Genomic DNA, 288,358 nt, shown 5'->3' with positions numbered 1-288,358 from the left:
CCATCGAGGTCGCTTCTTCACATCCCAAGATGGCTTCTGGGTTACACTCTTGCCCCAAATACCACGGATCACCCCCTCTCCCCCCTTTTTTGGAGACTGACTGATAGCCGGACTCCTGGGTTCGAGTCCCACCCGCCCCGCGGGGCACCTTGCCTTCTTCCCACCCCGAGGCTTCCTTATCGCTGTTCAAAGGTGTGGGCCCCCGTCGCGGTGGGGCGGGAGGAGACGGCAGGGAGTTCCCCTCCGGCCGGATAGTGGTAGGTGCTTCCTGCGGTGGCGTTTCTGGCGACCCCGAGCATCGTAGAGGGTCTCGGGGTCGAAAGTGCGCGGGGCTGCTGTCCGGGCGGGGAGAAGCTGGCGCGGGACTAGCTGGGGCCTGTGTCTCCTTGGCTCTCTATTGCAGTGAGCGGCCGCGTCTCTGTTGGAACCGGCAGCGTTGCGTCTATAAAGGCGAAAGCCTTGAGGTTGAAGGTGGGACGAGCCTAATGAAGTGGTTAGTGAACGACCGCACCGACCCTTAAGCGTTCTTAAGACGAGAGCTGTGAGGGGAAAACTACGCAAGGAGCCCTTCTCCTTTAATGTCCCTTCTGCTTTCTTTTCACTTCAACATGAATGTGGAAATGCTATAACGCCTTATTTTTCTAATTCCTTAATGTTGGGCTTTTTTTTTTTTCTTTCTTCTTTATATCTCAACTTCCAATGCTTTTCCTCCTATGACCTTTAACCCAAACACTCACCACTCCTTTACAGGTTTTTACGGTAAAAAACAAAAAGGATTCTTCTGTCTTAATCTTACATAACTGAACAAATTTCATTGCTCAATATTTTTACAATAGTGTGTGCTATTCTCTTAACTCAAAAAGGTTACCTGAAAATTCCAGCCCCTCTCTCCCCCATTTCTCTTCTCGACCCATCCTCCAGCAAAGAGGGCTCGAAGTTTTTCATTATTTTGGGTGTGATGAGTATAAACATCACAAAGATAACCTTATCCTCAGCTTAAAGATACTAGGATGTTTAGCAGTGATTGGGTTATATTTCGGAAGTTACCCTCTAGTGAAAATTGATGGAAGTGAGTTAGTGTAAAGCCCTGTAAAGAAAACAATCCCCAGGCTGCATTTTCTGGCTCCTGTGTTGGCATTCTGGTCACTAGGGGAAACAAATCAAAAACACTTTAGGTGTGTGCTGGAAGGAATGAGTTTTGTCTTTTTTTAGACGCTCATAAGCATCTGGAAACAGACGGTTAAACCAGAAGAAGGTCAATTTAGACTTTTGTTCTTTTTGAGGTTAAGACAAAAAAGCTATCTTGAATGCCTTTAAGATTGGTTTTCTCAGTTAAAATCTAAAGCCTGTAGATATCAATGAATTACCTGCTCATTTTTTAGGGTGAGGTATTGATGGTCCCAAGAAAACTTTTTAAAAAATCGTGTAATGCTTGATAATAGGTAGTTGTAAGCTGCTGCTTGTTTTGAAAATGTTAGCTATTAATGGGAAGAAATTTTACTGTCAGTAACTTAAGTACAATTTTGGGGAGTTAATGTTTGTTTTGGTTTGTGGGGAATTGAAGAGAACTACTTTGGGGACCTTATTTTCCTTTGAGGTCTTACCTTTTTTCGGGGGGAGGGTCATCAAATTGAGAAATTTGACAAGTTCTAGGTAATTGTTACCTTACCCAGCTAAGAAAGTAATATATGTGAGATTCCTACCCAATTTTAAGCTAAAATGCATGTAGGCATTAACTATATATTTTAATAGGAAAAGGCATTTTTACCTTCTCCTCCTCTTTTACAGTGTTCATGGTCATAGGAAATAATTTTTTACATCTGATACCCAAGTTAATAAACTCAGTACGTTCACCAGTTACCTTTTGTTTTTTTGTGTTTTTTTGGTAGGTTGAGGTAATTGTTCATAATTGGAAGAAGAATTAGAAGACTGGGAGACAGTTTTCTGATGATATACTTTTTTTTGTTCTCTTAAAGCAGTTTCATATTCAGCAGTGCTTTTAGTTTTTAAACTATAGTGACCTTGGTTTTATAAAATACAGTTGTTGTGTTATCTTTGTACGTAAAGGTAATAACGTTTTAGAGAGTCTCAGAAAAGGATTTTTAAATGGTGTTTCTGAAATGTTTTAAGTAGTTGTTATACTTCAAACTTTTTTATTAAAACAAAGAAAATGTCAATAGGTCAGTGTTCAAATTTCATTTCGTTTATGTAAGGAATAAACAACATATGTTAACCATATCTTATTGAAAAGATTTAAAATTAGAGAGTGACTCTATGGAAACTTTGGAACATATTAAAGAAAGAGGATTGATACTAATAGTTCCTACTTTTATAGCGTTTTACAGTCCCCCCTCACCATCTTTGACATATTTTCTAATTTACAATGGCTGGAGAACTCTTACCATTTTAGAAATTAAAAACAGATACGCAAAAGACAATGCAGCCAGGAATCTGAGATTTGCAAGTCCCAATCCATTGCTCACTGCATGCATGAAATATGCTATGTATATATTTTGATTACTTTTCTTAAAAGAGCACACTCCATGTCAGTGTCTCAGAGCTGTTAATGGAGTTTGCTAAGAACAATTACAAGAACTTAATTTTCCATTATAGATAATTACCTCTTGAGTTTCCTAAAACATTTTTTCCTAAAACATTTTTAGGAAGGAAAATAAAATTTGCCGAATTTTTGTTAAGTCATCCTAGCAGTTAATCAATCATATTCCCTTTGAAAGTATTAAGCATCTGTTACCTTTTTTGTAAAGACCAGATGTTGTCGAAAGAGAGAATTTGGAGTCTGATTTGTGATAACTGATAGCTCAAATCTGGGTAAAAGAATATAAAAAACAAAAAATATAATCAAGTACTGTATGATAGAATTAATAAATTCAGAAAATGAAGTTGAATGATTTTGTGAACCCAGAGGAAAGGAAAAGTTTTATTTAGTATGTAAGACTTAACATTGCATATTATGATAAGGGAAATACGAATATTGATTGTAAAAATGAGACAATGAGGAGGTTGCTAGACTACATAGGCTTGACTGTGTAGTCAGATAGTGGAGGAGTTTGAATTCTAGATTTAGGAATTTGGACTTAATCCAATATGTGGTAAGGAGCCATTGATAGATTCTTAATTCTGAGAGTAGCATAATGAAAGGAATTTTAGCAAAGAACAGAAAATAGCATAGGAAGAGCAGCAGGGCACACTTAAAATATTTAAGGAAGGAGCTTGTGAAAAATCTGATCTAAACTGGACAGCAGTGGGATGTAAAGAATGAGCAAGACAATTTCAAGGGATCCAGAAGAATAGCAATACTTATTAAAATAAGTCCATTTAAGCAGTTTGCTTGACATGTGCATCAAGTTAACAGAATTTTAAGTGAGATTATCTTTATTTGGAGTTAGGAGTGAGATTGGCACTTGAGCTGACTTTCTTTGCATGTCATATTCATAAAAATAACGAATAGTTTGCTGTGTACGACTTCAACTAAAATTAGAATTTCAATCTCAAAAAATTCTAGTATAGAAATTAAGGGGAATAGAAATTAATATTTTCTTGTTATTTTACTTATTCCCCTCTACCCCTAATTTTTTTTCCCTAATTTTTTTTTAAATGAAACTTAGAAAAACATTGAGTCCCAATTTTTTTTTTTAAACAGTGGTCCTGAGTTTTTAATCTAGGTTAAGGATTCTTTATCATGAAGGAGTCTATCTTATAATTCCATGATTGTGTATACTTAGTAAAATTGCTGAAGAGGAAGGATACTACTTATTCTGGCATCCTGTTTTGAGAGCTTGTTCTGGCTTCTTGAGTAGCTGGGATATTTTAAAGACCCTAGGATTCCCATTCTTAATATATGAGATGATTAACTGGATAATAAAAGTGAAGAGCAAAACATAAATTCATCTATCAATTTGGAATTCAAATTTGTGTGTGTTAAGATATTTTGTTAAAGAATATAAAAAATAGGGGAAGGTGTTTTTGTTTTTTTCTTATTTGAAACCTGTTTTGTAATAATAAGGGTGATTGTGCCGTTAAAAACCCAGCTTGGCCACTAGTTTCTTTTTAAAAAAAAACCCTCTTGTCTTTTTTTTTCTTTTTTTTTTAATTAATACAAATAAAGTTGAAATCCTATTTTATAGATAAGAACGTTAAAAAAAACCGTTAACAGTTTAGGTTTAAATAAAAAAAAAACTTCAGTCTAACTTCTTCAGCAATTTAATTTTACATATCTCATCACATCAACCTGTTGCAAAAGAGTAGTAAGGCTTCCATTCTTTTAGTAGGAGTATTTATTTAACTTAGGGAATAGTCTGTGTCTCTTGAGTTAAATTTTTTTTTCTGAAGTAATATGTATCCAATTTTAATACTTTTTTGTTCTCCCCATCCATTTATTTAAGCAGAGAATTTGTAAAATTTAAGGACATGTTTTAACATTCAAATTTTAATATTTGAGATTCTTTCACTGAAGGGTGCTCATTTGCACAATCTAAGCAGAAGGTGGAATTTTTAAAAGGAACAGTACAACCAGTTGTACCCAGGATGCCTAACTGTACTTTTACAGATTTGCCATAGATACTTCTTATAATTTGTACCATTCCAAAAATCGAGTATAAAGAGTCTTGGGATCTGAAAGACTATCAAGGGATTTTAATATTTAGAGATGAGAGTCATTTTTTTAAAATACAGATAAACTTTGTTTATGGACTTAATTTTGTAAATGAACTGAAGTTATGTCCTTATGGTATAGTGTGTAGTATACAAGTGTAAAAATGGCCTTGAGTAATCAGCATAAGTTTTTTAGAGCTTGTAAATACTGTGAAAACCTCTTGATAGCATCAGTGGGTGCTCGGTCATCATGTAGGTCATCATGTAGGTCATCATGTAACTAACACTGAGACCCCTCCCCTTTGGGTATAAAAGGTATATATCCTCAAGCTGAGTCAGTTAATACTTACTATTCACACATCGTAACCAGTTTAGTAGGATAGAAGTGAAGATGAGAAAATGGTAATGATTGGATGGGAAATCAGTAAACACTGTAAAAAGAAAAAAATTGAGAAAGAAATAATGAAAGAAAATGTGGTTTCCCCTCCTTCCTTCAAGTTACTGCCATGATGTAGTTCTGTATAATCTTTATTGTCTCATGCTTTTTACCAAGTGTGAGAGACTAGACCTGAACAGTCTGAGGCAGAAGAAAAGTTAAGTTTTTTCCTTGAAACTAAGGCCCTGTAGTCTTCCTGAAGATTTGTAAATACTCCGTAACACTAAAAGATGAGAACATAACTAGGAAATTCTGGAATGGGTTCTTAGTGATTTGTTTTAATATAGCTAAACTACTTTAGTCCTTTTACATTTATTTTCTATACCTTTGAAGTTGCTGCTTACACACTAGCTTTTTGGACAACTGATCATAGCGTATAAGCTGATTGGTTTATGAACCACGTTTAAAGTTTGTACAGAAGGAAATTTCCTGGTGGTCCAGTGGTTAGGAATCCATGTTTCACAGGGATCAAGGGTTTGAGCCCTGGTCAGGGAACTAAGATCCCGCAAGCCACATGGCATGGCTAAATAAATAAAATTTGTACGGAAGATTTGTAAATTTTACAGGTAATTTCACAGTGTGACATGAGTTTAAATTTAACTGCCAGTTCTTTAATAATTTGTCTAACACCTTGCCAAAATTATCCCAAACTTTAGAGACTATAAAGACATACAAGTTAGAATATCTGTGAGCCTTTGTAGATACAAAAACCACTTTAATCTCACTTAGAATGCAGCATACTGGACTTTAAAAGAAGGTAAATTATTTAAAAATAGCTAATATTTTGAGCAGTTGGTATTTTCTTTTTAAGAAATTGCTTTAATACTAGTTATGGATTAAAAATAGTGAAAATATTTCTTTTATAAGCTTAAGGATCTATAAAAGAAACAGCTTAATACTCAAAAGGAAGGAAGTTCTTAGTACAATAAATATAAGTTATTTGGGTAATTTAAATCCCTCCCACCCCCACGTATAGTCCACCTAAATGCACTAGTATGTTTCTGTGAAAGCTCTCAATTTTACAAAGTAGTAGAGAAATACATTTTGAGAATCTGTTTTAAAAACTTAGACTATATTCATATAGACTTGAACTTCTGTAAACTTGGCACTGTTACTTGGCATTTGCCTTGGAATTTGCCTTGCCATAATATTAGAATGGGTTATAGTGTAACATTTTTATTGGTTTATTTTAATGGGCTTTAAGTATTAAGCATACATATGGTTGGAATTTGTTTTCTATCTATAATATACTAGCTGTATTAAAAGACAGTAGTTATTTGCTGTAGGATTTGTTCATGTTCTGCAACTACATGTGCATGTTTAAACCTTTTTCCTGATTAAAAAGTAGTACATGGTTGTAATATTTTTACACATAGATAATTATTAGATTGAGTACATGGTCATGGTATATTTATACATAGACAGTTCTTACACTGCTTGTATGGGATACACCATAGTAATTTCTTAGTAATTGTCGTTAGCTCCTTCTTATTTTTGGCTGTGTACTTCAGCTACCACTAGAGGCCTCTTGTTGATAAAGAATAGTTAAAAAAAAAAAAACACTATTTAAGCAGGTTGTTCTGTGAGAACTTTCTGCCCAGCTCCTGGTTTATAGTAGGTAAGGTAGACTAGAAGCCTACTTAAGATATATTTCTATTAAACTTTGTGATATGATTTGGTTGTCATAAATCTGCCCATTTCAAGTAGGCACTATATTGGTTGGTGGGTCCAGATGCAAGTTACTTAGGAATTTGCAGAACTTTTGACAGATTTAAGAGTAGGTTATGTAGTCTCTAGTGAAATGAGACAGATAACACCCTTCTCAGTGTTTATTTTTCTCTTTGCAATTTTAATTCCTTTTCCAAATTCTGAATAGTTGTATGAATTTCTTTGGGGAAAGTTGATATTACCATTTCATAATGAAGATAGTCAAAGATGGAAAAGAATAATTAATATTTGTCCACAAAGGACTTATTATAGTCTTATTTCTAATGCACAGTGAAGAGTAAAAGTTTTTTATGCTCTGTAGTTTTATTTTTTAGTTTAAGTTTACTGACAGTTGTTGATTTACCTTTTTAGCTAGATGTCTCTAAATTGTTTTTGGAAGTTAAAATGACTGACATCTTTGTAAGTTAAAGGGGGGGTTATGAGCACTCTTTCTTAACCTTGAATGATTCCATGAAAAAATAGATACAGTTTGAGGTTTCCCTGATATAAAAATTGAAAGGTAGGTAACAGAGGTTAGGTATTTGTGACACCTTAGATAATAAAAAGCAAAAGATACTCTGTCATATCTTAGCTTTTGTTAACAAACTAAAAGGAAAATTATACATTTTCCAATGGGTTGCTATGCCAGAAATGAGATTTAAAATTTAAATTGTTACCGAGTTACCTTGTTAACATTAATACCTAAAAAGTGGTTACATTCAGCACTATTGAATAATTTTCTACTATTGTTTTTATGATAGAAGTCTTTAGTATATAAACTTTTTACTTCTGTCTTAAAAATGAAAGGTTTTAAGAGTATCAGAGCACACAGAACACAAAGTTTTTTGTGTAAATAACAAGGGCTGTAGTGATGTTTGTAGATTTATACCAAGAGATCTGTTTATATAAGGGAAAGCCAAAAGGGGGGGGAGGTATATTTTTACCTAATGAAATATAGGTAATGAACTGGCCTATGAGACTTCAATTACAAATGAGTGGCCATACTTTTGTTTTTAGTCCTGAATATGCTGCTTTTACAGTTTCAGTGAATGAAAAAACCTAAACTGCTATGCCTGTTCCAGGCATCTGTCCAGAAATTTAGAAAGTATCTGAGATGTGGTGAAAGACTTTCTGTAGGTAAATAAATGGAAAAGGTGGATGTTGAACCGAAGGGTAGCTATCTATTTCAGTTTGTTTTCATCTGGGGAAAAAAAAAAAAGGCCTGGCAGCATCAATAGTACCGTTTTTGGAAAAATAAGTCTTTGACATTAAGCCTGAAGGAAAACTTCAAGGAAGTTGGGTGATAATCTTAATGACATAAATGAAAATTGGTGGAAAATGGGTTTGTTTTCACTAATAATCAAGGGTTAAATGGACAGAGAAACCAAACTGTCCATCCTACCTTGATCATAAGTTCTTCATATATCTATCAAAATTTTAAAAACAGGCTTCTAATAAGTTTTAAATTATTTGACTTGGAAAGTTTTGATTTATATCCAATTTTTTAAGAAGCCAGTCAGTTTTCTGATAAATGATATTGTCACTCAAGGGAATATAAATATGCATAACTATATAAAATATGCAAAAACTATGAAAAAGGTAGGATAAACAATAAAGACCATGATACTAATTTTGTAGGGTACATTATGATACTTCATTGGATAAAATAGAATTTTTAAAATGGCTCTGTTGCAAAAATATACAACTTCTAGAAACTTAAAAGGCAAAGGGGAAAATTTTTAAATTTCATATATCTTCCACCACCACCCCCCCCCCTTTTTTTTTTTTTCAGTGTGCTTGTTTTATTTTAGATTGTATCTTTCTGGTTAAGTCAGAGTAAGCAAAGATAGTGGTCAAACAATCAGGAAATGTTAGTAATTTTACTAATTGTGTTTTACTTCTCTGAACCTCAGCATGTGTCCTATAATAGTTGAGTTTAGATAGGTGTGTACAGATACTCCAGCCTGTGATGCTTTGCTTTAACTATATCTTGGTATCTTAGCCTGGCTTAGGGAAAGCTTATTTTGAGATCATTGGGAATCTTCAGGTTATAAATTAGTGAAAACTTAAGACATATAGGTATGGGGGGGGGTTACAGTTAATGTTAGAGTTATGCTTGAATTAAGTATTTATATTAAAACTGCTCACATTTTAGGAACTAGGATGAAACTTGAAAGGGGAGGAGGGTGAACAGTATGGTAAAAAACATTCAGAGAAATTCAGTAAATTCTCTTTAATTGTTAGAAAACTAGAGTTTTGAACAATTTTAAAGATTATAAAATTGTTTTTTTAATAAACTAGTTATTTGCACTTTACCTGCTGGCTTTTCCATTTGGTAGATAACATTCTGAACTCCAGCAGAGTTTTATAATCCCCACGTGCTTAAATATACTAAATGTTCTTTTTCCATTAAGGTTAATGTTCGTGAAGAAATTGAAGAGTTTTTTCCAAGAATGTGGAAGATAAATCAAGATAAAAGAAGGCTAATGAAAAGTATTAAAGATCAGAAAATTAAAATTGAATGGGGGAAAAAATTGAACAGAAGATTGGTCAGATAGAAGCCCTTGAATATTTTTTTTAAGGCTATTTTGAATTGTTTTGGGGAAGAATACACGAAGTATGAAAAATGAAAAACTCAATGAAGAATGAAGAGAAGTAGAAAGCAAGAGTGAAGTAGAATTAAAAGAATCTGGAAGAATGAATGGGTCCTAGGTTAAGTAAATGTATGGTTTATGTTCCAGTGTCTGTATGATCAAGTTGTAGATGAATTTGCATGATTACTTAGTTAATAGAGAATTGGTGATCTGGTGCAAGTAGGGAATTATTGAGGACAGTTAGCAGTATTAACAATGGGTTATTAATGAGCTGAAATTTTTTCTGGAGGGTGTTGCCTAACCATTTGTTTTTCAGGAGCAATCAATATAAATAATTACGGTACTTTAAATGTTAGGTGTTAGGCATCTATGTGACCAGTGCCATTTGTAATACTGTCTTCTTTGTTAGGAGTCTCGCTCTCAGTCAAAATCTCCAACGGGAACTCCTGCTCGTGTAAAATCGGAGAGCAGGTCAGGATCTCGTAGTCCGTCAAGGGTTTCCAAACACTCTGAATCCCATTCTCGATCAAGATCAAAATCCAGGTAAGTGTTTAAAATAATACGTGAGTATGTTTAAAATGCTTTTCTTGGATTTTTCTGGGCAATGGTTTTTACCAAATCCCTCATTTTTTGTTGCATTTTTTTCTGGAAATTTCACTCAAAATCATGAGGTGTGTTTGTTTGTTTGGTTTTTTTTGAACAATGGAGTTTAGAAATCAATGGTATGTTACAGATACAAAGACTTAGATAAGGTAGAATCTTTTGTTAGCCCTATTAATCTAGAGCTATTACTCACTATTAATACAAATTAAATATGTGTTGATTGATTTAAATGTGCTTAGCATTTGAGGGTTATTGTTTGATTTTATTTCAGTGATATTTGCACAACAAAAGGATAATTTTCTCCATTGGAGACTTGGCATAAAATTTAATTCAGAAAAGGTTGATATATGTACGTTGTACTGGTTATCAGAATGATTTGAGAAGCTTTTTCAAGTTTCACATTACAGCTACATTCTTTAACTGAAGATTTTGACCCATTAGGTCCAGGGTGGAACTCTGATCCTCTGATGAGATAGAATTGTTGGAAAGTGGTGCTGGAGTGATTCAGCGTTCCAGCCGCTTCCCCTGATTACAGCAACGACTAGTGAGCCGTTGCAGGGTTCACTGTTTCAGACACCTCAGGTGTACTGTTGTGGAGCGGTGGGAGGAACACTTAAAAGAAATCTGGACAGTTATTTTGATAAGTCATTGTTAAAAGACATAATTTATGTCTCTGAATAGAGTATGCTTGCAAGGGGACATGAAACAAGAATCAAAGGCTGTATTTTTCTTGTAATCTACAGTTAGTTCTTTTTCTCTGTTGTATCCAGGATCCAGCCTAGTGCTTGATTTGTTAACCACTCTACATATTTAACTGAATCCACATGTGCAGAATTGCGCTCCGTAGAATTCTGGTGTGGAAACAGAAGTGAGCATATTTTCATTTTAGGACTTCTGTGGTTGGTACTTTCAGCCTAGAATATTCTTCCTTCATGATATTCTCAAATCATCACTTGATTCAGTTTTGTGCTCCTGTATCACTGGAGAACATTAAATACCAGTGTGCACACTCTATTCCCTTACTCCTAATTTTTTCATGATATTTATCACTGTCTAACTTAAAGAAAGGATAGGTACTCGTGTCACTTTTCATTACTTTAGTCCTCCTTCAGTATCTGTTGTGGTGGGGCGGGGATTGGTTCTCCTGTGGATACCAAATTCTTAGATGCTTGTGGGTGCATGCTAAATCATTTCAGTCGTGTCTGACTCTTGGCAACCCTGTGGACTGTAGCCCACCAGGCTCCGCCGCCCCTGGGATACTCCAGGCAAGAATACCAGAGTGGGTTGCCATTTCCTCCTCCAGGGGGTCTTCCAGACCCAGGGAATGAACCCTTGTTTCTTGAGTCTCCTGCATTAACAGGTGTGTCCTTCACCACTAGTACTACCTGGCAAGCCCCTCTGAGATGCTCAAGTTCCTTATGTAAAATGGCATAGTACTGTCAGCCCTCCATACCTAGCACTGGCACATTTAAATGTAACAGTTGGTATTTTATTAACAACTAGTTTTATTAATATTTTTTAAATTGAAGCTATAAATTAATGCTAAGGAAAACAGAAAATACCCTGTGCAGTGTTCCTATATGGACACGAAGTTTTTTCTTGTTCTACCCCACCTCCCCACGATTAATTTCTTTTGGATAGTAGGCCATTGATGCTATTGTTTTCATTCCGACTCAGAATTGTTTGCCAAGGAACCTTTGCTCTTGGTATTCCTAGAACACTTTTACCGTGTCTACCTAGTAAAATCTCTCAGCTTTATTGTTTAAATTTTCTGGCCCTTAGCATTTATAACATTTATTGAGTGCCTCATAGAAGTTATTTTGTATGACTGTCATCACTACTAGTCTGGGTGTTTAAGGATGAATCAGATGAATAGTAATAAGAAATTCTATTTTCTTGGCAATGAAAAGAATGTGAGTAATTGGAAGTAATCAAACAGTAGATGAACTAAGGAATCAGCAGTAGAAAAATTGGTGAGATGCTGTAGAAGGTTTGAAAAAATGAAGACCATTAAACATGAGGACTGTTAGGTTAGGTGGGCAGTTTAGGTTGTGATGAATTAATTTAGCAGGTGCTAGATTGCAGCGGAGAAGGCAATGGCAACTCACCCCGGTACTCTTGCCTGGAGAATCCCAGGGGCGGCGGAGCCTGGTGGGCTGCCATCTATGGGGTCGCATAGAGTCGGACACGACTGAAGTGACTTAGCAGCAGGCTAAGGAAAGACTGGAGAGGAAATGTTACTTAACCATGAAGGGAATATAGGACTATACTGGAAAGGTAATAAGAATCAAAACAATTTTATTGTGATGGTGGTTGGTGGTTTGTTTTGTCTTTTTTTTCCATTTTAAGAGTATGGTATTAAATGCATTCATATTTTTGTATACTCATCACAGCCATCCATCTCCATAATTCTTTTTATCTTGTAAAACTGAAACTGCGAGTTAAACAAGGACTCTCCTTCTCCTCCCCTTCCAGCCACTGACAAACCACCATCTTTCTTTCTGTCTCTATGATTTTGACTGCTCTTAAGTATCTCATCTAAGTGAAATCACAATTATTTGTCTTCTTATAACTAGTTTATTTCACTTGGCATAATGTCCTCAAGGTTTATCCATGTTGTAGAGTATTAAAGAATTTTCTTTCTAGTACTAGTTGATATCTTTCTTTCTAAAGAAGGTGAAGCCTTAACATGTTTGTAAGGTAAGTTGAAAAAAGTTAACTGGAAACTAGGAGGAGATACAGTCTACAAGAGGAAGAATACTTTTTCCTCTAAAACAAGCTGAAAACAAGCAGGGATATACTTATAGGTCCTTGGAATTGTCAAAAGTGCAGAAAGCTAAAGTAAAACGAATGAATCACTAACAAAATTTGTAAAAATTTACTGTGCACATACCAAAAAGACAGTTTACAAATAGGGAGCTCTCAAACCAAACATGGAATGAGGCTCAGTGGTATGTTGTTATTAATACAAAGCAGCTTATATGGTGAGTAGGCGATGTCTTCAAGTATTTGATGATTAAAATAATGACCAATCTGTTTTTGTCCAGAGAGGCTTCAGCTGGTGTCCATTTATTTTTGATTTTTAACAGCGTTAGCCATTTTGTTCCAGTATCTTTACCTAATTTTATTTCTCTCAAAGGTCGAGGTCAAGGAGGCATTCTCATAGACGTTACACTCGATCCCGATCCCATTCTCACTCTCATAGGAGACGGTCTCGAAGTAGGTCATACACACCAGAATACCGGCGTCGAAGGAGCCGAAGTCATTCTCCAATGTCTAACCGGAGAAGACATACAGGCAGCAGGGTATATGGTTTTTAAGTTAATGAAAGCTTTTTGTGTGTTTCCTGTGTCTTTAGTCATAGTATAAAACCTTGCTTTTGTAAGAGCTAGAGCACTGTTTTGAAGTGGTACTCCAGAAACATCCTTGGCTATATGAATCTTGTTTATATGCATTCAAGTGTATTTTCTTTTCTTGACTTTGGAGTCATTAAAAGAAATTTGGGGGAAAACATGTTGCAAGAATTGAAATAAAAAGCTTAACTTGAAAATATTCTTGAGATTAAAAGTTTTACCATGGGAAGAGGGTAGCAAGGAAATACCAAGCTAACACTTCTACTGAGCAATATGCAAAGTTCCTCAGTGCATTAATATATGCAGTTAACCTTTCTGTGAGACAGGTTACCTTATTATTGATAAAGAAATGGAGTCTTGGATATGTGACATTGAGGTTTGATTGTATTTAACGGTGATGGGGTCTGTTGTTATTTAATGGTGTTTTGAAATCTGCACATTAATTTTTCAAATCTGGAAAGAATATCCTTGCTAAAGAGTGAAAATAGAAGAGGGGAATCTAATCAGCAATTGCAGATGAAGTCAGGTTGAGTACAGATCTATAAGGGATATAAAACATTTGAATAAACTAGAAATAGACATTAAACTAAATATAAATCCTTAGTATATGCCCTGAAAATTGCTGGACTAGTGAATTAGGGACATTTTTATTCAGTCTGTAACCTGAAGTGTATTCTAAAGAAGGCTTGCGTGTACTGTGAACTGTAAAATATAGCTCATCTGGTTTTTTCCTTTCAAATTGTTTCCCAAGTGACTTTGTGTATTGGGTGAAGTGCCCTAAGCAAAAGTGTTTCTGTGTGTTTGTTGTTTTTTTTTAATTTGGAACTTAAATAACATCTTTATTCAACAGGCGAATCCTGATCCCAATACTTGTCTAGGAGTGTTTGGCCTCAGTTTGTACACAACAGAGAGAGATCTTCGCGAAGTATTTTCTCGATATGGACCGTTGAGTGGTGTCAATGTGGTTTATGACCAGCGAACTGGACGGTCACGAGGATTTGCTTTTGTTTATTTCGAGAGAATAGATGACTCAAAGGAGGTAATTTTTTGTGTTATATTTGTCACTTTGAAAATTTTCTGATGTGCATTATTTAGTATTGAGTTACTTTTGAAAGTTGATTAATAAATTTCCAGTTCCATAAACATTATGTGCTCTTTAATTCTCTGACATGACTTAAACTCTGCCTGTTAGTGTTGAAATTGAAATGTTCAGTTTCACTTTCCAGCTAAAATGCATATAGGTATATCCTGAGTAAAATCTGGCCTTTTGAAGTAGTGTATGAATTAAATGGAAAAGATGAAGTGTATTTAAGTGTTCTCTTTTGAAAAAGCCTTATTCGTGCTCTAAGCAAGTGATTACATTGACTTTTTGAAAATTGTGTTTAGGTTTAATCTGTTTAATTTTTTTGTGTCTAATTATCTCCATGTCTATACAGAGCTTTGTTTTTCTATTCTCTTAATATCTATCCAAAAAAAATTAAAAAAAAAATATTCATCTATCATTCTGTTCTATAAATGAAAAATAATACATGGAAAGAGTTGGTACCTTTTCATTTTTGTTTAGTGCCCTTAATATGCCTAACAGAATGATCCCAGTCAGTGTCAGAGATTTGAAATAGTGTTGTTCTAATGTACTAGGTAATGGATTGTAGAGGAAGCAGTAGGCTTGCCTTCAAAAGTTCATGGTGATTGAATTGAAAATTCCATTTTAAGGAATTTTTGAAGCTCATTTGTTAAAGGATGGAAGGTACTGGCTTGTCTTTTTTGTACCATTTTATATGGGACAGTAGTTGGGTATAGATCATTATTGCTCTTTGTATCAATAGTGTTTGATTACAGTATAAACAGTCATATTAAAAGCATATCTTTCAACAGTAATAGATGCTATTGACATCTGGTAGTAAAGCAGGGATGATATTAAACATCCTACAATGCATAGGGTAGCCCCTGACAACCCAGAATTAACCACTGCCAAATGTCAGTGGTAGTGTCGTTGAAAAACCTGGATAAGTCTAACAAAATAATGCTCTCAGTTGAAGGGATTTATATGATAGACATACTGATAGACTAGTGGTTTTTTATTGTTGCATATTTGTGTTTTGTTTTTTCCTGTTCTCAATTAAAGGATAAAGGTGTAAATTTAGAAATACCAGGATATCTGACCTGAAGTAAAAGTGCAGACAATATCACAATTAAAATTTGTTTAAATGCGAAGCTTGTTTGCCCTGCCTTTTGACACCCCCGCTCCTTAGGTTTATTTCTGAATGAGGTAAAACGGAAATGACAGCTCACTTAGTTCCAAAATGCTTCTTAAAATGTGTTAAAGTGGTTGATTTACTAATGCTTTTATTAGTATTAGTACCAAAGGGAGAATGATAGGGAATATGAGCACAGGTATAATCTTGGTGGCAGATTAGAAAGTTCCTTTGTATTTGAAGCTCACTAGGTGGCAGTATGTTCTTTAAGGAACGGCTTGACTAGTTTAGACCTGTTCACTGAATTGCACTTTGTGCTTTGAGTTGCTCAGACTGAAGCTAGATTCTGAAGCCTCAGAATTCTGCAGGTTCTGTGAGTGCTTCTTTATAACTTTTAACACAAGCCTGCGTTAAGTGTTCTTGTATACATTGAAAATTCATTATTATTGACAGGCATATAGCAGGAATTACTATGTCAAGTCCCTGCTGTTTTTACTTGAAAGAAATGTTTACCAGATTTTCAGTTTTGAAAGTTTCCCCTTGGTAAGTTATGCATGACTTTCTGTGCCTGTTCTCTTTTATAGGCTATGGAAAGGGCAAATGGAATGGAACTGGATGGTAGAAGAATTCGGGTGGATTATTCTATCACCAAGAGAGCACACACACCAACACCAGGCATATACATGGGCAGACCAACTCAGTAAGATTTCGAATTTCCTAAGCTGAATTTTAAGAGTCAGGAAGCCACCAGAAATGTGTGCACATCTTTGGTTAATCAAGAGATAAAACTTTTTTCCCCTGTAATTATAATTGAAAGTTACTTGATGTGAATATATATTTATATATGTTCTTTGAATCACTTTAATTTTTTATATGTATATTTGAGCAGGGGGACAAATTAAAACTAGTTGAAGTGCATTCCTAGTTCTTTTCTTGTACTATACAATAGAAAAATTATTAAACACTAGAAAAATACAGTATGCTTTTAAATACTTCTCATTGTATTTATGTGACCTTGGAAGCCTCTGTGTATAGGAAAAAGTTTTTTAATATATTAAAACCAGAGAGGGAAAGAAGGAATATAGGCTTTCATTTAATGTGAAGCCTCTTGGAGAAAAAAAGGATTTGACAAGGAGAGCCCACTGAAAACTAAAGTGAAAATAATGTCCATATGATTAAGAGTTAGGAAAACAACAAGGAAAAGAGGGCTTAGAATTTAAATTCACTGATAGACGTTTGAACACTAGACCTTAACATTTAGTGCTGGACTTCAGTATAAAGTAGTTAGTTTTCTTTGGTGTTCAGGCTTGGATACTTTTAAATTCTTGAGGTTTATTAACTGCTTTTGAACTGGTCATAGAACATACGTCTTAGTACTTTGGTACTTTTTCTCAGCACAGTGCTTTTTTTCACTTTATTGAAAAGGTCTTACTGAATTGGATAGTGCGTTCTAAGTGCCTTATAATTTGTAGAGTTTAGTGAAATTATTCCTGGCTATTTATGTTATAAATAATTAAGCAGAGTACCATAGGAGTCAACAAAGTAAGACATTGAAGTAATTGGCATGAAAGGGTTATTACTTCTCTCTTACCTTCTTCCATTTTATTTAAGCATCTATTTGTATTAAATGATAATAGAAAATAATCATTCCTGTTGATGTGGAATTTTCACCTTTTTCTACAGCAGTGGTGGTGGCGGCGGCGGCGGCGGCGGAGGAGGTGGAGGAGGTGGCAGACGTCGAGATTCTTACTATGATCGAGGGTATGATCGTGGGTACGACAGATACGAAGACTATGATTACCGGTACAGGTAACGTTGCAACTTATGATTTCTGTTCTGAATTAGATGATAATAGTAGTATTGGCACTTTGAATTTGTTTAATGTGTATTGATAAAAATGAGTGAAATATGGGACTTCCCTGGCAGTCCAGTGTTGATACTATGTGGTTGCAGTGAAGAGGCATGTGTATTTCTATTGGCCAATACTCACCTTGTATAGTTGGTGCATTGAAAAATTAATAGCTTATCTTAGATCTGCTACTATTTTGAATGATGAAATTTTTGTTTTTACCTGCTTCAATGTAGTGATTATGTGCTTTGCTAAGTAATCTTTTATTTCCTACAGAAGAAGATCACCTTCTCCTTATTACAGTCGATACAGATCACGATCAAGATCTCGATCCTACAGCCCAAGTATGTATACTTTTGCTTGTCACATTGAGAACCTTATTTGTAATTAATGGCTTATTTTAGAAAATTAGGGTGTATGGTGACTGTTAATAGTTGGGAAAATATTAGGCAAGTGAAACTGTAATTGTCATTTGACTTATTTTTTTTTTAACTCTTTTCCAGGACGCTATTAATAAGCAGAGCGGTTGCAGTTGAGGACATCTTTTTGTCTTTTTTAAATTCTGGACTTCGCCAAGCTTCTAATCCTTCCTACTCCTCAAAAAGAACCCTTAAAGAATCTTTGGTTTGTTTAGCATCTACACTTTGTCAATTGTATTGCTATTTTCCACCCCTTTTATTATATTCTTAAAGATGTAATTGTCATTTTTGAGTAGTTAAACATCTTGAGTAAAAAAGGAACCCCCAGTGTTATGCTTTGTAAATGATTTTTTGTTTGTTTTTTGCTTTTATGGGAAATTCACTCCTAGCTTATCAAAATGAGGAAAGAAATGATCTTTTTAAAGCTTCTTTTGTGTTAGATATTGTATTAGACATTGTATTAGAGGTCTGCATTTACTACAAACTCCTTTTTTAACTTTCTTTTGGGGAAGTTAGTAGTAGTTCAGTCAGGTCAAGTGTGTCTGGGGTGGCATGGAACAGTCAAATAGTTGAGTGTAGAAAGTTTGAAGCTATAGAAAAAATGCTTACTTGGTCATTTCTTTTGAAGAACAGAATTTTTGAACCCTAAAAATTACATCGTTTTTTTTTTTAGAAATGAAAAGCTTGTGGACTCCTGCAAAACATGTTGTATTTAAAATACATTTGTTGAAACTTAAAAACGTATAGTGTGATTTTTGTGTTGAATTTATTAAAGTTTAATCAGTGAAGGACAGCCCTTATTATTTATTATTTAGAGCAATTGTATAATTGCTATTAGAAATTTTGGTATTGGGACAATGGTTTAGGCAGGCTGTTTGTATAGAGTTCTTAGAAGTAGTGGGGGGGAGTAGTCGTCTTTCAAATAAAAGTTAATTTCTTTGAAAATGGGACTCTTTCTTTATTGTGGTACAGTGGGAAAATATAAGTGGATTAACTTGGATTTCCTTTTTCCTAGTGCTTTTGGATGCTTCAGTCTTGAAAAACCCTTTTCTTTCCTCCCTTTTTTTGTCAACTATCAATATTGATAGTATTCAATGTTGAAGAAAAGATAAAGAGCATGGTTTATTTCTTCAAGAAGCCCACATTCTAATGGGAAAACACACTTAAATGACTGTAATGTAATGAAAGGGGAAGCTGTTTGAATGTAGAGGTGGATGATTTTTCAGGTGACCTTTATAAAAAAGTATAGGAACATGAGCCTCCTTTGTTTTGTCCCTCAAAGCAATGGGAATAAAATTAGATTATTATGATCTGTATGCTAGCTCAGTGAGATCTATGGAATACAAATACCTCGGACATCTTTATTAAAAAGCTAACTTGCAAAAAAAAAAAAGCTAACTTGCCACTAAGGGCTATCTTAGAGAATAAAGCTCTCTTTTGTTGGTCCCTACAGGATTTTTGTTCTTTTAAGCGGGGTTATCCCCTAATGAGAACACTGATTTGTTGACTGTAGGAATACTTTAAAAATTTATGTATCATCAAAAAGTAAAAATGTGGAAGAGAATTAATAGCCACATAAAGAGATACTGAACATGATTAAAGACACAGTATGTAGAGAATACAATAGCCTGGCAGTTCAGTGGTTAGGACTCCACTGACTGCTCAGGGCCACAGTTCAGTCTCGGGTGGAGGAACTAAGATTTCCACAAACCATACAGTGTGGCCAGAAAAAAATTACACATACATACTGGAATAAAGGTGCATGAGTGCATTCTCAAACTTACGATAATGTGAGATGATTCAGTGCCCATGTGATGAATTAGGTGAATGAAAGGCATTGTTAGGTTACAGTCGACCTGGTAATATGTCAGGAGGAGGATCATGTGCTCCAGGTGATGCTGGATCATGGATTTATGATGATGCTGATGGTTGGAGATCCTAAGAAGGATGAAGCAGGATGGTGCAAGAGTTTATCACTCAGAGTGGCTTACAATTTAAAACTTACGAATTGCTTCTGGGAATTTTAATATTTTTGGATTATTTGGTCAACCTTAGGTAATTAAAACTACAGAAAGTGAAAGGAGGAACTGTTGTATCTCTCTGATGGTAATTTAATCCAGGAATAGATTTTCAGGGTGTGATTATCAGACTGCTACAATTACTGCTTTGTAAATTTGAGAGAATACTTCCTTGATGTAGGGAATATAACTGGCAACATCCTTTAACAATGAGTTGGGGACAAAATTGACAAACTTGGAAAAACTTCATTCTTCAAATGAAGAGAGGGCCTAATCCTACTCTTCCCTCAAAGGTAAACTGGGACACATGGGTAATTGAAGTGTGACAGCTTTAAAGCATCAAATGTGGCTCTCTGATCGCTTTAATTAGGAAAAAAGGACAACTAAAAGGTTGAATAGGGAGTTTAACTTAAATAGAATTTCCGTTGTAGAAGACGAAAAAGTTGGAGGTGGTTGTGTAACAATGAACATGCTCATGCTACAGATCTGTGCACTTAAAAATGGTAAATTTTATGTATAGTTTGTTTAGTTGCATCCGACCCTTGCGACCCCATGGACTGTAGCCTACCAGGTTTCTCTTTGTCAACACATTTGTAAACAATGAGGTAATAGTTACAGTACCTGTTATTCCTGGTAGAGTAAGTGTCCAATGAATACATATATAAATGAGTGAGTTAACAGGGAAATCATTGGTGGAGCCTGCTAACTGATGAAATTCCCAGTCCAAAATTTCCATCAAGTTAAAATTGAAGTATAAAAGGGATATGACAGAAGGAGTCTAGGCTGAATCATGATGACCCTAAAAAGAGATGAGTCACTTTTAATATAAATCTGTTTAATAAAGGAAGAGGCAATTTAATCATTATGGACTTTCGTGGAAGTCCAGTGGTTAGGACTCAGTGCTTTCACTGTAGGGGCCTGGGTTCTATTCCTGGTCAGGGAACTAAGAATTCTGCAAACTACATGGTGCAGCCAGAAAAAGAAAAAAGTATTGCTGCTTAAGTCACCTTGAAAATTCAATTATCCAAAACATCCCTAGTGTCAGATAATTGAAGTATTCTATTTGATATTTACAAAATCAAGTGCAGAGTAGTCATAATGGAAAATGGTTTTTGAAACATAAAAAGGGACATGAATTTTATTTTTAAGTACTGTTACATTAACAAATATTTCTTTAAAAAATTACTTGTGAAGACATACTTTTAATACAATTTAAATTTTAAAAGTACAGGTTATATGATCTGGTTTCTCAATTATTTAGGGTTTTCACTTTTTAATATAAATTTAATAGGTGCAAACTCAAGAAGAAGAAAACCAAAAACATTTGTCTTGTATACAAGGATCCCTACTCCATTATACATTATTGAATGGGAAGACCTAGTAGTATAAATATTCCAATCCTTACACAAAATTTATGTATAAACATGCAAAAGGGGGAAGGGTTTTGGTAACCTCTTATAATAACCTCTATAAGATGGGCAGTTTGGGAGGAGTGGATGAAGTTATTCCAAGGACCAGATGGAAGAATGTACGTAGGAATGAATAAACAGGAATAAAATCCAGAATAGATCCAACTACATAGAATTTATAAAGATGACATTTCATTTTGGTAGAAAAATTAAGAGATGGTAAAATCTACTATTTGGAAGACAAACCCTTGCCTTATACTACATTAATGCCAACAAAGGTCCATGTAGTCAAGGCTATGGTTTTTCCAGTGGTCATGTATGGATGTGAGAGTTGGACTATAAAGAAAGCTGAGCACCGAAGATTTGATGCTTTTGAACTGTGGTGTTGAAGACTCTTGAGAGTCCCTTAGACAGCAAGGAGATCCAACCAGTCCATCCTAAAGGAGATCAGTCCTGGGTGTTCATTGGAAGGACTGATGCTGAAGCTGCAACCTCAATACTTTGGCCACCTGATGTGAAGAGTTGACTCATTTGAAAAGACCCTGATGCTGGGAAAGATTGAAGGCAGAAGGAGAAGGGGACAACAGAGGATGAGATGGCTGGATGGCATCACCGACTCGATGGACATGAGTCTGGGTAAACTCCAGGAATTGGTGATGGTCAGGGAGGCCTGGCTTGCTGTGGTCCATGGGGTCACAGAGTCGGACACTAAGCGACTGAACTGAACTGAACTGAACTAAACAGATGAATTAGATACCTAAATGTGAAAAAGGAAGCTACACATTAACCATTTGGCAACCATGATAGTAATAATTAAGCAAGATTTTCATGGATGCCAAAACTAGGGTAAAGGTGTGAGGAATGAGAAAAACAGTCTGAACATCTTTCCCCTGAAGATAATTGGTAATTATGAAGGGAAATAGTTTATATGGTTGACCCTTGAACAACACAGGGGCTGTCTGTGTATCTGCACCTCCTCTGAATTCTCGGATTCAGCCAACCAGGACCATGTAGTGCTGTAGTATTTACTACTGGAAAATTAGCCACATAAATGTAGACCTGTACAATTCAAATTCATGTTGTTCAAGAGTCAACTCTGATTGTATACTGGAGAAACCTGGCAGAGATCTTTTAAACAAGTGATCAAAAGTAACATTACAGTAATGGAGCTGATGGACATCACGTGCTTCCTGATACGAAACACTAATGACAATATCACTTTTGTGACAGTCCACAAAATATACATAACGACTCTAATCATGGGAGAAATAACTCCCAATTGAGAGGCAGCCTATAAAATGACTATATGCTTCAAAAATGCCAATGTCATGAAAGATAAGACTGAGGAATAAAGGAAACTAAAAAGACAAACTGCAAACCATGATCTAGGATTGTCTTTTATTCTTTTTAAAATATGACTTTTAGATGGTTTCATTTTGTTCAGTCATGGGGATTCGTACCATTGATCAATCATTCCTCTAGCTCTTTAGATCAGCTTTATTGTATAGTTTACATAAAATTATATTCACCACTTTATAATATTTTTTATTAAATATATACAGTCAGGGTTTATATTTTTAACAGTTACAGAGCACAGAAACCTTTTCATACCAATAATTATTCTTAGTACTTCTTTAGTACTTACTGTATTAGAGAATTAATTCTGTAAATTGACTTTCCAGACAGACTGAATTGGTATAAAAAAAGAAGGTTGTATTTGAGTTCAAGTAAAAGTTAGTTAGGGCTTCCCTGGTAGCTCAGGTGGTAAAGAATCTGCCTGCAATACAGGAGACCTGGATTCAATCCTCGGGTTGGGAAGATCCCCTGGAGGAATCTTGCTTGGAGAATCCCAATGGACAGAGGAGCCTGATGGGCTACAGTCCATGGGGTTGCAAAGAGTCAGACATGACTGAGCGCCGGCACCACACAGCACAGAAGTTAAGTTCTCACTAAGCTAAGGGTTATTCTACTCTTAGGTGACAGAGATGTGTCATAAAAAAACAAAGTGCTAAGATCTTATTTAGTGAAACAATTTTCATTCCACGACTTTTAGACTGTTTAGTAAAGGTCCTATAATTTCCACAATAAAATACAGTTAGACATTAAGGTGTGTGAAGATTGTTAAAAGTTCTTTATTGGAGTAAAAGCAGGAAGCAAACAGTTTTAAAATTTCAGGAGTTGAAATAAAAGGGTTTCTCACTAAAAGTCAATTGATGAGAGCATTTAATTAACCATATCACTCCAAGAGCTGATCAAAACTTTACTAAATCTTGGGACTTCCCTGGCTGTCCAGTGGTTAAGACTCTACACTTCCAACGGGCACAGCAGGCACAGGAAATCCTGACCAGATCCTGCATGCTGCCAAAAAATAATAAATAAAACTTTACCAAATCATAACATGAATATTCACAGAAATGGGCCAAAGTTTGAGTTCAATATGTTGATAATATACAGTACTCTAAATCTGAATTGAACATTAGAATTCCAAGTCATCTCTGGAGAATAGGATACTAGTACATTTTAAAAACTAATTGACATTTTAAATTGGGTTTATATCTTAAGATACACCCAAAGATATACACTTATTTTACTTACTAATTGCCAAACTATATAATATGAAAAGTTTGCTTTAAAATTTAAATAGTGGGACTTCCCTGAGGGTCCAGTGGTTAGGACTCAGCACTTTCACAGCTGAGGGCCTGGGTTCAGTCTCTGAACCAACCACCAAAACCACCAAAACTACCCAAAATAATTTTAATAGCTATCTCTAGAAATATACTTTAGATATACATGAACATGGGCACAAATATTCACATATGAAATTCCTTATTGATGCAACTTAAATGTCCATCAACAGAAAACTAGTAAAAATACATTATGGCAACCTATTCAAAACTGTTAAGTCATTCAAAAAATGAAAAACCTTAAGAAAATGATACAAGCTATATGTACTGCTATAACCATCAAAATACATGGGTAAAGTGAAAAACAAGGTGTAGTACAATATATATTCTATGCTGCCATTCCTGTGTCTCTAGGTATGTTCACCCATGTATGTGTTCACTCATGAAGTGGAAATATGAAAATACCTGCTGTAAGTACTCTGGAAATACATATGACATGGACATTCCCTCTTGGGAGGTAAACTAGTTGACTGCAGGTCACATACTGAAGGGAGGCTTAAATTTCACAGTACCATTTTTAGTACTGTTTGAATTAAAAAACATAGGTGTTTTATCTATCTAAAACAATGTAATCAAATTGTGATTATTTTTTTAACTCTGAAGATAAAATGTAGAATTTTAAAATATGGAGTGGTAGGTATACTTCATCAAATTCAGTGAAAAATAATTCTCAATATCTGGGAAAAAACAAATTTTTGTAGAAAATTATTCAAGAAAAAAGAGAGAGAGAGGCACCCTCTTACCTGGAAGCATCTCTCAGTTGCCATTCTTAAATTCATATAGTCCTTTAAAATTGGTAATTTGGATAAGTAGTCCATAAATGCTTGGTCAGTCTTTCACACTGCTTCGTTTTGTTTTACCATTCAGTTAAACATTCTAAATTGGAACCTCAGGGTTGAGTAATGTCTTAAAATGATCTAACCCAACTCTCCATCTAATCACTGAATTTTCTTTAGAACAAGATACTCCTTACAGGAGGTAGTTTAAGGAAATGAGGCTTAACCTAGGGTCCTTGGCTTGGGGGTAGTGTTAGAGAAACCCTGAGCCTTTGAATATGTGTTCAGAACTAGCTGTGTTTGTGTTTGTTTTTCTAAAGAAAGAGTTGAACACTTCCATTAGATTCTAAGAGGTGTTCATAACCTTCCCCAAATGAAAAAAACAGTCTTTTGGACTTAACAGAATTGAAGCTGTGCATAATTTGAAAATAATGAGTGGAAATAACTGCTGTTGGCAGCCGCTATTTTTCTTTTTGTGAGAGAAGGAAGATAGAAATACATAGAAAGAATAAGGGAAGGTGAGGGAGATCTCTGCTGTGATGGATTTGAACTGGAGGTATCAGTTGAGCTTACTCATGTTGAAATATGCTTCCTTTCATCAGTGATGTCCTCCATAGTGACAGAAAGCTTAAACACACCAATTTCTAGAAGAAATAGATACATTTATTAAAGAACTAATTCAGGAAAATGTGCCAGGCCCAGGTGATTTCCAAGGGTAATTCTGACTCAAAAACCAGGTAATACCACGGTTATCCAGATTATCTCAGAAAACCTTTTTAAAAATCCAAATTGTTTTGTGAAGTAAGTTTAACATTGATATCTAAACTTAAAAGTGGCACAAAACAGAAAACTGCAGACAAATTTAAGATGACAATGCAAATATTCTGAATGAGTTATTAGCAAGTAGAATCCAAGCAGCATTTAAAACAAATGCATCAAAAAAAAAAAATGCACCAAGGAGGATTCATTCTGTATATACAAGGATGTTTAATAGTAAATTCATCATAGTAATAGTCTAAGGAGAAAAATCATATGATTATCTCCAAGTTGTCTAATAACTCTTGACAAATTCAATAACTGTCCTTTTTTTTTTCTTTTTCTGGGGCCATGCCACATGACTTAGTGGGATCTTAGTTCCCAACCAGGGATTGAAACTAGATCCTTGGCAGTAAGAATGCAGAATTCTAACCACTGGACTGCCAGGGAGTTCTCTCAATAGCTATTCTTTTTTGTAGTTCTGTTTTTATTTTTTATTAGAATGAGGCAATGATTTAAATAAAAGGAATGAAATCATACCAGTTTGAAAAAAAGCATAAGCAAATTTCTTTATAATTTAAGTATGAGAGAATCCTTTCTATTAACTCAAAATCCATTTGCAATAAGAGAAATTGATAAATGACATAGAGACATAAACTGTATGACAAATACCATAAAGTTGAAGGAAAATGATAAACTGCAGAAAATATTTGTAAATATATTAAAGGGTCAAACTTCATGTTTCACACACACACACACACACACACACACACACACACACACCCCAGTTTCACACACACACACACACACACACACACCCCACCACAAACTCTTAAAAATGAAGGCTAACACACACACACAGAGAAAGTGTGGGATAGTTCTTTACAGGTGAATACCAGTTAGTAAACGTATAACTGACAGAATTATAAAGTCATCATCTATTCCTCAATATAATAACAAATTCAGTCAGAAATTATCAATGGATTCTAAAACCCTTGGATGAATGGTTGTTGGAAAAAAGGATATTTGCATAGAGTCAAAGTTTCATGCTACATTATAATCATAAAAGAAAAAAAATTTTTAAAAATCATAAAAGAAAGGACTATTCCTTTACAATGGAAAGAGCTGGCAGTTACCACATTAACAAAAGAACCAAATTTAGCAACATTAGTAGTGGAACAACATAAGTGCTCCATGAACCTGTATTGTAATAAAGTGTAGGGTTTACAACTTTAAGAGTATTCTTACCAAAACTGTTTAACCTGAATCTAATTTGGAGAAACTAATCTGACGAATTCAGAATGTAAGAAATTCTACAACCAACCAACCTGAAAGGCTGGGGTGGGGATGGAATGGCGTGGATTTAAAGACATGGAAAAGATATGATTTCTGTAGGCTACACTTAAAACTTGATTGCATCTAGACCCTAACAAATAAACATCCACAAAAGGTATTTGGGTCAGTTTGGCAAAGTGAATTTGAATAATGCATGTTAGCTAACATGATTGAATTAATGTTAATTTTCTTAGCTGTGAAAAATAGCATAATGATTCTATGGGAGAATATTATTATTCTTAGAAGTTGCAGACTGAAAGGGTGAAGCGTCAAGATGACTGAAGCCTTTTTCAAATAGTTCATACAAAAAAACAATGTGTATATACAAAGATAAATCAAAAAGGTATATGGATTCACTGTACGATTTCTTCAAAGTTTCTATAAGCACAAATTTATTTAAATAAAAATTGAAATGTTTCCAACCTATAACTTAAAAAGGAGACAACTGTGGCTAATCCATATTTAATTATAACTTTCTTAAAAAACTGGGAAAAAACCTTAGCTTTGAAAGTAAAAATAATCCCAGTTTTCAGCAGCAAAATATCAAAGAAAAAAAAAGGAAGATGGCTAACCCAGTTCCTCAAAGAGCATTTCTGTAGCATGTGTGAAGTGGAAGTATTACACTCTCTGTCATGTCTCTTTGCCACCCCATGGACTATAGCCCACCAGGCTCCTCTGTCCATGAGATTTCCCAGGCAAGAATACTGGAGTGGGTAGCCATTCCATTCTCTAGGGGATCTTCCTGACCCAGTGATTGAACCAGGGTCTTCTGCATTTCAGGCAGACTCTTTACTATTTGAGCCACCAGGGAAGCCCTTCTATAGCATATGTGGTGTGAATTACCATTCCTGGCTAGCACAAGGAATTTCACTTAGCTAACTATAATGCAAGTAGGTATAGAATCTTTTTTAGCAGATTAATCCTTTAGAAAACAAGTTATGGTCTCATAGTGTGAGAAAAGTGCAACTAGTAGCAAATTGTGTACTATATAAACAGAATAGTCTAAAAAAATTTTTAAAAGATCACCAGTTAGATAAAACCATTACATAATAGACAAGAATATATTGACTTTAAACTCTCTCATTATTTAATACTTTGTCTATTTAAGGTATGAATTTAATTAGTCTTTGTTTCTTGAATCTTGATAGTTTCAGCCTATAAGAAGGTGAAGGTGAGTACTAAAGTTTGGCTAGAACTCATGTTTAATTTTACATGTAGTAGAACCGAAAGAGCAAATGATGACCAAGGGTCTGTGAAATGTTGGCTCCCTCAGTTCTTAAAAGTAGTGTTAGATCAGGTTTCTTCTTGGGGTGAGGAGAAGGCTCCGAAACTAAGTAATGGGAAGATCACATAACTACATAATGTAGTAAATGTCACTGAATTGTACAGTTTACTACAGTCAAAATGGTTAATGGTCAAATGGTTAATTTTTTTAAAGTGATGCTAGAATTTCTAAAGGCTCGTGCCTGGGGGACAAAAGCTCACTCCCTCTTCCTCTCACGCTTACTTATAAGTGAGGTTTTTCAAAAAAATGAATTCTGCTATGATGACAACTCTTTAGATGGAAATTATTATCCTCTTGTGTATTCTGCATTTGTTCCCACAAAAATCAACTGAATTATGTCTCCGTGTTGGCTGTAATGTTTCCCTTTGCTTCCTTGATGGCACAGCGGGTAAAGAATCCGTCTGCAGTGAAGGAGACACAAGAGACGCAGGTTCAATCCCCGGGTCAGGAATATCCCTTGGAGGAGGAAATGGCAACCCACTCCAGTATTCTTGTGATATAAATTTCTCTAGAGAGTATTTAAATACTATACAGCAACCAGTAAGCTATAAGGAAAATCAGCCTTGGGTAGCAATTAACTGTTTCAGGAGAATTAGTGAAATACTAGAGTTCAAAGGGGCTTTAAAGATCACTTAGTCCAGTCCAGTCATTTTCAAATTATGGAACAGTTAGATAAAATTATAAGGTTAAGCTTGCATGTGACACCGTTGAGATAAACCTGATATGTTCATCATTGGTAGGTAAGAGTATTCTTGGTTTCCCTAGTGTCTCTGCAGCAAAGAATCTGCCTGCCAATGCAGCAGACAGGGGTTCGATCCCTAGGTTGGGAAGATCCCCTGGAGAGGGGAATGGTAACCCACTCTAGTATTCTTACCTGGGAAAACCCATGGACAGAGGAGCCAGGCCATGAGGTCGCAAGAGTTGGACATGACTAAACAACAACAGTAGCAAACAGTATCCTCTGTGGGATAGACCAGTGCTGACGATTTTTTTTCACCACATTAACACACCAGTTTACAGTTATTTCTTTCCCTCCATCCATTCCTATAAATGTGTCTTCTGATCACCAGCTTCCCTGGTGGCTCAGATGGTAAAGAGCCCGCCTGCTGTTCAGGAGACCTGGGTTTGATCCCTGGGTTGGGAAGATCCCCTGGGGAAGGGAACTGCTACCCACTCCAGTATTCTTGCTGGGGAATTCTATGGAGGAGGAGCCTGGAGGGCTGCAGGGACTTCCCTGGTGGTCTAGTGGTTAAGACTTCAACTTCCAATGCAGGGGGCACACATTCAATCCCTGGTCAGGGAACTAAGATCCCACATGCCTCGAGGCAAAAAAACAAAACATAAAACAGAAGCAATAAAGACTTTAAAAGAAAGAACATAAAGAGTACAAAGCAAGCTTCAGTGTAAGTAAGAGGAAAAGTGAGGAGCTCTCAACCAAGCAATAACCAATACCTCAGAAAGAGATTGAGAAGTTATGTGTATAGCTGCGTTTGAATAGCAGCCTGAGATGCAGGTCCAAGAAGCCTGAAATCTATCCAGTCTGGGTGATACTTGCACATTACCGAAGCAAGATGAAAAAATAGAAATTCTCCTTTCATGAAATTATAGTGAACCCCTGCCTGGATGTTGACTATTGTTCCAAAAACAATGAAAGGAAGACAGAAGTCCAGAAAAAGGCAATAAATAATCAAAGATAGCCATCAATGAGTATCTTAAGATACCAGACTGAAAGAACCCAGATTCTATAAACTAGAACATTAAAACAAGAGGTTATACGGTTAAGGTTCAAAAATTGCTGAAAGGAACTGGTAGGATGAATGTGAACTTGTTTGGTATTTAGAATTAGAAAGCATCCTTTCACTCCTGAGAGATCTTTGGAAAAAAACAAGTTCTTTGGAGGGTAAGTAGTGAGTTTCTTGTGACCTCTATGCCCGTCTCTGTTAGGACATGATGAACCAAAAAACTTCTGAGAAAAAGAAAGTTTTTTCGTTTATTTGATAAAGTCATTGTTTTTTGAAGACAGTTTTGATATTTCATATTCAGATATATTCAAGAAGGGTTTGCAAGAATTCCTAAAAACAATCTTTATGGGCCATTAAAGAAAGTTAAGGGCTTTTGGGGTATGTCATTGACATTTTCAAGGGCTGCATAAATGGCATTTATATGTTCCTCTTACAGGGTGAGAAAGGACCACATCTCACATATCAATTTCTGCCCTCCCCAATGTCCTACTCCTTTGGGGGCTCAAATATTTGTTGAATAAATAAGAAAACACCACTACACCAAAGGTTTTTTGATGACACTGATTAGGGTTTCCCAGGTGGCGCAGTGGTAAAGAATCTGTCTGCCTATGCAGGAGATGTAAGAGACACGGGTTCAATCCCTGGGTCGGGAACATCCCCTGGAGAAGGAAATGGCAACCCACTCCAGTATTCTTGCCTGGAAGATTCCATGGCCAGAGGAGTCTGGCAGGCTACAGTTCTTGGGGATTGCGAAGAGTCAGACATGACTGAGCACACACACACACCACATGTATTAAAGAGAATTGGAGATGTGAACAAGTCCAGTTCAAAATATACCCAAAACATGAAAGTCTTTACAGAAAAATGTATTGCTAGATTCATCATTTTCAGAATCTAATGATTAAACAATTTTTGTTAGCTAACCACATGATAAAACCATATGACTTTGTACTACTACATTTTGGATAATGCTAACTGTTTGATATTGCCCATCATGAAATGATAAATGTAAAAATTAAGGATTCCATAAAAATCAAAAGCATAGATTTCCATACCTGAAAAACCACAGTTATTTCAAAGTGGAAGGGGAAGAGTTCACAGTAACTTTCCAGAATCCCATTTGATAATCTGTATGAGGTTCTCGGCAACTTTACTTTTTTAACTTGAAAACGACTGTGTAGTAATTTAGAGTTTTTGATCATAGACTGGTTCTTTTTCTGGACAATTTTAAAAAAATCATTTCTTCTAAAAAAATCATTTCTTCTCTTAAAACAGGATTATATCATAAAAACCTTATACTTACTCAATGTAAGTTGCCAAATGTCACAAAAATCATTCATACACTAAGTCTCAAAAGTTTCCTTTGAATTCAGTTCTGCTCTGTATTATTTTTTAGAAGTTAGTCTGTGCATGAAGTGATTAAAGTTTATGATGCTCTATCTGATGTGATTGTACTGATAATAGAGTTAATCAGATTCTTCAGCACCTTCACAAAACTGGAAACTAAATAGTTTTATTTTATTGCAGAGTTAGTCTGTATTCTCAATCCCCAAAGTAACTAGTTTCTTTCTTTGAAACAGGGTTACCACATATATTTTAGAGGGTGGAATAGTGTGGATTTGTACCCCCAAACCCCAGCATTTGTATGTTCTACAACTTAAACTGAAGACTTGCTTCATAAAAGGCTGGATGTTAGACAGTATCATGTGTTCATTCATTCAACAAATATTTATTGAGTATATACTACGTGTCAATTTTAGGTAATGGGAAATTAGCAATAAGCAACATGCTGCTGCTGCTAAGTCACATCAGTCGTGTCCGACTCTGTGTGATCCCATAGAGGGCAGCCCACCAGGCTCCCCTGTCCCTGGGATTCTCCAGGCAAGAACACTGGAGTGGGTTGCCATTTCCTTCTCCAATGTGTGAAAGTGAAAAGCGAAAGTGAAGTCGCTCAGTTGTGTCCGACTCTTAGCGACCCCATGGACTGCAGCCCACCAGGCTCCTCCCGATTTTCCAGGCAAGAGTACTGGAGTGGGGTGCCATTGCCTTCTCCAATAAGCAACATAGACCTAACCAAATCGAACAAAAAACCTCTGCAAACTTGGAGTTTACTTTATTTACAAGGATAAATCAGACTTGCTTACACTGATAGAGGACATAAGTTTAAATAATTTTAATGATAAATGTCTTACAATATAAAAAGTGCTATGTCAAATTCACATTTCAAAACCCTAACATCAGAGGAGTGAGAGGTTATTTCTAGTGTCAAGAATCACAGGTTTCATGGAAAATAATGACTTAGTTGAGACCAGCCTACATGTGTAGTCTAAGCTATGAATAAGTGGTACATAATTACTTCAAGTTCATTATATTACAAAATAAAAAGAACAAAGAAAAATGAGGTAAGCTTAAAATGTAAAGTACAGTGTGTCTACTTTTGAATGTGTTATCAGCATGAAAGATTTTCAACATGAAAAACACAACATCACAGGAGGTAGAAGGAAAAATTAACCCAAATTTGATTGGCTTCTTTGTTTTCAAATGTTATTCGTTCTGATTTTAGACCATAAGGACTTTTCTTGTTTTTTTTTTTTTTTTCTTTTTCTCTTTTTTCACTCGAGGAGGAAGGACTCCAGGACTTTTCTTGTTAAAAAATATATTTAAATTTTTGCAGTGGAACAGAAATTTTATAAAGTAAAAATCTCTTCTATATTTACATTTTTAATAACTTCAAAGTTGCAGGACCAGGATAAAAAGCTTTATTTTGGTAAGAACTGGAGGTATAAACTAAATAAATAAGCTAAATAATCTTCTCTGCTATTATCAATGAGCATCTTCATCTACTTTCATATTACAAAATTTTTATTAACAAAATATATTTTCAATTTGCATAGATTCTAAAAAATTTAGTCTCTGAAAAAATTTGAAATATCATAGGGGAAAAGCACAATAATTTCCAATAAATTACTTTTTGTTTGCTTTGGAACTTATTATTTTAAATAAGTGACAAATAAGAAATGGCTCCTAAATCACTCAGTTTGTTCCATTGAGCTTTTCTCTTCTTCATTTTATGAGAATGAATTAAACAGATAGAATGCACAGGGATACTCATAATCACAAAGTATTAAAGCTGCATCTTATAATGGTACTCATTTCAAATACTGAAAATAAAGAATCAACTGCAGGATCTTTTATTTTCTCTTAGATCCCTGCTAATCTCACTATTCTTGCTAGCTTTTCAAGTCACCACTCCTAAAGCTATTTAACATGAGGGAGCAACTAAGCTGAAGTTCTTTAATTTTAGGAAAAATTTCTCGAAAATGTTGCTCAAATGAACATTTCCAGTCTAGAGGAAGAAAAGCCAATCCAGGGATAGTCACCTTAGCACAAATGAAATTTTTATGTCTCTCTCTTTTTCCAATTCCTACAGAATATTTCAAGAAACCACCAGGAACAGAAGTAACATAGACATTATAACTGAGCACTTTAAATTCTTTAAATCCAATGTACATGGTCTAAACCTAATGATATTTTTGTTTACCTGATAGTTTGGTCTAGTATATTTTCTAATTGGTCTCAAAAGGCTCCAGTTTTTGTTCTAATCATCTTTGTTTCTATAAAATTAAAATACCCAAGTTGATCCACTCTTTAGTAATCTAAAGGAAGTGGTCAGAAAATTAATTTAAAGGCAAAATGTAGTTATTAGTAAACATTCATACTGACTGATCTATCATCCAGTAATTTGATATTTGATTCATCAGTTCCAAAATTTTGACGTTTTGCTTCTCCTTATTAATTCTCTTTTACCTGTTAACTCTGTATTATGGTAATAATTTCTCATTTAAGTTCACATGAAGCATGAGGCTCTGATTCTAACAGAAGAAATCCATTTATGGAAATAAATCGGTTTACTTGGAAATTTGAGACAAATTTTGTACAATCTCTGGTCAAGACACTGGCTTGTGATGGTGGTTGCCATCAGTTAGGAATTTCTTTATAGGGGAGAGTTTTCCATTTGTATTCTGCTTTCACTACCAACTCTTATTTAACTGAGGTATTTAAATAAGCTTTCTTTTCTCTGATTCTAGTTACATACACACAAAATCTCCATTATTTTCCAGTGTCAAGCAATAATCCCTTCCCCTCTTGCATTTGATAGAACTTTCTGAAGTGGTCCAATAATTTCATTGATATTTCCAACCTTAGTCCTTTTTCTGAAAACTAAATACCACAAATATTTGTAGAAAGCCTCCTGAGTGTTCTGTTGTCGTGAAAAAGGCAAAGGATGGTATAAATAGTTTAACTCCCTCTCTCTCTCTCTCTTTTTTTTTAGTTTAACTCTCTTTACAACTGTGCAAGCAAGACCAAGGAGGTTAAAAAAACCCAGAAACCGACCCAGGGTCACAGCAGGGTCAGCAACACACAGAGAAAACAGACTCCTCTGTGGCATCCATGGTTTCTGAAGATCAACAGACTTATAGGTACAAGAAGTTCCTTAAGTGCAGCTTTTAATTCAAAGGTACAGCCAAGGACTTTGAGCTCTGAGAAAAGGTTGTGGCTCATGCCTCTCATGAGGGGTGGGAAGCCCGAAGGAATGATGGCCAGTGACCACCACTCTGTCCTGGTGTGAGTGGATAAGAGAAGAGCTAGGGGCAGGGTGGGTTTCTGCCAGTTGTTCTGCCCCCTGCAGGATTAAGGAAAGTCTGAACTACACCATGGGGGAGATACATCTGCAAACGGACTCTTGTGTGTATGTATATACACACTTCCCCCTCACCTCTGAAATTTCACTAAAGCAAAAAGAAAATAAAATTCAAACCCAGTGAAAAACTATTGCTCATTTGGACTAAATTCCAACATACCATTTTTAAAGTTTGACATGAGGAGGAATTTCTTAGCTTGCTGCTGAGTGTGTGTGAGGCGGCTGTGAATACAGATTTCTTGGCTCCTGAAGGTTCTGATATGGCTGGGCCTTGAGTCAAGCTTTTGAGAGAAGAAAAATCTTCCTTATCAGCTTTTCACACTAAACCAAGTTTACTTGTTTGGGATGGTTTAAATGAGATCCTGGGTAAAGTGACTGAGATGAATCAGGTAACTTTTTTTTTTTTTTCCAAGGTCTTGTCTGCCTTCAATCTTTTCCCTTTTAATGACATTGCAGAACTTTTGATCTCAATAAATATAGGTGTTTGTTTGTTTGTTGTTTTTAAAGTAATGATACTGGGTCTGGGCAAACCTCACCTTGGGTTTTCTTTTTCTTTTTTTTTCACCTTGGGTTTTCTTATCAGCAAAAATAGGAAAAAGCAATTTTACTACCTTCCACTTAGGATTGTCATGTGGTTTCACTCAGGGATAAACACACCTCTGCCCTGCCACCAAACTGGCTGGGTGTCTGTCTGCTTTGACCTCCCCTGGCCTCAATTTCCTCAAATGTAAAAGGAAAATCTAGCAGATCCTTAAAAATATTCCCAGTACTCAAATTTTAGAATTGTTTTATAAAGAAAGAAGGTCAACTGAAAGACATGTAAGAGAGAAGATACTCTGCACAATTCCCTAATTAACGACATAAACGAAAAGTCCAAACTTCTTTATTCAAAACATCCAAGAATCTGGAATATATAAACAGGCTATATTCCCACTTTGGATCTTTTAGGACTAAGTCCTAATATGAATTGCCTCAATCTCTCTTTCCATTAAATAAAAAAGTGCTAAGAGTTTACATATCCAAAGACCAAATTTTAACTACCAAAATTACATTTTAGAAATATCCTAACTTACTATCTGCTATTGTGAATTTAGATATCTTCCGGTTCACAACAGCCTTTTCCTGCTAAAATGCTTCAAACATTTTGACTTCCCTTTACACCACAGAGGCTGCTTTTTTGAGGTTACATCCATTTAGCTTGGGCTTTTGAAAACAATAATTTGCATATTTATATTGGTATATTCATAGTGGAATTTAAAATTCAATCTATAACCTCATTTTACATTGCATAATCACTTTGGTAATGCCACTCAATGGCAATTTGCTTAAATTATACTGCTTTCAAAATGCATTTCTATTTAAATGTGCAACTTCCAAATAGTTGCATATACATAAATGAAGTTCTCTAATATCTGTAAGTTACCTGTAAGATTATTTTTTTAAAAAATCAGCAAAACCTGTTCCATGGGCTTGTAAATGCCATTACATCTCTTGGTTTTTAATAGGTTATATTTTGAGTTTTCAGGGAAAAATTAGATGGAAAAGACCATATTTTAATCCACAGATTATAGATTTTAACAAAATAACTAGTAGTATTCAGGTTAACTTTCATGTTTTCAAATTTATTGCAAGGAAATATGAAAAAATGTTTAAAAAAAGTAATTTATTTTTAAACCACATAAAAAGTTAGATTAAATAAAACCACAAACTTTTGAAGAGATTCTACTCATGATTAGTAATAACTGCAAACCAACAATACACTCAAATTTTAACTGTTATAGACTTTAAATAATAAAAACTATAAGCTTGATCACTGGGTTTGTTTGTGGGAAGAAACTTTAATTTTTAGCTTAATCAAGACATGCTGATTTTGATTTTTTTCTTGCTTATATATTTTCTCTGCACTTTGGTTGTAATATATTTATTTCCATTAACTATTACATCTGAGAGTAAATTCAGCTTATTACTATATTAGCAGAACATTGATAAAGATAAGGAAAGAAAATAAATACATCGCTTATGACAACAAAAGACACTGTTTTGTTTATTTAAAAAGCAGTGGTCATTCTTCATCTGTCAAAAGCTCAAAGTGTTAAAAATATTTGGTTATCCTAATGTAACATGAGTTTCCCCCTACTTTGTAAATAAATAATTTAGGGATATTTAATAATCAAGGAAAGAGAAACTTCTCTGAGAATAGTAGTAGGAAGGGGCTATCATTGATTGAAACAGCATCCTTTATTTATAGCCACCAAAAACTTTATTGGTGGCCAGCCCTGAAGAAACATTACAGTTTAATCTGTTTTCCTATTCCTCAACAAATAGACAAAATGCAGTAAATAATAAAGTAAAAATTCACTTAAAATCTGAATTTCCTCTCTATAGGTTTCAAAACACATTGTTGTTTTCACAATAACAGCACATCATACCTTTGGCTTTTTTCTAAAATTAGGGGTATTTTATCAAATAATGCTATTACCTTGGATTAAATGAACCCTTCATATATGGGTCATATGTACAGACAAAGTGGTAGAATAATCTGACAGAAAGGATCTGTGATAATATTATTTCAGTAAATCGAACATCTATCATTTTAAAAACATGTGATATTATTCCATAAGTTTAAACATTCATTACACATGTTTTAATAATGTTATTTGATATTTTTAAACTATGTGTAATAGTTTTTTAAAAATAGAAAACAAGGCAAAGAAAAACAGAAAATTCCAAACATACTTGTATTACTTAAATTCTAATGTTGATGTACTGATGACATCCTAATTCTAGTTCAGTCTGTATTATTACTCCTCTCTTCCCACTGTTAAAAGCATCATACTGAAGTATTCTGATGGTTAAAGACAAAACTTAGTAAAACAGTGCTTACCTTGCTTCTTTTAACCTGCAACTTGAGAACTGAACACAAGTTCTGTCTTGCTTTACTCCACAAATCTCTACAAAGAGCTTCTCAGCAGGAATATGTACATATGTTCTCCTGGCCAACTGCACACACTGACTGCATTCCATACCCTCCATACCCGACAAAACTGCCCTCAACTGGAAGATTTGTTGATATTGAGGGGAAAGAGTAATGTCACCTTTTAACCCTATTGTCTAACTGGATTAAAACATTTTCTCAACTTTTTTTGTTGTTGTTTATTAATTTTTAAAACAAAATTCAATTTAATCTGCAAGGTCATGATATCAGCTGTGGATTAAAATAAAATTGGAATATATCTCTATGGTAGCCAGAGATGAGCATCTATAGTACACTAAACCAAAATTTTAGAAAATTTTTATTTGGCTTTTTATGCACAGCCATTCATTTAAGTCAAAACCAAAAAATGGCATCTGAATCTTGGTAGGAAAGAAACGCAAGAGCAAATGAATTACCATAAGGCATATGGTACCAGGATCAAGGAGCAAAATTCTGGGCAATTTTCAACAAACGAAAGCAAAAGATGGTGATGCCATTCAGTATTTAATTGTCTCAGAACAAAATGTTAGTTAACAGTATAACAGAAATCATACTTCTTTTATATAACAAAATTGATTTTTTGTTGTTTTTTATGACCCTTGTTAGTGTCCTTTTTATGAATTAAATTTTTGTTAGCTGGATTAGAATTAGAATGGGTTAGAATTAAAAAGAGGAACCATTCAGTTATGGTAGCTTAATGGAAAATATTCAATAGTAATATGTTTCTTGTATCAAATTATACACATTTTTATGTCTTTAACAATATTTTACAGAATAAGATTTAGTTATATTTAAATTTTTCTCCAAGTCTTGGAAAAATATTTTTAGATTACAAGATAGGAATAGTTTACAAAGAAAAATAACTTAAAAAATAGAAAAATTACTTCAGTGACTGGCACAAGACCCCTCCCCCAAACCACAATTAAATAAGGGGTAATTATCAAACAGTTTCAGTTATCGATATTAAATTTAAACCTCAGTTGAAGCAAAATTTTGCCTTTGAGAAGGCATAGCACTATTAGTTTAAAAATAATTGATCAGTAAATAAGTCATTTGAGAAAAGCAACAAAGAATACTACCAATTTTTGTATGTTTAAACAACTTACTACAAAAAAGAACTAAATGTTTCAACCAAAGTGTATTAGGCATGGACTTTATGACAAATCTCTATAGTGACAATGTTGATAAAAGCTTTAGACTAGGTATTGTTTTTTGTTTTTTTTCCCCCTGCTGTAACTTATGTTCTCAGATTCTGATGAATTTTAGCTGAGACGTTTTGAAATAATAATAAAATCTTCACTTAGCCTGCTGCTTCCATCTTTAAAGCTGGAATCATCCTGCTAGAGAAGCTCAGGATCAAAATGTAAAGTGAACTCAAGAAAGAATGAATTTTAAAGACTCAAAGTGTAAATGATAATGATCTGACATCATTCCTGCAAGTAAGGAACTTAGAAATATACTCTGCCTTATTAAATCTAAAAATTAAGTTTTGATTTATAGACAGCATGAGGGCTTCATCAGTTTATCTCTAAAGCTGATTTGTATATACATGTCATGAAATCTGCTGTTTCATTAAGGGAACTTTAATTCCTTTTTATTTTTCTTCTTCTTTGAATGGGATTCTGGAAAATAATGTCTGGAAAACAAAGAGTCCCAATGTGAAAATGGTAACCTAAGATGTGTCTTTTAAATGTGTTAGAAAATGCTGGTAACTAGTTATAACCTCAGCATGTGCTTTGCTTTCAGATTATTTTAGTGGGGAGAGGAGGTTCTTATTGTTCTCTCCAGTGGGATTTCATGCTTGGATTACTGTCCCATTTTACTCCATTAGTCAATACATTTTCTCTCTACTACCATCTTACACCCTTAGCAGGAAAACTTGCAAGATAAATGAGTTGCAACCAAGAAACAAGTTTAAATATCCAAGTCTTCTCAGCCTCTCTATACCCCTCCCCCCACAAACAAAAGCCTATCTTCTTTGTTTCCAATGGCTGGTCTGCAAAAGCTTATATACACATCAATTGCCAAAGAGTCTTTTCACTAAAAGTTTCATCCCCTTACCCCCTAGAATAGTAATAATAAATGAATATTTTTTTTAAAGTTTCACTCATGTGAAGCAGTAAAACAAGAATTGCAATAAAAGGAATCATGTTTATCTACTGCTTTAACAATTATGTTTTAAGTTACTAGATAGATGAAAACTCCGATTCCTGACTTAATAATTCAAATTTTAAAAAAAGAAATAAACTTCTCTAACCAGAAAAGTTTTCTTAATAAAGTATTGGTTATATAATTCTTTGAATTCGAGAAAACATTTGAAAATAGCTCAGGTTTTAGAGTTTTGGTTTGTCCAGATTATTCTGGAACTTTTTTTAACAACTGAAATTTACTATATCATTTTCAAAATATAAAAGTTACACAATATGTAAATCAAAGTCTAGGGTCATTTTACAAATAATTGTATCTTCATATTTTAAATTTCTTAGGTGTTTAAGATTTATATAAATTATTAGCTCTGTAATCTTCAGTATTTACACTATAAATTTATTCTCTAAGCTTTAATTTGTTCAAGTCAAAGTAAACCATTCATAAGTTACTCTCGTTTCTAAGAAATAATTTTACATGAAAACTTCAAAAGTATTAACCACGTTAGTGAAATGTTGTTGAATCAGACAAAATGTAAACAAAATGCATTCTAAAAGTTTTTCTTTACTAATTAAGTCAGTTTTAAAAATTTGTTTTAAAGAGCTGCTCTTTAAAATATAAACTGCCATGTACAATTTATATTTATATTCCTTCAATTAGATAGTTTTTAAGAGACTAAAAGGGGAAAAAATACAAAACTAAGTAGTTTTTCCAAATGAACTTTAGAGGATGATGTAACTTGACTACTAGCTAAGAGTTAACAATATAGAAAAAAAATCTGAACCCTCTGATTTCAGCCAATTCTCTCAAAGTTTTAAAATATTTACCAGGCTATTTTCGTTTTACTAGTTTTAAACCAAATCAAGTATTTTGTCAAGACTTACAAAGAACCACAAAATTATCTGTAAACAAATTATTGTTATATTTCTGATACATTTCCTTTTCTTTAAATACTCAGAGACTTGAAAAGCCTGTTATAGAATTAGATATACCAAACAAATTCATACTTCCCTCTTCTGTAATGATCAGAATTCTGATTTTCAATTTGTTTTCGAGACCAATAGCAGTTTATGTATAAATTACAAATATATCGAACACACCACTACCTAGAATACATCACTATTGCTGGTAGCTTTTTCGTTGAATCTAATTAAATACGATCATTCGTTTGTTTTGTGCTTTTCCAAGATAAATTCATATTTATTTTTTCTCACCGTCTCCACCAAACGTCAGTAAAATTAGAACATTTCAGCTACAGAAATCGCTAATCCTTCAAGGTCGGTCTCAGCTCTTTAGTCTTAGGGAAGCTTTAACGAAAACGTGGTCTCCGTAGAGTTGATTTCACCAGGAATTTTTCGTTTGCTTTTTTTGGAGGGGATTGTTTGGTTTTGTGTGAAACAACGCTGTGGCCCATAAAGGGGGTTAGGAAATGAGGGGGCGGAATAAGTAGATTTCTCTAGAAGCCCCGGAAAAATCAAGCACCTAGAAACGTATTGTTAACTTAACTAAAAAAGACATATAAATTCTAAAGCGTCGGTGGGGTAGAGCAGGGAAACGATGGGGCTCCAGTGCGGAGCAAGGAGCAAACCTACGACCTCCGGACGCTGGACGTTGGGGGAAGGGAAGGGACTCAGCGGGCACCACGCGGTCAGCCCCAGGGGCGGAATTCACATGCACAACTATTTTTTCTTTCTTCCTCAGTTGTCTCCCTCTTTTCTCCTAGGGGGTTAGGACTGGGCTCACAGTTAAAGGGCAGGAAAAATGAGAGATGCAAGAGGGGAAGCCAATCTCACCCCTCAACAAGAACAAAACCAATGAGAGGGAGCAAAGGGTTATTTTCGCGCCACAAAAGATGGAAATCCAAGGACGGCTCGGGGGCCAATGAATGGAAACCAGCAAACTGCTTCGGCGGCGGCAGCCGACGGTGATAGGCTCCCTCCGTCCACCAATCGGGTGAGAGAAGCCCCCTGCCCCCTCCGCAGCCAGGGGCGGCGTCTCTCTCCACGCCGGCTGCTCTAACTCGGGCTCGGCGAGTCGGCCCCTAGGAGCGCGGAACTCCTCCCCGGAGCCGCGTTTGCGCGCCTAGCGCTCCCCTCTCACCGCCCCGCCCCGCCCCGGCCAGAGGCAGAGGGCTCAGCGGCTGCTCCTTGCGATCTTTCTTCGTGGGTACCAACCATCCCCCGGCTCCGATGAGCCCCTCGCACACTGGAAACAGGCCGGAAGTGCGACAGGGCCGCCAGACACACCGCCAGGTTCGCCCGGGCGGGCGAGGGCAGTGCTCAGGTCGGGTAGTGCGGCGAGGGGGACACGGGCTCCCCTGCCCGGGCCCCCACGTCTAACGCGTCCACGCGGCTCCGCGCGCAGGGACCGAAGCCGAGACGCAGCCAGAAGGTGCCTGTCGCGCGGCGGGGCTAGGGCGGACGGGTGGTCTAGGGCCTCCGAGGCGAGCAGCGGCTGACGAAGGATCTTCCCGAGTGTGAGCTGCAAGGATCCCGCCCAGTTTCTCCCGGCAGGACCGGGGGGTAAGAGGAAACATCTCTCAGAGCACCATCTTTTATTTTAAATAAAAATCACTGAAGGCATATTCCGAAGAGAGGGAAGAGCCAGGCTACCGCTAATTATTATGCATCTGGTTTTAACAGATCAGAGTCCACGAGAGCTGTTCGAAGGAGCAAGAGTATGTTAAAAAATACCTTCTATGAGGCCCAGGCGACGCGGCATTACGTGCCCACCCGCCTTAAGGACTTCGCCTTTGGGCTGGTCTCAGAGGAAGCCGGGAGTTAGGGTTAGCAACAAGAATGCCCTCTCCCCCTCCTCAGCCTGCTAAGCCGTCGCTTATAACCTGTAGATACAGCAGCGGTAACTGACCTTCTAAACACGGTTTTTCTCCTTTAATATTACACTGACCCATAAGAAACATTTTTATTGCCTTCAGGTCAGGAGATCAGGAGGAAGTGCAACTGTCCAAAGAGTAAACAGGCTGCAGTTGGGAAGCCTCAACCGCATCAGAGCACAGACAATGGGTGGGAGTCCTTCATGGACTTAACATTTTCTCTTAACATTGCTTGAGAAAGAACCTGGAGTAGCCCATACACACGGTTAATTTCCTGTGATACTCATTAAGACTGGAAGTTAGATTAACCTTATAAGCATTCTTGAAAATCCACCGAAGGTATTTTTACACTTGAAATGTCAGTAAAAAAACAATTACCCATGCTCTTTTTACTCAGCCATTGATTATATTACTGATCCCTCAAATGCATGGAAGAGTCGAAATGGAGTGGACTGTATTTAACTCCCTTTTTGATGGCTGAACGTATGTAACTCGTGTATGTTTTTAAGGTCCTAGACGGAGCATCCAGTTTGTTATAATAATACACAAATTAAGTTCACAAGAGTCCCAGGAACATATTTCATCAAAACTGCACACACTTGTTTTAAATCCCAGCTGTTAGATTTGATAGTGAAAGACAGGCATGGACTAGTATTTATGGAAAAAAAACATTTTATCCCATGCTTTAGAAGTAGACATTTTCTTAGGTCTCAGTTTTAGTAAGAGCAAATACAGTCAACAATCCAGAAGGCACCATTCAATTGATTTTTCAAAGCATGTTGAACTTAGAAAATTGTTTTTAAGAAAAATTACTAAAACTTAAATGATCAACAGACTAGTTTATAAAATTTAAAGAAAAGCAAATATTACTAAGTGAATGAAAAGTATAATTCTGTAAATAGCTTTTGATCACATGCAACAGGTAAATAAAAATTTATAATTTAGTATTTACATTTTGAATATGACAGAATCAAATAATACATGTGTTTTTTTCTTTCTTGGAACGAAGGTTCTCTTTCCAAAAATATGAAAAGGAAAAATAAGTAAGCTTTTTAAAAAAGTTATAACCATAAATTTAAAATTTCACCACTTAAATGTTCTTTGAAGATACTGTTCATAATACAGTTGTAAACATTGAAGAACATGTTTACACCCTCCATATCATAAAGTAAAAACATTTCACTAAATTAAACATGAATGAAAATATTGTGAAAGTGAGTTTACGTTTAAAAAGTTGGATTTGCTTGGCAGGAAAGAAAAACCTGTTAGAAAGAACAGTTGTATTTAAAATGGATGATCTGACACCTTCCGGTTTCTTAACATAAAATTGTAAGTTCTTTTTAAAAGAAAAAATGTAAATGCTCTTTATATCATACAATCATTCCCACATATTGAAAAAATAATTTTCCATTCATCTTTCAGTTGAAAAATATACATCTTTAAATGTATGGGTTTGACCAAAAAGAAATGAACTTTATCAATTATCATAATTACTGATGATATAGTGTAAAGAGTATTTTCTCTACTACACATTTTTCTAATAATAAGAGTATTAAGTGATTATATTGTTTAAATTTCCATCCTATTAATATATATAATTGCAATCATTTTTTAAAAATAAGCATTCTTTTTCCATGGAATACCTGTTAAAAATATACCACAAGAATCCTGGTGCAAATGAAGCCTTTGAGTGGAGGACAAAATCATTAAACGACTCTTGGCGATTTCGAAAAGAAACCCAGCACTCATTTCCGTGTTCCTCGTCTCCAGTCCTCATTTCGTTGGCCCTGTAAGGCTCCATCGGGCCCAGACCCTCCCCCACCGCCCACCATTGTACTCGTTACACACAGGGGAAATTATGAATGGCTATAATGGCTAAATGCAGGCAGAAAAGCAGCAGAAAGAGACTCCAGCAATTTTTCAAGTGCAAGTTACCACTTAGGGGTAACGCAGAGCGGTGTTCCTGTTTTAAGAGTCCCAAGTTCTCCAACTAAAATTCTTTAAATAAAAGTACCAGCCTACCCCACTCCTCCTCTTCCTCCTCCTCTGGAAACTACAGGAAGATATGGTTTCCGTTTAAATACCGACTTTTCCCACTTTGACTTTTCTGCTCCGGCCTCCGAGGCCCGGGACCCCCCCATCCCCAGACCAGAAACCTCGGCCCCTGCGCTCCCCTCCCCCACCGGTGGCCAAGCCCGCCCCCGGCCTCATTGATCCCGGAGCCTTTTCTGAAACGGCAACCAATAGCAAACGCGAAGCCCAAAGCCACCGCGAGCGCAGGCGGAGGCGGAGGAGGTGTCGCCCAGACACCCGCCCAGGACGCCGCGGGCTCCCATCCCCCCACCGGCCTGGCTCGGGGCCGCCCCACTTTGCGGGTGCCCGCGCCAGCAAAGGGTGCACAGGGTGGGGCGCGGCGGCCCGCCTCTCCGCCCCCTCCCACCCCACCCCCCCAGCTGCGTTTCCGTCCCCGCCAACCCCTGGAAAGGTGCTCGCGGTTTGCCGAGGTTACACTTCTCCTGTCATCGAAGCCACAAGGCGAGTTCGGAATTGTGACTCTTCGGCTTTGTTTGATTACCTGTTCTTAAAAATCGAGTCTTTAAAACTCCGGTAAATAGAGCTGAGGGATTGCCTAGTTAGCACCCCCACTCCAATCACATTAAAAAAAAAAAAATCAATACTCCTCCCGCCCCCTCTCCCCTCCCGGAGGATCCGCCCCGACCAAATAACCCTTTCTAAACTCTGTGGTGACCATCAGCTCCCACAGCCGCGCTTGCCTCCGCGACCCCGGCTGCGGCTCCTTTAGCATTTTCCGCCCCTCTTTCTCCGCCCCTGCGCAGGGTCCTTCGCCCAATCTCGTTACCCCTCCCCCTCTTCCTCCTCTTGCTAGCTCATTTTTTTTTTTTTTTTCCCTGCGAAACCCACTCTAATTGAGGCGCTGGGATTCCTCACGTGAGACGTTGATTTGTAGTTTGAACACGTGGCTCATTCAAAAAGCCGGACACTCGGAGCGGATTTTTTCCGCCTCCTGCGCCTTCCTCCCCTCCACCCCTTCTCCCCTCCCTCCTGCCAGTCACCCTTCTGGGGTTTTTTTTACGGGGAGGCGGTGCTTGCCCTCTCGTAGTGTGATATTTTCACAGTCCGTCGGTCGATGCCAGAGGGTTTGGGGAGGAAAAGACAAAAAGTAGTTTCCCCCCTCCTTCCTCTCCTTTTTCTCGCTAATCCCGCCTCCTCCTCCGAGTTAGGAAGACTCTTGGATGCGTTTGGGTTGTCGCTAGGTTTTTTCTTTTTTAATACCTAGAAAAGGAAAAAACAGGAACCCTCGGATCTGATTTTTTTTCCGCTTCTCGTTCCTGTCCTTGGTTCTTACTGTGTTTGTGTATTTTAACAGCGAGAAGAGGAGGGGAACTCGCCGGATCCATCCATCGCTGTGGGTGGTTTTAATTTTTCGTTTTTCTCCTAATTTTTTTTTTAAAAGCAACAACCACTCTTCACAATGAACAAACTGTATATCGGAAACCTCAGCGAGAACGCCGTTCCCTCGGACCTAGAAAGTGTCTTCAAGGACGCCAAGATCCCGGTGTCGGGACCCTTCCTGGTGAAGACGGGCTACGCGTTCGTGGACTGTCCGGACGACAGCTGGGCCCTCAAGGCCATCGAGGCGCTTTCAGGTGGGCCCCGGGCCGGGCCTGCCGGGGTCGGGCCCGCAGCAGTCCACACCTTGCTGTCCGCACCGGGCCCCGGCCTGGGCGGGTGCGGGTGCGCCTGCGGACGGCGGCCGAGGCCCGGGCTCCCGCACGCGCGGGTCGGGCCCTTCCCCCAGCCGGGGCGCCTACCCGGCCCCGCGGCTCCCCTCCCCCGCCCGGATCTGCGGGCGGAGGGCGAGCGCGCTGTCCAGAGAACCCCGACTCGGGCTCGGAGGGGAGCCGGGGCACCGTGCGGCGCCGGGGACCGGGGCTGGGAGTGCTGGAGCGGGGAGGGGGAAGCTCGCCCCGCGCGCCGCCCGGGCCCAGGCGCGTGCTCCAGGCTCCGGCACGGCGGGCCTTGGGGGCTGGGAACGAACGCCGGATTCTCGCTCCTTCCTTACCCCCGCTTCTGTGTGTGTGTGGGGGGGGGGGGGGGGTGGTTTCTGGCGGTGGACTCGCTGCCTCCTCTCCCGCCCCCAGAGCTGGGCCGCGGGAGAACTCCAAAGTGGCCTGGATCCCGCTGCCTAGCGAGGCCGCGGGCTGGTGCCGCGCACGGGCGGCCCCGCGCTCCCCTCGACCCTGCGGGGAGGTGGGCGAGGGCAACCCCCAGGTTCTGGGCTCCACCTTCCCGGGTCCGACGAGCTACAGGGGTAGGTGGGCGCGGGCGACCAGGGGTCGCCACGGAGCGCGTCCCCCTGCGGGGCCGGGCTTCGGGCCGCGGCCTCCGGGGCTGGTCGGGCGCGCGCGGGGGAAGGATGCGCTCGGGTCCCGCTCAGAGCCGCGTGCCTTTCGGGGTGGCGGGCGCCGTCCCTCGCGCGTGGCTCCGCTGGTGCCCAGCTGCACCTGTGGACGTTCGCTCTCTCGGCGCCTGCCCGGCGGTCCTCCAGCCTTTCCCGCCACTCACCGCCCGTTCCCGGCGGGCCTGGGCCTGAACCCCCGGGAGAAGGGCCTAGGCGCCCCCACCTGAGGAAAGCCCACGCAGCCCTTTGCCCCGAGTTTGTCTGCTAGGGTCTCGGGGGACGTGGGCGGGGAAGGCCGAGGGGGGCGGGGAGAGTGTTACCGACCTCTGCCCATTGATTCCTCCTTTCCCACCCGCGCGGGGCCGCTTTCTGTCTCGGCCTCGAGCCGCTCGGGGTCTGAGGAGGCCCAGAGAGCCGCTCAACTCGGCCAACTGTCCTGCACCTCTTGTGTGTCCGCAGGTAAAGTGGAACTGCACGGAAAACTCATAGAAGTTGAGCACTCGGTCCCCAAAAGGCAGAGGTGAGCTTGCTTAGCATGTTCTCATTGATTCCCTTCTCGGCCATCGGGAGGAGAGAACACAGCTGAAAACAACTTTTCCACTTACTGGGGTTGCTGTGTGGCTTGGCGTTTTTCGTTTTCTTTTGCATTTATGTTTCTGGCAGGTGTGTGTGTGTGTGTGTGCACATTGGTCTGTAGGAATAGATAGCTCGTCTGTGGCCCTTGCCATCGGCTTTTTATACTGGTATATAAAGTCGCTTAAGGAAGCTCTTTCGGTTAAATGTTCTCCGGCAGAGTAGGTCAGGTTGGTGCAACAGGAAATCAAGAGTCTCCGAGGGCAGTTTCTGGGCATCCGTGGGAATTGGGAAGCAGGGGGTGACCCCCTCCCCCGCGCCAACCTGAAAACACAGGAGAGGTGAAAGCAGCTGCGGCCGCGCGGGTGTGGCGTGCCTTTCCCTTCTCTGTCCCACGGTGGCGGGCAAGAGTCTGGGGGGCTGTCCGCGCATCTGAGGGGAGAGGAATTTGCCTTTACCCTGGGAGCTCCCCGTGAGGGAACGCCTGGGTTTCTCCTGCCCAAAAGCGCCTTTCAGTTCCTGCAGAGTAAGACGGTTTTCTGCAAACCCGCCTTTGTCTCCCGGCCTCCCCCAACCCTGCTCCTCAATTTAAAAAATATTTGGCTTGTAGATGAACCACCAAGAGATGGAGAAGGCTGAAGATTTTTGCTTCCTCAACAAGGAGGGGTTGCACTTTTTGGAAAGCACGTGTAGTGTGTCAGTTTACAAAGTGTTCGGAGACTTTTAATCCCTGGACTCTTTTGGAGAAATGGCTCCTTTCTCCCGAGCAGGCCAGATCCCGGCTCTTTAACTCCGGCTGGAAAGGCCCTGCTTCCTCCCAGGGGGGTACCGGGGTTGGCCTGTGCCTCGCTGGCTTCTGACCAGTGGGGTGAGGGTTTCTGCCTTCCCCCGACCCCCACCCCCAACCCGTGGCCCAGCGGTAAGCTGGAAGTTAATTTAAACTAGAGCAGGCGGAGGGGAGCAGCGTCTGGTTAGGTATTGGTGCGAGTGTGTATGCTGGAGGGCTGAAAGGGTTTGATATGCATTTCCCTGGTGCTTGACTTGAAGAATGGGCTACCCAATAAGTCATCTTAGGCCTGTTTGTAGATGGAGTTTTCTTCCAGGTAAATAATTTCCACCAACTGTGTTTTTGTTCACGAGCTTGTGGGATTCTTATGGGTTTCTCTTCATGTACTATACTTAATTTTCATTAGGATAGTTGGGAAGTGATATAGTTCTAGCTGGGAATTTTGGTAGTGGTCAAATTATTTTATATAACAGAATGGAATTTTAAAAGCTTCTAAAACAATAGAATGTGTACTGAAAACTATCTAAAGTGATCTCAGTTTAATATCAATTGAAAAATTAGGGAAGAAGTCATATCTTCTTAAAAACAAATTTAAAGGGATAGTCTATTGTTTCCTTACTGGAAAAAAAAGTAAGCATATTCTGCGAATTCTAATTGGTTTTTGTTTAGCCGCTGTGTCTTACTAATTTTCTTCAAATGTTGAATAAGAAGTAGGCAAATAGTTGTGTTGAAGAACTGACATTTTAACATTCAGGAGTTGCTAAATTTAAACTTTAAATGTATTGACCTGCCTGTGAGTGCAAATAGTTTGCCTTACTTTCCTGATTTTCCTTCTCTAACCTTGTGTGAGTTTGTTCCTCATGTGTAGGGAATTAAAAACTTGGTCTGGTAAGAGACTGCTTTTATTCTTGAAGGTTTTTGCCCAACCTAAAAACATACTTAGCAGCCTGTTTGTCATAAAGTAACAAGTAACTATTGAAGAAAGCACAGAAAGTAAAATATTACTAGTGGCAGGAAGTATTAAACTGGAGAAGCTTCCATTGATGAACAAGGTAGATTAAATTTTCTAGCTGATTTTCCTTAGTCATTGAAATGCTCAGGATTTTGAAGGATACAGTGTTACTAGCAAAGAGGAGTGAGTAAGTTAGAGACAACTTTTTTTTTTTTTTTTTTTTTACTGATTTATTAAGAGAGCCATCATGGAAGCCCTTTGCTTGTATTGAAGTGGTTAAAACCAATAATGGAGCTTGATTTTTCTGCCCAGGGAGATTTGCTGGGAACCTCTATTACAATTTGGATTTAACTGACCCTTGAAACGGTGTTGCAGTTTTCCTTATCTGGACTGTTCCACTGTCCCAATAGGCTTTGGGAGAGAGCAGAGAAGGCTCCTCGGTGATCCACACACCCAGCACCTAGAGGATGGTCAGGTGGTACTGATGAGAGTGACTTGAGTGACTTGAATGCCGAAGCCCAGTCCTTGCTGGTGAGCCTGCTGGGCTTCCGGGTGGAGTTGTTTGTGCGTAGCAGTCATTGCATTCCATCCCATCACCGTGTGGGCATCTGAGGCAGGCACATCCACATGTGCAACAGTGACCTTTATACCTGCTGTGCAAGGCATGTTGGGAGCCCTAGGCTGAAGAATGCTTATGGCAGCACTCTGAGATGGATGAATGGACTTGTAGCAGCTAAACAGGGGAGCAGGCCAATGGGTGATGTGATGTGACGCGTGGTAGACTGGCCAAAATTCTGACGGGGAGCAGAGCTGGGCGGACCCTTGCTGGAAGGGGCATCGCAGAGTTTGGTTTAGACCAAGCTTAGTTCCTGTATCAAGGGAATGTGGAAGGAATGTTGCTTTTCTGCATTCAGATACCCCTCAGTTGGGGGAGATTATAGCAGTGCTTCAGAGTTTGAGATCCTCTGCATTCAGAATGAAGAGAACATTGCATAGAGTACCTGTGATAGTATTGCACTTTTTGTTCCAAATATGAAAGATACAACACATGAAGACTTGGCTTCACTCTGGAGGTATAAGCTTTAAAAAAAATTTCCCTGCCTACCCCTGGAGGAAAAGGTGGGTGTGAAAATCGTCGTGCCTTTGGAAGACCATAGCTGACTTTGGGTTGGAAGAGTCACTGGTGTCTTGTGGGACCTTGTATGTGCCCCTATATATTTTGGTAAATAGCACTGATTTCCTTTTGTTATGTTGTGGGCTGTTGGGCATGGGAGAGGGAACAAGAAAGTCGCTGACACTGGGGAACTTAAGAGGATGGTGGTTTGTTTTCCACTACTTTTAAATTATGAAAGTTGTCATATTTTCCAACTTTTTCTAGCTTAAACTTCCTCATGCTTTAGCTGTTAACCTTAATTAGATTTGTATGTAGCCAAAAACATATTTGAGTAAAAGAAAAAATTAGTGAGATATTATAATTAATATTTTTCCAGGAAGGATCTGTTAAAATAAACGGTGGTGCCTAAGCTCAAGTATCTTTTGTTTTTTGCTTCTTTGAAATAATTTTTAAAGAAAGGAAATTAAATGGATAACTTATTTCCATATTAGAATCTTGTGTTTAGCATATAAATGGGATAGAGCATGTATAAAAGTTACTGGGGTTTTTAAATATATCTTACCTTAAATGGCTATGTATAAGTTACTGCTGCATTTTATTTAAAAGCAGTGAAGTATAGACTAGGATGGTGCCAGGAGTATCCTTGTGCCAGTTAGCCAGGGCATAAGACCCTGTGGTGTCTCAGGACATTAAAAGCTGTTTTTAATGCTAAATATTTTAACAAGATATGCCCCAAGGTGTATTAACAGGGATGCTCCTGGGTTATCAGTGGTGGTCCAGGTGAATCTTGTGAAATTAGGGAAATTAGGGAAATTTCTCACACATTCGTAGACCTGAAGTTGAGGAAACTTTCGTGGCTGGTAAAGGCTATCTTTGCAGTGCAGGGTTTAAGAGCAGTAATGCATGACTGCTTAAGTGGTTGTAGCCAATGAGATTTTTCTTGATTTCATGTTGTTTTCTCAGTACAGTTTGAGAAAGTTAGAAAGATTTCTTGCTTTTCTTTCTCACTTTATTAGATTAAAAAATATATATATTGATAAGTAGCTTCTGTGTGTCCGTGATAACAAGGAAGACGTTTTGACAACATGACATGTGCCTGGAGCCAGTGGGAACTGAGAATCTTGGCTTCTGTTTCTGGCTTCCTTTTGATTTGTGGGATGACTTATATTCTCTGTTCATGCCAAACGCCATTATAATAAACTAACAAGGGGCATACTTTGTTCAGAGTTGTGAGTTCTGCTTGAAATAAGTGAGTTACCAGCTAAGATTTAAAGGTGTATTTGGGAATTACAGAGAGATGGGCTTTCCCCTGTAAGGAGCTTGCATTTCTTCTCTGAAGTATGGCAGCTTAGTTGCTTTTGCCGCTGTACCTCGTTTGGGCAGTCAGCATGAGGGACATGATCTTCACCATACTTGGAAAGGCTTTTGTGAGTCACACCACTGCAGCTCCTGTGTTGTTGTAGGTCTGGGATTCCATATTAAAGTGAAGCTGTTGAGCCACCTTGATATATATTTTGAAGCAGCTCCATTTTAACATTCTTTAACAGCGTTCAGACAGCAACTATTCTAGCAGTAATTTTCAAAAGTGTGAATTATCCATTCAGGAACGCTGGTAGTTGGTTTGGTCTGGGAGGAACGAGTCTACTATTTTTAGTGGAGATTCCTTTATCAGCTTTTGGTTCTGATTCAGGCTTGTAGAGTCGTAAGACAGGAGGTGGCAGTGTGGGAGCAGTGACCAAGGGATAGAATTGGCATTTTTAGTTAGGATCTCTGCCCCATAAATCTTATGTTTACTAGTGGGCTTTGACTGTGGAGTTTTGTTTGGAAGCTGGTTGCAAACGTAGTTTTCAGTGCTCCATTAAAACTGTGTATTTTATCATGGTCCGAAATTGCTGTGTGGTAAGTGTTCGGTATTGGTAAATACACACAGTTATAAATACCAATATAGTATGTGAATTTTGTTGCCCTGAAGGGGAATCTATAGTACATAAATTATGTGTTTTAGAGAATTATGCCGAGACTATTTAACTTGTTTAAGAAATAGTTTGAAATTATAGAGGTTTTATTTGAGGAATCTAGTGTAAGTCTAAGAACCAGCTTGCACCAGTGCAGGAGACACGAGATGTGAGTTAGATCCCTGGGTCAGGGAGATGCCCTGGAGAAGGAAATGGTAACTCGCTCCAATATTCTTGCCTGGAAAATTCCTTGGACAGAGGAGCCTGGTGGCCTATACAGTCCCTGGGGTTGCAAAGAGTTGGACGCGACTGAGCACAGCAGGAAGGCAGGCAGTGGAACTCTAAGCTGGAAGAAGCCTGAGTCCGTAGAATATTGGCCATTATCATTTAGTTGTTTAGAACATTGATTCCATTGTGATCATGGTGTTTCAGTTCTCTTAGCACAGCACAGTAAACTACCCTGAAAACTGGTGGCTCAAGACAACAGCAACTTACTCTTCTCTATGATCCTATGGGTCAGCTCGGTGGTTAGTTCTATTCCATTTGGTATCGTTTGGGGTCATTTACTAAGCTGGGCTAAAAGGTCCAAGAGGACTCCACTCACATGTCTGGCCTCTTGGTGCTTGTCCAGGTCATCTTTCACCATATGGGATCTCATCACTCAATAGTGGCCCCTGGCTGGCTACCCCTAGTGAAAGCCGAAGCTGCTGGGCCTTTTGAAGGCTAGGTGCAGAATTGGCACTTTATTGCTTTTAATCTCATTCTGTCGATTAAGGCAGGCCGTGAGGCCAGCACAGGTTCCAGGGGAATGTGGAAAGAACTTAATGCTAGAGTGGCATGCATGTACAGAGAGGAGGAATTGGTGGTTGCAATCGGTGTAGTTCTTCCATGAGTTGGAGGATCCACAAGCATTCCACATGCATTTTGGCTTGAAAATGCTTAGAACATAAAGTATCTGAAAATTGTATTTAGCTCTAGAAATGGGGAGCCAGTCCACTTGTAATGTCTGAGCAAGAGAGAGGATGGTGTTAGCTCAGAGGTGATGAATAGTGGTCAGTCTCTGTTTATTTCTAGGGAACAGCTAGTAGGATTTACTGATGGGTTAAATGAGGGGTGTTTGAAGAGAGAAGGATGACAAAGTTTTTTGGCCAGAACAATTGGGTGGAAGGGGTTGCCATTTATGCAAATAGAGGGTATTGTGTGACAAATAGGTTCTTGGGTGGAAATTAGGAGCTTTACTTTTTGGCATATTATGTTTCTAATTCTTGTTAGAAATTTGAAATGATGAAGTCGAGTAGATATTAATAGTTGGATATATTGGTCTGGAGCCCAAGAGAAGGTGGGAAGTGCAGGTGAAAAATCAGAGGCTTTGTTAGCTTATGGTATTGAAGTCACGGAATTGGACAAGGTCATCAAGGAAATAAGCGTGGAACTCTTGAAAAGGGGCTCGCAGAGAAGAGTGAAGGAGGCCAGTGATTGGTGGAAATCAAGTGCTTTTGAGAGAGAAGTGAGGAAAGCCTGTGGAGAAGGAGAGTTTAATCCACTGTGTAGAATATCACTGAGCGTGTGTGCTTTAGATGGATGAGTAAGTGACCGATGTTAAGTCTCAGCCTTCTGGCTGTGCTGTAAATAAATGGAGAGTGATTTACGAATTTGGGAGCAACCTGAAATATAGCCTCTCTTCCAGAATTCATGTATTAGGCTCTTTTTTCATTTTTAAAAAAAATGTTCTGGAAACATCTAGAAACATATTCTATTTATAAGTTGCTAGAGATGGAAGAGGCTCCTGAGTTTAGTAGATCCTCTTCTTGCTCAGTGGGTAAGACGTTGGTGACAGTTGACCTACCCGCTGGCATCTTTTTTGACACTTTGGGTGACTGTGAGCTCGCTTTCTCAAAGAAAACTTCTTCTGCTTTTTATTAGTATGCATTTGGTTCCAAAACAGTGCAAAGTCCAGTGCTTCCATGTGCTTGTCTAAATACTTGATTAAAGACTATGTTGGAAACTAATGGTCACAATATTTATGAATATTATGGGCTAGGTTTAAAATATTTCAATCACCTTGTCATTTTAGTATACTAGAATAAGTAAAACATTCCATGTATTTTATTCATAACATTTAAGTCATAAGAAATGTAAGAAACCCTTCAAGTACCCTAAATTCCCTCATTTTTGCATATTAAAAAATCTGGTCCTTGGTAAAGTAGCCGCCACCTCAAATTATGAATTCCGTCTTTGGCCACAGAAGTCATCTCGAAACAGGTGATGTGTTAGAGTAGTTGGTTTTGAGACAGGTGACTTGGTCTGAATGACTCTTTTAAGACTTTCTTTGTCTGTGCAAGTCCTTTGATTATAGAATACTACTTTCAGAATGTGTTAAACACCTACTGTTTTAAGAGAGGAAAACTAATAAAAATGAGATAGCACAATAGGGTGTGTTTCCCCCCCCCCTCCCCCCAGTGGTATTAGCCATAAGCCCTGGGAGAAGAAGTGACTTGCCCAGGGCACTGATTAATGGAACCCATTTCCAAATTGTGACTCTTCCCTGTCTTCATTCCTCCTGTTTAAAGTTGTCAAATCCTCAAAAAGTAGCTTACACAGCAGCCTGATCATGTTTGCAGTGGCAAGTCAGAGCAGACACTGTTTCTTGGTGTCTCTGAAGAAAAAAGAAATCTTGTTTGGCTTCTTTGAAGGGTTGATTTTATTGTCTTGGAAAAAGGACAGGTACAGGTAGTCTGGAATCTGGGCTTACTACAGAATAAAAATACCCGGACATCCTGTTTTCAGATACTTTTTTCTTGAGACTACTGTTTTCAGATACTTTTTTCTTGAGACTACTTTTTTCTTGAAACTTGTTTTTTTTTAAAAGCAGCTTCACGTTAGTATAAATGAATGGCATGGAAGTTGGAGGGGGCCTAACGAGATAAGAGAGGGGGACAGAGGGCATGAGAGGCAGATGCTGTGGCTTTATCCCAGGCAGGTGGTTGTGACTCCCAGCATGTGTTTAGATTATAAAAGGATGCAAAGGTGTCCTGAGTGGAGTCCATGGTGCCTGGTTGTCCCAGTTTGTCACCAAGTTTAGAAGAATCCTGCCTGGGGGAAAAAAGTCTCTTAAACCTGGAATAGTAAGGATTAGGAAAGAGTAGGAGGGAGAAGTCATGCTGAAACCTCCTGATGTAAAGTCCTGATTCCTGTCTCATATGCTCTTGTTGAATAGAAGGATGTAGCCAGAAGAATGTTACATCTGAGTTTGAATCCCACCTCTGCTTTCTGAATTCATGATGTCAAATGTCTAAGGATGAGGAAATCAAATCTGGGAGGTTAGTGTGGAAAAGATGCCTTACAGAACCCTGGGGAGGTGTATAAAGCATCAATACAGCATCACCCAGTAGTCACTCCCATATCACCTGTTGTATTGTTTCCCCTTGATGTTGAAATGTGAAGGCTGGATGTATATTATTTGGTGGTAATAACAGAAATAAGAAAAATTTTTCTTCTGTTCTGGGACGTGTGCTCATAAAAGTAGAAATCTTTGGGTGGTGTCTTTAGTGCTTTTATGTTCATTGAGCATGAATTACTTTTTTAAAAAAGATATAACCTAGGAACAATAGAGTATATAAATATTAAGTAAACATCTTGATAAATTCTTACAGTTGTGTACACTTAAATTTATTTAAAATGTATGAATTATGAAAATGTGAAAATACTTGTTCTTTAATCCTCCCCATTCCCATGCATTTCCCAGGGTCTTACATTTGGTAACTTAGTATGTTATTTTTCAGAAATTCTCCTATGCATGTATCTACAAACGCTTTTTAGTAACCAGTCATACTGTTTATTTTTTTTGCTTTTACTAAGTAATGTATCCTGAAGAATCTTCAGTGTAGGTACAAATAGTTAACTCTCCTGAAACTAGCAGTTGCATCGTTTTGCATAGGAGTGCAACAAATTAAATGTTCTTTTCATAGTGATTTCAGTTGACCATGAGTACATGTATGTCATAGGACTCTTGGATATTCTTTTTACGTGCATATTTTTATAAGATAAATTCTTAGACTGGAAATGGCTGTCAAAAGACATGCACATTTAAATTTGGAAGTACTCTACCCAAAACACTGAATTTGTCATGTGGAGTGAAGTAAGCCAGAAAGAGAAAAATATCATATATTAACGCATATATATGGAATCTAGAAAAATGGAGTAGAGATGAAGATGTAGAGAATGGACTTGTGGACATGAGGACGGAGAGAGTGGAACACATGGAGAGAGCAGCGTTGACATGCATGTGTTACGATGTAAATAACTAGTGGGAAGTTGCTGTGTAACACAGGCGCTCAGCTTGGTGCTTTTTGATGAGCTAGACGGTCCGGATGAGGGGGCGTGAGGGAGGGGAGGTATGCTTATGACTGATTCATGTTAGTGTACAGCAGAAACCAGCACAACATTGTAAGGCAATTATCCTCTGATTAAAACAACACTACGTTTACTGACTGATACGGTTAGTCATACTTTGACAACCAAGGAGCTGTTGGAAATGCATTGGACAGAGAGACTATTGGGTCAAAGCTGTATTCTCAAGCATGGAGGACTGTATCATTTTAGGAACAGCCTTATTCTTTCTACAGGGATGTTGTGCTGACTCTGCCAAGTAAGTCTAGGTCCTGATTGATTTGTGTCTCTTGCATGTAAAAATTAAGTCAGAGCTATAAAGATTAAATTCTGATAACTGGAACTTCCCTTGCAGTCCAGTGGTTAAGACTCAGTGCATAGGATGCAGGGGGCATGGAGTCAGTCCCTGGTCAAGGAACTAAGATCTAAGATCCCACATCCCACATGCTGACTGGCCTGCATCCTCCCCCACCCCCGCGAAGCCCCAAATCTGCTAACTTAGAGTTTGATTACCTGGGGTTTATGTTCTTTTAGCACCTTGGATTTTGGATCTTACCCCAGAAATTTAGCAATATCTTTTTGCAGTCGGAGCTTTACTGAGTAATATTTTGAGGAGAAATTTGATTGAAAATTAGTTTAAAAAAATTAGTTTTCAGGGGACTTCCCTGGTGGTTCAGTGGCTAGGACTCTGTGCTTCCAATGCAGGGGGCCCGGGTTCAAACCCTGGTCAGGGAACAAGATCCCATGTGCTGTAACTAAGACCTCATGCAGTCAAATAAATAAATAAAATATATATTTAAAAAAATAAAAAAATAAAAAAAAATTAGTTTTCAAAACAAAGTTTTACTCCTCTTACCACTTGAACTAGCCAGGTGAGTACTGGAGAGCTTATTTAAGAGAACCTATGACGATATTAAAACTGTTGGAGCTGTGACTGAGTTCTTTCTAGTGATCCCCAAATGCTGATTTTTTAAAAAAAAAAAAGTCAGCTGTTCTTGCAGAAATGGAGAAACTCTTGCTTTTCTTCGGCGAGATAAGTGAGGTTGAACATTTTAATTTCTCTATTTTGTGGTCTGCAAATTTACGTATTGCTGTAGTTTTTTGAGTTTCAGAAATGGATTCATTCCTTACAGCTTATAAAAATTCTTAGCCTAACTAGCATAGATGGAGCACCTGGGCTGGTAGACAGCTCCATGCTAGATTTCAGGGGCTAGAAAGAACACATTTCTTTTTCTGAAGAAAAGTACATGGAGTATAGTGACTTGTACTTTGTTCTGCTTCAATTCCTCAGTGATATTTTTGTCTTAACACTCACAGTGGCTCACTGTGCCCGTGATCCCAGAGGTGGAGTAATACCTCTACAGGTAGAGGAGTTGTAAAATACACCGCGGGGTATGTATGGGATACCCCAGAAACAGAGGAGGGCCGTTGGTCTTAGCTGAGTGCCCATGCAGCCAGCCAGAGAGGTTCAGAGAGCAAGGCGTGTGAAGGCAATTGAAGCTGTGTGTGGTGGGGATGGAAAAGCAGAAGGGAAACAGAAGCCAAGGCATGGAAGTGTGAAATACCCTGGTGTGTGTGGGGGCATGGCAAGCTGTTTGGAATTAGAGAGACCCGAGTGTGAGGCAGGATGTTGGTGAAGGCTGCGCCCAGAGGGGCAGCGAGAGCAGCCGGTGTGCTTTAGGGGTTCCCATTCTGTGTGTGTCTAACTTTAGGGGTTCACTCAGTCCAGTTTATGTCAGTTAGCAGATGGTTATTTGGGATCATCTCATGCAAGACTTGATGCTTGGGGTTAATTTTGGGATTTGCTCACCAGAGATTATGTTGAACTGCTTTTACTTTATAAGTGCTTCCTGGAAACAGCTGTTCCCCAAATCATTCCATGGGGCATGGAGCTGTTCCCAGCCCTCTGACTGGGATTTGGTAAATTGTGGGAGGACTAGGAATGCCATCGTAAGGCTGACTGAGCCTGTGCGGCTTTTTTTAAAGGTCGAGTGAAGAACCTGCCTGTCGATGCAGGAGACGTGGGTTTGATCCCCAGGTCAGGAAGATTCCCCTGGAGGAGGGCGTGGCAACCCACTCCGGTATTCTTGCCTGGAGAAGTCCCATGGACTGAGGAGCCTGGCGGGCTGCAGTCCATGGGGTCACACAGAGTCAGACATGACTGAAGAGACTTAGCACATGATAGTCACAGTTTTAATCAGTGGTGATGATTAAAGCACCTAGTATTTGATTTTTATTATGACATCTCAAATGATGTAATGAACCTTTGGAGAAAAATGAGACCCTTCAATGTGCATGTGCTATTAACTGAGCAAAATCAGAGGCAGCAGTGCACACTGTTGGGAGGATCAGTGATCTCTTGCCTGGAATCAGACAAACATCAGTTAGAATCCTTGCTCAGCTCTGTGTTCCCTGGCAAACTGATGCTACTCTGGACTTCTCAGTTTATCTGTTCAGTCCAGTCACTCAGTCGTGTCCAACTCTTGGCGACCCCATGGACTGCAGCACGCCAGGCTTACCTGTCTATCACCAACTCCTGGAGCTTGCTCAAACTCATGTCCATCAAGTTGGTGATGCCATCCAACCATCTCATCCTCTGTCATCCACTTCTCCTTCTGCCTTTTTATCTGTACATAGGAGCAATAAACAATGTATAAGTTTATCTGTAAATAGTAATAAACCTTATTGTACAAGGTTGTTGGGAATTAAATCAATGTTTGGAAAGGACTTCATGGAATATCTAACACAAGTAGTATTGTTTCATATTAGTAAGCTTGTGTATTTACAAGTGGTGATTGAAAATAAGAGATGAGTGTATCTATTTCTGTGTAATCCCATAGTTTGCTACTGATACATGGAAATGTTTGACACTTCTTTGTAGAGTATGAGTAATGCATTGTGGATAAGTTAAGAGTTTGTACTTTAGGTCTAGATGTGTATGTCTTGGAATCCCTAAAATGCAGTTAGTTAGGAAATTATCTTGAGAGATCATATTTTTAAAAAAGGCCAGGAGATAAATTTCTGTTAATTTCAAAAAGGTAGGCAACATGTGACAGAAATGTACACAGGATAAGCAGCAGTTGAAGGGGATACCTGAAAGGCTCATCTACTTAGGGAAAGATATCCTGTCTTGCTCATCATTAGGGAAATGCCAGTTGTAATGCCATTTTCCTCCATCAAGTTAGGAAAAGTGAACAAGATTCATAATAACTGGTATTGGCAAGTATGTGTAGGTATGGGCATTCATACAGCAGAGACTTCTTGGCATGCTATTTGGGAGTATCTGTTAGAACTAAAATGTGAATATCCTTCAGGTATCATGGGGTACAACCTAGTCTTCGTAGTTGTGTGGTCTGTAAGCATACTTGTAATGAACAGTATTGTAAAGGAGCTCAAATCGCTAGGCAGGGCTTGGGAAAAAGGTCTTTGGGTAGAAGTCCAAAATATGTGCAGATAGACTTTCAGGTTTTATTATTTTACTCATTACATTTTAATAGGTATTATGAGATAATCTGGAACTTCCACTATTGTCTACTTTCCAAGCAGAGAAGATCCTTAGCCTTAATTTGGCTGTCTGGAATGTTTTGCATTTACTCATTTTTGAGCTTTAGGTTTTTGAAAAGGAGGAAGAGAACCAAGAACTGCTTTTCTTTCTTCAAAGCACTTTGAAGTAATGTTAAACAGTTTTTAACTGTTAGGTCTTTGTTAAAAAGACATTTTTTTTTTTCTCCACAGTATTGTTTAATAGAAAATTGGAAATAAATGTCCACTCACAGAAAATGTACCATACTCTAACAAATTATACTGTGGTATATTTCTTAGCATTTACAAAGAGTAGTATAAATATGGTATAGCTCTTAAAAGATAGATATTTGGCGGTGGGGGGGTGGAACTTTCATAGGCACATTTGCATGAAAGCACATGTAAAAGGCTAGAAGCTTAACCACCAAAAAGATTGGTTATCTTTGCAAATAAGAAGTGACTGAGGAGGAGAGAGGCTAATCTTTGGCTTTATTCTCCATTCTAATGGTCCTCAAACTTTTTGGTTTTGATTCTTTGATACTTAAAAACTGAGGCTCCTCAAAGAGCTTTTATTTTTTTTCTTGAAATATACTGTGTAGAGGGCTTCCCAGGTGGCTCAGCAATAAAGAATCTGCCTGCGATGCAGGAGATGCCCGTTCCATCCCTGCCTGGGTTGGGAAGATCGCCTGGAGAAGGAATTGGCAACCCACTGCGGTATTCTTGCCTGGGACATCCCATGGACAGAGGAGCCTGGTGGGCTACAGTTCTTAGAGTCTCAGAGTCAAATGGACTGAGCATGCACACACTGTGTTAGAAATCAGCTGAATACTGTTTTTTTTTTTTTAATACTATTTTATATTACTTTATTTTTTCTTTTCCTTTATTTTTTATTAGTTGGAGGCCAGTTACTTTACAATATTGTTTTATTACTTTAAATGAATAGTACATAGTGTGTATATTATATGTTACTATAATAAACATAATAATAGATTTTTGTAATAAACTCATCCAAAGCCAAAATAAAAATTAGAAAAGTGGAATTGCTTTAAATATTTGCAGATTTCTTTAATGTTTGCCCTAATAGACAGCTGGACACTCATAATTACTTCAACATTCAATTTGTTGCAGTATATTGTTCTGATTGAAGTATATGAAGAAAATCTAGCTTTGCATAGATAAACTCTTACAAAAGGAAAGGAAAATTTTAATCGCCTTTTTACATGATTGTGGGTATTTTTGTTTCTGTACTAAAACTCTGCAAGTGGAATTTTTTAAAGGTTAGTTGCATTGTGGAACCTGAAATCATACCAGTAAATATTTTTTGTACTTTGCTTACATTAAAATCCATTGGTCTGTCTTGCACTTTGATCCTGAAGTATTGGGAAACTGTCGAAGCTCTAGGTGGTAGATAAGTCTTCTGAAGTTCTGATTTTTACTTAAAAGCTTAAAATTCCGTCATTGGCAACAAATGCTATTAGTTTTTCTTGAAGTAACTGGCTGGTTTTGTTCTCTTTTGAGAAAATGTCTATCAGACACTCGATCTTTAATAACCATGGTTGAAAACTGAAAGTGTTAGTCACTCAGTCGTGTCTGACTCTTTGTGACCCTATGGACTGTAGCCTGCCAGGCTTCTCTGTCCATGGGGTTCTGCAGGCAAGAATACTGGAGTGGGTTGCCATTCCCTTCAGGGGATCTTCCCAACCTAGGGATTGAACCTGGGTCCTCCTGCGTTGCAGGCAGATTCTTTACCATCTGAGCCACCAGGGAAGCTCAATAACCATCGTCAGTCTATTGTTATTTCAAGTAAAAATGGTGCTCCATGAAAAAAAGTGAGTGGCTCACTGTTACACAGTGCCTTTTCTGCAGACAGCCGTATTAGGTAGCCCATGTGCTTCCTGGGTACAGCCCTTCTCTTCACACAGGTTTTAATAGGTTATGTTCTCAAGGGTTACTTAAGAAAATTAATTTTTACTGCTTTATTAAGGACATTTAAGAATGAAACTCAAGGGTCTTCTCCGGCTGTCCAGTGGTTAAGACTGCCTTCCAATGCAGGGGTCAACGCTTTGATCCCTGGTCCATGAACTAAGATCTCACATGCTGCTTGGTGTGGCATTAATTAAAAATTAATTAAAATTAAAAAAAGAAACTTGTTATACTGCAAGTGCCTGTGATTACGACTGCCACAGGTTAGTCCCATTGCCTTAATTCATGCTAAGGTGCCAGCAGTTTACCTACCACTGGTTTTGCACCATCAGGGCAAATGTCGACACGGTAGAAGAGGCAAATAACATCTCAGTGAATAGTTTCGACTTCTTGGACCTCTTTGAAAATGTCTCCAGGACCCCCAGGAGTCCACATGTTGTTGTATATTGGGAATTGCTGCTCTACAGAGGAGTATGATGTTTGAAATTACTTGAATTAGGTATTCGTGTGAATATGTATTTGCATCATAACACAACAGATGGCAAGAGAAAGTGAGGGTTTTATGTAGCTCCATGACATGTTAGCCATTCAGTAGGGAATTTTACCCAAGTCAGTCTGTGAAAAACAAGTGTGAAGAGAAAAAAAAAAAAAAAAGATGAAAAAAATACAAGAAACTAAATATGAAAGAAAAATATAGGTGTATACAAGATAATTAAATAGTTAGGGAGCACTTAAGTGTGCTTGAGCAAAATGGAGTGAGTGTGGACATTTGGGCAATCACAGTTCGGCTTTAAGTTCCTCAAACCAAAGTGACCCCCACATGGTGACTACAAGTCTTGCCTGAGAAAATGAACAGCCTTCAGTATGATAACCTTTGGTTATTCCTAAAATGTTAAAAGACCTAACTATTAGAATGGAGGAGCAACATCAAAGTTTCTTTCGGCAGTTGAGATGTTTTGAGGCTGGAAGCTTGTGGCGACTCATATTTTAAGGGTGACCAGTGAAGAGTCAAGCCTCTGACACATTTCAGCCAGCTTTTCTTGCCCTATATAAGTTAGTTAATTTTAGAAAATAACTACTTTTGTTCATCTCTCTGGAGAGGTAGTTTTCTTCTCTTAGGCAATGATTTTTTTTTTTTTTTTCCTTTTCAAGGATTAAATACAACAAGGACCTTTCACAGTATTAATATTTCACAAGTCTTTCCATTTCTTGTATTTTTATTCGGCTTGAGAAACCTTGGTAGCTTGCTATCAGGTTCTCTTTTTCAAATGGCTTTGTGTTAGAGATCTTGGTATTTTTTAAGTGATCCATTCAACAAAATTTTTCTTACCTGCCAGGTACTGCTTTAGATTCTTGGGAGACAGAAGTGAACAGAAGATAGTAACTTGCTCTCATGAAGTTTAGCGTCTAGGACTGCACTGCCCACATGTGACTGTCAAACAGTCAAAATGTGGCTTGTCCAAATTGAGATTGTGTACGTGTAAAATACACACTGGATTTTGAAGAGTTGGTTCAAAAAGATAATATAAAATGTCTCATGGATAACTTTTATATTTTACCTATTTTCTTTTTACTTGAGTGTGGTATTGGAGAATTTAATATTATTGCATAATATTATTGCATCTGTGGCTTGTTTTCTGTTCTTGGACAGCACTGCTTTAGATAAGAAGGGACAAACACACCATGTGAGGCACATTAAAGGCTACAGAGGGAAAAATAAGGCGGGGTAAGGAGGGAGGAGGACAGTTGGCAAGGGTTTGGGTTTAGGGTTTTCAGGTTGGATGATCAGGGGAAGCCTCATCTATGTGGTGCTTCATGAGCAAAGGTTTATAGGGGGTGAGGGGGTGTGAGAGGAGCAGGTGGGTGCCCCAGGGAAGAGGGACAGAAGCAAGAGGGGATGATGAACCCAGGAGTACCAACACCTGCACATATTCACTGCCTTTCCAGTCACCCCGGAGTCATCGTGGCTGAGTCAGCGCAGGAAGGGGGAACACCGTAGGGGATGGAGTGCCTGCTGGCGGGGAGGGATGGGATGAGAGGAACCCATGGGAGGGTCTACAGAATGGACACTTTGGATGTTGTTCAGTCGCTAAGTCCTGTCTGACCTTTAAAAGGGAATTCTGATGGAACTTCTCTGTTTCTGGCGGTCTGGTGGTTAAGAGTCTCTGCTTCCAATGCAGGGGGTGTGGGTTCGATCCCTGGTTGGGGAACTAACACCCCATATGCCACAGGATGTGGCACACAAAAGGGGGGAACTCTGCTGAGGTTAGACTATGGTGGGTGAAGGGTGATGAGGAAGGCCAGTTAGGAGAAAATGGGCTGCTGTCTGTGGGGCCCCAAAGAATTGGAAACAATTGAGCCCACACAATTGAAAAGGCCACAGTGTTGGTGGTGATGCATGGTTAGAATATTGTGTTTTGAACATGGAGGGAGTGGGTGCAGGGAATGAGGGAAGAATCAAGGATAACCTTGACTCAAGCAACTGGAAGGATGATGTTTCCACTAATTGTGATGAGCTAGACTATGAGAGCATCATGATGAGGGGAGAGGGAGAGGAGTTCGGTTTGGCCAGGTTTGAGATGCCTGTTAAGACGTGGAGCGAGAACAGTGAGTCAGCGTGTACAGGGCAGGAGGCAGTGGGAGTGGCGGGTCTGAGAGGATGGTGAGGGAGTGGAGGGGCGTGGGGAAGGAAGGAGCTCAAGGGACAGCTGTGAGCTGGGAGGAGAGACTTGAAAGAAGCTCCTGAGGTGGTTAGGAACCTGTTTAAGAAGAGTTACAAGCTGTGACAAATGATGTGCAGTAGAGTGAAGCTGGAGGTGGCAATATTGTCCTCACTGGTATCCCGACAGGTGCAGTGGTGATGGAGCGGTAGGGCTTGGAGCCCTCAGTGGTGGGGATGTAGGAATGGATAGACGGAGAGGAAGTCGACAGTGAGCGTGGATTAATTTTCACGGGATTTGCTGTGAAGACTGCAGAGAAATGGGGTGGTACTTGGGAGGGGTTGTAGTTTAAAGGAGGACTTTAAAAGTTTCCTATTTCAGTTTGTAGGAAAGATGCAAAAACAGTACGCATTATACATGTACCTTCCATCTGGTTTCCCCAAATATTGGTTTTGACTACTCCAGTTTCCCTGGGTCATTTGAAAGTAAGTTGCAGAATTACCATTTGTCTCTAAGTACTCGGTGTATATTTTCTAAAAACAAAGACATTCTATTAAATGACTATAGTGAAATTATTTTTAAAAAAATTAACATTGAGACAATGGTATTTACTCTACAGATGTTATTCACGTTTTGCCTATTGTCCACAAATGGTCTTTTTGGATCCTGGATCGGATCCAAGATTATAAACTTCATTTAGTTGGGTGTTTCTTTTTTTTTCCCCCCCAAACTGGGGCAGTTCCTTAGTCTTTTGTCTTTCATGGACTTCATGTTTTTGATTAGTGTAGGCTGGTTATGGTGTAGAATATCCCTCAGTGTGGGTTGGTCTGATATCTCCCTGTGGTTACAATCTGGTTATGTTCTTTCAGAGATGATGTGGTCAGTGTATCTCACCAGGAGGTTTGAGACGCTGATTTTTTTTTTGGTACTCCTGGAGATGTTGCCAATTGGCTAAGCTGTGTCTGCCAGACTTCTCCAGTGTAGAGTTACTATTTTCTCCTTTGTATGAAGACTCTTGTGAGGGAATATTTTGAGACAATATAAAGATTCTGTTCTCATCATGCTTTCATTGATTTTAGATTTCATTGGTGATTCTTACCTGAAACTACTATTGTCTGTAGTGGCTGCCAAATGGTGACTCTCCACTTCTGTTATTTCTTAGATTAGTTAGAATTTTACTTTAAAGAAGAACTTTCTCCACTCCATCTGGAGCCTCCCTCCCTTGGCCACCCCCACCCGCCCGATGTCACAGAGCCCTGAGCTGCTCTCCCGGTACGACAGCGGCTTCCCACTTCCTGTCTGTTTTCCGCATGGTAGCGTGGATGTCGGTGCTGCCATCCCAATTCGTCCCACCCTATCCGTACTCCGTTTATTTTATTCCTTTATATTGGTATGGATTCATTATTGTTTTACAGAGCGTAACAAGTTGCTGTTTTGTGGCTCTGTGACAGTGAAGGTCTTTAAGGTGAGAGGTATTATAGCCTGGTGATGTGTGCTGAAGACATGATTCAGCACACGTGGAAAAATGATTGTGATGATCTACTGTCCACAACACCAAGTGCAGTCTGTGCGCGCTTGTACCGCATTTTAGCGGCTTTGTACTTAAAAACAGACTTTAGCTGCCTAAGTGCCATAAATCTAATATATTTGAATCTCTTCTGGGGCTGTCTTACAACTAGTGAAAGGTCATTCTTCATGAATATGACACATGAAGTCTAAATTCAGATAATTTAAACTCTGCCCCTGAAAATGTAATAATCACCTAGTATGTGCACCACTTACAATAATTGTTAATCATATGTAGGTTGTTTTTTCCATACCATTTTAACTTTGTTTTCGCTCATGACCATGTATTTTCCCCAGTTGATTGCATTTTGATGTTCTAATTCTATAATAGGTATGAAATTGGAAGAATATTGCCGTCTATTTCTTTGTTATTTCTCTTTAACCTTAGAGCTGTTGGCAAGCTGTGTGCACACTAAAATGAAATCTTAAACTTTTTTTGGAGATAATATATTGTATATAGAATACCCACCAGAATAAAGCAAAACTAGATTTTTTTTGTGTGTGGTAATTTAAAAAGTTGGAAGATTAAAAAAAAAAAACATAGTATATATAGTAAAGTTTAAACTGTAAAAATGGCTAAAATGATTGCTATAATCTTTTTTCTCCTTCCCCAAATGGATCCACTGTGGAGTTTCTTGTGGCTTTATTGTTGGGGACAAGACTTTTATACATATACAAACATCTATGACTCTTTATTTTTTACAAAAGTAGTTTAGTTCTGCCCCTTACCGTTTTGATGTTTTAAAGAGCAGTTTTAAAGGTGCTTTGGAACCTGGGAGGGGGTAAAATTGTGATAATCCATCTATGTTCAATGCTATTAAAATTGTGGAGTCTTCGGGTAAGAATAAAGTATACTTAACCTATATATGTGCTGATAATACATTAAAGCTTGTTTAAATGTGTTTGTTATTAATAGAATGTTAACAGTATGTTAGGTTTCATTATTGGTATAGATTATTCTAATTTTCTGAGAACTCCAGCATGTGGTTTACCTCTATCATCAGTTACAGAATGAAGAAATGTGTTGTGCAGTGTTAAACCAAAAATTTAAAAAAGAATGAAAAAACCCCCAAGCCCTTGAAAAACCTCAAATTAGTCCTTTTAAAATAGTATTTACATAATGTTAGATTAACTGGAACTCATTGAGTGCTCTAAATTTAATTGATTTTTCCCCCAATGTTTTGTTTATGAAAATTTCTTTAAAACTCTACTTTTAGTCTTTTTACTTTTTGTTTTTATTTTTTTTAATGGTATTCTTGAATTGTTTTTTTGGGTTCCCAAACAGCTATTTAAAATTAGGGTTTTTTTTTTTTTTTTTTTTACAGAGAAATCTTTAAAATACTCTGGAAAATACTGAAACTGATTTGTTAGTTAAAAGGTAATAGGTTAGAATTTTAAATAAAGAATTATTTTTAGTTTTTAAACTTCAGTATAAACATTTTAAAGTGAAGTTACATTAATGAGTTTTTAACAAGTGAGATGAAATAACAATGTGTTTTAATTCCAAATAGAAGTGAAGGACATTTAGTGTCCATCAGTCTGGTTGATTCTTTATAGACTTGTTTAAACTAATAGGTTTTAAGTAATAAAATAGTTGTTACTCACCACCTCATAATAGAATTATAGCTGGCAATTCATTACTACATAATACAATATATCTAAGATTAGTTGTCTTGAATTTTAAATGATTCACTGTTTATTTTAAAATATTACTGTTTATACTGTATAAATATGTAGATCTGACACATCTTAGTTTTGCTCATGTTGGATTTTTGTATTAGTAGTATTAGTGTTTAACTTTTTCATAACAAGTGTTAAATTTTATGATAGTGTAATTTAAAAGTTAAAATTTCACTAAACTGCTTCTGAATGGTTTGGTCAAACATAAAATTCCAGTTAGCTAGTTTCATTGTAATTTTTAATTTGGTTTAAATACTGCCACCCTAAATCTCTATATTTATGAAAGGACTAAATGAATATTTTAGTAACATCAGAAAACCTAAAAACGAATATTTAACTTTTTGGTTAAATTTGAAACACTAAAATTTTTTAGAATCCATAATTGGTTTAATCAAATCTGAGTTTGTGTGTTTATATTTCTTGTTATTCTAGTAATGAAGAAAACACAAAAAATGCTAAGAATTGAAATTTTTGAAAATAAAGTTAAAAAAAAATACATAGTTCTGACTTTGCAAAGTTTTTACTGAATTCGCAAAACTGAAAAATTTCCAAGATGCCTTTTATCCACAGCCAATTGATAAAACTTTTCTTCAAGAGATGGCCTTTTAAAAGGTCTGTAGTGAATTTGCAGTTTTATTTTCTTTCAGCTTGTGAATTGAGTGTGCCCAGGTGCTAGAGAGACACAAAAGCAGTAACTTCCAGTTGTGAAAGAGGAAGATTAACATTTTATAGTAATCTTACTCAGTTAAGAAAGCAAATTTTTAAGAATGATATGTACATTAACATTTTTAGCTATTGTCGTAATTGGCAGTAACGTTAAATGCATTGCTGGACTGAGTTTTTTAGATGGTCTGCTTAGGTAATTTGCAGTTTTTGGAAGAGCTGTTAAGATTCTGAAAGTGTTTATATATAATCTATAGAACTTTAATGTGTGTGTTGTTACAGATAAGTCAGATCTGGTTCTGGTTGGATATCTTGATGCTATTTGTTTGATCTCATAACTGTTAAGAATGAATTTATAGGCTCTTGGAAAGATAGACCAAGTTGTATATATAGTATTTTTCATGTTGGTTTTTCTGCTTGTATGAGACTGAAGATAGAATTTTGTAGCTAATTTTTAAAAACTTACCCACTATATATTTAGCGTCTTCCCCAGTCCCCAAATACCTAAAGTTATAAATGTAGAGTAAATAACTATTTTGGTGATGTCCAACAGATAAGTGTATAGGGAAGGTATTTAGGATTCTCAATATTTCTGTTTTTTTTTTTTTTTTTTACTTCATTGCTTGGTTTTGTGTGATCTTAGTTCTCTGACCAGGGATTGAACCTGCGCCTTTGGCAATGAGAGTTCCTGGAGGAATGTAACTGATACATTTAAGATGTGTTCTGGTATTCATCATCAGTGGAATGTGCTAAATGTAGGTGTATGTGTATAATGTAGAACCTCTTAGGAAAAAAAAGTTAATATTTTGACGGAGGTCTTTCCCCAGCCCTTCTGAAGCCTGTGTAAAAGTAAAAACGACCCGATACGTGAACAGTGGTGGTGAGAGAGGTGGATCAGAGGCCTAGTGTGCTGCCCCCTGGTGGATGGTCTGTCTGGCTCGCATAGGTTTTGCACTTGTTTCTACAAGTCCGTCTTTAGGCAATTAAAGTGCTTGGCTGTTTTACATGTTCTTAAGTGTTTTGAAAATGCATAAGCTTTTATTTCAACATTTTACAAGGTGTTAAAGTCTAAAGTCCAGCCCACTAAAATTTAATGTCCTGTACAGATTGTTAATGACAGATTTAGTTTATGGTGGTTTTTCTAATAGTGAAGCTTTCAAAAGGGTTACAACATTTTGGGAGTGGGAGGAGAAAGGGCCATGTAAGACTTCCAGGGTCTGTGTTATGGAGGAAGTCTGAGAGCAGGTGGATGACCTCCAGGTACCCTTGAGGGTAATTAGTGATTACTCTGCAAAGGTGAGAGCCTCTTACACCTCTGCTCTCCGTGTCCTCTCCTTCTGGCTTATGCTAAACTTGTTGGCCAGTCATCTCCATGTAATAAAGATGACCAGGAGTTTCCTCCTTTGAGAGATTTGTGTCCTCCATGGGCTTGGAGATGTTAGTCATCCATAGTGTGCTTTTGTGTATTATCACATTGAAAGGTTATCTGCAAAGTCTATTAGACTATCTAGGTTAGGTTATTTGCAAAGCCTAGAAAAGAGTTGGCTTCGATGAGGAATGTCAGAGAGACTTGGATTAAACTTGTCCACCTTGTTTTCTTGATACACGACAAACTTGCTCTCTATAAAATAGACAACAAGGTCCTACTGTATAGCACAGGGAACGATATTTAATGTCTTACAATAACCTATAATGAAAAAAGAATATGAAAAATAGTACATGCGTATAACTGAATCACTTTGCTGTATACCAGAAACTAACACAACATTGTAAATCAACTATATTTCAATTTTAAAAAACCCCAAATCAGAAAAAAAATTCAATTACATAATGCAGAATTTTCAACAGATTCTCTTGCAAGCAATAACAATTATTATTTTATTTGCTTGATTATACAAAATGTATTACAATTGGAAATATAAACCATGTGCATTGTATAACTCTACTTGGAAGCAAGGCATCTAAACTTCATTGTTCAGACTCTCAGGTGTACTGAGATTATTGTAGTTACTAAAGTTAATGAGAAGATACAACTTGATAATGACCACTGCAACTTTCTCACTTAGAAAAAAACACAAATCTGAGGATTTGTCTTGGGTAAGGACCACATCCAGGTAGGAGTAATATGAAATAAAATGTTAATATAGGGATATCCCTATGTTCAAAATACAAAACTTGGGTAACTTTAGTCCTCTTAAAACACCTTCTTGTAGGTATAGGTCACTTAGTGATGGTGACTTTTATGTGGAGAATAAGTATTCTATATAAAATGTTGTTAGATCCTGAAATTACCTTGATAAATGGAAATAAAAATCAGTTTTGGCTCTGAGTTACAACTATACTGGGCTTCCCAGGTGGCTCAGTGGTAAAGAATCTGCCTGCCAATGCAGGAGATACGGGTTCCATCCTGGGTCAGGTAGATCCCATGGAGAAGGAAATGGCAACTCACTCCAGTATTCTTGCCTGGGAAATCCCATAGATTACAGTTGGCTGGTGGGCTACAGTCCATGGGGTTGCAAAGAGTTGGACATGATTTGGGGACTAAACAACAAGTTTTAGATCAGCTCGTCTAATTGAAAGATGTGAACTATATATATATATAAAATTTAGACTTCTCTGGTAGCCTCAGGTAGAAGTAAAAAGTAGCAGGTGAAATTACTGTTTTATACTGTCTAACCTAAAATGTTTAAATTTAATGTGGGATGATTATAAAAATTGTTGAGTAATTTTATACTCCTGTTTTTGTACATCTTTAAAATCTGTTAAATGTGTTACACTCATAGAACAATTCAGTTTGGACTGGGTGTGGCCAATGAGCAGTCCATTGGACAGAGTAGCTTTAAGATACACGGCTTGTAAAAATCACTTGTTAAAAATATGAGTCTTGCTGGAAAAAAATGTAAGGGTATTTATAAAATTAGTTCAACTGTGGAAAAATGTGGGAATGATTAATTTTCAGGGTGACTCAAAGTAGAGATTTCATATCTTAGTACTTCATTCCCTTGTGACCACCCTAATTTCAAGGAATATATGTGTAATTTGCTATGTTATGTTACACTTCAAATTTTTTAAATTTAATTTTGAATACATGGTTTATAGTACATGGTTTAAAATATTTTAAGAGACATTAAAAGAAAGTTCTTTCTTATTCCTGTACCTCAAGCACCCAGTTTTCATCCCAATCTCTTCCGTGTGTCCATGTTGGTAGTTTCTTTATTCATAGTCAAACAAAAACCAACATACATTTTTTTCCTCCCTTCTTTTTTACTCAGCGATGGAGTTTTTCCCCCTGCAACTTGCTTTCTTCCCCATATATTTAAAAACATATCTGGAATTTGTTTCTCTATCAAGATATAACTAGCTCTTTTTTCGTAACAGCTGATTTAGTGAGTCCTCTATTGATACACATCTAGGTTGTTTCTGATATTTTTCTATGCAGATAAGTATGCGTAGAAGCATTGTGTGTATGTGTGTGTGTATGAGCATGTGTGTTTACATATTGAAATTTCTGTTAAGGGAGAAGAGTTTTTCTCGGTTGGTGCAGGTGCCCTGGTTCAAATAGGGAATCTCAGGCAGCTAATGTTACCCTTTTGAAAGAGCTACCATTTGGAGTCATACAGGCAAAGAGTCTTTTCTTTAAATAGACACTGTCTCTGATGTTCAGCTACATGTGTTTCTCTGGTTGGTTGAAATACTCATGGTGACTTTTCTGGTTAAAGACACATTTTCAGCTTCTCAGTGTGAAGACTAGAGAAATCTTTTGGTTATTCAGGAGTTAAGGATCAGTTTGTGTTCTATTAATTCAACTATTATTTTTCAAAGTGATCTGAAATCTTGCTTCGCACATATCCTAGTAAATTTCAAGAACTTTATGGGACATGTAATCTCCCACAAGGAAAAGAGATGGCAGTGCCTATTTGCAGACGTTAGTAATAGGAATGGCACGCAGAAGAACACCCAGCCTTTCTTTGATTCTTCCAAGTTTCCAGCCATACGCTTAGGGCTGTCAGACTGTTCCCTATAGATGAAGATGAGAGTGTGCACCTTTAAAAGAGAAATACCACTGTTTCCGTGAAGGGGACATGGATGTTACTCCCATGAAGATCTGGAAGCTGGGAAATGACAAAGTGAATCACCTTAGATTCTCACTTAGAACTGTAATGTTTAAAGAGACTGTGGTAATTGCCGGTCACAAACCAGGCAGTCGGCTAAGCGCTGTAGTATACAATAGTGAATAAGATAGAAATGACTTGGCCTTCATGGGACTTGCCCTATTAAACAGACCTCATGGGTGCGTGGGTGCTCAGTGGCCCCCAAACTTAAGTGTGTGTGAAACCGCAGTTCCCGGCCCCATCCCCAGAGGTTCTGATTTAGGAGGTCTGTAGTGGGGCCCTGACGTTTTCATTTTAAGTAAGCCTTCCTGGTGATGGTAATGTGGATGCTCTTTAGACCACACGTGGAATGACATCTCCTTAGTTTTTAATTTTATTGAAGTATAGTTAATTTATATTGTTGTATTAACTTCTGCTCGACAGCAAAGTGATTGTTATGCATACATTCTTTTTCATAATGGTTTATGACAGGATATTGAATATAATTCCCTATGCTATACAACATTGTATTTATTCATCCTATATATAAAAGTTTGCATCTGCTAATTCCAGCCTCCCAAACCTTCCCTCCTCCGCCCCTTCCCCGCCTTAGTAACCACAAGGCTGTTCTTTCTATCTGTGTGTCTGTTTCTGTCTTGTAGATATGTTCATTTGTGCCATATTTTAGATCTCACATGTAAGAGATGTCATACGGTATTTGCCTTTCTCTGACTGACTGTGGCTTGGTGTGATAAGCGCTCTCGGCCCACCTGTGTTGCCGTGAATGGCAGTGTTTCATTTTTAATGGCTGAGTAGTATTCCATTATGCTTACACAGCACAGCTTTATCCGCTCAGCTATCAATGGACCTTCACGTTGTTTCCAGAATGACGTCTCTTTACTGGCACAGTGGAGGGGAACAGTTTTCTTTTCCTTTCCTCCATCCAGAATTAAATTCACTAGGCTCTGGCATTGCCTTTAAGTGTTGCAGCAAATATGCTTTCTTTACAGGGCATGTGACTTCTTAACTGTCAGCCCGGTAGATGGGGTTCGGTCTTTATATAGAGATTCTTAACCTGAGGTTTACTCAGTTTACTCCTAACTCTCAACCTTGCTCCCTCCTTCCCAGTTTTACTGACCCTTCTTGAAGAGTGTCCTGAAATGTCTAATTTCTTCTGCAAGACTCAGAAATCTTTGGGGGACAGAGAAAACTGATGTCAGAGAGCTAGTTAGAACTGTTGGAATCTGTAACTGCTTTCTCTTGATTAATCTTATGGATAGGAAATAATATCTTATTTTTCCCTTAACAATTAGGAACATTTATTTTATAAAACACAAAAGCAAAAAGAAATTGAAAACTGCCCCTGAGTCTACCAGCCAGAGCTCATCATAGTCAGTATTTTGGTGTTATACTTCTTCTTGTTTTTTTTTTTTTTTTTTAATATACTTCTTCTTTATTTCTGTTTGTTTATGTGCCTGTGTGCACATTTTTTCTGTTTATGCTTGGGGACATTTTTTCATTTATTGTGGTAAAACCCATTTTAAAATGAGATCATATCCCATGTTTTATAATATGCTGTTTTTCAATGAACAATGTTATGAACATATGTCCTCATTAAATATTACACATTTGTAATGTCTCTGAGATTTTGTTATATATTGTAACTTGTTTAGCTAACCCCTTTTTGTCCAACAGTTTTATTGAGGTATGGTTTAGAGTCAAGAGCATCTCTTATTTTTATTATTTTATTTTATTGTCTAAGTGCATCTTTTTAAAATTAGAGCATAGTTAATTTACAGTGTTGTGTTTGTTTCAGGTATGCAGCCAAGTGATTCAGTTATGCATATATAGATCTATTCTTTCTCAGATTCTTTTCCAGTATAGGTTATTACGAGGTAACCTATATACTGGAAGAGTTGCCTATGCTATACGGTAGGTCCTTGTTGTTTACCTATTTTATATATAATGGTGTGTTTATGTTAATCCCAGACTCCCAGTTTATCCCCTGCCATCTCCAAGTGCATGTTTTTAAAACGGTGCAAAGCAGTGAGTTTTGACGACTGTGTACACCTGTGAAAGTACAGCCACTGTCAAGATGTGGAGCACTTCTAGCCCTGAACGTGTATATATATTTTTTAGGGGGGAGGTTACTTGTTTCCATTTGCGCTTAGCCCTTTCGCCTGGACATCTGGGTTCTGCCCAGTTTTCCTCCTTTACAAACTTATAGCTAAGTTTTTGAGCCTGCTACAGCTTTGCCTAGAGGGAGGATGCAAGGGGAGAGAGCTTCAGAGCTGCGCCGCCTGTCTGAGGACTTCAAAAGAGACTGGCGGCTCACCCAAGAGGCAAGGTTATGCCGGTTGGTGCCCGTCACCAGCAGCGTGAAATGAGTCATTTCCCCTGGAATTCATCTAACTGGGGTGTTCTGCTTAAAAAAAAATTGAGGTCTGCCTTTTAAGGAGCTCATTCTTAACTGTATAAAATAAGAAAAGATAGATTTAATTATTAAGACATTATTGAATGTTGGAATTAGTACAGGTAATTGTATTGAATTTGGCCAGGTTGAACAAGTTCCTCTTTGGGCGTAGCTTGTGTTGGTTGGATACAGGTAAGAATGAAAATCTGCAGCAGGTAAAGAGTGTCTCCGGGTGACAGGTTGAAGAGGCCATGCCACACTCCTCTGAGTCCACAGCCTTGGTTTTTTTATTTGAAAGTGACCAGTGCACACATTGGAGAAGGAAATGGCAACTCACTTCAGAGTGCTTGCCTGGTAAATCCCATGGACGGAGGAGACTGGAAGGTCGCAGTCCATGGTGTTGCAAGGGGTCGGGCATGACTGAGCCACTAACACAGACAGTGCGCACGTGGGTCATGTGTCCCGGCTCTTTTTTTTTTTAGCTGGCTGCACCTAGTCTTCGTCGCAACATGCAGAATCTTTAGCTGCTATATGTGGACTCTTAGTTGTGGCATGTGGGATCTAGTTCCCTGACGGGGGGTTGAACCCACGCCCCCTGCAATGGGAACTCAGGAGTCTTAGCCACTGGACCACCAGGGAATTCCTGTCCCAGCTCTTTGTGTAAGAAATCAAGGCAAAGAGGAATATGTCACAGGTTTAGTTAGATTTGGTTTTCTCTTCCCGACTTCAGCCGGTGTTAGCTGTGTTACATCATGATTGAAGCCTCAGTCTCTTTATCTGTGATGTGGGAAATTGATGATTCTCTTGATTTGTTTAAGAGATGGTAGAAAGAGCAAGCACGGATGGTCTTTGGGAGGAATAAAGAAAATGAACATGTAAGACTTACAGCTCATTTGGATGGAAGATTGCAAGTCTGATACACACACTTTCGTGTCTTGCATTAGGACTTAGCATGAAATGACTAAGTGCCTAGGTGCCAGTGTATACAATTTTCATAATATATCTTGAGGCAGCTGAATTAGCTGAGTTTCCGGCATAGTTGGAAACGATGGTTTCCATACTTTCTTGGTGTTCACACATGTCCATTTAATGTCAGTATTGACTCTAAGTATGTGAATTGACTGTATGGTTTAAAGCTGTGGGACAAAGTGAGCATTTTGCTTGAGGTTGGCGTATCTTTGATCTTTGGGTTTGACATGCAACCTTGTACTTTTTCTGAAGTTTTTCTTGATAATAGTTATGTGATTGATTGGATTATGAGTGAAATCAGTAAGATGGAATATAGTTAGGAGGATGGACTGTGGAGCCAGAATCCCCAGAGCTGGATTCTGACTCTGCCACTCCTTAATGTGTGTGTTTGGACAAGATGGTGGTGGTCAGCCGCGAAGTCATGTCTGACTCTTTGTGACCCATGGACTGCAGCACACCGGGCTTCCCTGTCCTTCTCTGTCTTCCGGAGCTTGTTCAGATTCATTCATGTCCATTGACTCAGTGATACTATCTAACCATTTCATCTTCTGTTGCCCCCTTGTTCTCCTGCCCTCAGTCTTTTCCAACATCAGGGTTTTTTCCAACCAGTTGGCTTTTCACATCAGGTGGCCAAACTATTGGAGCTTCAGCTTCATCATCATTTCTTCCAGTGAATATTCGGGGTTGATTTCCTTTAGGATTGACTGGTTTGATCTCCTTGCTGTCCGAAGGACTCCCAGGAGTCTTCTGTAGCACCACAGTTTGAAAGCATCAATTCTTCAGTGTTCAGCCTTCTTTTTTTTTTTTCAGTGTTCAGCCTTCTTTATGGTCCAACTCGCACATCTGTACATGACTACAGGAAAAACCATAGTTTGGCTATACAGACCTTTGTCAGCGAAGTGGTGTCTCTCCTTTTTAATATGCTGTCTAGATTTGTCGTACCTTTCCTTCCAAGGAGCAAATGTCTTTTAATTTCATGGCTGCAGTTACCATCTGCAGTGATTTTGGAGCCCAAGAAAATAAAATCTGTCACCACTTCCACTTTTTCCCCTTCTATTTGCCATGAAGTTATGGGACTGGATGCCATGATCTTACTTTTTTGAACATTGAGTTTTAAGCCAGTTTTTTTACTCTCCTCTTTCACCCTCATCAGGAAGCTCTTTAGTTCCTCTTCACTTTCTGCCATTAGAGTGATGTCATCTACATATCTGAGATTGTTGATATTTCTCCTGGAAATCTTGATTCCAGCTTGGAATTCACCCAGCCTGGTATTTCACATGATGTACTCTGCATATAAGTTAAATAAGCAGGGGGACAATATACAGCCTTACTGTACTCCGTTCCCAATTTTGAGCCAGTCAGTTGTTTCATGTAATATTCTTTCTTTTGTATGTGTTAGTCACTCAGGCATGTGTTTGCGACCCCATGGACTGTAGCCCGACAGCCTTCTCTGTCCGTGGAATTCTCCAGGCAAAAATACTGGAGTGGGCTGCCATTCCCTTTTCCAGGGGATCTTCCTGACCCAAGGATCAAACCCACGTCTCCTGCATTGCAGGTGTATTCTTTACTGTCTGAATCACTAGGGAAGCCCTTGGACAGGTAAACTTGTGCTTTTGTCTTAGAATCTGTAAAATGCTGACTTGTGAGGTTAGATAACAGATGGTGTCTTAAGCAGCTTGGGCTTCTATATAGACTGGATGGCTTAACAGATGTTTATTTCTCACAGTTCTAAAAATAGGGAAGTCCAAGGTCAAGGTGCAGGTGGGTTCTTTGAGTTCTTGCTGAGGGCCCCCTTCTTGGCTTGTAGACCGATGCCTTCTTGCAGTGGTGTGGGATCACATAGCCTTTCCTCAGAGTGTGCAGTGAAGACTGGTCTCTCTTATTAGAAAAACTGTAGTCCCATTATGGGGGCTCCATGCCCCTGTCCTCAGTAAGCCTAAGTAATCCTCAAAGGCCCATCTCCTAACACCATTGCATAGGGAAAGGGGCTGCAACATAAGAATTTGGGGTGGGAAACATAAACATTCAGTCCATAGTGGACATAAAGCATTTTCTTGTTTACATTTTTATTTATTCCTGGTGTCAAGCTTTAATATGAGGGGGAGAAAGTAGAGATCAAAGACTTTTGGCAAAAACCTAGTAATCTAAATTTAAGTCGAAAATAACCAGTTGGACTTCGTGGTGGTCCACTGGCTAAGACTTCTTGCTCCCAAGGTGGGGGGCCTGGGTTTGATCCCTGGTCAGGAAACTAGATCTCAAATGCTGCAGCTAAAAGAGTCTACATGTTGCAACTAAGACCTGGAGCAGCCATTTAAAGAAATAAGTATTTTTTTAGTATTTTTTAAAAATAAGTAAGAAAATAACAATTGGCCCTCCATGTCTGTGAGTTTTGCATCCATGGATTCAACTCACTGCAGATGAAAAATAATTGGGAAAAAAATTCCAGGAAGTTCCAAAGAGGAAAACTTCAATTTGCTTTGTGTGGGCAACCATCTACCTTTTATTTATATTGTATTTACATCTGTTTACATAGCATTTACTTTGCATTAGGTATTATAGGTAATCTAGAGGTGATTTAAAGTATTTGGGATACTACCCATTTTATATAAGGGGCTTGAACATATGTAGATTTTGGTATCTGGCCAGCGGGGGAGGGCTACTGGAACCAATCCCTTTGAATACGGTGGAAGGATGACTGTAAACGGCATGGACATGTGGTTTATTTCTCTTTGAAAAAAAATGTATCTTGTCTAGTTCTGGCCTAGGAGCAATGACCAGCCCAATATCAGTGAGCACCCTAGTGACCAGGTTGTGTCTCAGTATATTATTTCTGACTAAAAGGAACCAGTGTTTTATGTAGACAGAACTGGTTGAAGATGGTGGCAGGAAGTGTACAAATTGGAACCTGGGTAATCATAACAAAAGAGACAAGCTCTCAAAGATTACTGGAGAGCTGCATCATTTCAAAAGATGCCGGATCTGGTGCAGAGGCTTCTGCTGAAGCCCCCACCTTTGGCCAATTAGTGCAGTGGGTTGATAAACACCAAATATCCATGCATACATAACGTGTGTGTGTGCTAAGTCGCTTCAGTCATGTCTCGACTCCTTGCGACCCTATGGACTGTATAGCCTGTCAGACTCCTCTGTCCGTGGGATTCTCCAGGCAAGAATACTGGAGTGGGTTGCCAGTGCCCTTCTCTAGGGGATCTACCCTACCCAGGAATTGAACCCGCGTCTCTTTTGTCTAACCTGCATTGGCAGGCTGGTAGAAAATAAGCATTTAGCCCTCTTTGGACAATGCCAGGGGACCAACTTATTATTCTGAAAAGTTTGAAATAACAATGGCTTTGAACTGCAGAAAGAGGACACTGAGGTGAGGGTTTGCATGAAGCTGGTTTGTTTTTGGAGATGGTTTCAAGAAGCAAGAGTGAGGGAGTGGGAAGAGTGAAATGGAGGTTTAGGAAAAGCCAACGAAGGGCACTTTATTGAGGTTACCAGAAGGAAACGGGACCTTTGAGACATGAACAGAAATGCCTCCCAGGTGGAAGACAAGGGCATTTATCTCCTGGCTCCTACATTCTCCTCTGTAATCTGCAGATTGTCTTCAGGGTTTCATCTCTCCTCTTCCTCTGGGCTATCCTTGAACTCTGCTGAGGCTTGGGTGAAAAACCTGAGGAAAAACAGATGCCTAAGGGGTGCTTAGAGTGTGGTGTTGGAGAAGACTCTTGCGAGTCCCTTGGACTGCAAGGAGATCCAACCAGTCCGTCCTAAAGGAGATCAGTCCTGGGTGTTCATTGGAAGGACTGATGCTGAAGCTGAAACTCCAATACTTTGGCCACCTCATGAGAAGAGCTGACTCATTGGAAAAGACCCTGATGCTGGGAGGGATTGAGGGCAGGAGGAGAAGGGGACAACAGAGGATAAGATGGCTGGATGGCATCACCGACTCGATGGGCATGAATTTGAGTAAACACTGGGTGTTGGTGATGGACAGGGAGGCCTGGCGTGCTGCGATTCACGGGGTTGCAAAGAGTTGGACACGACTGAGCGGACTGAACTGAACTGAAGGGGTGCTTAGGGATAGAAGAAGGTGGGACAATTTCCCTGTGCCCAGGGCTGTCCCATGGTGGTGGATGAAATCAGAGATGAGCTAGGGGGTGTGATAAGTGGCACAAAACCATCTGCTGCAGAAAGGAAAGAATCAAATGTTTATCCTGCCTTCACTCTATTCATTGTGGTTCAGAGTCTCCAGAAACATAATAAAGGAAAGTTGTTATTCATGGAAGAACTCCAGCTAAATTAAAAGTATGGAAGGCATGATACAAGGAGGAAATCCATTTTCAACCTTGAATGAAACAGTGGATTTAGGGATCATTAGTGAGGGCAGTATCACAGGAAGACAGCCAGAGATAATGTATCTTTTCATGGAAGTACACAACCTCTCCCTAACCAAACAACAACAACTTTCAAATCCAACTACTACTCTTATAGGGTCAGAGTAACATATTAAACACCACATGGGGAGTGTATGTAGCAAAAGCCAGGCAGTAAGAAACCAGAGGACGAATTGCAGGTTTGTGTTTTTTTGTTTCCTGACTGAGTGCGGCAGTCCATGCATGGGAACTTTTGAAGGAGTTCGCCGTTCTCTTCATTACCTCCACCATAGTTTGGCCTCAGGTCAAACAACAGGGGGTTTCCCTTGTGGCTCAGCTGGTAAAGAATCCCCCTGCAATGCAGGAGACTTGGGTTTGATCCCTGGATTGGGAAGATCCCCTGAAGAAGGGAAACGCTATCCACTCCAGTATTCTGGCCTGGAGAATTCCATGGACTGTATAGTCCATGGGGTTGCAAAGAGGCTTTCTTATCTCTCCTTGATATTCTACTTGCTATTTGTCTACTTAAAGAGTAACTTAAAGACAAACTTATAGAGTTACTAAAAATATTATTTTAAAAGACATGGGAATGACAAATAATATGGGGGTTATGGTTACATTCTGGGAGGTAGGCATTGGGGAAGAGCATGGTAGTTTCAGTTGTCTTGTTCTAATTATTTGGGTGGGTGGATTCATATATGTCTATGTTTTGTATTAACAATACAAAGATGTTTTGCATCTGTGTATATCAAATTCAACATAGCAAACAATTATTAATATTTAAAATGACTCAATGCAATTAATAAAACCAAGAATGAGTACTTGTACAAAGTTTATGACCTTGATCTTCAAATAAATTGCAAGAAAATGGAGTGAAGGGATTTTCTTGTGTCAGACCTTAAGAGACATCTGCTCTACACATGTGGGCATATTGTTGGGATCTTGATATGAGCAGATCAACTGTAAAATAGCAATTAAGCAATTGGAAATAGAGTGGGTATTCTGTACGTAAGCAGCATATTAAAAAGCAGAGATATCACTTTGCTGATAAAGGTCTATATAGTCAAACCTCTGGGTTTTCCAGTCATCATATACAATGTGAGATGAAGTGTGTACAGTTGGTCCATAAAAAAGGCTGAGCGCTGAAATATTGATGCTTGTGAATTGTGCTGGAGAAGACTCTTCAGAGTCTCTTGGATTTCAGGGAGATCAAACCAGTCAATCCTAAAGGAAATCAACCCTGAATAGGAAGGACTGACGCTGAAGCTCCAATGCTTTGGCCACCTGATGTGAAGTGCCAAGTCATTGGAAAAGACCCTGAGGCTGTAAAAGATTGAGGGCAGAAGGCTAAGGGGGTGACAGAGGATGAGGTGGTTAGATAGCATCACCGACTCAGAGGACGTGAGTTTGAGCAAACTCAGGGAGATAGTGGAAGACTGAGGAGCCTGGTGTGCTACAGTCCATGAGGTTGCAAAGAGTCGGACACAGCTTAGTGACTGAACACCAAAAATGTTCTGTTCTTAAGGAATTTTTGTTAATCATTTTAAGAAACTATTATGGTGACAGTTATTTTTAAAGTGAAAAAGTCCTTTAGTAGGTTTTTCCAGATGTACTGTAGCATGACAGGTCGTGTGTGTGGGATTTGTTGGTACATATTTGAGTAGAAATAAGATTAGGTAGGTAATCATACTTGATAAACTGATACAGGCTTATGGAGGTTGATAGAATTTCTCTAGTTTGGTGTCAATATGAAAATTTGTATAAAATCAATTTAAATCTGTTCTGTTTATTACTAAAAATTTTGAAGATGCCCTTAGAAGTCTACATGAGTTCTGTTGGCTCTTTATCCTGTACTTAAATCACCTTTTAATAAATAATGAGTACTGGATTTTATAGAAACTATTTCAAGCATAATAAGCGTTTTTTAAAGGTTACATGAAAGAATTCCCTGGTGATCCAGTGGTTAAGACTCTACACTTCCAATGCAGGGGGTGTGGGTTTGATCCTGATCAGGAAACTAGGATCCCACAGGTTGAGTGAGTGGCAGGCCAAAAAAGAAAAAAAAAGGTTAAATGAGAACTTAAACTTTACCTCATTTTTCCCTGTTGGCAGAAAAGTCTTAAATTCTATATGATTAACTTATAAATAGATTGTGTGGAAGTTTTCTTTGAAAATAGCACAGGTGGTTAACTTCTTTTTCCTCCTGTTTCTGGTCTCAAAAACCTCAAAGTTTTCTTTGAAATAGCACAGGTGATTAACTTCTTATTCTCCTATTTCTGGGGCTGTTGATCTTCACACGGTAATTTTCTATATTCCCACTGTCTTCCCACTGTAATCCCACCGTGATTTTATTACATCAGCTGTAATAAAATCATTGGGAATGTTGGTAGTTTCTGCATGGTGCATCTGTGTGTCTTATGTTCTCGTCCCTCTCTGTATTATAACAAATGTTAATTTAACTGTCAATTGGGTGCTTCTCAGCTGCCAAACAGTGTTCCGGGCTCTGAATGCGACAGTGAACAAGACAGCCTAACAAGTCCCTGCCTCTCTGGGGGTGTGTTTTAGGAGGAGGTGAAGTGCCAGCTTATTTTGCTGGTAGTTAAAATTAAACTCTAATGATTTGGTGATTACACAGGAGAAACAAATACCAGTATCTGTTCTCTTGACTCTTAGATATTTAGAATTTAATGTAAATATAACCTAATTCTTAAAGCTCAGATGGGAGATGGGAGCTGAGAAAACAAAGTGGGAAAACACAGTTCTAGATGTCAAAATACTGCGCTGTGCTTGGTCGCTTCAGCCCTGTTCAACTCTGCAGTCCACCAGCCTCCTCTGTCCGTGGGATTCTCTAGGCAGTAATACTGGAGTGGGTTGCCATGCCCTTCTCCAGGGGATCTTCCCGACCCTGGGATCGAACATGAATCTCCTGCATCTCCTGCATTGCAGGCAGATTCTTTATCTCTGAGCCACCAGGGAAACCCGTCAAAATACTCACTTTATGAAAATAATCCTGGTGTTTGTCTAAAGTGAAACTTTAGAGAATCAGATAATGGAAACTGGACAGTCAGTTAAGGGAAATAATTATTCTGGTGTAACTTCTAATAAGTAAATAGGTGTCAGATGTACATTTTGAAGAATATGTGGGGAAAACATGGCTAATGGATTACTTCTAATGTACAAAAATTGGTGTCCTATTTAAAGAAATTCTTGGGAGCCCTGTGAAGTAGGTATTTGTTGTTGTAATAAAGAATTACCTGCTTGGTGACCTTAACTGTATGTACACTTTTGTGTGTGTGTCGGGGAAATTTCTTTAGTAATATATATACCCCAAAACAGTCCAGTATAGTTGAATACTGCGTTTCTTAACATTGTTCTGTTATTTCTTAATGTGTCAGTTGCTTAAGACAGATTAGTACTTGCAAATGTGTAGTAAATAATTCTTACTTCTTAGTTACGCAGGGTAAATATTTACACAGTGTGAGTAACTTTTCTGCTTGCTAAAGCAGTACATGGAAGATTTGAAATCTATGTTTTAGGAATACTTTTATTAGGGTGTATTTTTTAAAGGTTTTTATAGAAGAATATAAAACTTATACAAAGGCAGAGATATAGTATGCTTCCAGCAGCTTTAATAATTATTAGCACATGATTTATCTTGTAAACAAATTCCAGGATAGGATGTGTAAAATCTAAGACTACATGGTGTTTGAAAATGTTTCCTTAAATTGACATTCTCTCACTATCTCTGATACTTTGCCCTTGGTGATTATGCTTTGTTTTACTAATAAAAATAATGTAAAAGTGATTTTTCCTTCATCCTCTATTTTATGATTACAAGCAGGACATACCTGAGTTTGGCTAATTTACATGCTAATTGAGAGTTCCCTAAAGGCGGGCCACAGTCCATGAGGTCGCTAGGACTCAACTTGGCGAGTGAACAACAGTGAAGGGATAGGCAGTGTCTGTGAGATTCATGTAAGTTTTGTGGTGAATGGGAAAGAACTAGACCATCAATGGAGTCTGCGCTGTGATACCTAGAAGTGGATCATTGGACCTGGAAAGGGAAATTAACTGTAGATCTAGAGGAGGTTAATTATTTCACTTGAGGTGTCATGCCCACTTGCTAGTCTCTTTTTAAAAAACAGCTAGTTGACTTTAAATTCCTTTCCCTTGTAAGAGAGTGATTGGTGTGTGGTATTCCATAGTACAGTCTCACATAATTCATGTTGCTTCCTTCTTTCCATCCTCCCTCTCTTACTCTGATAGTTTTGAGGAGGGGATAGAAGAGGAGGAGATGTATAGTATAATAGTTTTTATTATTTTACAAAGTATATATTGTGTTTTATATACATAGTGTATACATAGGAATATGTGTAGGCACTGCAACTCAGGTGGGGGATTTTTAATGTTTTATTTTTGTACCCTGGATTATTCCTTTGGCAGCCTGAAATGTGTGGACCTCTTAGAATATTTTTAAATGCATAAAATAAAGCACATAGGATTATAAAGGAAATTATTTTGAAATACAGTTAGAAAATATTAAAGCTGATAATAACATGTCTTTCTTAACATAAGAAGTAACAAGTTCTAGCAACACAGCTAACTATCACAGTAGTGAATATACAAGATCTGCAACACCTTAACGTGAAATGAAAATGCCTGACTTATTTATTTTAATGTCAAGAGTACAAGACATGTAATTCTACTGTGGTTTAAGGCCAACATTCACTATTGAAGGTGGCTAAATGTCACTTAGGGGATAGTGAAAATAAATGTGACCCCGCCCACCCCACTGCACCCCACTGCTCCTGTCCACCTTCCTTAAATTCTGTCCATGAACCCTTTGGCTGTGATCTCAGATTAAGAACATCTGGACTAAGGTTTTGTTTGTGTTCTGGGATGCTTACTTTGAGGCTAAAGGGTTTGAACTTAGCGTATAGTCATTAGATGAAATGTGTTCAGACATTGTATCTGCCAGTTTTAGTGACTTTAGAGTAAGCCACAACCATCCAGTGATGCTCGGTTTCCAATGGTCTTGTGAAACCTCAGTGTGCATCTTGTGATTAACTTGGTCTCCTTTTTCTTTCTTGGGCTGTGTTTTCTTAGTATGTATGGATACGTAGTGAATAAATATATCTTAGGTAGTTTCAAAACATCCATGTTGGCTGTAAGTATCTTTTGCTTTTATGTTTTTTTTTTTTTGTTTTCTTTTAAAACACATTTTAATTCTTCTGCAGGATTCGGAAACTTCAGATACGAAATATCCCGCCTCATTTACAGTGGGAGGTAAGAACTTCTATGTTTAAAACTAAGATATTAGTATCTAAGCCTGTTGGTAGTATTTCCGAAGATTTTCCTCCTCTTTCCACCTCTTGGATGTGCTTGAACACAATCCTTCTCTATTATGGTCTTTGTCTTGCATTGGGCTTTTCTTTGTAACAGTATATTACTTCTTTGAAAACAATCTGCTCTTTGAGATACTTTAAGAAATTGAAATAGGTTCTGGTGTAACTGGGCAAACTTCCTCATTCAATCACATCCCACAGAATCTTGTTTGAGATCTTTCTGATGAGATTTGCTAATTGTATTTAAATATGAAGTTCTCTGTTTGGCAGTCTTTTTTAAAAAGATAAATACTGCTATTTATGCTTTATTTTAAAATGTTACTGTGCTTTCTTTTGCTCAGATGGTGGCACTGTGGTAACTGTATATAAACCCAAATCTTTTGGCACAGTTGAATAGCCTGTGTCAGCAATTTCCAAACTATGTTGATGATGTCAAGGTGAGAATTTGAGAACCCAGTAGTTGAAAAGATAAAAGAAAATGTCTGTTGACTCTTTCAGATAATGGAATGTGAAAATTCTTAAAACCTACTTTGGAGATATTAGTGCAGGGAAAACTGCTCAGCTTTTATGTATTTTTAATATAAAAATCAGGAGTAACTAGGTTTGTGTGTTTAACATTAGAGACTCTTCAAATGTCATTTTAGAAAACTAAACTATAACTGTCATCAAAATGCATAGAATGGTTAAAAGATTTCTTTGAGTTGGGGGAAGCTGGCCTGAGGTCTCATTCTCCAAGGCTCCAGTTGGTAACAGATCGCTTATACTCACAGTATTTTGCAGCACATGTATTTTCAGAACAGTATTACTGAATTTAATCTTTGCAGGAGGACTTGATTCTTTGGTCTGTCCTAAACATTTTTCAAGTTACACAATGTATAAAAGGTATATTTTGTAGACAGAATCAGTGGCTTCTTAGGTTAAACTCAATGTGTTTTCTTGTTTTAGTTTAACATTTGTTTAGGAAATTCAGTATCTTGAAGGGTGGGTCCCTGAATTGAGTGCTACTGTATCAAGATTACTGGTTTAATCCCAATTTTTATTAATTTATTTTGAAGTGAAGTATTGTTGATTTACAGTGTTGTGTTAGTTTCTGGTATACAACCAAGTGATTCAATATTATATACACATACACACACACATATATACACATATATATTCTTTTTCAGATTAGTTTCCATTATAGGTTATTTTGTTGTTGTTTAGTCACTGAGTTGTGTCCGACCCTTTGCGACCCTACGGACTGTAGCCCACCAGGCTCCTCTGTCCATTGGGTTTTCTAGGCAAGAATACTGCAGTGGATTACCATTTCCTTCAGGGTATATTCCCCACCCAGAGATCAAACCTGTGACACCTTCATTGACAGGTGGATGCTCTACCACTGAGCCACCAGGGAAGCCCCTGTAGGTTATTATAAGATACTGAATATAATTCCCTGTGCTATGCAGAAGGCCCTTGTTAGTTTATTTATAGTAGTGTGTCTGTATTCATTAATCTCTTCATTTTAACATGGGCAGTGTTAAACGTGATTTTCTATCTGGGAACTATATCTGGTGTAACATAGCTTTCGATGAAAGTCAAGTGGTGGCAGCCACTTTTAGGCGAGTTACGAGTGTTCTAGCATATCATCTGTAGGCAGTGGTTGTTGCCTTAAAATTCATCCATTCTATTGCTTCAAATTTGAATTGCAGTGGATTCTCAAGCATTGTTGATTCTACTTTTGGTGGCTTCTCAAGCTTTCAGTTCGTTGCATTCTTCCTTATTCTGGGTAAAATTTAATCTATGATAATAAAATCTTTATTTGTCATATCTAACTTTTTCTTTTATATTTCATTTTACCCTCCCCGTAGTCCTTTGAGGTGAAGTAAAGTTGGAGACATTATCTCTATTTTCAATTGGGCAAATACGGGCCCACAGAGTTCAAAGAACTAAGTAAGAACAGATACAGAATTTAAAGAAGCATGGAACTAGACTTTGAAACTCTTGACCTTTGATCCCTTTGAAATTTAAAGGGTAGTTTGAAATATTGATTAACAAAATTTATTGAGGGTTTGTCAGGAGTAGGATGAACTGTTGGGATTTTTGCTTTCCTTGAAGACTTGAATGAGCACCACTTGTTATTTCCTTTTTGAGGAGTCAAGTTTTTTTGGGTCTTTGCTTTTAAACCTTTTATTTTGTATTGGGGTACAGCCCGTTAACAATGTTGTGATGGTTTCAGGTGAGCAGCGGAGGGACTCAGCCACACGTACACATATCCGTTCTCCCCAAAGCTCTGCTCCGTCCAGGCTGCCACATAATGCTGAGCATAGTTCCTTGTGCTATACTATCGGTCCTTGCTGGTTACTTATTTTAAATACAGCAGTGTGTACACGTCCATCCCAAGCTCCATAACTATCCCCCACCCCACCCCCAGCCTCTATGAGTTCGTTCTCTCAGTCTGAATCACTTTCTGTATCTAAGTCTGTGAGTCTCTTTCGTTTGTATCATTTCTCTTTAGATTCCACATGTAAGGGATGTTGTACGATAATTCTTCTCTGACTTCACTTGGTATGACAATCTGTAGGTCCATCTGTGTTGCTGTAAGTGGCATTATTTCATTCTTTTTAACGGCTGAGTAATATTCCATATGTATATGTACCATATCTTTGTCCCTTCCTCTGTTGATGGACATTTAGGTTGCTTCCATGTCTCGGCTATAGTGAACAGTGCTGCAGTGAACATTGGGGTACATATATTCTTTTGGATCATGTTTTTCTCTGGATATCTGTGCAGAAGTGAGAGTGCAGGGTCATATGATAGCTCTGTCTCTAGTTTTCTAAGGAACCTCTGTACTGTTCTTCACAGTGGCTATATCTAGTTACATTCCCACCCGCTGTGTAGGAGGGTTCCCTTCTCTCCACACCCTCTGCAGCATTGTTGGTGGGTTTTTTGATGATGGCCATTCTAACTGGTGTGAGGTGGTATCTCATTGTAGTTTTGACGTGCATTTCTCTAATAATTAGTGATGTCGGACATCTTTTCATGTGCCTTTTGGTCATCTCTGTATCTTCTCTGGAGAAAGGTCTATTTAGGTCTTCTGCCCATTTGTTTATTGTTGTTTTTGATGCTGTGAGGCATCATGAACTGTTCATAAATTTTGGGGACTAATCCCTTGTTGCTCACATCATTTGCAAATGTTGTCTCCAAATCTGTGTGTTGTCTTTTCGTTTTGTTTATTGTTTCCTTTGTTGTGCAAAGTTCTTGAGTTTAAGTAGGTCCCATTTGTTTATTTTCATTTTTATTTCCATTATTCTGAGGAGTCTCTGTGTGTAACATTTGATTTGAGCACATTGAGTGTGGCAGTTGTCTGATGCCAAAGCCGTATAGGTGATGGTTTTGCACTGACAGGTTTGGACTCCCTCTACAATGGAGAAGTTAGACTTTGACTCCACTAATTAATCTTAGAATCACTATATGGAATCACCACACATTGCATACTTCCTGATTTGATACAATATGAAGTATATAGCAATCTGACTTTGAGTTTATAAAAAGTATGGAAGGGAGAGGCACAGGTGAAATGATACCGTGAAGAAACATAATAGCCAGCTCCAGTATATGGGACATGGCACAGGAGAGACGACATTATTTACTTATCAAGCGATGGTATATTAAAAGGGAAGGGGACTGTTAAGGAATGAAATTTATGAGGATAACAAAAAAGCAATCATACACCTGCACTAAATTATTTGTGAACCAAAAAAAAAAAAGAAAAAAAAATTATTTGTGAACCTTGTAAACAGTCTGGAAGGAGCAGTATGGAGTTTCTTGAAAAGCCTCAGTTTTTTGCAGAAGGCTTTTAGAGTCAGAATTATATCCCAGCTCCACTACTTACTAGTTAGGTGATGTCTGAAGTGATTTTTTTACATTCTTGCAGTCTCATTTTCTTCCTTTTTTAATATGGGGATAATAATAGCCACTTGATTGAATTGCTCTGGGCATTAGAAGGATTATATATGCTAAAGCCCTTAAAAAATGCTTAGTACATACAAGTGCATGCTACATTTTTGCTGCAATACGAACAAGGAATTCATTTCCTCCCAACTTTAAGTTCTTGTGCTTAACTCGGATCTAGCCTACAGCACAACACACAAAACCACTAGGTATCACACCAAGGGAAATTTAATGTGCAGGGTACACAAGTGCTAGACGGCTGAACGAACGAAGATGGAATCCATAGATACGGACTGTAGAGAGCAGTTACACCCGGAGGCTGAGTGGGGAAGAGAGGGGTCAAGGGCAGAGGTTGAGGTGATCAGATACCAGAAGCTGGAACAAAGGGCTCAAGTAACTGAGAGTGAGCAAAGGGATGCTGCCTGGCTGTGGCTGGTGCTTGGGATGGGGAGGAAGGGACGTGATGGGGAAGAAGGGAGGTGATGAAGCTGGTTCTGGGAATGCCCAGAGCAGCCGGAGTCTGAAACCCCTTGCTGTTAGGACAATGCTGAGAGGAACAGCTGATTAATGGGGAAGAACATGTGCCATCTCTTCTTCTGTCTTCCCGTTTCCCTCTAGTGCCTTCTTTTTTGACTATTTAAAATTCTTATATATGTGGGTATGTATTTGGCTATGCCAGGTTTTTAATTGCAGCGTGTGGGGTCTAGTTCCTCAAGCAGGGATCGAACCCAGGCCCTCTGCATTGGGAGCACGGAGGCCTAGCCACAAGACCACTAGTGAGGTCCGCCTTCTAGTGCCTTCTATCAGCAGAAGCCAGTAGGAAACCGCTGACAGAGATGCGACAGGGTGCCCAGCCCCAGCCCCCAGCATCGCAGAGTTGAAAGGTGAATTTGGAACTGAGAGCTTTAGCCAGTCGGAGCTGCATCTCAGAAGCAGAGATCCCTCCCCGGTGCTGCTGGTTCTCTTCTAGGCCGTTTTCTGTGGGGTCATCAAAGAAGTGACAGGCTCTGGGACCGTGATGCTCTGAGGCATTTTATAAAGTCTGTAACTGGACTGTGAATGATCCTTACACCACTGTGATAGCTTACTTTCTATTTCTTATTTATAGTATCTTTACACCACTATATTCTACCGAATGACCCAAGGGGACCCAGGTTCTTGGGATACCACCTCCTGCATGCTTTGTGGGTCATGCGGGTGCTAGGTGATTTCTAGCCGTTTTGTTTTGGATGATGATAAAGTGCACTCAAGGACTCTGGAGTGGCTCAGGGTTTCACTGATGCGTCTTAGTAGGTAAAATATGGGAAACTAACTTTTGGAAGTACCTGCTGCCAGAGAGGTAGGTTTGTTTTTTCCCCCACACATGTGGAGTGTAGAAGGGAACTAGGAGAAACTGTTTCTTCTCCACCTCCTACCCTGTGGCCTTTTTTATTGAAATCAACTGATTTTTTAAAATTAATTTTTTGGGGAACATAGTTGCTTTACAATGTTGTGTTAGTTCCTGCCGTACTGCAAAGTGAATCAGCTCTACCTGCACATATATCCCCTCTCTCTTGAATTTCCTCCTCATTTAGGTCACCACAGAGCGTTCAGCAGAGTTCCCTGTGCTATACAGCAGGTTCTCATTAGTTATCTATTTCATACATAGTATCAACTATACATGTGCCAATCCCAGTCTCCTAATCTATCCACCCCCACCCCTTGGTATCTCTACACCTGTTCTGTGCATCTGTGTCTCTATTTCTGCCCTGCAAATAAGATCATATGTTCCATTTTTCTAGATTCCACATCTGTAGGCTAATACATGATGTTTGCCTCCCCACCACCCCACCCCTGACTTCACTCTGCATGACAGACTCTAGTTCCATCATGTCTCCTCAAATGATCCCATTTCCTTCCTTTTTATGGCTGAGTAATATTCCATTATGTACACGTATCACATCCTCTTGATCTACTCATCTGTCAATGAACCATCTGGGCCTTGAGGTAAAGCCGACATACATTCTGCATTTTCCAGCAAGTTGTAATTTTAAAGTGTGCATTTCTCAAGTATTTTTCAGATCACAGATTCAAAATTATGTAATATTCAAGCCACCCACTTGGCTAAAGTACTTGAAGAGTAGATTTGTGATGTGACCAGAACTGGAAGGGCTCCTCTAAAGATAGATAGTCCTGATGGTGGGCAGACCTGGATCCTCAGATGCCTCAAGAGACATAGACATGATTTATGGGACAAGGATTTAAGGGTTCTTGGGCAAACATCAAAGAGGTGAGGAGGGGATAGAGCCCCAGCAGAGCGCTTGACTTTAAACAAACACCTTTGAGAATCCTTTTTCTTTTGCCTTAACTCAGTGTCTTAAATTGGTCCCATTTTCTGAGATTAAGGAGTGTCTTTCTTCATTAAAAAAATAAATTGCCAAGGCCTCAGGAAAGGGCTTGTTAGGGTTACTCCTAATCTTACTGTCTTAATACTACTACTCTCCAGTCAAGGTTGCTGGTACTTAAACATGTTAAAAGGGGAGACTCCCCTGAAGGAAAGTGTAAGACCCGTTGATTACCTGAATGAAGTGTCTATAGTAAAGCGCAAGTTAGGTTCTCATTTGGGGGTCACGTATTGAAAGTAGAATGATGTTCTCACAGAGGTTATTGTCTGGGAAAATACACTGAGCTATTGGGTTAATGGTCTGCTCTTGCCTGGAGCGACTGTATTTTCGGAGGCAGGATTTTGAATATGGGTTTTCGGAGGCAGAATTTTGAATATGTGATCTGACAAATACTGATGGGGAATGCATAGATGACCAGTGCAAGTTCGATGCATGAAGCAGGGCACTCAAAGCCAGTGCTCTGGGACAACCCAGAGGGATGGGGCGGGGAGGGAGGAGGGAGGGGGTTTCAGGATGGGGGGATGCGTGTGCATCCGTGGCTGATTCATGTCAATGTATGGCAAAAACCACCACAGTATTGTAAAGTAATTATTCTCCAATTAAAATAAATTAAGAAAAATTTAAAAAAAGAAAATTACAGTTTGCTGGAAACTGAAGAATGTAAGTTGGCTTTATCTCAAGGCCCAGATATCAGATATTTCCTGGACTTCATTGAGGTGAGAAGATGAATATCTCAGGAAGAAACTCTGAAGAGGTTTTCACAGTGTAAAGTTCATTTTTCTGCCATGTTCGTTGTCTGGTGTGATGGAATAAAGGAAGTAGGAGCTGTCTCCTGGTCTCAACCTAGGGAAGTAAAGGGGGGGCCCTTCATAACTAAAGCATCCCCAGCTTGCCTCCAGGCTTCTGACATACCAGTGGATTAGCCTCTGGTTCTTGGCATGGAAAGCAAGTAGCCAGTACACTGAAAATAAAAGCCCAAAGTTTTAAGTTGGACATTGTAATATAAAATATTCTTTGCTTTTTTTTTCTCAGCAGAGTCATCTTAATTTCTCTTTCAGAGGTCTCCTTGGTTCTTCTGTGTAAGCTTGAAGCAATTTTTGGTAGTAAGTGGATCTTGTCAGAAATCTTGCAAGGCTTTTTCTGTAGGGACCTAGGATTGTACTAACACCACTTTCTTTATTGAAACACTTAGGCTTGTCACTTTGAACGGACCTCCTAGTTTGGAGAAACTTGACTTCTAGGGCGTAGGGAATGTTAGAAAGCCTTTGCTTCCTTCAGTGATTAAAAGACATTTTTTTTCCTCTGAAGTTCGGGGGTGGGGAGTATAGCATTAGTGTAAGATGTAGTATGAAGAAGCAAAACTTCCCTGTAAATTACACCAAAGTGAGTCCCGGCCACTGTGGTAGAAGGGCCCAAACTTGAGAGAGATGCCCGCATTTCAGACTGTGCTGAAAAATATACTCTGATCAGACATCTTCTTATAAGATAAGGCAAGTACCTCTAATGGGCAAATGCTTACTAATGAGGGTGAGCTGTAGATGTCAGAAATTTCCGTATGATTAATAACAGTTTCTTAAAGCTGGTAACATCTCTGTGAAGACTATTACTTTTCTTTCTGTGTGGACTCGGGATATAGTAAGAAAGGCTGATAATAGGAGACCTCCCTGAATTCACTACTGTGATATAGAAATAGCAATCTCATTATGCTGGGTGCTGGCAGTAGGGAAAACAAAGGGGTCTTTATTTAGAAACAAGGAAGGAAGCAAGAAAGTAGCGGTGCCTTGTTAACTAGTCTGGGGGGAAATAAATAATAGCATAGTTGGAAGCATAGCATAGAATATTAGCATAGCATAGAGCTAACTCATACCACCCTCATGGGAAGCCTTGGATGGCTGTGTGCTGAGAACCAGACTGCCTGAGAGACTCGCTTCCAAATGAAGGAGGAGGCAGGGGCCTTGGAGTCTGTGAGCTGAAGTCCCCAGTGAAGGCTGATGTCCTTAAAACCACAGGATCAGTCCTTCATACTCATCTCTCAAAGTGCTGAGTCCTGTTTGGTGCCCTGGTCAGCGTGGTTTGGTGCTGTGTGGTCCGTGATGGGTATGCGAATGAATGCCATACAAAAATTAGATGAGAGCAAAGCATCTTAAATATAATCAACAACGTAACACGATGAGGTCCTTTAACTCAAACAGCAAAAAAATACCTGTAGAAACTCGGGGTTTACGTTTAAGCATGAACTGAGCAAGAAGTCATAGGCATTAATGTGAAATATAAATATCCATAGTTGTTTGGTCTGAAGCGTAAATGACAGCGTGGGCAATTGGCCTCTGAAGGGTGGAGGGCAATCTTGTGGGACTGAACCCTTAACCTGTGGAGTCAGGTTCTATCTCCAGGTAGAAAGTGTCAGAATTGAGCTGAACCATAGGACACGCATCTCGTGTCTGAGAATTGGTTATTGGTGGTGTGGGAAACACCCCCTCCACGTGTTGGAATTGGACCTAGCAACCTGAAAGAGGAAGTGTTTTCTAAAAAAATATTTATGTATTTGGCTGCACTGGTTCTTAGCTGCGGCATGTGGGATCTAGTTCCCTGACCAGGGGTTGCACCCGGGCTCCTTGCATTGGGAACACGGAGACTTAGCCACTGGACCACCAGGGAAGTCCTGAAAGAGGAGGTTTTGTTGGATTGTTTGAAAAATCATCATGGCTTCAGTAAATTTGAGTACGAAGAGTTGTTAGAAGTAGTTGATGTCTATCAAATAATTTTGAGGGGACATAATAGGCAACAATGAGACCACTGACTCTGCTAAGTGATCTTTCTTCCCCGTGGCCTGACTCTGAGGACTGGCCAGTAAACCGCTGACACTTACTGAGCACTAATGTGCCAGTATTTCTGGTCCTAATCTGCTGAATTGACTTGTTTTAATCTTCACCACAGTCCCATGATCCTACTTTGCAGATGAGACAGCTGAGGTCAGAGAGGTGAAGTAATTTGCCCAGGGTCATGCAGCTGGAAAGTGGTAGGGTTTCTGCTCTTAATCAGGTTACTCAAACAGAACACTTCCCCTGAAAGGTAAGTTTCTGTTTCTTGAAATGATCATCATTTATTTGCTTTCAGCATGCCCCTGAAAGTTTGACAGTGAACCCAATAGAAATTGGATCTTCCCTGGGTCTGGAGGAAATATATGGTTATGTGCAATGAATGGGCTCAGACAGATTATTTGGGGAAGTTATTGGTAAACTGTTCTGTTTAGCCAACTGTGGACAATAGAGTTCTTCATTCATCGTTGCTCTGGGAGGGCCCGGACTTGGCCTTGTTTGAAATGAGCTGGTGCAAGTTGTTCGGGGAATACATGTTTGCCTGTGAGCCCTAGATGTGCGGTGTACGAGGCATGTGCTCTGGTCCTAACCAGCTCCCTATCTGTGTTTACTGCACCCTTGCATGTGATGCCTGGACTTTTAGTGTCCTGTGCTTCATAGTCCTTCTGAGATAGTCATCTCAAAGGTCTGCATGTCCTTTATCTAAACTTTTTATTATGAAAAATACCAAACAAAAAGGCTAAATTGATGATACTTTGCAACCATTATCAATGTGCAGTCAGTCAGTCCCTCTTTTTAAAAGTATTTATTTTCATTATTCGTTTGGCTGCGTCAGGTGGGTCCCAGTTGTGCTACAAAGTTCTTTTGTTGCTGCGTACTGACGCTCTAGTTGTGGCTCGGGTTCAATAGCTAAGGTGGCAGGGCTTAGTTGCCCTGAGATACGTCGGATCTTAGTTCCCTGACCAGGGATCGAACCTGTGCCCCACCCTGCATTGCAAGATGGAGTCCCAACCACTAGACCCCCAGGGAAGTCCCAGTCTCTCTCTTTTTAAAATAACTCTAGCTTCTTCCATCTTTTCCCAGATTATTGAAGTACATCCTGGACATCACAGCACTTAATTCAGTAAACAGTGACTTCATCTCTAAAAGTTAATGTCTCTATTAGTTTGCTAGGGTTGCTGCAAAACACCACACACTGGGTGGTGTAAACAACAATTTTTCAGTCTCACGATTCTGGAAGCTGGAAGTCTGATATCAGATGGCGCTAGTGATAGAACCTGCCTGCCGGTGAAGAAGATGCCTAAGACACAGGTTCAGTCCCTGGGTTGAGAAGATCCCCTGGAGGAGGGCATGGCAATCCAGTCTGGTACTCTTGCCTGGAGAATCCCCATGGACAGAGGAGGCTGGCAGGCTGCAGTCCATGGGGTCACAAAGAGTCAGACAGGACTGAAGTGTACGTGGCACGCATGCATGAGGATTTGTCCGAGGGCTCTCTGTTCGGGCAGTTCCTTGGTTTGTGACACTGTAAATCCAACCTTCACATGGTGTTGCTGTGTGTCTGTCCGTCCAGATTTCTTTCTCTCTCTCTTTTTTTTTTTTTTAAGATTTTTTTATTTTGAACCATTTTTAAAATGTTTACTGAATTTGTTACAATACTGCTTCTGCCTTTTGTTTTGTTTTTTTTTGGCCGGCAAGGCATGTGGGATCTCAACACCCTGACCAGGGATTGAACCTGCACCCTCTGCATTGGAAGGCAAAGTCTTAACCACTGGGCCACCAGAGAAGTCCCCAGATGTCTCCTTTCTGTAAGGATACCAGCTATATTGGATTAGGGACCATCCTAATGACCTCGACTACCTCTGTAAATATCCTATTTCCAAATACAATTGAACTATGGTACTAGGAATCAAGACTTCATCCTATGGATTTTGGGGAGGATGGATATAATTCAGTCCTTAACAGTGTCTTTAAAAAATCCATGTGTTAAATGAATAGTAACTCTTACATATCAAATCTAATCATATTTCCGTGGTTATCTTTTATAAAATTTTTTTGAGTCAGGATCCAAATAGGATCTTTTTTTTTTTTTTTTTTTTTTTTTTTTAGTTTTGAATGTGCATTTATTGAAATATAAGCCACAGTGTTTGAAAATACAGAAAGGAAAACTGCAACATCTTTATGGGAAAAGGGGGCTGTTTTATCGCAAAGACTTCTCTCATTACTGATGCTGAGAAATGGTTGCCAGAAATTCCACCAAGGCCTCACACAAGGAGAGCAGTGATGGCATGGAGGGGGATGAAGGTGAGGATGCCATGAGTATGTGGGCTGAGACAACAATCCTGGTGTCAAACTTCAGGCTCTGTAGTTACTCTGGTCGAGAGGAATGTGCTCCTCCTGCACGCCTTCCTTCCTCACATAATTATGAACTGCTTCCTTCATGCCAGGAACTGTGCTAAGTGCTCAGGATAAAGGGAAGACATGCTGTCATGGTGCTCAGAGCCACATGCATGAGACAGAACTAAAGTGTATACACCCATGTTGTTCATCACTAAGTCGTGTCCGACTCCTTGTGACCCAATGGGCTGCAGCATGCCAGACTTCCCTGTCTTTTACTATGTCTCAGAGTTTGCTCAAACTCATGCCCATTGAGTTGGTGATGCCATCCAATCATCTCATTCTCTGCCATCCCCTTCTCCTCCTGCTCTCAATCTTTCCCAGAATCATAAACTGAAGTGAAATCGCTCAGTCATGTCCGACTCTTTGCGACCCCACGGACTGTAGCCTACCAGGCTCCTCTGTCCATGGGATTTTCCAGGCAAGAACACTGGAGTGGGTTGCCATTTCCTTCTCCAGGATCTTTTTTTAAGACAGTTAATAGGATCATCTTTTTTGGGGAGGGTGTAGTGTATTTGTTGAAGTTGGTTTTATTCTTTAGAATGTTTCACATTCTTTGCTGAACTACATCCATGTGTGGTCACTTTACACGTTCCTCTGACCCTTGTGGGACTTGGATTAGAATCAAGTTCACTTTTGGCTTGTTTTAACATAATTCGCATTTTTGGGTTGTAAAATGCCATTGATCATTGTTAGATTCAATACTTTGTGGCTGTAGGATGGTGTTACTCTTAATTCTACAGTTTCTTCATATATCAGTTAGAATGCATTTGTATAGAGGAACTTGTCCTTATTAGCTCTTGAATTATTAGGAAAGATTGAAGGCAGGACAAAAAGGAGATGACAGAGGACAGATGGTTGGATGGCATCATTGACGCAATGGACATGAGTTTGAGCAAGCTCCAGGAGATAGAGAAGGACAGGGAAGCCTGGTGAGCTGCAGTCCATGGGGTCGCAAAGAGTCAGACATGAGTGAGCAACTGAACAACAGCAATAGTCTGTGTAGGAGAGAGGAAAAATGGTTGATTCTTTCCAGTCATTTACTTCCTTATTAACATTGGGTGCCTTGGCATCCTACAATGAGTTGTTTTTGTTTTTGAACCAATGAGGTTTTGTGTGTAGTTGTGAGTTCATGATCTGAAACATACGTGGGTTTCAAAATTACTAGAGTCGTTCTTACTGATGATCAGGTTATCCAAACCTGAGAGGCCTGTCCTCTTGATGCCTCCTTGGTAGTTGATAGCTTCCTCGATCGTTGGTTTAAGAAATTCTAAGTTTGTCTTGTGTATTTCCTGTTGTAAGGACTGGAATAAGCCCTTTCTTCAGAAGCCTGCTCTCTTGGGAAATGGTATTTAGACATCAGAGTGTGATCACACCCCTCTTTGGACCACATCCGTTGGCATTTCCTTGGTCATTAATATTCTTGCAGCACGTATGCTCTCAGTTCCTCTCCCTGCAGCTTTAGTCATGGTTACTCTTGTATATTATTCCCCAACATGTGCTTCTTCATTCTTTATTTTTTTCCTGGCCGTGCTGAGCTGCATGCAGCATCATAGTTCCCCCACCAGGCACTGAACCTGCACTCCTTGCATTGGAAACTTGGAGTCTTAACCACTGGACCACCAGGGAAGTCCCATGCTTCTCCATTCTTAGATGTGAACAGTTCTATGCACTCTTTGTTTTCTCTCTCTGAAAAATTCCACTTGTTTCTACTGTTTTTGTTTTTGCTTTGTATTTGGAAGCAAACATTTACTTAAATATCCATTCAACTAAGGTGTCTAAAATAAAATCTTCTCTCTTGAATCATTGCTCTGCTTTCTCTGTGAAATGTAATATTACTTAGGTCGTTTGGGCTTGGCCTTGACGTTATTCTTGATTCTCTTTCTCCCTGTTGCTCTCTGACCACAGGGCGCCAGGTGTCGTGAAGCACCCCCTCCCCCACTCCCAGCCCCATGCTTCCTTTGGTTTGGTGTTCTTTCCTGATGACTACCCTGTGGAGGATTCACCTGTAAGTCAGCCACTGAAAGCATCTCACCATGTGTAAATAGGGAAAACAGCCTGTAGGCACAACCATCCTATGGAGGATTGTCCATGGAGGGCATGTGTTCTCAAGCTTTGAGATAATTTTTAGAGGTGCCTGAGCACTAATTTTAAGATGCTGTGTTATTGCCAAGTTGTGTTAGTTGGCCACGTTGCCAAGTGCCAAGCTCTTTCAATTTCACAACCTGCAGATGAGTCCTATAATACTTCCAGTGAAAACCATTGGCCCTTTTGTGTCTGAATTACATTAAACTACTCACAACCACAAACAGATTGCGTATGGTTGTAAACAGGAAAGGTCATAAAAAGAAGTTTTCAGTTTCAGTAGTATTCACTTCAAGTCATGGGAGATTAAAGAAGAAATAATTGGTAAGTCTCTGTTTCTGATTTACATGATTGCTGCACTGCTTCAAGTTTAGATTGGTAATTAGGAATAAATGCGATCCCGTGAAAAAACCCCTGAGAGGAAAAGAAGTTAAGTACTTGTGGGTTGGAAATAGTGTTATAGTTATTCAAACGTTAATGTTCTGTAGCCAGAAAAAGTGACTTTTAAAAAGCTTTAAAGATGTTAAAACTTTGTAATCTTTTATTTTCACAGGATCCAGTAGATCTTTGTTTTAGTGTGCCAAGAGCCCTAAAAACACTGACCTAATCCTTGCTGTTTTTGGTGCAAAATGGTACCCTGAGGGTGAAGTAAGAGATTTGTCTGCTTGATTGAAGCCGTAAAGACAGAAGACCTGTGTGATTTTATTGACATTTCTGATATCAAAAACATGGTGTCTTTTCCAGTACCACTTCTCTGTTCCTCCAACACCAACTTAAGTGTCTTAACAATTCAGTTCAATTCTGATGTTATTCAGTTTAGCATCAGACTCCACAGGACCACCCTCTTTTCAGACGCCAGGTGCGGAGGAATGCCCAGGCTACTCACAGTTGTTCCTGGTTGACCACAAAGCTGGATGGAGGGTCCCACAATGCCCCGACTGCCCTTTGACAGTTCACTAGAATGGCTCACGGAACTCAGGAATGTCCACTACTTACTATGACCAGTTTACTCTGAAAGGTACAACTTGGGAACAGCCGAGTGGAAGGGATGCACAGAGCATAGGGTGTGAAGAGGGACTGTGGAGCTTCCATGCCCGTTCCGTGTTTGCCTTCTCCCCACATCTGCACATAGTCACCATCCCAGAAGCTCTCCGAGCCCTGTCCTTTTAGGCTTCTGTGGAGGCTTCCTCACACTGGTATGATTGATGGAGTCATTGGCTGTTGGTGATTAACTCGCTCTCCAGCCCCTCTCCTCTTGCCAGGCGTGGAGAAATGAGAATGTAAGTTCTGAACCTCCAGTTGTGCCTTAGTCTTTCTGACGACCAGTCCCTCATCCTGAAGCTATCTAGGGACCCACTGAGACGGGCCTCGTCAGGGTGAAAGGTATTCCTCGTCACTCCTGTCATTCAGGAAACGGAAGGATCTCTGTGTTGGGAACCAGGGACGAAGACCAAATACATATTTCTTCTGCCTCAGGAGACAGAGTCATCCTCCGTGACTGGCATCCTTGACACAAAACTTTTCAAAGTAGAAATGGTAGAAGAACAAGTTGAATTCTAGCCATATGTTGTAACCATCTTATTGTACAAGGGCATTCTGGTCATTTAGAAGAAGGCATTCCCAAACCCAGTAGATAATCAAGTAGCTTGAGTTGAAAAAGAATGCCAAAGTAAAACCCCCCAAACCCCTAAACCTTTGGTGGGAGTTGAGTTAGGAGTAAGGTTGAAAGTCACACCATGTGTCCCATATGGTAGTTTGAGCTCTCCCTCCCCTTTCTACCTCTTGCTACTATTACCAGTTTATTATAAAGTGTCCAAATAAGTAACAGCCAAGTGAAATGGACGCATCGGGCTAAGTATGGGGGAAGGGCATGGGGCTTCTTCCCCTCATACAGGCTTTCCCTTTTCCCTCCCTCTGCTTTTTTTCTTTTCTTCCTGTTTTTGAAAGCACAGAATTATATTTAAACAAAACTCCTAGTCCCACACTGAGGTTTGCATTTCTTGTGATGGTCTTTAGAGAGCAGTTGAACTGAATCAAAGGTGAGTTTTCATCTATTAATTCTGTGATATGTACAAAAGTGGATCAAATTCAGTGAATGTCATCAAAATGAGCTGTGAGAGTTAGCCTGTAATTCAATGGGACATTTGTGTGTGTGTGTCCCCGTTTCCCCACCCCCACGCCACCCAGCGAGGGTTTCGTTTTTAAACAACAGTGAAGGGAATTCCCTGGCGATTCAGTGGTTAGGATTGGCACTTTAACTGTGGTGGCCCTGGTTCCATCCCTGGCCGGGGAATTAAGATCTCATAAGCCTTTCTTCATGGCCAAAATAATAAATAAGCAAAAAACAAACAAAATGATAGTGAAAACTTCACTTTAAGGAGACAATGAGTAAACGGTTTCAAAATACTGAAAACATGAAGAATGCTTAATTTACTCATACAAGCCATCTAAGAACACATGTAAAAGGACAAGGCCAGAAGAGCAAAAACCAGGACGCTAACAGTCCTCTGAGAGCCTTGTAGGTAACTTTTATTTTTTATCTTCTTCAGAGGATCTCTGTTTCATCATTAAGACCCTTAATTTTTTACAGGATGTAACTTAAATACTCTAATTGGAAACTAAGGTTGAGTGTACTTTAAGGATGAATATGGGCTTATTTGATAACCAAAATAGGGATAAATTGTTGAGTCCAAGAAGAAAATGGAGAGAAATAAGCCTGATTTTTCTAATTGGAGGATAATTACTTTACAGTGTTGTTGGTTTCTGTCATACATCCCCATGAATCAGCCACAGGTATACCTATGTCCCCTCCCTCTTGAAATTCCCTCCCACCTCCCAGCCCACCCCACCCCTCTAGGTTGTCAGAGAGCCCCAGGTTGAGCTCCCTGCATCATATAGCAAATTCCCACTGTTTTTTTTTTTTTTTTCTACATATGGTAATGTATATGTTTCAATGCTACTCTCTCAATTCATCCCACTCTCTGCCCCCACCCCAGTGCCCACAGGTCTGTTCTCTGTCTTTGTCTCTGTTGCTGCCCTGCAAATAGGTTCATCAGTACCATTTTTCTAGGTTCCAAGAGGAAGCTTTAAGATTGATGGTCAGGAAAGTGTACATACTGGGTCAGATACACATAAACTCAGTTCAGTTCAGTTGCTCAGTCGTGTCCGACCCTTTGCGACCCCATGAACCGCAGCACACCAGGCCTCCCTGTCTATCACCAACTCCCAGAGTCCACCCAAACCAGTGTCCATTGAGTTGGTGATGCCATCCAACCATCTCATCCTCTGTCGTCCCCTTCTTCTGCCCTCAATCTTTCCCAGCATCAGGGTCTTTTCAAGTGAGTCAGCTCTTTGCATCAGGAGGCCAAATGATTGGAGTTTCAGCTTTAATATCAGTCCTACCAAGGAACGCCCAGGACTGATCTCCTTTAGGATGAACTGATTGGATCTCCTTGCAGTTTAAGGGACTCTCAAGAGTCTTCTCCAACACCACAGTTAAAAGCATCAGTTTTTCGGCGCTCAGCTTTCTTCACAGTCCCAACTCTCACATCCATACATGCCCACTGGAAAAACCATAGCCTTGACCAGATGGACCTTTGTTGGCAAAGTAATGTTTCTGCTTTTTAATATGCTGTCTAGGTTGGTCATAACTTTCCTTCCAAGGAGTAAGCGTCTTTTAATTTCGTGGCTGCAATCACCATCTGCAGTGATTTTGGAGCCCAGAAAAATAAAGTCAGCCACTGTTTCCCCATCTATTTGCCATGAAGTGGTGGGACCAGATGCCATGATCTTAGTTTTCTGAATGTTGAGCTTTAAGCCAACTTTTTCACTCTCCTCTTTCACTTTCATCACGAGGCTCTTTAGTTCTTCTTCACTTTCTGCCATAAGGGTGGAGTCATCTGCATATCTGAGGTTATTGATATTTCTCCCAGCAATCTTGATTCCAGCTTGTGCTTCCTCCAGCCCAGCATTTCTCATGATGTACTCTGCATATAACTTAAATAAACAGGGTGACAATATACAGCCTTGACGTACTCGTTTTTCTATGTGGAACCAGTCTGTTGTTCCATGTCCAGTTCTAACTGTTGCTTCCTGACCTGCATACAGGTTTCTCAAGAGGCAGGTCAGGTGGTCTGGTATTCCCATCTCCTTCAGAATTTTCCACAGTTTATTGTGATCCACACAGTCGAAGGCTTTGGTATAGTCAATAAAGCAGAAGTGGATGTTTTTCTGGAATACTCTTGCTTTTTTGATGATCCAGCGGATATTGGCAATTTGATCTCTGGTTCCTCTGCCTTTTCTAAAACCAGCTTGAACATCTGGAAGTTCATGGTTCACGTATTGCTGAAGCCTGGCTTGGATAATTTTAAGCGTTACTTTACTAGTGTGTGAGATGAGTGCAATTGTGCGGTAGTTTGAGCATTCTTTGGGATTGCCTTTCTTAGGGACTGGAATGAAAACTGACCTTTTCCAGTCCTGTGGCCACTGCTGAGTTTTCCAGATTTGGTGGCATATTGAGTGCAGCACTTTCACAGCATCATCTTTCAGGATTTGAAATGGAATTCCATCACATCCACTAGCTTTGTTTGTGGTGATGCTCTCTAAGGCGCACTTGACTTCACGTTCCAGGATGTCTGGCTCTAGGTGAGTGATCATGATTATCTGGGTCGTGAAGATCTTTTTTGTACAGTTCTTCTGTGTATTCTTGCGACCTCTTCTTAATATCTTCTGCTTCTGTTAGATCCCTAATATTTACTTACTTACCCAAGTAAGACGGTAGGTGTTGCGAGAGGGCATCAGAGGGCAGACACACTGAAACCACAATCACAGACAAATAGCCAATCTGATCACACGGACCACAGTCTTGTCTAACTCAGTGAAACTAAGCCATGCTGTTTGGGGCCACCCAAGATGGATGGGTCATGGTGGAGAGGTCTGACAGAATGTGGTCCACTGGAGAAGGTAATGGCAAACCACTTCAGTATTCTTGCCTTGAGAACCCCATGAACAGCATGAAAAGGCAAAAAGATAGGATACTGAAAGAGGAACTCCCCAGTCGGCAGGTGCCCAATATGATACTGGAGATCAGTGGAGAAATAACTCTAGAAAGAATGAAGGGATGGAGCCAAAGCAAAAACAACACCCAGTTGTGGATGGGACTGGTGATAGAAGCAAGGTTTGATGCTGTAAAGAACATAGGAACCTGGAATGTTAGGTCCATGAATCAAGGCAAATTGGAAGTGGTCAAACAGGAGATGACAAGAGTGAACATTGACATTCTAGGAATCGGCAAACTAAGATGGACCGGAATGGGTGAATTTAACTCTGATGACCATTATATCTACTACTGTGGGCAGGAATCCCTTAGAAGAAATGGAGTAGCCATCATAGTCAACAAAAGATAATAGAGTTTTGCCAAGAGAACGCACTGGTCATAGCAAACACCCTTTTCCAACAACACAAGAGAAGACTCTACACATGGGCATCACCAGATGGCCAACACCAAAATCAGATTGAATTATATTCTTTGCAGCCAAAGATGAAGAAGCTCTATACAGTCAGCAAAATCAAGATCGGGAGCTGACTCTGGCTCAGATCATGAACTCCTTATTGCCAAATTCAGACAGAAATTGAAGAAAGTGGAGAAAACCACTAGACCATTCAGGTATGACCTAAATCAAATCCCTTATGACTATACAGTGGAAGTGAGAAATAGATTTAAGGGACTGATAGACAGAGTGCCTGATGAACTATGGATGGAGGTTCGTGACATTGTATAGGAGACAGGAATCAAGACAATCCCCAAGAAAAAGAAATGCAAAAAACCAAAATGGCCGTCTGAGGAGACCTTACAAATAGCTGAGTAAAGAAGGGCAGCGAAAAGCAAAGAAGAAAAGGAAAGATACACCCATTTGAATGCAGAGTTCCAAAGAATAGCAAGGAGAGATAAGAAAGCCTGCCTCAGCGGTCAATGCAAAGAAATAGAGGAAAACAACAGAATGGGAAAGACTAGAGATCTCTTCAAGAAAATTAGAGATACCAAGGGAACGTTTCATGCAAATTGGGCTCAATAAAGTAAAATGTTAGCTGTAGTATTTTTGTGGATTCCCTTTATCAGGTTGAGGATATTCTTTGTGTTCCTAGTTTGTTGACAGTCTTTATAGTGAGTGAATGTTGGTTTGTGTCAAATGGTTTTTCTGCACAAATTGATATGATCATGCAGTCGCTTTAGACTGTTACTGTGATGGATTACATTGTTCTTCAAATATTGAACCAATCTTAGATTCCTGAGATAAATTCCACTTGGTTGTGGTGTTTTATTCTTTGAACTTATTCCTTGATTCAATTTGTTAACTTTGTGGTTGACAGTTTAGTGTGTCTCTGTCCATGAGGGATATTAGTTGGTAGTTTTATTTTTTGTGTGTGTTGTCTTTGACTTTGTTATCAGGGTAATATCGTCTCAAACTGTCTTGTGAAGTGCTTGTTTATGTGTTTTGGAAGAGATTTTGCTGAGATGACAGTATTTCTTTAAATGCGTGATAGCATTTGCCAGTGAAACCACCTGAGCATAAAGATTTCTTCCTTAGAAGATGTTTTATTTATGTTTTTAGTTCAATTTCAATCTTTTTACATAGTTATAGAGCTTCTTTGGCTATTTTATCTTGGGTAGTTTTGGTGATCTGTAGTTGCTTCAGAATTGGTTAATTTCATTCAAGTTGTTGAATAGAGATGCACAGAGTTTTGCAGTATTCCCTCGTTATCCTCTAATTGTCTATGGGGTCTGTGGTATTACCTCCTTTATTCCTGATATTGGTAATGTGTTCTCTTGTGTGCACACACTCTTCCTCTTTCTCTCATCATCTTTGTCAGTCTTGCCACAAGTTTATCCATTTTATCTTTTTTCTCCAAGGAAACAGTATGTGGTTTCATTAATTTTTTTCCTGCTTTTTTCTTTTCATTGATTTGACTCTTCATTATTTTATTTTTTCTACTTTGTTTGGGTTTATTTTATGCTTTTCTTTGCTAGTTTAAGATGGAAGCTTGGGTTATTAACTGGAGACCCTTTCTTTTTTAATTCCTAGTGTAAATGCTATGAATTTCCCTTTAAATAACTTAATGCCATAAATCTTGGTTTTGTTTTCTTTTTTTTCATTTTTCTTCAGTTCAAAGTATTTTCTGATTTCCCTTGAGACTTGCTCTTTGACCTATGGACTTTTTTCCTTTATAACTTGTAGGTTTTTGTTTTTTAATTATTTATTTATTTGGCCTTATTGCATCTTAGTTGCAGAATGTGGGATCTAGTTCCCTGACCAGGGATTGAACCTGGTTCCCCTGCATTGGGAGCACAGAGTCTCAGCCTCTAGACCACCAGAGAAATCCCTTAACTTGCATTAATAGTTTAATTACACTACAGTTGGTAAATATACCTTGTACACTTATATTTCATTAATCGATTGTCACTTGTTTTATATCTTCATTTTAGATAGATATAGCATATTTTGGCAAATGTTTCGTGTTGTTGGGTAGAGGGCTCTACGAATGTTGTAGTTCCAGTTGGTTGATAGTGTTCAGTTCTTCTGTATGTTTGCTGATTTTTGGTCTCTTATTCCATCCTCTCCCGAGAGTGGAGTATTTAAATCTCTTATTACAGTCATTTGCCTATTTCTCCTCTCAGTTTTGTTTCTGTTTCATATATTTTGAAGCTCTGTTGTTTGGTCTATATAAACTTAGCATTGCTATGTCTTCAGAGTGAATTGACCCTTTGATTATGATGTAATGTCCTTCTTCATCTCTGATAGCTTTCTTTGCTTTGAACTCTACTTTGAGACTGAATACCACTCCAGCTTTCTTTTGGTTAATGTATGCATGGTATCTTATTACACTATTCTTTTTTTACCTTGAAGTTTGAATGAGTTTCTTTCTTTTTTTTTTTTTTATTTAGGCTGAGCCAGGTCTCAGTTGTGGCATGTGGTATCTAGTTTCCTGACCAGGGATTGAACCCCGGCCCTCTGCATTAAGAATGCAGTTTTATCCACTGGACCACCAGGGGATTCCCTGAATGAGTTTCTTTAAGGTAGCACATGGTTGGTTTTGTAGGCTTCTTATTATTAACATCCTTAGTCTCTACCTACTAGATACCAGCAGCTCCCTACCTCCCCAAGTTGTGACCATTAAAAATGTCAACAGATATCGTCAAAGATCATCTTGGGGACAACATAATCCCTAGCTGAGAACCACTGTTGTGTAAGTAATGTGTTATTTTTCTTTTTCTGCTTTGATTTTCAACAATTGATGATATGTCTGAAGATAGACTTTGGGGGGTTTTTCTTGTTGAGGCTGTAAAGAGGAAGCACCCAGTTTTCCTCCTATGTTGGGAAAAACCCAGTTCTTTCTGACTCTGTCTTTTCTTTCCTGAGTGTCTCCTTTACACTCAGAACACTTCACTTCTGTCACTCAAGTCACCAAAATACGTGGAAAATTTACTTTCAACAAGCAATTCTCTGTAGTTTCTGGTGGGTGTCCTATAATTTAACTGAATTCTAACACTTTCTGCCTGGAGAAAGTGTCAGATCCCAGAGGTTAAAGGTTCAATTCCAGGAAACTGCACATGTTAGTCGCAAATCTGGGTTATTATTATCTATGCTTCTGACCAACCAGCAGTAGATAAGAGGTTGCAAAGATCTCCCTTCTTGGTTTTGATTGATTTGCTAGTGGCTTACTAAAATCAGGGAAACATATGCTTACATTTACCAGTTTATTTATTGTTGTTGTTTAGTAGCTAAGTCCAACTGTTAGCGATACCATGGGCTGTAGCTTGCCAGGTTCCTTTGTGCATGGGTTTTTCCAGGCAAGAATACTGGAGTAGGTTGCCATTTCCTTCTCCAGGGGATCTACCCCATTCAGGATTGAACCCATATCTCCTGAATTGGCAGGCAGATTCTTTACTGCTGAACCACCCAGGAAGCCCCTTGCTGCTGTTACCAGTTTATTATAAAGGATCTGAATTAAGAACAGCCAAATGTAAGAGTCACAAAAGGTAAGGGGGGAGGGCATGGGGCTTCCTCCTCTTCTGTATGCTTCCCTTTTTTCCTCCCTCTAGTTTTTTTTTTTTTTTTTTTTCCTGGTTTTGAAAGCACAGAACTATATTAAAACAAAACTAGTCCTCCATTGAAGTTTTCACTTCTTGTGATGCTCATTAGAGAGCAGTTGAACTGAATCAAAGGTGAGTGTTGTTCTGACCCTGTGACTCAGCAGTAAAGAAACTGCTTGGCAATGCAAGAGACTTGGATTCAATCCCTGGGCCAGGAAGATCCCTTGGAGGAGGAAATGACACCTACTCCGATGTTCTTGCCTGGGAAATCTCATGGAGAGAGGAATCCGGCAGGCTCCAGTCTGTGGGGTTGCAAAGAGTCGGACATGACTTAACATCTAAACAGTAACAACAGCCAGTTTGTTAAAGGATGTAATAAAAAATAGAGATGAGTAACCAGATGAACGGATCCATAGGGCAAGGTCTGGGAGGGTCCTGAGAGCGGGAGCTGCTGTCCCTGTGAAGTTGGGGTACCCTGCCACTGTGGATGTGTTCACCACCTTTAAGCTCTGTGAACCCCCTACTTTTGGGACATCATGTAGGTAGGTTCAATTATTAACTCCATTTCCAGTGCCTCTACCCTCTCTGGAGGATGAGGGATGGGACTGAAAATTCCAAACTTCTGATCATGACTGGCTCTTCCTGGTGACCAGCTTATAACCACGAGCCATCCAGGAACCCACCTAGAGTTTCCTCCGTAGAACAGGAGATATACCTAATGCTCTTACCACTTAGGAAATTAGAAGAATTTTAGGAGTTCTGTGCCTGGAAGGGAAGAGGTTGAGGTAGGGAGACCAATATATGCATTTTATATTATTTCACAGGGGCTTGCTGAACTTTTTCAATCTATATGTTTATATCTCTTAGCAAATTTGGAAAGTCTTCAGTAATCATTTACTCAAAGGTATTTTCAGCAAACATTTTTGTTTTTTTCCTGTCTTTCTGAGATACTGATAACATAAAAGTTGGACCTTTGGTAATTTCCCACGGGTCTTCGAGCCTCTCTTCGTTTTTTTCCCCTCAATTGTTCAGATTAAATAATTGCTGTTGATCTTTCTTTGTGAGTAGTGACACTTTTCTGTTGTTTTCAGTCTGCTATTGTTTTTATCCCATGAGTTTACTTCAGATTTATTTTGGTTCTAAATTTTTATTTCTTGTTTATCTCCTGCTTTGTGGACATTTTCTTCCTATTCTTTTCAAGGGTGCTCACCCTTTGGAACATTTTTATCACAGTTTCTTTAAAGTCTGTCATAATTCCATCATCTATGTCATTCTTGGCATTTGCATTTGTTGATTGCCTTTTCCCATGTGAGTTGAGATTTTCCTAGTTCTTTATATAAGTGATTTTGGATTGTGTATTGGACATTCTGAGTAAGGTATTATAAGACTCTGGATCTTGGTTCACATCCTGTGGAGAATGTTGATAATTTCATTTTCGAATGCAATTCGACCCAGTTGGCTTCAGGCTGTGAGTTGCAGCCAGCCTTCTGCAGTTTCACTTCTATTTTTGAAGCCTTTGAAGTGCTGTCTGGATTTGTCTCTTGTGTGTAGCACTCAGGGGTGGCCAGTTTGGGCCCTGGGTGGTGATCTCTCCCGTGGTTCTGCTCTCCAAGTCTTGGGTATGCTGTTTGGGTTCTGACATAGCATGCACGCACTGGGGCTAAATCCAGGAGTTCCTAAACAACCTCATGCTGTTGCTTTCCCGAGCTCCTCTTTTTGCATCAATTGAATAGGGCTTTGATTCCCAAGGGCTTCTCTTTCTGGTTCTTCAGCCAGAAAAGATACAGCCTTAGTTACTGTGCTTGGTTGTGTATTTCTCACGACTGCATTCATGTCTGGGACTAAGTGGCAGGAAGACTGGGACAAAAAAGCGAAATGATTGAACCCACCCCTGGGGACCAGAACTCCTTCCATCATCAGAGTTTTAGGCACCCTTTCCTGCTTCTTGAACCAGAGCTACAGGCCTTCTCCTAGAGCTCTGTCTAGGAGAGTTTCCAAGATTTTAAACTGTTTCAAGTCTAGGCTGGGGCATCCCAGAGGGAAGAAAGGCAGAAAAAATCAGCTTTCATTCAGAGGCCCTTCAAACTCCCCATTCCACCTGCTGTCATACACATTTCAGAGTCTTCAAATAGTTGTGTCATATGTTCTGTCCAGATTTTATCATCATTCCATGGGAGAAACAGGGTAGACCATCCCCACTCCATTTATAGTTTTCTTGTTACTTCTAAATTTCAAAAGGTGAAATTAGTGATAAATGATTCAATATCATTTGTTTCTCAAGAATAGAATAACTATTCTTAAGTAATTTGCTTTAAAGTTATTTATTTTTTTCCTCATAGGTAACCCTTGGTTGAACTAAGGCTGAGCAGGAACTTAGCTATCATATACAATAAGAAACTTGTATCCAACCTGTGTCCATGTGATCCAGTACTGAAGGTGTGTGTGTAATGCTAAAAGAGATCCTTTCACATTTAAACTTATAAAAGCCTTTACTTTTGGTTCTTTCCTGTTGCTTCCCACCTCTGATGTTAATGAACAAAATACTCAGGGTTAACATGAGGGAGGGAAAGGTTCCCAGGCAGGAGTTTAGAACAAAAACCAACTGGGAATGGCAGGGCACTCTTAATCCTATTTCTAATTTTAGCATCAGCAAGCAGAGAGGCAGGGTTGCCTCAGTACTCAGGGCAATTTTTTCCCTTTGTGTTTCTGTGTTGCTGAATGGCCTACTTGATCTTACCCAAAATACAGTCTTACTATTTAGAGTTCTTCTTATGTGGGGATGAGAAAGGCTATAATTTTCTGTAGTCGTCCCTAGATGTATAATATACATGCACTGACATCTTTTCAGGATTCCTCAGCTATTAGTACTTACAGACAAAAGGAGGTATTCAGAAAGCCTTGGTTAAACTGAGAAAGTAATGTGATGCATTTCGGGACATGACCATAACTCAGACAGACATCGGTGTTCATCTTAATAGATTCTTTCGTGGTCTAATGTTTTGTATCACTTCTTCTCCATGTACAAGTATAAGAAAATGAAAGTTATTTAGTTAGCTTAGTTGAATTGATGGTAATGAATTGATATTTCAGTCTTTTTTCTTTTTAACAAATCCTATATTTGTCCTTTTTTTACTCATTTTTAGGCTTACGATCCCATTGCTAGCTCCCATTTCCCTCTTTTCTTTACTACTCTGCCTTTAAGTTTTAGGTCAGCTTAGTGGTGTATACATCGGAAGCCCTGACCATGAGCAGGGCAGGATGCTAAACTCTCTAAAAGAGTTCTCATTTGATTCATCCAGCCAACCCTAGATATAGGAAGGAAATAGTGCTATCCTGACTTTAGGGAGTGGGGTGGAGGGAAGGTAGCTGAGAAATGGAGAGACTTGCCTAGGTCTTGGAGCTTAAACTGCAGTAGTTTTGTCATCTCATATGTAAATACAGGAATATGACTTTTCACGTCCCAGCATGTCTGTTTATGACTTTGAACATCAACTTTATCAGCATGTTTTTATTTAAATAGACTATAATTTCTTACTATGTTTGGCCTATAATAAATAGTGAGATATTTAAATTGTTTGGCCTATAATCAATACTGAGATATTTAAATCAATAGACCTGCACTTTGAACCCTCAGACCTACACCCTGCTTTTGTTTCTGTGTCTGTACAACGTGCAGATCCTAGTTCTTCTACCAGCAATTTGGACACATGCTCCCTGCAGTGAAAGCTCAGAGTCCTAATTACTGGACCATCAGGGCAGTCCCTGCACCCTCTTTTTACCAAATATTTTCTGATGTCCCAATTATACTGCTGAAGTGAGATTCATAGAAAATGTAACAATTATACATGATATAAATATTTTAAAATATATATCATTTAAAAATCAATATAGTGTCCTAGTAATATCAGAAAGGAGAAATAAAAGGTAAATAGTTTATACAAAATAATTTTTCAGCACATAAACACTTGAGGATGACCAGAGCTTGAGGCACAGTGAAATAATCAAGGACTGGTACTTGTACTATTACACAGTAACCCTCAGCAAACCAACACTGATAGATAGGAATGACATGCGTGACTGCTGTGCTGCTCTCAGTTAAGTGATTTTTTTTTTTTATATATAGTGATGATGTTACTGTTCAGTTGCTAAGTCATGTTAGCATGCCAGACTCCTCTGTCCTCCACGATCTCCCGGAGTTTGCTCAAACCCACGTGCCTGGAGTCGGTGATGCCATTCAATCATCTCATCCTTTGTCGTCCCCTTCTCCTCCTGCCTTCAGTCTTTCCCAGCATTAGGGTCTCTTCCAGTGAATTGGTTCTTCAAATCAGGTGGTCAAAGTATTGGAGCTTCAGCACCAATCCCTCCAGTGAATATTCAGAGTTGATTTCCTTTAGGGTTGACTGGCTTGATATCCTTGCTATTCAAAGGACTCTCAAGAGTCTTCTCCAGCACCACAATGCAAAGGCATTGATTCTTTGGCGCTCAGCCTTCTTTATGGTCCAACTCTCACATCCATACATGACTGTTGGAAAAACTGTAGCTTTTTAAAAAAATTATTTATTTGACTGCACTGTGTCTTAGTTGCAGCATGTGGGATCTTTAGTTTCGACAGATGGGATCTAGTTCCCTAACCCGGGATTGAACCCAGGTCCCCTGCATTGGGAACACAGAGTCTTAGCCACTGGACCACCAGAGAAATCCCCATAGTTTTGACTATAAAGACCTTTGTCAGCAAGGTGATGTCTCTGCTTTTTAACACACTGTCTAGGTTTGTCATAGCCTTCCTTCCAAGGAGGAAATGTTTTAATTTCATGGCTGCAGTCACCATCTGCAGTGATTTTAGAGCCCAAGAAAATAAAATCTGTCAGTGCTTCCACTTTTTCCCCTTCTATTTGCCATGAAGTGATAGGACCAGATGCCATGATCTTAGTTTTCTGAATGTTGAGTATAAGCCAGCTTTTCATTCCCCTCTTTTACTTTATCAAGAGGCTCTTTAGTTCCTCTTTGCTTTCTGCCATTAAAGTGATATCATCTGTATATCTAAGGTTGTGGATATTTCTCCTGGCAATCTTGATTCCAGCTTGTGCTTCGTCCAGCCTGGCATTTCGCATGATGTACTCTGCATATAAGTTAAACAAGCAGGGTGACAGTTTACAGCCTTGACATACTCCTTTTCCATTTTGGAATGAGTCTATTGTTCCATGTCCAGTTGTAAATGGTGCTTCTTGACCTGCATACAGATTTCTCTGGAGGCAGGTAAGGTAGTCTGGTATTCCCATCTCTTTCAGAATTTTCCACAGTTTGTTGTGATCCATATAGTCAAAGGCTTTGGCATACTCAATAAAGCAGAAATAGATGTTTTCCTGGAACTCTCTTGCTTTTTAGATGATCCACAGATGTTGGCAATTTGATCTATGGTTCCTCTGCCTTTTCTAAATCCAGCTTGAATATCTGAAAGTTAACTGTTCACATACTGTTGAAGCATGGCTTGGAGAATTTTGAGGATTATTTTGCTAGCGTGTGAGATGAGTGCAGTTGTGTGGTAGTTTGAGCATTCTTTGACATTGCCTTTGGGATTGGAATGAAAAATGACCTTTTCCAGTCCTGTGGGCACTGCTGAGTTTTCCAGATTTGGTGGCATATTGAGTGTAGCACTTTCATAGCATCATCTTTTAGGATTTGAAATAGCTCAACTGGAATTCTGCCTTCTCTGCTAGCTTTCTTCGTAGTGATGCTTTCTAATGCCCTCTTGACTTCGCATTCCGGGATGTCTGACTATAGGTGAGTGATCACACTGTCGTGATCTTTTTTATACTTCTTCTGTGTATTCTTGCCACCTCTTCACTAAGGGAAGTGCCATAGTGGTGATTTATTGTTCATTGTTCAATTGCTCAGTCGTGTCTGACTCTTCGTGACCTCATGGACTGCAGCATGCAAGGCTTCCCTGTCCTTCACTATCTCCCAAAATTTGCTCAAAATCATGTCCATTCAGTTAGTGGTGCCATCCAACCATCTCATCCTCTGTCTCCCTGTCTCCACCTACCAACCCTCAATCTTTCCCAGCATCAGGGTATTTTTCCAATTAGTTGGCTCTTTGCATCAGGTGGCTAAAGTATTGGAGCTTCAGCATCAGTCCTTCCCACGAATATTCAGTGTTGATTTCCTTTAGGATTGACTGGTTTGGTCTCCAAGGGACTCAAGAGTCTTCTCCAGCAGCACAGTTCGAAAGCATCAATTCTTCAGCAGTGATGGTGATAAGCAGGTTAAAATATAATTGCATCTTGGGACTTCCCTAATGGTCCAGTGGCTAAGAATTCACCTTGCAATGCAGGGGACATGGGTTTGATCCCCAGTTGGGAAACTAAAATCCCACATGCTGTGTGCTACAACCAAGACTTGGCATAGCAAGTAAATAAAAGAAAAAAAAAACCAGCATAATTGTATCTTGACTTACTTGGTGGATGCAGTTCTGGAAGGTAGACTACATATTAAAACTGAGCAATAAATCCTTAGGGTATATCCTGAGAAAAAAATGTGTTTTTTGTGTATGTGACTGTTACGGACCTTGGAAGAGCTGTGCGTGGCAGGGGCATCTCCCCTGTGTGAGGTTGTCCTGCTTGAGTCAGGATGAGTGATGTATCTGGTCTCTGCCTGTCCAGTGTGATAGAGGACCTTTCTCCTACCCTAGAGGGCCCACAGATTTCTAAAACCACCCCCTAAGTTGTGCGATTTTCTCCATTGAGAACTACTGCTCTGGGTCATTCCTTCCCCAGCTTAATGGTAGGATCAGTTTTTTGGGTTTTGTTTTTGACCTCTCCATGTGGCATGCGGAACCTTAGTTCCCCGACCAGGGATTGAACCCATGTCCCCCTGCACTGGGAGTGTGGAGTCTTCACCACTGGACCACCAGGGAAGTTCCAAGAACGAGTTTTTGAAATTTCTAATCAATCACTGACTTTTTAATGCAAAAATTATTAGGAAAATGAACTTTAAAAAGTCAGTCCAAAAGGCAAGCCCTGACTTTTATTACTAGATTCAGCAGATGTAAAAAATTCCTGGCAATCTGCCATAAAAATTTCTTTCTTTTTATTCTTTTGTCTGTTCTGCCACTTGTAGGATATTAGTTCCCTGAGCAGGGACTGAACCCTGGACCTTGTAGTAAAAGCACTGAGTGCTAAGTCCTAACCACTGGACTGCCAGGGGATGTCCTGTAAAAAGTTCTAAAAGTTCTAAATGCTTAATCTTCACTCTGAACCTTGTCACGATATGGTCTCTCTCTCTCCGTCTTTCTATCCCTGATGTCATCCCAATTGAATGAAATATCTGAAAGAGTCTTTCTTTTGGAAGATTATAGTTTCATTCTCTCTAACCAAGTGCTAAAATGTTTTGTTCACAACACCTCCTTTGGTGTCCATAGATATTACTTTTTATAAAAATTCTTACTGTTGGAAGTGAACTTAACTGCCTTCATTATCCAGGGATACTTCCTATTCCATGACACAAATTTGCAGTGTTGTGTGACAGGCATAACTCAGACTGGTTTGATCTCTCATTAGCTTTATATACTGAAGTCTACTGCGTTTTCTCTATGCAAATCCATAGAGAAGCAGTGACTTTTCCAATCTTCAGTTCAGAGGACTTCCTGCAATGTTTTTGATACTGTGAAGAGTCTTAGTGAATGACAAAAATTTTTACAACAAGCCAAGATGATAAAATGCCTCCTGCAGTTCACGTTGGCGACACTGGTGGCAGACCCCCCTCAGCAGGGGCCCTGCACCTGTGTTCTGAGAATCGGGGGGAAACTGCAAGCTCTGCCTGAGAGAATGGATGCTTTTGGCTTAGTGACTGAATCTGAAATGTGACTGGCTTCCTTTGCCTACCTTTTGGGTTTGTCTGAAACAGAACAGTTGGTTTTCTTTTTTTTTTTTTTTTTTTGGTAGAGCTCTTCCTTCAAGTGTTAAGTTAAAAACCTGAGTTGTAAAAAAAAAAAAAAACCTGAGTTGTGATACCATCCTGAATACCTTCCCTCCTCCAACTGACTGTTTACACTCTGGCTTTCTGCTATGATGCATACAACTGGCCTTGGCCTGTGATTGTGTAAGTGCGTAAGGGGTGGGCCCGGGCACAGAGCCACGAGATGGCTTTTGAAATGAACCAGAAATGCCGGGGCCTTGAGGTTTTGGTGCATTAGGGAATTTTTACCTGGAGGTCCAGTGGTTAGGACTCTGCGCTTTCACTGCCGAGGGCATGGGTTCCATCTCTGGTTGGGAATCTAAGATCCCTAAGCCATGTGGTATGGCCAAAAGAATTAAAAAAATAAAATCTGAACATAAATTTTTTGGGGGGTGCATGTAACATGCTATTTGTGCTTCCCAAGTGTCCCTAAGGAACCTGCCTGCCAACGCAGGAGACATAAGAGGCGCAGGCTCCATCCCTGGGATGGAAGTTCCCCTGGAGGAGGGCATGGCAACCCACTCCAGTATTTTTACCTGGAGAATCCCATGGACAGAGGAGCCTGGCAGGCTGCTGTCCGTAGGGTCGTAAAGAGTCGGCCACGACTGAAGTGACGTGACGTGCACGCGCATGCTGTTTGGTGGAAGGGCATAATTCTGTTACCTACCTTGCCTTGTGAGGCTAGGTCGGCCTCGTTGGAGAGCCCCCTTTCGCTGTGACAGCTGTGTGGCAGAGGTGGTGGTATGTTTTGGGGAAGCTCTGTTGAAAGCACTGGCTCTCAAGATGTGTGTCCTGAGGAGCAGAGCATGGTCAGCTGGGGCTCTGAAGCTAAAACCACCTGTTCAGATATGGCTCAGATACATCTTGCTCTTTGACTTTTATGGAGTTGAGTTGTGTTCATCCTAGGTGAATTTACCTATATGTGGTCAGCAATAAAGAGCAGTATAATAATTTGGGTGGAGAATTTCTGTATATCGTTTTACTCCACTATCCTCCATCCTAGGGAAATGGGGTACAAGAAATATGAATGTTTCTTCAGCTGCTCAGCTCCCGTGTGCCTCTCTTACAGCCTTGAAAGATCTGTAGTTTTTGTCACGTGTCCCATAACCACTAGCCAGTAACCTGATATGGTATTTATGGGATTTGGTTTTATCTCGGTGGAGGCCCGCCTGCTGTCTTGTTGTGGCTTCTTCTTTGTCTTCAGTTGCAGGGTATCTCTTTTCATAGGTTCTAGTGGTTTTTTGGGTTGATGGTTGTTGAACAGTTGGTTGTGATTTTTATGTAAGACGAGGTGAACTCATGTCCTTCTACTCTGCCATCTTGAGCCGAGAGACCCTGTAAAGAAAGATTTGTTCCAGTGTTGGAGGAATAACTGGCTCGTCTGGCCTTCCTGGGTGCTGTGAACTGAATATTTGTGTCTCCCCAGAATTTTCACGTTGAAGCCATAATCCCTAATGTCATGGCATTTGGAGACAGAGCCCTTGGGAGGTAATTAGATTAACAGGGAGAGTAGAGCCCTGTGTATCGAATTAGTGCCCTTACACGAAGAGTCACAAGAGACTCTTTCTCTCTTGCCATGTGAGACTATAGGAGGAAGGGACTGTGTGTAGACCAGAAGAGGGCCCTTAGCAAGAACTTCACAAGGTTGGCACCCTGATCTGGGACTCCAGCTTCTAGAACTGTGAGCAGTCCATTTGTGTTGTGTGAGCCGTCCAGTCTCTGGTATTTGCTGCAGCACCTCGAGATGACTAAGATGTTGGGGATGGTGTAGAGATGTGGTATTCTGCTTAGAAATTTTATCTTAAAACTGACTCTTTAAAATGTAATTTTTATTTTGTATTAGAGTATATAGTGTTGTGTTAGTTTTAGGTGTACAGCCGAGTGCTTCAGTTATACATACACATATACCCATTCATTTTCAGATCCTTTTCCCATATAGGCTATTACAGGTTATTGAGTAGAGTTCCCTTTGCTATACAGTAGGTCCTTGTTGATTATTTTGTATATAGTAATGCGTATATGTTAATCCCAAACTCCTAATTTATCCCACCACCACCTTTGGTAACCGTAAGTTTCTTTTCAAAGTCTGTGAATCTGTTTCTGTTTTGTAAATAAGTTCACTTGTTCCATTTTCTCAGATTTCATACATAAGTGATAATCATACGATGTTTGTCCTTTGTCTGACTTGATTTAGTATGATAATGTCTAGGTCCATCTATGTCTCTGCAGATGGCATTATTGCATTCTTTTTAATGACTGAGTAATATTCCATTGTATACATGTACCACATTGTCTCTCCATTCCTATGTTGATGGACATTTAGGTTGCTTCCATGACTTGGCTGTTGTAGATTGTGCTACAGTGAACACTGGGCTGCGTGTATGTTTTGAGTTATGGTTTCCTTCGGATATATGCTCAGGAGTGGGATTGCTGGATCATATGCTACTTCCGGTTTTAGTTTTTTACGGAGCCTCCATATTGTTCTTCATAGTGGGTCATACTTAACATTCCCACCAACAGTGTAGGAGAGTGCCCTTTTCTCTACACCCTCTCTAGCATTTATTGTTAGCAGACTTTTTAATGATGGCCAGTTCTGACCAGTGAGAGGTGGTACCTCATTGTAGTTTTGATTTGCATTTTTCTAATAATCCATCAGGATGAACGTGTGCATTTTGGCCATCTGTATGTCGTCTTCCTTAGGAATTTTAAAGTGACTTGTAAAATTCTGTTGTTTGAAAGTTTCCAAATACATACATATACAGAAAATAGTGTAATAAACCTCCGTGTACCCAGCTTTAAAGATTATCCGTATTCTGTTCTTGTTTTATTATCTATATCCCCTAACTTTGGTTTGGGGGGACTATTTTAAGCAATTCAGGGTTGACTGGCACAGAGCATTGGCTTTACGTGCAAACATAAAAATAGGCATGCTAGGTTCCTATTGGTGCTGTAAGAATTACCACAAATTCGGTGGCTTAAAACAAAATTTTATTCTCTTTTCAGTTCTAGAAGCCAGGAGTCTGAACTCAGTCTCAGAGGTCAAGGCGTTGACAGGGTTCTTCCTGCCAGATGTGGAGGAGAAACCATTTCCTTGCCTTTTTCCTGTGTTCAGAGGCTGCCTGAATTTCTTGGCTTGTGGCCTCTTCTTCCATCTTCAGAGTATGTCACTCCGGTCTCTGCTTGTGTTATCACACGGTCATCTCTCTGACTTTGATGTTTCTTGTGACCCTTGTATAAGAAGCTTTGTGAGAACATCCGGCCCACTCGGATCACCAGGCATAAGCTCCCTAGCTCAAGACACTTAATTGAATCATGTCTGCAGAGTCTCGTTTGCCATACGAGATACTTCACGGATTAGGAAGTAGACACATTTGAAAGCATTACTCACAGTGCCACAGTAGGACCACACTGTGGTCAGCACTCAGATGTCAAATTAATAGTAGGGACACAGTCTCAAAGAGGAGGGGCCCTAATCACTGGGAAACACATGAAGGCTAAGTTCTTCAAAACCTAGCGAGATTTCGATTCAGAATACAGCTTGTCATTTTGCACTGAGGACGTTACGTACCTTTTCTGTCCGATAACAGGGAAGAAGGAAGCACGTGCTGGTGAATAACTTGGTGCCTTTTCGGACATCACGTTCAGGGTGGTACTGTGCTTGCCCTCTCTTGGGCTTGACCTTAACCAGCCCGCGTGACTGTGTTCTCCCAGACCTAGGGTCATTTCTGTCTCTCTCTCCTTGGGTTGCTGAGCCCAGTCCCTCCCCATCTCTGCTTCTGTCTCTTCGTATAAGCCTTTATTAAACTGATTTGAGCCCCTACTATGTGCGGGAGCTGGAGAGGCTTCCAGGGCTTTGCTTTTTGTCCAGTAAGTCTGAAGACTTGTCTTAGTAGAATATAAGGCAGAGGTGACAGGGCTTCTGTGTTCGGACATCTAACCCCTGAATGATGGAGTGGAAGACTGGGAACTTTGTGTGAAGGTGACTCACCCTGACAGAGCCTCTCCCTTTCAGGGTCACCATGAGAACCAGCAAATAACACAGGTGCCTCGCCCCATGGTTTATTAGGAATTAATAAACTTCAACAGATTTCGTTCTTTGGCTGGAGCCAAAACCCCATTACTCTCTTCGTTTCAAGGCTTTTGCACACACGTTTTCTCTGCCAGTAATCCATTTGCTCCTTTCTTTTTTTCCTTAATTCCCGTAATTACTTAGCCTTTAAGACGTCATTTCTTTCACAAAGCCTTATATTTTCTGCCATATCTGAATTTGGTGTGTCTCCTATATCTCTCTTATACTTAACACTATAGCACCACTCGGCACTTGATATTTGAATTGCCTTCTGACTGACTTTGTTCTCCCATCGGACTCAACTTGGGGACCAGGGGCTGTCTTCTGTGCTGTCATCAAAGACATAGAACCAAGCCTGGTGTAGACAAGCTAGTCAGCATTCACATACATTTCTTGGCTGGAACTTTTTCAACTCTGTAATGGGTTTTTAAATTTTTTTAAATAGTCGGCTGAATTTTAGGGGGGAATGTTGGGAGGGATGGAGAGGGTAGGTAGAAGAAAATAGGATGGAAATTTTTTGTCTCAAGTCATTGAGTTTACTGAAGGAGGAATGAGTCGTTGAAGTCTTTTTTTTTTTTTTATGGTGTTGATTTCGTTTCTTGTGCTTGTTTTGTTTGAGGATTTTTTGAAGGGGTGGGCAGAAGCAAATTGAAATCTTGCTACAAGCAATATGGGGCCCTTTGCTAGCAGGGAACAAGTGTTTTAGTGAGAAATCTGGCTGGTATTTTATCTTGCTTTGGCTGCTTGATTTAATGTTGTAAGTAGTTGAAGTGTTTTGAGTTAATTTTTTAAATACCATTTTACCTTAAAATTCAGCTTTGTATTTGAGGTAAAGCTGTTTCTTCCTTCCCCAGTCCCCGACCCCCAAGAAAAAAATCTCAGACCTTATGTCGAAGCGATGAGTCACAAAGCACTCAGACGCATCACTGAGTGATGCTCCCGTTGGCTGTTGCCGAGCAGGCTGTGCTCCCAGGTGCCAGGCTCATTAGGGAGGATTAACGCTAAGTCCTCCTGAGTTTACACCCATCATTACCTCTACGTTCTCCTTTCTCAGCAAATCGGATGCCCATCAGCTCTGAGCAAGTTCTCTGCGCCTCCAGTATTCCACTATTGTTGAATGCTACGTGAAGTGGCCCAGCTCAACAAACATCTCTGATTATTTTAAATAATCTTCATGACATCTTTTCCATAAGACAACTTAATCATGTTTCTTTGTTGCTTAATTAAACATGGGCAAGTCTTCAGTCAGACACAGCTTTGTTTCTATATGCCAGAAATTTTATTCTGACTTGGTATTAATTAATGTTTGTTTAATAAGAGGACCTTTGGTCTTGTGCTTCCCTCTGCTTCCAGAGACTGAGCTGTGTATTTAGTACACGACAGAATCTTGCTTTCTCCTGGGTGCAGCTTGGTGCTATTACTGAGCTTCAGGTTCACCTCCACCTGATAGTATGTTTTTTGGTTTTAATTTCTCACAAACTTCATACTAGTTTTTTAAATTCTTAACTTCCTCTGGCTTTATTTTTCTTTCATGGAAAAGAAATTTTTAAATGTTGTCTTTGTAAGTTGCTTCATCCTTTTGGAAAGTGATTTTTCTATAGCTAGAAGACCTTGGTGTATGAAGTAGATTCATGGTCTCCTACCTTTAGAAAAGGAGATTGAATAACTCTTATTTTTTTCTTTCTTTATTTTTAATTGAATAATTATGATATTGTGCTGGTTTCTGCCATACATCAACATGGATCACCTATAGATATACATATGAGCCTCCTTCCCACCCCATTCCACCATTCTAGGTTGTCAGAGTCCCAGTTTCTAATTAGTTTTTTAAATCAAACGACCCATATATACCTCCAAAAATTATGATATGCATATGTGTAAGACTCATTGTTCATTCAGCTTGCCAAAAATTCATGAAAGTGTGTATGGATTTATATACCCCTTACAATTACTCTGGGCTTCCCTGGTAGCTCAGCTGGTAAAAGATCCGCCTGCAATTCAGGGGATCCTGGTTTGATTACTGGGTCAGGAAGATCCCCTGGAGAAAGAATAGGCTACCCACTCCAGTATTCTTGGGCTTCCCTGGTGGCTCAGCTGGTAAAGAATCCACTGCAATGCGGGAGATCTGGGTTTGATCCTTGGGTTGGGAAGATCAGTAACTCTATGGCAACTCTGTTCCTCTGAAGGACCCAGTCCAATGATCAAGGACCAGTGGTGGCACATCTGTGGTACTTGGGTTGCCTTGCCTCTCCTTTCCACAGCAGAGACCCTGGTCTGGAGGGAAAGTTAGTTCTTAGTCATGGAAGCTAGAGTGTGTTAACTCTAAGCAAGGTGACAAGACTTGATGAGACAAGTCCCCTTGAGGAACTGGGTTTTTCTCACTATGAACTTCTAAGAAATTGACCACTGGCCTTTGATAGTAACAAGTGTAGTCCATTTTAATTTTTAAAATTAAAAATTTTAAAATTAAAGGTATTTTATGTTGGGATTTCCATAGTGGTACATTGGATAAGACTCAGTGCTCCTGATGCAGGGGGCCCGGGTTCAGTCCTTGGTGTGGGAACTAAGATCCTACATGCTGCAACTACTGAGCCTGCGTGTTCTAGAGCCTGCCCACAATGAGAGGAGCCCAAACGCTTGCAACGAAGACCCACTGCAGTCAAAATTATAATAATAAATTTTGTGTTCATTGTAGGAAAAAGATCAAATCTCCCCCCGCCCCCCCAAAGCACCTATAATGTTACTATCCAGAGGTTGCTATCATTACTAATTGGGTATTTTTGTTGATCTGTATAAAGGGTGAGTTTGTTAACTGTCCTTGCATTTTTTTCCTCCAAAATGGTTTTCTGCACTGAGTGAATCAGCTTTTTCTTGAGCTGAGCCTTTGTGCTATCTGAGACTGACAAGTTCGCTCACTCCAGTGTTTCCTTTCTCATGTGAGGCTTAGCCAGGCATTGGGAATTCTTCACAGGTCAGTGAGGACGGTTCTGCAGGTCTGCCTGAGTTTTGGCTTCGGCCACATCTGTGGCACTGTAGGCAGTATTTACAATCAAGGAGCATTCTCGAGGGAGAGAGGAGCATTCTCTTCTTTTTTTGTATGCTTTCCTCCCAAATCATTTCTGGACTCGAATGTTGTCTCTTGGTATTTTTGTAGTGCTAGCTAAGCTGGGTAAGATGTGTAGCAGATGACAGTGGTGGTGTGCATTTTAATCTGAATGCACTGTATTTTATGTCATGGATATCCCAGAGTGGTCAGTAATGAGATTTTACTGTGTTTTTTAGCTTTGTTTACAGATACTTAGCAATGTAGTAATTTGAGAGTAAGGGTTAGAAGTGGTGGATACTGTAAAACCACCAACATTCCTTCTGCTTCATCTTACTCATCTTGATTTTGTTCTGCTTTCTACATGTTATGATTTTGTCAACCACAGTATGTGTTGGGCTTGTCTACAGACATCTGTCAGTATTAGCTATTTTTGTTTCTACCCACAGAAAAGTTTTTTTTGTTTGTAATTTTTGAATGAAATGTCTTTTTCTTATTCTGCCTTGTTTTGGTGATATATTTGATTCTAAGAAAGGCCATCTGTAGCTCCTTGGTCATCGTAATGTAATTCCTAGTTTTGTGTTTTATTGGGGGTTCGGTTCTGAAGGGGTTAAAAGTGGATAGTGTTGGCTTCCAGTATTAGGTCTGGAATAGTAATGTCTACGTGTGTTTCAAAGCCGATCATAGTCAGAGCTGTCTTTGCAGCCCTGGAAAGTGAAAGTGTTGTGGAGAGGCTCCCCCCTCCATTTGTGGGTGACAGATCTTACATCAGTAGCCACAGAACTAAGAAAAGGCAAAGACAAAATCAAAGTAACAAGCAGCTGTGAAGTTTTTAGGCTTCTTTCCATAAATAAGAGTTCTGTGCACTATAAAATCGTGGTATGGCATCTGTGTCCTCCATATACACCCTGAGGAGGGAGGGAAGGGGTAAGGGCTCTGTGTGCTTTCCGATTCTGTATTTAGCTCTAGCTGGCATCTGAGGGATTTCATTCACGTGCGGAAATGAGGTGTCCTGGAGGGGCTGCCTGCTCCCTGATTCTTTCAGTTAGCGGCTCCTGATAGAGGTGTGGTGCTTTGCCGCATCTCGCGATATTCTCATGGCTTCATCCTTCATATCCTGGCCGGTCAAGAGACAGGCCAACTCTTTTTCATTTGGTGTTTTGATTTGAGCTGCATTTCCCCCCCGCCAGAAGCTGCTGTCAAAGGAATGACTTAAATACTGTCCCGCTCCCACCCCCATTGTAAGAAATGGAGGTTCATTGGATAATATTTAGAAAGTAAAGTACAAAATAGTTTTAGCATACCTTTCATATTCCTATGCAGAAATACACATATTGAACTGGCAGATCAGAGTGTGAATTTTTAGGCCATTTACTGTTAGAAAATGTAGGTTAAAATTTTGTGCTCCTTTATAAGTCCCCCATGAAGAGATGAGACTAATTATTCACCCTTATCCTCTCCAGCATAATTCATGTTAAAGTAATTAAAAATCTTAGCCAATTTTACTTGCAAAAACTGGCATGATTATTTCAACTGGTATATTTACATGACTTTGACCAATGATGAAAATTTTAAAATGCATGTTAACCATTTTTAGCTGTCAGTTCTGTTCTCCAGTTATGTCTTGATAATAACTTTTCACACTTTTAGGGCATACGGTAGTTATGTGTGTTAAAGTTTGTGATTAAAAGATTTATCATCCATTTTCTTTGTTTCTTTTTTCCATTTTTGCAGGCTTGAAATTTTTAAAAATCAGTATTGATCCTGCTGTAGGTAACTTAATATCCTGCTTTTGTTTTCCACCCTTTAACCTTAGATGAAGAACAATAGAAGAAATTCATAGAATGAATAGAAAGACATTTATAGAAATATAAATGTATAATTATAATAGAAGACATTTATAGAAAGATAAAAATATAAATAGGAAAAATAGTGAAATAGAAAAGTGAAGATACAATAATCAGCAAAGACAAACATTTCCTTGAAAAAACTGATAAAGCAGATGAGTCTCTGGCAATATTGAGGAAGAAAAAATGTTAAGGCACAAACAGCTATTTTTAATATGGGTGAAACTCAAAACATAAACGTTGAATAGAAAAAAAATTTTTCACAGAATACAAAAAATTTCAAGAATATGTATCTTAGTATATTACCTCTGTATAAATACATATGTGATAAGGCTTTAAAGAAGAGTAGGGGAATGATAAGCACAAAATGGTGAACAGTGGTTCCCTTTGTGGAAAAATGGAATAAGACGGCTTTGCAAAGTGACTTTAGATCCATGGGTTTGATTTATTTCTTAAAATGGATAATAGGCACTCAAGGGTTAATTGAACTACTTTCATTTTCTTTTAATGTGTGAAATATTTTAGGAGTTAAACATTCTATATGTCAAAAACAAAAACCCTAGAACTTTTTCCGCGTGTCAGACATTGGGAGTAAATCTTATTTTCTCAATTTATGACAATTTAAGCCATTTTAGTAAATGTTTTATATGTTACAGTAATATCTTTAAAGTTTACTTTGTTAAGTTTTGACAAAAGTTTATCCATGAAACCATCACCACACACATTAAAAAAGAGTGTAACGATTACTGCCTAGAAGTTTCTTTATGCCCTTTTATATTATCCTCAAGCAACTACTGCTCTGCTGTCTTTCATTATAAATTAATTTGCGTTTTCTGGAGTTGTATATAAGGAGTTATATAATACATATTCTATTGGTCTGGCTTCTTTAAGTCAGCATGATTTAAGTTCGACTCAAGTTAGTGAATCAACAGCTCCTTCCTTTTAAGATCTGAGTAGTATTCCATTGTGTGGACATAGCACAATTTGTTTATCTGTCTGCTGATAGATATTTAGCTTGTTTTCTGTTTTGATTACTACTATAAACAAAGTCGACATGAGCATTTATGAGCTGGCCTCTGTATGCATGTATGATTTTGTGGGGACTCACTTGGACCACCAAGGTTGATAATGAAACTTATTTTAAACTAAAGACATTTAAAATTCAACAGATGCAGAAAGAAGCCTTTTCAGAGCTTTCCTTATCTGACTAAAGGCAGAAGCTTCTGGGAGTGAGGTTGCCATAAATACTTTCCTGGGAAGTTTAACTGGTCTGAAAAGAAATGAAGACCACTCACTCCTTTATAAGCAAACAGCATCACAAGCTTTATCTCCCATTTGTTTTTCCAATGAAACCTCTTCTCTCCTCCTCCTTTTCCCTCATCAAGTTAGGAGTATAAATGCCTGTCTTTATTTAAAGAGCCACTTCTTCTGTGTGCTTCAACACACATGTATCAACAAACTTTATATTTTCTCCTGTTAATCTGTCTGTTGTCAGCTAAATTCACAAGCCTCCAATCACTGAACCTAATTTGGGAGATGATAAGCTTTTTCCTCCCAAAACTTTGATTTTTCTTGGTGGGAATTCTAGGGTGAAATTACTGGGTTATATGGTAAGTCCATGTTTAACATTTTAAGAAACTGCCGAACTTTTCCAAAGTAGCAGGGCATGAGAGATTCAGTCCTAAGTGTGCGGTTCAGTGGCTTTTAGTATATTCACTGAGTTTTGGAACATCACCACTGTGTAATTTTAGAGTATATTTTCATCACTCCAAAAACAAGCAATTAACATTCACTTGGTTTTCCCTTCACACTAGCCCCTGACAACCACTAATCTACTTTCTGTCTGTATGGATTGCCTATTCTGGACATTTCATATAATTGGAATTCTACATTATGCAGCTTTTTATCGGAGAAGGCAATGGCAACCCACTCCAGTACTCGTCCTTGAAAAATCCCATGGATGGAGGAGTCTGGGGGGCTGCCGTCTATGGGGTTGCGAAGAGTCGGACACGACTGAAGCCACTTAGCCGCAGCTGCAGCAGCGTTTTGTGACCACCTTCTTTTACTTGGTGTATTTTCAAGGTTCTTCTATGTTGCAGTGTGTTCTAGTGTTTCATTCCTTTTTAAAAAAATAAACTGTTTGAAATAGTTATAGATTTATAGAAGAATTGAAAAGAGAGGGTTCCCATTTTCTCCACACCTAGTCTCTCTGGTTGTTAACAACTTTCATTCATTTTATGGTACATTTATCATTTTTCTTTGCACCATGAATCATGTGGGATCTTAATTCAGCGACCAGGAGTCAAACCTATGCCCCCTGCATTAGAAGCACAAAGTCTTAATAACCACTGGACCACCAGGGGAGTCCCCATTTATCATAGTTATTGAACCAACATTGTTGGGTCCTGGTCGATCATAAGCTAAAGCTCATACTTTGTTTAGATTTCCTTCCTTCCTACCTAACAACCTTTATCTATTTCTGGGTCCCATACAGGATTCTGTGTTACATTTCGTTGTCCTGTCTCCTTAGTTCCTCCTTACTTTTTTTTTTTCTCCCCCTCCCCGCTCCTCCTTACTTTCATTTTTAGTCATTGCAGCCTCTTCTTGTTTTTGATGACTTTGACAGTTTAGAGGAGTACTGGTCACCTATTGGTAGAAAATTCCGTAGTTGGGACATGTCTGAAGTTTTTCTCGTGATTAAGCTGGTTTTATGGGTCCTGGGGAGGGAGACCAGAGAGATAAAATGTCATTCCTATTACATCGTATCAAAAGAGTGCATACCATCAACATGACATTGCTGTTGATTTAACCTTGATGAAATATGTATGTTAGATTGCTCCACTGTAAAACTCCTCCCCACCCCAAGCCCCCTTTCATACTGTACTCATGGAAAGAAGTCAGCCTAGGGGAGCAGGGTGTTCTGCGCTCTTCCATGAGAGTGGAGTGTCTGTGTAAATTATTAGGATTTCTTCTCCGTATATATTTATCTATTCGCCCCCATTCATTTATTCAGTCATTTGGACTCGTGGATATTTGTTTTGTACCTTGGATTATAATCCAGTGTTAGCTTGGTTTTGTTGGCCTAGTTTTGGTTGTTGAGAACTTTCAGTTAGCTCCTGGGTCCCTAAGCACCATTGTATGTGTTTGGTGGTTGCTTGCTTGTTTTTTTAAGTACTTTCTTTTTGGCACTAGAAGATATTCCATAATCATCCTGTACAATTTTTGCTTCAGTCTTAGAATCAGCCATTTCTCTAAGGAGATTTGGCTCCTTTTGTTTGAGAATGGTATTAGAAGCCAAGATCTGGGCAGTAGTTATGACCTTTGCTCCTGGGGTGCTTACTGCTTTCATGTTCTCTCCGCTGACAGAGCAAGGGCATGCATGTGTTTATACTAACCTGTGTCACAAATGTCCATGAGTATCTATGTGTAACTGTCTATGTTAAGCTAAATATTACTGATACTTCATTTCTTTTAATTGCTGAATATTCCCTTGTGCTGCTGTACCACAGTTTATCTCTTCTTCAGTTGATGGACATTTGGATGGTTTCCACTTTTTGAATGTTACAAATAATGCTGCTGTGAACATTCCTTTCATATACAAGCTTTTGTGTGAGCATATATTCTCAGTTTGCTTGATAATAGACTTAGTAGAATAATTCTTAATGGAGTTGCTGAGTGATATGGCAACAATATATTTTGAGGAACCGCCAAACTATTTTCCAAAGTGACAGGGCCCTTTTATATTCCTACTAGCGATGCATGAGGGTTTCAATTTCTCCACATTCTTGCCTGCAGTTATTTTCTGTCTTTTTATTTTAGTCATCCTAGAGGGTATGACGGAAAAGGCAATGGGACCCCACTCCAGTACTCTTGCCTGGAAAATCCCACGGACAGAGGGGCCTGGTAGGCTGCAGTCCATGGGGTCGCTAAGAGTCAGACACGACTGAGCGACTTCACTTTCCCTTTTCACTTTCATGCATTGGAGAAGGAAATGGCAACCCACTCCAGTGTTCTTGCCTGGAGAATCCCAGGGACGGGGGAACCTGGTGGGCTGTCGTCTATGGGGTCGCACAGAGTCGGACACGACTGAAGTGACTTAGCAGTAGCAGCAGAGGGTATGAAGGAGTATCATTATAATTTTGATTTAGATTTCCCTAATTGAATTTTTTTTCATGTGTGTATTTGCTATTGTTCAATCTTTTTTTGTGTGTGTATGTGAAGTCTTGTTTAAATCTTTTGAACATTAAAAAAAATAAATCTTTTGAACATTTAAAAATTTGTTTTTATCATTGAGTTTTGAAATTTCTAATATATATTCTGATAAAGGCTATTTTTTTTGATAAAGGCTTTTTATCAGATATTTTCTTTGCTTGCAGTCTCTGGTTTGTCGTCTTGTGTTCTAAAGTGTCTTTCAAAGAATATTGGTGGTAATTCTTATTATTTTACTGATTTGCATGAACTGTGTCCTCATTCTTATATTAGATCTTTTAACTTCAAAAATGTTTCATTTTTTTAAAGCTTTCTAAAATGGATAGTTTAAAGCATATACAAATGTAAAGAGACCAGTATAATAAACTATCCCATAGACCTATCACCTAATGTTAACAACTATCAGTTTATAGCCAATCTCATTTCCTCCCCCATCAGATAATTTTGAATAAACCTTCCTAAATAAGTTTACTGATAATTATTTCAGCATGTATTTCTAAAATATAAGAACTTAAGAAAATAAAGCAGTATCATCATACAAATTCATATTATAAAATTTGAAGCATTCAGATATTGTAGTTGCCCCACACATTTACAGAATTTGTTTCCATTAAGACCCAAATAGGTTCATACTTTGCAGATAGTCAGTTTCTTATTCTTTTTCTCCCTTATGCCTCTTGATCTTTGGGATGGCCACTCCTTTTTGTTTCTTGTTTCCTTGCCATTTGTTAAACTGCAGTTTTTTGGTCCTGCCCCATCTTTTGTCGATTAGCTGATTGATCCTTGCATTATACTTTTGTTTCTTAGTCCTTTATAGTCCCATGTATTGGTAGTTAGATCTAGAGCAGTGATCTTAATCTTGGCTGCATGTTACAATCAATTGGGGATTTTTATTAAAAAAAAAAATTCTAGTGTTCAGGCTATATTGTAGACTAATTAAATCTGATCTCTAGGGTATTAGGACCTAGGCACAGTATTTTAGGCTTCTCAAGTGATTCTGCTCTGTTGGTAAGGTAGAGAACCACAAAAGGCTTGATCATATTCAGATTCCCTTTCCTCTTCCTCCTCTCCTCCTCTTCTCTTTAAGCAAGAATTATTCACAGGTGGAGGCACAGACTTTGGTCAGGAAGTGCATACCTGGTTTTCTCTATGGTGTAGCAGCTATAGATTTTGAGAAATCTATTTCATGAACGGCAAAGGGGTGATTTTCTGATTTTATTATTTTTTCATTTATTAATTGAACCACTCTCATAAAAAGAAACTTCCTCAGATGTACTGCATGGTTATCATGATGTTCTGTTCTTTAAAAAATGGCAAGATGAATATTTGCTAATATTTATTTACCAACTTGCTGATCTCCAGTAGTAACTGATACTTTTCTTGAAATACTTTGAGTTTATAATAACACTTTCTGTTTCAGTCTATTTTTTGTTAGCCTTACTGTGGTCAAATTCTGGTCAAATTGTCTCATTTTTAGCCTCTGGGAGTTCTTTCAAGTTGGCTCCTGGGTCCTTTTGAAAGTGCACCTGCTGTCTTCATTATTAAAGCAAGGAAGCTGACATATAAATAACACTGTGAACTAAAAGTTTTCCTTATTTTTGTAAAGAAAACACACGGTGCTTAGATAGAATACCACACAAAAAGTCACAATTTCAGTTGGCTAGGGGACTGAGTGGACAACTCTCTGAACATCCTTTAAGTTTTGGCTACACACATGTTGTTTACACAAAGAGGATGATACGGGCAGGGCTCTTTTGCAAGCTAGTTTTGGGTACCTACTGGATATGCTGTGGGAACAGTTCATGACCATTTTTTTCCTTTTAATGTCTGTATAATTGGTAAAACTAATTTATTTATCTTGTGTGTAGATTGTTTTTGGTTTCTTATTCTTACAAATAGGGCCTCCTGGCCCCCTGTTGTTTAATTAATACTGTTTTATTGAGCCATGGCTCACATATCAAACAATTCATCTGTTTAAAGTGCACAGTTCCGTGTTTTCTGGTGTATTCAGATATGTACTACCAGAACCACAGTTAATTTTAGAATATTTTTATCACCTCAAAAAAGAAATCCTGTACCCTTTAGCTATCACTCCCCCCACCCCCATCTCTCTCAGTCCTAAGCAGTCTCTAAGCTTCCGATCTCTATAGATTTGCCTGTTCTGGACATATAAAATGTAATCATCGTAGCCTTTGTGTCTGGTTTCTTTTACTTACCAAAATGTTTTCAAGACTTCTTCATGTTGTAGTATGTATTGCTTTTTATTGCTGAATAATACTGTATCATATGGATATAGCATGTTTGTTCATTCATCTGCCGTTGAATATTTGGGTTGATTGCATTTTTTTGGCTGTTGAGAGTGATATTGCTTTGAACATTTACCTACAATTTTTTTTCGGTGTGTGAACATATGTTTTCATTTCTCTTGCATATATACCAAGTAGTGAAATTGCTGAGACTGATGGTAACTCTGCTTAAGGTTTTGAGGAACTGCCAAACAGTTTTCCAGAGTGGCTGTACCATTTTACATTCTTAACAGTAACGTATGAGACGTCTGGTTCCTCCACATTCTTTGACACTTGTTATTATCTAACTTTTAGATTATAGCTGCCCTAGTGGGTGTAAAGTGATACCTCATTACAGTTTTAGTTTGCATTTCCCTTATGACTCATGTCGATGTGAAGAATTGAAAGAGTATTTGGAGGTTAGTTTCTGGGTGTACATAGAGCTGCCAGTGACATGGGTTCTCTGTTGCTGTGTGGACTTTCCAGTCTGTAATTGTTTGCAAAATCCTGTAACTAATTGTTTGCAAAGATAGCACCTTGAAGTACATTCTGATTCAAAAGCGAACAGATAAATGCCTATTATAGTAAAGACAAGACCCACAGTCCCACAGTTAAGTATAAGGTGCTTACTGTGTGGAGGATGGGGGAGGGGTGTGTTTCAAAAAGCTGCCATAACAAATTTCCACAGACTTTGAGGGCTAAAAGAGAAATGTCACCTCTCACAGCCCTGGAGGGTAGCAGTCTGAAATCTAGTGGTGGCGAGCCTCTCTCCCAGCTCCTGGTGGCTGCCAGCAATCGTGGGCATCCCTTGGCTTGTAGCTGCATCATTCTAGGCTCTGCTGTGTGGTCCTGTGGTGCTCCGCCTGTGTGTTTCATGTCCGGTTTTCCCTCTTCTTAAACGGTGCCAGTCACTGGATTAGAGGCCACTCACAAGTACTAGTGGGGCTTCCCTGGTGATTCAAATGGTAAGGAATTCAGCTGCAATGCAGGAGACCCAGGTTCAATCCCTGAAAGGGGAAGATCCCTTGCAGGAGGGCATGGCAACCCACTCCAGTATCCTTTCCTGGAGAATGCCATGGACAGAGGAGCCTGGCAGGCTACAGTCCTTGGGGTTGCAAGGGGTTGGACACGACTTAGTGACGAAACCACCACCGGTACCGGTGGACATGGATTTTTAACAGACACTCTTCACCCTAGAACAAGAGACTGAAGGATGGCATTCTAGACAATAATAAGAACCAATAAATGTTCTGTTTTAAAAATCGATGAGAGATGAGGTTGGAGAGTAATTCGTGATAATGTTTTGAACCATATTAAACTGCATGGTTTTTTTTTTCCCCCCTGAGAGCCAAGGGGAGGTTCAAGGGTTTTAAATTTAAAATTCACATAGTATAGTGGCTGTGTTTGTTGTATTCATGGCTGAATATTAATTTTGAAATAGCTTTTATATATTTGAGGAAATCACCAGGTTATGGATCTTCCAACCCATCTTAAAAAATTGGTGTTCAAATTTTTAGCACCCCCTGCTACTAGGATGTAGAGAGCTGACCATGGTTTTTGCTTCTAAAATATACCCCTATAAGAATTCGATTGAGTGAGCAATAATAGAGACGTGGAGTTGCCATGTGGACAAGCAAGTACGTGGAGGTCTGTTTTAAACTGACCAAGTAGAAGCCACAGAGCATACAGTTTCCAAACCAAATATGTGCTAGAGGTGATGAGTTGTAGACAGGACTCTGGAAATTTCTGAAGTTGAAGGAAGCACAGAGGAGTGGTTGGAAGAGCAGAAAATTGAGACCCACCTCTTCTCAGACCCCCAGCATCTTCTCAAACCCCAGGTGACCCTGGTTGGTGAGTTAACAGAACCTCTAAGAGGTGAATTTGCTATTTTATAGACTTGCTTTCCTGAAAAGTTGGCAGTTAATTAAATTGTCTTCCTCAAGTATAACTTCTGTTTGACTTTTTTTTTTTTTGGCTGTGCTGGGTCTTAGTTGTGGCATGTGAAATCTAGTTCCCTGACCAAGGATCAAACCCGGGCACCCTGCATTGGTAGTACAGAGTCTTAGCCAGTGGGCCACCAGGGAAGTCCCTCTCCTTGACTGTTGATGGAACTTTGTTATTTATTAAAACCTCTACAGTTACTGAAGCATGTCCACTTCCAGTCCCAATTTATCAGTAATAGATGCTATCCAAGTTGGTACCCAGATCTTTCTAAACAGCATGAATGGAGGAGGATCATGTTACAGTGCAAGGCGTGCAGTCTGGGCGAAAAGCTCGTGCAGCAGAATTTGGTACCGAAAGCAATACTTAGGGGCTTAGTTAGCAGTTTTTAAGTATAGCAAATGTATGTCTGCGCTCCAAGTAAAGCCTTGATTTTGAACACACACTGCCTGAGACTGAGAGCCTGGGTGAGTGTGGGGACGCCCTGGGGGACCCTCCTGCCCCAGCTGACCAAAGCATTTCAGAATGGGGAAATGCCAAGGACCTTTGTATAGGCGACGTTTGTCACTAACTTGGCAGTGCTGTGATGGCCTGTCCACACCACTGGTCAAAAGCAACTCAACTTCTGACATACATGTTTGTCACAGGAACACTTAAGCCATGGGGGAGAGGATTTCACTTGACTTTTACCCCCAGGCCACCCCTCTAGCCCCCTGACCTTGTCTTAGCAGTGTCTATGCAGTGCTGTTCTGGTGGATTGGTCTGGGTAGACGCTTTCCTTCCTCTGCCCAGTCCCCAAATAATTCATGGGTGTGGCTTTGCCATTTGTTCAATTGAATCAAAAACACGTTCCATTTTAAAGATGATTTAAAAATGATCATTAAGGAATAAGCCAAAGTTTTGGTTCAAACGTTCAGTTTGTTCAGTTGAACAAAAAATGTGTTTTATTTTGAAGATGGTTATTAAGGAATTAACCAATTTTGGGTTCAGTTGTTTCTGTAGCACTCTCCAGTGAGAGTCTTAAGAATAGGAGAGGAGAACCCTCATTTTCTTTCTTTCTTTCTTTTTTTTTTGTGCCTTGAGTCGTGTAGGATTTTAGTTCCCTGGCCAGGGATCAAACCATGCCCTCTGCAGTGGAAGCTTGGAGTCCCAACCATTGGACTGCCAGGGAATTCCCAACTCTTATTTCTTGGAATTACTTTTTTGGAAAACAGTGTAAAGGCCAATATAATCCAATTTAATGACCTCTTTTCTTCCCTGATTGCATGATTACTTGTTCTTTGTAGAAAATTTAGAAAGTGACCAGAAGAAAAAGCCTTTCTCCTGATGGCCACATTGTAATGTAAGACTCTAGGTTCAGTCTAGTATGGTAGGTGCTTTTACAAGGTTGGGTCATGTCTGTTTATATCCTGTTATGCTTTCAGATTTTCTGTATTGGAAATTTGGGCTGTGAAGTACATATCATAAAATATGCCCCTTTCAAGCATACAATTGGGCTTCCTGGTGGCTCAGATGGTAAAGAATCTGCCTGCAATGTGGGAGACCTGGATTTAATCCCTGGGTCGGGAAGACCCCTTGGAAAAGGGAATGGCTACCCACTCCAGTATTCTTGTCTGCAGAATCCCATGAACAGGGGAGCCTGGCGGGCTACAGTCCGTGGGGTTGCAGAGAGTCGGACACGACTGAGCAACTAACACTTGTTTCTCTTGCAGTGTTTTTTAGTGTATTCACAAGGCTAGGAACCATCACCACTATCTAATTCTGGAACATTTTCTTTATCCCAAAGAGTAAATAAACTCACAGCATTAACAGGCACTGCCCTTCCCCTTCCAGCTTCTTCCCAGCTGCTGGCAACCATTAATCTGTTTCCATGGATTTGCCTATTCTAGATATTTCATGTAAATAGAATTATACGTATCCTCTTTCACTTAGCATACTATTCTCTAGGTGCATCTATGTTGTAATATGTACTTCATTTCTTTCTTTTTTTACATTAATTTTTGGCTTCGCTGGATCTCTGCTGCTGCACGTGGGCTTTCTCTAGTTGCAGAGAGCAGGGACTGCTCACTGGTGGTGCAGGCTTCTCTTCCTGAGGAGCACAGGCTCTGGGGCACATGGCCTCAGCAGCTGTGACTCAGTCCCTGGGGCGCAGGCTCAGTAGTGCTCCACGGGCTTAGTTGCCCCTCAGCATGTGGAATCCTCGGGATATTCCCGTACCAGTGATCGAACCCACGTCTCCTGCATTGCAAGGCAGATCCTTAACCACTGGACCACCAGGGAAGCCCTACTGCATTTTTTTCCTATAGCTCTGATAATATTCCAGTGCATGAATGTATCATGTATTGTTGACCTATTCATCAGTTCCAGTTACTATAAGACCCCATAGACCTAGTAGAAGAACTGCTGCACATCTGGAGGAAATATTTTATCAGTATTTACTTTGGAACCAACCTTTCTTTTTCTTCTCCAGATGCTATTTTTTTACTTTTAAATAAGATTTAATTGGGGGAGTGGGACGGTCTGCTACCACTTTTGAAGGCCTCTACAATTTTGAGTATTTTTCACCTCATTTAGATAAGTCATTTCTTTTATTTCCCACAGGAATACTGAAAAGTTTTATTTTACTCATTCTCACAAAATCAGGGGGGAAATTTTTTTTTTTAAAGATATAAAATGCACCATCTACTGTATTCCTATAAGAAAGGCTTCCATTTTGAATAGACAAAATGGGAACCTAATTCTCTGCTTAGTTTCACATTTCTGATGCCTGGAAAAATTTTCTACTGGCTAGATTCTCATTTCATATATCATAAACCTGGTTTCTCTTCCCCTTACCAGATAGGTCTTAAGGAAAGGGGCCGTAGGTGCATTTGTGTCATGATCTGCAACCTCTAGCCCTGCACACTTTGTGTCAGATGTCTGATGGGGCAGCATAGGGTGGTAGGGGTTTTTCTGGAAGCTAGCAGTTTTAATTATTGCTCAGTTGCTAAGTCCTGTCCAACTCTTTGCAACCCCCTGAACTACAGCATGCCTGGCTTCCCTGTCTTTCACTGTCTTCCTGAGTTTGCTCAAACTTAGGTCTATTGAGTCAGTGATGGCCATCCATTCAGCTCATCCTCTGTTGCCCCCTTCTCTTTCCCTAAGTCTTTCCCAGCGTCAGGCTCTTTTTCAATGAGTTGGCTCCTTTCCTCAAGTGGCCAAAGTATTGGAGCTTCAGCACCAGTCCTTCCAATGAATATTCAGAGTTGATCTCCTTTAGGATTGATTGGTTTGATCTCCTTGCTCTTGGATGAGACTCTAAAGAGTCTTATCCAGCACTGCAGTTCGAAAGCATCAATTCTTCTCAGCCTTTTTATGGCCCAAATCCCACATTCATACATGTCTACTGGAAAAACCGTAGCTTTGACTATACAGACATTTGTCAGCAAAGTGATGTCTCTGCTTCTTAATACGCTGTCTAGGTTTGTCATAGCTTTTCTTCCAAGGAGCAAGTGTCTTTTAATTTTGTGCCTGCAGTCACCATCCTCAGTGAAATCTGACATTTCCCATTTTTTCCCCGTCTATTTGCCATGAAGTGATGGGACCAGATGCCATGATCTTTTCTTTTGAATGTTAAGTTAAGCCAGCCTTTTCACTCTCCTTTTACCTTCATCAAGAGGCTCTTTAGTTCCTCTTCACTTCCTGCCATTAAAGTGGTATCATCTGCATATCTGAGGTTGTTGATATTTCTCCTGGCAGTCTTGATTCCACCTTGTGAGTCAAACAGCCCAGCATTTCATGTGTATTCTTCATATAAGTTAAAAAAGCAGGATGACAGTACTCCTTTCCCAATTTGGAACCAGTCCATTGTTCCAAGTTCAGTTCTAACTGTTGCTTCTTGTCCAGCATACAGGTTTCTCAGGAAGCAGGTAAGGTGGTCTGGTATTCCCATCTTTTCAAGAATATTCCACAGTTTGTTTTGATCTACACAGTCAAAGGCTCTAGCGCAGTCAGTGAAGCAGAAGTAGGTGTTGTTTTTGAAATTTCCTTGCTTTTTTTATGACCCAGTGGATGTTGGCAATTTGATCTCTGGTTCCTCTCCCTTTTCTAAATCCAGCATGTACATTTGGAAGTTCTCTCCTTTCATATACTGCTGAAGCCTAGGTTGAAGGATTTTGAGCATTATTTTGCTAGCTTGTGAGATGCGTGCAATTGTGCAGTAGTTTGAACATTCTTTGGCATTGCCTTTCTTTGGGATTGGAATGAAAAATGACCTTTTCTAGTCCTGTGGCCACTGCTGAGTTTGCCAAATTTGCTGGCATATTGAGTGTGGCTTTTCACAGCATCATCTTTTAGGATTTGAAATAGCTGAACTGGAATTCCATCACCTCCACTAGCTTTGTTGGTAGTGATGCTTCGTAAGACCCACTTGACTTTGCACTCCAGGATTTCTGGCTCTGGATAAGTGACCACACCATCGTGGTTATCTGGGTCATTAAGAGATTTTTTGTATAGTTCTTCTATGTATTCTTGCCAATCTCTTCTGTTTCTATTAGGTCCATGTTGTTTCTGTCCTTTTTGTGTCTATCTTTGCATGAAATGTTCCCTTGGTGTCTCCAGTTTTCTCCCCCCCCCCCCCTTTTTTTTCCAGTTTTCTTAGAGATCTCTAGTCTTTCTCATACTGTTGTTCTCCTCTGTTTCTTTGCATTGTTCACTTAAGAAAGCTTTCTTATCTCTTCTTGCTGTTCTCTGGAACTCTGCCTTCAGTTGGGTATATCTTTCCCTTTCTCCTTTGCCTTTCCCTTCTCTTCTTTTCTCAGCTATTTGTAATGCCTCCTCAGACAACCACTTTGCCTTTTTCCTTTTCTTTTTCTTGCGCATGGTTTTGGTCACTACCTCCTGTTCAGTGTTATGAACCTCCATCTATACTTCTTCAAGGCACTCTGTCTTTAAGATTTAGTCCCTTGAATCTTTTCGTCACCTCCACTGTATAATTATAAGGGGTTTGATTTAGGTCATAGCTGAATGGCCTTGTAAGTTTCCCTACTTTCTTCAATTTGAGCCTTGAATTTTGCAATAAGGAGCTGATGATCTGAGCCACAGTCAGCTCTTGGTCTTGTTTTTGTTGACTGTTTAGAGCTTCTCCATCTTCTGCTGCAAATAATCAGTCTGATTTCAGTATTGACCATCTCGTGATGTCCATGTGTAGAGTCATCTCTTGTGTTGTTGGAAGAGCATGTTTGCTATGACCAGTGTGTTCTCTTGGCAAAACTGTTAGCCTTTGCCCTGCTTCATTTTGTACTCCAAGGCCAAACTTGCCTGTTACTCCAGGTATCTCCTGACTTCCTCGTTTTGCATTTCAGTCCCCAGTGATGAAAAGGATACACCTTATTTCGGTGTTAGTTCTAGAAGGTTTTGTAGGTCTTCACAGAATCATTCAACTTCATCCTCTTCAGCATTAGTGGTTGGGGCATAGACTTGGATTACTGTGATGTTGAATGGTTTTGCTTGGAAAATAACTGAGATCATCCTGTCATTTTTGGGACTTCAGCCGAGTACTACATTTTGGACTCTCTTGTTGACTCTGAGGGCTACTACATCCTTCTTAGGGATTCTTGCCCACAGCAGTAGATACAATGGTCATCTGAATTAAATTCGCCCACAGCTGGCCATTTTAGTTCACTGGTTTCTTAAAATGTCGATGTTCACTCTTGCCGTGTCCTCTTTGACCACATCCAGTTTATCTGGGCTCATGGACCTCACATTCCAGGTTCCTGTGCAATATTGCTCCTTACAGCATTGGACTTTACCTTCACCACCAAATACAACCACAGCTGGGTGTTGTTTCTGCTTTGGCTCAGCCTCTTCACTGTTTCTGTAGTTACTTCTCTGCTCTTCTCCAGCAGGATATTGAACACCTACCAACCTGAGGGGGCTCATCTTTCAGTGTCATGTCTTTTTGTGTTTTCATACTGTTCATGGGTTTCTCAAGGCAAGAATTCTGAAGTGGTTTACCATTCCCTTCTCCAGTGGACCACGTTTTGTCAGGCCCTAACTAGCAGGGACATGCCCTTCAGCCCTGGTTGTTCCCCTGCTGGTCCTCGTTGATCGTGTCAAACCTTCAGTGGCTGTCAAGTGTTGATCAGCGGGCGGCCCGGGGTAGAGGCAGAGGCCCTGCTGGAGTGGCTGGGAAGGGGGTCCAGGGGAGGCTGGAGCCAGTGTTGGAGGATGCCCAGGAATGGAGGGCTCCTTGGTCTCTCTGCTGCCAGTGGCTGCCCTGGGGCCAGTCTGCTGCCAGTTTAACTATAGGCTCTATGAATGTGAATCTTACGCTATCCTGCTAATCTCTAACTTGGTGTTTGTCCAACCAGCTCCCTCTAACTGGATCCCCCAAACGCTTATTCTCACTCCAGCCCCACTCATTAGCGGGTGTATGACAGGTCAGTTCAGAGTAGAAATAGGGGTTTGTTGTGTTTATTTTAATCACAGTATGTGTTCGTCTTGCAGCTTTAAGAACAATTAACTGTATAATCTATTGCCAAGGTCCTTCCTAGGGCCTAGAAGCAGTTCTTGCAAGCAAGTACTTAGAAGATTAAAGAAATTACTGGGAAATTGAACTTCTGATATTTACCTTAATGAGAAAGAAGGCAGATATTAAGGGAAAGAGAAAATATGGGTAACTTTTTATTATAGCGTCCTCTTTTTGCCTTGGGTTGGAAAAAGTAGATAAGTCCCTTCGTTAGTTAGTGCCTTTACGCAGAATTACATCGGCAGCTTCATCAGGCTTCTGAGCCCATGTCTTCTCTGTTTCCTGTCGTTGTTTGGCGTGGTGATCCGGCCGTATTGTATGTATCCACTTGGGTTGCTTCTCCCCTTTGATGATTGTGAATAACGCTGCTGTGAACATGGGTGTACAGATATCTCTGATCCCTGCTTTCCATTCTTCTGGGTAGGTATCCAGGAGTGCAGCTGCTGGATCATATGGTAATTCTATTCTTTTACTAGATTTTGAGGAACTGCTGTAGTGTTTGCTGTAGAGGCTACACTATTTTACATTCCTCCCAGCATGTGTGAAAGTTCTAATTTTTCTACACCTTGCCAAGACATGTTATTTTCATATTTTATTTTTTTATTATAGCCTTTCTAGTAGGTATGAAGTGTTGTCTCACTGATTTTGATTTGCATTTCCTTAATGACTAATGGTTTTGAGCATCTTTTCATGTAACACACATACTTCTAAAAACACCTGGAAAGACCCGTCAAAGCTGACCGTGGTTTCTTTTAGCACTTGGGGGAATAACTGGTTTGAAAGTGATTACCTAATCAATAAGAACCCTAGCTTTGCATCATTTAGAGAGTGTGTTTGTGGGTGTGTGTAGCCAGTATTTCTGTTAGTAAACTATGAACAAGTTCATGCTGGTTAATATCTTTGTCTGATTGAGGTACATAATAAACTGAACACTTGAACGGGGTGGGGAGGTTTATGGACCCAAAGATTTGATGTAGTTCTTTGCCTTCTGAAAGATGATTTTGATCTTGCTGCAAAGTAAGGCTTAGATTGCTTTCCGTCTGAAACATTATATTTCTTCTAATTGTACAGGGAAATGAGGCAGTTTATTTGACCAAGTGCTCAAGAATGTGAGCTCTGAAATCTGACACCTGGGGTTTAAATCATTTCTCCATCACTTCACTGTCTGTCCAGCTTCAAATACTGTATAACTTCTCCATGTCTAATTTACCCATCTGTAAAATGGGATGTTACATCATGGGGTTTGTGTGGATTAACTGAGTTGAAATAGATGAAACATTTGGGACAGTGCTGCCACTAGAAAGCACTGAAATGTTATTACTCATAATTTATTACCAAAAAAGGGCCAGTGTAGTTGGAGCGAGAGTGCCGTAGATGATGGGCCCCTCACCTGGAGTCTTCAGGGCTCTCAGTAGGGACTTTGTGGTTTTTGTTCTTGTTGTCTGTTTGTTTGTTTTTTGGCCACCCCACGGGCATGTGGGATCTTAGTTCTCCAGGAAGGGATCGAACATACAGCCCTTGGGTTGGAAGCATGGGAATTCTGAAGTACCAGGGAAGTCCTTATTAGGGACTTTGGATTGTGTCCCAAGTACAATGAGTTAATTAGCTCAGCTTTTAAAAATTAGTCTAGGCCAATGATGTCCAATAGAAAGCTAGTTCAGGCCACTTATATGGTTTAAAATTTTCCAGTAGCCGTGTTAAAAAAGCAAAAGAGAAATGAAAAATATTTTTGATATTTTATTTAAGCCAGTATGTTACAGTTTTAACATGTAATCAGTGTTTGTTTGTTTTTTTTGTAATCAGTGTTTTTAAAATTGAGATTTTATATTTTTTGTACTAACTGTTCAAAGTCTGCTGTTTGTTTTATACTTAAGCTCATCTCGGACATGATTAGCCACAATCCCAGTGCTTAATAGCTACATACAGACTTTGGATGATGAAGATCTATTATGAGAACAACTGGAAACAAAAGTGAATATGGGAGGCAACTTAGGAGCGTGTTGCGGTAGTCCAGAGAGATGCTGGAGGCAGCGTGGTGGCAGAGGAGAAAGCAGCTGGCAGGCCCAAGGCAATAGATGGGAGGTAGTGTGTGTAGGTGGACTTCTGTTGATGAGCTTGAGGGAAATGGCAGGTGCAGTTACCAAGGTTGAATGCACGGCTCCTGGCATACGTGACTGTAGACGGTGTTGCCAACTTACTGTGAAATGTAGTAACAGAGGAGAAAGGGACTCACTATTGGGCTTGGACCCAGGTGTCAGGTTTCAAGCATCGCCTGAAGAAGGTGATCATCTTTCTCTGTGACTTCGAGATCTGTGTGAGTGGAGGGTAACTTGGACTGTTCTTTCTCTCAATTGCTCTAATCCCGTATTTTATGGAATCCTAAATTTATAGTCGCCTCCCCGTGTAAGAGAGTATATCTTGTGACAGTTGAAGATGGCTAGAAAGTTGTGAGGACTGGGAGATGTGTGTGCTACACTGGAGGCTGCCTCTGGATGTTTGTTCAGTTTAGTCAATCAGTCGTGTCCATCTGTTTGTGACCCCATGGATTACAGCACGCCAGGCTTCCCTATCCTTCACTGTCTCCCAGAGTTTGCTCAAACTCATGTTCATTGAGTCAGTCCATCGTTCATTGAGTTGATCATGCCATAGAACCATCTCATCCTCTGTTGCCCTCTTCTCCTGCCCTCAATCTTTCCCAGCATCAGGGTCTTCTCCAGTGAGTCGGCTCTTTGCATTAGATGGCCGAAGTATTGGAACTTCAGCTTAAGCATCAGTCCTTCCAGCAAATATTTAGGGTTGATTTCCTTCAGGATTGACTGCTTTGATCCCCTTGCTGTCCAAGGGACTCTCAAGAGTCCAGCATCATAGTTCAAAGGCATCAGTTCTTTGGTATTTGGCCTTTTTTATTGTCGATCTCTCACATCCATACATGATGACTGGAAAAACCATAGCTCTGACTATGCAGACTTTGTCGGCAAAATGATGTCTCTGCTTTTTAATATGCTGTCTAGGTTTGTCATAGTTTTTCTTCCAAAGAGCAACATCTTTTCATTTCATGGTTGCAGTCACCATCCACAGCAATTTTGGAGCCCAAGAAAATAAAGTCTGTCACTGTTTCCATTGTTTCTCCTTTCTGAAACCTTTAGCTGTGCTTTTTGTTGGTTTTGTGTTTGACTGCACATGGGATCTTGATTCCCTGACCAGGGATTGAGCCCTGGCCCTTGGCAGTGAGAGTATGGAGTCCTGACCACTGAACTGCCAGGGAATTTGCTCCTTCTAGGTTTTATCAGTGATGAAGATGATGTGCTACATGGCTTGTGAGGTTGGCAGTGATCTGGTCTGTCTGTGTACGTTGATCCCTTTGAGTTGAAAGTCCATTTCACAGGAATGGTTTGAATGTTATCCAAGTAGTTGTAGTGGTAACATTTAAGAGAAATATATATTAAGGTAGATATTTTTAAAAATTATCTTGTATTTGAAATTTGTACCATTATTTATTAGAAATGTAATTGGTACGTGCAGTATAGAATTTTTCTTTGCTTTTTTAATGAATGTAGCTGGTTGTCTGTAGACAGATGTAAGAGAACAAAGTTCCTGGGATGATTTATCCATAGCTGGCAACAACTGGTTCCTGTTCCCGTAAAGTTTGTTGAGCTGTATTTGTAGGAAGTTCCTTTCATGTCTGATGGCTTTTCTTCTGCTCCTGTGGGAATGAAGAATAGGCAGAATGACTTCATTCTTGTAACCCCTCCTCAAAGATTGAGTTTGATTTTGTGTTCGGGAGGTTCTTGTGTGTGTGTGTGTCTGCGTGTGAACAAAAAGTGTGCTGGGGCAAGAGTATTGAATATCCTGCTTTTAGTTTTAATTTTACTGGCTTTTATAATGCCTGTGACTTTCCACGTGTGTGTGCACGTGCGAAGTCACTTCACTTGTATCTGACTCTTTGCAACCCTATGGTCTGTAGCCTGCCAGGCTCCTCTGTCCATGGGGATTCTCCAGGCAAGAATACTGGAGTGGGTTGCCATGCCCTCCTCCAGGGGATCTTCCCAGCCCAGGGATCAAACCTGCTTCTCTTTGTCTCTTGCTTTGGCAGACGGGTTCTTTACCACTAGTGCCACGTGGGAAGCCCTTTTTATATCTACTCATGATAAATACTTCTTTATATCACTGTGGACTTTTTAGTGAATCTGGAATTTTTCCTTTGCTCCCACTGAAGCGGGTGCCTGGACTGTATCCCCAACACTATCCTATCATCTTTAGAAACGCACATGTTCAGTAAGGAGGACTTGGAATCTAGGGTCATGCATGTGTTATCCATTATCGGGAGCACAGGAGCCAGTGTAACATTTAGGAAGAGGTTACTTGTGACACTCCTGACAAATAATCACATCACTATGGTTAATAATCACTAATCTGGTGGGAGAATAAAGATCAGTGAAGAGATCATAAAATGACATTGCTTTTTTCCCCAGGATTAGGTCAGCTCAGGTGCTATGGAAATGGGGATGCTTTTCACAGTCTTGAGGGTATGGCTGCAGCAAGTGTGTGAGGGAAGTATATTGAAGATGATGGGAGATGTGGGCAGTACCAGATCATTGATTGCCTCCTGCACAGGTAGAAGCTTGGCATTTTGAAGACACCAAAGAGAAGTAACTTCCAGCAGGAGGGCAGTTACTGGGCTGGAAGAAAGGATTCAATCAGACCCTTGCTTCAGATGATTCAGAATTGATGGGACCTGAGCAGTGGTATCGGCTGCTGCCTCTGGGCCCTCCCAGCACACGCATGGTCCTCCCTGCCCCCCAGTCGCTGTCTCAGCTGCTCTCCCATAGTTGGTTATTTTTTATTTGGGGCAGTGGGCTTGTATGGGAAGGGCAGGGTGTTCTTCCCAACCTCAGGTCCCAACTGTCTTCATTCACATTGTTAACTCCACGTCCTCTTCTCCAATAAAACAAGCCAGTCAGGCGTGGTTATACAAAAAAAAAAAAGAATGAGTCATCAACAGTAGATTTATCTGCAGATCATGGATTACACCACGCCCATAGGGGTCGGGCTTCCCTGTTGACCCAGTGGTAAAGAATCCCCCTGCCAATGCAGGAGGCACAAGAGACATCGGTTCGACCCCTGGGTCAGGAGGATCCCCTGGAGAAGAAAATGGCAACCTACTCCAGTATTCTTGCCTGGAAAGTTCCATGGACAGAGGAGCCTGGCAAGCTACAGTCCATGATGAGGTCACAAAAGAGTCGGACACAACGTATCAACTAAACAACAGCAACCATAAGGGGTCAGCTGAAATATGGTTTTATGGAGGGTGGAAGGAGGACTTCTGTGGCAGAGGAAATCTGATGTGTAAAGTTCAAAGGAAGATTTTCAGTTCGTTATTTTGGTGTTCTAGATTGAAGAGGGGCAAGAAGAAACTATTAATTATGATGGTTTCATGAATGTATACACAAAGGCAAAACTGATCAAATTTTGTGCAGTTCATTGTCCTTCAATAATATTTCAAGGTTTAAAAAAAAAACAAGGCTATTATCTAGTAATGTTGACTTTAGTTATTCTTAACAACTTTATTGAGATAGAATTCACATACTATATAATTCACCCATTGACAGTGTACAGTTCAGTAGTTTTAATGTTAACGGGTATGTGCAGCTGTCACCGCGGTCCATTTGAGAACATTCCCATCCCCTCAGAAAGAAACTTTTAGCTGTTGTCCTCCACCCTCCCACTCTCACCTGCCCTAGGCAACCACTCGTTGACTTTTTGTCTCCATGGAGTTCTCCGTAATAGGTATTTCATATGCAGTATGTGGTCTTTCGTGACATATCTCTACAACATATCTCTACAACATGGATGAGCCTTGGAAAACTTATGTTAAGTGAAAGAAGCCAAAGTTTTCCAAGGTTCATTCAGTTTGTAGAGATATGTCAGTTCTTCATTCCTTTTTTATGGCCGAATGAAATTTCATTGAGTGGCTGTTCCACAATCTGTTTATCCATTCATCAGTTGACACACACTTATATTGCTTCCACTTCAGTCTGTTATAAGTTTAATTCTTACTGCTCTCTGATGGCAAGCAATGATCTTTGCAGTTATCCTGTTATTCTTTCCTTGCTGTTTTCTACATTTGGATGAATATTTTAAAATAATGTTGAACATTTGGGATTTTTAAGTCCTAAATGTATAAAAAGGAGGAATTCGACCAAGACATTTCCTATGAGGCTTTAATTTGCTTCGATACCTTCTTTCTCCTCCAACTGGAATTTGAACTCTCCAGTCATAGAGAAATATTTCCTTTTGGGTTTGAGTAAAATAAATGTATTTAGAAATAAGAATTGGGGTTTATTAAGAGATTAAAGAAAATGTTGGAAATGAGCAGTGTAGGTGTTTTTGTTTTAACTTCTACACAAAGCTGTTTAAAAGAAAACATTTAGTGGCTGAGCTAGAAGGGAGAGGTGGAAAATACAAGATGTTCTAGGAGCGGAGAGGAGACAAGAACCTAGGGGCGGGTGGTTTCTGTGACAGATACTAGGAGCCTTTGTCTTTCCTCCTAGTGAACGCAGGATGAGTGAAAACGTTAGAACTCTCCAGGTCCAAGTGGTGGTTGCTATGTGAGAGTTCCATGGGTTGCCATGTTGTGATACAGTGGAGTAGTCCTGAAGCACGTCCAGGTGCCTACCTAGCAGATTTAGAACTGGTTGCCATGGCCTTGCTCAAGTCAGTTAGGGGTTGGAAACCCTTCTGGGTTTTGTGAATCTGACGAGGTTACTGACAGTAGACAGACTTCTCCCATCTCTCAGTTGTGATTACCCCCATAAAGCTTTGAGTTGGCATCCATTTATGTCTAGGTCAAAACCACTGAGGTTGTGTTGTTAAATTGTTCTCAACTATGTACCAAGAAACTAAGATCATGGCATCCAGTCCCATCACTTCATGGGAAATAGATGGGGAGACAGTGGAAACAGTGTCAGACTTTATTTTGGGGGGCTCCAAAATCACTGCAGATGGTAATTGCAGCCATGAAATTAAAAGACGCTTACTCCTTGGAAGAAAAGTTATGACCAACCTAGATAGCATATTAAAAAGCAGAGACATTACTTTGCCAACAAAGATCCGTCTAGTCAAGGCTATGGTTTTTCCAGCGGTCATGTATGGATGTGAGAGTTGGACTGTGAAGAAAGCTGAGCACCAATAAATTGATGCTTTTGAACTGTGGTGTTGGAGAAGACTCTTGAGAGTCCCTTGGACTGCAAGGAGATCCAACCAGTCCATCCTAAAGGAGATCAGTCTTGGGTGTTCACTGGACGGACTGATGCTGAAGCTGAAACTCCAATACTTTGGCCACCTCATGTGAAGAGTTGACTCATTGGAAAAGACCCTGATGCTGGGAGGGATTGGGGGCAGGAGAAGGGGACGACAGAGGATGAGGTGGCTGGATGGCATCACTGACTCGATGGACATGAGTTTGAGTAGACTCCGGGAGTTTGTGATGGACAGGGAGACCTGGCGTGCTGCAATTCATGGGGTCGCAAAGAGTCAGACGCTACTGAACTGAACTGATGTACCGAGATTGATGCTTGACTTTTTTAGAGTTATAGTTTGTTTGTTTGTTTTCTTCTGGTTTTAGAGTCAGGTTTACATACAATAAAAATTTTTTTACATATGATTTAACATATAAGGGCTATAGTTTCTAATTCCTAGAGATTTTACACATGGGATAGTTGACAACCAATAGCATTTATCATTACTTAGGAATAGGATGATTAACTCTTAGAAGCAATTTTGTTTTGAACATACTAAACTTTATATAATATATGCAGTGAAAAACTTGGACATTTCATCAATTTTAGTTAAGAATTTACTTGTATTATTTATTTATGACTGTGTATATATATTCACATATAAATACATATCAATGTATATATAAAATATACCACTTTGCCAGTGGGCGTTTTGGAGACATTAGTTTCATGAGCATTGTTGCAAGTTTAGTCAGCGTTGTTTATAAGTCATGAGTATTTAACTTTCATAGTGATTTCTCTTAATAGTAAAAGTTAATGTAGTATAAGCTAAATTATGTGATGGCTACTGTATTTAGTGAAAAAATTGCCTTTAGGAAAAATTAATGATGTTTATTTAAACTATCATACTAAATTAGCACTTACCCCCTATTTTCTACATGCCTCCTCCACCATCTCTAGCCGCCTCAGTACCCCTGCCCCTCAAGATACCCAAGTTGCCTTAAAGCTCTACTATTAGAGTGACTTTCATTTAAAAGCTAAATTTTAAATGGCAGATGTCTTTCCTGCTGTTTTAATTATTTAAATTGGGGTGAGTTAAATGTTTTTTAAGAATTCTGTTAAGTGACACAGAAAACCATTTATTGGTATTAAAAAATTTTTTTTTTTTAGTTTAAAAAATATAAGTAGATTTCTGTTTAAAGTTGTTTTTTTTTTTTTTTTTTAAGGAATTACATGTTGTGTATTACCTATTTCATGGCATTAAGGATGATTTCCTGTTTTTTTGGCCCTTATTAAAAATTATGTCTCATCCTACATTACATGCACAGCAAACTTATCTCTAGAACAGGTAAACACTGTTATACAGAATATTGTTCCTATTAAATTACACTAGTGTTTCCTCCTGAGAACTAGTCACTTCATTTATGAACTATTTGAATGTCTTTTTTTAGGTACTGGGGATAGTACAACAAACAAAAAAAATTTCTATTCACACTGAGCATGCTTTCTAGTGACTAAGACAGACAAATGAAATTTTAGGTAGTCAGTTAAGTGTTTTGAGTTGAAAACAAAAAACAAAAAAAAAAATGCAGCTTTATGATTTAAACAGTAGCTGTAATTTGAGACAAAGATCGTTGTGCTTCTAGATCTCACCCACAGGAAATTCACCATGTCAAAGCTTAACCTATGAAAATACTAACAGTTCCATTCACAAATAGGGGTTAACCTTATTTAAAATGGAAAAACAATTAAAAGTTCATCTCCAGACAAACCTTGCTGTAGATTTCAGTCTGCACTCAGCACAGCAGACAAAAGCCTGAAATGTACCATGTAAGATAAACACTCCTTTAGAAGAAATTGCTTAAAGTTTAGTAGGAAATTGCCATTGAAACTTATTCAGTGTGTTTCTTGATGGTTTACTGTGTCCTGGGGGGCCAGAAAACATTTTCAAGGGCTGTCCTTCAAATTTTACAATAAAATTGATGAGTAAGTGCTTTACTATAAACTAATAGAAGCTTAGTTTGTTTTACTTTTTAAGAAAAACTTGTTACAGTTCTTAGGAACAAAAGATAGTTGAATTTGGTTTATACTGATGAGGTGTATGCCTACAGTTAATAGTATGATAAAATTTAGTTACTTTTTAGCAGCCTTTTGTTACATTATCATGCATGTGTAATAATGCAGCCACAGGAAAGACAGTTTCCTGTTGTACTTTTTTCCAACCCATTCTATGCTTAGAAGACTCTTAGTATAGATGCACTTCTTTTTATATTTTCTACTGTTCAAGAATTGATAAACCATTTAGATTAGTCTTTAGTTGAAGACTCCAGGCAGGATATCTTTCTTCATTTTGCTGGCCTGCCTTGAGAGTAGTCTGTTCTGATACATCCTTTAAGCTGTAGAAGGAAGTTCTTTAACCTTAACTTGGGCCCTTCTCTGCAAGGAGAAAGTGTGACTGTGTGTTGGTGGTGTGTGTATGAGAAACACACGCGTCTTTGTCCTCCCGCCTCAGAACAAGCGGCTGTAGCTCTGAACACTGGCTTTCTGGGCCTTTTGTTGTTGTTCAGTTGTCAAGTCGTGTCCAACTCTTTGCAACCCCGTGAACCTCCGCACACCAGGCTTCCTTATCCTTCACTATCTCCTGGAGTTAGCTCAGACTCATGTGCATTGACTCAGTGATGCTATCCAACCATCTCATCCTCTGTCATCCCCTTCTCCTTTTGCCTTCAATCTTTCCCAGCATCAAGGTCTTTTCCAGTGAGTTGGCTCTTCACATCAGGTAGCCAAAATATCGAAGCTTCAGCTTCACTATCAGTCCTTTCAATGAATATTCAGGGTTGATTTCCATTAGGATTGACTGGTTGGATCTCCTTGCAGTCCAAGGGACTCTCAAGAGTCTCCTCCAGCAACCAGAATTCAAAAGCATCAAGTTTTCAATGCTCAGCCTCCTTTATGGTCAACGCACATCCGTACATCTTGGTTAGATCAGCTTGAAGTCAAGGACCTCTGGAGAGGCAGGAGTGAAAACCCACCAGATGCTCTCTCTCGGGCCCTTCTCGCACTTCTGTAGTCCCAAATCCCAGTTAATTTTAGGGGGCTCATTTCCATCACAATTACTTAAAAACCTTCTCCTGCCCTTGCTAATAACACAGGAAACTGAAAACTTGTAATTTTGTCTCCCCCTCCTGATAGGTGCTGGATAGTTTACTAGTCCAGTATGGAGTGGTGGAGAGCTGTGAGCAAGGTACATGTCTTCTCAATTGCTTTCAAATTTGTAAAAGGAAGAAAGTAGGAAGAAAACTAACTTCTTTTCCCTCTTCTTTTTTTCTTCCTGTAGTGAACACTGACTCGGAAACTGCCGTCGTCAATGTAACCTATTCCAATAAGGAGCAAGCCAGACAGTAAGCAGTTTGAAACTTCTAATCTCTATGTAATAACAAGGTTAAATATAGTACTTTTATTTTGGGCTAGTGGGTAGCAGACAACTTTATTTTGCGAAGTTTGACCTTGCAAATCTTTTTAAGTTTGAATGTCTGATAAGAATCTACATCGGTTAAAGCCTTATTACATTTTCAATATAATGTTAATGCCAATAATAGTTATAATATGATGCTGAATTATATCCTGTTTGCAAAATGTTCTGCACCCGGGTATCACTGCTAAATTACGTTAAAGACCTTTTTTCCCCTTATTATTGGTATGATACATACATTGTTGCTGTTTTACCCAAAGCTGTTAAGTTGATCATGTGTTAAATGTTACGTTTACCTGTTCACTTATATTTCTGATAATTACCAAATGTCATTTAGAAGTGTATAGGCATGGGACTAATGTAATTTGGTGGGAAAAAAATATTCCAATGCAATAGACAGGCAAAATTTCACAGATCAAAAAATTTCCCCTAGGAAAAGATAATTCTGTAGGCTTGGGAATAATCTAACAAACTGGCCACTGGAGAGAAGAAATGAGGTTCCCGCAGATACTGCTTTTGACTGGTCTGCTCAGAACAGAAACGTGGAGGGCTGGCACACAGGGTGCCCAGTTGCGATCATGTTCAGGCGGAGCCAGACTGTCCTCTCTGTGGGGGAGCAAGGGCCATGCCGACGGACCCTGAGCCCCAGAGGGGAAGGGCACAACCAGCAGCACGGGTGGGAATGCAGCTGGGCTACCAAAGGCAGTGCTCGCCCGTGGAGGGACTATGAGAAGGAAGATGGGGCTGGGGAAAGAGATGGAAATCTGCATAACACAAGGGGAACTTTTCTTTTTAAAAGTCGGTCATATTTACATAGCTCAGAATTTTTAAAGTCTAGATGTGTGTACTGCAAATCTTCCTTCCAGTGTTGTTCCCCAACCGCTTTACTTTGCTTCCTTGGAGATAACCATGTAGAAGACTAGTACATCTGTGTATTCTTCCTCCTTTTTTACACAGATGATACCATAGCATTTGAGGGTTTTATACGTATATAACATGTCTTATAGTTGCATAGAATTTGGTTGTATAGATGTGGAATGTCTTAGTCTCAAATTAGATTTTTAGGTCTCTTGCAGTTGTAAACAAAGATGTAGTGAATCCCTTTTGCAGTCATTTTGCAAGTGTGTAAGTACAGTCATAGGTTAAATTCTTAGAAGTAAATTTGCTAACTCAAGAAGGGTGTGCCTTTTTTGTTGAATATTGATGAGTTATCCTTTCTAGATCTTGAATGAGTTTAAATTTCCCCCCAGCACTGTGAGTGTCCATTTCTCCTTAATTTTCCCTAACACAGGGCTTTATCAAACCTGGCCTGTCAAGTGAGTAAAAAGTAGTATCTCATCATGTTAGTTTCACATTTTTCTCAGAAGCCAGACTCGAGATTCACTTTTAATGCTTTAATTTGAGACTCTTAATGTATATTTAAATTTCTTTTTGAATTGAAGTACAGTTGATTAGTAGTGTTGTGCTAACTCTGCTTTATAGCAGAGTGACTCAGTTTTATACATATATACATTCTTTATTCAGTATTCTTTTCCATTATGATTTATCTGAGAAGACTGAATATAGTTCCCTGTGCCAAACAGGAGAACCTTGTTTACCCATTCTAAATGTAACAGTTTCCATCTACCAACCCCAAATTCCTGGTCCATCCCTCCCACTACCCGTAGCAACCACAAGTCTGATCTCCATGTCTGTAGAGACTCTTAATAGGTTTTAAAATATTCGAATTTTCCCTCTCTTTGTATCTTTCATTTATTTAACATAAATGTTAACAGTTTATATGCTTAGTCGCTTATATGCTTAGTCACGTCCAACTCTTTGCGACCCCATGGATCATAGCACACCAGGCTCCTCTGTCCATGGGATTTTTCAGGCAAGAATATTGGAGTGGGTAGCTATTTCCTCCTCCAGGGGATCTTCCCAACTCAGGGATTCAACCTGTGTCTCCGGAGTCTCCTGCATTGGCAAGCAGATTCTTTACCACTGAGCCACCTGGGAAGCCTCAACAGTTTATATGAAGACATAGAATTGTAGTATGAGTTGTAAAATAAACTGATGTCTCACAAAGTTTATTCTTTAATCATGATATGAGAGGAACAACAGGAAAATTTCACACTTTATACCTGAAGTAGAGTAAGGGTAAAAGTGTGCGGTGAGAAACACAGGTGCGCCATTCATGGATGTGATTCAGTTTTTACAAAGAGCTCTACTAAAGACTCGACAGAGCCAGCGCTCTGGTAGATGGAAAATAAGGGATGACGTGATAAACCCAAGGATATTTGAGGACTGTCAGAGGCCAGTCCCAATTGCCTCACTTGATGATTTATTACGTGAGGCTAGCTTGGTAAAGAGGGAAATGCTTAGTGTAACTAGTTATTTAGCCATATGGGAGAATGTAGGATACCTACATAGCTTTCCATAGCTTTGAAGAGATTTAAAGTGAGCTTGAATGGGGACAGGTTGACATTTAGCACCCCTACCCCCCCTTAAAAAATCCCGAAGCATGAGGAGTACAGGCACAGGGTAGACGGCTCGTCAGGGCAGAAGACTTGCCTAGCAAATGTGGAGACACTGCAATTCTAAAAGTACTTTGTAATGATTGTTAGAGATCTTCAGGATCCTGTGGATCACATGGAGGGAAGAAAAGACTGTTAGGAGTTTGTGGTTTAGGTAACTATAGCATCTAAACAAATCAGTTGGGCATTTCAAGGAGGGAAAGTCATCATGTCCTTTATTCTGGTAGTCAGTTCATTAACATTTATTGAGTGTCAACTACTGACCAAAGGTTGCCAGTGAATAAAGGCAAAGTTTCTGTCCTCAAGGGTGTGCCCCCTGGTGCTGGAAGAATATTTGGAGAGGGATTACTTGATTTAATTCTTGTCCAAGTTGAATTTTCCTTTTAAGAATCCTGGGTTTTCTCCACCTCAAGAATTTCAAAGATCAAAGAGAATTAGACAATAAGTGAGTATTCATAGGAAGTTAACAGAATGGACAAATCAGTTTTGTGGACAGTGTTATGAAAGTTATTAGTTTTCTAGTAAGTGTTTTTTTTAAAGATAGGAAGTGCACTTTCATTTTTAAAGCAGAATTAATTGTATTTGAGAGGCATTTGATAAAGTGGAGAAAGCATAGACTCTGAAGTCAGGCAGCTTTGACTGTAACCTTAACCTCTCTGAGCTTCAGTTTTCTCAACTACAAAATGAGGGCTGACAAGAAACGAATATATCTGTGCATATATGCCCATATTTATAGACAGTGGTCTTATCAAATGGCCTGGCACCCAGTAAATAATAATTCTGGCTCAACCCTTTGGTTCTGGGCACCGGCAGAGCAGCCAGACGTGGCTTGCGCGGGGGAAGGCGGGTCCATTCAGGACTTGTCTGCTGAACCCAGCGAGCCTGTTCTGAGCCCCACCAAGACTGTCTGCTGCCTCAGCTAAGCTGACATGATTTCTTCCTGCCTTTCCCATGGCAGCCATCCAAAGCTTCCTTCTCTAGGTGATAAGGGCTGAGTTGACATTCCCAGTTGACTTCTTTTCTTTTTCCTTCGCGTGTGTTAACGCAGGCCTCTCTGTAACTGGGCTGCGCTTGTGGAGGTGTGAGTACCGTGTGGAGACTAGGAGGGTTCATTTCCAGAGTCTGGTTCCAGGGAATGGGCTCCCTGTGACACTTTTCTAGCTGTGACTCTGCTCAAGTTAATGTTCCTTAATATAATCCTATCTGTCAGATGCGAAGGTAGAAAGTCAATAGCTATTAAACATTTACCCAGCATTTTTCACTGCTTTTGAGAATGCCCTGTTATTGTACAGGATACTTCATTTCAGATAATAACTGGAGTTATTATAACCCTCAGGAGTTAGAGACCTAGTTCAAAAGCCTCTTTTTACTTAAAGCTCTATGAATGACACATTTCTTTCTTTCTTTTATTTTTTTTAAGAGGATTCCTCAGTAAGGCTATGTCTCTAAGACAGAATTTAACATGGAAATTCCTGCCACCTTGTGGATAAGAAAAAAATCAAAAGTTAACAGTGCTAATAGTACTAGGAAATACATATATTTGTTTTAACCACAAGCCTCAAATTACTAATTTCTTAGAATAATAAATGAGTAAAAATAATGAAAACGTATTTAAATCAGGAATATGTATTTAGTGTTTCTTGTTCTTGGGAGCAAGACAGCCTTGGATCTCATGGATAACCTATTCCTTCCATCTTCTGGGGATGCTCAGATAACAAAGACACTAATTCATTGGAAGATTTGTCATGGGTGACAAAGAAGTAACCCTTCAGAATTTCTACATATTTAGTTCTTTTTTTTTATTTTAGAGTTCCTATTTCTTTTCTTTCTTTTTTTTTTTGTATTTAGGGCTGTTTGTTATCTAGTTCAGTTCAATCCAGTCGCTTAGCCGTGTCGAACTCTTTGCGACCCAGTGGACTGTAGCATGCCAGGCCTCCCTGTCCATCGCCAACTCCCAGAGTTTACTCAAACTTATGTCCATTGAGTCGGTGATGCTATCCAACCATCTCTTCCTCTGTCGTCCCCTTCTCCTGCCATCAATCTTTCCCAGCATCAGGGTCTTTTCAGATAAGCCATTTCTTTGCATCAGGTGGCCAAAGTATTGGAGTTTCAGCTTCAGCATCAGTCCTTCCAATGAATATTCAGGACTGATCTCCTTTAGGATGGACTGGTTGGATCTCCTTGCAGTCCAAGGGTCTCTCAAGACTCTTCTCCAACACCACAGTTCAAAAGCATCAATTCTTCGGCACTCAGCTTTCTTTATAGTCCAACTCTCACATCCATACATGACTATTGGAAAAACCATAGCCTTGACTAAATGGACCTTTGTTGACAAAGTAATGTCTCTCCTTTTTAATAAGCTGTTAAGGTTGGTAATAACTTCTTCCAAGGAGTAAATGTCTTTTAACTTCATGGCTGTAGTCACCATCTCAGTGATTTTGGAACCCAAAAAGTAAAGTCTGTCACTCTTTCCCCATCTATTTGCCATGAAGTGATGGGACCAGATGCCATGATCTTAGTTTTCTGAATGTTGAGTTTTAAGCCAACTTTTTCACTCCTTTAACTTTCATTAAGAGGCTCTTTAGTTCTTTACTTTCTGCTATAAGGGTGGTGTCATCTGCATATCTGAGGTTACTGATATTTCTCCTGGCAATCTTGATTCCAGCTTGTGCTTCCTCTAGCCCAGCATTTCTCATGATGTACTCTGCATATAAGTTAAATAAGCGGGGTGACAATATATGGTCTTGAGGTACTCCTTTCCCTCTTTGGAACCAGTCTGGTTGTTCCATGTCCAGTTCTAACTTGCTTCCTGACCTGCATACAGATTTCTCAAGAGGCAGGTCAGGTGGTATTTCCATCTTTTTAGAAATTTTCCAGAGTTTGTTGTGGCCCACACAGTCAAAGGCTTTGGCATAGTCAATAAAGCAAAAGTAGATGTTTTTCTGGAACTCTCTTGCTTTTTTGATGATCCTAAGGTTTTTCTAAAGATAAATTGTCATTTTATTTTTAAAAATTGAACTATAGTTGTTAACAATACTGTGTTAATTTCATCTGTACAGCAAATTGATTCAGTTATGCATACATATGTATGTGTGTATTATATGTAATGCACTGAGCTATCTGCAGTGGCTCAGTGATAAAGAATCTGCCTACTATGCAGGAGCTGCAGGGGATGCGGGTTTGATCCCTGGGCCTGGAAGATCCCCTGGAGAAGGGAATGGCAACCCACTCCAGTGTTTTTGCCTGGGAAATCATATGGACAGAGGAACCTGGTGGGCTACAGTCCTTGGGGTCGCAAAGAGTTGGACATGAATGAAGCGACTTAGCACGTATATATATGTGTGTGTGTGTGTGTGTGTGTACACACACACACACACACATTCTTTTTTGTATTTTCCATTATGGTTTATCCCAGGACATTGAATATAGTTCCCTGTGTTATACAGTAAGACCTTTGTTGTCCAGGGATTCTTTTTCTGGTGTGTTTTCTTTGTTGTTGGGGAATAGAAATATAGTTTATATATTGCAGCTATTATTGCAGATCTTTTTATATCAGCCTGAAGATTTGTATAAGGTACACACAGAAGTGTTAGAAATAATTTGGCTGATGGCTAAGGGGAGGATGTTGACTCTTAAACTTTGAAAATTATGTAAATAGAAGATTTATTCTCAAAAAAGGAACAATAGATCAAGTAGTAAGACAGGAATTTTTTGCCTTTTTTGCCATGCAGAGATAACCACTGTGAAATTTGACATCAAGTTTGGTAGACTTTGTCTCACGCATTACAACTTACTGTTTATTATTTACAGTTGATTTTGTTGGAGTGTAGTTGATTTATGACGTTGTGTTAGTTGCTGGCTATACAGCAAAGTTAATCAGTTATGAGTGAGTGAGTGAAAGTCTCTTAGTTATGTCTGACTCTGCATCTGCATGGACTATCCAGTCCATGGACTTCTCCAGGCCAAAATACTGGAGTGGGTAGCTGTTCTCTTCTCCAGGGAATCTTCCCAACCCAGGGATCTAACCCAAGTCTCCCACATTGCAGGCGTCTTCTTTACCAGCAGAGCCACCAGGGAGTGGGAAGCCTGTCCCTTCTCCAGGGAATCTTCCCAAGTTGGGGATCGAGCCGGGGTCTCCTGCATCGCAGGCAGGTTGTTTACCAGCTGAGTTAGTAGCTGGTAGCTACTAGCTTGGAGAAGGCAGTGACACCCCACTCCAGTACTCTTGCCTGGAAAATCCCATGGACGGAGGAGCCTGGTGGGCTGCAGTCCATGGGGTCTCGAAGAGTCAGACACGACTGAGTGACTTCACTTTCACTTTTCACTTTCATGCATTGGAGGAGGAAAAGGCAACCCACTCCAGTGTTCTTGCCTGGAGAATCCCAGGGACGGCGGAGCCTGGTGGGCTGCCATCTTTGGGGTCGCACAGAGTCGGACATGACTGAAGCGACTTAGCAGCAGCAGCAGCTACTAGCTGCCTGGTAGCTACAAGCCAGGTAGCCACCAGGGAATCAGTTATGCATATACATATATGTCTTTAGATTTTGCCCATATAGGTCATCATTACAACATTTAAAATGCCAGAGATCATTCTGTAGACTTGTGCAGGTTGTCTTTCCATTAGCTGTATTTATACTATTAGTAATCTCTCTCTGGTATGTCATCCCTACCACAGTCTATGTAGCTAGTCCTCTGGTGGGCATCTAGGTTGTTTGCAGTTTTTTGCCATTAGAACTAGTTTGGTAATGAAGTCTTTCATTGTTTCCTTAAGATGCCTCCCTGCAGTGGTATTATCAGGCTTTTGGTAATTATTGAATTTTATGTTTCAACTTCTTACTCTTGGTACAAGGATAAAATGGGATGATGTGACTTTTCAATGATGGCTAAGCCTCATTTTGTTAGGACCTACATGATACCCAGCAGTGGGATCTAGGAATAAGGAAAAGATTTTAGACGTGGAATTTATAGAGTTGAAAGACCATAAATCTGGTCATTTATAGCTTTTCTGGTGAGGTGGCTAATGCCAATTCACAAAACGACCTTTCCGAGGCTCCTTGGCTACTTACTGTTCAAGTTGGCTTAGAATTCTGGTCTCTCTTTCACTACTCAGCTCTGTATGTGTGTACCATTGGATACATTTAACTTCTCTGAGACTCAGTTCTTCTTACTCTTTAATCCTCAAGATAAACTACTTATTCTTTCTTGCAAGGCCCTTTCAATGCTACCCTGTGGTCTACGCCAATAAACTTAGCAATGCGATTAAGTGCTGCTAGCCAGCAAAACTGCTCATGGGTGTGAATTTCTTGGTGGTCCAATGGTTGGGACTCTGCACTTCCAATGCAAGAGGCACAGCTTCGAACCCAGTGCAGCCAAAAGGAAGCAAAACAAAAAATATTACTCACCGTCTTATGATTGACTCAAAATCACAGCAGAGCAATCAAGTGATGATGGGAAACAGCATTCTGAGTAATACACATGTGGGATAAACATCCTTGAGTTCTGCTGAACTGAATGCATATGTTTTGAATAATTAGATGACAGTTTTTGATCATGCATCTTGCATGTACAGTAAGGTTGGTGAAAATACTAGAATGTTTTCCCCTGAAATCAGCAGCCCACTAGATAACGTGGCGTAGAGAGGTTAATAGAGAGGCTGTAAACTCATAAGTACACAGTCTTCAGTCATGAGACAGTCATGCTGGCAGCTGACTCACTCCCGCACCGTCAGCTGTGTCCAGGTGTGGAGTGCCCCGCGGTGAGGGCTCCGGAGTGCGGCACACAGGGCATGCGCTCTGCTCTCTGACGGGAACAGCCTGAGTTTGGAGTCTTTGGGTCCTGGAGCACTGTGCCACCTGGCCTCCCGGTGAAGAGCGTCTTTTCTTTTCCCCTCAGAGAAATCTTCTGTAAGCAGCACAGTGAAGTTGGGAAGTTATAGTTTATTCCAAGTTGAGAGTTGTTTCTCCGGACACACGTGACTGTATTTGGATACACAGAAGCATCTGGTGCCCTATATGTTTATCTCTATTGATTTCCATGGAGAAGGACGTCTATCTGTCTGTCTGTATATGTCTCTTAATCTAATCAGGAAAGAAGCTAATTAACTTTTTAGTAACATGGGCTGTAGCCTGCCAAGCTCCTGTGTCCATGGTATTTCCCAGGCAAGAATACTGGAGTGGGTTGCCATTTCCTTCTCCAGGGGATCTTCCTGACCCAGGGATGGGACCCACATCTCCTGCATTGCAGGCTGATTCTTTACTTTCTGAGCCACCAGGGAAGGGCTCCCCCACCCCCAACTTCTTTTTTTAAAGTAACATTACTGACTTAATTGCACAGTCACTTACTCTCTTCTGAAGTGCTCAGTTTTAGAGTGGGGAAGGATTAACATACGTGAACTGTCGCCTTTTATGTCCCAGGTGGAGTTGAGCCCTTCATTCCATTGGGCTCCTCCTCATGTAACCTTCAGGGATACGTTCCTCTTGGGCTTTGAAAAGCTTTATCTAATTTGTTGAAACATCTGTAATTTCAAACTTCCTGTAGTAAATGTACATCATCGATGTTAATAAAATTTCTAGCTGTTGTCTTCCTTTAGAAATAGCCAAAATACTTTAGGGCCCTTAATCCATGTATTCATTAGGAAAAAGGAGAGGGAAGAAGGCAGGAAAAATGTGTTAACTGAAGGTTCTTATAAAGGGGTGTTGGTAAAACAAGTTTTTCTGTGTGTCTGCTATTACCTATAAAGCTTATGAAAAGAATGCCATCTTTAGCTACTTTTTTTAAAAAAATTGAAGTATAGTTGATTTACAATGTCTTGTTAATTGGTCTACAGCAAAGCGATTCAGTTACACACACACACATACATGGGAAAAGAATGTCGTCTGATACAGAACTCACATGGAAATATCCCAAGATATATTGTATTTGGAAAAACAACAAATCACAAGACTATATCATGATCTCAGTTACTACTTTTTTAAGGACGTACTGAACACTTACACACCTTTGTGAGCATACGGAAAGAACTGGTCCGTTTGCAGAAGTTATCACAGTTAACAGTTACTCTGGGGAGGGTCTTGGAGGTCATGGTGACAGAAATTTCTTGATACTTTGTTAGTCTGTATGACTGGGATCTTTTAAAGAGTTAATTCGTATGCATGAACTGTAGGACAGTGATGGAACATCCATGGCCACTGACATGCGAAAAGGGCAGAATTCTGAGTCCTGAGGACATTGTCTGGTTTTTTGCATCTGCCATGCAGTTTCATGGTTTTGTTACCCCTTTCGGTGCTGGGCCTATCTCTTAAAGTTGAAACGGAAAGATCTCCAGATAAAGAAAGCAGTATGTGAACCACAAATGATCAGTCTGAGCAACTAGACAGAGAGCATTTTATGCCTGTTCTTCTCTCCTTGCCTGGGTCGAACTCAGGGCCCACTGGAATACCATCTGAGCAAAGATTCTGAGTAACCCTGGAGAAAGCGTGAGGCTTTTTTTTTTTTTTTAATTTTGTTGTGCACTGGGAGTGTGTATTATTATGGTGATGTCTATATGGCAGCATCTTCTGTCAACTTTTATTGAGTTCTTCACATTTAAAATATGTAGGTAAGCTAGAACACACCAATTTATCTTATAAACTTAGGAATCTTACACATTTATCTTATAAATGATAAGTTAAAGATGCCAGACATGGGTATTTACATAGAAATGTAAACAGGCAGAATCTGTCTATGGCATGAGGAGCCGAGGGGAGGGGCAGTCACTGGAAGGATGTCCTGGTGGGGCTTCTGGGACACTGGGTGTCCTAGCTCTGAATTTGGAGATGCATGCTCACTGTGTGAAAATTCATTGAGATGTTTGCTTAAGATTGAGTACTTTTCCATAGTTCAGTTCACTTGCTCAGTCGTGTCCAACTCTTTGTGACCCCATGGACTACAGCACGGCAGGCTTCCCTGTCCATCACCAACACCTGGAGCCTGCTCAAACTCATGTCCATTGAGTTGGTGATGCCATCCGACCATCTCATCCTCTTTCGTCCCCTTCTTCTCCTGCCCTCAATCTTTCCCAGCATCAGGGTCTTTTCCAGTGAGTCACTTCTTCGCATCAGGTGGCCAAAGTATTGGAGTTTCAGCTTCAGCATCAGTCCTTCCAATGAATATTCAGCATTGATTTCTTTTAGGATTGACTGGTTTGATCTCTGTGCTGTCCAAAGAACTCTCAAGAGTCTTCTCCAACACCACAATTCAAAAGCATCAATTCTTTGGCACTCAGCCTTCTTTATAGTCTAACTCTCACATCCATACATGACTACTGGAAAAACCATAGTTTTGACTGGATGCACCTTTGCTGGCAAAGTAATGTTTCTGCTTTTTAATATGCTATCTAGCCTGGTCATAGCTTTTCTTCCAGGGAGCAACAAGTGTCTTTTAATTTCTGTACTTTTCCATAACAAGGCTCTAAAAAAAAAAAACAGAAAAAGTAAAGCTCCTCTTGAAATAGATGAATGGGTGTGTGGATGGATGGATAGATAGGTGTTTTCTTTTCACCACCACCCCTGTCGCCCTGCCTCAAATCAGATCATAAATTCCACAAGGTCATGGATTGCTTTTTTCCCTCAAGAACAGGCTCATAATAGGTATTGAGTGATTTTATAGTGGTAAGTAACATGACTATTAAATTCTACTTCCTCCAGTGAGTGGCTCAGAGATTTTTTGTCCTTTGATTCTGAAAGTGTTTTAAATATTTGTTTTTAAGACCTTAAAGCAAGGGAGGTATGTATTGTAACATCTTTTCTATTCTGATTTGGAAAGACTAGCCAGGAGAAGGAGAGCCCCCTCCTCTTGTTCTGTGGGGGTCCTCATAGACTGTTATTGACTTCATGGTGAATAGCTTAGTCAAGAGTGTTGTTTTTTGTTTGTTTGGGTTTTTCTCTGGCCACAGTGTGTATCTTCTGGGAACTTACTTCCCTGCCCACGGATTGAACCCAGACTTTAGCAGTGAGAGCACCAAGTCCTAACCACTGGACTGCCAGGGAATTCCCTAGTTAGAGTTTGACAAAATGGTTTTTTTGTGTGTGTGTTTTTTTTTTTTTTACTTTACTTTACTGGTAAATGGCTAATATGTTCCCTTGGAAACCTGTTTTCCCCATGTGTCCTTCAAAGGGAATGTGGGCGGGGAGTGTTAGGTGTGTTCTGGATTTGCTGTTTGCTCAGTGGCTTTATTCAGGAGCTTTAGAGCCAGGAATCCTGAGTGGAAGAGGTGGTATTGCTGTTACCCAGCCTGGTTCCTCTTCCCACCCCTGCTCCCTGTTCACTTGCAGAGCTTTAGACAAGCTGAACGGGTTCCAGCTGGAGAACTTCACGCTGAGAGTGGCCTACATTCCTGATGAGACGGCCCAGCAGAGCCCCTCGCAGCAGCCTCGTGGCCGGCGTGGCTTTGGGCAGCGGGGCTCCTCGAGGCAGGGGTCTCCAGGGTCAGTGTCCAAGCCAAAGCCGTGCGACTTGCCTCTGCGCCTGCTGGTTCCCACCCAGTTCGTTGGAGCCATTATAGGAAAAGAAGGCGCCACCATTCGGAATATCACCAAACAGACCCAGTCTAAGTGAGTACTTCCTGGGGCGCGGTGGGTGTTTGAATCTTCATAAGAGAGTCTGTTGTTTGCTACATCATGTCCTCCTGAACATGCTTATGATCCCTTCTTGTATGCTACTTGGGAATCTGGGAAAACCTTGTGATGTGATATCTTTAGTGTTCATTTTATAAAAACCTGGGGCTAAACCTTAATCTCAAAGAGAACTTTAGATTTTCACACATGAATGGAAAACAAATGATACTCCTGATGGGGGAGGCCCTGACCAACAAAAGGGCAACTTCTAGGTGTTTCTCTGCTCCCCCATCTCCTCTTCGACCTCAACTGATACTGCCTTGTGTGCTTTTAGAAGTAATTTTCTGGGTCCAACACAGAAGAGTTTTTTAGTCTTGCTTTACTTCAATGAAGAATAATTCAGTTTATGATCTGTAGTTATGCTGTGTTTAAGCCATGTAGTTAGAATGGTTCCTTCTTTAGGATGTTGTTTGATAGTTTTAATTTGCAGATTTTGGGAATTAGGAGATTCTCCATCAAATACTCTGGCTTTTTAGGAGTAGAAAGCAGGAGCTGTTTGTTTTTATTTACCACTGTAGTCCCAACACTGGGTCTGTTGATGGCTCTCATTTTTGTCAAATGAGTGAAATAACTGCATGTGAATTATGCTTAATTCTGTTAAAGTATATCTAAGGCACTGTCTCAGTTTTGGAGCTCCAATGATTGTATATTTGTGGTTTTGCTTTAGTAACCATCCTGTTATGCTGTTTGTGAAGAATATGACCCAAAAAAACTTGATGATGAACTCTGTCCTTGCCCTTAGTTCTGTAAATTGCTATCAGGCACATCTCTGGGACAGTTGCCACCATATAGAGGAACTGTGGATGTAAGGGAGAAGAGGCAGTGTGTACACACCGCTCAAGTCATTCTACACAAAAGGGTAGGGAGACGGCCTTGGGTCAGCTACAGAGACGATTGTAGATCATTTTGCTTTTTAAATTTAGTGAGAAAAATTATTTTGTGTGGTCCAAGGAGTTAAGCAGAGTCTTTTTCGGAAAGTACAACTATGGTGCTGTGTTTGTTCCAGCAGGCTTAAGAGGTTATCCACGTTCATCACAGGCCCCATGGCAGCCTTCGGGTGGCTGGCCCATTTCTGATGTAGAAGCGAAACGAGCTGTGTCTAGTGGGGGTCACCACCCACTCCCTCCGAAGAGTGGCGCCTGGCCCTGCCTTCCCACACTTGGGAGTGGGAGAGATGCTGAGTGCTGGTTACCTTTGTGCAAAGTCGGTGGCCTTGACTTCGTAATGTTAGAGGGTAGGGAAGACAACCATGGCCCAATCAGTTTTCATCTCAGATTTGCCTCATTTTAATACAAGAGCTTCTCTTTAATTCTTTATTTCAAGAGCGTCTCTCTTGCATTGATTCCCTGTTACCTGCAGAAACTAATTATTCAGTCGTTTCCCTTCCTCATCACATGGCAGATGAAAGTTGCTCCTTTTAAATTAAAGCTGCTCATTTCCCTGTCAGAGGAAAGAGCTTCTGTGATTTAATGAAACTGTTTGTTTTATTTAAGCAGGAAGATGGAGGATGGAGAGGGAAGGGAAGCGATAGTTGTATTCCATGATTCACTTGCAGCTCTGCCAACAGATTTAATTAACTCTTGCCATTGAAACTCGTCATTATCAGATCTTCTGCTTCTGTTATGGCCTCACAGGGCTGCCCTAATCTGTAAAGCAACATTCCTTACTCTCAGAGGATCAGAGTTTGGTAATCCTTAGCACAGTGAGCAGGTGGAAATAAACCAGGAGGGAGATGAGCCACGTCACCTACTGGAAGAGATGCAATACTTACGGTGATTGGAGACTGAAACCAGCGACTGGAGCGATGGTTCCTGAGATCAGATCTGTTACAAGATACTCTTTTTATTGGTCATTTCTAGATATTCCTTATTTGTTTCACTTCTGCATTGCCCTTATTTTTAGCTATAGGTTTTAATTCTGAGATAAATCTTCAGTTTTCAATTAGGCATTTAGGAAAATGAAATCCAAACCCTGATTTTATTAGCAAGATGTAGTGGTCATTCTCATGACAACGAGTTATATAGCCTTTCCATCTAGAGTTTGAGTAGTTGATTTTCTTTCTCGTACTTTTTAAACAGAAGACTTGTTGTTTTTGTATTTAGTTCAAAATGTACAAGTATGTACATTAAAATAAAAGAGTTAACCTCCATCTAACCCTCAAGGTGACCACTGTTGAGTTGGGAATATGTCTTTATAAGACTTGTTCCTCATATCTACTAACACATGTAGCTTTAAAAGAGAATTTATATCATGGTATGTAGTGTGTTTTTCTTCACATAAGATCGAGGACCTTTTGCTTTGTTGGCACCTCTAATTTTACCACATTTATGAACAACTGTGTGATATGGATATGTTCTTTAACCGTTTCTTCCTTATTGGAAATATCTTGGAAATACCAATTTTCTTTCTATTATAAATAGTGCAGCGATGAACATGCTTGCACCAGTGGTTTCAACCCATGGTGATGTTTTCCCCCAGCAGACATTTGTCAGTGTTTGGAGACAGTTTCGGTTGTCATGCTTAGGTGGGGGCGGGGGTGCTACTGGTGTCTACTGGGTAGAGGCCAGAGATGTTGTTCACTATCCTGCAATGCACAGATTGCCTTCCACACCAAAGAACTAGTCTGATCCAAAGTGCCAATGCTGCCGGAGGGTGAGAAACACCACTCTTAGCCCACGTGTGAGACTTCATCTGTAGGAGATATTACAAGAAGCAGAATTCTTGGGTCAAAAGATAATAAGCAGTTCAGCAGATTGTTCTGTACTCCGCACCACGCCAGAGGTGTGCGTGTCCCAGACACCCATCCTCTTGCCAGTACTGAATCGCATCTGTGCAGGTCTGGAAGAGAACACCACCTTGTTTCAAGGACCAGTGAGATTGAACATCACTGCGTGTTTAGTGGCCATTTGCTTTTTTTTGATATAGAACCGCTGCCATCTCTTTAGGGTCCACTCCTATCACTGTTTATTGTGGACTTTTCCTTGATCAGGAAGGCAAAATGTAGAAAGACCCCGGCAAGAGGAAACCGAGGAGTGAAATCCCCACCTGTGACGGATGGTGGTCACACTGCGTGAGTGGAGTCAGGAGCCCCCGACTTGTGGGATTTCAGCGCCAGTCCTCTTGGCTTGTGTTCCAGGCTCCCTTGTTCTTTGAGTGGAAGAAAGCCTTTTGTTTGAACCCAGACTCCTGGATGTGAGATGACTGACCTGTAGCCCTGAAAAGGAAAATTAAGCATGTGCAGCTTGGCCAGAATAAAGAGATGCCCCCTGCATGAGCAGAGAGAGGGAAATATTCTTGGACTTAACATTGGTCTCATCCATGGTGACGGCTTATCAAGACTTGCTTTTGAGGAAAGTGCGTCACCCACTCTTTGCCCAGAAGTGCGGTGACTGTATAGGTGGTGATGACAGACTGTTGTGAATACATGCTTACAGCTCGTTTCCCTCTCCCCTTGTGCCCACCCTAAGAATTGATGTCCATCGGAAGGAGAATGCAGGTGCCGCCGAGAAGTCCATTACTATCCTCTCTACCCCCGAGGGCACCTCTGCAGCTTGTAAGTCTATTCTGGAGATTATGCATAAAGAAGCTCAAGATATAAAATTGTGAGTAAAGAGGATTAACCGGTGGGGAGGTTGATATTTATGCGGTCCTGTTTTTGGGATGCTTTGACATAATTTTGGGAATTGCCAGCAGACAAAGGGAAATGCTGTCCCGAAGAGCGACAGAGGGTCAGCAGTGTTGTTTTGGTGGTTATGGAGCATAAGTCTTTTAAACGCTTCATTTTCATTCATGTTTGGCTATGTTGCGAGTGGTGTTGATGGGAAAAGTCCAGCTGTAAAAAGAAGGCAGTTGGGGTCACAGGAAGCTCACCTAAGGTCCAAGAAGCATCCCTGGGATTTACCCAAAGCAGGGACCCCAAACCCTCACTCCTATGCTTGGAGCTCGAAGGAGCTGGGCCTGTGTCTGCCAGCCCCCCTGCAGGAGCAGGAGAACGGAGCTGGGAAGGCCCCAGTCTTGTGCTGTGGGAAACTGGATGTTGATTCGGGTGCTTCAGGTTGAAACTCTAAATCTCTTGTGCATGGGAGCCTTGAGCAGAGGCTGGGTTCTCTGCTGCCTGTAGCATCTAGCATGGTGGTGTGCTGAAAGGAGGGTCCAGAGTAAGACGCTGGTCCTAGCCTGGGGACCTAATGACCGGCATTTAATTTGGAGGGACCTCTGAAGTACAGTACATGTATTTTAATTAGAAGGTATTATATGTTGCTTTATTATAAGATTAAAATTACTTTTTAGTATAGAGAAAAGTGAAGAAAAAGCCCACCACTTAGATGACCCCAGTGACATGTTAACACAGTGCTATGTACATGACTTGGAAAGTCAGAAAGGTACAAAATGAAAAGTGAAAGTCCCCTCTCTTACTCTTAGACTCTTCCCTCCAAAGTGTAACCCTGTTGAGTTTCTTGTTTCCCTCTGTAAGTCGTGCATTTTATCTCCAGGGGTGTATTTAAACATTATTCTAAAACCATGCTGTTTCGTGTTGTCGGTGGTGGTATTGGGGGTTTCAGAATATGGGTTTGAATAAGGTGTTTTCAAAGAGCTAACTAGAATCCATTATTGGAAGGCATTCCCTGAGATGAATAAAAGAAAACTTTTAAAAATTAACTCCTGTCCAAATACTTGTCAGTGTTTTTTCATCCCCCTCTCTTCATGCGTTGCTAGAATGTGGGCTAATGGTCAGCAGGCTTTACAGTGTCCCTGGCAGAATGCTTCCCCTACGGTAGGCAGGAAGTCAATGTTTAATGAATGAATATTGTCCTTTTACCCTAGAATAGGTACACTTACTCTGATTGGTGGCCTTTTTATTTTCTTTTTCTTTACAGCACAGAAGAGATTCCTTTGAAGATTTTAGCCCATAATAATTTTGTAGGACGTCTCATTGGTAAGGAAGGACGGAATCTTAAAAAAATTGAGCAGGACACTGACACTAAAATCACAATATCTCCGTAAGTGCTGCCTTGCTTTCTTTAGAATTAGAAAACTTTCAAAAATACCATTTCCAAGCTATAGGTTATATATTAAGTGGATTACAACTCTTGGAGCTGGCCTGTACCACCCTGCTTATACTTCACTTCTCAAACCCATTTCCCTCCTGCCTGCTATCTGTTTCTAACCCACAGTGAAAGCATTCTCTATTCCCACTACAGAGGCAGGACACACTAATGCTTGCCATGTGTATTTCCTCACTGAGGTCTTGCTGGGGTTTTCTGGCATCTGCTCTGAAAGCTAGAGTGTGTAACCCTGCGTATTATCCATCGCTGTATAGCAGATTACCCCAACACTGGCCACTAAAGACAAGAGTAAACGTTCATTGCTCACCTGGTTTCTGTGGAGCGGGAATTCAGGGGCACAGCACGGCTGGGTAGTCCTGGTCTGGGGGGGTCTCTTGATGTTGCTGCCAAGCTGATGGCTGCTCTTAGAATGTGGCCTCAGCTCCTCACCTCAGCTCAGCTCCTCCACAGGGCTGTTGGGGGCGTCTTCAAGTCATAGCAGCTCTCTTCCCTCACAGAGACAACAAGAGACAACCTAAGAGACAAGAAGACAGAAGCAGCTGTGTCTTTTGTGACATAGTCTCAGAAGTCCCTCTCTTTACCATTTTTTTCTGCTGTTGTTGACACGAGTCAGCTTCGGTCAGTGTGGGAGGGGCGGTCACTGGGGAGTGGGGATCCTGGAGGCTAGTCCCCATGCCTACAGTCCATGAATGCTCTGAATTACGTGGAAAGGCCTTTCTTTTCTGAGGGTGACTTTTACTTCCTTCAGGGCATGCTAAAAAGTTGAGGGGGAAAGAGACTGACGAACTAATGAAGAATAGTAGAGAAAGACTGGGGCAGTATGTTCATGGAGCAAGGAGTTTTTGTAGACGTGGGAGTGGAAAGGAAGTGGGAGAGTCCCGCTTGGTGGGAAAGGAAAAACTGCAAGCCGGTAAAGAGAACAAGTGATCCTGCCCTCTCTTGAATTTTATGCTCAGAAAGGGGAAGGTTTTAAGAGGAAAAAAATATATCATAAAGGCTGTTCTGGAAGCAGCTATTTTAAAAACTAATAGAAAATGCTCTTCAGGGGAGACTCGGTGGAGCCTGAAGAGGAGACATACACTTGTGTACGGGGTCTGAGACGAAGCATCTTCATTGTGTGGATGTTTATATTTTAACAAGTATAGGAAGACGTTAAGGAATAACGTACCATTCATCTGCCTCACGTTTAGCTTGAGACACTTTGCTAGTAGTGAAAATGAGAGCTTTAACCCTAAGAATATGAAAGGAAACGGTCCCAGTATTCTGTATCCTTTCCATCCATTTCCTGAGTCTTGTTTCCATGGTAAGTACCTCCCATGGGTTTCCCTTCAAGGCTGTTGAATGGCTGAGACTTAGATGGTGTTAGTGTCATCTGAATGGATTTTGACGCTTCTACAGGAGCTGAGACAAGCAGGGAGTTTCTGAATATTGCTGTTACATCTTAGCTTTTTAGTTGTCTAAATGGTCATCGAGGGACTATTTTTAAAATTCAGTCAAAATGGGTGGATTTGTGTTATTTCCTCAAGTGTACATCAATCTAAATTCTAAAATTAGCAACAAAAATAAGCTTAGACATATGAATTCTGCGTGCCATTTTGGAATATTTTCTTGCTTATCCCTTGCTTGGTGATCCGAAAAATGCAGTTGCATGACAAGGCCAATTACACCCCAAATTGGTCAGGGCAGACTAGAAACGCACTTATTAAAGGTTATATTCATCTGGTTCTTGGGCTCCACTAAAACTATAGGTTCCTCTGGATCATTTTCTTTACATTTCACTGTTGTGAAAAAAGCTCACCTTAAGTGGTCAAGAAGTATAATTTGTTTAAAACATGGACTTAATTGAACTGCGTACACCCAGAGATACTTACTGAGAAGGTGGGAGGGGCAGTATTTTCTATTCCCCTGCAGCGTTACAATTCTTGTATTCACAACTTTTGGGGCATACTCATTTTTCATGATGTCTAACCACCTCCTTTTACACATTGCCAGCCTCCACAGTTGGGTTTGAATTGCCAATTGTGGTTGAACTGTTATTAACTGTCTCCTTCCTGTAATTTCCAGTCTTTTCCTTGCCTCTCCGTTTCAATCTGCAGATTGCAGGAGCTGACACTGTACAATCCGGAACGCACCATCACGGTGAAAGGCAGCGTGGAAACCTGCGCCAGGGCTGAGGAAGAGATAATGAAGAAAATCAGGGAGTCGTACGAAAACGACATTGCTTCCATGAATGTTAGTTTTCATGTGGAGGAAATGTCTTTGTTTTGATCAACAGTTCAGAGATGTTTTCAATTGCCTTAACATTGATTTCTTTAATGGCGTCATTGTTAGATGTGGTTTCTAATTGACTTTGAGCATCACGGTGAGTGCCCTGGGATAGTTGGGCAGACACAAACTTGGACCTCAGGCTTGGCCCTCTTTTGTGATTTTAGCTAACTTTGTGCCTTAGCTTCCCTACCTGTGAGGTAAGGTTAATACCTCCCTAAAAAAGGCTAATCTCTCCCATACAGTGTGAATTTGAGGGAGATTATAGTATTATAGGAATGTGGGCTTTAGGAGTGTGTGAACTGGTTTGAATCTTAGCTCAACCATTTATTAGCTGTAGCTTTATTCTCATGGACGACTTACTTGGTCTCTCTGAGCACAGTTTCCTCATCTGTAAAATGGGGCTACTGCCTACATTGCATGCTTATTAGGATTATAATAGCTACAGTGCGTATATAAAAAGTACTGTAATGAGGATAAATTTAAAACCTGGTTACTCGTAAAGCTTGGTGATAAAAGAATTTCCAGTGACAAAACAAATCTGTGTAGTGCAGGTAAGGCAATTAAAGTGCATTGCTGACGTGCCATAACGGATGGAATGGTATGGAAAATGTAGCATATCAAAAGTCCATCTTGAATTTTCAAGTAAACGATTGGAAAAAAAAAAAAGTTCATCAGCTGGGCCTGCCATCTGAAACATTACACTTGAAAGAAGGGAAAGTGTAAAAATGATACTGCCATTGTGAGAAGTGCCTTAAATGCTAATCATTTTACCCCCACATGACTGCCTCCCTACCTTCATATGATCACTGCTCATCCAGGTGTTTCAGGGTCACTTGGGAGTAAATCCAAGCCCACACAGGCCTTGAAAAAACATGCTTGAGGATGCTCAAGTCTGAACTCTGTAGTCTTCACTTTATTTTCTCAACCCTTGGCAAATGAAACCAAAACCAAATCCCATTTCTGGCTCCTGGATCCATTCCAAAGATCGGTTTATTTGAAGGGACATGAGCATGGAACCTGATTCCCAAAGAGCTTGATTTTGTTTTAGGTCTGTAGATTCATGACCACCAAGTTTTTTCATGGAGTAAAGATCTCTTAATATCTGTTATCTGTCCTGCTTTTCAATGAACATATCTTGTTTTTTTGCTTCTTCAATTCATGCAAGATACTGTCTCTCTTTACTGTGTGCTCAGAGAGTACAGATAACATGTATGTCAGCACTGAGAGCTGCTCATAAAGGCAAGGAAGGCTGTGTTCCCTGCTTTGAGAAACCCAGTGTGCCTTCAGATCAAAGAGGAGGAAGACAGCACATGGAGTTTAAAATAGCAAGAATTATGTACAGACATAACCTGTAACCCGAAGTATAATCACATGGAACATCTGCTTTGTTTTAAAATTTAACTCACAAAATGATTTTTTTCTTTACTTGACAAGAGGTCACAATCTGGATATTATCACGTATAAATGCTCACTTGTACTTGATCTTGTAACTGTAAAATGAAGGGACCTTTTTTTTACCATTGCAGCTTCAAGCACATCTAATTCCTGGATTAAATCTGAACGCCTTGGGTCTGTTCCCACCCACGTCTGGGATGCCACCTCCCACCTCAGGGCCCCCATCAGCTATGACTCCTCCTTACCCACAGTTTGAGGTAAGACATAACCTTTCCTTATGGTTGAGGGGGGTGATGTCAAGGGACACAGTCAGACTTTGTTGCCCTCAAGTGGTGTGACATTAAATGCTAATTGGGGAAAATCTTGAGGTAAAACCTGACCCCTGTGTGACCACTTGTCAGTCTGGATCTGGCACGGGCTTTCCAGTTCTTGTCACTAGAACCTTCTTCTCTCTGTAGACACACAGGAGTTATTTCTTTTGAAGTTCTTGGGTGGCAGGGTTGTCAACATGCATTTTCAAATATCAAAAGAAAAATTTGAGACTCTGGGGAGGGGGAAAGAGGTTTCTTACTTTTAAATGTAAAGGAGAGGATTTTGAATAGGCTTCCTTCATCCTGAACTTCACCTGAAAGGCCAGTAAAGACTAGACACATTTTCCATTTTGAATGTTGTGCTTTATTAAGTGGTGAGCTCAGATAGTCTTGCCCACAAATGTGCTGTGTGTGTGTGTGTTTGTGTGCAGACATTAAAGAGCTTTTATTTGTTTTGTAAACAGGTGTGTCATTAAGAAATAATCGTGTCGTTAAGAAATTGTAATTTTTATATTTGCTTTTTAAGAGTAGCGTTTTCCCTGAGGTTAGAAACAGGCCAGTGATAGTATGAAAATAAATGCAGCCTGGCAGACACTGTATACAAGAATTTTTTTTGAAAGAAGTTCTCAGTTCAGTCACATTATCAATAATAATTGAAGACAATCATGTGAAATAAAATTAACATTCTAGGATCTTCCTTCTTGAATTCCCTTTTCTATCTCTTTCTTCCTATTTGACTCTCCTATGACATAAAGTTGTGAGCGGTACCTGCTACACCAAACTGAAGGAAGTCTTCAGGGAAAAGGCGGGGGTTCTGCTCTGTCAGTGCTTAGAGCACTTGTAGAATAAAAAGCCACTAGAGTTCTGCGAAGAACACGGGTTATGAGATTGATCACATTTTATCCCTGTAAGAATGCGAGTTGCCTTTGCCTGTCCTTGAAGCCACCAGGCTGCTGGGTGTGCTATTAGCTTTTGCTCTGGTCTTGTAGCATGTTTGTTTCTGCCACTGCTGTTGGCGACATTTGCATCTTCCCCTGCAGCTCACCTGGACAGGGTCGGACACCCACGGCTTTGTGCCACAGCTGAGAGTGATGTGGAGCGGCTCATGTGTTTACAACTTGGTGCTATAGGGGATGGGTGGAAAGGAAGCGAGCCCTGGAGGGAGACCCTGGGCCCCACCGTCTCTCTGACACTGTAGGTCAGTCTCCTCCTTGCTCTAGGTTTCTCATCCACATGGTGAAAAAACTGAGCTAGATGAATTATCTCTAAGAACTATTCTTTCCAACAGTTTAATTTTTACAGAATTTGAAACTCTTTCTTACAAATTGAAGGTCTGCAGCAGCCTACATTGAGCAAATCTGTTGGTAACATGTTTCCAATAGCATTAGTTTTAATCAGGTATGTACAGTTTGACATAATGCTGTTGTACATTTAATAGGCAACAGTGTAGCAGAAACATAACTTACATGCACTGGGAAACAAAAAAATTTGTGCGATTCACTTTATTCTGATACTCCATCTAATGCAGTGGTCTGCAGTGTCTCTGGGGTGTGCCTGTATTTAAAAACTGGGTTAGAGAATTAAAGGTCGGGAGGTGTTTGCTCTCAGCACTGACAACACTCTCCTCCATTACTGTTTTGTAGACGTTCTCACCGAGAAGTCAGGTTACTAACAAAGATAGTCTCTTTATCCTCGATGCCTGTAGGTTAGTAGCAAATCTCTGTTTTTACTTTCTACATTGCCTGGCAAGGAGTAGGTATTGATGACTAAATGGTTCAAAGACTGACTCTGTTTTTATGCACTGCTTCCTCTTTGAGAATTGTTTCATTTTTTCTGCTCATGTTTTCTCACTTTTGCTTTGTAACGTGAAGTAGAACTTGATGCATCTCCTCTTTGGATAAATTCCTCGTCTCCGTTCTGTTCCAGAACTTTGCCCGTCTCTCCCCCTAAAACACACTCTTCTTCCTGCAGCCTGCCAGGCTGATGTTTGCAGTAGAGCCAGAGAGTCGGTTCTTCCAGCAGACAAAAAGTCTCTAGTTCCTGCCTAGCAGCTGGCTCATGCAGTACTTAATTGGCAGACTTTGAGTTTATAAATGACAGGAAATGCTCCTTTCAGAGATGCTGGAACAGTAGGGAAGAGGCAGTTGGCAGCTAGTGAGCAGAGGAGGAGCTGGAATCGGCATCACACACGCCACCACCCACAGCTGGGTGGTTTGGCGGCTTGCGTTGGGGTTGGCAGAATTTAGCTCAAGAGCTGTCGTCTCCGTCATTTTGATAGCGCCTTTGGAGTCTTCCCAAGCCTCTAGAACAACAGTGTAATCTTAAAATTGCTAACTTTCTGCTTATGGAAGAGACAAGAAAGGTGAACACTTTCTTGGGTCTCATCTACTTTGAAGTGGTCTTTAAGAAGCAAAACTGTAATTTGAAAGGGACTGTTAGATTAAATGACTTTCATGGAGTCTTAGTCCTCCTCTTGAGGATGTCTTACAGCGGGTGTGACTCATTTGCTAGTAAACAGTTTCAAAGTAAATAACTCATTGCATATGTTATCTCTAAGAGGCCTTGTACTTAGTATATGGAGAAACTTTCTTAAAAAAAGACTTGAGTTCAGTTCATGAAGTTGAGTAAACTCGATTCCAGTTCCAGGCCAAAATCCATTAAAACACAACAAATGAAACAAAACCCCCAGGGGTATGTCTATACGAGCCACAGGGCGTTGCTGGCATCCTGCCAGGTTCCTGGAGGCTGGGCTTGTTGGCCGGCATGCTTGTGTCCGTGCCTTTGTGGTGTCTTAGGTTCTGTTCCCCACAAAGTAAATACACTTAACCTTACTGTTTGCTCATTCTTCTATCTCCTCATGATAGATGATTAGAAATTACTCATTGGCAGACTTCACCAGTTAAGCAAACTTTCAGTTGAGCAGCTTTGTTCTTCTGTTATTTCAAGCTATAGCCCGGAGGCTGCCAAGAACTCCAGAGGAAGTGCTGGCAATAGGCATCTGGCAGAAACCCACTGGGAAGCGGCTTGTGGCCTGAGGATCACTCACCTCTGAGGGTTTAGGGAGAAGGGTTCAGGGTAACGCAGGTGAACGTTAACTTCCATGCGAAGAATGTGTAACGTGAAGAGGTAAAGCTGATGGATCTTCTCAAAACCACCTCGGAGTCTTAAATTCACAGGTGAAAGAGACTTGTCATAACCCATTGTTATGGCTTCTGAACTTTATAAGTAAAAACTATTTACTTATTTGGGTGTCCTAACCCTGAAAGCATGGCTTACCATACAGAGTGAGCCGGTTTAATGACTCTCCGGTAGACAGGAGGTTTATGTGAGGTGCCTTATACTCCTGGAGGAAATTTTGCTTGAGAAGTAATTTATGGTCAGGGATGTGCTTGTTGGATATGAAACTGGACAGAGGGATCTGGGTGGCATTCAGAAAGGTTTTCATCAGGCTGCAGACACCTGAAAAGTCACCTTCTCATTAAGGTGCTATTGTCAGGAGCACACACCACAGTCCCTGAGTCCGGGGCACCGCCTCCCGGCATGCGTCCTTCACTTCCTGCTAACCCGCCTTGTAGATTTGTTGCTTCTGCTTTCATCCCACCGTGGAGCACTTTTTGTCTGCAGAGTGATGCTTGCTTCATGACTTTGCCCTTCTTTCTGCTTGGTCCTCTCAGTCCTGGTCTCTTCACCAGCATTGCTTTCCCAGAGCTTCACTCACCTTAATCTATGTGTTCATTCATTATCTCCTACCTCACTCCCACCTCCCCAAAGTCAGTGAAACAAAAGCACCTGTAGCCTCTCCTCCATCACTGTATGGAAAGATGATTGCTTTTGTTCAGCTTTTGAGATGACAGTAGTTATTTATGCCCATGGGTTTTTCTCATAGCTGTGGTGGTCAGCGTGTTTCTTCTAGGCTGAGATGCTCAGGCTGTCCTGTGAGGCTCTGGGACTTCTGGTCTGATGATCCTGGTGCTTTAGGCCGCTAAGAACATTCAGAAGTTGATCTCTGGGGTCAGTCCCAGGAAAACTAGTTTTTACTAAACAAATAGCTTTTCTCTTGAAGATATGGTAAATCATGCTGTTAATTTTTTTCTTAGCTTTAATTAATTGCTAAGAAACATAGAGCCAAATTTGTATAATAACAGCATTTTTGATTTTATCTTTTCTGTTGAGGTCCCTCTGCTCTTATTTCTTCACTTCCTTTGTCTTTCTAAATCTTCTGTATTTTGTAAGCAGCATAAAGTATTCCTGGAACATGGCCCAGAAAGCAAATAATTACATAGTCATGGCAAAATACAATGGGGCAGATTTTGGCAAGGTACATGATAGATTTAGTCTGATCCTTAGAAAAGTCTTTAAAAAAACAAAACAAGAAAGGTCTTTATTACTGCCAGACCCCTGAGTCCTCACCACCCCCTTTAAAAAAAAGTGTACTCAGAAGAACATTACATGGATGTTCTTAGCAAGACAAAATAGATCCTATCTTTACTTTAGAAGGACTTCCCTTGTGGCTCAGCTGGTAAAGAATCCGCCTGCAATGCGGGAGGCTTGGGTTTGATCCCTGGGTTGGGAAGATCCCCTGGAGAAGGGAAAGGCTACCCACTCCAGTGTTTTGGCCTAGAGAATTCCATGGACATCCATGGGGTCGCAAAAAGTCAGACACGACTGAGCAACTTTCACTTTACTTCAGAAAATTGGTTAATATACAAATTTTAATTTAAGGACCGGAATGACAAAATAAATTGGTATTAACATTGAGCACAGTTGATAGGCAATGTCACCATTAATTCAGTTCTATCCAGTTACTAAGAGAGGCCTTAAATTGTACCTCTGGAATAAATGAGTTGTGTGCTGTGTTCAGGTGTGTCTGACTCTCTGCGACCCCATGGACCATAGCCCACCAGGCTCCTCTGTCCATGGGATTTTCCAGGCAAGAATTCTGGAGTGGGTTGCCATTTCCTTCTCCAAGGGATCTTCCTGACCCAGGGATTGAACCCGTGTCTTTTGCATCTCTTGCATCGACAGGTGGATTTTTTTTTTTACCACTGTGCCGTCTGGGAAGCCCCTGGAATAAATAGTATATGGTAATTGCGTAACACCCTGGCAGGCTGTGATGTATGGTGCTTTCCAGAGAGAGGCGTTGTTCCTATGACTTGGAAATACTGAAGGGTGAACTAATTTTATTTTTGTTCTTCACTGATGAATAGCAGTAAAAGTTGATTTGGCCAGGCTGTGCAGAACAGGCCTCTTCCACAAATCTCTACAGGCAAGAGTTTAGTGGGAAGGCAAAACCTTTTCTGGTTTGTGTGTTCTAAGAATGCTTACAGAGCCCCCAGGGAGACTCCTTAGGCTGACACTGTATGAAGACCTGCAGTGTGTTAGAGCATCCTGGGAAACACAGGGATGCCAGGTTGTAAAGAATGTAGTGTGTGCACATCTATTTATACTGATGCTGAAGAAACAGAATGCCATGATCAGAGAAAAGTACAATGGCTTTTGTCAAGAACACTTTCTAGAGTTGAATGCTAGGTTAACTTGGATACGAACTAAGGGGGCACGTGGGGCAGGGGTGGTTAACAGAAAAATAAAGGGGCTTAGGAGAGCAGAGTTCCGATTTTTCTGTGTAGGAAACAAGACATGAGGTCTAGAATCACACACTGCTCTAATTTTTTGTATGTGGGAAAGGCATGTTTTAAACCAAAATGACTTCCCTGTGTCTTGTACACATTTATTGACTGTAAGATAATTAGCATGAGAGTTTAGAAATATAAATTTTAAATGTTCATGCTGCAACCCAGCGTTTTTATTACATAAAATCTTTTTTTATTTTTTTACATAAAATCTTAGAAGTATTTGTACATGGGCACAAGATTTATGTTAAAAGACCCGACTGTAGTGTTAGACAAATTAGTGAGAAACTGGAAACCATACTTTCTTGAAGTGTTCCCCAAAAAGTCCTCAGATAGAACAATGTAACTGTCAGGGAAACATACAGTAATTGGGTTTTTTGGGGGGCAACTTTTCTGTGATGTGTTTTATTCTCATAATCCTTAAAAATTTCAGTTAAAAGTGTTTTACACATGCTTTAGATGGATGTATGAAGATGAGACAACAAACCTGTTGATTTCTTTTCCTTGGTCTAGTAGAGAGCATCTTTCCTTTGTGATTCAATTAAACTCTTTTTGGGGGGGTGAATTTTTTAATTGAGGTATAACTGACATACATTTTCAGGTGATTCAGAGAAAGAAACTGAAGACTTAGCACGCTCTGTCCCCACACAGGGCTTACAGGGAGGAAAGGAAGTGGTTATTGACACTCGCAGTCTTTGTGTGCTAAGAGTGGTTATGTCATTTGGTGGACCAAAGTCAAGTGCCACACAATTTGTTGTAAATCTGTAACTCAGCGTTCTAAGCTTTAAGGAAATTTTACACAGAAAAGTGGTATTGTTTTAAATACTAATACTTTCAGGATGAATATGAGAACTTCCCAACCTGTTAGGTAGTCATGTCAACTTACTGTGGTGATTTTTTCCTAAAACTATCCGAATGTTCCTAACAGTAGAAGAATGCCCCCATCCCTATGCCCACACCACAGCCTGATCTATATCCACTAAGCATGGATGTCCTGTCTTTTCCAGCAGCAATCTGAAACGGAGACCGTCCATCTCTTCATCCCAGCGCTGTCTGTAGGCGCCATCATCGGCAAGCAAGGGCAGCACATCAAACAGCTTTCTCGCTTCGCAGGAGCATCTATTAAGGTACTGTCCTGCGAGCTGCGGCTCTCCTGCTGCTTTAAGGACAGCACGGTACAGAGACGTGAGTCTGCCACTTTCTGTGAACTGAATGTAGCACTCTGTACTGGGGTTACATAGGGTGTGATGGGAAACTCCGTGTAACACTAGCTTAAACAAGGTAAGCTAAATTCTCTCTCCAGAAAAAGCAGTCTGGAGGTAAGGAGCCCAGCCCTGGAGTGGGGTTCTGCTCCGCTGTGACCTTGGGTAGACATTCCTTCTAGCTCATCTTCCCTGGGGGTGGTGGCCTTAGTCCCTCCCTCCCAGATGACGCTACTGTGCGTCCTAACAATCAAGGCTGTAATCCTTGTGTTTTAAGGAATACACAAACTGACAAAGTCCTGATACAGTCATAGCTTTCGTCAGGAAAACATCAGTGTGCTGGAGGGTTTGTTTTGGTTATGTCTTATAAATATTCAAATAAATATTTGAATATAGTACCAAAAAACCCACATTGCACTCAAGTGTTCATAACATCTTTATTTATAACTGGGAAAGGGGGAAGAAGTCAACTAGCAAATGCATAAACTGTGGCTTATCTATATAACAAAGATTACTCAGCACGAAAAAGGAGGGAGCTATTGATAAAGACCACACATATTATGCTAAGAAAAAGAAGACTCAAGAGGCTATATACTGTATGATCCCAGTTATGAAAGTTCTGGAAAAAACAGAACTATGGAAATGGAGGAGAAAAGTCAGTGGTTGCCAGGAATTGGAGGAAGGGTTGGAAACAAAGAGGCAGCATGAGGAAATTTTGAGAGTGCCAGACTGTCGATTGTGGTGGTGCTTACAACTGCATTTGTCACCAAGTGAGTTTTAGTGTACATAAACTTCACAGTTAATCAGAAAGCAAGATACACAGGAAAGCCCTCATATGTGCTCTCGTAGCAAAAGAGAAATACCTGAACAGAAAATGCAGCCAAAATAAACAAACAGGTGAAGGAAGAGACATGGTAAAAAGACCAAGTGGTGACCTAACTTTACTGTCCTGTTAGTTTCCTGATTAATGAATTAAAACATGCTCATGCACAAAAAAGAACCTGCCAGATACTGTGTTTTTGGAAAAATTGCAGCGAATGTTTTATGAACAAGAATTGGGTATTTGGACACTGGGCTCTTTTTCTTTGTCTTTCTTGGAGTTTTGATGATGAGGGCAAAGTATTTTTCTTTCCAAAAAGTCTGAAACATGCATAATGTGCAAGGTGCATTAGCACTCTTAGCACTTGGCTAGATTTCCATAATGTAAATTCCCACATAGGTACTTTAATATGTACCTGCACATCTGGTATCACCAAACCATAGTTATTTGTTAACTTACTGGACATTAAGATCGTTCCAGTTTCTCCTGCACAGTGATGGACTAAGTTCCTTTGTCCATTGTCATATTGTCATATACAACCTTATTCTTTCACATGAGTCTACAAAAGTGGATCTGGTGAGTCTCGGCATGTGCTTTTGTTTTTCAGCTTCTCAGACATTAGAGCAGTTTGTACTCCTAACCTCAGTATTAAACTCAATATTAAAACTCAGCATTCAGAAAACTAAGATCATGGCATCTGGTCTTATCACTTCATGGCAAATAGAAGGGGGAAACAATGGAAACAGTGAGAGACTTTATTTTGGGGGGCTCCAAAATAACTGCAGATGGTGACTGCAGCCAGGAAATTAAAAGACACTTACTTGCTCCTTGGAAGAAAAGCTATGACTAACCTAGACAGCATATTAAAAAGCAGAGACATTGCCAGCAAAGGCCTGTCTAGTCAAAGCTATGGTTTTTCCAGTAGTCGTGTATGGATGTGAAAGTTGGACTATAAAGAAAACTGAGCGCTTAAGAATTGATGCTTTTTGTGAAGTAATTAGCCTCCAACTAATAAAAAAAAAAAAAAGAACTGATGCTTTTGAACTGTGGTGTTGGAGAAGACTCTTGAGAATCCCTTGGACTGCAAGGAGATCCAACCAGTTCATCCTAAAGGAAATCAGTCCTGAATATTCGTTGGAAGGACTGATGCTTGAAGCTGAAGCTCCAATATTTTGGCCACCAGATGCAAAGAACTAAACTTCTGGAAAAGACCCTGAAGCTGGGAAAGACTGAAGGCAAAAGGAGAAGGGGACAACAGAAGATGAGGTGGCTGGATGGCATCACCGACTCATTGGGCATGAGTTTGAGTAACCTCCAGGAGTTGGTGATGGACAGGGAGGCCTGGCGTGCTGCGGTCACAAAGATCAGACACGACTGAGCGACTCAAGCAAACTGAACCTCAGTATATGAGTGCTCTCACCTCCAGTCCTCTACCACCAGGACTAACAGAGACAAAGGTTCTTTTTAAAAAAGCAAGCCAGGGACTTGCCTGGTGGTCCAGTGGCTAAGATTCTGTGCTGTCACGGCAGGGGCAGTGCAGGTGAGATCCTTGCTCAGGGAGCTGAGATCCTGCAGGCTGGGTAGCCCAGTGAGGGGTACAGGGGAGGGAAATCAGAATGATACCTTCTTTCTAGGGGTTTTCTGTGAATAATTCTAAGAGTGTGGTCTAAAATAATTATTGGCTTTTTTTCCAGATTCAAAATTAGTGCCCAGCGTAAAGATTTGGGGCCTCTGAGTAACAGGAGTGTTAGCTTTACTTTCAGGGGGTGAGAAAGCATACCTGTGTTAACAGAGAACACTTGGTCTTGACTGTACCTCTGTAGGGCAGGGGTGCTAGACTGTAAGTGACTGATGGTGACCATGCTGAATGGTGAGTGCGGCGGCTTTTATTGTGGGTTTTGCTTCCTACTCCCATTATTTACCATAGGGAGTTGCTTCTTGCACAGCAAATGTCTAGCAAAATATTGTTCTTCAAACAATTCCTACCACCCAGACTGCCAAAATCCTTTATTGCTGAGGGAATGCTGGCTTTTTTTCCCCTTCAACAGTCTCTGCAGCGTATCCCTGGCCTGGCCTTTTATGTGATTTCATACGCTCTGCCAAAATAGAAGTCGGAGTTCACTCTTCTGTCAGATTAATGTATGTTCTCTGTGTTACTCCAGGGAGTGTACTTTGGGGGGACATTAGTACCACATATCTATACGTATGTATACACACCACGTTGCAGATTTGTGACCCAAGCAGTTTCTTGCACATGTGGGAAGCCCAGGGTGTGATGCTGCGTGTGGGACCAAGGACCACACATTGAGCACCCAGTGGTGCAGTGAGGAGCAACACGGTGGTGGAGCCGGACACAGCTCTTCCTCCAGCTCCACTAGCCTGTGTGATCAGGGGCCAGGTGACTTTCTAGCCTTTGGTCTCCCTGTTGGTGAAGTGGGCCAGGTGTGGTGTGAGCATACAGGATGTGGCAGGAGCCATAACTAACGGACCCACACTCATCACTGCCTCTCTGTAACTTTCTTCCAGAAGGCTTATTTTCTACATTTCAGTAAGTCATGTGCAAAGACAGGCTGGTTTGTGTAACATTTTCTATCAGTGGAACTGGAAAGTGTTGTGACCATTTCTGGTCTGTTCCAGATCGCTCCAGCTGAAGCACCAGATGCTAAAGTGAGGATGGTGATTATCACCGGGCCGCCGGAGGCTCAGTTCAAGGTATGTGCCCTGGAGTGTGTGCACAGATGACAGATGAATGCCTTCTTTTCAGAAACTCTATAACCTGGCTTCTCCCTTAAATAAATCCAGTACTCAGTAGAAGGAATCTCTCACTGAAAATTGCTAAGACTAAGAACAGAGTAGAAACATTCCCCACATTACATTTTAAAAATAAACCAAAACCTTTGTGTGAGAGTTCTGTAATGGTCGTTGGGTTTGCCTGTCTCCCAAGGTAGAATTTGCTCAGTGCCTTGTTAGCACAGGTGAAGGTGACGTGGTAAGAATGGTTTGTATGCTTTGTTACTCTCAGATTTTTCCTCCTGTCCCTAAGAAGCTTCGACCTTGACTTCAAATGTTCCTTTTTCCTCTTACCCTTGACTTAACTTCATTTAACTCCCTGGTCCACAGTTTCTCTATTAGTCACTCTAATATTCAGAATTTTAGAGGTAGAAAGGGCAGGGACTCTTGAGGCATCTGTCCTGGTATGAACCATCAGTCATTTTGGGGGGCTTGGGGCCAGAATGCCTCCCACTCTGTCCTGAGAGGTGGTGCAGTAGGGGGATGAAGACCAGAGCCTTTGCAGCCAGGCTGCTGGTTCAAGTACCAGCTCTGCCATTTACTAGTGATATGACCTTGGGCAAGTTACTTAACCTTTTCCTAGCTAGCTCCTCATCAGTAAAATTGGGGTTAAAAACATCCACAAAGTTTAAACAAGGTTATATGGTTTAATAAATCAAGTGGTTAAAGTGGTGTTGGACACATAGGAAACAGTATAAATGCGCCAGTGGTGGTAAGCGGACTTGGGATGAATCAGACTAAGACCATGCCAGATCCTCAAATTCACACATACATACATACCTTTGAGTATATGATTTCTTCCACAGAACTCAGTTAGGGTGTCTGGTTTGTCACAGGTAAAAGCAGCTGCTCAATTCAGGGTAATTTACCCGAAACCCCTGTCCTGTTTCTACTACTTAGCAGCTGTGTTAACAGAACAACTCTTTAAGCCTTAGTTCTCCTAGCTCTAAAACGTAGCTAAGTTATAAACCATCATTTTCACCTCTCTTTTTCCATGGGCCATTTTTCACTAAAAATCTGCAACTTTTTTCATTTACGGGGTACAGGAAACAAAAGGAGGTGCTTTGAGATGTAGGTACAGTTGGCCAGGCTCAGACTCAGGTCAAGAAATTTACTTCTCCATATACCAGCCTTGTGGTCCCAGCAGTTCAGATCAGAACTCAGAAATGCTGGAAACTACATCCTCCCCCAGATACTTACAGGACCAGCTGCTTTTAGCCTGAAATATTAAAAGATGAATACAAACATCAGTTATCTTTACTGTTTTATAAATGGATCTTGTAATTTTTATAATGCTTGTATGCTGGGAAATTCAGAAGTTGTTTCTCTATACCCTCCATTGCCCATGTTGTGCACTTGCCTTAAATGGGACATGTAAGAAAAGCTCTAATGCTTCAATATCAGTTATGTGATCAGTGATAATTACAAATTATTTTAGAGATCTAAGTATTAGAAACAGATCTAAATATTAGAAAGAATCCATGGCTGATTCATGTCAGTGTATGGCAAAAACCACTACAATATTGTAAAGTAATTAGCCTCCAACTAATAAAAATAAATGAAAAAAATAAAATCATAAGAAACACTGTTTTGGAGGACAATATATATCCTTTGTGTCCTTCGGCTGTGTCAATAATTATTACCTGTGGCCTGAGACTTTGAGGATGACTGAAATATAGGGTACTAAGATGAGTTTTTTTAAATGTCTGTAACCCCCTAAAATGAGCTTACCTCTGCACCGATGAAAACATGTTTTGTACCTGTGTTTTTGTTCTCTGCTGTGGCAGCCTGTTGGATGAAACCAACTGTGGTTTCTTTTTCCTTTGGTGTATACCAGAGCAAATTTGTGGTTATACATAATAGGAGATTTACTATGTATAATTTCTGGTTGTATGCAGCAATTGACAGGATATGTTTGACTATATCAGTTGTATATGTTAACTTGATTTTGTAGCTTCAAAGTAGAAACCATCTGGCTCATGAAATGTTTGACAGAAAATATTCCTTGCTGGCCCATTTAGACATGAGCTTGGCTTCTTGTGAGCCTCATGTAGGTGGCTCTGGAGTTCATTCAGTCTCTGTTACTCAAGAAAAATGCAGTTACTATCTTACTGCCAGCAGGAGAGTTTCACCTTTCAAGACTGGAGAGCTGCCTCATCTGTGATGTCGCCACCACTGTCGTCAACCTTTTCTAGGGCTTCCTGCCGTCTCTCGGGCAGTGTTCCACCGTCAGGTGCACATGTATCACCGCAAAGCGCTGCTCCAGTGGGTCCAGGCCATTCATTTTACCCACTGTAAAATTAAGGAACCTTTTGGCCTTTCCTACATGAATGACACTGATAGGCTATGTTCTCCTCTGTAGGCTCAGGGAAGAATTTATGGAAAAATTAAAGAAGAAAATTTTGTTAGTCCTAAAGAAGAGGTGAAACTTGAAGCTCACATCAGAGTGCCATCCTTTGCTGCTGGCAGAGTTATTGGAAAAGGAGGCAAAACGGCAAGTACTTCAGCAAAACCTGTGCAGTGGTATGAAAGGGAAAGCGTTGAAAGGTACTTAGGAGTTCCAAGTCCCTGAATTTTGGCTAACTTATAAAAGCAGGACATCTGGGCCAAGGTTTGGAGAAGACTGCCCTTTGTTCCTCCTGAGTGTTGGGTGTCAGCTCCTGGTGAAAGCAGTGCCTCTCTTTCAGACCACTCTGTGGGAGAGGACTGTCTCATGAGGGGCCTTTTGCATTTTTCTGTTGATAAACATCAGCTTTTTATTTCTATTGTGCAAAAATACTTAATGACATGAAAAGAAAACTCTAAAAAGTTTCATCTACCTTTGTAACTTACACCTCTATAACTGAAAACTGGTTTCCAGTTTCTCTTTAACATATATAACTTCAAAATCGTAAACAGCTTTGAAAATGACTTGGAAGTGACTGCAATTATTTTTGGAATCAGATTTTTAGGGTTTGAATTTGGCTTTGTCATTAATTTATGTAACTGTAGGTAAGTCAGTTTCTTTGGGGCTTAGTTTTAATTATCGTGAAATGGGACAATACTAATAACCAAATAGAATTATTAGTATATTAGATGAGATTTACAAAGACATAGCTCAATATTTTGGTACAAGTGTTCAGGCAATGGTAATTTTTTAAAAAATAAAAAAAACCCCAACAGTTCCACTTAACATGATTTCTGTTTATCTCCTTCAGGTGAATGAGCTCCAGAATTTGTCAAGTGCAGAAGTTGTTGTTCCCCGTGACCAGACTCCTGATGAGAATGACCAGGTGGTCGTCAAAATAACTGGTCACTTCTATGCTTGCCAGGCAAGTGGGCTCCAGTGTATCAGGGCAGCGCTGCTGCTGCCCTCGCGAACGGAAGCCATTCTCCATGGGGGTCTCCACGTCATATAAATATTCAAGGCTGTGTTTGATGCTTAATACGTTAAATCCCCCTTTCAGCAGGTGGTTTTAGAGACTCTGCTAGCAAACTAATTAGTACGTATCTTTAATCTTCAAATAAATTTTAATTTGAAGTTAATTTAAAAAATGGAAGAGGTAAAATAACTTCCTAGAATATGTGATCAGGTAGAAATTTCAAGGCCCTCTCCTTTTGCAGGTTGCCCAGAGAAAAATTCAGGAAATTCTGACTCAGGTAAAGCAGCACCAACAGCAGAAAGCTCTGCAGAGTGGGCCGTCTCAGTCAAGGCGGAAGTGAGGGCTCGGGACAGCCCGCCGCAGAGGCAGCCGCCAGACCAAAGACAGACTGCCGAGCCGACAGCCGGGCGCTGGCCCACCCAGCGCCACGCGCACAGCTGTTTACCTAGCCAGTTGTTTCTGAGGACCAGGCAGCTTTCGAACTCCTGTCTCTGTGAGAATGTATACTTTATGCTCTCTGAAATGTATGACACCCAGCTTTAAAAAAAGAAAAAAGAAAAAAATGAGGGGGGAAGGAGGGAAAGAGACGAACTCTGCACTTCCCTTTTGTTGCATTTCTCAGTATAACAAATACCTAATTTTTTAAAATATTCATTTCCCCCATGATGCCAGAAATTGGTTTAAATGGTGCATTCATGAAACTCATCAAATAAAACTAGATTGCTCCTAAGTCCAATTGTTAAAATTGGATCAGAACAGAATTATCACAAGTACTTAAATGTTAACCTATTAGCATAGAAAGACTGTTCTCAGTTTAACACTAACACAAATAACCTAAGGGAAGTGCTGAATGGTGTTGGCAGGGGTATTAAACGTGCATTTTTACTCAACTACCTCAGGTACTCAGTAATGCAATGAAAGCAAAATTGTTTTTTTTTTTTTCCTGAAAATTTTATATACTTTATAAAGATAAGTCCAACTGTTTTTTAAAAAATAAATTTAATTAGCTAACAGGCAAATAACTGAGAAATTTTACTTCTGGCTGGTGACAGTAAAGCTGGAAAAATTTCACGTTTTTTGAGGCTTCTGACAGTTATTAGTTGGAAAATCCAATAAATGTTCAGTGATACGGAGCAGTGCCTATATTTGGAGAGCAGCAAATACCTTTTGTTTGTGGTAGGGAAGTTTTTGATGGTACTAACAGAGCAAAGTGGTTGCAGGAGGTTTTGGAACGACTAGTTTTTCTGTTTGGCTATGTGACTGAACGCATAAATGCTTTCTGCTTTTGACTATCACTACCTAAAGTAAGTGTATCTATGGAGACATGCAGCCCCCGTGAACTTAACTGACTGGCAGGAAGAGAGCTTTAGCTTGCCTTACAGGATGCTTAGTTTGCCAATACACTTCAGACCAGTTGGTCTATGCTTGGAGCAGACCCCAAAAGAGTTGCTTTGTGAAGACCAGTGGGGCAGTCAGATGGTGTGACAGTGTTTAAAGGCAATAAAAAGGCTACATCTCCATGTGCCAGGCACTGTCGTGAGCCTCAAAGTAAGCTGTTTTGAAGATTTTAAGCAATGATAAATCAAGATAAATGAAAGGCCACCTAAAATATTACATACAATGCAGGAGGATTTCTGTATTCTCTGCAACCAGTTATCTGAAAATAAGTCAAAAGGTAGAAAAAGAAAAGAACTTTGGAAATATAATTTCAATGACTGTGATAATACATTTGACCTTTGCTACTGAACGCATTCACCCATTCCTTAACTTGATGGCAAAGCCTGGTATGTACAATTACGTGGGTGTGAGTGGCCTCCGAGGCCACACTGCTCTCAGAATTGTGTTACTTTTGTTCATTAAATAATCACAGTCATCATATAATACCGATCTGAAGGGCAGATATAACCCTTGAAGTATCATTTTGCTTCATTTGTATTTCAAGATGAATTTCTACACGGACTAGGTAAGTTCTTCTGAAGATCACTGTATCAATTAAACATTTTGAAAATGACTTGAAATGTTTTTCTAAATGTTTTCAGAAAACCAGTTTATTTTGTAGTTTTAGCCAAAAAGTGCCCTTTTTGTCACAGAATTCATCAAGCTTTTTTTTTCTATACAATGAATTGCTTAAAAAAAGTAATGGATTGGCTTTCTGGTTGGATTTTGGGTAAAATGGGCTTAAGGCCAGAGCTTTTCCTCAGTATTTGATTTTTCAAGCTTTTTTTTTTTTTTTTTTAAATACAGATAGGTGCTACATTTATATCTGCCTGTTTAAATTCTGTCATATTTCACTTCTAGCCTTCTAGTGTGGCAAATCATGTTTTACTTTCAATGAAGTATTGGTAATGGAGTATCTGGTAATACTAGGAAGTAATTCTGTAATTGAGTTTTGTACTCACCACATATGGATCATTCCTCACCTGTAATGTGCCCCAAATGCGGCTCCATTTTCCAGATACCTTGATGCAGAATAAAGTACTTCATTATTAGGTGCAGCCTTGGTGTGTGGTATGTTTTATTTTTGGCTTTTCAGATTACTCTGAATGTCCTGAATTTCATCAAAATATAAACTTCGTATTGCTAAAAATCCATGTCAATCTCAAAGTAGGCACCAGTATCTACTACTGGCCTTACCGTGAACCTTGATAATAATACTGTTGCATATGAACTGAGAATGAAAAGGTAAGTTACAGGACCTGTGGGGTGGTTTTGTTTGCTTTTTAAAAAAATTTTGGCTATACTATTCTATAGAATAAGATTTAAATGTAAGATTACACTCTGAGCAGAGCAGTTCAAGTGAAACACAGGGGCCAATGCAACTTCTAGGTGATCTGCTGGAGTCTCAAAAATAAAGACAATATATTTAATTTGAATGTAATGATTCGTGGTATGAAAATGAGCTCACTTACCTACAATTTCCATGTGTCAGGATTAGAACCCAAAGAGAATACCTGTTTTCATAACAACCAACTAGGTTAAAAGAAGTGACTCAATCCAAATTTGAAATGACTAAAGCAGTTCATTTTATTCATATTTAAACTCCACAGGAGTCAGAGATGAAGTGTCATCTTCTATTCCAAGAATGAAGTCTTCAGGTAAGGTCTCAGGTGCTATCTGAGCTAACTGGTCATCGTAAGAACGTAGGGTCCATAATTTTTCTAATTCATAGGTTTCTCTGGTTTCTGGAAGCATCAAATGAATCACCATGCTGCCTACCAAGGACAGATAAAAATCATAAGAAGCAGTTCATTTACTTTCATCCTTCTGATCTCACAAATCTGTGACAATTAGAGCAGTGGTTCTCAAAGTGTGAACCCCAGATCAGCATTACCTGAGAACTTCCTAGAAATGTAAACTGTGGACACCATCCAGCAAAAACACTGCAGAAGTGATGCTGCGCTTCTCTCAGTGCATCAGACACATGCTATATAACGTCAGTACGTAACACTGCCTGTGGATAACCTACACAACCAGAGGTGGGGCTATCAGGTTTCGCCCGGTAGACAATCCAGAAGTACTGTAATTTCTGCACAGCCTGGGAGCAAAACGGCAGAGTTTTATCCTCGACTATACTTTTAAGGATGCTGGCAAATATTCTTAGAAATACTGTCTCCTTCCGGAACAAAGAGAAAGTTTGCTTACAACAGTGGTTCTCAATCAGGGACATTTTATTTATTTTTTTAATTTCACCTATTTTTTTATTGAAGGGTAATTGCTTTACAGAATTTTGTTTTCTGTCAAACCTCAACATGACTCAGCCATAGGTATACATATACCCCCCCTTTTGAACCTCCCTACCGTCCCCCTCCCACCCCACCCCTCCAGGTTGAAACAGAGCTCGTTTGAGTTTCCTGAGCCATACAGCAAATTCCCACTGGCTATCTATTTTACGTGTGGTAAACGCAAGTTTCCTTGTTACTCTTTCCATACCTCTCACCCTCTCCTCCCCTCTCCCCACGTCCATAAGTCTATTCTCTATGTCTGTTTCTCCACTGCTGCCCTGTAAGTAAATTCTTCAGTACCATTTTCCTAGATTCCATATATATGCATTAGAATACGAGATTTATCTTTCTCATTCCGACTCACTTCACTCTGTATAATAGGTTCTAGGTTCATCCACCTCATTAGAACTGACTTTAAGGCGTTCTTTTTTATGGCTAATACTTCACTGTGTATATGTATCACAACTTCTTTATCCTTTCATCTGCTGATGGACATCTAGGCTGCTTCCATGTTCCAGCTAGTATAAATGGTGCTGCAATGAACAATGGGAAACATGTGTCTTTTTAATTTTGGCTTCCTTAGAGTATATGCTTAGGAGTGGGATTGCTGGGTCATATGGTGGTTTTAGTCCTAGTTTTTTAAGGAATCTCCATACCATCTTCCATAGTGGCTGTATCAATTTACATTCCCACCAACAGTGCAAAAGCATTCCCTTTTCTCCACACCTTCTCCAGCATTTATTGTTCGTAGACTTTTTGATGGCCATTCTGACCTGTGTGAGGTGATAGCTCATTGTAGTTTTGAGCTGCATCCCTCTAATAGTGAGCATCCGTCAGGACATTTTTAATTGTCACCTTTACAGGGTGCAGAGAGGAGGAAGGATGCTGCCAAACCTCCTACAACGCAGAGTAATCCTCCCTGCCCAAAGTGCTAACAGTGACATGGCTGAGAAACCCTGATGTTTTCTCCCAGAGTAACTGCAGACCTGCTTCCTGCCCACACAAAAGATAGGGGCGCACTAATCTCTGGGTTCATCTCTCTGAATTCCGTGGGCAGGTGCCATCCGGTGCTGTGCTGTTCGGGGAACCTGGTACAAAAAGGCTGCTTGATGTTGCTACTGCTCTTGCTGAGGAACAAACTGTTTTATCAACCCCTGAATAACTCTTTCAGCTCACAAGATTTCAGAGCCTGCACAGTTCTACAGGTACTGTTTTTACCTTTGTATTAAGTACATTCTGGGGAGTTACTTTGAAACTATGTATATATTAATTCTCAAATCTGTTAGGTCTTCTCAGAATTCCAGTCTGCTTTTCTTATCATTCCCTGTGCCTAGAACCCCTTCAACTTACGGGAGTTACTTAAGGCCAAGGTTCTATGCACACCAAGGAGCCTTCTACCGCCACTGGGGATCTCTCTGATGTTATTCATCCTGTTCTCCATCAGCTTTCTGACCTGTGTGGCTACTTAATACACACTAGGTGAGATGAGGGGATGGGAAAAAGACCGAGTGAGTGGGTTAAAACCAAAGAAAACTTCAAACAACTATCAAAAACTTTTTGCGGAAAAACATCCAGACCTTGATCCTTTCACAACTGAACATAGTTTGCGATTAGTGCATTATCAATTATTTACCTGTAGAATGTGCTAAAGTAACTTACCGAAGTCCACACAGAGCCAGTCATCAGTATCCTGCCCTTCGATCTTTACGTGAGGCTCACTTTTACATTTCAGGTGTTTGTACTGTAAAAAGCCAGGTCACATGTTAAAGGGGAAGAGGTTGGGGGAAGTCTGTTCTTACTGAGGAGTCTTGGACTTACTTGGGAACATGCTTATTCATTCCTCACAGCTATGCCAAACCCCTTAATAACAGCTCCCCCCTTAAATCCTACCCACATCCTACAGATCTCTCCTGAAGCCCAAACCATTTTGATAGCCAATCAAAGTGCCTCTGAGGTAGACAAGCCTAAATTCAATATCCAGTTCTCACCAACTTCCTTCTGTCCATCACAGCTTCCCTTCACCCTCAGGGGAGACAGATGCTTCTTCCTGTTTCAGGGCTCAGGCTATTCATATGCACCCCATATTTAATACAGCACTATTTACAATACCCAGGAGATGAAAGCAACCTGTGTGTCCACCCACAAATGGATGAGATGTAGTACATATATACAATAGAATATTACTCAGCCATAAAAAGGAACGAAACTGGGTCATTTGTAGTGATGTGGATGAACCCAGAGTCTGTTAGTAGAGTGAAAACAGGAAGAGAAAAAATCATATATTAATGTTAATATTTTATATTATATAGAAAAAAGGTACAGATGAGCCTATTTGCAGGGCAAGGATAAAGCAGCACATGTAGAGAACAAATAGGTGGATGCAAGGAAACAGAAGGCTAAAACAGATTGGGACAGCAGCACCGCCATATACAGACTGCCCTGTGTGAACAGACAGCTAGGAAGCTGCCACACAGCATGGGGACCAGAGTCTGGTGTTTCCTGACGTCCTAGAGGCGTGGGATGGGGAAGTGGTGGTCGGAGGGGCCTACATGTACACACATAGGGGTGTCACTTTGTTGGACAGAGGCGCTAACAACACTAAAGCAATTATACTCCAAATAAAAATGAATTTTAAAACAGAAGATCAGTAATCTTGAAAACAATTAGATGTGTAACCCAGCAATCCTAATTCTGGGTCTATACCCTGAGAAAACTGTAATCAACAACAAAAACCCACTCAAATGTTCATGGCAGCACTATTTACAATAAATAGCCAGGAGACAGAAGCAACCTATGGATAAAGAAGATGTGGTACATGTATACAATGGAATATCACTGAACCATAAAAAAGAACGAACTTGGGTCATTTTAGTAAATGTGGATAGACTTGAGTGTCACACAGCAATGATCAGAAAAATAACATATACATGAAATCTAGGAAAATGGTACAGATGAACCTATTTGCAGGACAGGAATAGAAAAGCAGACGTGCAGAAAAGACATGTGGACGCAGGGAGAGGGGAGGATGGGATGAACAACATAACTCAGCCATAAAAAGGAACAAAACTGGGCTATTTCTAGTCAAAGTGTTAGTCACTCAATCGCATCCGACTCTGTGACCCCATGGACTGTAGCCCACCAGGCTCCTCTGTCCATGGGATTCTCCAGGCAAGAGTACTGGAGTGGGTTGTCATTTCCTTCAGGGGATCTTCCCGACCCGGGGACTGAATCCAGGTCTCCTTCATTGAAGGCGGACTCTTTACAAACTGCACGAGGGAAGACATATGGAATCTGGAAAAATGGTACAGATGAACTGACTTCCAGGGCAAAAACAGATAAGCAGAAGTAGAGAACGACAGGTGGACACAGGCGCAGAGGAGGGTGGGATGAACTGAGAGAGCAGAATTGCTAATATATACACTGGCGTGTGTAAAACACACAGCTAGCAAGCAGCTGCAGTACAGACAGCTCAGCTCACGCTCTGCAGTGGCCCAGAGGGGTGAGGGGGAAAGGTGTGCATGGGGGGAGGCTGGAGAGGGAGAGGACACATGGACACTTACAACTCGGTCACAGAAACTAACACAACAATGTAAAATATTCTCTGATCACCATTATCTACCGGGGAAGGGGGGAACTATCATATGACCCAGCAATCACAACACAGGATGGATCTCACATCACCTAGAGAAAACAGCAATTCAAAGACACACACACCCCACTGTTCACGGCAGCACTATTTACAACAGCCAGGACATGGAAGCAACTAGATTTTTATCCACAGATGAATGGATAATAAGATGTGGTCCTTACATACAATGGAATATCATTCAGTGATAAACTAAACTGGGTCATTTGTAGTGATGTCGACGTACTGAGAATCTGTCATACAGACTGAAGTATGTCAGAAAGAGTCAAATATGGTATATTAACACACATGCATAGAATCTAGAGAAATGGTACAGAAGAACCTATATGCAGGATGTGACAGTCGCAGAAGGAGAAAAGGGACGTGTGGACACGGGGAGAGAGGAGGCTGAGATGAACTGGGAGCGTAATGCTGCCACACAGACTACCATGTGTCAACAGGGAGCTGTGGGAAGCCGCTGCGCAGCGCGGAGCTTGCCTGGTGCTCTGTGATGACTAGCGGGGGGACAGATGGGGTGGTGGTCGCAGGGAGGCATCAAGGGAGAGGATATATGTAAACATACAGCTGATTGACTCTGCTGTCCAGCAGAGTCAAACACAATATTGAAAAGCAATTATAGTTCAATTAAAAAATGTAAAAGGGTCCATAATAAAGAAAAATTAAACATGGTACTACCGCACAATCCAGCAATCCCACTACTGGGAATGTAATCTGAGAAACCATAATTCAACAAGACACAAGCAACCTTAATGTCCATCCAGAGATGAATGGGTAAGACAGTGTGGTACATATATACAAAGTAATATTACTCTCTAATAAAGTGGACAAAATTGAGTCACTTGTAGTGACATGGATGGAACTGGAGCGTCAGAGTGATGTAAGTAGGAAAGAGAAAAATGAGTATCATATCTTAGCACATATACATGGAATCTAGAACAATGATACAGGTGAACCTATTTATAAGGTAAAAACAGAGGCACAGAAGCAGAGAATGGACGTGTGGACACAAGGGAAGGAGCAGGGGACAGACTGGGAGGCAGTATTAACACACACCCCGCCACGTGTAAAAGCGCTGGCGGGGAGCTGCCATGCGGCGCGGAGCTCAGTGCGGTGCTGTGGTGACCTCGGTGGTGGGACGGGAGGGAGGCTCAAAAACGGGTTATGTGTACACATATAGATGACTCTCCTTCTGGGTCAGCTTTACAATATTGTAAAGCATATATACTCCAATTAAAAATAAATTTTAAAAGGTCATTTATCATGAAAAAGAAAACTAAAAATAGAAATATCATATGATTCAGAAATCCCGTTATTAGGGATATACCCTGAGAAAATGATAAATCAAGAAGACACATGTACCCCAGTGTTCACTGCAGCACCATTTACAAAAGCCAAGACGTGGGACGTACCTGAATGTCCGTCCATAGATGGATGGATAAGATGTTGAAAATTTGGAATAGTTGGAAACGATAGAGTATTTTTAACAATAAAAGCAATGAAATTGTGCTATCTGCGGTGATAGGATGGGCCTAGAGTCTGTCTTACAGAGAGAAGTAAAAAAGAGAAAATCAGGTGTCATATATTAACACATATACATGGAATCTGAAAACTGAGACAGATGAACCTATTTGCAGGGCAAAAACAGATGCAGAAGCAGAGAACAGACATGTGGACACAAGAGAAAAGGAGGATGGGGCCAACGGAGAGAGGAGCACTGTCACATACACACTGCCATGTGTACACAGCTACCAGAAGGTTCCCGCACAGCACAGGAAGCTCGGCTCAGCGCTCCGTGATGACCCAGAGGAGCGGCACGGGGGAGGGCTGTGTATATACACAGGGGAGTCACTTTGTTGGACAGAAGAGCTAACAACATTGCAGAGCAATTTCACTTCAAATAAAAATGAATTTAAAAAGTAAAAGATCAGTAATCTTGAAAAAAATGCTGGGTATATACTCTGAAAAACCATAATCAACATTAAACACCCATCTAAGTGTTCTTTTTAGCACTATTTACAACAGCCAGGAGATGGAAGCAACCTCTGGATAAAGACGACGTGGCGCATGTATCCAGAGGGGTACCACCGAACCATGAAACAATGAACTTGGGCCGTCTGCAGTAAATCTGCATGGGTAGAGTGTCACAGCAATAAATCAGGAAAACAAACATCACACAGTAACATACATATATGGAATCCAGAAAAATGGTACAAATGAACTTACTTGGACAGGAATAGAAGCAAATGTAGAGAAGACATGTGAACACAGGGAAAGGGGAGGGTGAGATGAATAACACTGCTCAGCATAAAAATATTTAACTGGGTCATTTCTAGTGATACGGACTTAGAGTCTATCATACAGAGTGACTTTAGTCAGAAAGAAAAATACAGTATAGTAACACATGGAATCTAGAAAAATGGTACAGATGAACTGATTTACAAAGCAAAAACAGATGAGCAGAAGTAGAGAACAAGCGGGCGAACAGGAGGGAGGGATGGGTCGGGAAGAGTGGGCCATGTATACACCTCTGTGTGTGAGACACAGCTGGCGAGAGGCTGCCGTGCAGCGCTCAGCTCGTATTCTGCGGTGACCCAGGGGGCAGGACGGGGGAGGGCAGCGGGGGAGGGAGGCTGGAGACCGCGGGTGTGTGTGTGTACTTATAACTCACTCACAGCGCTGTATAGCGGAAACACAACAATGTAAACCAAACATTCTGATCACCATTATTCACCGAAAAAAATAATTATACAGCCCAGCAATCACACCGCTGGGTATAACCACAAAGAAAACCAAAATTCAAAAAGACACACCACCACATGTTCACTGCAGCACTATTTACAATAGCCAGGACATGGAAACAACTCAATGCCCACCCACAGATAAATGGATAATAAGATGTGGTACAGACATATGCAATGGAACATGATTCAGAGAGAAAAGGAACTAAACTGGGTCATCTGTATGTGTATGTACTGAGATCTGTCATACAGAGTGAAGTATATCAGAAAGGATCAAATATCATATATCAATACACATGTATAGAAGCTAGAAAAATGGTACAGATGAACCTATCTGCAGGACATGAATAGAGCCGCAGAAATAGAGAGAGACGTGTGGACATGGGTAAAGTGGAGCCTGAGACAAATTGAGTCAGTGGAGAAGGCAATGGCACCCCACTCCAGTACTCTTGCCTGGAAAATCCCACAGACGGAGGAGCCTGGTAGGCTGCAGTCCATGGCGTCACTAAGAGTCGGACACGACTGACCGACTTCACTTTCACTTTTCACTTTCACGCATTAGAGAAGGAAATGGCAACCCACTCCAGTGTTCTTGCCTGGAGAATCCCAGGGACGGCGGAGCCTGGTGGGCTGCCGTCTGTGGGGTCGAACAGAGTCAGACACGACTGATGTGACTTAGCAGCAGCAGCAGCAGCGCTGACATACACACACCGCCGTGTATAAAGCAGCGAGCTAGTGGGAAGCTGCCGTAGGGACAGGGAGCTCAGAGCGGTGCTCTGTGACGACCTGCAGAAGTGGGACTGGGTGGGTGGAGTGGCGGGAGGCTCGGAAAAGGGGGATATATGCAGCTGATTCTCTTTCTGGGACAGCAGAAACTAACACAATATTGTAAAGCAATTATATTCCCATTAAAAATAAATTTATTAAAAATGATCATTAATTGTGAAAAAGAAAACTAAAAATAGAAATATCACTTGGGAAGAACAATCCAGATAAGGTACAGAGAAGCCCTTTTTAAGAAGAATAAAGTCTTAAACAAATGTAAGATTCTCCAAGGAGACAATTTAACTGGGATTATTACTTAATAGGTAGTCCTGAAAACTCGGCCCTTCTTTCCCAGATCAAGAGATTTGTTGTCAGCTCACAAAATTGCACTGTGTGCTACCATTACTTTAATTCCTGTTTGTTGGATTTAAAAAAAAAAACCCAAAGGTCAAATTCTAAGGAAAAATGGTATGAGTAGATATATTGCCTCAGTTTTCAGAGTCCATAATAATATTAGCATAGGTTTAAGGAAACTTGGCAGGCTTAAAGTTTTTTTTTTTTATTATTAATGACACTAAATATAATGACTATGTTAAATTGTTCTTCCCAACAGCCCTCTGAGATAGATCAGGCATGCAAATATTATTGCCCCCATAATATTGATGAGAAAAAAAACCTCTGAGATTCAGAGAGTAAAGTGATGTTCCCAAAAAAAAAAAAAAAAAGAAATATCACTTGGTTTAGTCTCTAAGTTGTGTCCAACTCTTTGCAATCCCGGGCTCCTCTGTCCATGGGGATTCTCCAGGCAAGAATACTGGAGTGGGTTGCCATTTCCTTCTCCAGGGAATCTTCCTGACCCACGAATCAAACCTGGGTCTCCTGCATTGCAGGCAGATTCTTTACCAACTGAGCTATGAGGGAAGCAGAATTAGCACATAACTCAGAGATTCCACTCTTGGGGATATACTCTGAGGATGATAATCCAAAAAGACACATGCACCCTAATGTTCACTGCAGCACTACTTACAAAGTCAAGACACAGAAGGTATCTACATGTGTGTCCACAGATGAATGAATAAAGAACGCAGAGGGTGGGACGAGAGGAAATAGCAGTGGGAGGGAAATGCAAAAGAGACGATATTTGTATACATATAGCTAACTCTGTTGGACGGCACAAACAACAGTGTAAAGCAATTATACTCTAATTAAAAATAAATTTAAAGCAATAAATAACAGATTAATAATCCTAAAAAATTAGAAGTTAATACTGTATGTTAATAAAATTAAAATTTCATACTGTTAATGCTGTCTGCCCCAGCAATCCCACTAGTGGGGATGAGAAAACCATAATTCACCAAGATATATACACACCCAAATGTTTACTGCAGCACTGTTTACAACAGCCAGGATATATAAGCAACCTAAATCTCCATCCACAGATGAGTGGATAAGATATGGAAAATACAATGAAATATTATTTAGCCATAAAGTAGCAATATGGGTGCACCTAGAGTCTGTCGTATGACAGACAGAGTAAAGTAAGTCAGACCAGAAAATCAAATACCATATATTAACACATATACACGGAATCTAGAAAACTGGTACAGGTGAACCTATCTGCAGGGCAAAACCAGAGATGCAGAAGCAGAGAACAAACATGTGGACACGGGGGAAGGGCAAGGTGGGATGAACTGGTGGAGTGGCATTGCCATGCATACACTACCATCCGTGAAATACCGAGCTCCTGGGAGCTGCTCTATAGCGCAGGGCGCTCCGCTCCATGCTCTGTGAAGACTCAGATGGGTGTGATTTGGGGGGGGGTGGGAGGGGCCATATGTATACTTATATTTCCTTCACACTGCTGTAGAGCAGAAACGGCCACAGCACTGGGAATCCATTATACGCCAATTAAATATAAAGTTTTAAAAAACAACCATTATTCATGAAAAAAAACTAAAAACAGAACTTTCACATGAATTGGTAATTGCACTGTGTATGCACCCAGCAAAAACCATAATTGAAAAAGACACACGCACCGCAATGTTCACTGCAGCACTATTCACAAACGCCAGCACGAGGACGTGGCTTAAATGTCCATCCACAGATGAATGGTTGTGAAGATGTGGTACATATATACAATGGAATATCACTCAGCCATAAAAAGGAAGGAAATTGGGTCATTAAAAGATATGGATGGAACTAGAGTCTGTTGTACAGAGTGAAGTAATAAGTCGGAAAACCAAATACTGTATATTAACATATTAACACATATATAGAATCTAGAAAAATTAGACATATAAACATATATGCAGGTCATGAAAAGAGTTGCAAAAGTAGAGAACAGACATTTGGACATGCATGAAGAGGAGGGTAAGAACAATGGAGAGAGCAGCCTTGCATATATACACTGCCATGTGAAAAACACCTAGGAAGTGGGAAGTTGCTGTAGAGCTAGAGACCTCAGCTTGGTGCTTTGTGATTTCCTAGAGGGGTGGGAGGGAGTCACAAATGGAGGGGATTATGTATAAATATAGCTGATCACTCTGGTGGACAATATAAACTAACAAAACATTCTAAATCAACTAGAGTCAGTTAAAAATTCAAATTAAAAAAACTGAAAAAAGGTCAGTAATCTTAAAAAGAAATTAAAAAGAACTAACATAAGCCCCAGTAATCACATTTCTGGGCATAAAATCTGAGAAAACAATAATTCAAAAGGGTATATACACCCCAATGTTCAATGCAGTACTATTTACAATATTCAGGACATGGAAGAAACCTAGATGTCCATCCACAGATGAATGAATTAAGATGTGGTACATACATACAATGGAACATTATTCAGCCATAAAAAGGAATGAAACTGGGCTATCTGTAGAGCTGTGGATGGTCCCTGACTCTGTCATACAGATAAAACTCAAAGAGAAAAATGAATATGATATATTATCACAAATATATGGAATCTAGAAAAATGGTACAGATGAAATGACTTGCAAGGCAGGAACAGACACACAGAAGTCGAGAACGGACATATGGACACGAGGGAGGGGACGGAGAGGACGCCCGGGGAGAGGAGCCTCGCCATACATACACGGCCCGTGTGAAGTATCAACCGATCGCCGGTGGGCGCTGCTGTGCACCCCGGGGAGCTCAGCTTGGTGTTCCGTGACGACAGCAGTGACGTGGGCTGGGGTGCAGGGAGGCTCACAAAAAGGAATAGATGTATACAAACAGCTGATTCTTTTTATTTTAAACAGCAGAAACTAACACAATATTGTAAAGCAATTATACTCCAGTTAACATGTAGATTAAAGAAATGAAAGATCACTAATCTTGAAAAAAGATTAAAAATGGAACTGCTATATCACAGCAATCCACTACTGGTATATACCCTGAGAAAACCATCATTCAGCAAGGCACAGGTATCCCAACGCTCACTGCAGAACTAATTACAAAAGTCAGGAAATGGAAGCAACCTAAAGGTCTACCCACAGTAAATGGATAAAGATGTGGGACGCATACAATGGAATACTACTCAGCCATTAAAAGGAACAGAACTGTGCTACTTGTAGTGATGTAGGACTAGACTCTCAAACAGAGTGAAGTCAGTCAGAAAGGAAAATCAAGTATCACATATTAACACAAATATATGGAACCTAGAAAACTGAAACAGATGAACCTATTTGCGGGGGAAAAAGAGAGAGGCAGAAGCAGAGGACAAATATGCAGACACAGGGAAGGGGAAGGTGGGACAAACAAAAGGGCAGCATTGCCATATACACTACCACGTGTAAAATACATGGAGGGAAGCACTTGTAAGCAGAGGGAACGCAGCTCAATGTTCAGTGATATCCCAGAATGGCAGGATGGGGAGAGGGTTGTGTGGAAGGGAGGCTCAAGAGGAAGGGGACATGTGTATAATTCATTCACATTGTTTTACAGCAGAAAATAACACTCAAAATCAAGTTTACTCCAATTAAAAATAAATTTAAAAAAATAGAAAATCATTATTCATGAAAAAAACAAAACAAACCTAAAAACAGAATTGTCCTATGACCCAGCAATCCCACTGATGTGTATATACCCAGAGAAAACCACAACTCAGACAGACACGCGCTGCTATGTTCACTGCAGCACTATTCACAATGGTCGGGACATGGAAGCAACCTAAACGTCCATCCACAGACAAATGGTTAAGATGTGGTAGATTCATATAATGGAGTATTTACTCAGCCCCCAAAGGAAGGAAACTGGGTAACCTGTAGTTTGCTGTGGATGGACTTAGGGTCTGTCACACGGAGTGAAGTAACTCAGAAATCAGGTATCATATATTAACACATGTGTATGGAATCTAAAAAATGATACAGATGAACTTACATACAGGTCATGAATGGATCTGCTTAAGTGGAGAACATCACATGGACACGTGGAAAGGGATGGGTACGTCCAATTAAGGAGAGTAGCGTTGTCATACATACAGTGACATGTGTGGGAGGCTGCTATATAGCGCTTCAGCTCACTGCCTTGTGATGACCTAGAGGGGTGGGATGGAGGGGGTGGCAGTGGGAAAAATGCACAAGGTAGGGTTTGTATGTATACATATACCTGATTCACTCTGTTGGACAGCAAAAAATAACACAACGATGTAAAGCAATTGTAGTCCAATTTTAAAATAAACTCAAAAGAATTTTTAAAAGACCAATAATGCTGGACAAATAAAACTAACCAAAAATAGAAGTACCGTATGCTCTAGGAATCCCTCACTGGGCATGTATCCTAAGAAAACTGTAATTCAAAAAGACACATGCACCCCAATGTTCAGTGCAGCAGTATTTACAATGTCCAGGACATGGAAGCAATCTAGATGTCCATCCACAGATAAATGGATTAAGAAATGTGGTACGTACATACAATGGTGTATTGGTGGTGGTGGTTTAGTCACTAAGTCTTGTCCACCTCTGTGACCCCATGGGCTGTAGCCCACCAGGCTCCTCTCTCCATGGGATTCTCCAGGCAAGAATACTGGGGTGGGTTGCCATTTCCTTCTCCAGGGGATCTTCTGGACCTAGGGATTGAACCCGGGTCTCCTGCACTGCGGGCAGTTTCTTTACCAACTGAGCTACCAGGGAAGCCCACACAATGGTGTGTTACTCAGCCATAGAAAGGAACAAAATGGGCATGTGCAGTGACGTGGATGGACCCAGAGTTTGTCATACAGAATGAAGTGAGAAAAACAAGTATCGTGTATTAACACACATATAAGTAATATCGAAAAATGGTACAGATGAACTTATTTGCTGGCAGGAATAGCGAGGCAGACATAGAGAAGGGACATGTGGACAAGGAGAAAGGCAAGGGTGGGATGATTTGGGAGACCAGCGTTGACATATACGCACTGCCATGTGTAAAACAGATAGCTCTGCTTCAAGTTCTATGATGACGCAGAGGCGAGGGACTCAGCAATGGGATGGGTGGGACACTCGAGGCAATATATGTATATTTGTAAGTCATTCAGAGTGCCATACATCGAAAACTAACACAACAATCTACTAACACAATACAACTAACACAAAAAAACTAACAAAACAATTCTACTCCAACTAAAATATATTTTAAAAATTAAATAAAATACCACTTTTCATGAAAAAAAAAAAATCCCCTAAAAACAGAACTATCATATGACCCAGCAATCCCACTACTGGGCATATAAGAAGATCATAATTCAACAAGACACACTGACCCCAATGCTCAATGCAGGACTATTTACAAAACCCAGGGTATGGAAGCAACCTAGAGGTCCATAAACAGATGAATGGCTTAAGAAGGTGTGGTAGGCTTCGGATTCAAGATGGTGGAGTAGAAGGACGTGCACTCATCTCCTCCTGCGAGAGCACCAAAATCACAACTAGCTGTTGAACAACCATCGACAGGAGGACACTGGAATCTACCAGAAAAAGATACCCCATGTCCAAAGACAAAGATGCCGCCACAACAAGACGGTAGGACAGAGTCCAACAAGATAAAATAAAATCCCATACCTGCCAGATGCATAACCCACAAACTGGAGAACAATAATACCAAGAAGCTCTCCCACTATTGTGAGGGTTCTAAAACACGTCAGGCTTCCCAGCCTGGGCATCCGACAGAGGGCCTGGGAATCCCCAGGTAATTTCACTGGTAAGCCACAGGCATTCAATTACAAGACTTCCGCAGGACTAGGCGGGGAAAGAGACTCCAGTCTTAGGAAGCACAAAGAAAACCTTGTGTGAACCAAGACTCAGAGTAAAGGAGCAGTGACCCACAGCAGACTCAACCAAAACTACCTGCTAGGGTCTCCTGTGGAGGCGTGGGTTGGCAGGGGCTCATCACAGGGACGGGGGCACTGGCAGCAGCTGTCTGGGAAGGTCCCCCCTGGAGTAATAAACCCTCTTGGGGGTCACCATTAACCCTACCAGAGTCCATAGACCTCAGGGCTGGGGCGCCTCAGGCCAAAAAGGTATCAGGGAGAGAGTGCAACCCCATCCACTAGGAGATAGTTGGATCAGAGCAAGGCCCTGCCCACCAGAGCAAGACCCAGCTTTTCCCCACCACGGTCCCTCCCATCAGGAAGTTTACACAAGCGTGGCCCCTTTCACCAGAGGGCAGACAGAAGCAGCAAGAAGAATCGCAGTTCTACAGCAACTAAAACAAAAACCACATTACAGAAAGTTAATCATGATGAAAAAGCAGAAAGTTACGTCCCAGATAAAAGAACAAGACAACCCCCCCCTCAAAAAAACAACTAAATTAAGTGGAGGTAGGCCACCTTACAGAAAAAGAGTTCAGAATAATGATAGCAAAGATGACTCAGGACATCAGAAAAAGAATGGAGGCAATGATTGAGAAGATGCAAGAAATGTTTACCAAGGCTTACAAGAACTAAAGCACAAACAGAGATGAATAATACACTAGAAGGAATCACTAACAGAATAACTGAGGCAGAAGAACAGATAAATGACCTGGAGGATAGAATGCAGAAATCACTGCCACAGAAGAGAATATAGAAAAAAGAATGAAAAGAAATGAAGACAACCTAAGAGACCTCTGGGACAACATTAAACACACCAACATTAGCATTATAGGAGTCCCAGATGGAAGAGAGAGGACCTGAGAAAATATTTGAAGAGGTAATAGCTGAAATTTCCCTAACACGGGAGAGGAGATAGTCAACCAAGCCCAGGAAGCACAGAAAGTCCCAGGCAGGATAAACCCAAGGAGGAACGCACCAAGACACACAGTGATCAAACTGACAAAAATTAAAGACAGAGATAAAATATTAAAAGCAACGAGGGGGAAAAAAAATAAAAAATAAAAAAAATAATAAAAGCAACGAGGGAAAGACAACAACATACAATGGAACTCCCATCAGTCTATCAGCTGATTTCTCAATAGAAATTCTACAAGCCAGAAGGGAATGGCAGGATATACTGAAAGTGAGGAAAGGGAAGAATCTCAATCAAGAATACTCTATCCAGCAAGACACTCAATCAGATTTGATGGAGAAATCCAAAGCTTTCCAGACAAGCAAAAGTAAAGGGAATTCAGCACCACTTCTCTGGGCAGAAAACAAGAGAAGGAAAAGACGTACCTACAGAAAATAAACCCAGAACAATTAAGAAAACAGTAACAGGATCATACATATCGATAATTACCCTAAATGTAAATGGATTAAATGCACCAACCAACGACAGAGACTGAGCAGATGGAAGCATGTGCATAATGCACTTCCACTCACCACACCACTCCACCTGACCCCCCCAAAGTGTATGTAATTATTCTATACTGTTAGGTTAATCATGCTCCCATTATGGTTTGCAATTACCTTTTACTTTTTGTCTGGCCATTGGTTGTGAAAACTGATAAACATCTTTCAATATTGTGATTATGTAACTATTACTCACTTCAGTGTATCATGATTGATCAACAGAAAAATAACAGAATTCTATATCACCAAAACAACCATTTAGTAGAAAACCTTATAATCACTTTTTAAAATCCAAATGCACATCAAAATTATCTTGGAATTTTTTGAAAAATACAAATACCCAGATATTGCTGTATTTTGGTCAGAGTTCCATACGTTTCTAATGAGCAGCCATGTCTAAAAACAACTGGACTATATGAGGATCTTTTATCCAATTTATTTCATTTTTTCTATTTCATTTTCACTGATCCCATTTCATTTAGTTTGTTTTCCACCTTCTCCATCTCTTTTATTTGGATGTTCTTTCTCAAGGCTTTATCAAGCATAGAAGAAAAGCCCTTGTATACATATATATAGATAATATGTATAACTATATATATTTTAGAAAACTTACAAGTTTTGCCTAACTAAAAAATTTATCAAATCAAAATCTACATTTTGATTCCACTTGTTTGACTTAGTATAGAATGCTAAATTTCTAATTAAAAAAAAAAAAGATATCCAAAAAGTAACAAAGGTTCACTATACAGCACACAGAACTATAATCAATATCGTGTAATCACCTGAAATGGAAAATAATTTCAAAAATAATATATGTTTAACTGAATCACAAGAAAAAAAGAATTCTACTCTTTGAAATTTAGTACTGTTTTTCTTTTTGCCAGTTTTTCTAAATGTCCTATGGACATCTAATAACAATGTATTAGATACAAAATTTTAAATATATTTGTGTAGGATATAAGATTAATACAAATTCATATAAATAGAAATCTATTATATTTTAAATTATTAATGACATCATTCAAAATGCCTTTATTCTTATTTTTCCTGCACTTGATAAAATACTCTCAGAGAAATGTTAATACATCTCACTATGACTATATATTTTTTCTTTTCCCTTCTATTTTCTTCTGATTTTTGCTTTATGTATTTTTGTTTCTTTGTTATTGGGTGTCTAATGGTTTATGATGTCTATCGTCTTTGTGAATAGTACCTTTTACCATTAAGAATATTCATCTTTATTTCATTTAAAAATAGATAATCATCCCCAAAAAAGATGTGTGTGTGTGTGTGTGTGTGTGTGTGTGTGTGTATACATATATGTACACAATGGAGTATTATTCTGCCATAAAAAGGAACAATATTGGGTCATTTGTAGTGATGCAGATGGACCAGTCAGAAAAACAAATACCACATACTAACATACGGATACAACATGCAGAGCAATGGTACAGATGATCCTTTCTGCAGGGCAGAAATAAAGAAGCAGAAGTAGAGAGTGGACACGTGAACCCAAGGGATGGGGAGTGTGAAATCGGTAGAGTAGTGTTGCCACATAAACATCACTATGTATAAAATAGGGAAGTATGGAGAAGGAAATGGCAACCCACTCCAGCATTCTTGCCTGGAAAATCCCATGGACAGAGGAGCCTGGTGGGTTGCAGTCCATGAGGTCGCAAAGAGTCTGGCACAACTGAGCTATTAACATCTACAGTAGTTGAGGCACATCAGTGGCTTACTGCTGGAAGGATGCAGTTTTGATGGAAATCGACTTTCTGAAAATGAGCATGATTCTCCTAGTGTATTGTCAGTTCTCCCTTGTTTTATGGGCTGGATTCCACAGGCTGCATATGGTCCGTATTACCCTGATGAGTGCATATCTTTGCCTGTTTACACAAGTGCTGAAAGGGATCGTGTGGTGATCAATATCAACATTCCGTGTGGGGGCAACCAAGACCAGTGGATTCAGTGTGGAGCGGCTCTATTTCTCAAAAAATCAGTAGCACCCAGTGACAATAAAAGCTGTCTTAGCAAGAAGAAATATTTATTAATTAAGCTTTGAATAAAATGTATATGAGTCATGGTTCACAATATTAAAAAAAATAAATAAATAAAATACCTAAGTAGTGGGAAGCTGCGGTGTAGCACAGGAAATTCAGCTCGATGCTCTGTGATGACCCATACAGCTGGGGCGGGGGGTGGGAGGGAAGGGATATATGTATACTTATAACTTATTCATACTGTTGTACAAAAGAAACTACATAACAGTGTAAACCAATTTTACTCCAATTAAAAATAAATTTTAAAAAAAGACCATTATTCATGAAACAAAACTAAAAATAGAACTATCACATAACCCAGTGACCCCACTACTGGGTATATACTCAGAGAAAACCATAATTCAAGAAGACACACACATCACAATGTTCACTGCAACAGTATTCACCATAGCCAGGACATGGAAGCAACCTAAATGCCCATCCACAGATGAATGGATAAAGATGTGGTATGTATATATATACAAGGGAATATTACTCAGCCATAAAAAGGAAGATAATTAGGTCATCTGTAGCGGCATGGACGGACCCTGAATCTGTCATACAGAGTGAAGTCAGAAACAAAATAACAAAAGTGTTTATTAATATTTGTACAGATAATGGTACAGATGAACCTATATGCAGGCAGGAATAGAGTCACAGAAGTAGCACCCAAACATGTGGACACAGGGGATGGGGAGGGTGGGACGCGCAGGAAGACTAGCACTGCCACATACACACTGCCATAGGAAAAACAGGTGGCTAGAGGGTCGCTGACAGAAGGCACGGGGAGTTCAGCTCAGTGCTTTGTGATGGCCTAGCGGCGTGGTGGGATGAGGGAAATGGTAGTGTGAGGGAGGCCGAAAGGGAGAGAATATATGTATATACACAAGTGATTCACTTTGTTGGTGAGCAGAAACTTACATAAAATGTAAAGCAATTATATTCCAATTAAAAAAGAAAAGATCATTAATCATGGGGGAAAAAACTAAAAGACACATGAGGCTTCCCTGATGGCTCAGTGGTAAAGAATCTGCCTGACACTGCGGGAGACATGGGTTCCATCCCTGGTCTGGAAGGATCTCAGGTACTGCATCGTGACTAAGCCTGTGCACCGAACAACTGAGCCTGTGCTCTGGGGCCCGGGAACCACAACTGCTGGGCCCACATCACATGCTGCAACCACTGAGGCTCGAAGCCCACAGGCCCTAGAGCCAAGGCACTGAGAAGCCCATGCACCCCAACTAGAGAGTCACGACAACTAGAGAAAAGCTCACGCAGCAAAAAAGACCCAGTTGAGCCAAAAATAAATAAATAAATAAAACTGTTTTTAAAAAAGACACATGGTGCCCAATGTTCACCGCAGCACTATTTACAAAAGCCAGGATATGGAAGTAACCTAGATGTCCGGCAACAGATGAATGGATTAAGAAGATGTAATACATACATACATTGTAGTATTATTCAGCCATAAAATGGAAAGAAACTGGGTCATTTGTTGTGCTGTGGATGGTCTTTGACTCTTAGAGGGTAACAGGCAGGAAGACCAGGGGTCTCCAAATGGAAGAAATAGGCTGTAAGTGTCAGGCATTTTTTCTCTCTGTTAAGCAGCAGGAGGAAACAAACTACTCGTGTTATACTTTTTCCCCTTCTCTATTCAAATTTAAAGAGTTTTCTTTTAAAATTCTGTGTTGCCGCCAGTCAGGATGGCTGCTATCCAAAGTCTACAAGCAATAAATGCTGGAGAGGGTGTGGAGAAAAGGGAACCCTCTTACACTGTTGGTGGGAATGCAAACTAGTACAGCCACTATGGAAAACAGTGTGGAGACTCCTTAAAAAACTGGAAATAGAACTGCCATATGACCCAGCAATCCCACTTCTGGGCATACACACTGAGGAAACCAGATCGGAAAGAGACACGTGCACCCCAATGTTCATCGCAGCACTGTTTATAATAGCCAGGACATGGAAGCAACCTAGATGCCCATCAGCAGATGAATGGATAAGGAAGCTGTGGTACATATACACCATGGAATATTACTCAGCCATCAAAAAGAATTCATTTGAACCAGTCCTAATGAGATGGATGAAACTGGAGCCCCTTATACAGAGTGAAGTAAGCCAGAAAGATAAAGAACATTACAGCATACTAACACATATATATGGAATTTAGAAAGATGGTAACGATAACCCTATATGCAAAACAGAAAAAGAGACACAGAAATACAGAACAGACTTTTGAACTCTGTGGGAGAAGGTGAGGGTGGGATGTTTCAAAAGAACAGCATGTATACTATCTATGATGAAACAGATCACCAGCCCAGGTGGGATGCATGAGACAAGTGCTCGGGCCTGGTACACTGGGAAGACCCAGAGGAATCGGGTGGAGAGGGAGGTGGGAGGGGGGATCGGGATGGGGAATAAGTGTAAATCTATGGCTGATTCATATCAATGTATGACAAAACCCACTGAAATGTTGTGAAGTAATTAGCCTCCAACTAATAAAAAAATTTAAAAAAAAAAATAAAATAAAATAAAATTCTGTGTTGCCATGACAACACCTGGTTCCACCTGAACTTAATTTTTCTCAAACCTTGAGCTAACCATAGCATTTTTCTTATGGAAATGTTTAAGCTATGTTAATGAACTACATATTTACCCTAGACACTGTCTTCAAGTCAGTTCCACCTAAGACTCAGCATGGACTTAAACCTGTATGTTTTACTCATACATTGTTCTCCTAATCTATGTTAATAAAACTAAGTATTTACTTGGAAACCTGCCTTTCTTCAAGATTCATGTCAATCATTTTATGACCTGGGATGACTTATCTGGTGCCAATGTTATCTCAAAATGCATGTTATGGGTGAGTGGCCTGGTGCCACTCTGAGTTTGAGACATCTCCTTTCTATAATTAAAAGCTTGCTAGTAGCTGTATAATATCCAGCTAAAGACTAGCAGGGGGGCACTCTTTCTGCCCCCTTCTGATGTCTATGTCAGAAGCTTTCTCTATCTCTTTTATACTTTAATAAAACTTTATTACACAAAAACTCTGAGTGATCAAGCCTCATCACTGGCCCCGGATAGAATTCTCCTCCAGAGGCCAAGAAATCCAGCGTCTTTCATGGTTCAGCAACAACCTTTCATACAGAGTGAACTCAGAAAGAGAAAAACGAGTCTCATATATTAACGCATATACATGGAATCTAGAAAAATGATACAGTTGAACTTATATGCAGGTCATGAATAGAGTTGCAGAAGTAGAGAATGGAGGTATGGACACATGGGACAGGGAGAGTAAGACCAATTGGGAGGGTAGAATTGCATAAATACACTGCCATGTGTAAAACAGCTAGCTAGTGGGTAGTTGCTCATAGCACTGGGAGTTCAGTTCACTGCTTTGTGATTACCCAGAGGGATGGAGAGGGGTAGGATGGAGGGGGCTGGAGTGGGCGGGAGGCCCAAACAGACGGGATATATGTATATACAGGTGATTCACTGTTGGACAGAAGAAATTAACACATCATTTTAAAGCAATTATACCCTCATAGCTCAGTTGGTAAAGAATTTGCCTGCAATGCCAGAGACCTGGGTTCAATTCTTCGGTCGGGAAGATCCCCTGGAAAAGGAAATGGCAATCCACTCCAGTATTCTTGCCTGGAAAATCCGATGAACAGAGGAGCCTGGTGGGCTACAGTCCATGGGGTCGCAAGAGTCGGACACAACTTAGTGACTAAACCACCACCACCACCACGCCCATTAAAAAATAAACAGAAGATCATTAATGATGAAAAAATCTAAAAACAGAACTACTATTTGCCCTAGGAATCCCTTACTGGGCATATAACCTGAGAAAACCAAAATTTAAAAAAAAACACATATGCACCCCAATGTTCAACGCTGTACTATTTACGACAGTCATGGAAGCAATCTAGATGTCCAACGACGGATGAATGGAATAGGAAGAGGTGGTACATACATACAATGGAATATTACTGAGCCATAAAAAGGAAGGAACTGAGTCAGTTGAACTGTATCTAGAGCCTCTCATACAGAGTGAATAAGTCAGAGAGAGAAAAATAAATATCCTAATTAGAATCCAGAAATATGGCACCAATGAACCTATTTGCAGGGCAGGAATACAGACACGGATATAGAGAAAAGACTTGTGAACACAGTGGGGGATGGGGACACAATTCATCACAGTGAGATGAACTGAGAGAGTAGCACTGAAATATATTCATTACCCCATGTAAAGCCGATAGCTACTGGGAAGTTGCTGAGAGCACAGGGAACTTAGCTCCGTGCTCTGTGGTGACCTAGAGGGGTGGCATGGAGGCTCAAGAGGAAGGAGATACAGTCACACGTAGAGCTGAGTCTCTTTTTTGGATAGCAGAAACTAACACAACACAATAAAGCAATTATACTCCAACTGAAAAAAAAGAAAAGAAAAGAAAACCTATGCAGAACACTACTTTAAATAAATTATAGCCAAGATCTTTTTTGATCCATCTTCTAGATTAATGAAAATGAAAAGAAAAACAGAAGACACATGGGACTAATTAAACTTAAAAGCTTTTGCACAGCAAAGGAAACCATAAACAAGACAGAAAGAGAACCTTCGGAATGGGAGAAAATATTTGCAAAGGACACAAGTGACAAAGGGTTAATCTCCCAAGTAAACAAGTAGCTCATGCAGTTCAATATGAAAAAAAAAAACAAACAACCCAATCAAAAAATGGCAGAAGACCTAACCAGACATTTCTCCAAAGAAAACATACAGATGGCCAACAAACACACGAAGAGATGCTCAACATCACTCATTATTAGAGAAACGCAAGTCAAACTTACAATGAGGCATCACCTCACACTTCTGAATGGCCATCATAAAAAAATCTACAAGCATTAAATGTCTAAGAGGGTGTGGAGAAAAGGGTACCTTCTTGCACTGTTGGTGGGAATTTAAGTTGACACAGCTACTCTGGAGAACAGTATGGAAATTCCTTGAAAAACTAAAACCAGAACTACCGTGTGACCCAGCAATTCCACTACTGGGCACATAACCTGGTAAAACCATAACTCAAAAGACTCATGCACCCCAGTGTTCACTGCAGCACTGTTTACAACAGCCAGGACCCAGAAGCCTGGATGTTCAGCGACAGATGAACAGACTGAGATGTGGTACATACACACGACGGGATGTCACTCAGTCACAGAGAGGGGCGAGGCCGGGTCACCACTCGTGATGGGGACGGACCTAGAGTCTACGGTACAGAGTGCAGGAGGTCAGAGAGAGGAAGAAGTACCGTGTATTAAGGCACACACGTGGAATGCAGGTGAGCCCATCTGCCGGCAGGAACAGAGACGGAGGTGTGGAGGAGAGAGGTGCGCGCACACGGTGGATGGGGAGGGGGACCAGGGGTGGGGCGAGCTGGCAGATGGGGATTGACATGTGTACACTACCATGGGTAAAACAGCTAGCTAGTGGGAACCTGCGGGAAGGCCCCACCTGAGCAGGGAGCTCATCTCAGCGCTCTGTGGTGACCTAGGGGGTGGACGGAGGTTCAGAGGGAGGTGATGGGCTGTGTTCCTATAACTGAGCCACTTAGCTGTACAGCAGAAAGCAACACAGCATTGTAAAGCAATTACACCCCAATTAAAGAAAAATGAAATTATCATTAAGGGGACGGGGAGAGGGATAAATTAGGCGAATGGGACGGACATACAGACAGTACTATAAAATAACCAGCAACAACCTACTTATAGCACAGGAACTCTACACAAGACTCTGTAATGACCTAGAAAAGAGTGGATATATGTATATGTGGGGCTTACCTGGTGGAAGAAAAAAACTGCAGATCAACATACTAGCAAACCAAATTCACCACCACATTAAAAGAATAATACACCAAGACCACATGGGATTTATCTCTGGAAAGGACGTTTCCACGTGAAAGTCAATCAATGTAATAAACCATATTAACAAAATAAAGAACAAAAACCATACAATCATCTCAAATACATGCAGAAAAACCATTTAACAAAACTCAGTACCCCTTCATGAGAAAAACTCAACGAAGATTAAAAAAAAAAAAATCTCCTCAAGATAATAAAGGCCACATATGAAAAGCCCACAGCTATTAGCTATCATCAAACTCAATGACAAAAAATGAAAGTTTTACCTCTCAGATCAGGAACAAGACAAGAACGCCCACTTCTGCCACTTTCTATTCAACACAGGACTGGAAGTTCTAGCCATGGCAATTAGAGCAAGGGAAAAGAAAAAAGTAACCAAACTGGAGAGGAAGAAATAAAACTATCTCAGTTTGCAGATGACATGATCTTATACCATAAAACCGTAAAGACTGCATCCAAAAAAACCTGTTAGAAAAAATGGATTCAGCAAAGTTGCAGGATATGAGATCAACATCCCCAAATCAGTTGTGCTTCTGTATACTTAATAAGCAACCTGAAAGGGAAATGAAGAAAACAATCCCGTTTGCAACAGAATAAAAAAGGATAAAATACTTAGAAATAAACATAACCAAAGGAGCAAGACTTGTACACTGAAAATTACACAACGCCGCAAAGATGACACCAACAAATTGACACCGTGTACCCATGAACTGGAACACAATATTGTGAAGACCATCTACAGATTCAATTCAATCAATCCCTATAAATCCCACAACTTTTTTTCTTTTGTAGAAACAGAAATATGTATCCTAAAATGCATATGTAATCTAAAGGGACCCCAAATAGCCACAAACAATTTTAAAAGGCAAGAGCACAGTTGAAGATCTCAAGCTTCCTAATTTAAAAACTTAAAAAAAAAAAACTTATTACACAGCTACAGTAATCAAAACAGTGATCAAGACAGACTTACAGGCCAATTCAATAAAGAGCCCATATGTTCAAATGTTTTTTTCAACAAAGGTGCCAAGTCCACTCAACAGTCCTTTCAACAAACAGTGTTGGGAAAACTAGATACCCACATGCAAGATCTTACACTGTCTACTAAAACGAATTCAAAATGTACCAAAGATTTCAACATGAAACCTAAAACTATACAACCCTGAGAAGAAAACAGTGGAGGGACTTCCCTGGCAGTGGTTAAGACTCAAAGCTTCCATCGTAAGCGGTGTGAGTTCGATCCCTGGTCAGGGGACTAAGATCCCACCTGCAAGGCAACACAGCCAAAACAAAGAAAATATGGTGGGGAAAGCCTCACGACACTGGAGTTGGCATTTATTTCTTGGATATGAGACCAAAGGCAAGGATAGAAAAATTTAAAAACTTCTGTGCATCAAAAGACACTATCAGAGTAACAAAGCGACCTACAGAATGGGAGAAAATATTTGCAAATCACATACATGACATAGGGTTTATATCCAGAATATGCAGAGAACTCCCGCAACTTCACACACACACACACACACAAATCAATTAAAACATGGACAAAGGACCGTATTCAAGTGCTGCAAATGGGCTCATAACCATGTGAAAAGATGCTCAACCTAATTATCAGGGAAAAGCAAATCAAAATCAGGAGTACTACTTCATGATCCTTAGACTGTCTCAAACAGTAAAGAATCTGCCTGCAATGCGAGAGACCCAGGTTCGATCCCTGGGTAGGGAAGATCCCTTGGAGAAAGTAAGGGCAACCCATTCCAGGATTCTTACCTGGAGAATCCCATGGAAAGAGGAGCCTGGCGGGCCACAATCCACGGGGTCAAAAAGAGCTGGACACGACTGAGCAACTAACACTTTCACACTTTCAGACTCATTTATCAACAAACCGGAAAATAACAAGTGGTGAGAAATCTGAACACCTGTGAACTGCTGGCGGAAACATAAAGTGGTATAGCTACTATGTTAAAGAATATGATAGTTCCTCATAAAATTAAACATAGCATCACCATGATCTGGCAATTTCACTTCTGAAATTAAAAGCAGGAACATGAACTCATGTTTACAGCAGCATTATTCACAATAGTCAGAAGGTAGAAGCAACCCAAATGCCCACCATTTGGGTGGATAAGATACAATATGGTATACATATACATTAAAATAAATATCCAGGCTTAAAAAGAAGAAAATTCTAACACATTCGACAACACAGAAAAACCTTGAAAAGTATTATGCTACGTGAAGTAAGTCAAAAGGGCAAATAAAAGTATGATTCCATCAAAGGAGGTACTTATTAGTGTAGTCAAGTTCAGAGATGGAAAGCAGAATGGTGCTGCCAGAGGCTAGGGGAAGGAAGAATGGGGAGTTCTGGTTTAACGCGTCCAGAGTTTTCTGCAAGATGAAAAATGTTCTGGACACGGATAGAGGTAACCTTCCTACAACAATGTGAATGTAACTAATGCCACTTAACTGCACACCTAAAAATGACTAAAATGTTAAGTTTCATGTTATATACCATAAACAAGAACAACAAAACTTTCTTGACTTGGCCCTTTTCTCCCTTCTCACCTAAAATTTCTGTAAAACTCATTTCTATTCCCCTCCCTTGGTCTTCCACAGAAACTTTCTCTGAAAAATCTCTCATTCTTTTTACAGCTCCAAGTTCAATGATCACTTCTAAGTCTTACTTACTCTATTCTACTACTATATCCGACAGAGACCCTAAGGTCCTTTTTCCTCCATGACCTCCTAGTTCTCTTTGTCTCTCCAACTACCCCATTTTTAAGAATTTTCCTTTGTTCTACCCTGTTGCACCAGGGTTTTGTTCTCAGTCTCCTTATTTTGCCACTCTTCTCTAAGGCAATCCCAGGTACTCTTTTGGTCTTGACTGTCCCCTCCATGACTAATTTTCAACAGGGTGAAAGAAGTATGTTTCCCTCTGGAGTGGTATCAGAATCAGCGTCCAAGTATATTTTCTTCCTCATTCTGATTCCTGTTCAGTCTAGTTGGAAAATGAACTACCTTTTCTTTCCTCAACTAGACTTGTGAATTCAGAAGACAAGGACTAAATCTTTTCATTTAAATTAAACTCTAGGCCAGCACTATCCAACAGAACTTTCTGAAACTGTAGAAATGTTTTATACTTGCACTGTTCAGTACAAATAAGCCACATGTGGCCACCAAGCACCTGAAATGTGGCTAGTACAGCTGAAGAACTGAATTTTTAGTTTTAATTTATAATTACATAGTCACATAGGGCTAGTGGGTAACTGGACAGTTTTGCTCCAGAAATCCCTCAGTAATACTGTATTCTAGTCTGCCTCACGTTACTTGACGCAGAGACAAGAATATGAAATAGCATGACCCACTAAGGCTAGATATTGGTCCTTATAACTTTTTGACCATCAAAGAACATAAAACACTTGTGCCAATTCTGGGTTTCTCATATAATCTCTGTGATGGGTTTAGTTTTCAAGTGCTGCTCTTCAGTCTGACGCGTTGACAGTATTCCATTAAGTTAAAGATTTCAAAGAAAAAGAAAGCATCCTACCATTTTCACAATGTAGTAGGCCATGGCATGTAAGTGTCGAGTGGAAGTGCCACTACCAATCACAAAGTAATCTGTATATTTCATTTCTGGAGGAACTTTGATGACACAAATGTCTCTTGCATTTTCTTGCCTCAGAAGTGAAACCAGCATATCGATGTCAAACTTGGGACCAGCGTGATCTGAAACGCAAAATATTTGGTTGTGTCAGGTGGCTAAGTGAAGACAGACATGCTGTGCACTCAGAAATGCAGGCCGCTGACAGCGAAACTGCTCCTCTGGGAGAGTGCTCAGATCTGAAATGTTTTGTAAAACAACAGGGCCCATGCCTCCTGGAAGTTGAACGCGGGCTCTGGCTTCATATAGCACTGCTCGACTTTTCTGGGAATGTGCTCAGGTCACTGGGAGCCACCACATCCTTTCCTATTAGCAAATGCAAGTAGTACCATACACCAGCAATAACCGCTTCTGTTCCAGTACTTGAGGAAACAAGTAACACCGCTCAAGCAGAGAACTGCTACACAAAGAGAGGAAAACAGAAGCACAATTTGGGGAGGTGGTAACACCCTGGGACATATTAAACTAAATTCCAGCCAGAAAGGGTCAGAGAACTAGCACTGGGAACTGGAGGGGCTCTTGGGTAGCACCCGGCCCACAGCCTTCATCTGAGAAACTCAGACGTAGCCAAGTATGTGTGGCCCCAGATCTACCAAACCGAGGGCAAGAAGTTAACAGCAGTTCTCATCCTGAACTCTCAAGTTTTTCTTACAATACCATTTGGGTTATGTAACAACTGTTATCTGTGAAAATCTTTTTTCCCCCCTCTCTGGAGATTTAGATACTCGGATTGTCACCGTGATGTATTATAGCTTCTGGACTTACGGTTCTCTTAAGCTTTAAAGCTGACTTCCAAGGCGCTAGATGTTAACCTCTCTCTCTCATACTTTCACAGGTGTGATCTGTTTACCATCTCTCAAGCGTCTAAAAACGTACACAAATCAGAGGCCCTTAAATTGACCATATCTCCTATTAGCGCTTCTTATTGCACCCTTTAGACCCCAGCCCCCAGCTCCTCCTCAGAATTCTCACGCCCCAACACTCTTGACAAGTCCATTTCTCGGGACCCTAGGAAGACAGTGAAGGGAGATGAGGACGCTGAGGGTGTAATGCCAAGAGTCCGGCGTGGCTGTTCAGACGGACGCCTGGGGTTTCGGAGACTGATTCAGTTCATCTCTTGGTCTCACTGTGAAATGCAAAGCTGGTGCCAACAACCTTTGCAGGCCCTTCCGGTTCTGCTTTGTAGAAGTTTTGTGACCCCGAGAAAAATACAGAGAGAACTCAGCAGGACCCGTCTCCCCTCTCCATCACCGTACCTGCGGTGCCAGACTCCGGGAGTCCCTCGCCGGCTGTCCCCTCCGCCTGCTCCTCCAGGCCTGGCCCGCCGTGCAGGCCGCGCGCTCGGTCCGGGGCCAGGCAGGCCCTGCTGAGTGTTGCCCTCGCCGTAGGCGTTCCCACGGCCAGCAGCCGAAGCCGACCCCCGGCACCAGCCGCGGGAGAAGCGCGGGGAAAAACGGCCCTGCAGCACATCTGCGCCCCGAGCCGCAGCGCCACAAAGCCGCCGGGCCCCATCGTAATAGCTTTGCGTCGACTCACGGGGCGGGGCTTAATGGGGCTCGTGCAGGTGTGCGGCTTTCGATTGGCTAGGTCAATGCGGCTCGGCACGGAAAATTGACGTCAGGAGCGTGGGCGTGGCCAGAAGGTGGGCCGTGGGCGGAGTATGAAAACTATGCAGGGGAAGAGGATGGTAACCTAACAGTGACCCGGAAGAATTTAGGTATTAGGCAAATATTAATTATTTTTTTAAGTGACTTTGTAATTTACACTACATTTTTGCTATAATGATTCTGTTTCTAAACATATAAGATCGCAAGCTTGAGAGCTAATTTTACGTTTAGGTATAACACATCGATAAATATCTGAAGTAATGCATATCCATCAGAGTAGGTTTTTCTTTGATAATATTTTGAGTGATTTTTCTCACCAGAGGTAATTATTCTAATTACTAACTAAGCCATAGTAACTGATGTTCAATAGCAGTCTTCCACCAAACACCTGGATTTGCTTTTGACAAACGACATTGGCACTTAAACATACATAATATTGGACAATATGAAAATCATTATATCTTTTCTAAATTAATATTTTACTAATTGAGTCTCTAATGAATCAAACTTCTAACCTTTCAAGTTAAAAAACGACATAAAATAAACTTAAACCAGTTAAGATTTTCCTACTTGGTTATGAATTATTTTTTCCCCAGGCTAGCATTCAGATGTTTCAAGTAAACATTCATTTGCTTTCTTCTTAATTCACTCTTTCTACATTTAAAAAATGTTTACTGTATACAAGCTGCTGAAACACATGAAGAGAAACAGTTTCCCATTAACCTGCATTGTCCAGTGGTGGTTTCTTTGTGTTTTATTACCACTAAAGCAACAATACAAAAGTATTTTAAAATTTAGTAGGAGTTTTTGACTTTACTATAAAATTAGAGTAGAATTATCACAATATATATGTATCTAATTCATAATCTAACATTTGGGAGAAGAGGAGGGAAAGAAAAGGAAATGTACTAGTTGATTCAATGTAATCCTAAGGTTCCCAATCTCTTAGGCCTCACTTTATGCCTTTTGCCTCCAGATCCATCTAGAAATCTGAAATTTGTCAAAATAGAGAGATAATTAAATAGAAAAGGTGTTGTGGAACAGACAGGTTAGTTTAAAAGTGGAGAATTTTATCAGAAATTATTTTTACACATTTTAATAACATTAATCAGAATGTAAACCTTAAAAAAAGAAGCCTTTCTCTTTCTCCCTCACTTCAGGCTCTGTCTCACTACTGGATATACTGTTTCAACATCACTAGCAATCAAAGAAATGTGAATAAAAGCAACAATGAAAAAAAAAATGAAAAAAAAAAAAAAAGCAACCAGATCCCTTTTCCAGTCAATAAAATTGGCACCAATCAATAACATGTGGCAGTAGCAAGAGGGGATTGGCATTCTGATACATTGTGAAAGGGTGTAAAATGTCACTGCTCCTTTCTCAGAAATCTCAAAATGCATCTGTTCTTTCTTCAAACAATTCTACTTCTATGAATTTTTACTTAGAAATAATTTTTCCTTTTCAATAAAATATCTAGATTCTAGGGAATTCCCTGGTGGCTCAGTGGTAAAGAGTTTGCCCACCAATGCCAGAGACAAGGGTTTGATCCCTGATCCCACGTGCCTTGGAGTAACTGGGCTTGTGTGCAACAACTACTGAGCCTGTGCTCTAGAGCCTGGGAATCGCAACTACTGAGCCCACGTGCCTACTACTAGAGTGTGCGTGCCCTGGAGCCCCTGCTATGCAACAAGGGAAGCCACTGCAATGAGAAGCCCATGCACCGCAACCAGAGAGTAGCCCCTTCTGGCCATAACTGGAGAAAGCCTGCACAGCAATGAATAAATATTTTAAAAAATAAATAAATAAAATTTAAAAATAAAACATCTAGATTCTAGCAGTTTAAAAAGAAGAATTTAGGGATCAGGAATTAGGTTTTGTAGGAGTCAGAGCACTAGCATTTTACTACTCACCTTGCGTTGCCTTGCACTGTAGTGACATGCTGTGTCCTCTTTTTATTGTTATTATTTTTTCTTGATGTCTCCATTCACCAAAATGTAAACAGTATGAAGGCAGAAATTTTTGTTTAGTAACTGTTCTCTCCATGGCGTCTAAAGTTGAATGTACAAAAGTTGCTTCTGTTGATGAGATTGGAATTAGGACATAGCCCATTACCAAAGAAATTATCAAGATTCCCTCGCAAATTGGAAATCCCATGAGGAAACTCTGCTGTCCTCAGATGGGGTTGGGTGGGAGGCAGAGGTAGAAAGGACCATTTGGAACACGTGCTTAGGTCAGCCCCTAGTTACACTCCCCAGTGGACTTATTTTATACCAATGGACTGCACCCTGGGGCTCACCTCAGTGAGAATAAGGAATACGAGGTGCAGTTCATATTGAATTGTAGGATGTGAGAGCTGAAAGAAACCCAGGGAGGAAAACTGATTTGCCTGGGGCCAAGCTGGAATCAGAAGCTGATTCTGAACTCCAGCGTGCTAACTTCTGAAAGGAAGAGGCCAGTAGAGGAAGGGAGCAAATATTATAGCTCAAGTACCTGGAACAGTGCCAAGTACACAGTAGCTCCTCCAAACGCTCGATACCTTACTTACTTTCTTTTAAAGAACTCCAGGCATTCCTTTTAAAAAATTAAAAACCACAGAAACTAATAATAAGCACCTGTGTGTACCACCACTAATATTCACATTGCTTCAAGTTATTTTTTAAAAATAATAAAGTGTTACAGATAAAGTTAAGTCTCATCTTCTTCACTTCCATTTACCCGCAGGCATGAATTTGGTGCTTCTCCCAGAATTTGCCATCAGTTCCATGTTCCACTATTTTTTCACATCCCAAAACTGTTTTACCACCTATGTTTGCCATCTCATTTAATGGGATCATCAACACACACACACCCAAATCTCCTAAACTCTGGACTGCATTCACTGCAGGATCTTTCTGCAACAACTATTCCCTTGTCAAATCCTGTTTATGCTACTTTCAAAATATTTTTTGAATCCAGCTTCTTGTCTTCATTCTCATTGTTCCTTCCTTAGTCTGAGATCTCAATAACTTTTGGCTCATTACTGGGACAGACTCCTACCTGGGTCTCCTGTCTCTAGTCCATCTCTACTCTTTCCATCCTATATCCTGCCAACTAAAATTATTTTAGCCTCACCTGGTCTTTGCTGTTTTCCAAACACGCCATAACATTTCCACGCCGAGCTTTGCAAGCACTATTCCATTCCGTGTTTCAAGAATGCACTTCTTCCACCTTTGCACATGGCAAACTCAGACCCCCTCTGTAAAACCTACTTTAAACATTAAGATATCTCCCCTGACTCTCTCAGACGGTCCTTCCACAACCCTTCATCCCTTTGTTCATAAATGTCTTTAACATTTACCATGTTTGATTGGATGATAACCCATTGGAAAAGACTTAGATTTCCAGCTCTTCTGTTTACTAGCAGTGTAAGACTGAAGTCAATTAATCTCCTTGAGCCTTTTATTTATCACTTCCTCTCAGTGCTTTTTCCAGCACCAATAAAACTGCTGACGTGATCCCACAACATTTTGGACTTTCAAATACAAATATATGATATGGATGTGTGAGTGTGAGTGTGTGTGAGTGTGTGTGTGTGTGTGTGTGTGTGTGTGCATGCACACACTCAGTTGCTCAGTTGAGTCCTACTCTTTTGTGACCCCATGAACCATGGCATGCCAGGCTCGTCTGTCCATGGGATTTCCCAGACAAGAATACTAGAGTGGGTTGCCATTTCCTAATCCAGGCGATCTTCCCAACCCAGGGACTGAACCCATGTCTCTTGCATCTCCTGCATTCGTAGGCAGATTCTTTACCATTGCACCACCTGGGAAGCCCCATATGATATGGAGGACATTTACTCTACTCATCCTCTCTCCTGTCTGGAAGCTCCTGAGGGGCAGGGACTATTCACCTTTCCCCTCCCTACCCACGCCCTGCGCCTGGCACTGGAATGGCTTGGCTGAAACCTTGGTGAGCGTCCTTGAGAAGAGAGTGAATCACTGCATGGGTGGGTGACCCACTGTATGCAAGCTGCACATTAAGAAGAAAGCATACTCTTCATTGTGAAGGTGAGTACGTGTAGGGCTGGTAGCCTCCAAGTCCCTGTCAATTCCTGTCGGCTGTGGGAGGAAAGATAGCCTCGTTGCCTGCCAGCACCCAGGAAACCGAGGGAACAATGTGGCTGCTCAGAGGCCCAGCTCTGGAGTGAGCGACAGTTCTGAAATCTGAGGGAAAAGACCTGCCTAAGCCAAGGGGTGGGAATGTGAGCCTGCACTCTGGCCCAACAAACAGGCTCGTTGGAAAAATGGTGGAGGAGTTTCTTCCCACAAAGGAGCCTCCTCCTTGAAAGGCCCCTGGCAGGCAGGACTCTGTGATGCTCTTTTTTTTTTTTTTTTTAATTTATTTATTATTATTATTATTATTATTTTTTCCAGTGGGTTTTGTCATACATTGATATGAATCAGCCATGGATTTACATGTATTCCCCATCCCGATCCCCCCTCCCACCTCCCTCTCCACCCAATTCCTCTGGGTCTTCCCAGTGCACCAGGCCCGAGCACTTGTCTCATGCATCCCACCTGGGCTGGTGACCTGTTTCACCATAGATAGTATACATGCTGTTCTTTTGAAATATCCCACCCTCACATTCTCCCACAGAGTTCAAAAGTCTGTTCTGTATTTCTGTGTCTCTTTTTCTGTTTTGCATATAGGGTTATCGTTATCACCTTTCTAAATTCCATATATATGTGTTAGTATGCTGTAATGTTTTTTATCTTTCTGGCTTACTTCACTCTGTATAATGGGCTCCAGCTTCATCCATCTCATTAGGACTGGTTCAAATGAATTCTTTTTGATGGCTGAGTAATATTCCATGGTGTATATGTACCACAGCTTCCTTATCCATTCATCTGCTGATGGGCATCTAGGTTGCTTCCATGTCCTGGCTATTATAAACAGTGCTGCGATGAACATTGGGGTGCACGTGTCTCTTTCCGATCTGGTTTCCTCAGTGTGTATGCCCAGAAGTGGGATTGTTGGGTCATATGGCAGTTCTATTTCCAGTTTTTTAAGAAATCTCCACACTGTTTTCCATAGCGGCTGTACTAGTTTGCATTCCCACCAACAGTGTAAGAGGGTTCCCTTTTCTCCACACCCTCTCCAGCATTTATTGCTTGTAGACTTTTGGAGAGCAGCCATCCTGACTGGCGTGTAATGGTACCTCATTGTGGTTTTGATTTGCATTTCTCTGATAATGAGTGATGTTGAGCATCTTTTCATGTGTTTGTTAGCCATCTGTATGTCTTCTTTGGAGAAATGTCTGTTTAGTTCTTTGGCCCATTTTTTGATTGGGTCATTTATTTTTCTGGAATTGAGCTTCAGGAGTTGCTTGTATATTTTTGAGATTAATCCTTTGTCTGTTTCTTCATTTGCTATTATTTTCTCCCAATCTGAGGGCTGTCTTTTCATAAATCACAGCAAGATCCTCTATGACCCACCTCCCAGAATATTGGAAATAAAAGCAAAACTAAACAAATGGGACCTAATGAAACTTAAAAGCTTTTGCACTACAAAGGAAACTATAAGTAAGGTGAAAAGACAGCCCTCTGTGATGCTCTTAAAGCACAGGCTCCATGGTTCCTGGGACGCCAACCGTTCATCCCATTGCAAACCTCAATACCCACTCCAGGTTGCACCCGTGTCCTTGCAGCACAGAGGACATGACTGGCAAATGAACAGCAAACATCTGAGCAGCAGGCAAAACAGACTCCACACTCTGCGGGGAGGTGGGGTGAAGAAAGACAGAAGTGCCGACCTCTAGGTTTATAAAACAATGAGTCCCTGTCACCGAACTTCTGCTTAAATGGATTTTCCCTCTTCCAATCAGGAGACTACAAAAAGGAGGACAAAGTAACTTTTAAATAGAAATACACAAACGTAGCACATCCAGAATTAATTTGATTTATGAAAGAGGTAACTTTAATACTAGCCCTTCCCTCTGCAAGCTCTCCCGAAAGCAGAAACAGTACGACAATGGAAATCTGAGGAAATAGGTGAAACTTAAAATGAGGCAGGAATATTGACCGACAGCTGCAACTGCCCAGTTACTGCCCAGTTACTGCCCAGTTGTGGAATGAGCTGCCTGTGAGGTTGGGAAGGGTAGCTGAGCTGCAGAGAAGTGGTCCCCACCTATTTCACTACAATGAATAATAAAAAATTGTGGCTATTTAAGTATTAGTCATTGAACACATGCATGACAAAAAGCTGCTATGAACAAAGCAACTTTTTAAAATAAAATTTTTTTTTATAATAAAATAAAATTATATTGAATTGTGATATATCCTTTGCAACCAAAAGGTCCAGCCATTAGGAAACACAGAAGCATAGTAAATTCATGCATGGAGTAAGCAAAGACCGGACTCGATAAACTTCCTAGTCCCCAAATTGTATGAATTCATCCATTCATTTATTAAACAATGATGTACTAGTTGCAGCATTACACGTCCTGGAGTCAAATGTGGGTCCATCGGAGAAACCTGCTCAGCCTTTCTCTAGTTCAGCCTGCTCTTTTTCTTCCTCTCTGTTCTCTCTGATGCAGGGTCTTGAGGTACCTCTGGTTTCATCTCCAAACCAGCGCCCCTGATCCCTCCCCAATCCCTGAAGCTAGCTGCAGCTTCCCACCTTCCTACCTTCCCACCTTCCCACAATGCTCCAGGAAACAAGTTCAGGAACCTCTTGTCTTTGCTGCTAACAGAACGAACAGGAGGCTCCTCAGTTAACACACCAAGGGTGTATTAAGATCCACAAACTTCAAATTCCATGTAGTCATGGACACTGGTTAATTTATAATTCCTGATGTCCTCAGGAAGCCGCTTCAGCCCTCCATTCTCAGCACCCCAAAGAGAGAGATTATCAAACCATCCTCCCCTTCTGATTCTGTCTTTAAAAACCAACCAAGGACTTAAAGTCCACACCCAACAGCAGATGTCTCTGTTCTCAAACAGGGACATTTTGCATCTCTGAGAACCTCTCTGATGGGTAACAGTCTTTCCCCTGAGTCTTTACCAGGTAGGAAAGAAGACCTGTAAAAATTGCTTTCATTAATTAACTTTAAGGACTTGTTGCCAACAAGCTGGGTCTAACATCACAGAAAATGATAAATCACAGATAATGAGAAACTGCTATTTTGGAATCATTTTCATGAGAATGGAACATCCCACTCGTGCCTAAAAACTCGACGCACGTGGGTCGGTTCACACTGAGAAGTGGTTTTGCTATCCCTCCTGCGGCCGAAGCAACACTTCAGATAAAGGTGTTTCAGAGACAACTCTCTACATTTACCTCAACTGCGCAGTCTAACGAGCAAGGCCCCTGAGTGTGCTGCTCAGCCCTGCTGGTCATTAGATGGTGACACTCTTAAGGGAATCTGAAACAGTATTAGTAACAGGACATGTTTCCCCCTTGTTTACACAACCCTTTTGAGTGATTGACTAACGACAACCACAGCCCCATGAAACTCCACCTGTAGCACTATATGTTCACTCAGAGGCTCTGTGGCCCTCCTGACCCCCCAAGAAATCAGACCCCCACCCCCACCCCTGCCCCTTCACAAAAAGACCCTGAGTTGTTTTCTTTCAGCCCAAACCTGATTTCTGATGAGCCTCTGATTTCTTTTCTGATCAGATGCCTTGACAATCCAGTACAGATTTGGCTCAGATTTTCTTTTTTTTTTTTTTTATCCCAGTTTTATGAGTTGCCTCCCTTTTGTAATTATTATTCCAAGACTTGAATAATTCAGAAGAGTAGATGTATTTGACCACTGACGGCTGACCTCCCAGGGACTGGCTCAGAGCAAGCAAGCTCAGACTCCTCAGCAGTGGCCCCCTCCTCTGACTGGATCCTCGCCTTCGAGGGCTTGCAATCTCACTCCAAGTCACCTTGGCGGAAGGGTGCCCAGAGGGGCACTCGTCAGAGGAGCTGAGGGGACACCTCTTTGAACCTGAGACCTCATCTTTAAAACAGCAAAACTGACAAAGGTCCATATAGTCAAAGCTATGGTTTTTCCTGTAGTCATGCATGGATGTGAGAGTTAGACCAGAAAGAAGGCTGAGCACCAAAGAACTGGTGCGTTCTAACGGTGGTGCTGGAGGAGACTCTTGAGAGTCTGTTGGACTGCAAGGAGATCAAACCAGTCAATCCTAAAGGAAATCAACCCTGAATATTCATTGGAAGGACTGATGCTGAAGTTCCAATACTTTGCCACATGATGCGAAGAGCCAACTCATTGGAAAAGATCCTGAAGCTGGGAAAGATTGAGGGACAGAGGAGAAGAGGATGGCAGAGAATGAGATGGCATCACCGAATCAATGGACATGAATTTGAGCAATCTCTGGGAGACAGTGAGGGACAGGGAAGCCTGGCGTGCTGCAGTCCATGAGATAACAAAGAGTGGGACATGATTTAATGACTAAACAGCAATAACAACCACCTTTGGACCACATCTAAAGAGCAGCAGTGATAATACACATTCATTTCCACTGTTGCAACAGATCAATCCTCTTATCTCCTTGGTGGCTTCCCAAATTTATGCCACAAGAAAAATTCAGAGAAGTGTAACCAGTGAGTTTAGGAGTGCTCCATTCAGGCTTCTTAAAATACAGAGGGGATTCCTTAGTCCCCTGGGATGCCAGTCATTGTGTGAGTGGCTTCTGGGGCTTCTGCGTTTCCTTGTGGCTCTCTTGGTTGTGTTATTTGTTCCTCATGCAGCTGCTGCTGTCAAGACCAAGGTGACAACACCAACTGCACAGCCTTTCAGGGACCAATAACATTTATAGCATTTGCATGGCTCTATCAGGTTCACTTATTTTCACAAACATACTTTTCAGTATCTACTCTGTTTCAGGCACTATTCCAGATACTGCAAACAGGATCCTTGGCCTGAAGGGGTTTCCTTTCTGGTCTGGGAGATAAATAAACAACAATAAGAGCAGAAGCCAGGCGATTACCATCCCACTGATAAGTGCTATAAAGGGTATAAAATACAGGCTGCCATGGGAGCATTAGTAGCATCAGACTGGGTGGCTGAGGCCAGGGAAAACCTTCTGTCTTGAAAGCAAACAAACCAACAAAAAACTAAGGTTGAGTAATTGTTGAAGCTACATTATGTCTTGAGAGTGGTTTCTCTCTCCTTTTGTATGCATCTGAAACTTTCTACTTTTAAAACAAAATCACAGTAACAGAAACTCTGCTCACTGTTTCTAACTGTAAGTATGGTTCTCAATTCTAGAAGCTTTTTATTAATAGAAAGAAGTCCATTTAAGCCAATGTTGATTGTCTGTCATTCCCTCAACACACTTTCAATTTCCTTGTCTATAGCATTAAATGTATGAAGCATATGAAACTTATGTTTTGTATCTGACCATTCCAATATATTCAGTGGTTGCCAGCCTGACTCTTTTTATCATGTCTGCAGACTCATTCATGAAGGATTATTTGCACATATGTCTAGTGAGTTATTGTTCTGTTTTTTAATTATGATCCCATATATCTTGAGATTTTATCTGTTGAAATTCTCTAAAGCTTAGAGTTCCTGAAGAGAAAGTTTGTACTGCTTCTGCCAGGTATATGGAGCCATTCATTACTCACCAAGGGCCACTTTAAACGAAATGTTTAACTATGAATTTCTTCAGTGTGAATACCAATTCTAAAACCACATGAGTACAGGCTTGTGGTTCGGAACTCTCAGAGGGGACTGTTCATTTCATTCCTCACTTCCACCCGCACCACCAGAGTCCTGAGCCGGCTCAGTCAAACATTTCCACTCTACATCAATGAGGTGCATATTTGTCTATTTCACCCAGAGAGGATATCATTCCAGAATTCTGACTTTATGCAAGAAGGGGGTGGAGGAGGGTTGTCCTTCCCTTCTGCCTGGTCTTCATGTGTTTATCTTTAACCCAAAGAGCAAGTCTTTAAACCCAAGCTCCGGCATCCTAGCAGAGAAGGCAATGGCACCCCATTCCAGTACTCTTGCCTGGAAAATCCCATGGACAGAGGAGCCTGGTAGGCTGCAGTCCATGGGGTCGCAGAGTCAGACACAGCTGAGCGCCTTCACTTTCACTTTTCACTTTCACGCATTGGAGAAGGCAATGGCAACCCACTCCAGTATTCTTGCCTGGAGAATCCCAGGGACAGGGGAGCCTGGTGGGCTGCCGTCTATGGGGTCGCACAGAGTCAGACACGACTGAAGTGACTTAGCAGCAGCAGCAGCTGGCATCCTAAGGGTGTGTGTACACTCACACAAAACCCCTAGAAAGAACTCTGGTTACACTGCTTGATTTCTCTTGTTTTCTCTAGATCTGTTTTTTTTTTTTTTGAGATAGATTCTGGTCATGAAAGCTTCTCCTTACTTTCCTGCTGGCTTGCTCATACACTAAAAACATGTTTTTATATCTTATTCAATATTTTCAGTCGAGTTGTAATGGGAGGAATATCTTTGAGCATTGGGTCCATCTTATACTGGGAACTGAATCAACAATTGGGATTTTATCTTTTTTAGTCCCCCAAAGGGTCATTTTCACCTGACACTGAAGCTCGCCCACGACATGGGCACTAGCAGGTAACCCGTCTCAATCTGGCCTGCCTCAATTTCAGCCCCACTGTTCTGAAGCCTTCCGAAGCAGATGCCTGGGCCCTGTACCCTCAGAGAGTCCTGACTCCTGTGCAAGTCCTTTGTTATAGGGCTAGTCAGAGGTCTTGGAATCATCTGAAGAGTCACAGGGGTACTGGGTTATTATTGTTCCAACTCTACAAATTGTGTTGTTTTTTTTTTCAGAAAGAAAAACTTTCACATTGCTAACTGTTAATTCCCATTTCCAAGGATAAAGTTGCCTTAGTTGCTTGTGAAAAGGAAGAACTTAAGGAGTACAAATGTTTTCATGGCTCTAGGTTTCATTCATTCTTCTTTCCAATACTTTACAAACACTTAGGAAACAACCCTTTATTCCTTTGAAATTCAAGCCTCTGTGATGTCTGAAGATTTTTTTTTAAAGTATATCAAGTTTATATACATAATAAACCAGGGATGCTGCAGATGAACTTGACACTGAGGAAATTAGATCACTTTCTACCCTTAGAGGATCTTTCAAAGTCCAAAACCAAAACCCAATGCATAACAGTCAGGGTACAATTTTTAACTTTCTTTTTTAAACGTAAGGAGGTGCCATGCAAACAGGATGCTTCTTAAATAACCAAGAAGAATCTTACATAATCTACATCATACCAGGATGCAGCAGTTGTTTGTTTCTTTGTTTTAATGAGAGGATTTACCCTGCCCTTATTTCTACAAAATAAGATATCTATGATTTCCTAAGAAGGAGGCTTCTGCTGGTGGGGTGGGGGGCTTCCTGACTGAAGCCATGGTGGGAATCTTTGCTTCCTTCTTTTCATTCCTGTTGCTCTCTTTAGGGTTCTGAAATAATATGGTTATGATCAAAGTAAGACCCAAACACCTCTCCCAGGGGGACACATGGTAAGATGTTAAGAGTATCAACAGCTGTGATGAGACAAGCTCATGTTGGGCAAATCACAGTGGCCTGGACTGACTGTAAGACAATAAATTTAAGCCAATCCTACATTGAAAGGATTCCAGTTGAGAAGCATTCTAAGTCTGTATTCTCTTTCACTGAGCACCCCCTGCCTCCACATCTCTTTCTCTCTGAAATGTCCAGGCTCTCACCACACAGGCAATGACCACGAGAAACACACGACAGCGTGTGCCTGCAGCTGCCTGGAAAGCCCGCTTCTCACGCTGAGACGCCACACAAAGGCTTTTCCCTTGCTCGAGGACAGGATGGCTTGAACTCTGCTTTGCTTTTGTTTCACACTGGGTCTGCTCCCCTCTGCCAGACGACCACATCAAAAGTGATTCCTCTGGGGAAAACACAGACAGAACACTGACAGAATTTGAAGCAAGATCTGTACATCTGAAACTAACACAACATTGTAAACCAACTCGAGTCCAGTATAAAACAGAAATTTTTTCTAAAAAAGAAAAGATACCCGCCCCTCAATGTTCACAGTGGCAGGATCTACAACAGCCAAGACAGGGAAGCAACCTAAATGCCCTCTGACAGAGAAATGTATAAAGATTCGGTCCGTATATACAATGGAATGTTACTCAGTCATTAAAAAGAATGAAATAACGCCTTTTGCAGCAACATGGATGGACCTAGAGATTATCATACTAAGTAAATTAGGTCCAACAGAGAAAGACAAATATCATATGATATCATTTACATGTGGAATCTAAAACAAATGATACAAATAAACGTATTTACAAAACAGAAACAGACTCATAGTCTTCAAAAACAAAACTTTTGGTTACCAAAGGGGAAAGGGTGGGGAAGGGATAAATTAGGAGTTTGAAATTAACTTATATATCCTACTATATACAAAATAGATAATCAACAAGTACCTACTATATAGCACAGGGAACTACACACTCAAGATTCTGTAATAACCAACGTGAGAAAAGAATCTGAAAAAGAATAGGTAGATGCATACGTATAACTGAATCACTTTGCTGTATGCCTGAAATACAGCACTGTAAACTGACTATGCGTGTGTGTAAGTCACTTTAGTCTTGTCCAACTCTGTGCAACCCTATGGACTGTAGCCGGTCAGGCTCCTCCGTCCATGGGATTCTCCCACATGAAATAAAAGTTAAAAAACAAGACCGAACCTCGTGGCTGGAGGGATGGGATGAATTGGGAGATGGGGATTGACATATACACACTATTATGTATAAAATAGACACCTAATGAGACCCTTCTCTACTGCAGAGGGAACTCAGTGCTCTGTGGTGACCTAAATGGGGGAAATTTTAAAAAAGCGGGAAGTGGGGGTTATGTGTATGTACAGCTTATTTGCTTTGCTGTAGAGCAAAAAACAAAGACAACATTGTAAAGCAACTATGCTCCAACAAAAATTAATTAAAAAAAAAAAAACCGAAACAAAACAAAAAGCTGTCTCTTGGGTTGCGACAGAGTTGAAATGTGGGGTTCTTGAGACATGTTTCTCTGAGGTCTCCTGTCTGCATGACGACAGGACAGCTCCTGTAGAAGCTCCCATGGGTGTGGGTGGTAGGAGTGTTAACTAGACTAATTAGTCTATGTGTAGCCCTAATTCCCCAACCATGCTATTAACACAGTGGCTGACCTTCAGCCTCTTATTCTGTGCTGAAAAAAATACCTTAGCTAATGACCCGGAGTTTGTGGTATTTTAAACAGCAGGTAACCAGCAAGTTGCCTCAGAGCAGCCACTTAATGATTATTGATTTCAGTGAGATTTTTTTCAAAAGGTGTTCTGTGTTAGAAAGGGACAGATGAGACACTCCAAGAAGGACTCCGAGTCTAAGACCCAGTTTTTGGCATCACTGGACTTAGCATGCAGTGCAAAAAAAGACACAAATATGTGAGGTTGGAAAATAAGACAGGATTTAATTAACCGCATAGACTGCAACAGGGGCTTCCAGGTGGCTCAGTGGTAAAGAATCTGCCCGCCACTGCAGGAGACACAGGTCTGATCCCTGGGCCGGGAAGATCCTCCAGAGAAGGAAATGGCAATCCACTCCAGTATTCTTGCTGGGAAATCCTCTGGACAGGGGAGCCTGGTGGGCTACAGTCCAAAGGGTTGCAAAGGGTAGGACACGACTGAGCACCCAAGCACAAAAAGCACATATACTGCCACAGCATAATGCTACGCAGCTGTTTTAAAATATGACTCCAAATTCTTCGATATTTTTCCCATTGAGAGGTGAGGTCTGTGTCCCCTCCCCTCAAATCTGGATGGGCTTGTGAGTGTTTCCACCAACAAAACACGGCTGAAGTGACGCCATGTGACATCTGAAGCTCGGTTAGAAAAGGCGATGCCATTTCTACCTGGCTCTCTTGAATGACTGCTCTTGGGACATTCCCGCACAGAATACAAATCTCGCCTGGTGAGAAGTCTGGTGTGCATGGAGACACCACACTAACCTGCTCTGGTCCACAGTCCCAGCTGAACTCAGCCTTCCAGGCAGCCCAGGTGGTGCCCAGACATGCGAGTGGGGAAGCCTCCAGATGATTCCAGCCCCTAGTCTTCCCACCAAGGCCCCAGACATCATGAAGGAGAAAAAAGCCGAACTTGTAGTGCTTTGTCTAAGCCCCTATGCCATGGGATTGGTCAACACGATAGAGACTTCACACCACTAAGCTAGGGATGTTATGCAGCCATGGTAACTGACACCCACTTCCACCTCCAAACAAACCATTCAAATTGTGCGAAAGAAGTTCAGCAGAGAGACCAGCTCACGTGTACTCGAGGAACATTTTGTTGAAACAGAGGAGAAAGCACTTTTTGCTGGGTAGGAGAGGAGAAGACAGTGGGGGCCCAAGGCTGGATATGTTTGATTCTAGGTAGAGTGAATAAACCAAATGGTGAACAGGGAGGGTTCTGGCAGCAAGGAGTAGAGCATGAAGGTGGAAAGGAAAGTGGGGGCCAGACTGCAGCACAACTGTGCCCCTCTTTCAATCTTGACACAGTGAGGCCCATCGTATGTGGGTCATCAACCCAAATGCAGGCCTGAGGTATGAGCTGTGATATCACCTCAGTTCTGCTCTGTGCTCATCCCAGGGCAAGGCAGTGGTTTAAGGGTTAAACTGAATCCTCATCTGAAGAAAGGCACTTTATTACTTACAGATGATATGCCTCCCAACCTGCCACCATAGACAGTCTTCAAGGTCACACGAGTGTCTGGTTTTCCCTGTAGGTGATGGGGTGGTGACTGAAGACTCCTTAATACCAGCTCAACAATTCCAAAATCATCTTTTAAAAGCAGGCCTTGGAAGCACCAAGCAGTATGAATATGGAGAGAGAGACAGAGACACACAGGGAAAGAATTGGGAGAGCCGTTTGGAGAGCGTTATTAGTAATCCGGATCTGAAGTGATAACAGCCTGATGGAAGCACATTGGAGAGGAAAAGCGAGAACTTCTGTTTTTCAAAAAAAAGTCTCAGAAGTGCATATTCTTTAAAGGGCCTCATAAGAGCATTCATCATTTAAGGATATTTTAAAGGGCATTCTCAGGGGATAAATGGTACGGCCAAGCACATTTCCATTGCTCTCTTCATAACCTCATGGGGTTGCTTAGAGGAGACTGAGGCTAGGACTAGAATCAAAATGTCACTGGCTGTAGAATCAGCTGCACCCTCAGGACATGGTCTGATTTCCTGGGGCTCAGGCCCAAGTGGGGAATAGCTAAATAGCAGTATATGGTATAAAGTGAGGAAGAAAAATAGCGGGCAGCTTGGAAACCCAGCATCTGTACTGAAGCAGACTTTGGTTCCCCAAGCAGAGCCTTCTGCCATGACCCTGTGAGGAGTCAGTTGCTGTGGAGCTTCTAAGGTCACCTCTAGTCAGGGGCTCCTGGGGTGACAGAGGTCAAGTCCCCTCACTTTGTAAGTGAGGGGAAGTAAATTTGGGATATTACTCACCAACAGTCACTATGAATCCAATCAGAAACATCTTTAAGTTTGAGGGCATTCCAAAATAAATGACTCATGCAACTCAGTGTCAAAAAACCAAATAACTGAATCAAAAAATGGGCAGATCTAAACAGACCTTTCTTCAAAAAAGACATACAAATGGCCCAAAAAAACACATGAAAAGATGCTGAACATCACTAATTATTAGAGAGATGCAAATCAAAACTACAATAAGGTATCACCGATCAGAATGCCCATCACCAAAAAATTGGCAAACAATGAACGCTGGAGAGGGTGTAGTGAAAAGGGAGCTCTTCCACACTGTTGGTGGGAATGTAAATTGGTACAGCCACTATGGAGGACAGTATGGAGGTTCACTAAAAAGCTAAAAATAGAGCTACATGTGATCCAGCTATCTCACTCCTGGGCATATATCCAGAGAAAGTCATAATTTGAAAGATACATGTACCCCAATGTTCATAGCAGCACTATTTATAGTAGCCAAGACGTCGAAGCAACCTAGATGTTCATTGACAGAGGAATGGATAAAGATGATGTAGTATATATATACCATGGGATATTACTCAGTCATTAAAAGAATGAAATAATACCATCAAGTGGAGAGGGAGGTGGGAGGGGGGATCAGGATGGGGAATACATGTAACTCCATGGCTGATTCATGTCAATGTATGACAGGACCCACTACAATATTGTAAAGTGGTTAGCATCCAACTAATAAAAATAAATGAAAAATAAAGGATGAAATAATGCCATTTGCAGCAACATGTATGGTCCTAGAGAGTATCATCTGGAGAAGGCAATGGCACCCCACTCCAGTACTCTTGCCTGGAAAATACCATGGACAGAGGAGCCTGGTAGACTGCAGTCCATGAGGTCGCCAAGAGCCGGACACGACTGAGTGACTTCACTTTCACTTTTCCCTTTCATGCATTGGAGAAGGCAATGGCAACCCACTCCAGTGTTATTGCCTCGAGAATGCCAGGGACGAGGGAGACTGGTGGGCTGCCGTCTATGGGGTCGCACAGAGTCAGACACGACTGAAGTGACTTAGCAGCAGCAGAGAGTATCATCAGCTCACTTCAGTCGCTCAGTTGTGTCCAACTCTTTGTGGCCCCATGGACTGCAGCATGCCAGGCTTCCCTGTCCATAACCAACTCCCAGAGCTTACTCAAACTCATGTCCATCGAGTTGGTGCCATCCAACCATCTCATCTTCTGTCATCCCCTTCTCCTCCCGCCTTCAATCTTCCCCAGCATCAGGGTCTTTTCCAATGAGTCAGTTCTTCGAATCAAGTGGCCAAAGTATTGGAGTTTCAGCTTCAGCATCAGTCCTTCCCGTGAATATTCAGCAGTGATTTCCTTTAGGACAGACTGGTTGGATCTCCTTGTGGTCCACGGGACTTTCAAGAGTCTTCTCCAAGACCACAGTTCAAAAGCATCAATTTTTTGGTGCTCAGCTTTCTTTCTTTCACTAGTATGAGAAAGAGTATCATACCAGTGAAGTAAGTCAGAGAAAGACAAATATCATGTGATATCACTTATATGTGAAATATTAAAAAATGGTATTAAGTAACTTATTTGCAAAACAAAAATACAGTCACAGTCATAGAAAACAAACTTACAGTTACCAGGGAGGATGAGGGGGAGGGATAAATTGGGAGATAGGGATTAATATATACACTATATATAAAATAGATGAACAAGTACCTACTCTATTGCACAGGGAACTCTATTCAATATTCTGTAACCTATATAGGAAAAGAATCTAAAAAAAGAATGAATATATGCACATGTATAACTGATTCACTTTGTTGTACACCTGAAACTAACACAACCTTGTAAATCAACTGTACTCCAGTGAAAGTTTTTACAAAGTTGAAGGGTGGACTTTGCAGAAAAAGGCAAAGAGATCAGAACTCTGGGTTCCAAAGCTCTGGACAGTTTGGAATGAAAGAACTTATATTTCATTCCTCTTGTTCACACCACACATGAGGAATGAAAAGATTGCCAAGAACTCGTTCTTTTAAAAAGTTATAAAGTTTTTTAAACATATAGTATAGTGGAGAGAAAAAGAAATGAACACCAGATTGAGGAAACCCATTTTACTCTGTTTGTTTCAGTTCTTTTTTTCTTTAGAAATAAAATGTCACAGATTCAGCTAAAGTGCCTTCACAACCCTCCCTAATCCCATGCATCCGTCCATCAATGAGACAAACACTACCCTGAATTTGATGTGTACCATTCCCATTCTATTATTTACATGTAAGCATAAACAATTTACAGTATTGTTTTAAATGTTTGAAACTTTTACCTAAATATTATCATACTGTACCAACGGTTTATGGTTGACATATCTCTGTTCTCCTCATTTGCATCGCCCCCGTTACTAGTATGGTTGAACATCTTTTCATCTGTGCATCAGCATTTGGATTTCCTATAGATTGTCTATTCACAAGCCATTGTCAATTTTTTACAATGAGTTGTCTTTATTTTAAAATTTCTTTTTAGAAGTTATTCTACTTCACTTAAAAAACAAGTAATATTTCATAAAAAAAATAGTGAAATAATGCCATCTGCAGCAACATGGATGGACCCAGGGATTATTATACTAAGTGAAGTAAGTCAGAAAAAGAAAGATGAATATCATATGATCACACATGTGGAATCTAAAAAAATGGCACAAATGAACTTATTTACAAAACAGAAACAGACTCACAGACATAGAAAATAAACTTACAGTTATCAACGGGGAAAGTCAGGCAGTGAGGGATAAATTAGGAGTTTGGGATTAATATACACACCCTACTCTATATAAAAAGGATAATCAACAAGGACCTACTGCATAGCACAGGGAACTCTACTCAGTATTCTGTAATAACCTATATGGGAAAAGAGTCTGAAAAAGAATAGCTATATGTAGCTGAATCATTTTTCTTTTTTTTAAATCATTTTTCTATACACCTGAAACTAATGCAACATTGCAAATCAATTATACACCAATATACTGATAAAATAAAAATGCTTTAAAAGGCAATACTTGAAAACTATTAAAGAATACATATAGCATGAAGATAGAATATAAAGAAAAATAATAAAACAAATCTATCAGTCAACTTAAGCAATAAAACATGGCTGGCGCTATGGAAGCCCTCTGAGTACTGCTCCACTAGCTACCGCCCCGTTTTTCCTCCCCAGAGGCAACCACTGTGCTGAGCGTCACACAACAATTCTTTTGCCTTCTTTTCCATAGGTTTATTACATATGTTTCTATGCATTCCTATGTTGCTTGGTTTTCCATGCTTTTGAAAACTTGATGTAAATTGTATCATATTGCATGCATCCTTTTATAATTTTTTTTCTGTTGATATTACATTGCAAGTCTTTCCTTTGGGTATTTATAGCTGTGGGTTTATTCATTTTCACTGATGACTAGCATTCCACTGTATGTCACAACTGCTTCAGCCATTCTCCTGTGGAGGGACGCTTATGTTGCTCTGAACATTCTTGTCCGTGTTGCCTGGAACACCTGTGGGTTTCTCTGGGGCTTTCTACAACAAAGAGTGAGACTACTGGCTTCTAGCTTTGTGCACTTTCACGTTCACCAGGTAATGCCAAATTGCTCCACAAAACCACTGGTCCAATTTAAATTCTCAACAGCAAAGTACAAGTGATCCTATGTTCTCACTTTTGCCAATATTTGATTTTGTCAGATTTTTTTTCATTGCCAGTCTTGTTGGTATGATACCAATCTGGTTGTGTGATGATTTGCACTTCTGAAAACTAAGATCAAGGCATCTGGTCCCATCACTTCATGGGAAATAGATGGGGGAGCAGTGGAAACAGTGTCAGACTTTATTTTTTGGACTCCAAAATCACTGCAGATGGTGATTGCAGCCATGAAATTAAAAGACGCTTACTCCTTGGAAAGAAAGTTATGATCAACCTAGATAGCATATTAAAAAGCAGAGACATTACTTTGCCAACAAAGGTCCGTCTACTCAAGGCTATGGTTTTTCTAGTGGTCATGTATGGATGTGAGAGTTGGACTATGAAGAAAGCTGAGCGCCAAAAAATTGATGCTTTTGAACTGTGATGTTGGAGAAGACTCTTGAGAGTCCCTTGGACTGCAAGGAGATCCAACCAGTCCATCCTAAAGCAGATCGGTCCTGGGTGTTCATTGGAAGGACTGACACTGAAGCTGAAACTCCAGTACTTTGGCCACCTCATGTGAAGAGTTGACTCATTGGAGAAGACCCTGATGCTGGGAGGGATTGGGGGCAGAAGGAGAAGGGGACGACAGAGGATGAGATGGCTGGATGGCATCACCAACTCGATGGACATGAGCTTGAATAATCTCCGGGAGTTGGTGATGGACAGGGAGGCCTGGTGTGCTGCGATTCGTGGGGTCGCAAAGAGTCGGACATGACTGAGCGACTGAACTGAACTGAACAATTCTTTATGTAATCTGGGTACTAATCTATATCAGTTACATGTATTGCAAATAATCTTCTTTCACTCTGTACCTTTCAATTTTCAATTAACCTTATTGAGGTATATTTCTACAAAAGGGTTTCCCAGGTGACTCAGTGGTAAAGAATCTGCCTGCAATGGAGAAGATGTGGGTTCAGTCCCTGAGTCAGGAAGATCGCCTAGAGAAGGAAATGGCAACCCACTCCAGTATACTTGCCTAGGAAATCCCATGGGCAGAGAAATCCGATAGGCTACAGTCCATGGGATCAAAAAAGAGCTGGACTCGACTTAGAGACTAAACAACAACAAATTTCTACAAAATAAACTTAACCATTTTAAGCCTACAATTTGCTATCTGACAAATGGATACACTTGTCTAACCACTAACATCATGCCATAAAATGTCTCCCTTGCCCCCCAAATTTCCCTCATGCGCCCAGTCACTCTCCTTCCCCCACCTCCAGTGTGAAGTAAGCACAGATTTGCTCTCAGTCACCGTAGTCATGTCTTTCTTGGGATATCATACAAACAGACTCATTCAGTGTATCCGACTATTGCATTTAGCATAATGCTTTTGAAAATCATCAATATTCTTCCACCTGTCAATAGTTTATTCCTTATTGTCAAGTAGTATTTCATTGTATGGATACACTACATTTATCCATTTACCAGTTGACAGAAATCTAGGCAGTTTCTAGCTTGTAGCTATTACAAATAATGTTATTATGAACACTTACATAAAAGTCATTGCGTGAACATATATGTCTTAATTTCTCTCGGGTAAATACCCAGGAGTAGAAGAGCCATGTGATATGGTATACTGTATGTTTAATTTTATAAGGAACTGCACAGCTATTTTCCAAAAGGCTGAATTGTTTCCTTTCCTGCACTTTCATTAGTGGAGTCTGAGAATTCTGTAGGTTTTTAGACAAGAAGTTTGTGGCATCTTTTTCATACAGTACTTTAAAATTGTGACATAATTTGATATATCAATCATTTTCTTTATGGTTGGTGTTTTGGGGGATTTACAAAATCCTTCATCACTTGCTTATTCATATTGTGATTCTATTTGTAATTTCTCTTGCGAGGATTATCAGATTTTTTTTTTCTTCTGAAAGGCCTTTTTGATATTTTCCCATAGCAGTTTGTAGGCAATGTACACTTAACTATGATCGATAATACAGTGTGTGTTGTCATTACAGAATAATGTGACATGAAATTGAGGGTAAGAGCTCAAAGTGCTCAATTTAGAAATGTACATTTCATGGAATTGAAATTCTCTGAAGAATTCTGTTTTCTCAATTCAGCTCAGAATGGAGTTCAAGAGTGTTTTACAACACAGATCAGCAAATTTTTTTTGATCAAGGACTAAATAGTACGTATTCTAGGCTATGCAGACCATACCATCTGTGTTCCAAGTACTCAACGCTGTTGGAGAGCAAAGGCCATTGCTGACAATGCAGAAATGGATGACTGTGGCTGTGTGCCAATAAAACTTTATTTACGGACACTGAAATTAGAACTTCACACAACTGTTGTGTGAAACAAAAATCATATTCTTTTTTTCAAACATTAAAAGATATAAAAACCAAATTTGGCTTGTGTGCCATAGAAAAACCGGCGGAGGCAGAGTTGGCCAACCCTGGCTTTAGAACCCATCTTCCTGACATCACCATGAGGCAAGTGGCTAACTTCACCCTCACCACTTCATGCAGCAGAGTGTGAGAACCTGAGACCTCATCCAGATTAGCTTCCCTCTCCTCCTCTGTTTCACAGAGGAGGTTTCGGTGCCTGACTTCAGGCCATACAGCTTGTGAGTGACAGTGTCAGGCTGGAGCTTGGGTGTCTTGATTTAAGTCCTACCTACCTTCCCCCACTTGGTTCCAAAAATCAAAATTTAAGATTTCATCCACAGCCACAAAATCCTTCTGCCACTTCTCATCAGCAGTTCATCATATTTTTTTTTCACTTTAAAGGAATTTATTCCAATAAATATCTTAAAATTAAGGATTCAGTAAGCTCAAGTTATACAGAGAATTAAAGTTAAATACAAAATACCATTAAGGCATCTACATTCCAAAAAGCTTATGAAGATCTCCAGAGCAAATTTTATTCCAGAATTTTGAGGACAAAAAGGAAAGGCAATTCTGTTGTGAGTAGCAGAGGAAACAGATTAGATGAGTCTGCAGATTAGATGAGGCCAATGTGGTGGACGGGATGAGGGGACTCCAGGCCAGAGAGTAGGGTTCTCACTGCAGTAAGAATTCAACCTCTGAGAAAGCAGAGACCTTGTTTCCTGTTCATGGCTCTGTCGCCTTCAGACCAGAGCCTGGGACATAGTGGCACTCAATAAATGATGGTTGAAGGATCAAAATCAGTCTATAAGGGGTGATTCCTGGGAAGCAGTCTCTGAATTTTTAGGTTATCTATTTCAGCAGCTTTTGGACCACTCTGAAAAAACTTGAAATGATTTCCCACCTCCCAAAGGCCCCATCAGAAGGTGGGCACTTTCATCCCTTGGATAGCTGTCTTCTCATCTAAGCCTGTCACATAGATTTGGAGTTCTCACACATTCCGGATATAATGAATGCATTTAAAGTATTGCCTTCTAAACTGTTAAACAATTGAAAATTCAACAAGGGCAACCAATATTTATGAATGAGTCGGAAGTGTTTAAAATGCAGACATTTATAAAGAGTCTGAGGAGTAAGAAATTCCCAGAACAATTTATTACCTACACATTTCAATTTTGTTCGGAAGTTCTAATTCTCAGCAGACATTAATCAAGCCATCCCACTCTCTTTTAGGTTACTTTCCCCATTTCACAGATAGCAACTGGGCGGAAGTTAGATGACTTGTTGCCAAGGTCACACGGAGAATATAAATCTAAATAATTCACGGTTCCAGTTCTCTCTCCTGCCATTTGTTAGATTGAAACCGAGCGAGGTTTCCTGAGGATTTCAACCGGCTTCCCTGGTGACGGACTGCATATTTGCTGCTCTCTGCTGCCCTCTGCTGATAGGAGAAGGCAAGAGTGGCTCTCAAGACCACTATTTTCTCCAAGTTAGGTCTGGGAGCAGCTGTACCAACATCACATGGGAACTGTTAAGAAACAGAAGTTATGGGGCCTGGACCCATAATTTTGGGGGTTTGGCTCAGTAGCCTGTGTTTAATAAACCTACAAGTGATTCTGCTGCAACTTGATATTACTTTTCTGCTTCAGGTATGAATGTCCTGGCCTCCTAGTCATCATAAAAATGGCAAAGCCCCTTCACACTGCTTCCCACATGTAGTATCCATACAATTATGCCATATACGCAAGTGCTTTTCATGTCCATTCATTCTTTCAGAGCGGCCTGCAGGAGCCCTGTGAAGTTCCCTGGTGGCTCAGATGATAATGCTCCTGCAATGTGGGAGACCTGGGTTCAATCCCTGGGTTGGGAAGATGCCCTGGAGAAGGGCATGGCAACCCACTCCAGCAGTCTTGCCTGGAGAATTCCTAAGGACAGAGGAGCCTAGCAGGCTACAGTCCATGAGGTCACAAAGAGTCCAAAACGACTGAGCAACTAAGCATAGGAAGCACAGCACACCAACTCCTTAAGAAAGTCTTTACCTATTCTCAAGAAAATTAATAACAAGTTTCAGTTTTGCCCGGTGGGTCGGCGGAGGCCGGGCTTGTGGGGTGCCCGGAGTAGGGGTTCGGATCCCGGCCGCGAGATTTCTGATCGGGATTGTTAAAATGAGTCTGCGGAAGCAAACACCCAGTGACTTCCTGAAGCAAATCATCGGGCGACCAGTTGTGGTGAAATTAAATTCGGGAGTGGATTATCGAGGGGTCCTGGCTTGCCTGGATGGCTACATGAATATAGCCTTGGAGCAGACAGAGGAGTATGTCAATGGACAGCTGAAGAACAAGTACAGGGATGCATTTATCCGAGGAAACAATGTGTTGTATATAAGTACACAGAAGAGGAGGATGTGAAGACACCAAGAATGCAGTACTTTTCATACCGAGATATATTTTTTATCAAGTTTTTTGTTTCTTCTGTCATATAATTTTTCCTATTTTGTAATAGTTGGTGATTTTTCACTGACACATGTTTGAGATAAATGTGTAAAATTGTGGATTTAATTGTAAAGCATTCTTTCATATTTAAGTTGCAGTCATTTTCTTTTACCTCTATGTCAGTGTGCAAAAAGCAAAAAGATTTTTTTGAAGTGGAAAGAAAATTTTTTTCTCCCTACATGGACGTTTTCAAGACATTTGATCTGACTGCTTTGCTTGTGGGAGTGGCTGAAATGATGGATGTGAGGATAATTAAAACACTGTAGAGATGGCAAAAAAAAAAAAAAGAAAATTAATAACAATTCTGTGATATCAGTTGGTATCCAGAGTGTACTGAAATTTCCCTCAGTTGCCCCAAAGAATGTCTTTCATGGCTGTTTTTTTTTTTTTTAATATTAGGATGCAATCTAGGTTACTAAACTGCTTTTGGTTACTGTGTCTCTATATTCTTTTAGCCTAGAATATAGGTCCACAAACTATGGCCCATAGGCCAAATCTGGCCCGCCACCTGCTTTTGTCAATATGCTCAGGCTGGAACAAAGCCATGCCCTTTCATTTATGTATATGATGGCATTTCTGCTACAGTATTGGCGTCGAGTAGTTGCAACAGACACCATATGGCCCATGAAGCCTAAAATAGTTACTACTTGGCCCTTTACAGAAAATGATTGCTAATCTGTGACCTAGAACTATCCTCTCCCCTTTATTTTTATTACAATACTGACTATTCAAACAAAGACTCCAGAACAACTGTTTGTATAAAATCTTCTTTTAGATTGGTGTAATTATATATATATATATATATATAATTAGTCAAAATTTCATATATTGTATTAATATACTTAAAAATATAAAATACTCAGAAATTATCAGCATTCCACGGTGCAAAGTTAAACAACTTTTTATGTGTTAAAAGTGTACAGGAAATTGAAAGGCACACAAAAATTAGAAAAATATTTCCAAGATCTGGTCTCTTCTCATATTTTATTTTTCAGGAAGGAGAAAAAGAATGTCATGACTGACACATGGTGGTTTCAGTTACAAATGAAAGTAAAATCCTTACTGATTAAGTTTCTGTGTCATTTGAATAGAGAAATGGGTAGGAAAACCAGAAAGACTTCCTTCTTTGGGAAATCATAATACATCATTTCAACTATGAGTGCCAGAGTCTACAGAAATTCAGGTATGTCCACAAGATTGTCAACACAAGTACAGGGCTATGTACCTGGCAACATGCCTGGTATACAGAAAGTGCTACATAAATGTCCATGGGAAAAATGAATGAATGAGCACTGATCCTTTACACATTTGGACTGGGCAGGCAGTCATGACAATATTCACACATTTATTAGCCTAGTATTTTTTTTTAGTATAGCAAGCATGCACAGCTTACTAAAAGCTGACCTGTCAGTGTTCTGTTGGGAGCTCATGCATGTTCATGGACACAGGATTCAGGGAGCTTGGATCATGACCTTCAGAACAGGAATTCACTGGTTTATGTATACGATTATATGGAAAGCTAGAACATGTCCAGCCTCTCTTTCCAATTAACTTAGGTCAGACTCTAATGAATAGCACCTTCTCCTGCTACTCTGAATATAGCGTATCTATCCTACTGATTACCTAAGACATTGTAAGTGAAACATAAATCATCATGAAAGGAAGCTCTATTAATTGGTTTTATCAGTTGTACAACATGGAAAAGAATTAAACTACATGCAACCTCAGCCATGTCCCTAAAATGTCACTTAACCTATAAAAAATTTAAAAAATTGAACCTCCCTCACCCACAATCTATATTTTACATTAATCTTTTTAAAAAGTTATCATCATCCACTCTAGCAAGCTGACATAAATGGTGCTGAGGATGAGCTGTTGGTCAGAAGTAAGGCTGAAGATTTAAAGAATTCCTGGTTGGTTCTTGAGCAGTGGATCTTTTTCCTGGTTTCCAGGGAAGAACAGGGTCTTTGCATGATTGAGGAAAACATTCAGGCCTTTGCCTCTGATCTCGATCCCAGGGCTGTTTTCTATTGGTTTGTATTCCTTCTGTTTTCTGAAAGCAATGTGTTGGACAGATTAAAAAGAGATCTCCAGCTGGAAAAGGTTGCTTTCTATAAGTCTTTCACAAGTCAAGTGCAGAATCGTTCATTCCATTTAACTTATGGCTTTTAAGACAGTGTTATCTTATTAAAATACATTTTCTCTTCTTCATGCAAGAAATGTGCCTGCTTACTATAACTTGAGATTATATGTTAAGCATTAAACTGACAATTTGGTAAAGTTATTGACATTTGGTAGCATTTTTAGGGATTAAAAAAAACCACAGCAAAATTAATAGGCTAGTTTGCTATTCATCATTCAGTAGAAGATTTTCTTCCCACACACAAAATGTTTCAAAGCAGAAAAGGGAAAACAGCCCACTTGTGCAGAAATATGCCATTTATTTTTGACAATATACTCTAGTGATTTAAAGTGTTAGAACCAGCAACTTACTTGTACATCAAAAAGGCAATCACAGTGACGAGTATGGCCAAGCAGCCAAGGGAGACCAGGATACCATTTGCCACTCTTGAAAGGGAAGCTGGGTCTTAAAACAGAAGCAAGGTCATATTAGTGACAGCTTCCACCTAGAGGACATGCTGCTTGTAATGTAATTAAATCAACGAGGAAGGGTGCAAACAGAAGATATATAGCCCCTCTGAGCTCTCAGTAATCTTTCCCATTACATAATACATAGTCTTCAGGGCAGCTTACCTTCCATTTAGAGAATGAGTTAGCATGTCTGGAACACTGTGTTAAGGGCTTAGAAGATGTCATGTCCTGAAGACACCTGCTCTGGTCTGAGTTAACCCAGCCACGCCCATGCAGCAAAAGGCTTCACGAACTTTCCGCCCGCTTCTCTGGCCTCATCTTCCACTGCCTACCTTCCAGCTGGGATAAAGATCCATCCTCCCCATGCTCTTTCAAATTTCCATGCCCTCTGCTGGGAATGCCCATCCCCCAGCTCATTGCCAGCATCTCACCCTTTGCAACACCTTCCAGACATGCATGAGGGCACTGGGTCATGCCTTCCTTTGTCAAGTCTGTCCTTGTCACCCTTCCTCTGCCTCCACCACACTCTATCACAATTCCTTCTTTGGATTATGTCTTCTTTGTTCTCCCAGAACCCAGCAAATCAACTAGCCTTGTCTCTGCCACCAAAGTGTAAGCAAAGTTGGTCTCTTTTCCCTCTGTCTTCTCCGCCACCATCACAGTTCCAGCCACCAGCCCTCTCCCTTGTGAGGACATCTTCACCATCTGCTCACTTGCAGTGTTACCTTCCAATAACCCTGGCTTCACTCAGCAGTCTGAATGATCATCTAAAAGTATTAATCGTATCACGCTCCAACCCTGCCAGCGGTTCCCCTTACACACAGAATAAACGCAGACCCTATAAGTGCACATAAAGATCTAGGCGGGCCGCTCATTCTGGAAATGCAGGTCTCAGTTCGGAGGGGGCCCTTTGCCAAGCGGGCACCACCAGGTTGGCACACTTTCCTGACCTCTCAATCGAGAGTCCACGTCTGTCTCCTCTCTTCCCTGCTTGTCAACCTGCATGCTCTGTTTTGTTGTCTTCACAACATCATCTTGTTGGTTTATTCCCTGTTTCTGCTTACTAAAGCGGGGATCTTCCTTACCTTGTTCTCACTCTATCTACAACTCTCTCTGTGGCGCCTGGAGCTGTGCTGGGCACGGAGTGGATACCCAGTGAATATTTGTTGAAAACATCCCAGGTGCTTCATGAACATTTAGTGAATCAATGATTAAAAGTCATTTCAGCTAAAAGTCTATGCGCTCGCCTTCGAACAGTGGTCAACTTTTGAAATTCTGACTCTGAAACAAGTCATCAGTTTACAATTTCCATTGAATTAAAAGCTCTCTTTCCTTCCTCTTTTGGATTTTAAAAGTGGCTCAGGGAGGGACTTTCTTGGTGGTCCAATGGTTAAGAATCCACCTGCCCATGCAGGGGACATGGGTTTGATCTTTGGTCCGGGAAGATCCCACATGCCACAGAACAACCAAGCCCATGCCCCGCAACTACTGAACCCACACTCTACAGCCTGTGCTCTGCAATTTTCAAAAGAGGCCACTGCAGTGAGAAGCCCGAGCGCCACAGCAAAGACTATCCACTTGCCTCAACTAGAGAAAGCTCATGCACATGGTAACTAAGACCCAGCGCAACCATAGATAAATAAATAGAATGGCTCAGGGGCTTCCCTGCTGGTACAGTGGCTAAGACTTCGTGCTCCCAATGCAGGGGGCCCCAGTGTGATCCCTGGTCAGGGAACTAGATCCCACATGCCACAACTAAAGATCCTGCGTGCCACAACTAAGACCCAATGCAGCCAAATAAATACATTAAAAAAACACACACACACAGTTCAGGTCACACCTGAAGTTATCACTAACTACAGTAGGTATTAAAGGAAAGCAAATATCCAAGCATCTAATCTAGGTAAGAGAATGGTGATTTGCCAGAACTAAGGAAGCTTCATGGACTAGGTTAGGACTCTAAAAGGCAGTTTTAAAAGCAGCTGTGGCAACACAAGAAGAATGACCCCAGTAGCTCCCAAAAGTGACGGCATAGAAGGTCCACATTCAGTAGGATACAGAGGCTCTGGCTACCTCTTTTTTCCCATGCTCCCCAGTCCTGCACCCCAAGCCCCATGTATCCTGCCTTCAAGGAAGCAGGCTATATTTGCATCCTTTTTTTTTTTTTTAATGTACACCTTGGCTCTCACCAAAAAAAAAGCTCAAGCAAATAATTATATGCATTATTACTTATGCTTTTCTTTCAATAAGGTTAAAGCTGCCTTTTATACAGTTAATGAGTAAATATATATTTAAGTACGTTTCACTTTATAAGATAGACTCCAAGACCAAAAGTATTATTTGTAAGTTAGTCATTAGATTATACCCAACAATACTCAAATTAAGGAGCAAAGTGGGAACTTCTTTAGTGGTCCAGTAGCTAAGACTCCATGCTCCCAACGCAGGGGGCCTGGGTTTGATCCCTGGTCAGGGAACTAGATCCCACATGCCACAGGTGAAGAACCACACGCCGCAGCTAAAAATCCCACATACTGCCGCAAAGATTAAAGATCCTGTGTGCCACAACTAAGACTCAGCACAGCCAAATAAATACATAAATAATTTAAGAGCAAAATACATGCTGTCTTGTGTGCACAATTTTACCTGTCCCTTCCGTTCCACCATGTAGCACTTCTTTTAAGAAATGAAGAAATATTTTACAACATAGCCAGTTATATGTGAAATTCAGTTAGGGTCACCAGGTAGAGTCCCTAGGGGTTAGGGAAAATAAACAGCCACCAGTGAACGGGAATTTCTCAGTGAAATTCCTTCATCCACTTTGTCAACATGTTACCCCTCTGAGGTTAAGGGGACAAGGAGTAGTCTGTCTGCTGAACATTTAAAGACTGGGTAATCTGGTTTGTTGCCGTCTCAGCGTAATGCTTGGTAGACTTTGGGAAAGAAATGAAGGGTCCATGGTAATTTAGAAGGGAGCCAAGAGTCCACCTGGTTTCTCATTTCTCTTCTTGGCGTCATGTCTTTGTCCAGGTAGATTCTGAGGACATGACAGCAGTCTCCCCTTTGTTATAGTTTAATTGGAGAACATTGTTATTTTTTGATGTTGGGCTTTACAGTTTCCCTTTGAAATACAAACCTATCCAAGCATTCAGTGACCACATCCCATTATTACTTGTCCGTGATCATAGCTGATTTTTTTCATCAAAAGGCTTTTCTTGGACTTCCCTTGTGGTCCTGGTGGTTGAGAATCCTCCTGATAATTTAGGGGACACAGGTTTGATCCCTGGCCTGGGAAGATTCCACATGACGCAGAGCAACTAAGCCCATGCACCACAACTACCGAAGCCCAAGTGACTGCCTAGAGCCTGCACTCCACAAGAAATGAAGTCACTGCGATGAGTAGCCTTTACACCGAAACTAGAGAGTAGCCCCCACTCACCGCAACTAGAGAAAAGCCCGTACACCAACAACGACCCAGCACAGCCATAAATAAATAAATGTAAAGGTTTTCCTTTGGCCATTATTTCATAAGTTCTCTCTCTCTCATCCCTTCCCTAAGTAGATTTGCTATTATATTGTAATATCATTTCTCAAATCCACATTAATGACAGTTCAATGAATTTTACACTGGAATAAAGCTAAACATTGAGAGTGAAGTGTTGAATAGCTTTAGTATCTGACACATGCTTTATCTGCAACATGAAATGTTCGTACAACCATAAAACAAAACTTACCTCTGCGGGCGATAGAGACAAGGGTGCTCGTGAGGGCCAGACTTGCATCATCACCCAGAGTGAGATTCATACAGTATGTCCCAGACCCACTGAAGGCTCTCCTCACCGTCAGCAAGCACGCGTCGCCCAGCTCCACGGCCACAGGGTCGCAGACTGGGTTCTGGGTGATCTGGCAGCTGGGGTCAGAGATGACAGTGCAGACCTCTGTGGGGATGCTGGGGGGTATGAATGACATCCAGAGGGAGAGAGAGGAGAGTACGACGTCAGTTTAAGAGGAAAACATCATTACACTCCTGTGAAACTGAATCCCACCTTAGTCTTACTCAAACTATATCGTGTGAAGTTGTCACATACAATTTACTCTTAAACAAGCCTGGGTGTGTGAGCCGTTGTTTCCTCTATATGCTCAGGAAGGTGAGGCCCTAGGACTGCAGAAGGAGGAAATTATTTCCCCCAAGCCAAGGGGCTGCTGGGAACTTGCCTCTTCTCTTTGGCTCCCTAGACACTCAAAGACGCAGGTGGCTTAGGTGTTAGGCTAAGGTAGTGCTAAGTGCCAGCCGGCCTTGTGTGGGCCCGTGCAGATATCTGACTATAGTAGCAGCAGCGGCCGGAGCTGTTCATGCAGTACCTGCTGTGTGCAGCGCTCTGAGTCTCAGATAAGCGACACGGCCTTGTCTATTCCTCTCAGCAACCTGACGAGGCAAGTCGTAGTAGCCTAACGCAGCAGGTGAGAAACCAGCCCTGGGAGGAGAGCTCACTGGCCACAAAAGCAGTTAGAGGTGGAGCTGGGATTTGCATAAAAGATATTTGACAGCTGTCCCTGTAACCATTCGGCTCCCATGCACTACTGTCTTAGCCTCTGTTTCACGTCTGAGTAGACCTCCTGAATGGAGAGACCAGGCTCTGAAGCGAGGCTGATAAAGGATCAGGGAATTAGATGAGCTCCTGCTCTCTTCACCCCGGGCCTCTGGTAGCACCTTTGCCTCTCCAGTCAGGATGTTCTCTCTCTCTGTCCTCCCATCCCCTCCCCAACTCAGAGGGCTTTGGAGCTATTCCTTTCTTATTTTGCACTGCACCACTCAGCTTGCCAGACCTTAGTTCACTGACCAGGGATGAGCCCATGCCTCCTGCAGTGGAAGTGGGGTCCTAACTACTAGACCACCAGAGAATTCCCTGGAGCTCTCCCTTTGGATCAAGTATGGCCTCATTTTTATACCGGCTCATTCTCTAATCTATACATCACATACATACACACACACATACAGTCACTAAGTCATATCCGACTCTTGCGGCCTGCCAGGCTCCTCTGTCCATGGGATTCCCCAGGCAAGAATACTGGAGTGGGTTGCCATTTCCTTCTCCAGGGGATCTTCCTGACCCAGGGATCAAACCCAGGTCTCCTGCATTGCAGGCAGATTCTTAACCTCTTTACCGACTGAGCTACGAGGGAAACCCATATATATCATATACACATACATTTTAATTCCTTGATTCATTTATTATATTTAAATTATTTAAATATTTAATGGGTTAATTGATAAAGTATTTATATAGTAATTACTTTCTATTTAGTCTATTATCTATCTATGTGCATGCTCAGTCGCAACTGACTCTCTGGGAGCCCATGGACTGTAGCCTGCCAGGCTTCTCTGTCCAAGGGATTTCCCAGGCAAGAATACTGGAGTGGGTTGCCATTTCCTCTTCCAGGGGAATCTTTGTAATCCAGCGATCAAATCCACGTCTCTTGCACTGCAGGTGGATTCTTTACCACCGAGCCACCAGGGAAGCCCCTATTGACTATAGTTGTAAGCAAACCACAGGAAGTCAAATTATGTAGTACGTTAGAAAGAGTTTTATAAGTTTAAAGAGAGACAGGTTAATCAGGCATTGCTATGCATTAGCACAAGGCCACAGCCCTTCCACATTGGCTCCCCAGACCCCAGAGGAGCCTCAGGGAACTTCAGAGATTCTGAGCCTGCGAACCTTGCTCTGCTGGGTACCCACCATCTGGAGAGGTACTATAATCATTGTGTATCTGGTGGCCCAATCTGTAAAATGAGAAGACTCGATGATTGTGTGAGGACTTGACATGAAAACAGAAGTAAAATGTTAAGGACACAGTAAGTGTCCAATTAGTAATTATTCAACAGTTAAAGGTGATGAGCATTGCTCAACTCCAGCAAAGCAAGTGCACACTTGAGAGTACTTGGGAGGGCCCGTCCTCGTTCTGGCTTAGTGAAGAACTAGAATCCAAATCTGGGGCTTCCCAGATGGCACTAGTGGTAAAGAGTCCGCCTGCCAGTGCAGGAGATCTAAGAGACTTGGGTTTGATCCCTGGGTTGGCAAGATCTCCTGCAGGAGGAAATGACAACCCACTCCAGTATTCTTGCCCGGAGAATTCCCACGGACAGAGGAGCATGACAAGTTATAGTCCATGGGGTTGCAAAGAGTCAGAACTGAGTGAGCAACTGGGTACACAGATTCCAAATCAACCTAACAGGTGGGAGGTGTGCGAAGGCCATTGTTCCACCTGGGGTTCTCACTTGGCCCCTTCCTTCCTCAGAGACTGTGTACTCACCTCCCTTGGCAGGTCACAACGAAATCCACCAGGGAGTTGTCAGGCTGTGGCCCAGGCATCAGGACGTCTGTCACTTGGATGATGTTAACCTCTAGAATGCCCTCTAATGGAACAATACCCCATAGAAAAACACATCAAAATACAATGAAAACCAAACCACCTCTTAACAAATCAGAAGGCCAAACAAAATGAACACAGCCGTTCGCCATGCCAGACTTGGGAAGCTATCCCAGAGTTTGGATACATGTCCAGGCTGCATTTTCAAAGTCAAACTGAACTGTTCTTCAGTCCAAGCTTGACCTTCATTCCTGAAGCCTGTGTACGTGTCAGGAGGCAGATGACCCTGGAGGAAGGGAGGCCTCATCCACTGTGTCTCCTGCCAAGGGGCTCAGCCCTAGAGCATACAACGTGAGTTGTAGCCCCACCCAACTCCTCTGCTGGGCACCAGTGAGCAGTGAGTGCCCCTCATGCACAGCCCTGCGTGGCTGTTCTTTTCAACCCCTTTCTCACACACAGGAGGTGTGACTTTGTGAAATCACCCAGGAGAGGAAAGCAGGAGCTGTGGGAACTTGCAGCTGGCCTTCCTTCAGGCCACATTCATTCAGATTTCTGAGCTGCACAGGGTGAGGAGGTCCAGGACCCCCGTAGGCTCCTCGCTAAGCGGGCCTCACTGAGGGCTTGTTTCCACCGAGAACCTCGTTTCATCTCTTAGAGGGATGTCTAAGGAAGGCTGGAAAGGCAGGTGGAAATTTAGAAGCTAGTGGAGTCTTTTTTGTGCACGTGTGGTAGCACCTTGAGTGGGTGCCCTCGTTTCCCAACCCCACCCCTCCCTGGAGTCAGGGAAGGGAGTGGGTTGCCCAAGGTGGATTCTAACATCTTTCCCCCATGGTCTTACCTACAATTGTAATGGTGGCTTTAAAGTAGCCATATCTGGTAATATGGCAGCTTTCATCAGGAATCTCCCTCAGCTCCAGGGTATTGTCACCAGTAGGTACTAGAGGGTTTAAATAGAAAGATTTTTAGATAAGTTTCTGAGAATGCAAAAGATGTCCATGATATAACTAAAGATCTAAACGTCTGTTTATTGCTCTTTAGAAAAACATCAAGAATTCTATACTACTAAATTGCTTCAGAAATTTGAACTAAATGCATAACAATTCATGAGATGTGAGAGCTACATTATAAAATTGTTAAATTATGTAAGCAAACACAGTCCCATGTCTCGTTCAAATATAAATAGCAAATGAAAGGTGAAAGCCATTTTAAAATGTGTAACATAATAATCATGAAATAAAGCAGGCTACAATAGATAAAATTATATTGTAACTTTGGAAGAAGGTATTCTGGGCTCAAATTCTAGGCCCCTTGCTTTCAGTTCTTTGAGACCATGGGCAGATCATTTAACTTCTCCTTGCCTCAATTTGCCCATCTGTAAAATAGGAACAATATTTACTGACCTACCAGGGTTGAACTATTAAACTTAAATAGATAAGACATATAAAACTTGCTTCTCATGCCTGCCACGTAGGAAGTAATTAATAAATATTCATTTCCTTGTCCCAATATGCTCTTATATATATATATATTTATTTAGATATAGGTGTGTTATAGCATATATGACATGTAATTTTAAATGTTAAGAAGCAAACAACGTGGAAAAAGCCAATTCTTTCCCCATTTGGATGTCTCATGGATCCTAGGTTTATATTCTCGAAGTCTTACAGTCACTGTGATGAGCAGAGGTGTGAAGAAGGAAAGAAGGGAATACAAGATACTTTTGAAAAATAGCCCTTTGAATGTGATTAGAGCAAAGAATTTAATGCTCTATTAGTTACAATTTAAAAGGCTCTAAATAAGGTGTTGGTATTCCATTAGCAAGATAAAAAGACTGGAAAGAAAATATAATATTGAAAATACAACATCATTGTCTCTTAAATTTCCAAAGACATGAAAATGGACCCAGTTTGGGGGGAATCAAAACTTCATAAGAGGTGCAGCTCTAACATAGGTGTATGTAAGGATGGAGTCAACTGGGAGATTTCTCTAGGGCCTCAGAGCCTCTAGTGGGGAACGAGTGTGTCTGTGATGCTCCTATGCTGAGGGAACTTCGCAGAACAGCTCTCAGAGCAACTCTGGAAATGAGTGCTCTGTGGCAGACACTTTGGGAAACATTGTTTGGGTCAAACCCAGAAAGGTTCTGACACCATGTCCGATTCAGATGTAGGTGTGGTTTATCAGCAGCGCAGGCTGTGGCAGATTGGCTATATTCCTTGAGTCTCAAGGTGGTTGTTTGGAAGTTGCAGGGTAATCATTCATTGTATTCTGAGATTTAACGGATGGGCTTCAAAGCAAAAGATATGTTTGTGAAGGGTAGTAGGGGTGGCAGCCTCTTCCCTAGAAAACTTCTTTATAGTTTGGACCATAAAGAAGGCTGAGTGCCGAAGAATGGATGCTTTTGAATTATGGTGCTGGGGAGACTCTTGAGAGTCCCCGGGACTGCAAGGAGATTTTATTTATACACACACACACACACACACACAGATACATAGATAATATATATATGATATAAAAAATAACATGATATATATATATATATATTATACTCACACACAGACACACACATACACACACACACACATACTAAGTCACTTCAGTCGTGAAGGACTCTTTGTGACCCCACGGACTGTAGCCCACCAGGCTCCTCTGTCCATGGATTCTCCAGGCAAGAATATTTTGGAGTGGGTTGCCATTACTGAATCTTCCTGACCCGGGGATCGAACCCACATTTCTTGTCTCTTACATTGGCAGGCAGCTTCTTTTTCACTGAAGTCATCAGGGAAGCCATGCATAAATACATATATCATATTATAACACTGATTAGCATCAGTCTTGGAAAGGTTTATCTTTTTAGATTTGTGCACAAAATTCTGAAAAATGATCAGTGGCACTGTCAGCTAAGGGAAGAGAATTCTGGGGCTTAAAGCTAGTGCATACCTGTCTATCCTATAACGTAATTATCCCCCTGAGTCACCACTTCAACTTTGCTTATGTCTCACTCCTGCGGCTGCATTTGGTTTCTATGTAATAGCTGTACTTATTTGGAAGCCACTTACCAAAGCAGAGACAACATAATTTCTGGTCAAATAGCAATCCAGTGCTCAACAGTCCCAGCCTGTTAATATGGTCTATGTAGTTAAAAATGCTCTCTCCCCAGAGGACAAGCACTCTAACCCCTTTCTCAAGTCATGGGCTAACTCCTATCATCACCTTGGGTCCCATTACATATTTCTGTCTGTCCAAGTCTCACAGTTGTTTTATGGCATTTTGGGATTGATTATGGTTGATCTAATACCTTTAGATGAAGTCAAGTAGCTGCCTTTCACTATAAAATGTAATGAATTCATAAGGTTGCTACCTTCTATCTTATGGTTTAACCTATAGAAAATAACAACACATTTAAAATACTCTTTCATTGACTTAAAATATCTTTTGCATATGTTATGATATAAATATGTTCTAAGAAAAATAATCTTGCTTTATAAAAATGCAATTCAAAATAGACTAACATTAAAACCTTTACCATTCAGGAATTTCTATACAGACAAAGCAAGCATCTGTAATTTATTTTGAATTTTACACTTGATGTCCTTATTTGTAAGGAAGACCATCAATTCTTGTGGATAAATAAACTGACTCTTCTCCAGAAATACCAAAACAAAGCTATATGTTTAGAGTTGTTCAAGGCAGTTATATTTATAATAAAACTTAGAATGAACTAAGTGTTCATCAATAAGAGAACGGTTAAATAAAGAAGTCATTGAATAAAGTGAATTACACTTACATGTACTTATAATGGACAGATGTCTGTGATGTTTGTTAAATGAAAAGAGGCAAATTGTAAAGCAATATATATTGTGTGAGCCCATCTACCTAAAAATTAAAACCACAAATCCTATTTGTATTTATGGAAAATGTTTGTAAATGGACAGAAAAGATCTGGAAACAAACACTACCAACTCTTAACAAGGTTTTACTCTTGGGAGGAGAGAATAAGCAGGAGCTTTCACTTTTATTTGAAATTTCTGAATTTGAATTTTTACTAATGAACATGTATCAATTTTATAATTAAAAGTATTTTAAAAAAAGCAAAATCAGCAACAACTTACAGTGTCTGGCATTAGATATGCTTGACTTAATAAGTTTTTTTTAACAACACACTTATTTATTAATAACAGTTTATTGTTTATATCTAACAGGTTTGGGTTAAAAATAAAAAGCCAAGTGCAACAAGTCTGGACATCACCGTGGAGTGTTCTGTCTGTCCTTGGTGACGGCACCCTCTTGTGTGCAGTGAGAGGATGTCAGTCTACTGCTATCCCTGGGATGCCTGGATGGAAGACTGATTCATGGCTGAGTGGGAAGGATGGTGACGGCCTGGGGTAGGGTACGGAATTAGACGAAAGCTAATGCTTCTCAAAGTAAATGCTCAAGAACTTCTTGAATGTCCCCATATATTATTATGAGAAGTTGGGATTAATTAATTATGCCTTATCTCTAGAATGATTTTAGTGTCTGGAATCTTTCCAGTCTGCTAGCCAAGAAATGTTCTCAAGGTTTATTCTTTTTTGAGCCCTTTGTAAACTACTTATAAGGATGGCTGAGTTTTCATAGGACGTGGAGTGGATGTGGGCAGGGTGGGGAGGAGAATGGAAGTGGGGAAGGGAATGTGGAAGGGGAGAAAGGACAATGGAATGGCCTGAATGTTTATAAGGGGATAACATGTCTCCCATTAACTAGAAAAACTGGGAGGCAGACAGAAATGTGAAGGACTGGAAGGGGGAAAGCACCTGTATACATAACAAGGAACAGTGAGAATTAGGAAGGTCAAAGAACTGTATGTGAACCACCAAGTGACTTTAAACAGATTCTTCTTCCATGTTCTAACAACTAAACGTCATGATAAGTAGCTAAAGGAAATCAACGGGTAGAAAACAGAATCACTGCAGAGTCTTTACATAATCTCTTTAACTAAGGATCTAATTATACAAACCACATGAATCTTTTTCTAGCTGTTAAGGAGCCCTGCCAACAAAACTTAACCTGGAAAACACTTACCCAAAGAAGGGGTGGTTTTTGGAGGTCTGGGTGAAGGCAAAGGACAAGGTCCAGGCACCTCTGCTTGCACGGTGAGGTTGAGGCTGAAGGTTCCATTGAGCACATAGGTGTGATTCAAAGAGTGATTGTTGGAAACAAAGAGACCAGTATTATCCCCGAAGTTCCACGTGTAGTAGATGGCAGACTCATTGAGGAAGTGGCTGGGGTCGTGAATCAGGGCACTGAACGTGATGGGGAGGTCCCTGAGGAAGGTTTCATCAGATGAATTTCGATTGTTCTTCTGGGACATAGTTACAAATACAGGAATCTGATCTAAAATGTACATTCAAAAAAAAAAGAAAGAAAGAAGGAGGGCGTGATTGCTTGATTTTAAGTGGGTGACTTCAACAGTGCCTTTAGTTTGGAAATTAAAATGAGGGGTAATTCAGCATCGTTTCCCATTTTTTAATGCAAGTTTTCTAGAGTTTTCTTGGTTTACTTTAGAAAACACAGATGGAATATGTTATTAAATATGAGGTTGAAAAGGAGTCCAGATGAGGTGTAACCTAACCCAGAATATTTGGTTCTACTTTTTCAAACCCACTAACATCATCACCAGAACTCAGCACCTCGTCCTCAGTTAATTCAGAGCTCACATCACTTACCTGTTACTACATACACATCTTTCACTTTTGCGATGGGTACATATGCCCGTCGGTGTCTTCTATAGACAGTTACTTCCATGATTTGAGGGCCAAGACTCACATTGGCTGTGTTTATGGAAACTGTCACTGAACACTGTCCCAATTTCTGGAAATACTGACCTTTGAGAAGATAGAAATGTTTAGTTATTGGCTACATCATATGATCACTATAGAAAGTTGATGTTCCTTAAAGACTAACAACTACCACTTACAGATTGTTTTGAGAAAGGAAAAACAGGGTGGGGATGCTGTCTTGGTTCCTTCAGAAAGGAAGACAGTGCTTATTTTTATATAAAACCTTATAAAACCGACAAATAAATATAGTTGTATATAGTTGACTAAAATGAAAAGAGCTGTTTAAGTGGGATAATGCTGTTAGTCCTTAGTTGACAAATACTTTTTATAAGTAAGTGACCTGGCACTTGAAATACATGTGCTTCCCACAGAAAATGCATTTAATGTAATAGTGAAGTATTCAACGGAGTTAAAAAATATATCAAAAAAATCTACCTCATTTTTGTAATAATATTACTAGCTCAGCTATATTGCTGAGCAACTTTTTTTCTTTTAGGGAACTAGATTCCTCCACCTTCTAATAACATTTGTATATGAAAACGCAGTGGTGAAAAAGAAACAGGCATGGTGGGTATGAAAAGGAATGAAGTAGTTTCATTGACATTTCTAGGGCCCTTGAGTCTTTTTTCTTTCTCCAACTCTAACCTAAATCTAACCACCACTGACTAGCTGGTGACAGTAATTTTCTCTCCTTTAGGGCTCAAAGATTTTTCTAATCTTTATGAGGCACCTGTCATAGATGTGTCATTGGAACAAAAGGTTTTAGAAGATGGATACTTGTAAGATGGGTATGCTTAAAGACCATGTTCATCACATGATCAAAGGTGTCAGGAAAAAGGGTGCTTCCCTGGGCAGTCCAAGCGTTAAGATCCTGTGCTTCTACTGTAGGACGCATGGGTTTGATCCCTGGTCAGAGAACTAAGATCCCACATGCGGCGAGGTATGGCCAAAAAAAAAAAAAGGTGTCAGTAAAGGTTCAGGATCCCCCTTTACCTTGAAACGCAGAGGCAATTCTGTTAGAGATTAAAGGGGGAAGACACGTCTCTTGGAATTAGTGATACGTGAGAAAATGCTAGTTATGGCACCCAGAGGCAGACCACAGTGGCAGAGCTTAGCTGAGAGAAAATGTCAGTTAACTCTGAGACTTTAGCAGAAAAAGGAAATTCAAAACAATCTTGTTAGGAAAACAGCAATTTCTGGACTAAAAGCTGATGTTAAATAAAGACATCTTAACTAGTTAAGTTAATCGATATTAACTAGGCTAAACAGAATCTGAAGTGTTAGTGAGTTTATGTGACTCCATGTACATGACAAATGTCATTTCAGGTCAAAGAAATGACATTTGGGGAGTTAACTGACAGGGCCACAGTTTCAGGGCCACAAGGCCCTGAAAAAAATTTGCTTTAAATCAACAAGCATAGTATCTGTTATATATTTTGTACTTTGTTCAACTGGAGTGTATTATTAATATGTTGCTTTGATTTGTAAATAATTGAAGAAAGAAAAGCTCTCTGAAATTCACTAAGACTGACAAAACATTCCAAAATTTGGAGTTTGTGTGATGGCTAGCAGATTTGAGCTGCTCAGATCCAGATGGAACCTAAGATTTTTAACTAAGAATTTAGCAGCTTTGCTAATAACAACCTAAATTTAGTCCTCCTAAAAAAAGAATCACTAATAATAAAGCAAAATGGATTCCATAAGATCATGCAAGTTGCATAAGAATTTTAGTCAATGCTCATAATTTTGACCAAAATGTGTATATGTTATTATCTTAATTAAGAAATACTAGAAAAAAGAAAGAAATACTAGTAGAGAAAGCACCATCATGTTAACAATGATAATCTCTGATATGAATTATGATGACTGATTTTTCATTTGTGCTTTTCTGCATTTTCCAAATTTTCTACTAAGAGTATAAGTTTAATTCTTTAAAATTATTTTAAAAATATAAGAAATTTTTAAAAATATATAAAAATATAAGAAATTAAAGAATAAATCAACAAATGACCATCCATATGCCATTCAAATATCATTTTTCATATTACTGCTTTAGACAGAAACAAATTGAGTAGTTCTTTTTTTTTTTTTTAAAAAAAAAAAGAAAGCCAAACCTGTCTTTTTCTCCTTTTAACTATTTGATGTCCTAGAGATATGGCAAGGCTAGCCAAGATTTTATTTTTATCCCTCACTGAAGGAAAGTTAAAAGAGTAATTGTTAAACTCCTGGTGTTGAAATTCTCAATAATAGAATGAGAAAAGAAAAACAAAATTAAAAATTTTAAGGAAAGGTAAAGAAGAAACTAGGGGGGATTGTAATAGCCCAACCAAGTGTGTGGAACACGTAGACAAAATTCTTTTTCCAGGGGTGAGGGAAAGGCTTCCCATCAGGGAACACGTTGTGATGGCCTTCACTGGTGTCATTTCCCCAGTCACTGTCCTCTGTCCACGCTGTCCAGTTGTAAACATAAAGGTCAGGAGATGGACCAGTATCTAAACAGAGAAAGGCGCACACCATGATTGTCATCTGGACTCAGAACGCTCAATGTTCACCATTGAATTAAATACATTTTCATATTTTTTCATAACTAGTTGAGATACGGTTGGACAACTAACACCCTAATATTCAGAATTCATCTAATGATACCTTTATGACTTGGGTCTTTTTCTGCCTACATATTGTATTTCAGTGAGTTTTATATAAAGCAATTTTTCAGAAAAGTTCAGAGTTTTCATTTAATATGTTTATCTTCATATTGGGGCTCCAAACCACAAGCATATTCAAAGCAAACTGAGGGAAGCTGTATCTTTTTATTTTGATTCACTCTGTCTATCTGGAGCTTTTTCCCCCAACTCATCTGACATCATGACTTTCTTCTCCTAAAGACTTCAGCACACTTCTAAGAATAAAGACATTCTCCTTCATAATCATATCATTACCACTCCTACCACAGTCCAATCAAGGGTCACATCCTACACATGCGTATTTCATTTCTTCAAACGATTCGGAAAAAAGATATATAAATAGAAATACTGATAGATGGAAGCAAACAGAAAAAAATATTAAACTTGCTGAATTTTGATGTACTTGCTCCCTACTTTTCTGAATGTATGACATTTTCCACTTTGAACAAGTCATGATCAATATATTTTCATCTGAAACAATCTTCTCATCCTCTTTTTTTTATGTTCACTGACATTTATGGAGAGCCTTTTATTTATCCATCTACTACAGCCACTATTTTTTTTTTTAATTATTCTTAAATTGTCCCACATATGGCCAGTAGGGGCCCCTCAAGCTGCCTCTGTGTCCCTGTGACATATCCCCATTACTTCCTTGTCTACTGGCACGAGATGTCCCTGGCTCACCTGAAAAGTGCCCTGTCCTACACCTGGAATCAGTCATCTCTTTCAAGAGCTCTCATTTCTTCTAATGGTGAGATAAAAGAGAACTGCATTGTCACTTGAAACATTCATAAGAATCAACTTGTTTAGTGGGATAAAAGCAAAAAAAGAAAACCAAAAACCAAAACTACAGGCTACTAAATATAATACTTTTAAATGATCAAACTCTTTCTATACAGAATTTATTGTTTTCCTCATCAGAAGATGAATCAAAAAGAAATAAACCATTGGCAGTTTAATAGAAGTTCTAAGTGATAAAATCAGATCATCACTGCCCTTAATAGTCTTGTTTCTGACTGAAGAATTTCAGAATTTATTTGAGTTTTTAAGGCTGTTGAGTTTTAACAAGATAATTCCTCTTGATGTGTCCGTAATCATTCGTGCTCTTTAACTTGGACAAAGAGCTTCTCTGTTTTAACTAAGAGCAAAGCAAAACCAAAATATATGCATTTTATCATTTGTGCTAGCCACGTTTTTTTTTCTGTGAGCAGAAACTGATCTGATCAACAAAGAGCTATCAAATTATTCTTTGAGGAGCCAGAATTCCATTCCTGTGATGTGAATAACATTCCTTACCATTTCTGCAGTTCTTCTCATAGACTATGTTGCCGCTGGCATCTTCCTTTTGGCATCTGGGGAATACCAGGTTCACTGCGAATGTTATGGTTGAGCCCACCAATGCTGGGGAATCACTGGTCAGAACTGCCTGCACACGGCCTCCTAGGACATAGAAACAAGGAGCTCAGTGATCAAACATCTCTTTTCCTTTTCACTGAAATAAAGAAAGGAAAGCTAAATCTACAAATAAGGACCAGAGGATCCTTCTGCCTCTTTACAATAAATTATTTTCAGGACTCCCAATTCTGCTGTCAGAGCACAACACTCCAGAAGATGAACTTAGAAAGTCAGACCAACTGAAGAACAGTTCTTCAGAGAACTCTCTGAGTTCACAGAGAGAACAATTACTTAAATAATGAAAAATCTGTTTAATTTGATTGAGGAAACAAGTATTAAAGGTTTGCAATTTTTAATTTCAAAGTGAATGACTGAAGGAGTCATTCATTTTTGATGTGAATGGAAAGATAATAACTTTCTGACAAATCACACTTTTGAGATGGTCAAAGTGCTCTGGAATCTCAGAATTTTTGAAGATGACCATTCCCACATTAAACCTGCTTGCTTTCCAAAACCTTCCAAGAGGTACCAAATGTAAATTTCTAAGGAGATTAAATTCTGTGTGTGGAGGAGAGTGAGGAGTTTAGAAAGTGATACTGTGACAATAAAGGGAACATTGCCAAATCCAGGTGCCTCCCACCTGATAACTAGTGTACTATCATTCATGGAAGCAACATGAGCCCTGTTGCTTTCATGGATAGAGAGTCCACAATCTACAACATGAACTGAAAGAAGAAATTACAGTTGTTTGGCAAATGGGACCTAATCAAACTTACAAGCTTTTACACAGCAAAGGAAACCATAAATAAAATGAAAAAACAGTCAACAGAATGGGAGAAAAAGTTTGCAAATGATTTGCCCAACAAAGGATTAATTTCCAAAATATATAAATAGTTCATATAATTCAATAACAAAAACCAAACAACCCAATTGGAAAATGGGCAGAAAATCCAAGTAGACATTTCTCCAAAGAAGACATACAGATGGCCAATAGGCACACGAAAAGATGTTTAGAGAAATGCAAATCAAAACTACAATGAGGTACCACATTACACCAGTCAGAATGGCCATCTTCAAAGAGCCTACAAATAGTAAATGTTAGAGAGGCTGTGGAGAAAAACCCTCTTGCACAGTTAGTAGGAATGTAAACTGGTGCAGCCACTGTGGAAAACAGTATGGAAGTTCATAAAAAAACTAAAAATAGAATTATCACCTGACCCAGTAATCCCACTCCTGGGCAAATAGGAGGGAAAAAATTACAATTCAAAAAGATATGTGTATCTCTATGTTCATAGCAGCCCTATTCACAGTAGCCAAACATGAAAACAACCTAAATGTCCATCAACAGATGAATGGATAAAGAAGACGTGGTACATATATACAATGAAATACTACACAGTCATAAAAAAAAAACGGAACAATGCCATTTGCAACAATATGGATGGAACTAGAGATTATCATACTAAGCGAAGGAAGTCAGACAGAGAAATACAAATATCCTATGATATCACTTACACGTGAAATGTAAAACATGACACGAATGAACCTATCTATGAAATGGAAACAGACTCACAGACAAGAGGTGGTTGCCAAGGCGGAGGAGAAGTAGGGGAGTTTGAGGTCAGCAGAAGCAAACTAGTACACATAGAATGGATACAAAACAAGGTCCCACTGTCTAGCACGGGGAACTATAGTCAATATTTTGAGACTAACCATAATGGAACAGAATATTTTAAAAAAAGAATGTGTATAAATATATACATACATATATATCTGAATCACTGCTGTCCGGCAGAAATGAACACATTGTAAACCAACTATACTTCAGTTTTAAAACTGAATCACTATTATACACTTGCAACTAAAAAAAAGAAAAGAAGAAGAAATTACAGTTGTTTGAGTCTTTTGATTTACCTTTCCAAGAGCTTTTCCACCTTGAGTCTCCCCTCTTCCACACTGGATAGAGTTTTTCATTCCAGTTATTTTCATCTGAAGACCACCCATTTAATTGGTTGTGCTCCCACATGTGACCAGAAGGTCTTTCGTTGCTCAGCACATCATGAAAACCTATAAAAATATTTGAAAAAAAATTATTTTGTCTACTTACCTCTCATTTAGCAGGTATTCAGAGAAGCCATACTGAAAGGATGCCACTAGCCTCTGTCTTCTCTTCCTCCTTGCTGGTAGGAGGAGGGAGCGGCACGTAATTCCCTTTTTATAATGGAGGCAGATGAACACTGAAAGAACATTGATCTGAGAGCCACAGAACCTGCTACAGTGAAACAGGCTGTGGGATTTCAGGCCACGTTTCTTCTCTGGGCCTTCAAATCAAACAAAAAACCAAATGTCCTGTGATACCATGAGACAGTATGTTTCTAAAAAAGAACAAAGTGAGGAACAAAGGAAATCTATGTTTATTAATAAATGTTCATAACTGGAAATTCAGTTGAATTTTGAGTCATAGAATGATAGGATGTTCGACAATGAAAGAGCTAAGATTAGTTAATTCAAATTCCTTCATTTATAGGTGAAGAAATTCAGTCCTAGAGAAGTGACATGATTCATTCAGAGACATCTTTAATCAAGTGGAAATGAAGATTTGCAACTTTTGATTCCCAGGATCAGTTTTTTCCCACTCTTCCAAGGCCTTCCTGTTTCTCAGATTCTGAGTGAATGTCAGTGTTTCCAGAAACATAATCCAAACAGATTTCTTCTGACTTTAAATGTCAAAAGTCAAGGAGAGATACACACTTAAAAGGAGAGTGACAAGGAATGAACATATAGGTCCACAGAACAGACTGCAGAACTCAAAGATAGATTCACATAGATATGCCCTGTTGACTTTTGCAAAAATAATCCAATGGAGGAAAGATAGCTTTTCAACACACAGTGCTGTAAAAAAGCCAAAAGCCTAGGAGGAATCTTCAGGCTCTAAGTAAGAAAGAATTTTTAGACTTAATACCAAAATCTTAATCTATAACAGAGAAATTGATAAACTGGACCTCATTAAAATTAAAAAATTTTGCTCTGCAACATTTTGTGAAGAGGATAATAAAGCAAATTACAGATAGGGAGAAAATACTTGCAAGCCACATTTCCAACAAAGGAACACTATCTGGAACATATAAAGGATCTTCACAATTCGCAATGTTAAAAAGAGCAAATAATTGGACTTCTTTGATGGTCAAGTGGTTAAGACACCATGCTTCCACTGCAGGGGGTGTGGGTTCGATCCCTGGTTGGGAGGAACCAAAAGCCTACCTGCCACATAACATGGCAAAAAAAAATATTAAAAACTCCAAATAATAGGGTAAAAGATCTGAACAGACATTTCACAGATGAGAATGCACAGATGGCAAGTAAACACATGAAAAGATGTTCAATATCATTCACCAGTGAGTAAATGCACATTAAAACCACAATGAGATGTCACTGTATACCTATCAGAAAGACTAAAATTAAAAATGACATCAGATGTACAAAAACTGAATCACTCATACACTGCTGGTAGAAATGGTATAGCCATTCTGGAAAACAGCTTGGCAGTTTCCTTGTAAAACTAAACACGCAATTACTATGCAACCAAGCAGTTGTACTCTTGGGCATCTGTCCCAGAAAAAATGGAAACTTATGTTCACATAAAAACCTGTACATTAATGTTCATAGCAGCTTTATTCATAATAGCCCAAGTTGGAACAACTAGAAAATCCTTCAGTGGGGCGAACGGATAAACTGTGGTACATGACATAGTGTGGTATACTACTCAGTGATAAAGAAATAACTATTGATATATGCAACAACTTCAGTAAATTATGCTGAGTAAAAACAGCCAGTTCCCCCACATTACATATTATAAGTTTCCATTTCTCTAACATTTTTGAAGTGACCAAATTATAAAATTGGAGAATGGATTAGTGGTTGCCAGGGGCTGGCAGGTGGGGTTGAGTGAGAAAGGGAAGTGGGTTTGTATCTGTGGTGATGGGACTGCTTGGTGTTTGGACTGTGTCAATGTCAGTATCCTGGTTGTGACATTGTACTACGGCTGTGCAAGGTGTTACCCTTGGGAGAAACCAGGTGAAGGGTACATACACAGGGATCTCTTTGCATTATTCTTAAAAGTGCATGTGAATCTACAACAACGTCAAATTTAAAAAACTGACTTAAAAAATAGAACAAAAGCAACAACAAAAGCCCAACGGTAAGATTTTAAAAGACAGTGGGGAGGGGAAAGATGTGGGGTACACACCCAGCACCATGCGGCTGTTCCCTCTCCCCTTCGTAGGCCCTGCTCTGGCCACCAGCAGAGACACGGCAGCTGGGCTGCTTGTGAGCTGTTAATACTTTGTCAATACCTTCTCCTTCCTCCTTTACCAGGGCTATGATTGGAAAATGGAAAGGAGTACCTTGGTGTCTGATATACCATGAAATTCTACCCATCCTTACTTTTTGTGGCCAGGGTATCTCGTCTTAAGGCCAAGGTGAAGCAGAGCAGCAGGTTTTGTTGCAATGCTGATAGGCTGGGCCTCCCGTCAAACCGCCACCCAGCCTCAGGCTAACCTGCCTACTGAGCCCAGCAAGGGGTGCTGGTGGAGCGCACACTAGGATTAGGTGCAGGGGCCTCCCATGACCTGTCAACTCTCTGTCCCTCCATTCCCCAACTGCGGGCTCTGGGGGAGTCTGTCCTGAGTGGACATGGAGGTGAGACAATTCCTCCTCCAAGCACTTTAGCCTTCTTCTCTGGGAACTGATCAGTTATTAAATGCTTGCTGATCACTACCATGTCCCAAGGCAACAGAGAAGCCAAGAGATAAATAAGGACAACAGATCCACGCACTTAAGGAATTACAGGAGGGAGAAAAAGATACAAATCTTCACACACATAAATAAAAAAAGATGACTTCAAGTAGCTGATCTCACAAGAATCCCATTACTCAGTTTCGCAAACAAAGAAAGGAAAGCTCAGAAGAGCTAAGTCACTTTTCGTGGTCCAGACCCAGGGCTGGCAGGAAGGACGGCGGTCTGGTCTGCACGAAAGCCTTCTTCCCCTTGCTCGCTGTGCGCCCTGGAGCGAGTTCCTTACTGTCTCTGGCCCACCCCCTCCTCTGGGACAGGGGCCTGCAGAGCCTCTCTGGGATGCTGCGAGACTCCATGCGGCTCAGCGGCCGGACAAGGGCCAAACCCCCGCCCGCGCCGTCGCAGCACTTGCGTCTGGGCTCCCCGGTTGCCGTCGCGGGTGCTTTCCCAGCCGCTTACTACAGACCCTCCGCTTGGTGGTTAGGGGGCGGGAAGGTGAGTTGGGGTTGGGAGGTCGGCCAGCTTCCGGTCTCAGCGCTGGCTGCAGGACCCTGGCCCCCTGACGCTCTCCCCCTCTCGCTCCATCCCAGGTCGCTGTCCAAGACCCCCCCACCACTGCGGGCTCCTGGCGCCCCGCCCCCCCAGCTCCCCATCAGTCCCACCGCCACCTGGGGAACTGGCCGGCGTGCTTGGGAGCCAGCAGTGGCCCCCTCTCTTCCTCCTCCACCCAGCAGCCTCCGGGATTGCACTTCATTGCTGGGCTTTTCTCTCTTGCAGGGAGGAGAAGTGAGAGGAATGTGTGTACCTGTGTCCAGAACCGTCCCATGAGAGATCTGGGCCCAGCAGGTGAAAAGCCAGAGCTGGGCTCCTGTTTCCTCACCCGTTGAATAGTGGCAGGACCATCTGGACTACCTGACTGATGTAAGTGGAGCAGCTAGCATAGCACTATGCATGGTGTCGTACACATTTAAGGAAGAAACTGAAGAAGAACTAAAGAGAGTCTTGATGAAAGTGAAAGAGGAGTGTGTGAAAAAGTTGGCTTAAAACCCAGCATTCAGAAAACCAAGATCATGGCATCCGGTCCCATCACTTCATGGAAAATAGATGGGGAAACAATGGAAACAGTCGCAGACTTTATTTTTGGGGCTCCAAAATCACTGCAGATGGTGAATGCAGCCATGAAATTAAAAGACGCTTGCTCCTTGGAAGAAAAGTTATAACCAACCTAGACCGCATATTCAAAAGCAGAGACATTACTTTGCCAAAAAAAAGTCCAGCTAGTCAAAGTTATGGTTTTTCCTGTAGTCATGTATGGATGTGAAAGTTGGACTATAAAGAAAGCTGAGCACTGAAGAATTGATGCTTTTAAACTGGTGTTGGAGAAGACTCTTGAGAGTCCCTTGGACTGCAAGGAGATCCAACCAGTCCATCCTAAAGGAAATCAGTCCTGAATATTCATGGGAAGGACTGATGCTGAAGCTGAAACTCCAATACTTTGGCCACCTGATGGGAAGAACTGACTCAATGGAAAAGACCCTGATGCTGGGAAAGATTGAAGGTGGGAGGAGAAGGGGATGACAGAGGATAAGATGGTTGGATGGCATCACCAACTCAATAGACATGAGTTTGAGCAGGGTCCGGGAGTTGGTGATGGACAGGGAAGCCTGGCATGCTACAGTCCATAGGGTCACAAAGAGTTGGACATGACTGAGTGACTAAACCGAACTGAACTGAACACATGTTGGACCCCTTCTCAGTACCTCCCTCCCCCACTCCACCCCCACCATTGCCCCCTCGTGGAGTCACCTGGCAAAATCAGAACTTTCACCCTGCGAAGGTCGTTACTCTACTAGAGTGAAGCAGAGTGGACCTTCTGGGTGATATCTCACTCATTCCCTTCTCCCACTCCACGCTACCTCTGCCTGGAGGACGGGAGCTGCTGGGGCCACACATCCCCTGGACTGGACAAGTGGGCCGCCTGTGAGCTTGGTGGCTCACAACTCTGGCTTCCGTTCCAGTCACAAATTCCTCTTTTTAAAGCAGCTCCTCATTGGTCTGGGCATTACCTTTGTTAAGAAGTCCCCAGCCTCTAACTAGAAAAGAGACCCAGGGCTTCAGCTCTTTTCTCAGTAACCTCACTACAGTGGCAGCAAACTCCTGCGGTCTGTGAAAAATCAGCAGGATTTTCATTTTCTTTTCTTTTTTTTTTTTTTTTGGCTGAGCAGCTTGTGGGATCTTAGTTCCCTGACCAGGGACTGAACCCAGGCCCTTGGTAGTGAAAGCACGGGGTCCTAACCACTGGCCTGCCAGGGAATTCCCTCAGCAGAACTGGCAACAGCTTCTGGGTTGGAGTTATTAGAAAACCTGTTTCCAGAATTGGGCTTCAGTTCCTCTGTGGCCCTATCCCGGCGGATGGAAACCAGACAAACTTTAGTGGGTAGTGTTGTTGTGATCTCAAGTCAGAGACTGTGCCCTTCGCACCCGAACCCTCCCAATGTCTCTAAGAGAGTAGGTGGCAATTTTGATAGAATAAACCTCCACAACAGAGGGGCCATGCATCTTTCACTTCCTAAGAGCCTGGAGCAAAGAATGGAACAGAATGCATTTTGCCGTGCTCTCAACATCCCCAACCATTTCCAGAGGAAACGAGTGAGCACGAATGCTTCCTAAAGGCCAGCTGCAGACTCAGACAAACCCATCACTTCAGCCAATAGCCAGAAAATGGGTTAAGGGCAGAAACTGAGAGTTACTCACGTTTGGCAGCATCCAGTGGCAATCTTGCAGCCAAAAGCAGAAATCCCAGAAAACAGTAGAGACATTCCATGCTGAATTCTCACAGACCCAGGCAATCAAGGTTTAACTTGTAACTCCTCTGGCTTCATCCACTAAGAACAACAGTGTTCGTCTGGTTTTTGCTGTGCTCCACTCTTCATTTTAATTAAATACTGAGCCTCAGGGTGGATCATGTGATGGTATTAAGCAGCATTGCTTGATTTGGTCTCTGGAGTTCAACCACTTCCACTCATGTGCTTCTGACTCACTCGCCCTTGGCATCTATTTATTCACTTTTTAGATGCGCACCATTTCAGTGTTGTTATTCTACATTCTAGTTAAAGGGATTTACTTTGCTATAGGGCCTGTTTTGATATCCTTCCCCAAATAAAGTCTCTAACCTCATTGGTTATCAACTTTTTTTAGTTCCTTTGCTGATTCACTTACTCAGATCATGTTGAAAGTCACAATTATGTTTCTTTTGCTATAATTTAGATTAGCAGCTCTTCCCAGTGCTCGCTAGTGCTTGTACATCCCCTTCCCCCAAGAGGAAACTAAGATGGGGAGCAATCTCTTCCATCACTTGAAATTGTGGATGACATATATAAATATATGTTGTGTCAAAAGGTAACTGAAACAGCTGCACAGACTCCGATAGTCGAGAAATTTACTCAAGAAAGTGCATTTAGTATATCTGTGCAATTCCATTTAACTTTTGGAACAAACTGCATCAATTTTTGATAACTGCTATCAAAGCATTCATTTATGTGTTGTATCACTCAGGGCAAACTGCATGCCACATACAGCATATTTATTTCATGTTACAGAAAGTAAACATGAAATGTAAAAATAAGCTTGGCCTGGAACATTACTTCTATCAAATCATTTATGGCTACAGAATGTGCAGAAAATGTGGCGACATGACTTTACTGTATGTGATCATTCTCTCAGTCACATCCACATAACCATTCTCAGAACATACAGAAGCCCTGACCAGGGGTGAGGGGAAATCTTGGGGTGGTGATTTCTGCTTCAGTTGTGCTAGTGAGGCACAGAAATACATAGTCTGTGGGGTTCCCTGGCGGTCCAGCGGTTAAGAATCCGCCTTACAGTGCAAGAGACACCGATAATCCCCAGTCCAGGAAGACCCCACGTGCTGCCTCGGAGCAAGGAAGCCCATGTGCCACAACTACCGAGGCTGCGCTCCAGAGCCCACAAGCCGCAACTGCTGTGCCCACAAATCACAACTACTGAAGCCCATACACCCTAGAGCTTGTGCTCTGCAACAGGAGGAGCCCCTGCAATGAGAAGTCCACATATGACAATGAAGAGTAGCCCTTGCTTGCTGCAACTAGAGAAAGTCTGCATGCAGCAATGAAGACCCACCACAGCCAAAAACTAAATAAACCATTAAAAAAAAAAAGAAAATAGTCTGTGAAACTCCCTACCCTAAGGCCACACACAGCTCTTCAGAGCCGATTTTACAGCCTTTGAAGCAACTGTGAAGTGGAAAAACAGGGAAGGGAACATATGCACAACTGAAAGAAAACCGATTTCAAATACAGATGAATAAGTGAATAATGGAAACGGCTGTTAGTTTAAAATAATGTGAATAATCTACATAGTTCTGTTTGCTTTTTACAGAAAACATGAGTGACTTTTATAATTATAAAAAGCTTTTCAGTTTAGAGGAAACTTAGTATTGATTTTTGAAAAGTATGATTTCCTTTTGTTGCTTACAATTAGTTCTGGCTTCTATTTTTGGTCAGATTAGCTCTTACCGTCTCTAAGAAAACTGTCCAACTATTCTGTTAACAAATCTTATTTAGTGTGACAGACACAGTGATCAAGTCCTCTTTTATGTCTTCCCTCCTTCCCTATCCTATCAACACCAATGGCAATGACCAGGGCAACAGACAGGCAGCCAGATGGAGGCCAAGGCACAGAATACTTAATTTCAAAGCACTACAAAGTGGATGATCAGTGCCTTGATCATCAACAGGTGAAAACATATAGTTTACTTTGTAGGACTCAGATACTGGGCTATGTTGGATAAGAAGTATCTTCAAGCTTGTTTTTTTTTTTTTTCTTTGAAAAATAAAATCATACTGTGGAAAAGATTTGAAATAGTTACTTCAAAGAGGGCAGCATCTCAATTACTCGGCATTATTGACATGATCATCCTTCTGGAAAGGCTGTAGAGAAAAGTAACAGTCAACTTTTGAGCTCATCCAAAAGGGCCTCTCAGCAGCCTGGTCCCTGACACCCCTCGGGTGGCCTGCAGTCCTGACCCGAGGAGTAGCCCCTGAGTTGGGATGATGGGGTAGTCACGCAAAGGGTAGTCACGCAAAGTTGGGAGTGGCAGGTGGCAGCCACACCCAGGCGTTAGCCACAGCAGGCAGTAGGGGAGTTCCCTTTGTTTTTAGGAATTTTAGTTCAAACTAGTGTTTTTGAGCAAGATAATGAAAAAGAAAGCCCCTTTCTCCCCAGCTCTCATAAACAGCTAGAGGTTGGATTAGTTCCTTTCCTATCGCCTCTGTTTGCAGAACCCACAGAAACTCGGAAGCTTGAAACTATGCAAATTTATTAACTTACGTTCTGGAGGTCAGCAGTCTGAAATGGGTCTCCCTAAATAAAAACGGCAGCAGGGAAGCCCCCGTGAAGCCTCTGTTTCCTTGCCTTTTCCAGTTTCTAGAGGCCTCCCTGTATTTGGTGGCTCTGGTCCACTTTCATCTTCAAAGCCAGCCATGGTCGGGCAAGTCTTTCTCACACCCAATTACTCCAACACTGATTCTCCTTCCTCCCTCACTTGTGATTACATTGGGCTCCCCTGGATAATCCAGATTACTTTCTTTGTCTTGAAGTCAGTTGACCTGAAGCAATCAGCAGCCTTAATTCCATCTGCTGCCTTTTAATTCTCTCTTGCCACAGAACCACCTAACAGGTTCTCAGGATTAGGGTGTGGATATCGTTTGTTCCTGTTTAGTCTCTAAGTCTCATGTCTGACTCTTTTGTGACCCCCATGGACTGTAGCCTGCCAGGCTTCTCTGTCCATGAAATTTTCCAGGCAAGAATACTGGAGTGGGTTGTCGTTTCCTCCTCCAGGTGATCTTCCTGACCCAGGGATTGAACCTGCATCTCCTGCATTGGCAGGAAGATTCTTTACCACTGAGCCACCAGGGAAGCCCTGTGGACATCTTGGGTAGAGGGGTGAGTGGGCATTATTCTGCCTATCACAGTTATCCAGCACGTGATTTAGCAAAAATTCTATTCATAAGAAGAGCATGTGATAAGAGCAGTGATGGGAAGTAACTCTCAAATATTAGGAGACTTGTTGAAACAAAGCCTTTGTTATTTGGCAGAGCACAAAGGCAAGGATAAACTGAAGATACGGGAATCAGTTCAGAGGGAGAGAAAGCTCATGTGACTACTTTGTCCTAATGTGGGCTTTTTAACGTGTTTTATAATCAGTCACAGGCTTCCCCAGTGGCTCAGCAGTAAAGAATATGCCTGCAACGCAGGTGATGTAGGAGACATGGGTTCTACCCCTGGGTTGAGAAGATCCCCTGGAGGAGGGTATGGCACCCCACTCCAGTATTCTTGCCAGGAAAATCTCATGGACCAAGGAGCCTAGCCGGCTACAGTCCACGGGGTCACAAAGAGTCGGACACAACTGAAGCGACTGAGCATGCATGCTTGCATAATCAGAGTCACAGTTTTCAGATTTAAGCATTAACAAATGACTCACACACTTCTGTTTTGTGTCCAGTTCCTTGGCCTCTCCTGTCCGAGTGCTCCCTGCATGAATAAGTAATTAAACCCCCTTGTTTCTAGGTTTGCTAAGCTTTGAAATTACTGTTCCACAAAAATATTTTCCCTCACTTTTCAGGGAAAGAGGAGAAAAGGTCAGTGCATCATTTTCTGGTCACCTCTGCCATCATAAAGCTGCAATGGCTGTTGTAGTTTCAGCCTGTTTCTTCTATCTGAAGGAACTAGACACTAGATTCTGATAAAGTGGTTTCTTCTTGGGGCGCTGGCTACAAACATTTGTTGATATGACTCTTCTTACAGAGTTTGAAATTACAAAGAGTGGAAGGTGTAGAAAACTGTGGGTTATCATACTGAGTCTTAGTTCTGTTATTAAAGTACTTTCTCTGAATTATTAGTGTAGAAGGAGAATAAGACATGACAGTTTAATGTGTGGATGTGGAAGCAATGAAGGATGGGCACCCTTCTTCCACACCTTTGGTGCCAGTAGATCTCTGGGACAAAAGAGAGAACTAGAACGGGCTCTATGCAGAGGGAAACGGGGGACAAAACAGAAATCTGAATGGAAACCTGGCTTCCAGGTTTTTTATTTTTACGGATTATCCAGAAATGTCTCAGAACACTGGAGCAAGTGCATTGTGCTCGTTCACTGGAGATCAATCATAAGCCCAAGAAAGAAGTTAGAGCAAAAATCAAAAGGGATTTTAACTGTAGAAGAAAGGCCAGGAAACCGAAGTTGGAATAGCCTCTGAGATCTATATTCTCATGTCAGAATTCGGCTTTTTCTCAATGAAACTTTTTAACACCTCAGATAAGATTTATTTCGGCAAGCACCAGTGGAGGTCTGCTTTTCTATGGCATCCATCATCAACCAAGGCATGAATGACAATCTCCGGCCACAAAGGAGCAGATCTTATGAGGAGGATAAGACTCATAGAACAGGTAATAGTATGAAACACCATTCGAAAATTTTTATTCTGGAAACTTTTAAACATACACAATATAGAGAGAATGACATTATCAGCCTCCATGTACCCATCCCTTGCTCCAATGATCATCAATATATGGCCAACCTGGTCTCATTCATCCCTCTCTCCACCCTGATACCTGCTGGATTATTTAAAAACCAATCCACATCGCTTATGTGTGGAATTTACATTATGTAATGTAGATAGAGCTAAAGGAGTTCAGGGAAGATGGAGGATGTAGAAATCTTTATGAAAAAAGTATGATTTGATTTAGTTCTTGAGTGATGAGTTACGTTGGATAAGCACAGAGGAGGCACGGGGAGGTGGGAGAGAAAAATATGAACAGAAGAAGGAACATTAAAAAAAAAAGGAGTGGGGATTTCCCTGGCAGTCCAGGGTTAAGACGCCACACTCCCAATGCAGGGAGCACAGATTTGATCTCTGGTCAGGGAACTAAGATCCTGCCAGCCACAAGGTGAGACCAAAAAAAAAGAGGAATGAAGTACAGATGCATGCTATAATGTGGATGAACCTGGAAAACAGTATGCTAAGTGAAAGAAACCAGACAAAAGGGTCACATATTATATGATTCTATTAGATGAAATACCCAGAATAGGCAAATCCATAGAAAGAACACAGATGATTGCCAGGGCTATAGGGAGGTAAGAATGGGAAATAACTGCTTAATGAGTATGGGTTATATTTTGGTGGCAAAAAAGTCTGGGAACTAAATTGAGATGGGGGTTGCACAACATTGTGATTATCCTAGAAGTAAATTGTTCACTTTAGAATGGTTAATATTATATTATGAGACTTTCACCCCGATTACAAAAAAAATAAATGACCATAAATGATTAACACCCTTTGTGAGGTGTTCCAGGCACAAAGCAGCAAACCAAGGATAAAAGGGCACCACTTTTGGGGCTTGCAGTCCTGCTGGAGGCAGCAGCCGGGTGAAGAAGCACGTGCAGGTGCTACGGCAGAAATGTGTCGAGGTGCACAGGAAGGACATGAAGAGAGGGGCTGCTCAGTTCCATCTGGGTAGCACTGTCCAGTACAAACATGAGTCAAGTATGTAACTTTTAAGTTTTCCTGGCAGCCACATTAAAAATCATAAAGTGAAACAATTGAAATTCTTTCAATGCTATGCTTCATTTGACTCAATCTCTCTAAAACATCATTCAAGAATCTAATCAACGTGTAAAATTATTAATGAGACACTGTATGTATTTTTGGCATATATTTTCGCATGTGAAGTCTTTGAGAGTGTGTGTCAGTTTAGACGGGCACGTTGTTAAGTGCTCACTGCCACATGTGCCCGTGGCTACTGTGTCACTCAGAGCCACTTCAGAGGGACAGGAAGAGCTTCCACGGTGGTGGGGCAGAGTGACCTGCAGCTTATGCTGCTCCAGGCAGACCAAGTTGGGGGTGGGGGTCATGGCCCAATGGGACCAGAGTTCTGCAAGCTATGAGGGTGACATGCTAACCCTACAGCCAGAGCAGATGGCAGAGCCTGATTTTGATGGAAAGGGAGTGTAATAGGGAGGATGTTTTAATGCACATCTAGTATTTTTTTCTCTGATTTCCCAGGAGTGGATATAAAGAAGAGGAAACAGAGGTCGAGTTCCCATTACACATAATTGATTTAATGACCACTCCCCCCCCCCCACTGTACATCTCCATCATTGTTTTTCAAAGTGGAAATAAGTCTTGCAAAACTTGGTTGTAAAACTTTTTCATCTCAACTTAGTCATCAGTGCCTTGCTAAAGGTAAAGTTTCAGTGTTAGACAACAAGGAAATCTCTCAAGGCACCCGATTTCAGAAGTGTAAGGTACGTTCCCATAACCTTTCTCAACTTCAAGATTATTTTGAAATAATTCAAACATACAGGAGAGTTACAAGAACAGTATGAGAACTCTTGTATAATCTTTATCTAGATTTACCATTTTTCACATTTTGCCAACTTTGCAAACTATCTAGTTTACATATATTTGTGTATATATACATACATACCTATTGTTTTCTATGAACCAAACTTGCAGACACCATGCTCCTTCATTCTTATTTTCTTCAACTGATACTTCCTAAGGATAAAGGCATTCTGTTAACACAGAAAGTGAAAGTGAAAAGTGAAGTTGCTCAGTCATGTCCGACTCTTTGCAACCCCATGGACTATAGCCTGCCAGGCTCCTCCCTCCATGGGATTCTCCAGGCAAGAGTACTGGAGTGGGTTGCCATTTCCTTCTCCAGGGGATCTTCCCAACTCAGGGATCAAACCCAGGTTGCCCGCATTCCAGGCAGACGCTTTAACCTCTGAGCTACCAGGGAAGCCCACATAAGTACAATGCAATTGTTAAAATCAGGAAGTTTAATATCAATGTACTACTACTATCTTAGTTTATTTAAAAATTTTTCTTCCTATCCCAACAGCAACCCCTGCCCCCTCCTCCTGACTTAGGATACAGTCCAAGATCATGGCTACATTGTGTTTAGTTCTTATGCCTGTTTAGTATTTTATCTTTCAAGACATTAATATTTTTTAATATTGGCCAGTGTTCTATAGAATGCCCCTCATTTTGGAGTTATTTCATGCTTCCTCCTGCTTAGATTCAGGCTCTGCATCTTGAGTTGCTGTTGTTGTCCAGTTGTTCAGTCATGTCTAACTCTTTCTGACCCCTTGGGCTACAGCACACCAGGCCTCCCTATCCCTCACCATCTCCTTAGAGGTCACCCAAGTTCATGTCCATTGAATTGGTGATGCCATCCAACCATCTCATCTTCTGCCGCCCTCTTCTCATTTTACTTTCAATCTTATCCAGCATCAGGGTCTTTTCCAGTAAGTCAGTTCTTTGCATCAGGTGGCCAATCCCATAGGAATGACAGGTTTGATCTCCTTGCTGTCCAAGGGACTCTCAAGAGTAATCTCCAGCACCACAATTCAAAAGCATCAGTTCCTCAGTGCTCAGTCTTCATCATGGTCCAACTCTCACATCCATACATGACTACTGGAAAGACCATAGCTATGACTATACGGACCTTTGTTGGCAAAGTGAAGTCTTTGCTTCTTAATATGCTATCTAGATTGGTCATAGCCTTCCTTTCAAGGAGCAAGCATTTTCTAATTTCATGGCTACAATCACAAGGCAATGCAGTGATTTTGGAGCCCAAGAAAAGGAAATCTGTCACTGCTTCCACTTTTTCCCCTTCTACTTGCCGTGAAGTGATGGGACTGGATGACATGATCTTAAGTTTTTTGAATGTTGAGTTTTAAGCCAGCTTTTTCACTCTCCTCCTTTATCCTTATCAAGAGGCTCTTTAGTTCCTCTTTGCTTTTTGACATTAAAGTGGTATCATCTGCATAGCTGAAGTTGTTGATATTTCTCCTGGCAATCTGGATTCCAGCTTGTGATTCATCCAGCCCAGCATTTCATATATAAATGAAAGAGGGTGACAATATACAGCCTTGCCATACTCCGTTAAGTACTCTACATTTTGACTACTGTGTAAGTAACATTACCTCCTTTTTATTGTATCACATCTTCCAATAACTTTTGAACTTTCTATTCATTAAATTGAAAAGGCTATTACTGAAAAGTAAGTGTACAAACACTTAGCGCAGGACAAGGCACAGAGCAGTCTCTGGACTACTCTTGTTGATTTAGGTTTGAAGAATTTATGCCAGTAAAAGATGCTGTGAAAGTGCTGCACTCAGTATGCCAGCAAATGTGGAAAACTCAGCAGTGGCCACAGGACTGGAAAAGGTCAGTTTTCATTCCAATCCTAAGAAAGGCAATGCCAAAGAATGCTCAAACTACTGCACAATTGCACTCATCTCACATGCTGCTGGTAAAGTAATGCTCAAAATTCTCCAAGCCAGGCTTCAGCAATACGTGAACCATGAACTTCCAGATGTTCAAGCTGGTTTTAGAAAAGACAGAGGAACCAGAGATCAAATTGCCAACATCCACTAGATCATCAAAAAAGCAAGAGAGTTCCAGAAAAACATCTATTTCTGCTTTATTGACTATGCCAAAGCCTTTGACTGTGTGGATCACAATAAACTGTGGAAAATCCTGAAAGAGACGGGAATACCAGACCACCTGACCTGTCTCTTGAGAAACCTGTATGCAGGTCAGGAAGCAACAGTTAGAACTGGACATGGACCAACAGACTGGTTCCAAACAGGAAAGGGAGTACATCAAGGCTGTATATTGTCACCCTGCTTATTTAACTTATATGCAGAGTACATCATGAGAAACGCTGGGCTGGAAGAAGCACAGCTGGAATCAAGATTGCTGGAAGAAATATCAATAACCTCAGATATGCAGATGACACCACCCTTATGGCAGAAAGTGAAGAAGAACTAAGGAGCCTCTTGATGAAAGTGAAAGAGGAGAGTGAAAAAGTTGGCTTCAAGCTCAACATTCAGAAAACTAAGATCATGGCATCCAGTCTTTATCACTTCATGGCAAATAGATGGGGAAACAGTGGAAACAGTGGCTGACTTTATTTTTTTGGGCTCCAAAATCACTGCAGATGGTGATTGCAGCCATGAAATTAAAAGACGCTTACTCTTTGGAAGGAAAGTTATGACCAACCTAGACAGCATATTAAAAAGCAGAGACATTACTTTGTCAACAAAGGTCCATCTAGTCAAAGCTATGGTTTTTCCAGTAGTCATGTATGGATGTAAGAGTTGGACTATAAAGAAAGCTGAGTGTTGAAGAATTGATGCTTTTGAACTATGGTGTTGGAGAAGACTCTTGAGAGTCCCTTGAACTGCAAGGAGATCCAACCAGGCCATCCTAAAGGAAATCAGTCCTGGGTGTTCACTGGAAGGACTGATGTTGAAGCTGAAACTTCAATAGTTTGGCCACCTGATGCGAAGAGCTGACTCATTTGAAAAGACCCTGATGTTGGGAAAGATTGAGGGCAGGAGGAGAAGGGGATGACAGAGGATGAGATGGTTGGACGGCATCACCGACTCAATGGACATGGGTTTGGGTGAACTCCGGGAGTTGGTGATGGACAGGGAGGCCTGGTATACTGCGGTTCATGGGGTCTCAAAGAGTCCGACATGATTGAGCAACTGAACTGACAGTTCTCACTGAAATTTATAAAACAAACTGAAGTTTCCTTCACATAAATAGTGGCAAGCTTCTGATTTAATTATACATGGGAAAATTTTGAAAATGTTTAGAATGTGATTTCACCGAAGACATTTACATAAATGGAATGAAACAAACCTCATCTCACACACTTTCTCTTGTGAGAACAGATCCGTTTTTATAAGGAGGCCACATTCTAACTTGTTCTCTCTCTCTCTCTTTTTTGGTGATGGTCTCTGCAAAGAAATCACAGATGAAGGGCTGACTTCATTAGGTGTGGTTCACTCATATCCATCTTTCCTGGGAGAACAGGGACACTGAATTATCAAATTCAGTGCTGTGGGAATTAGCATCAGGAAAGGGCATAGAATAATTTGAAACTATGACATGACTTATCATGCATGTTCTGTTCAGGATTTCCTTCCAAACACAGATCATAGCATGTTATAGAACTGGGTGTTGTACCATCTGACCAACTTGCTCTTTTTACCTTCAGCATTTTCTTAGTTCAGTGGGTTTGGACAATAACTTTCTCGCACATTTACTTACCTTTCTTTTATTAATCATGTCAATTCTTAAAGCTTATGTAGCTTTAGAGCTAAATGGTATTTATTCATTAATCCTTTACATGAAGTGACTGAAAATCATACAAATGTTTTGCTCAATACCTTGAACTAAACACAGAAATGCAAAAGAAACCCAGTTCAGTGAAGAGCATGCCAAGCTGCACACTCTGCCCCTGAGCTGAGGTCTATGAGCAGAGTCAGCTTTAGGTCCCAGCACCACGGGCCTCGTCCCCTGCTTCTCCCGGGGACCCAGGGAAAGGGGTTACACCTGGAAGCTGACATCAACTCTCAAGAATCCCCTTTCTTTTCATTCACTTGCCAGAGCAAAAATTCTTTTACAGTTTTTAAGTGTGTGTATGTGTGTTGGGGATGCCAATAATAACAGGTCATAAAAAGTGTAATGTTTGACTTGAAGCAGAGAAAGCAACTCCATAGCCATATTTGAATTTCTGGGAGAAGTTTGGATAGACTGTGGTTCATGGCAGGAGTCAATGTTTTAGGGTTGAAATTTTTAAATGTTTTGCTGTTTTTCTTTTGGCCAGTTTCTGACATTGGAAACATTTATCTACAGAGTCAAGGCTATGCACTGAACTGTCCAAAGAAGTTGCCTTTGTGAAAACAATGTTTTTTCCCTCCCTATAAATTTGTAATTTCTCACCACTGCGCCCTGTTCCCCCAAGTTTCTGTGGGGGATGACTGAGTAGATTGGCTCATTTATGTTCATGCCTGGGTCTTACAGGCAGGTGTGACTATCAGAATAGGATGGGACAAGAGTAGGGGGACAGATCCCACAAAGTCAGACTGAAAAAAAGTTGGAAACACTGATATGCAGCAAGCAGAGCAGCCAAAATTTTTAAGTATATAAAACCTACCACATCGTAACACTCTTTACAGAGTTGGCATTTCGAGATTTCTAGGTTTAAAAGTTATATTACTTTTCTTGTTGTTACTTGTCCTTGTTTGATTGTGCCTTCATTTGCTCAATTGAGTGTGCAGAGGTTCATAAACAGAACGTGAAACATGTGAGGCTGGAGAATCAAAGGGACTACCTGTTGTGGCACGCTCCCAGAGCCAGCGGCTCTGACTCCAGGGGCCTGGATCACATGCTGAGCACCGGCTTCATGTCTCCTTGGAACCTGTGCGTTCACATCCTGGCCTTTCTTTCCTACATGCAACAGCATGCTTTGGTTGAAAGCCACTACTATCCTTCTGTTTAACCATTGCAAAACAGCGCCCCTGTGATCCTGATGGACCAGCTGTTATGCATGTAAGAGTTCTGACTAGAAGGGGGCAGGCTGTGGGATGCTATTAGATTTATGACCTCACTCCATGTGACCCTGTGCAGCTATAGAAGGGTCCTGGCTGTGGACCACTAAATTTTATTAGAAAAGACCATGCAGAACTTGTAAAAGCTACTCAGCTAACTTAAGTGCTTCTACAGTTTAAAAACCATTTGAAACAACTTAGAAAAGTCATTCTCTTTTAAAATGAGTTATCAATGGTAGGGAGGGTTGGAATCAAGCTACTGCTTAGTCCCACTCAGAAAAAAAATAGTTCAAATTTCTGGACTGCCTTTCCAAGTTCAAAGATCAGCCTCATTAGTTAACTCTTAGGCAGTCACTAGTCACTGCTGCTTATTCCTCATTTTCTGATGCCACTTGAGTTTTGGGTGGAGATCTCTAGCTCTGAAGAGAGGGGGTCCAGCCACTGGCCTAAGTGGGCACACAATCCACTTCTGGCTAATACCAAGGGTGCAAGTCTCAGGGATGGGGCATCTCAGGGAATATTTTCTTCTAAGAGGAGGGTATACTGGGTCATTTCTTTACCCATGTTGCTGCCAGTTTTCTGCCTTTGAACATGGTTACGTGAAGAAACTCTCTGAGGAGCTGTCTCTATTCTGTTGCAACCCTGAGGGGACAGGGCAAGAGACCTTGAGCTGTTGAATCAATGCCAGTTTTATCTCTGGCTCGCTTGTTACATTAGAATAAAAAACCCTATCAATAGGGTATTCTGCTACTTGAAGCCAAAAATAGCCCTCAGTGCTATAAATAGCACTAGGTGTTAAATAGCCCTAGGTGTTAAATAGCACTGGTTACCTGCAAGGCTCTGTGCTAAGACATCAGGGAAATATTGGATACGACTTCTATCCTTAAGGGGCGTGCAATCTAGTTGGCAGATGAAGGGCCAGAGAGTCAATACTTCAGGATTTGTGAGTTGTACAGTCTCTGTCACAACTACTGAGCTCTGCAGCTAGTGAACAAGCAGGTGTAGATGAGATGGAAAGGAGTAAGTTTGACTGGGTTCCAATAGAACTTTATTTATGGACACTGACATTTCATAGGTTGTTCAAGTGTCACAAAATCTTCTTCTGTTTTTCCCCTCAACCATTTAAAAACGTAAAAATCTTGTGTAGCATGCTGTACCAACTGTGAGATAGGGTAGACTTAAGATTCATGGGCCCTAGATTACTGACCCTTGTTCTGGACAAAGGAAAAGCCTTGAAAAAAAGACTATTTTTTATTCATAGGAAGGGAGAGTTGAAAGTTTTAACGTACCACTTTTATTTTTAAACAAAAGATGATCTCTTGGCAATTGAGAAAGGCAGATTAAGAGGGAGGACTGGAAAACCAAGGTGAATGGAAAAAGTGTTCAAGGACCTTCATGCTTTTGAGGTTTAGTTTAAGAAGTTCTTTACTCCCCCAGGTCACTGAGATATTCACCCACACTTACTTCTATTAATCCCATTGTTTCAGCTCTCAGATACTGGTCTTTAATCAATCTAGTTTACCTGGTATGTAGCGGTAGGTGGGATCCAATTTTACTTTCATTCATGTAGTAGCACGATTTCCTAGGACCGTCTTCTGAGAAGCCCTCTTTAACCTGGTTTGTTGGAGGCAACTTGTGTGTCTGTCACCTGGGGACTAGGAGAGTCAGATGTATAGATGGGCATTCTAGGATACCAGGCATCAGGGAGAATAGAAGCCTAGAAGTCCTCACAGCAGCGTGGACCTTAAGACTGTAGGGGGAACATTACAAGTAACACACATATAACATGTGCATTCACCACTGTCACACAGCCTTTTAACAAAGCCCAAAACAGAGAGTTACCTTAAACCCAGAATGCTGGGGTGGGGGGTGGGCAGTGGAATGGGAGGGAGGAAAAGTGAATAGGAGAGTAAGTAAAATATAAAACAAGGGAATAGACTTCTGTGTAGACTAATGAGAATGTGCTTCAAACAGAGGAATAAAATTAGCTCAGCTCTTCATCTAGCTTAAGTTAATGAGGATCTTGAAAAACCAGATCTGTTTCATGTTGTGACCTGGGGTTTCCAGATCATTCCTGCCTTCTGAGGGAGAGCCTGCAGACTTATCCTGCCACAGAAAGGAAAATTCCTCTGAGGGGGAGTGGCAGATTACTTGATGAGTGAAAAAATGCCAGAGGTTTTGTCAAGCGTGGGCAAGTGTGAGAAAGGATGAGAGCAGGGCTGTAGGAAGACCATTTTGGCAGAGTTGTGAAGCTAGATCAGAGAGTTAATTGGCATCCATCCAGAATGATGACAACGGCAATGACAATGATTGTTTTCCATATATTGGACAATACAGTTTTACATCCTTCACAATGACCTGCCAAGGCGAGGTGGTGAGAGAATAGTTACTCTAATTGTTCTGATTTTTCAGATGAAGGCGCTGAGGCACAGAGAGGTGAATTTGCCCAAGGTCACACAGTAAGGACTGGAACTGAGATCTGAACATCTGCAGTCTGATTCTGGACTCGGCCATGGAACCCTCTTACGGGGCTGAAGTCTTCACCACATGTCGGAAGGACCTGATAAAGCTGTATCACTGGCACCACTCAAGTTGAACATTTTCAAAATATGGGGGCATTTAGTATTACAGGGAGCAATATATAGATTTTTTTGCCTTAAAATCTTTCAGGAATATTTGTTCTGTGGTTTTATTTCTCAGTAAACTCATATGCCACCATTTATTTTTAAATAAAAAATATTGAGAGCCATATTCTTGGCTGGTGCCACTAAATATACTGGGAAGTGTTCCTCCTGAATTTGGATGTTGAGAATGACATAGGTGAGGAGTGGTTTTGATGGAGGTACAACTATGACAAATTAACTGGTTAACAAACCTTTTAATCTCTAATTATATTATTTGTAACTTAATCAATGGAAAGGATCCTGGCATGCCTTCATTAATCTCAAAAACAAATGATTGCATTTTGTATTACCAAACAGATAAAAATACTGTCAGTGAGCAGAATATAATGAAAAGAAAATGATTAGAATAATGTCAGTGAGCTGAAGAAAAGGGAAAGTTAAAGATTTTTGTATTCAGAGCTGTCCAGTGTTAAACTGATCTTTCAGGCCAATGTTTTGGAGTGTGTTCAAACCAAGAAAAAAGAGCGACATTCTTCATTAGCCGGAGATAACAAGAGGCATTTTCAGTGGGATTTAATGCTGGGTAGAGAGACTGCAGCAAGCATGGAAATAACTGAGTCTGAACTCATTGAACTGATTTGTGCTGTTTACTGATGTTCAAAAATAAAAAGACCCCATTGATTCAAGTTTTCTACCCCCAAATCCTTTCATCAAGTGTGCAAGGAATTGGCATGACACTCAAGGCCACAGAGAGCGACACCATGAAAAAGAGACTCGTGAAGGAAGTGGACTTTTCTGGCAGGAACGCGCCACGGCCTGTGAAAGGGAACACTGGATGTCTGTGGGGCCAGGCTGGGGGCCACAGCTGTCAGATGCTGCCTGAGCGGAACACGTGGCTTCTGCCTAAGGAATTGGGTTTCTGAGAAAGAATTACGGCTCGGCTGAGGTGGTGGAGGAGAGTTCAGAATGGTGAAAAAGACAGCTGGGGTTGGCACCAGGAGAGCACAGCAGGCCCCCTGAAAGGCAGCGAATAAGGGCCATTATTCAAGGACATTTCAGCCCCCCAGGGCTCGACCAGACCTGCGGAGAGGAGGTCCCCCTGGGGTGGCTCACACTGGAGTCTGGGACACACAGAGCTGGGCTTTGAAGGCTTAATCCAACTTTTAAGAGGAGATTATAAAAACATGCTGTGCTATATACACCTTTCAGAAATACAGCCTGCCCTAAAGGGATACCTTTGTGAGACAAATGAAAGGAACAATTAGGAACATCAACATGAACAAGAAAGAGGAGCAGGAGAGGCATGAGGAAGAGGAGGGAAAGGGGCTTTAAGACAGAATTCTTTCTCTATAGACACCTATCTATATGTATGTATATTTACATTTTAATATGGAAATTATTAGACATGTCTAAAAGCAGAATGGTACAAAGACTGTATATCCCTCACCTGGATCTACTGATTGCTAACATTTTAGTGTATTTTCTTCATATATTTTGATATTTACTTCATCATTATTTTAAAATAAATCCCAGATACTTCCTGTATATTTCCATATGTGTTATTAAAAAGAATACTTTTTTCAAGGTTGAAGTTGCTTTTATTGGGGCCAGCACTGCAAGGCCGCCATAGCTGGGTTAGTGCTCTGCCCTAAGAGGCGGCCGAAGCCTGACACCTCTGCTCTCCACCTGCCCCGCGCCCCCCCCAACCCCCACCTGGGTTAGTGGAACATGCAAAGCTCAGAGTTTGGAGCAGGGGTAGAAGCCACCAGGACCTGGGGCTGTATAGAACAGGTACGTGTGGCAACAGACTGGGCCGCCTCGGTCAGCACAGACTACCCAGGCGGCATCATGGGGCCCAACACGGGGCCTAAGGCTCCCTGGGAGAGGCAGGTAGGCAGCACCCCAGGTTAAAAAGAATGTTTCTTGTAACTCCAAATTATAACAGTTCTAATTTATTAATTCCTTAATATCACTTCATACTTAGTCCACTGTAGTTATCTGCTGCTGTATAACAACTCCAACTTAGTGGCTTAAAACAGCACAAATTCATTATCTCCCAGAATCCATGGGTATGGAGGGCCAAATGTATTATTAATTAAAACAATGGTAGGTAGTACTATAGCAAACACATACACATTCTGTGACAGGTACTGTTTTAAACAACACTTTACAAACCTTAACTCATTTAAGTTCTCATAACAACCTTACTAGGGCAAATGCTATTACTACTCCCACTTTGCAGGTGATAAAATTGAGGCACAGGAGGTCAAGTAACTTTTCCAATGTCACACAGCTAATATAAGAAAGTGAAAGTCGTTCAGTCGTGTCCAACTCTTTGCGACCCCAAGGACTGTAGCCTGCCAGGCTCCTTTGTCCATGGAATTCTTCAGGCAAGATTACCGGAGTGGGTAGCCTTTCCCTTCTCCAGGGGATCTCCCCAAACCAGGGATCGAACCCAGGTCTCCCATGTTGCAGGCAAATTTACCGTCTAAGCCACCAGGGAAGACCAAGAATACTGGAGTGGGTGGCCCATGCTTTCTCCAGGGGATCTTACCGACCCAGGAATCTAAGCAGGGTCTCCTGCATTGCAGGTGGATTCTTTACATGAGGGAAGCCCAATAAATGATAGAGGTATGATATGAACTCAAGCAGACTGGGTTCAAGACCCAGACTGAACCCAAACCCAGAATCTGTGCTTGTACCACTACATCATGCTGCATTTTCTTCCCCAGCCTACTATACATCTCTACTAGTATATCTAAAAGATACTTTGAAGTTATCATGTACAAAACTGAACTCCTTATTTCCCCCCTCAAACCAATTGCTTCCACAGCATGATGGGATATCGTGGATTTGCTCATTCAACGTCTATCCCAAGCTCCTTCTAAAGTGCCTTCCAACACTACAGAAGCTAGAAAGCTAGAAACTGCATTTCCCAGACTTTCTTGAAGCTAAATTTCGAGATGTCAGTTAGGTTTCTACAATCAGATGCAAGACCTGAATTTGGAACTGATGTGAGAGGCAGGACACATGCATCTATTTACTAATGAGGAGCCCAGCAGAAGAGGCACAGCTCTGAGGCCAGCAGAAGTTTGGGTGGCTTCCTAGCTTAGTCAGAGGCAGCCTGCTAACTGTGGCAACTATGGTCATGAGACTGAGCTGTTCCTAGAAGCTCAGTATAGAGCCTATATTGTTGCCCTTGTAATGATCCCATATGTCATTTTATACCCTGAAATGTTTTTTTGTGTAAACTAGAGTGGATTTTTCTGTTAGAGTAGACTTTGTTCTCTGCAACTGAACCTTGACTGATGATGATAGTCTGCCTTCCCTCAGCAGCTGTTCCATTTTTCCTGGGGGGAGGGGGTGTTTGTGTCAAAGTTATGTAAGTGCACACATAAGTATCAGCAATACACTATCTATTATGCCTCAATAAAGCTATTAAATTAAAATGAAAATATGATATATTTGAGTTTTTATATGATGTGAAGTTTTTATATGTGAAGCAAGGCTCAAAGTTCATCGTTTGCATGTAAATATCTAAATGTTCCAACACCATTTGTTCAAAAACTGTCCTCTCTCTACTGAACTGGCTTCAGATGTTTATCAAAAATCAACTGGCCACCTCTGCTTAAGAACCTGGTAGTAAACGGCCCTGTGAAGTCACTGTGGTGCATCCTTAGGGGCATTATTGGGGATTTTACTGAAGGTATCACGTGTCCACTAGAAGCTCCGCTGATCTCAGCACATGATATGCTTAGCCTTGTCCTGAGCAGCTGCTTGTTTGTGTTCTCCTTTTAGGAAAAAAATCAGGGTCACCATGGGCTCATCACTTGTTACTGATTCACTGTCTTGCTATGAGGAAGCCAAGAGGCCACGCCGCCACCACCATTAGCAACCGGAGAGCCTGTTCTCAATACATTTTGGTGTCAGAGCTCACTCTTGGCTCCATTTTATCTTTCCTGCTCTCACTTTCTCACTTTCCTTTTGCTCTGGTTTCCTCACGTACTTGTTTAAAGTTTTAATCTTATTATGCGTATTTTTGTAAGTCATCTCATATTCTTTCTGGAAAAGGTTTTACTTCAATAAATAAGTGACAATTGTTAAACTAAACTAAATCCAACAAGATCGAGCACCTTCTTCCCATAAAATTCCTATAAAATATGAAGAGTTTTCCAGGACCTACTCATTTCAGCTGTATCATTCACAGAGACATTCTGGCGCAACAGTGAGTGGGGGCAGTCCCGTGGAGTCATGGGGTTTGCTTTGCAAGGGCCCGAGCGTGATATTGAAATGCCTCCAGGCCAGCAAGTCCTGTGACCCCAAATCAGCTGTCTGGGGCTCCTGGGGAAGAGATTACTACCTCCTTCTTCGTCTTTCTCAAAAGTAAAGTAAACCCAGGTGAAATCACTGGCCACCGAACAGATAAACCCCTGGTGTCTCCTCTGATTCCTAAATGCAGCACAGTCAATTTCGGTCTGTGGATTCTGCTTTGCTGCACCATCCATGCAGGAAACGGGGAACACAGAGAGCCAGCCACTAAATTAACTTACCTTAGCTGTTTGGAATATTGCAGGAAGACGGATGGATGAGGGTCAGGTATCACATTTCTGAAATCACAATGTTTCAGGCCGCACAAGATAGAAGGGTCTTTTCAGCCTTAGTCACCCTTGTACAACCTTCCTGGTTTCTGTCGTGTTTGTGTACTTTTTATTGTAGCTTTTACTTAATATTTATCTTTGTATCTATTAGTGACACCTTAATCTCATCCTAAGCAATAGTGCCTGTAGATTCACGAACCATTTTTTTTTCTATTAATATCAGTAGAAAAATGATCCACTGTAGCTAAAGAAAAGGAATCTATTGTAAGATAAATACTGGGAACCACATGAAATTTTAAAATGTGTTTACAAACCTCCCAAAGTCATCTCGAGCACCTCTAGCAGTAAACGTGCCACACTCTGGGACACCCCAGAGGAGAAACTATCCTGGGTCTCACAGGACAGCATAGAAATGTGGGATCCAGTAGAACTGGGGAGACTAGAGATTCTGTCTTTTAAAAGAGCCATATATACATACATGCATTATTATAGACTGAGTCATTGAATACCATAAATGTAATTGATCTCTCCCCAAATTAATCTGGGGCTTCCCTGGTAGCTCAGATGGTAAAGCGTCTGCCTGCAATGCGGGAGACCTGGGTTCGATCCCTGGGTCAGGAAGATACCCTGGAGAAGGAAATGGCAACCCACTCCAGTATTCTTGCCTGGAAAATTCCATGGATGGAGGAGCCTGGTGGGCTAGTGTCCATGGGGTCGCGAAGAGTCGGACACAACTGAGCAACTTCACTTTCACTTTTCAAATTAATCAAATCAGCAAACACTTGTATACTGATCCACTGCCCCCCGCCCCTCTTTTTTGGCCATATATGCAGTATGTGGTATTTTAGTTCCCCAACCAGACATCAGACCCATGCTCTGCACTGGAGGGCTTCCCTAGTAGCTCAGTTAGGGAAGCACTGTGTCTTAACCACTGGATCTCCAGGGAAGTCGTTGATTTACCTTCTTAATTAGGTAATGGAAAAAGGCCAGCTGGGATTTCTTCTGCTTCAAGCCTTATTTTCTCAGTAAAAATTTTGTTTCAAGTTG

At 40.5% G+C, this 288,358-nt stretch overlaps 5 protein-coding genes, 1 long non-coding RNA gene and 1 other non-coding gene across 13 annotated transcripts in view; 5 read left to right on the top strand and 2 right to left on the bottom strand.

Moving 5' to 3' along the window:
* Nucleotides 1-18,360, top strand: part of TRA2A (transformer 2 alpha homolog) — an 18,705-nt gene extending 345 nt beyond the window's left edge. The window contains exons 2-10 of one of the 5 annotated variants that reach the window (XM_043872101.1): nucleotides 404-493; nucleotides 9,169-9,466; nucleotides 9,758-9,891; nucleotides 13,091-13,256; nucleotides 14,155-14,343; nucleotides 16,084-16,199; nucleotides 17,183-17,308; nucleotides 17,625-17,692; nucleotides 17,852-18,360. In XM_043872101.1, coding sequence (XP_043728036.1) covers nucleotides 13,224-13,256; nucleotides 14,155-14,343; nucleotides 16,084-16,199; nucleotides 17,183-17,308; nucleotides 17,625-17,692; nucleotides 17,852-17,862 — 543 coding nt within the window. In that variant the 5' untranslated portion in view covers nucleotides 404-493; nucleotides 9,169-9,466; nucleotides 9,758-9,891; nucleotides 13,091-13,223 and the 3' untranslated portion in view covers nucleotides 17,863-18,360. Of the gene's footprint in view, nucleotides 1-403; nucleotides 494-9,168; nucleotides 9,478-9,757; nucleotides 9,892-13,090; nucleotides 13,257-14,154; nucleotides 14,344-16,083; nucleotides 16,200-17,182; nucleotides 17,309-17,624; nucleotides 17,693-17,851 lie in introns of all 5 variants that reach the window. The other 4 variants (XM_043872100.1, XM_043872102.1, XM_043872099.1 and 1 more) reach the window with 4 other exon arrangements.
* Nucleotides 18,361-45,541: 27,181 nt separating this feature from the next.
* On the top strand, nucleotides 45,542-188,600 carry IGF2BP3 (insulin like growth factor 2 mRNA binding protein 3). 3 transcript variants are annotated; one of them, XM_043872156.1, is made up of 15 exons: nucleotides 45,542-46,094; nucleotides 47,309-47,369; nucleotides 85,717-85,765; nucleotides 150,813-150,864; nucleotides 150,958-151,021; nucleotides 162,920-163,198; nucleotides 166,729-166,863; nucleotides 168,139-168,261; nucleotides 170,424-170,559; nucleotides 172,122-172,247; nucleotides 178,942-179,058; nucleotides 182,591-182,665; nucleotides 185,106-185,237; nucleotides 185,941-186,054; nucleotides 186,347-188,600. In XM_043872156.1, exons 1-15 carry the CDS (start codon nucleotides 45,920-45,922, stop codon nucleotides 186,443-186,445), a joined length of 1,737 nt encoding a protein of 578 aa, XP_043728091.1. In that variant the 5' UTR covers nucleotides 45,542-45,919; the 3' UTR covers nucleotides 186,446-188,600. The 3 variants fall into 3 exon arrangements, with proteins under 3 accessions (XP_043728091.1, XP_043728090.1, XP_043728092.1); XM_043872155.1 differs by having other exon boundaries at nucleotides 178,939-179,058; XM_043872157.1 differs by lacking the exon at nucleotides 186,347-188,600 and having other exon boundaries at nucleotides 178,939-179,058; nucleotides 185,106-185,290; nucleotides 185,941-186,044.
* TRNAG-UCC lies at nucleotides 57,282-57,354 on the top strand. The gene has a single exon. It is a non-coding gene; the product is annotated as a tRNA-Gly (tRNA).
* Nucleotides 188,601-189,104: 504 nt separating the features above from the next.
* Nucleotides 189,105-217,890, bottom strand: MALSU1 (mitochondrial assembly of ribosomal large subunit 1). Its single transcript, XM_043872160.1, has 4 exons — nucleotides 217,587-217,890; nucleotides 216,217-216,395; nucleotides 191,487-191,568; nucleotides 189,105-189,317 (listed from the first exon to the last, which is right to left on the bottom strand). Exons 1-4 carry the CDS (start codon nucleotides 217,840-217,842, stop codon nucleotides 189,130-189,132), a joined length of 705 nt encoding a protein of 234 aa, XP_043728095.1. The 5' UTR covers nucleotides 217,843-217,890; the 3' UTR covers nucleotides 189,105-189,129.
* Nucleotides 211,741-233,987, top strand: LOC122674088. Its single transcript, XR_006334894.1, has 3 exons — nucleotides 211,741-211,874; nucleotides 225,658-225,665; nucleotides 233,936-233,987. It is a non-coding gene; the product is annotated as an uncharacterized LOC122674088 (long non-coding RNA).
* Nucleotides 233,988-241,576: 7,589 nt separating this feature from the next.
* LOC122674087 (U6 snRNA-associated Sm-like protein LSm6) lies at nucleotides 241,577-242,280 on the top strand. Its single transcript, XM_043872161.1, has one exon. The coding sequence runs from the start codon at nucleotides 241,667-241,669 to the stop codon at nucleotides 241,907-241,909; it is 243 nt and encodes an 80-aa protein (XP_043728096.1). The 5' UTR covers nucleotides 241,577-241,666; the 3' UTR covers nucleotides 241,910-242,280.
* A 678-nt stretch (nucleotides 242,281-242,958) lies between these two features.
* GPNMB (glycoprotein nmb) lies at nucleotides 242,959-268,695 on the bottom strand. Its single transcript, XM_043872159.1, has 11 exons — nucleotides 268,395-268,695; nucleotides 262,761-262,913; nucleotides 260,748-260,891; nucleotides 259,095-259,259; nucleotides 256,654-256,812; nucleotides 256,010-256,321; nucleotides 251,790-251,888; nucleotides 250,895-250,997; nucleotides 248,317-248,531; nucleotides 244,487-244,580; nucleotides 242,959-244,046 (listed from the first exon to the last, which is right to left on the bottom strand). The coding sequence occupies exons 1-11, from the start codon at nucleotides 268,462-268,464 to the stop codon at nucleotides 243,893-243,895; spliced, it is 1,668 nt and encodes a 555-aa protein (XP_043728094.1). The 5' UTR covers nucleotides 268,465-268,695; the 3' UTR covers nucleotides 242,959-243,892.
* Between the last annotated feature and the right edge of the window lie 19,663 nt (nucleotides 268,696-288,358).

Source organism: Cervus elaphus, chromosome 18 (genome assembly GCF_910594005.1).
Source record: "Cervus elaphus chromosome 18, mCerEla1.1, whole genome shotgun sequence".
NCBI classification, from domain to species: domain Eukaryota; kingdom Metazoa; phylum Chordata; class Mammalia; order Artiodactyla; family Cervidae; genus Cervus; species Cervus elaphus.
Note: the sequence above shows the minus strand (reverse complement) of the source record. Positions and strands in the feature narration are given on the sequence as shown.

Excerpts from the sequence above, each read along its gene's own strand:
- MALSU1 (XM_043872160.1), bottom strand. The coding sequence starts at position 217,842 with ATGGGGCCCGGCGGCTTTGTGGCGCTGCGGCTCGGGGCGCAGATGTGC. Across the intron at positions 216,396-217,586 it reads CCCGGAGTCTGGCACCGCAG|ATCACGCTGGTCCCAAGTTT; the intron begins GTACGGTGATGG and ends TTTGCGTTTCAG. Across the intron at positions 191,569-216,216 it reads CCTACTACATTGTGAAAATG|TACAAACACCTGAAATGTAA; the intron begins GTAGGATGCTTT and ends GGCTTTTTACAG.
- LOC122674087 (XM_043872161.1), top strand. The coding sequence starts at position 241,667 with ATGAGTCTGCGGAAGCAAACACCCAGTGACTTCCTGAAGCAAATCATC.
- GPNMB (XM_043872159.1), bottom strand. The coding sequence starts at position 268,464 with ATGGAATGTCTCTACTGTTTTCTGGGATTTCTGCTTTTGGCTGCAAGA. Across the intron at positions 262,914-268,394 it reads GCCACTGGATGCTGCCAAAC|GTTTTCATGATGTGCTGAGC; the intron begins GTGAGTAACTCT and ends ATATTTTTATAG. Across the intron at positions 244,581-248,316 it reads TGTCTCTATCGCCCGCAGAG|ACCCAGCTTCCCTTTCAAGA; the intron begins GTAAGTTTTGTT and ends TTCTGTTTTAAG.
- IGF2BP3 (XM_043872155.1), top strand. The coding sequence starts at position 45,920 with ATGAACAAACTGTATATCGGAAACCTCAGCGAGAACGCCGTTCCCTCG. Across the intron at positions 47,370-85,716 it reads TCGGTCCCCAAAAGGCAGAG|GATTCGGAAACTTCAGATAC; the intron begins GTGAGCTTGCTT and ends ATTCTTCTGCAG. Across the intron at positions 151,022-162,919 it reads AATAAGGAGCAAGCCAGACA|AGCTTTAGACAAGCTGAACG; the intron begins GTAAGCAGTTTG and ends GTTCACTTGCAG.